Source organism: Myiozetetes cayanensis, unplaced genomic scaffold, assembly GCF_022539395.1.
Source record: "Myiozetetes cayanensis isolate MyiCay16 unplaced genomic scaffold, myiCay2020 scf6-25, whole genome shotgun sequence".
NCBI classification, from domain to species: domain Eukaryota; kingdom Metazoa; phylum Chordata; class Aves; order Passeriformes; family Tyrannidae; genus Myiozetetes; species Myiozetetes cayanensis.
In genome coordinates, this window is record NW_026087853.1 from 40228310 (window position 1) to 40503184 (window position 274875).

At 41.2% G+C, this 274875-nt stretch overlaps 4 protein-coding genes and 1 long non-coding RNA gene across 13 annotated transcripts; all 5 read right to left on the minus strand.

The window, feature by feature from the left end:
* Nucleotides 1-2699: 2699 nt before the first annotated feature.
* On the minus strand, nt 2700-23156 carry ALKBH3 (alkB homolog 3, alpha-ketoglutarate dependent dioxygenase). The gene is made up of 9 exons (XM_050335973.1): nt 23031-23156; nt 21596-21708; nt 20375-20409; nt 19402-19449; nt 17718-17821; nt 16433-16521; nt 13323-13532; nt 5917-6015; nt 2700-5386 (listed from the first exon to the last, which is right to left on the minus strand). The coding sequence occupies exons 1-9, from the start codon at nt 23098-23100 to the stop codon at nt 5294-5296; spliced, it is 861 nt and encodes a 286-aa protein (XP_050191930.1). The 5' UTR covers nt 23101-23156; the 3' UTR covers nt 2700-5293.
* Nucleotides 23157-24576: 1420 nt separating this feature from the next.
* On the minus strand, nt 24577-109586 carry HSD17B12 (hydroxysteroid 17-beta dehydrogenase 12). The gene is given in 13 exon segments (XM_050335275.1): nt 24577-26251; nt 26397-26546; nt 33319-33384; nt 36690-36771; nt 42147-42181; nt 51568-51612; nt 52593-52657; nt 57234-57344; nt 71276-71351; nt 75862-75908; nt 109193-109366; nt 109369-109508; nt 109510-109586. Coding segments are annotated over 13 exon segments (1173 nt in total). The 3' UTR covers nt 24577-26146.
* A 1926-nt stretch (nt 109587-111512) lies between these two features.
* LOC126651291 (uncharacterized) lies at nt 111513-187655 on the minus strand. Of its 9 annotated transcripts, none has more exons than XR_007631618.1 (6): nt 187408-187655; nt 169698-169754; nt 146163-146386; nt 125239-125307; nt 113501-113665; nt 111513-112578 (listed from the first exon to the last, which is right to left on the minus strand). It is a non-coding gene; the product is annotated as an uncharacterized LOC126651291 (long non-coding RNA). The 9 variants fall into 9 exon arrangements; XR_007631614.1 differs by having other exon boundaries at nt 146163-146368; nt 187408-187653; XR_007631619.1 differs by lacking the exon at nt 187408-187655 and adding an exon at nt 176070-177906.
* On the minus strand, nt 169761-172366 carry LOC126651290 (uncharacterized). The gene has a single exon (XM_050337028.1). It carries the CDS (start codon nt 170465-170467, stop codon nt 169970-169972), a length of 498 nt encoding a protein of 165 aa, XP_050192985.1. The 5' UTR covers nt 170468-172366; the 3' UTR covers nt 169761-169969.
* A 29703-nt stretch (nt 187656-217358) lies between the features above and the next one.
* Nucleotides 217359-273856, minus strand: TTC17 (tetratricopeptide repeat domain 17). Its single transcript, XM_050337026.1, has 25 exons — nt 273629-273856; nt 259761-259850; nt 258116-258285; nt 257010-257121; nt 255784-255915; nt 254987-255096; nt 254566-254710; nt 254038-254177; nt 253615-253775; nt 253185-253297; nt 252117-252257; nt 251588-251703; nt 251181-251355; nt 250565-250642; nt 248136-248360; nt 245812-245998; nt 228503-228673; nt 227901-228151; nt 227128-227293; nt 224652-224772; nt 224179-224338; nt 223607-223690; nt 221845-221964; nt 219752-219895; nt 217359-218429 (listed from the first exon to the last, which is right to left on the minus strand). Exons 1-25 carry the CDS (start codon nt 273842-273844, stop codon nt 218298-218300), a joined length of 3660 nt encoding a protein of 1219 aa, XP_050192983.1. The 5' UTR covers nt 273845-273856; the 3' UTR covers nt 217359-218297.
* Nucleotides 273857-274875: the final 1019 nt, after the last annotated feature.

Here is a 274875-nt window from a genome sequence, read left to right on the forward strand (position 1 = left end):
TCTGCAGCCTAACAAGCCAGGCACCAGGCTGGGACTGTGGGTTGTGTATCTAGGCCAGTACACCCTCTGGCAAATCACGTCTCTGCTCACTCCTGCTTTATCTTCTGCTCTCTGCATCAGAAGCTCTTCAGGGCAAGAAGCCTTCCCGCAGCCCTCCCTAATGATGATGTGGACCTGATGGCCAGTGATAAGTCACAGCTACAAATCCCATCCCACCCAACACCAGGGTTCCTTTTAGCCTGTGAGTTCCTCCAAGTAGCCTGTTTTCTGCTCTTTTCTGCCATAAGGGATCATGTTCTGGCAGCTTACTTCCCAAGGTCAGCCACTGCAGGTTGCATAGCAGCCTGCCTTGGAACGTGGGCATTGCTGGAAACAAGTGCTCAGGAGCGGGGGATGGCACTGGCAGCTCAGAAATCAGCTATAACCAACCCACTCTTCAGTGTGGACCTATGTGATGTCTCCACCATGGGACTAGAGCAACAGAATAAAAACCACCCTCTGTGACCAGCAAAGCAGCTGCACACACAGCTGTAGTCAGAAACAACTTTTGGTTGAGCAGCATGCTGGATCCAGTGAGCACTGTCTGTCAGGATGATCCCCTGTGATGTGAAGACTCTGCTCTGAGTCTTGCTCAGCCAGCAAAACCTCCGGTGTATACAGAACAAAGTTTTCGTTTCTGCTGCGAAATCTAAATTAAACAATGGGGGCCATGGAACAGACCTCCTTGCTCCACATTCTGATTAAAATTCTTCAATACAGTCCTCACTTCCTTTACTTCAAACAAGGCCTCCTAGCTCCCCCGAGATGTGCCTCTCCAGCATGATCCACCAATGACCTGCCAGCTTCAAGGGAGTTTGTAATAACTCCACAAAGCCGTGCTGAACGCTGCTACACAGAAGAAGAATGACGTAAATTAAATAGGGCAACAGGGGAGAAAGCACTCTCATGGCCAACTGCTGCTGAGCCCCTCTGTAACCCTCACCAGTCACTCTCAGGTGTGCCAAGAAGAGATGATACCTGCAAGATTGCAGCAGAAGTTACGTGCAGGGAGGACAGGCCAGGGAGCTCCAATTTAAACAAACGATCCAGGTTGCTATGGAAACCTCAAGGATGGAAAAGAAGCACCTTGAAAACAAAACATAGTGAGGCAGATTTCATATCCACTCTGAAAAGGTTTATGACCAGAAAAGGCAAAGTGGGTGTTAAATGCCTTTTATCTGTGGCAATAGTAGCGGCACTTGAGGAGGCGGCACCCATCATACGTACGTTCTTCTATCCAAAACCCCAGGAGAACAGTCCTCTCTACTTTGCTAATACTACCATATGAAAATTCTGATTTCTTAACCCCTTCCTGGCACCCTGACTCCTTCCACATTACTATTCTAGCTATGTATTACTATATGGAGCTACATTGAGTCCAACATGACACGTGGAAAATATACGGCTAGAATTAATCTGACACAGAAGGAGTAAAACTATCTGCGACTTTAAAGTTAATCAAAAATGAAAATCCTTAAGTACTTTTCACAAAAAAACCAAAAAAACAAAACAAAACAAAACAAAAAACAAAACAAACAAAAAACCCCAAAACCACAGCAGAGAAATGACAGAATTTTGTTATTGATTATAAATGGTGTGTGCTCAGATTAACTCAGTGTGGCCCAACAGTGTAGTATTCAGTCAGATATACTTCAACCTCATTGAGAGTTTGTGCTGGAACCAGTTGCGGTTTTTTCAGAACAGCTCCATCCTGCATGTTCCCTCATGGAGGCAGGCCACCATCCATCCTTACCAAAGACAGCTTCCATTCATCCTCTCCTTACCATCAAGTCTGAGGGCCATTCTGGAAAAGATCATGGCTGTTTTGGCAAGGGGAATCTTTACTGAGGTTACTAAGTAGACTCCTGTCTGTTTGAAAGCCACGGACAATGAACAGTTTAGAGGAATGCAGATTTTGAGCTTTTCTTGGAAGAGACACACATACTAGGCTGAAATCTTTAAGGTCCCTTCCGACCCAAAACATTCTGTGTTTCTAAGAAACAGGAAAAGAGTAAACTCAGAGTCTGGTGATAACAGCAAAAATAAAACCCCCAGGCAACCTCCTTGCCCTCAAATCCTCCATATGTAAAAATAATGTATTTTGCTTTAACTTAAAGTATTCTGAGTTTAAATGATTTTTCTAAAACTTCTGGCTGAGAATATTGTACTGTGAAAACAGTCCTGGGAAGTAAGAAAGGAAACTTTACAACTGGAAAATAAGTCTTGGGTGTCATTTTCAGAAATATTGTTTTCAAATCCATGTTACTAGGGGAAAGGTTCCTCCACCTATCTTTAAGTTAAAGAACGGAACATAACTGAGTATTTAGCATTCTAAATACGCTGCCCTCTGCACCTGACTCCAACAGTAGAAACTGCTGAACAGCACAGACGAAATTTTGATGTTGCCCTGGTCTCTAGTGAAAAATCTTTATGTAGTGTGGGAACACCACCAAGCTCAAGACTTCTCAAATCTCACTTTTGCACACATACATTTTGAAAATTGCAGGAGTGCCTCAGCATTCAGGAACAAATGTCTACCTACAGGAAAAACATCCCTGCAGAAAGACCTCCTGAGGAAATGTGGGCTGGAATCTCCTCTGCTCAAAGCCATTTCCTGCTGTTCTGGCAGGCAGGAGGTTGCAGTCTGCTGCCACCTGGCTAGGTGACTTTTTTGGGGAGGAGGTGGGGAGAGGAAGGAAGGACCCACAAGTTCCCAGATGACGAAGAAATCTGACCTCTAGGCCAACTGTTCCCCTTGCAGCCAGGATACTCAGGAATGATGCCATGTGCCTTCTCCCCACTGACAACCAGATTTGGATACAGCGCACTTTACACATGAGAGAGAACAGAACATAGCAGACCCCAGCAACAGAAAGGTATCACGGAACAGAGCTCTGGAGGATAGAGCGTTTATCTTATAAATCATTTTATTGCTGGGAAGGAAAACTTGGTCTTCTCCCAAATCAAAGGAAGTAAAGAAACCAAACTACAATTTGCAAACATTATAAACTGAAACCAAGAAAGGAAGTGAAAAACTGCTCTTCCACAACAGCATCAGCCTCCAGGGCCTACCATTAGTTATGTGCCATAGATTCATCAAATTCAAAGGAGTTGCGATTTCCATAGGCTGAAGTTTAGGGGGGTTAAGAGTGCCTGACTTGTCCCCATCTCCTATGCTCTCTTCAATCATGATGGCTCTTAACACAGTAAAAATAAATGTAGGTTGTATGAACTGATAAAGGCTGCAGTGTTGCCTTCTCAGAATACCTAGAGAAATTAGCACTGTCCCGTGGTTATGGAAAAACACTCTCTGACAGGACTGCCAAACCTGGACACACGTACAGGGATGGTCCACAAAGCTCCAGTGACCCAATGAAAGTAAACATGGAAGTAAGTGTCTGCTTCCTTCAACACTGATTCCCAAGAGTTACATCACAGAGCCTAGATATTAGATTAAAATTCAAGGAATTAACATTACATATACTCCAAAAGCATATTTCTGTACAAACTGGGATGAAAATGAAGACATCATTAGATAACAGAGTAAGTTTTCTAATAACATTCATTCATTTTAGAAGAATAATGTATGGTGTAGAATGTATGGTAGAGAAAATGATTCTAGAAAATTATTCTGCCCAATTTCAGATCACAGAGACTGAAATGGCTTAACAGTCTGTCCTTTAGGTCATCAATAACATTAAAACATAGGCATAACTGAGTATTTATAACTTGACTGTTCTCATCAAGCAAGAATTTAAACCACAGCAAATGCTGGCCTAAAAAAAGACAGATATTATCTAAACACCAGCTTATTCTTACCCTAAAGAGGGATGTTAGCTTGCTTAACAAAACTAACATGTTACAAGGCATGGAGTATTTACCTGTGCTTAGATCCTACTTCAGGCAGGCAGTGAAGACAGACCAAAGCTATGTTTTGATCCTGGACAGTGGATGCCATTTATCTGCAGTGAGAATTTAATCATGTAGGCAGCACACCTGACTTAACATTCAGACTGCAGTCATCAGCTCACTGCTTCCCACCACCAGGTGAGTCGTACCTGGGGCAGGCAAACTTGAAGAATTTCAGCCAGTTAACCTAGAATCAGGCCTGAGGTGCTGACTGCTGATCTGTAACAGCAGATTCAAGAGATAACCCCCCAAGTAATATTCTTTAATGCAGTATGCATTGACCTAGGAGCAGTAGCACCAGTGTGAGTACTGTGCCTGGTGCTACTACACTCTACTTAGTGTAGATTTGCAATTCAATTACATTGTGATTATAATAATTTAGTTCCAAATACTTGCCCAATTCTTCTAGGTATCAAATCTGGCAGTACAAGTCTAATTTTTAGAGATGCTGACATTTGCTCTCCCACCTGAAATCAATGGAAGCCACAACTCAGTTGTGCTAAAACCAAAAAATAACCCAAGAAATTATTAACAAATTCTGCAAGTAATTTTTTTGCATCTCTTTGTGTCTATTTTCCTGCCTGAGGCACAGAGGTAACAGTTTTAAGCCAGCAGGGATGGAGGACTGCTAATACTCAAGCCACAGGCAGCTCCAACCCGAGTGATAAGGCTCATGGCTAAGGTCTCTGTCACTTGCCTTTGCTTTGTCTTCTCTACATGGATAAACAGGATAAAGTCTGACCACAGAGTGCGTGGCAGAAAAGAGCCTTGACCCTCTGTTCTAGTAGACACTGGTATAATTCAAGTAGTAATTTAAATTATGAAACTGATTGCTTAATTGGAAAAGACTCTGCAGATAAGCAGCAATGCACTGCCTCTTGATGAAATGAGTAATACTTTGAGAACATCACCAAACGCAGCTTTATAATTTCTATACACACACACAGATGGCTTTACATCAAAGAATCCCACCTTGTCATTACTTCAAACAAAGATCACTTACAGGTAAAGGAGAGACAAGACAAGGTGCAAAACTATCTGCTCACTGAATCTGTCTGCTTCAGACGGGACCTCTCAAATCTTTCATGTTCTTTGTGTTCTTATAAGAACAATCATTGCTGTTTCACAAAATTAAAGCCTGCAGTTCAATATCATGTAACAGCATATAATTTCTGTCCACGTAACACAGGCAGCTTCTGATTGCCAAAGATCTTCATAACATCGACTCTTTTCCCCATCATGTATTTCATGGAACTCTGTTCCTGTAAGGCTTCCTTTAAATCTGTAGCCATCTGAGGGTCTGGATCTGCTGTGGATGTAGACACAATGATGTCCAAGTGCCTCTTCACTTCCAAACTCCATCGGATTCTGGATAAATGATCCTAAAGGTCAAGTTGATCCGTGCATCTCTAGAATGATATTCCTTAGGCACTCGATGCTGTAAGTGGTATAAGGGGAAAAAAAAAAAAAAAAAGAAAGAAAATGCATGACCTTGTGCATTTAAAACACAGGTAAATCAAACAATGAATAAAACCTTAATTTCCTGTGATGGATTTTTATTCACATTTCTAAACGTTTCGGTAAGGCAAAAAAATCAATCTGTGACTGCTCAGAGCCACTGAAAAGGTCTTTGTATATTACTGTAGACTTCTTAAATTAAGCTACGACACTTTGATATCCCAACTTCCTATACTGATATTGCTCTTTCCACTGCAGGCTGCAACCTTCCTTACTGAACTTTAATGCTGGAACATCTGAGCTGTTTCCTATTGCATCACTTAGCACTTGAAAGAAAACCTGTTGTTTCTTTGTCTGCTTTCAAATTCCAAGACAGAAAGCAATACTGATGCCCTGGAAAACAACTGTCACTGGAAGCAGAATGTCCCATAACTTTATGGGATTGCCTCGGGCATATTTGGAAAACTGCACTGCAACTAAACCACACAAACAGTGTCAGGGAGTTCTTACCTGCCAATCCTCCTGGGTAGCTCCTTCCATCATCAAGAGAGTCCCATGATCAAGGGGGATTTTCAGTCTTTCTACATAAGTATAATCTCCATTCTCTTCCTAAAAAGAAACATTAGACACTGAAGAAGCAGGTACGTGCATTTGGCAGAAAACCAGTCCTCTACAATAGAGCTTAAAAAGCTGTAAGGGGGGAGGAGGAAGCTCTTATAAGATCAAGAAGCCTAACTAAACATTTCTGTATCTGTATTTCATACAGAGTCCAGGAGTCAAGCATTTTAAGGATGAAAGAAGCCATTGTATCTCACTGCCTCTACAATACATGTAAAGTTCATCAAGTTCCTACATTTAGTGCAAAATTCTGGAGCAAGGCTGAGGACCTTTTGGAAACATCCACTCATAAAATAAACAGTTCAGTGTGGAGACATTCTGCAATAGCTACCCTGATTTCAAGTTAACTACTTCATCAAAAATACACTTCTTGCTATTCTAGATTTGCCTTGGTTTGGACATTACATGCTGGTATTGTATTAGCAGCTGGATGAAGAGCTTTTCCTATCTAAAAAATTAAATAAATCTCCTTTTCCTACAGTACCTTGTAAAACGAGTTGTCTTAAACTGTATCATCAATAAGTCAAACAGACTGCTAAAATAGAAGGCAAATATTTTTGCAACCTTTTGATATGTCTTTAGATTATGTACAACTCTTTTAAGGCTGAAATATAGCAACTGGACGTAGTAACACCACAGCAGTAGTCTTCACACATGCCACATCACTGGGAATAGCAACTCTCTATTGCTTGGCACTATCCCTTCCAATTTTAAACCAGACTAATACACTGCTAAGTCAAATTGCTCAAAGAAGTCTATTATGACAACACAATCATGACAGTAACCTCATCATAAAATCATACTACGCACGACATTAGTATCTTCCAGAATGCCACACAGGCAGGTTTCACAATGCTCTATGTAATCCTTTAACATTTTCTCATTTTAGCCTTCAACAGCTGCAGAAAAAAATTGCTACAAACCTTAAACAACTTCCATTTAACATCTGGCCTACTTAATGTTGGCACTTCAATTATTTCATTAACATTGAAATGTGAATAGGAAATCCAGGATGCCCCCAAATACAGAATGGCAGTATGTATTTTACCTTTTATAGATCTCTATTGCTAACTTAGGAAGGTGTCTAGGAAAACAGAAAGCAACTCTCTAAAATGAGGAATTCGGGGAAGTTTCAGATAGGAAATCAAAAATTTTAACTAGGTTCCTTGAAGCTTAACTGTGCAGTGCCACAACTTGATACAGGTTTGTCTTTTAAAAAGACCATGGCTCACCAAAAAGCTCAAAATAATGAGGTAAAGTAACAATTACTGGAAAAATTATGTCCTAGACTAAAACAGAGTTTGATTTTCAGAAGAACAGCTGTGAGTGTGTGCGTTTACAAAAAAAATGCAGATAGAAGGGAAGACTGCAAATCTTCTAAAATGCAAAAGAGTTGGATTGGGATCAAATCAGTTCCCAACAATAAAAAGCACCAGTTGATGTAATTGACTGTTTATTTGCATCACTGTCACTTTCTGTTCACATCTGGGATCAGAAGTCCCAGCATGAGAGAACTATTCAATATTGCTGGTGAAACTGCCACCACTCACTGGCTGTCCACTCCAGACTTCTGCATTCCTTGGGGATACCTAAGGGCCCAAGGCTGTGCTGGTGATTGATTAAGCTCACTCAGCCTCTGGAATCAAGGGGAGCTGAAGGCACTCAGAAACACTTTTAATATGTATTCTTTGCAAAGACAATGTAAAATATATTTTTAAGCTTCTAGAATTATTAGCTATTTATCTCACTCTATTAGAAGCAAGGTGTAATGCCAAAAACATTTTCTTAACTTCAGTGAAAACAAGGAAAAAATTTCAAAAATAGGTATTATAAACATGACTGCTGATGAAAAGCAGAGAAATACCATTGCATGGCTGTTTTCTATTTCAGAGGATTACATCATTTCACTTTGTGGATGGACAACAGTGGGCTTATTTTGATCTCTTGCTCATCTTGATTAAAAAGGAATTCTGCTAAGATAAATGATTCATGACAAAACATCCTTTTGGCTTAGAAAAGTCACTATGTAAAAGCAACAGTTACTTTCTGTTTTAAATGGGGAATCTCTGAGCATTGTTTTACTTAGAGAAAGAGATTTTTATGTCAGTTGGTTTCGATAAGCCAGTGAATTTAGTAAGGTTTCACCTTCTTACATGTCACTACTAACAGTGTCAACCAGAGCTCATTTAAGAGCTTTTATCCCTAAAGATGATGACATACAGAAAACTCAGTTGAGTTTCAGAGGTCAAAAAGTTTATGAAAGAAATTTATTTTTGACATCTAAGCCAGAAAAGACTTTCTGGTAACAAACACCTAAAGAAGTACATCAGGTAACTTTTATCCACTCACTTTGTAATTCTGTATGTGTATTACAAAACCAGCTGCTTACAAGAATAGGTATAGTAAAGCAACTGTTCTGGTTTTTAGTATATTAGAATTTTCATAATCTTGAGATCCACATTTAATACAATCCAAGCTTTACACTGTCCAAGTACAGTAATTACAGTAACTACAGTTAATAAGTGAGGAAAGCTCAGTATGATTTGATGCGAAGCTGTGAATACAAAATCTGTAAGTACTCCTGGATTCCATCAAGATTGTTTTCTTAAAATGGTATCAAAAATAAAAAAAAAAAAAAAAAGAGAAAATATCTACTATAAATCTGTACACACCACTCAAGTTTGTTTCTTAAGTCTCTTAAGGAAACTTAAGTTTCTTAAGTTTGTTTCTTAAGTCTCTTAAGTTTCTTAAGTTTCTTAAGGGAAGTTTATTGCTATAGCATTAGGAAACGGGTTCTGGGTAGTGTGAAAGTTTCTTTTATTATGAGGAAAATAAATGGAAACATCCTGTAGAAAAAAGTATACATAATAATGCACTTATACAGGCAAATGATGCAAAATAATTTTCAGCGGCTAAAGTCAGCATAGAGAATGCCAGCTTCTAGTTCTTCTCCTTCACCTATTTACGTACTACCAAGAGAATTATCCTTACAAAACTTAAAGATCTCCTATTTTTCAGACTTCATCTTGCTTGTATCCCTCTTTTCCAGTTTACTCCTCTGCCACCAGCTGTGTAAACACACTCCTTCACAACAAAGTAGTCTCATCTATCAGTACTTCTGCATTTTTACCAGTTAATTCTCCCTATCTCTGATAAAATCCTCACTGTGGTTCTTTTCTTTATGCGTTTAGTAATAATGAATATCAGTTATATTGCCGTTTCCTCACATAATACACTTGCCTGCCTGCACAGGCCTACCCTTAAACTCCCTGAGCCTTTCTGCAGCTGACCTAGCAGACTGTAAGTGAGATAGCTCTAAAGCACTCCCATCTTCCTCTCTGCTTGTCTATAGCTTCAAAAGTCCTGCCAACACTGGTGGATGACACCTCCTCCTACTCTGCAGCCAGGCTGTCTGTGAGCCTCCTTCATGCCAATCTAAAAGTTCAATCCTCTTCATCCTGATCTGAATCTCTTTCTACTACACTCCACATATCCCCACATTCGTCTTCAATTAGGCCTGTCAGGCCTGTTTCCAAAAGTACTAGGTGACCTTTACCTGCTGCTAGAACAGCTACTCAAGAACAGAAGAAAAAGAGTGTACTTTAGTGATTCATTTCAAGGACAGACCCATATGAAGGCTGATTCTTAGAACACCAGAAACATCCTGCTATTATCTAACACACACGTGAAGCTCCCTCTCTTCCCAGCACCCATCAGTTTCCTTGGTTACAGATGGAAAAAAGAGCAAGCTGGCAGCTGGTGTTTCAACTCCTTCCAGAGTTCTCATAGCAGTTCTCTGGACAAGGGCACCCAGCTGGTCCTTATGGCACCAGAGCCACAGAGTACCTCCCAGTGGAACGTGGGAGCTTAGTGGGACTTTAAGTACCACCCTTCACTGCTGAACTAGCATTTCACACTCAGCCTCCAGGAGAACCTAATCAGATAACCTGGCACGGTCTCAGAGTTGAGCAATGACAATAGTAAAAAATGGTAGTGAGACTCTATTGGAAAAGACCCATCTAACAGAGTGGAATCAATTTCTCAGGAGCAGGAGGATGAAGTCATGTACATGTGAGACTGAGGGCTTGAGGCTGTGAGAAGAATGGGAGCAGGTCACAGTGCTGCAGTGGTGACATGCTGTAGACAAGCACGAGAGGACTTGTGGACTAAACCAGCAGCTGTGTGTGAACTGTGCATGAATCACAGCTCTAAAGCAAAGCATCTGTCTCCTGGTTTCGGTGTAGGCAGGAGCTACAACAAGAAAGCAAGAGGAAAGTTAAAGTAATAATTTACTGGAATAGAAGAAACCAGACCACTGTAGACTTTGACCAAGTAGGCATCCAAAAAAACCTAGAAACCATTTGAAGTAAAGGAAAAATATCAGCTGCAACCACATAACTGGTCCAAATAAACAGAAAAGTCCGTATTTAGAAGAAAGAATGCTTAAAATGAAAAATCCCAGCAGGAAAAATAAAACAGTTTCTGACATCATGTTAATTCCCATGAAAAGTCTCCTTATTCCAGGGGGGAATTTACACCTGAAATGTATTTTTACCTTTTTTTACATGCACTGGGCTGAAAACCTGTCAAGAATTATTACTATTTACCTGCAAGGAATGCTTGTTTAAGCAGATTCAATAGGCTACACATGTCTCTACACTCCTTTACCCTCTATTAAATGACGAACACTTACTCATCCAGTACAGTACTCATCAAAAAAGAAAACCAGGGGACTGAACCTTCCCTTCCCCTCACCCTAGAACAATTTTCAGGAAAAAACCCCACCACTTGCACCTCAGTAACTTTTTTTGTTGTTTAATTTTTGCCAAGGAAAAAAGATTTCATTGTGTGACTGTTTCAGAGTGGCTTATATAAACGCTACCAAATTACTACCAGACAAATGTTGAAATTCACACAAACATGGACAGTAGAAACAACTCACCAACACTACTGGTTGTCTTTTCAGTTAGAGACATAAGATTTTATTCACTAGTAAGTTCATTCACATTTCAAGATATTATCTGGAAAATATTTGTAGAGATACGAACATGAAGTGAAGTCTCTGTAGACTCTTATCTAGTACTCTTCAATAGCCTTTCAAGATGTGACCTCACTTGTGGTACATACTGTTTTGTACACAGTACATGATCCCACACAGGCAACTAGTATGTTCATTACATCTTTCAATTCAAAATACTTAAAAGGACCTACAAGAACAGAGGGAAATGAAGGCCTTTGAAATCCTAGAATCTGAAACAGTAGAATGTTGGCCCTCAAAGAGGCTTAATTATGGGAGGAAAAGTATTTACTTTCTCTTTCCCTCCTCAGCGAAGACTAACTCTGAAAAGCCCAATGTACTGATACTGGCAGATTAAAACAAGGGAGAGCCCGAGTGTCTGTGATGATCATTAATCTGAATTCCTTTTCCCTAGACTACTTTGCTCTTCCTGTATCTCGCTTTTGAACAAAGTAATGTTCAAACTTCAAATATGTACATTTTTAACTTTCTCTTAATGAAAGAGAGAATGCTACAGTACAACAGAGTATGAAAATTACTTATTTGGTGGCACAGCCTGAAAGGTTGTAATTTCCATTAAAGCCTCTTGTAACTCCCACTTAGCAAGGCATCTAGTGTCATATGATGCTCTCAGAAAACTGCAGGCTTTGGGAATGTGCAAAGAATACGTAATGTGTGGCACGTAATTATTAAATATGAATTCCTTTAGACGGAGGATGCACTTAATAGCAATTTATTTGAAGATCAATCTACACATGGGGATTCTACCCTAGAAACAGGCATGTCGCACTTGCAAAAGGAATACACTTTACAGATAGCAAGACTCAGCTAGTCAGAAATATCCTGTCAAAGGTGCTGAAGAAAAATGAGGAGAGCTTGAGGAATATATCTATAGAAAATCACCCGTCTCAGGAAGAAAAGGGAAGAGATTGTGCAGAACAGATCAAAGAAGGTGGCCAACTATGAATGGCACAGACTGAACTTCCCCCTTTGTTCATAGTGGGGTTTTTGCAGAAAATAGAAAAAAAAGACATCTTACTCAAGAACTCAGATTGACTTTTAGGAGGGAACCTGCAAAGTTTATACTAAGATCTAAATGGCTTTTTTCTGACCCATCGATAGGGAACACGGGCACCTCTAGAAATGAATCCAAGAACCGTTTACAGTTTCCTAGAAGAATGAACTTTCCAGCTGACATTTTGTCATCAACACAGCATTAAGGATACTTACTCATGCTATGCCCACTGACATAATGCACTGGTTATGTGATCTCATGCTCAGGGACCAATATTAAATTCACTTCAGACAACAAAGAATTCACAAATTAGAGAACTGGTGAAAAATACAAATTTGTTTTCTGGTTTGATTTCTGACCTTTGCTGTTCACGACTAGGTGACCCAAGGTGACTCTTGATGGGGAGATCTCATTATGTCAGCACAGTTTTCCAGTAGGCTGATAATCATCACCTCTGCTTTCTGTATTACTTATTCATAATAAATAGTGACATAAGCAGACAGCAAACTTCTTCCTGAAGTTCTGAATGACTACACAATCAGAAAATACATCTGAAAAGGACATCCTAAAATAAAGTAAAATCTTTTTACCTGGATAAATACAAACTGCCAAGTTTAAGTTGGCTTGTAAACAAAGCATTCCAAAGCACAGCATTTTATCTAGAAAGAGTATTCACTACTGAATCACCAACTGTCTCCTGAAATGATATTCCGCACATGCCTCCTTATCAAAGTAAAGGATCTCTGTTTAGTCTGTGAAATGTGATGCAAGAGTTTCCATGGTATTTTATGGAAATGAAATGAGCTTCTTCCCTTTGCTCACTGTCCCTCAATCTGAACACACACATCCAAGTGAAAATATTGTTAAGAGGATTTCTACTTAAAGAGCAGTCAGAACTACTCTTCATCCCACATTATGCTTTACATAACGTTGGCCTGAGTTTAAGAAAATGGTACCAACTCTTTGATTCACTTGCACAGAATAAGTCGACTTTCAGCATCACTGATCTCATTTCAAGTACCAGGACCCTTATTCAGGTCGCCATTTCACTACAGCACACTATTAGAGTGGCCCTATCCCCATCCTCAGGATTTCACGTTCCATGTGATGGATTTCTTGATCCATATGTTTATTCCACAGAACTTTACTAGTTCTGCTTTCATTGTTAACTATGAAAAGCTTTTGTAATTAAGTTCTCTAAACAGGGGGAAAATAATAAACATATGAGTAGCTATAAGACTGTCTAAGTGTGATATAAACACTCACAGGGGAAGGTTTCTTTCTCATCTCAAACGTCCGAGTAGCACCAAAGCTGAGTGAGGCAATGGTGGGATTTTTTCCCAGTGATGGTTCATCGTCACTGTGCCAGTCCACACTGTCCTTCTCATTTCGGTAGAGGTTGCAGAGAAGAGAGTTGAAGGTGCAGCCAGTGAACTCTTCAATGCGCTCCTTCAGCACAGTCAGCAGGGGATGCCACTGTGGTCAATGCAGAGGGGAAGGGTAAATGCAGCGAAAGCAGGCGAGCGGCAGGTAACAAAACACACAGGGTGAAAACTACTAAGGAACAAAATATACTGCACTTGAATCACAATAAACTTATAATCAAACAAATGACTCACCACAATTCTGATCATATTTTTAGCACGGTGGAGGAACAGGCTTTCTGGGAAATATGCATATGTTACCCATCGCTCAATACTAAATCATCTCTTGAAACTGTGAAGCCAGGCTGCCTTTCACACTAATGCAGGCAATCAGGGACTAAATGATACACTCTCAATTGCCTGCAGCTGTTGACAGAGAACAAGAGGAGGCAGTTGGCCTAACATGGCCCCCTGTCCCCGCTCTGTCAGCACAGCTTGTTGAGCTCAACTCACCACCTCCTGGGGTTTTGACTCCAACATTGTAACTTTCCAGTGGGTCACAGAACCAATGTGACTGGCTGGAATTTCATCCTTCCCTTTGCTAACATCTTGCTGAGTCCACAGCCCAGGGCGCTCTGCACATTCCATTACAAGTCAGTCCAATTATTAATGTTATAAACTTACATCACGACTTTCATCTGTCAGAATGCTTTTAAGAGCTATACAAGTATATAAAGAAAGAAAAAAAGCCAAAGTAATGTAGGCCAGAATTTCTGCCCATTATATAAGCAGAAATAGAGATCAAGAGAGGATAAGAATATGATTCCAAATCTTCCAGTGCATCACTGGCAGAAGAAGCAACAGACAGCAGGAACTATTTTCTAGTATCCACCTCTAATAATCAAGGCTGCACTTCCTTCTTTACAAATGTACCCATATTTAAGGGGCATTTAACTTACCGGTCACACTGCCAGAGCCTCAAATACCATCTTTCTCTACTGGGGTATTTCTAAGTCACTCCTTCAAGGATTAAGCATCATGTGAATAATTAATTATACATAAATATAGCTTGCAGCTATGGGAAATGTAGGGAAACCAGTAATACCACCTGAAAAAGGGTTTGCCTGCAATTGGGCTGCCTGGATGTGCATAAGAGTACAACAGGAATTATTGAAAGCACTTTTCAGTGACCAACTAGGACCAGATTTCTTTAATTCCATACTTCCACAAAAGTATGTATTAGTGAATATGTTACCATATAGTGGATTTTTTACTGGAAACCCCACTAAAAACTTGCTGCATTTTGAAGTAATTTTGTTGAAACATTACTGTGTCACCAACTATATCACTGCTCACAAAGAAACATTTTCTAATACCAAAATTCATTTAGGCAAGAGCACTGGATTAAATCAAGCAATGCTGCAATCACACCAACTCTTATGAAACAAAAAAGGAGGCACACAAAGCTAATTACTCCTGCAGATTAAGTGTTTAAGGCAGTAACTGGTTTTGACCAAGCTGTGCACTAAATTACATTTTACTCAGGATATTTTTGTGATAGGAATCCTTTTCTACAGGTAAGGACTGTGCTTTTTATACCATCCACTGCTTCTTCTAGGCTTCAGGTATTGCCATATACAAAGCCAAGTGAAATGTCAGGGTGTCCATGTGCCTGTGTATCTGCCCATGGGCAGCCAGAGAAGGACTGGCTCCCAGCTCCCAGTGCATCTAATTTTCTGTTCGAGTTTCTTTCTCTTGGTAAACAGATGAATTATTCAGGGATAAAAGAATCAGCATGTGTGACTGATTTAGGCCTTGTACCTTTTGGATGAGAAAAACAAGCTAGTGGCCCAATGAATGCTAACTCTGATCTTTATGCAAACTGAGACAAAACTGTAAATTCAGGGTATATGGGCTCTATCCAACCTGAGCAGCAATGGCTTCCACAATAGGCAGTTCTGAACTGGATTTAAGTCATTAGTGTACAACACAACGATTTTGTGGGAGCAGTTCCAGTCCCTAAAGCCACTCAACTTCCAGAAGTCCATTTAAATTAGTATATCACAAATGAGTACAAAAAAAGAAATTGCCTATTTTCCCACCACAAGTTGCACAAGTTATAATTTTTAACTGCAGTATCTTTGAGACTGCAAAACCTTCACAACTCACCATGTTAAATAATGTCTTTTCCAACTTTTCCCAAAGTGAGCCCTGCTAGGAGGTACCCTGCTTCGGCAACAGTTTTGGGACTCGGGACACTTTTCTCTCAAGCTACCCAGCCTTCAACAGTGATACCTAAATTGTGGTTCAGAACACTGTAGCCTGCTGCCATGGAAATTCCAAACAAAGCAGTATCAGCAGACAGGCTGATGGGACAACAGGCTGGAAGACAGAGAGACAGAGGAGGAAGAGAAGGAGAGAGAGGGAGAGCACACGAGCAGGAACAAAACATCACTCTGTCATTCAGAAGGTTTTTAACTCTTCCAAAACAGCGTGGGAAATTACCTCATACAATCTGGAGTTGCTGAGCAGACTGGTTGCATGTGTGAATTTCATTGCATCCACACAGGAATCAAAATATGCCTCTCATTTAAGCAGTACTGAATCTAAGTGTTTCTGAAAGGAACTATTTCAGTGATTGCTATTATTGTATCTATACAACAAAAAACTCAGTAGGACTGTGCTGCACTACAACCTCCCATATAAAGATGCTTGGAGTAAGTCACACACAGCCATTCAAAGTTTCATCCAAAGCAGACCTTTAAACTCCAGAGAGATAACTTTCTCTTGGCAACATTTAGCAACTAAATCACGCTCCTCTCAGGCAAGCCACTCATAAAGTTTATTTTATAAAATTGTCCACAATCCAGTAGAATCTGTTGCTGATTACAAATGAAAAGCTTACAGATACTCTACATAAGAGTAAAGGATAGAGGGAATTATTGTTTTTTGATCTCTGCAAAGGATTTCTCTGTAGGCAATAATATAAGGAAATGGTAAGCATATACATACATTTGGATTTGGTTGCATTGTTATCCTGGAGTAGGTGTAAGGAAGTTCCCCATACCAGGATGTAAGCCGTGGTTCCTCAAAAGATACTTCTGAAAAAAAGAAAAACAGGAGGACTTTCTCAGTTGCCTTATCAAAGGGTTTGAAAACGGAAAGATGATGCAATTCTGCCAAGAAACTTGATCAAAAAGAGATCAAGTTCACTTGTCCATTCACCTAAAATTAAAAAGCAGACCTTTAAAATCCTCAGCTTTGCGTAATGAACTCATATGAAGGAATAAGATTATTCAAAATCAGGCCTGTCTCTGCAGGAGGAATTACCTTGCCAGAATCTTGAAACCACATCCATTTGCTTGCCCCTATGCCAGACAGGGCAAGGACTGGATGAGTTAAAGATGACAAAATGAAACTGACACTTGATTTATAATTCTGGATTGGTTTATATTCTCCTGGTTCCAGTGCCCAATATGCTGGCATAAATTGCAAGATGCAGAGGGATCCACTGGAAAGAGTGAAGTGGAAAGGACAGTAGCATCAATGGGACATTACAGAAGCAGAATGTAGCAAGGTCAGACACAAGTAATATTTTGCCAAATGCATGTCTGATCTGTGGTGTAACACAAGCATAAAGTTAAAAATACTTTCAACTTCTGAAAAGACTATCTTGGTAACTATTTCTCATGTTTGACAGGTAACATTCTCCATTATACTGTACCTTTATTACAAGCCAAGAAATACACGTTGAAGACATTTTCCAGTCTTTCTTCCACTACTCTGATATATTATCTTACATCTGTTCCTGACTGAAATCTGAAATTTAGCTAGAACAGGTGCCCCTTAGCGAACAAATACAGAATAGCAGTCTCTTCTCTTACTGCACTACTGGAACTAATAAGCAAAGACAAGGGAAAAGGAACATGCTCTGCAGGGATTTTAAGTGAAAGAGGAAAAACATGTACCTTGCAGCAGAAACGTCAAAGAACAGTTTTTACAGCATCACTATATGAAGGGATGGTGACCAGACTTAATCTTAAAATAAGAGTGAGAAAAGGAACTAGAGATGACAGGCAAGTTTAATTTGGAAAGATTTCATTTAATTGACAATAGTAACAAGGTGGGAGAGACTGAAAAATAAGCAGCAGTACTCTTCAGATATGCACAGAAAACCTGCAAGGAAATTTGAAGGAGTGGTAATACAAAAAATAAAAACAATTACAAACAATGCACAGATTTTGTTACGGAATTGACCTGGGAATGACCTGAAAAGCTGGTCTACACACTGCCTTACCCTGCCTGATGTGAGTTCTCTGACCCCAGGGTATGTCTTGAAGAAGTTGTTCAAACATCCAGTCTGCCTGCTCTGAGTCAATAAAGCCAGGAATCAAATGAATCCTAAGGACAAAAAAGATGAAGAAAAGAAGGAAGGAATAAACATTTCTATACCTACTTGGGTAAAATATTCTAATTTCCAGGATTCTCAAAGCAGTTAAAAACGGCTGTAATGAATCAGATCAAAAGTCAAAGTCCAGTATCCTGTTTGTGACCCCAGGCAAAAGCAGGTGTGAAGGAGAGAGCAGAAGAGCTCCTGTGGAGTCTTACTCTCACCAAATGTATAGTTGGTTTTCAAAACTTATAAAAACACATGACACCACCAATATACCATGAATCCCAGAATCAGCAATGTACTGTGAAAAAAGGCATTCTTTTGCTTCACATCTGATGAATCAGATAGCCCTGATTATGGTAATACAATCAACATAAGTAAATAATTGCCCTTTATTCACCATCTCCATGTTGCTCAGAATTTGATAGCCCTTTATCCCTACTGTCATTCTATTCTCCTTTTCTGAGCACAAGAACCCTACAGTATTTAATCTCTCCTATTTTTTTTTTATTTCTCTATGTACATTTGATGTTTTGACTGTACTAACAAGCATTCAGGAACTACAGCCACTGTAGTGGCTGCAGAATAGGAATGCTGCTCACAGCAGTGGACTTTCACAAGTAATCCATGCTCCAAAGATATGACAATAAGTGGTAAAGGTGCTAAAAAAAGATGCAAAATCTGATTATTAACTTTCCCAAAATATATATATTCCATCAACATATTATGAAAACAAACTCCAGAAAATGAAGAATAACCCAGCTGGCTGTGTATCTTGTTTCCTTCCAGCTGGTCAAAGCCTTTACTTTTCAAAATGCTTTAAAAATTTATTTGCGGCTTTAGAAGAAACTAAGATGAAGACACAAAAATAAAATAATACAACAATAAGAAGAAATTAATTTAAATAAATGCACAAAAAATTACTATGTCCTTGGCATTTTTTCCACTATTAATAAAAATCTATCAAATTCAGAAGAAATGATTAATACTGATATTGCAGTTAAGTCAGCAGGGTAAAGTAAAATGCATTTAGTTAGTAAAATCACAGAACAAGTAGGTATTGTTTTGAAGTGCCCTGAAGTTGAAATAATTAAGGCACGGCATATAAGCAAAAGGGACATCGCTAAAGTTACCAAACCTGCCTGAAGTTAAATGCTTTCATTAGATTAATTTCAAACAAGTCCAATTTACAGCTAAAAGATTTTGGCAGCTCTTAACTGTACAACACAAGACATCAGGCACTTGCTAATACAGGAATACCAACTCAAACTTCCAGCAGCAACTTATTCTGAATCATGAATCAAATGGACAAAGCCCCTTGTGCTTATGCCAGACAAGCACACCAGATGCAGTACTCTTGACTAGATGTCAAGAGGTTTATTTTTCATCTCTTCAGTGCTGCTCAGAACCACGCAAATCTCTGCTACCTGATACTCAAAGTATTTCCAAGAGTACTCTAAACAGGTGATACACAGGAAGGGCAGCGTGCAGCTGCTAGAGTCAGAACGCTCTGCAGAGACTGGGCTTCAGAAATCTGAGTATCAGCACATCACTCTGCAAAAGCAAGTAACAAGTTTCAGCCACTTACCTAGAAATGCCAGTTGGTCCTTTGCTGAGCTCATACACACCAGGCTTGCTTAGGATGTAGAAAGGAAAAGAGACATCAGAAAGATAAACAACAAGAAACTATCTCAGACTGAGTAGTACAGACTACATTTGCTGCAGGCCTCGACTAGGGAAATTTTTCTTTAAAAAAGAAAAGAAAATTAAAAAAGGGAAGCAATAACGTCCCAGAGATAGAGGTCAGAGTAAGGCAGCAAGGAGTGCTGCAGAAGCAAATGAGTGTGTGTGCACTTCCTGTCTTTCCTTTCACCAAAGGCTCAATACACAGTTTTAGGGCTCTAGAGATAAATAAAACAGGGATGTTAGAAGGAACCTAAAGGAGACAACCACACAAGACTGCGCTCGGATCACTATGCTTGCATTTATAGGCACACTGAGTAAGAAAATTCTACCAAGACAGCCAAACTGAAGAATATTTAATTTTCATTATCTTTAACTTCACCATACACCACCACACTCGGTCACACCTCATGCCAAAGTTATTCTGAAAAAAAGCACATTTCAATACAAAAGGTAGGTGATCTACAAATATCCAGGTTCACTTCCGAGCCTTCAAAGAAATTGTCATACTATACTCCTGGTATATCCCAGTGCAAGTAATTTCCAGCATAGTTTACACATGGGACTATTCCAGGAAAATGTACACTGCTAACCAAAGAAGACATAATGGCAGTTCTGTTGAACCAGAATGTGCAATTAATAATTATTCCTGGCTTACACAGCTATGCCAAAGCTATAAAAGCCAGTTAACAGACTTGGACTCTCCTGATAATATGCTCAGCTCAGGATAAAGGGTTGAAAGTCCACATTTTCCACTGAAATTTCTTCCAAAGGCATGGCAGTTGTGTGTGAAAAAGGAACTCTTTTCCAGCAGATTCCCACCGACCATAATGACAGAAAAACTGCAGGAGGGACAGTTAAGTCAGCAGTGTACTCACTCTATCACACCTGCCTCAGGAACTCTGCGCTCCACCTGAAAGGTAACAAGAGAGTGCACAGTGAATATTAAATATTTAAGTACCTGGTACACTCTAGACAAATGGAATTAAAAGTCTTCTCTAGTGACTCTGCATAGCCACACACTGATATGCCAGTGAGAAAACATAACTCTGGACAATCCAGGAGCAGTAACAGCCCACCTGCTCTCTCCACACCACAGAAACTCTCAAATGCAGCTACCATTGCAGGCTGGTTTTTAACAATCAACTGCCCCCTAAAGGACATTGATTTCTAAATTATTTGGATTTATTATAATACTTGCTATTTATCAACTGCAACCAAGAAAATTTTTATCCTTGTATTTATTAAAATATCCTTACATAAGTAAAAATCTAGGTTAACTTTAGGATGGATGAACAAACCCCAGGCCTCAGTCAGTGAGCAAAACACAAGGGAAGCCAAACATAGCCGGAGCTGATGCTGTAAAATTGTCTGCACAGCTGAGATAGCTGGTTTTTGTTAAAACAAAAGACAGAGTAGTTTAATCCAGCCTTGGCTATCATTTTGGTTGTCTCAGGGATTTCTGCTTCTCTGCTCTGAGCTCAGAGTGCTGAAATGCAAGGAGGAACTGCACTGCACCAGCAAGAGGATCAAAATATAGTACTATATAGATAACAGGGCTCTGCCACAGAGAAAGGTGAATCTTCCCAGACCATCTTAAATTCTTCCAAGCATTTGAAATAAGTCTAGCTTAGAAAGAAGTGTTCATGATTTATTTTTTTTCCCAAGAAGGGAACAGCCCTCTTTCTCCAAAGAGCACAATAATCTTCATCTGCTCACGGGACATTAAGTGTATAAAACAAATCCTATACTCTTTGCCTGCAACAAGACAGATATCCCAACTGAGGGAAACAAAAAGAGCTCAATGCTTAGGACATTGCATCATTCTGAATATTTAGGAGAACATATTCTTTCAGTCCTGTGAAAAAAAACAGTAGTTACGAACAGGTTAAATAGAGGAACAGTAATTTTCCTGTTTGCCATTATATGCAAGATAGCTGCAAATTCTGTTTTGTAAAAGCCCATACTTCAGCTCAGCTGTTTTTAATTGTTTTTAAACAACAGACCATATTCTAAAGTACTTTTTATCCTTTTTATAATTTTTATCATTTGAAGTTTAATCATGGATAAGATTCTGCTAGTTACTGTGTAATTTTTACCTCTGATGGCTTTTCAAAGACAAATTGCTTTTGAGTGTGAGGATGATCTTTCCTCATCCATGCTGGTCTGGCACCTGCAGGCGCAAGGCTGCTCACCACAGGTGCCTTAGGTGCTAGAGCAAAGAGAGAAAAAAAAGAAGGTTCACTCGAAATAGAATATCATCGTACAAAAAAATATAGTTAGGAAGAGTTTACAGAATCATTGCTTGGAGTATTCTCCTCTGCTTGTCAGAAACTCCAGGACTTAAAACTGCACAGGAATTGAAATTTTTTAAAATATATTCATTATATCCATAGACAAACAGAAATGAAAGCATTATTTTATCAGAAAGCATGGCATCTAGAACCTTTCAATTCTACAACAAATACCTATGACATGCCAGCAGAAATTGTCCCATGAAGCTAAACTACTTTCTCCTGCATCTTTTTTGGGGAAAAAAAAATAAAAGAGAAAAATACTTTTATTAAAACTAGGTTTTTAAATTAGGAAGCACGGAAGAGGAACTCAGGCATATGAATTCATGTGTTTCATTTATACGTGCAAACAGGCTTTAAAAGAGGTCTGACACAAAATCTTAATTCTATATAATTCAAAAGATGGAAAAATTTTTATTTTTTAAATTCCCTTAGGAATAGACAGAATAAAATGCACGTGTGACAGAAAATTTACAGGCCACATGCACAGATCACAGTAGCTGGCTACATTTTTTTACAATTAAAAAAAAAAAAAATCAGCTTGCCTAGGATGCTCAGTCTGCAGAGATATGGGAGCTTTATGGGAAAGGGAATCAGGCGAGTGAAACAGAGTTTTAAGCACTTTCACAAAAACAAACCAGTCCCTCCTACAAGACTGGAAACATACAAAGTGGTCTCCTGCCTCTGTATGCTTTGGTTTCAATGTTTGTTAAAAAGAACTGTGATGTTAACTCCAGCCTTTCGAGTAGCTCTCTTTTATCTTGCAATATTTTCACCGTGAAAAGGTAAACGAAGGCATGTATTGTGTTTTACGAATAAAAAGTGACTACTGATTCTCACACAAGTCAGCTCTACCAAGTTCTGTTCGCCTCATTCATCTCGCCGGGAGATGAGCACAGTGCACTCGCCTCAGTGTGCACACTGGCAACACATCCATACCCTGCGTTCTGCACCCAAAAGGGCCGCACGTAGAGATTTTACTCAAAAACTGGGTTGGGACACCTGCAGTTCAGCTACCGAGGGGAGCGGGGGAAGCGAGGCCACTCCTCGGAGCGGCGCATCCGGAGGCCGGGCCCGCCGCCCGGCGCTCGCCGCCGCGCCCAGGCCGGCAGTGTCCTCCCCGCCGTCTGTAGGGAAGGGGGAAGGCGGAAGGGGGAAGGCAGCCCCTCCGCTTCCTACAGCGCCGGGCCCGCCCGGGGCGCCGCACAGCGCGGGCGAGGCGGCTGTCGGGGCTCCTTACCTGCGGGCCGCCCCGCCGGGCCGCCGGCCCAGCCGCCCTGCACACGGGCCCGCAGCCGCCGCTCCGCCATCCCCGCGCTGCCTCCGCCCGGCCCGGCCCGGCCCGGCCCGGCGCTCCGCTCCGCTCCGCTCCACCAGCGGAGGGCCCCAGCGGCCCGGCTGAACCTGCGGCCGGGCCCCACTGCCAGCCCTGCGCTCCGCCCTCCGGCGGCAGAGGTGGAGCTAAAGGCTCCCTGCCCCCGGGACGGCAGGAGCAGGCACCCAACTCGCCTCCCACGCTGCTCCGGCTCTTGCGTGGCGCCGGTGACAAAAACACCTTTGGAAGCAGCGGTGCAAGGGGACGAGGCTGATACCAACAGAAACGCCCTGTCAGGTGCCCAGGATATTCCCAAGCACACGGGCAGCTACTGAGTACACAGTACCTCAGTCACTAAGGTGAACAGGCATTCAAAATCGAAGTCAGTGCAATTTAGGTTAAATTTTTACCTGAATTTTACTTAAAGTTAGCAATTCTCTGCTGCAGCTTAGAAAATAAAAGACCTGAGCAGAAGCATGAGAATAGGAATCCAAACTGCAGCATGCCCAACACAACAACATGGTGACTACAGGCTCCGAGAACCCCCTTTACGGGGACACCCCTCCATCTGTGCCAGTTGGATGAGCATACCTTTCCAAGTACCTTCAATAGTTAGCAAATTGTTAGTTGGAGATAATTATTTCTTATTAATAGCTTAATTAGTCCTAACAATTTATTTTGTGTTCCAGTGATTTTAAAATACCAGCACTGTTAAATCATAGAATATCCCAAGTGGGAAGGGACCCACAAGGACCATCTTAAGTCCAGCTCCTGGCACTGCACAGGATAGCCCCAAAAATCACACCATGTGTTTGACAGTGTTGTCCAAACACTTTCTTGAACTCTGGCAGGCTTGGTGCCATGACCATTTCCATGGGAAGACTGTTCCAGTGCCTAACCACTCTCTGGTGACAACCTTGTTCCTAATATCCAACCTAAACCTCCCCTGACTCAGCTTCAGGCCACTCCCTCGGGTCCTGTCACTGGTCACCAGCGAAAAAAATTGGTACCTACCCTTCTGCTTCTCCTTACAAGGATGCTGAAGATCACAATGAGGTCTCCCCTCAGTCTCCTCTTCCCCAGGCTGAACAGACCAAGTGACCTCAGCTACTTCTTGTATGGCTTCCCCTCAAGGCCCTTCACCATTTTCACTGCCCTCCTTTGGACACTCTCCAACAGCTTTGTATCTTTATAAGGTGGCACCCAAAACTGTACACAGGACTCGATGTGAGGCCACACTAGTGCAGAGTAGAGCAGAACAATCACCTCACTTGACCAGCCAGTGATGCTGTGCCAGATGCAGCCCAGACAGGGAGCAGATAACAGCCAGGAAAACTGATTAACGAAAGCTTTGGTTTTGGCATGCAAAAGTACAGTAATTTTCACTGTGTTATTATACACGATAAAGGACAATCAGGCATTTGAATGTACAGGCAAACATTTTAAAGAAAAAGAACAACACATTAAAGAGTTGGAGTAATTTCCATTTTATTTGTTTTACAAAGTCAGAAACATACAGATTTTTTTAGACCAATGCTTCCACATCAGATACAGAGCAATCCAAATCATGTGCTCTTACAGAACTAATACCACTGACTTTACCATCCCTGTTCCAAAAAATTAAGAAAACTATGGGATAGGATCTGCATCTCAGATTTGATCAGCACCATTGCATCGGTATTCAGGTTTTTTCAATGTACAGAAATGTTAGCCCCAAATCACGTCTCAGTGCAACACATCTTACTTCAAAATCAGAGCTTGAAATTATTCTTTGAGGGATAGAAAACAACCTCCCCTCTTCAATCACATGAAGTCACCACAGAAAACAGTGGTAGCTCCTTGAAATTTCATTTGCCTTGCAAGTTTTACACATTTTATTTTTATAAAAAGGAATGTTAGAGATCAAAATCTTTAAATAAAGAGTAGCTAAATACAGAAGACAGTAGTGCAGACTTCTCACATGTACTCTGATCCCTGTGTCCTGAAGTCAGGTAACTTAAGCCTCACTGGAGCACTTCATTTTAGAATAGAACCATGAAACAAATCAAGACTAAATTAAAAATGTTCTACATTTAAGGAAGTTTACTGGTTCTCATTTTTAAAGCTGTCTAAATATTCAGGATTCACATTTCAAAAGGCCTCACCAAAAAGACAGACTGATACATACTTTAGAAATAATTTAATCACCATGCAAGGAGAGTAACTCATTTCAAGCTCTGTATTTAAAGTACCCATAATCTTTTACATAGCAACCAGCACATAACATGTAACTTGTGACATTTATCTACATTGTGTTATCACCACCTATTACAAAGAGCAGGCACCGAACTTTTAAAAATGTTATTACAAATTGTGAAGATTACATATTACTGAAAAGGTAGAACCATATTCAAGACCCAAGAATTTAACTGCTTTTTGCAATGTTATTTTATGTATATATTTATAGATGAGCTATTACACTTATTTTGGTTTTTGGCCCATTTCCCTCAAGTTCATAACCAAAAAAATCACATTGGACCATGTAAGCAGGGGAGCATTCATGAGCTGGCTGACATGGCAGAATCCTTGTAAGTACCCAAAACCTGAGCTGAGAAAGAGGTCAATACTCTGGAAATAGTGCTAGGTTACCTTTTTAAATAAATATGCTCTCTTCCCTCTCCTGCCCACCTGTGAGTACTACTCTTTTTCTGCCCTTCACCCATGAGCACAATACATACATGTGATGGACACGATATAACCAAGATGTTCCTCAACGTCATGATGTCTGATCAAGTCCATGAAAGTATTTCTTAAAGCATAGTGCAATTTTAGTTCAAAGCACTTCCCCCCTCATAATATCTATAAACAAATAAAGCCTATTTTTAATTCAATATTGAAAGTCAACAGTCTTATTTCACCTGTATCCTGAAAACAAGACTGTTTTGCTTGTTAGAAAGTACACCTACAATTGAAGATGTTTAAAACATTAGGTCTGCTTGATGCTGCAGCATGTTATGGAACCTGCAGGAGTCCCAGGCTTACAAGATCAAGTTGTCTCCAACTTACTTCTGCTTCATTTTTTTCAAATAACGAGCCCTTACTTGTTTGTTTGTTTTCATGAGTAAGTTAATGGCAGTACATGTAGGCAGAAGAGAGAAGACCCATGCCTAAAAAAAAAAAAAAAGAAAAGAAAAAAGAATAAAACAAAAAGGAGGGCGTGAGGTCTCAGCATTTTACAGCCTGTACTAAAGACTTTTTCCATAATAAACACAAAGGACATTCCAGACCCTTACATTTTCCAAGGTGACTTACCATGAGTGCATGAGGTAGGCACCCATTGGTCCGGGACTGCAGGCCTACCGTGCTCAAGGCAGCTCTGACATACGTTTCAGGACTGGGCTTATCGAAGGTCGGCGTGCGGATTTTCGACATTTTTGTTGCCACATAATATGGTAGAACACTCTGCACATAGGAAAAGTCATGTTAAGTAGAGCATGCTTTCAGATTAACTTACAGATCCATCAAGGAACTAAAGTAATTGGAAATCAGATAACCTGATTCTAGCTTAAGCCAGCCTTATTTTCAATTCTAAGACCACAATAGGATCACAGTGTAAGATCAAAAACTTTTTTAATCAGATAACCTGTGGGTCATATTTGGACATAGTTCAGTGGTCTGTTGACAGTCGGTATCCCCAGTGGAAGCCCTAGAAAAACTGCTCCTGCAAGTGTATGGTTGAAAAGCTGTTTTTACAATTTGCCTTGCAAGTACAAAACTTCATTCCAAGTGTTTAACAGAAAATGCTCTACTGTTGCTTCTCTGTAGTAAACCCCTGGTGTTTGCTTGGGAATCCAAGACAGGGATTTTATAGTAAGCACTCTGCAGTTTGGTACAGAGACAAACAGGAAGGCAAGGAGGAGTAAGAAGTAAAGAGAACACCAGGAGACTTGAAACATTGTGTAACTCCACAGCAGGGCTCAGAGAATGGAGGAGACTATCAGTACCAGAATGGAAGACCTTGAGGACATTAGGAAGGATGAAGAAACGGAGCACAGTTAATGGGCTTTTATAGCAATGTTTGGAACTAACAGAAAAAGTGACGGTGGGTCTCATAACTGCCCATAATGGAAAAGCAAGAGGAAGCAGCATGGATACATTGTCAATGGAGGGATGTCGATAGCACAAAGGCATGTCGGCGGTAGGGAAAGATAGACCTGGGGGATCCAAAACCACTTTCTACCTATCCCCAGCTCATGCTACTGGAGAAGGAAAGGGAAATGGACATATACTTGTACAGTAGGAAGCAATGCTCTTTTCTCATAGTCATGGCTTTGGCAATGCTTTAAACTTGTCCTCAATTTAGGCCTCTAAAAATGTAATCAAAAAAGCTCTGATCTGTAACCACTTACATATTAAACATACCATATCTCACAGGCTTAGAAAGGCTGGAACTTTACCAACACTTTGAAAAAGACCTCCTAAGACACTGTTAGTGGCTCTACTTGTGATTCAGTACATAAGGTCACTACTGCCCATCTAGTGAGCACTATCATTCATGTACCTTTAGAGCAGATCTGAGAAGTACATGTCCACTTCTGCTACACTCATGGATCTCCAAATGAGAATACTATCCCAAGACTCAGTATATTTTGGTAAGCTGCAGTTTGTAAACCTGTTTCCCCATGTTAGTCTCTTGAAGAACAACAACCACACATGCTTGACCTCAGAAACATTTACTATCACACTCTCAGCAGCATAGCACAGGGGGAAAGGACTCCTTCAGTTCTCATTGAGAGCTTATCCATGCCATAGCCATGCACATCTCAACAGGGATTTGACCACCACAAATAGGAAACATTGGTATGTGTGCTCATTTATTCACCTTAGAATATCAAAACCCTGCCCGTCTCTCTATAAATAGGACTTAAAAAAATACACTGCATGAGTCCAGTTTCAAATGGAAAGGAAAAACATGGAGAATAAATTTCAGAAGTATAAGCAGTTACCATTCCCTTTAAAGTCACCAAAAGCTACAAATGCTTAGATAAGAAAACTGCTCATTTTGTTACTGCAATAGCACAGGTACCTCATTTCAGCTCCAGAATGTGAACCTCATCTATTTTTCAGATTACACTCCTAAACTGAAACTCTAAGATTGGTGTTTTTAAAAAAATTAAAATAAGCTTTTTATTCACCACCAAATTATATCTGCAACATCCCCACACTGAGTGGAACAACAGTTAATGATTTATTCTCTGTCTTCCTCTGCTCAAAACAGACTTCAAAAGTGAACTGCATTACCCAGTTAAGCCACTGGATAGCATGAATGGGCAAACAACTGTGCATGAGGATACTTGAAAAAGCAAGCATATAAAGTAGCACTACTGGATTCATCCACAGATTTCAAGGCACACAGAAGCATAGGATTACACTTCAATGTTTTCCTTCTCCCAAGTGCACTCCAGAAAACACAAAGACAGGTATGTCCTTTAAGATACATTAGATTTACCATCTTCCTATTAACTAGGCCTTATTTTAATAGGTATCAAGAGATCTGTTGAATCTCTTTAGTTTTTCCCCCTTCTTCCTTCCCACAAGGAACTCAAGACATTCATGCACCATATCTAAAACTGGCGTAACAGAATAAAACAAAAATTCACTGCCTAAAGCATTTCAGCAGTTTGCATTCAGAGAAATATAAGCCACACTACCTGACCAAATAACTGTCTTCATTCAGGGAAAGCCTAGCCTGCACTGCAGTACAATGAGTCTTGCTCACTTGGAACACTTGCTACTGCTTACAGCTCTGACGCTCACTAAAACTGACTTAGAATTAGGTTCTTGAATATTGTATGGATGTAAGAAGTCAGATCTCAAGTCCTGAACAATCACACAACATTAAGTCCCCCAAAATCAGAATAGCTTGTTTACACAATTTCACCACCAATTTTACCTTACTTTTAAGATATTTAAAAGATTTGAACTCTCAGATGTTGCCAAAGAAGTTTCCTATTGTTTCCTATATGAGGAAGAGGAGAGTGGTGGACATAAAGGAGAAATGAAAGAATTGCATTAACCAAAGATGACCTGTATGGAAAGCTAAAAGGCAAAGCTAAACAACTTCACAGGAAGACAATGCCATTAGACATCAGTTTGGTAACAGCACACTTTTGTGAATACCTGGAAAGAGGCCTGTTCAGTGAGGTAAAAATGAAGCTGGTGGTGGCCTTTTACCTGCCTAAAGTTATTTCAGTGGTACTTATGAAGATAAAACTCTTCTTGGTAGTACCAGATAGAATAACAAGAGCCAATTTTGGCTGCAGACTGTCAGACTGGATGCTAGGAGGAAAGCCTTTTTGCTAACAGAGCAGTATTATACTCAAACAGGCTGTCCAGAGAGTTCACCGCATCCCTGCACTTGAAGGTTTCCAAGATTTGGCTGGATAAAGCCATGACTAGCCCATGACTTAGTGTCAGCAGCAATCCCACTGCTAATTGCCAGGTAATCTGACTGCTGAGAGAGCAGGAGTTAAGTTAGAAAACTTTTTTAGAGATCTTTTTAAATGAACATTTTCATGATTTTGTGATCTGATATTTTATGTAGAGGATACAGTAAAAGAAAACAGGTAGGGAAAGTATCTACTGTAACACTTTTGCTATGCACAAAGTATAGAGAGAAAATGCCAGTAACTAACTGAAGTTACAAAAGGGACTAAATGAAATGGACCAAGAACCAAGCAGTATTTTCAGACATAGTAAAAGAGCAAAGGTTTCAGAAAGTCTGCAGAAAACTTTCAGTGACACATCTTTCCCAAAAAGTCTCAGGAAAAGCCCTTGTCAACTTATTCCTCATTCCTTTTCTTTTGCCTTTCTCCACGTAAACACACAGAGTTTTAAACCATGCAAATACTGTACTGATCTTGTAAAATTACGTAGACCTGTCAGCAAGAAGAGTATATTTTTAATCTAAAGATGGCTACATTGCAACAAAACCCCTATATTACTATCAGAACTAATCTTCCTCGGGAGGTATTCCTCTTGTACAAGACTGATATACTTTATGTTGAAAGTAAGAAACTGGTAAAAACCAGCACTTTCTTACACTTTTCACACAGTGGTACTTTGCAGGTATTGGCATGGCAAAAGTTAACTGGTTTAAATGATGATCTCAGCTGGAAGGGTAAGGTTGGAATTAAAAGTGCTACACTCCTGAAGGTCACAGAGATTAACTTAAAAAAAAAAATAAGAGGGATCCAGTCTTCCTAAGGGATTGAAGGAGATACATCAGCTAGTCTTCACAGGAAGGTACTTGTAATATTCATTAGTGGTTTATAGTGACTTAGGCTGAAACAAGAGAACAAGGACACGGACTGCAATAAAATTAGCATAACAAATTGAAGCTGTGACAGCTATTGATCATCAGAACCAGATAACTCAATGGCAATTCATTGCCTGCATTTAGGGAATAAAGAACAGTGCTGTCAGGAATTCAGCACCCTTAGCCAACACTGAAGTCACAAAAAGACAGCTTAGCACAACCTGTGAAGCTTTGTACAGGAAAACACAACTGTAGATAAAGAATGCTACATTTAATTCTTGATTTGTTTATAATCTTAAAAATTAAAACACTTAAACCCCTTTTCCTGGCTTATCTATACTCAAAAACTAGAAAATCTTTTCTAGACCATACACATTCATACTGTGTTTAATGTCTTTAGTTAAGCATGAGTTACTGGGTTATTTACCTTTCCAGTTTCAATATGTACTCTGAAGTTGTAAACAAACAGTACCTGCTCCTCCTTTTTCTCCTCTCAAACTGATAGAATACTATTTAGACAAAATATGGGGAGGAGGTGACAAACGCACACATAAACAAGACATCTCAAAGACATAACACGTATCTCCCGCAAGCATCTGTCCCGAAGTACTCTCACACTGAGGTAGCTATGAGCAGCCTTACCTAAGAAAACACCAGAAAACAAAGACAGAGGTTAGATAATAATAAATAATGGCCAGTCTTCGCGAGCGAAGATCCGGGGAAGGTCTTTCCACCTTCCAGCCTGCGCATTGGATTTTTTAGGTGAGACACAGTGTGCGCGGAACTGAGCCCACCCTTTAATCCTAAGGTTCATCTGCCGGGGCCAAGCGAGCTTGGACGGTGGCAGCGAGGTCCTTAGGACGTAGGTGGGTTGCCTTTAAGGCTAACGAGCCCCACCTGCCCGGGAGTGGCCCTGACCGGGAATCGAACCCGGGTCTCCGCGGTGATAGCGCGGCGCCTTTACCACTAGACCACCAGGGGCTCCAAGAGGTTAGATACTGTACCACAAAACACACCCCAAAAATTCACACCGTATCTATTGCCAGCAAAGCTATGTGTTGAAGGAGCCTGTGCCTCACAGTTTGTAGGTAGACTTCAGCAGGAAAGAAGTCCTCCCAGAAGACTTCATATTATTGATATACGAAAGAGAAATACTGTATCAGTTCCTTCAGTCTCATTTTGAGACTGTGATCACAGATTGGGAGAAGGCCACACGGCAGGTAGATGAAACGGATCGGAAAAACAGCTGCCTGATAACGAAGCTAAATCTGCAAGTAATACAATTTGAAACACAGTGGGGAGGTAGAAATAATACAGGAGGGTAAAAGTGAAGAGAAAGCTGTAACGAACTTGCCACGTGGTAAACACTGACCCATTGCCAGACAGCTTGAGGTTGAAGCCCGGTGAGAAGAGAAACTAACGAGACAAAAAGCACTACAAGTTACTCCAGCTTAATCCACTGCAAGAACTGAGAGCATACAAAGCATACCCTGTATGGTGAAACCGTACCTGTTCAAAGTGATACCGTTTTACGCATCCTTCATGGCTGTGCATTGGTTTAGGTAAAGGACATCCCAGAGTGCTAGGGCACAGAATCAAGCACTCAGAGGAGAAGTTATGCTTTCAGAGCTGTACTGCAACTTATAATGTTGCAAGTTATAATGTTACCAGTGTAAAACTAAAGTCAAGCAGTTAGAATGCTTTCAGGGCACACCTTAGCTAGCTTCCTCTCCACTGCCAACAGATCCCAAAATTAAGAGTGTTCCTTAAGATGTTTAGTAAAGGTTAAATCTAGGTTTACAAGAGGTTCCCATTAAAGGGTCAATGACTGCATGGGAATAACTCATCCAGCAACTGTCTTTTTTCTTAATGCAATCCACCCTCAGGAACTGGGTCAAGACATTTCCTGGTATTAAGTTCTCCTTTTGCTAAGTATGCTTAAAGGAAAAAAACAATCTAGCACATCAAAAAGGTAAAATAGCCTTAAGATGGTAACAACTTCCCTATAGTATTAGGCAGTAACAAAAGTTGTGCTCTCAAGAGTGCAGATGGTTTTGAGAACTGCCACACAGAACAGAGGAACGACAAACATGGACATGGGTTAATACTGTTCATAAGATCCCTAAATGAATTTTAAAAAGATAAACCATGTCTTCACAGTACAGGTAAGATCTTATACCACCTTTATCAAACTTACTCTTGTACTGGAGAGAACAGGTTTAATCAGCAATGAAAAGTTCAGTGTTTGTGGCCAAAGCTGGAAATTTCAACTTTGGAAGCAAAAACTAAGAGTATATGAGAAGTGATATTAAAGCAAAATCCCATAAAGCTCTGAGAAATTGGTATGGTTTGCTTTTATGCCCCATAAAAAATAATTAAAACCATGGAAGGTAAACAAATGAGGAGGGTCATGAAACAAGACTCAATAGTAATATGAAAAATTAGATCAGTTCATTACACATAAAGGATATTTGAGGCTTTTGTTCATTCTTCAACTATCCTTATACTTGTAGTTGATTCACTGACACTGCAGGGACTCTACTATTCTAGACTTTTGAGCTGTTACCCATGGAATGTCTGTACAAACACACTCCATAAGTGTATTCCAGTAGATGAAATCACATAGAAGGTATATTCTACAGAGTTGTACTGTTTTATGGAACACATTATACATAAAGGTTCAATTAGCATCATGAGCTAAATATCCAAACCAAACCCACACAAAAACAAACCATGTTTTTTGTTGCTCCAAGACCCATTGTTTCCAAGTAAGAAAGCTGCTAATGGGATCAAAAGAAATGCTTATCCTTAATCTGTGTCACACACTCATGAATAAGAGAATATGCTGATTCCTTTTTGTTACCAAGACACCAATGTTGCTGTGGTAATCACACTTACATGAAACAAACTACTCACCTGCACAATAATGCCCTTGCTCTTGTATTCTGCATGGAGGCCTCGGGAGAAGTAATCCACAAAAACCTAGAGAGAAAAGAAGGGAAGTATGCAGCATGCTACATGTTAAAATGTAAACTCTAGTTTGCCCTTTTTTTGAAGCACATTTGAATTACTCTTTAGGGTTCCAGTTTTCAAAGTGAAAAACCTTAGTTTCTCATTGAAACTTTGCATATAAGAGCAATGTCATTCAAATAGAAACCCTATGTTTATGAGGTATTTTTACAGAAGCGAGGCTCAATCTAAGCAAATTTAGAAGAAAAAGGAACTAGATTTGTTACATAAATCCTAGTTTTAAAAAAAAGGAAAACAAGACTTTAATGTTCACATTGTTCACTACTTATGTCATCTCCTTGCACTTTTTCAAGAGGAATTTAAGTGGGTTTCTCTTGTGCATGGTTTTCAGAACATAGTGTTTAAACACTTGGTCTTCTGCCTTTAAGCTTTTAAGAATGCCACCCTCTGGTGTTACTTCTTCCTAGTCCTCAAGTCCACCTCCACAGATTCTCTTCCAAACTTCTGGAAGTTTTAGTAATTACAAGACTCAAAGTTCAAAGAAAAGTCAGAGGGCTTAAAAGGTGGATGTTAGTACCTGCCTTAAAGATGCCCTCAAAGCTCATTCAGCCACCTCCATAACCATGCCAGGAAATATTGTCCTAAGAATCCAAGGCTACTCAGAAGTTCAAACCAGTGTAGATTCCCACTTCCTGAGTTCTTCTAAACCACCTTTCCACTTTTCCCTCCTGCAGTCCAGTGGGACAAACTATCAGGTTTTGCTCTGGCTTCCTGTTTTAATGAAATGATACAACCGACTAGGATGAATGGAGTATCTCCAATTGAACGAACTAAGCTATCTTATCCACACTTGAAGCTAAAATAAATACTAAATAAATTAGTTCAAGTATTAAAGAGCAGTTTCTTCAGACCAGTTTCAAAGCAAACAGCAAAGCTCTAGCACTGCACCTGCTTTACAGTCTTCCTTTGGTCACCATGTCATCCGTGGTTTAACGAAAGTCCTAACTGAAACTGGCACTTGAAGCTGGCAGTGCCCAGTGTTTCTCCTATCAAGGTCATCCCACTGCACTCAGCCTACACAAGAAGCAACAGAAACATTCCCATGCCACTGGGCTATTTCTATGGACACTCTTCTGAGCATACTCAAGATCTGAAAGAAAACTAGGTTTTGCTGGGTAGTAAATAAGTCCTTTTATTCTTCAAGTTGCATGTAGATCCTAGAAGGAAGCTTCTTAAACCAAGAAAGCTTATCTGCTGTCCAACTGTTCTTTCCTTCTCCCTTTCCTATAAGTTTGTAGTCCAAGTAGCACACAACATGGACAAGTCTGAAAGCCTAGTCTAGAGCAAGTATTCAAGTGAGCTGGCCATCCTCTCACAACAATAAGGCATGTGCATAGATATGCAAATAGTTCAGTGCAGTCCCTGAACAAAGCTGCCAGGTCTATGTGTGATAACTGCCCAGAATATACTGATAATCTATTAAAAAAACTATATTATGTTAATAGAAGTGCTTTGATAATTCAAATTTCTAACTATTCCTCCATGACCAAAATTCTGATATTAGGTACTGCTCCAAATATGGAGACACCGTATAAAAAGACTGTAATCTCTACTGGTTGCAAAGAGCTTGCAATAAAGAGAATGTTCATTTCATATGAGAAGAAAAAGCAACTTCCAGAATACAAATAAGCTTTGGCGTTTTCTTCTTGAAGCATTTCTTTCAAGACAAGTTAGGTTTTCTAATTCCAGATGCTCAAGTCCCCAAAAAACCTTGAACTAAAGAATGCTCTTTAAGTAAACATTCCCTGAATAAGCAGACAAGTATCGCATTTGAGAAAATTTCTTCCCCTTGGATATCCACATATCCAGTATCAAACCCAAACACTAAAGACATGACAAGGGAAGGAGGAGAAGGTATAATCATATTTCACTTCTCATTAGCATTAACACAGGTAGATAAGTAAACTTGCCAAAAAATAGCACTATGATCCCTTCAAAAGTGTCTCATTTCATTGTAAACTAGGGAATTCTCCACAAGAAGGTTAAAGAGTTGGATTGCATCTGTTCTGCTATTTAGTCAAAGTCATTGACTTAGACCTGAAGGATACTACGCTTTAAAACCTCTCTATATAGAGTGGGGGGGAAACCAGCCTAGAAATTGCAGATACAGTCTTTCTATAGATACATTAGGGGAGTCACTTTCATGCTTACTAACCTTGCTGTAGTAGAAGATGAACAGTGCTGAGAATAGGCAGATTACTTGACCTATATTTTACTTTTTAAGTGGAGGGGAAGAAATATTTGAGATTCCCATTGAAAAAAAGACTAATGAAGGCAGCATAAGATGTTTTATCACTAAAATCAGACGCTCAATTCATTCCATAAAGCTGAAGGCATCACCACAACAAAAGCAACCATTTGTATTAAAACAAAGAACTGTCCTCTCAGGAAACAGTTATGTCAAGAAGGAATTTTATCAGCTAAAACCACTGCAAGCTTCTAAACGTAAATATCCTCTCCTTTAGTATGAATAAAATAGCGTGCATCAACTCCTTTCTGGGAATATGAAGGTGTTGAAAGTCTAGAGAACACATAGATCTGTTCTGATGTGAATGACACTACTGAAGGTTTCTTCATCCTGTCAAGGTTCTTCTTAGACTCTGAAACCCTGGAAGTATTTAAGATAATTATCAGGGATGCCTGAAAAAGCTGTAGTGCCATACTGCTTTAATGTCAGTGTAAATGCCTCTTGCATTCAGTTTTACCACATATGCTTCAGTTCCATCCTGTGTGCCCATACTGTCTTTACAGCATTCATTGGAGATATTTTAGGGGGATGTTTTAGAATTCCCTGTAACTATCTTTGCGGAAAAAAATAAGACCAGCTGCAAAAAGATGAAACTTCCCAATGACACAAAGAGAAACCAGAGCAGATAAATTAAAGATTAAATGTAAATCATAGAATCATCACAGAAATTAGGGGAAAAAAGTCACAAAATCAAAATAATAATAATGTGTGTTAAACTTAGTCAATGTCTTTTCTCAGCCTCCCACTAAGCTTGCTTGGTACACTAGCATCGTTTTCCATGTAAAAATGTAATGCATGAGGAAATACATAAAATAGTTATTTCCATGTCAATAAAACCTTACACTCAGTTCTTTCTCAAACTTCCAGCTTCCACTACTGGAAAAATTCAAGACAGAAACTCTGTACTTTTAGTTCATGAAAGCACCACTAGATGGACACCAAAACATTTATTCCTGTAAGTGCTGGCTTATGTTTGACACTTGATTTCAGTGTGGAAAAGAACACTTACCTTGGTTGCGGAGTAAAGAGTCAGTAGTGGGGTTGGATACATCCCAGCAGCTGATGCGATATTCAGGATTATCCCTTTTGATCTGAAAGGAAGCAAAGATATATTATCATGAAATAAAGGAAACATATTAAATGTATCAGGAAATTACAGCAAGCCTAAAAAAAAAACTTTTCAGGATGCAATTCAGATTAAGATCTGTTTAAAAACCCCCAACCAAATCCTAAATTGAAATTTACCTCATCCCAGTTTTAAGTATCCAAGCAGCTGGTATTAAATCAGGTACAACTTCAAGGTCAATACAGCAAGAAAATCAAAGCTATATTTATATACACACAGACACAAACACACATTGGGCTAAACTATGCAAAACCATTGAGTCAAGCTGCACAAGTTCAAGAGGAACTTCTAAATCTTGGGATAAGGTGCAGAAATGGCAACACAGGTTTGTTGTATAATTTACACTTTGAAAATTTCTTTCATCTTCTAAATGTTACCTCATGATGGGTCTTCAAGATAAGAAGCATCTGAATCTACTGCTCAAATACAGAAGTGTTTTAATAATTATGGAAGATATTCAGTGGACAAACACAGAAAGTAAGAGTTGTTTTACAGCTGTATTATAGTAACACTGAAGGTTTTAAACAACAATATTTCGTTAAAGATACCAGAAATTAGCTACCATCTGCTCTGCCAAGCAGTTTTAAAGCACATGCAGGTAGGACAGAAAGATTCCTGCATTACCCAATACAGACTGATTTGGACAATGTCTGTTTCTAAGACTAGTTTTACCTAAAGAATAGACACAGTTAGTGCTAGGTAGAAAACAGGATTTTTAAAAGCTTCATGCAAATTAGGGCAATTACACTGTTAGAAGGTGCTATGAGACAGTCCAACAGAGTGAAAGACACATCTCTGCTTCTTCCTACCCTGTTGTGAATTCAAGCCAGTTTACCTGAACATACTCAGTATGCTGTGTTTAGTGCAGTGAGAACATTCATGCAGGTAGGCATCACACAGCTCAGCTCCTACAGATTTACATGTGAGTTTCTCATCATATCTGTTCATCTAAGTATACCCTATGCCACTGCTGCCACAATGATTTAAGTAACCATCTTAAAAACAAACAGTAATTTAAGTGACCATTAAAAATTAAAGCAATATAAACACTTTGGAAATCATGACAATAGATTCAAACCAACATGGCTTCTGCCATGATATAAGTGTGAATTACATCTGTGATTGATTTGCCTCTAAGAACGAAATGGAAAATGTGACAGAAAAGAATAATTTCCATCATTCAGGATTTCAAACACCTTTGCCAAAGTTCACTGTATTTTTCAGGAGTGCCCTGCAAGCCTTGTTTGGTGAAATAAAGTAGTAACGTGGATCAAAATACATAGCATGGAAAACACAACACCACAAATTATTCATGAATTTTCAAGACACCCAAAGGTTAACACTGGATGCCAGAAGTTTTTCATATCAAGACAAGTGGTGATTGTGATATTTATTCATGAGTTCAAATGGAGATTAGCAGTGAAATGAGTATTTATACAGTTTTTGAGAGATTACCAGATTGGAGAATACTATAAGGAACTTTTTAAAGAGCTTAGGCTGCTATTTGAACAGACTACAGAATGGCAGATGACAAATCAATATTAACAGTGCATCAGTAACCGAGAATGCATACTAAAGAAAATAATGTGAATTAATCACGAATCTTGCAGGTCTCCAAATCAACTATCCCCTCCATGAGAAATTTGAACAAGGAGGTGGTTTTTTTGTGCATCAGTCACCAAAACTAGCCAAAGAACAGGATGCTGGGAATGGCAGGGGCAGATCCTTCGCCACCACTGAAATCTTTATTACAGTCCACAGAATGTTTTTATCCTTTCAAATACAGCACAAATATTAAGAACCTGATGATTTAAGGAAGGGGAAGAGAAGGGGAAAAAAAAGCCACCCTTTACTTATTTAAGAGACTGTTAAGAGCAGCCGTGATAAGAGTATACAAACTAATGAATGAAAAAGATCAAGACCTTGATTTATCCTCTCAGCATACACAAGAAAGATGACATTTATTTAGATGAAAGACTGAAATTTAGATCTGATAAAAGAAAGTGCTCTTCTCATATTCAGACTATGGGACTACTTATGGTCACAAAACTTAATTGAGAACAAAAGCTTAACAGGATTCAAAGAAGGATAAGCATTGATATGGATAAAGATGAGCCTCATGCTTATAAAGCTACCTGAAGCTTTAGAAGAGAGGTTGGCATTCAGGATGTAAGCACAAGTCTCGCAGTGTCTGGCTAGACTGCAACTTTTGACAGGAGTCGTGACCATCTCCTAGATGGAGTGAATTAATGGTTTGACCCAGTGAGGAAAATCATCGTGGAAACACAAAAAATTAAAAGCAGTCCCTTGAAGAACCTCTATGTATTGGTCTCTTTGAAGCAGTCAATGCCACTGGGGGTTTTGTGGTTTGTATTTTCACTTTTTAAAGAGTAGAGTACCAGCCTTAAAAGCCCGTAACTTAAAACCTCCAGATAAAACGAAACTGAGAATCATGTGTGTAGGGGGAACACTTCCAATTACTCCAATTACAATTTTGCTTCTTAGAGGAATTGCAGAAGAAATGTTTTTAGGTAGGGGTCTGAAAAATTACTTGAGCATCAATGTGGCAGAAATAAATTTCGGCTCCATCTAATTTGACTGTGCAGTTAATGGAAAAAAAAAAAAGTTAGTTAAGATGAACAGAGCCAGGCCCACACCCTCACACCTCCTATCATTCTACCTTAAGTGGTCCAGCACCAGGGAGGCTATATTTAGCCATCTCCCTGTTGCTGTGGCAACCAGCGCCTGCTCCAGCTGCATGCCAAGTGGAAAGAGCAAGCTTCTTCTGTAATGTAATTATGCACTTGCTACTTCCCTGGCAATAAATACCATAGTTTGGTATTTGTCTAAAAACAGTGAACTGATTTTTGGTGGTGGTGGCTTTTTTGTTCCCAAAGACATCAAGCCTCGATTTTCAGTTCTATGAATCTCCCACCTTAGACAGTAGCCTGAAAATTTACAGAGGAACTGCTCATTTAAGTGTAATAGAAAGCTGCAGATTATAAATTGTCACTTTAAGTGTTCAGAGCACAGGAGAAAAGCCACAGTAGAGAATCTAAACGTCATTACCAGAAGAGCCATTCACCTAATGCTGCTCTGGTTATCATAAATAAAAAGTAAAAGACACATCAAGATGTAGTTTTATTTTCTCTTATCAGACCTGGATGCAAAGCATGCAAAGTCTGCTCTATGTTTGCACTTAACTTGTAATATATTGCCATAAAACCAACATTCAAATACACAAAAGTATGCACTAGAGATAGCTGCAAGATGCTAAAACGTGCTACGTCACATCTATCTACTCAACATGCTATCCTCCTTGAACAAGTGAGGAATAACAATGAGATTCTTCGTCTAGTTTTATTCTTAGAGCTTGGAGCTCTAGGAAGCCCATGGCCCCATGTGAGAAATGTATGGTTGACCTAAAGAGTAGCTGAGTACAGCCACAATTATTCATGCCCTTGGATTTGCTGGACATCCATGTCCTCTTGTGGTTACAGACTGTTAGTCGTATTAATGGCCTGTGAGCTATGACTGTGCAGGAGCTGGCAGCTGCAGACATTGCTTCTTCTGTGCACTGCAAACCCAACCAACTTCACAAAAATCAAATAGAAAATGGAAGCTTTTTCAAATATTTTTCCCTGGGACAGAAACCAAGGCCTTCATCCAAACAACCAGTAGTTTAAAGTGGCTCCTTATACACAGGAAAAAGTTCAATATGTGTACTTTACTTTTTTTAACCACTATTAACCTTTTCTTTTCAAGATTTTTGAATATTTATCCTTGGGATCCCTGAGGTAGTAATGCAGTTAGGAGAAGTGAGAGTAAAAATTATATGGTGTGCTCAAGGGTAGTGAGAAACAGAAGTTAGTGGAATACTGGTTTGCTGCCTTTCATTCAAATCATCTTACCTGCGTTGATATGTAACAGAAAAACAAAAAACAAACACAAGTAGAGTATACATCATTCTCTCCTGAGAAGCTGAAGAGATCAACTCTGCCAAATGGAGAGCTACAACATTTCTTTAACCAAAGAAGAAGCTGAGGCAAGAAACTGTCAAATCTCTTAAGTTCCAGAATCTAGTAAGGAAACAACACTAATTGCTTCAAAACCAGAATGGTTTGGTCATGTGGGCACCTTCAGAGGGCAGTGGTTTCACAAAAGGCAAGTCCCTTTATCTATCATTAATAGTACAAGGACAAGGAGTAACTTCTGACTGACAAACCCTGAGTTGCTATCACCGCTGCTCTATAATCTCCATCCTTTATTCCAGCTTCACTGGGAAATAGTACACTCGTGGCCCCAGAGCTCAGTCTTGGGTCTTCATTTTTAATTCAGGTTTCTTTAGATGAAATAAACTTATTCAAATCTCTTGACTGTTTAACTAAAAATCTAAGCTCGCCATCACCCTGATATGTTAGACACTGACTCCCGTACTGACCTCTAGCTCTTAGAGTTTGTACTCAGGAAGAAGCTTTGTTTTAAACATATGCTATGCATCTGTGGATCACTTGAATAACTGAATCTTGGTCTGCAATGAAGATTCCCAGGCAGTGGGATGATACAAAATATACCCATTTTTTTTCTTCATCTTTGCCAGATTTGGAGGTTCACCCCACATATATGCTCCTCCTGCCGTATCGGTTTGCATGGTTCTACAGAGTTTCCCACAGTACTGCAGTCATAGCTCAAACCTGATCCAGGGCAACCCCCAGCAAGCCAGGGCCAAGCACTGCAACAGACGTGGCAAACAGCCAGGACAGTCAACATCAGTTAGAAAATAGCCTGGAGGGACTAAATGGAAACTGTGAACCTTTTAGTTTCACCTGGGAGCTAGCTAGGAAGTCAGTACATGTCTTCCGCGGAGACAATGGTGTATTATTTTAAGGAGCTGGCCTCCAATTCTACTTTTCCAAATGATCACAGACTTTCCTCAATATACCTCCTACTGTATAATGAGAACATATTCTTTGCATCCATTTTACTTACAATGACTTAGAGAGAAATAGCCTTAAGAAGGTTATTCCCAGGAACTGTAACCACCCCCTCAGAATAGCAGGTTGTTGAGTTAGTGCTGATGAGTCAGACGGGCTTTTTAATTCTGTTCTAAAAGGAATCACCACAACAGTGGAGAAGGGAGAGGAAAAATATAAAGGGAATTGAGTGGAAAAGGCTTCCACCGTCTGATGATTCATGCACCATCAGCGTGACTCACCCAGCCATACTCTGCCATTAAAACATGGAGACTAGGCTGATTAGTCACAGTAATGAATTTTTCAAGAAAGGATTCTCCCCTATAAATAATGATGACTTTGTCTGGATAGTGTTAGTGTGACTCACCTTTCCAGCATGCCGGGCAGCACCAGTCGTGTCATCTGCAAAAGGAAAACATTCGTGATGGCTGAGAATGCAGACACCAGACAGCCAGAGACCCAGGGAAACCTCCCTTCCTCCCAGAAGCAGCTGCCACCCCCTCCACCCCAACCTCGGCTTGGGGAAGTAGAGACCATACTTTGCGTGGGCAGTTTATTTTTATTCTACCTGGATAACTTGGCTCTGTCAAGTAGTATGTGCACTGAATCTGGTGAAACCATCCAGCTAGTAGCATAAGAGTAAATAAAACAAATGTCTTCACCACTCTTCAGTATTCATGGCCTCTAAAGAACATTAAAACACCAGAGCTCTACAGTACATGTACTATCTTTCTCTCCTCACAATAAGCACCTAACTTCCCCAAGACTGACTAAATTTACCACCTATGCCAAGACTCAAAATAATATCCAATACATTTTAGCTAGGCTTACTGAACTGCTGAGTTTAGGATAAAAATATATTATGGAGCAGCTAAAGCACTAGACAGAACTAGTGAATATAAGTTTCCTACATTATATTACCCACAGAGAATTCTTAAGACCCCAAAACATTTTTGCTGACTACACAGACAATTTTACACTGAAAAACCTACACCCACATAAGGAAAGCAGCCTAGCAAACCTCCTCAGTGCTCTGGAAGCTCCTTCCTTCATTATGACTCCAAGTAACCTATCTACAAGCTAGCTGAAGGATTCTCTGGAACAGTAATCCTAAAACAAGCTTCCTAGTTGCAGACTGAGCATCCCTGACAAGGGAAACAAACCAAGCATCAATCCAAACTTGGACAAAATTTTAATTTGTGTAAAATAGTTAATTTTCCTATTACTTGTTATTACCATCCTCAAATACATTTTAAATCCAAAACTTCTGCCTTTAAGAAATAACGTCAAAGTTCAGCTTCTGCCAAATCCTACCCTGCCCCCGACCAACACTTTTAATGTCACCTCATTGACAACAAAGACAGATCAGACAAAAATATAAATTGCTACCACTTATGATATCCAAAAGATGTTCCAACGAAGTTTTTGAAAAAGCAGTGAGGAGGGGGCAATAAAATACTAAAATCAGCACACACCAAAAAGTAATGGTACTCCCCTAGATACTAAATGACCTTGATAAATTAAAAAATTGAATATTTGAATAATATGGTAGGGAAAACACATACACAAAAGAAATCAGCATATACAGGCACACAAAACACCTGTAAGCACTTTTATTACAGAGAAACAAATCTCATTGCAGCAAGCTATTCATTTTACTATCACCATTGCATTACCACTTACATATGACTCAATCTGGGTTTGAGGGTTTTTTGTTTGTTTTTATTTTTAAATTATAAAGCATACCCTTTTAGGAATAAAGGAGGAAAAACACAAAAAAACCCCAACTTCACTTGATTGCAGTTGACACACAAAAATAATGGCAGAGAAAGGCTGTGTTTTGCATTTTATTGGCATTTCTACTTAGAACAGATTCATCAGCCACACTGCATGACCATTTTGATAAGGGACTGTACAGGTAGGACATGACCAGACCTTACTTTATGAAGTCAGCCGCTGACACACTTAGCTGTCAGCACTGCCCCAAAAGTCAAACTAAGTATTCAGAGCTGATAAGCAAGACCCCATGACACTTCAAAAAAATCTCTAGCATTAAGTTTAAGCATACATGAGCTTTTTCACACACTAATGCATCAAAAGAGATTTATAAACAACTATTTATTTTAATGTTAAAGGGTAAAGAATGGTTTGGGCTGATTTTAAGACTAGTTCAAGATGGGAAGATCTTTTATCTGATGCAAGTTTTATGATATCTTCCATAAGTCGCTTGGTAAAAAGCAGAATACTGGTTTTTTGCCTGTCAGGGCAGTGTAATGCTGCATATCATCTCCACAGACTGGCAATTTCTCTGAAATTGCCTTCCCTTATACAACTCATAAACTATGTAAAAAATCAGTACACAATTTCCCACTGTAATGCAGAGGAGACCCCCACAGTTTGAAACTTTTGTTGTAAATCCACATAAATGCATTCATGGTCTAAATCCAAACTGTAACCCACCAAGGAGCTCTAACAGTTTATCATGGACCTGCTGGTTACTACTGATATCCAAATGAGAGCATAGAAAAACATGTTACAATAATTGGTGGACTTATACAAAATAAAAAACTATGAAGTCTCTCACCACTGTGTTAAATGATTTGTTTCTGAAGTTCAACCGGACAGGCAATCAATTTTTTCCCCCTCCACAGAAAAATACTGATGGCAAAACTCGATTACATATGCAACATCACTTCTATTTGTTTCATTAAAATTAATATTTGGGGGAATTTAAAAAATTTGTGAAATAGGGCAAAACCTGGTTTTGCTATCAGTATTTTTACATCTTGTGATGTGTGAAGAAATATATATATATATGAATCTGTAGTATCTTTATATACAGAAAAATACTTTTTTTTTAAAAAGAGTAAGATAACAGAAGGCAGCTCTCTGAGTCAGTCTCACCTGACCCAGCCAAGTCCACACTCAGAAAGCATTACTGGAAAAACACTGCCAGGGTATTCTGCACCAATATTCCAGTCTGGCAATTTTATACATTGTACACACACGTAAAATATTTCCAGTCTTAATTAAAATAAAACCATAAAGAGCAGAAATACAGTTTTACCACTAATAACAGCATATGTATGTGCTTGTATTGCATGATCCTTATCCAAAACAGCCAAAGTGGTTAACGCTCTTGTTTTCAATAGTGATAATCTCAGACATGCCATTATGAAATAGGCAGTTAAAAACCAAACATCTAGAACTGAATAAATACCAAACATCTAGAACTGAATAAATACCAAACATCTAGAACTGAATAAATATCTCCCAAATAAAGAATTCAAGTTCTAGCTAGGTCTTGTTTAGAGACACTGGTTCTGTAATGGCATGTATTTCATACATTGCAAAGCATTCCAAGTCTGAGTCTAAAGGAATTAGCACATAGGATGTCAGAGAACTCTACGGTAGTGTTTGTTTCTCTGAAGGCAATCTAATAAAAGAAGAAGGAAGTGTCAGGAAACCTAAGGCAGAGGCTGGGAATTCCCTGAAGAAGAGTGCTGCCGGTTGGTGGTCACTGAACATTCTTAGGCTTCCTTCACACAACCATTTTTCTGAAGGAATACTACTTTCCACAGAAATACGAGTGCTACAGCTGAAAATGTGAATGTTCCCAAGACTCTGAAGTCTCGAGTAATTCTAGACAAGTAGTTATACATTAGGCTATGTGAAAACTGCCAGAATATCCAAAACAAACTGATTTTTTCTTTCTGAAAATTTTCATTAGATCAGAGCGAGTGTGTGTGTGTGCATATGTGCGTGTATCTGAGAAATTTGTTTAGTACAGTCTTCTCAACATCAGAAATTCCTAATCTCTGAGATTTTATACAGTCTGGTAAAAACGTTTGGCACACAACCATGAAGCATTAGTTGTTGCACTTTGTTTGTTTGTTTTTCGATTATTTAATATATAAGGTTTGGGGTATAGTTGGGGCTGCACTATTTTTAAGCCAACTTCTTTCACATATAACCATCCAGATCTCAAGTTCCAGGATGCTCAAAGCAAATGGCTAACTTAAGGTAGAGATTGATTACCGATCATTTCAATAATCTTTTACAGGTAACTTTTTTTCTTGATTTCTTTTTATCTGCAACTGCATTTATTACTTTCCTGGCAAGCATTGGTTGTATTGTCCACTCTTCCTCACCAAATTTGTCTTCTACCTTCTAATTTTGGAAAAAGTAACACCGTGTGTAGTCCAATGAAGGAAAGATTCCTACTTGCAAATACAAAAATGCACAGACTTATGGTTAGATTTATGTTCTAAAGCAGGTGCTATACTTAAAAGCTGCTATTAGAGGACTAACAAATAGTAGTTATAACCACGTACTTCCAGAGCTTTTCCTTCCAAAGAAAACCTCACATTCTCAGTGATCACTGTAGTCTTTTCTCACTCCAATCTAAGCAACAGCTCAGAAGCAGAGCTTAGGGAAAGAATAATAATGTGCAAAATTTTGAGTATCTTTCAAGTGTTATTCGCTCAGACTACTAAAATACAGTAGGAAAAGATGAGGTAAATATTTAAAGTCATCCTTCATATCTTATGGGCCACACAACTGTTATATAAAGCCAGAAATCTAATACCACAGTTGTATATTTAGAGACAAATCATTCTATGTTATGACTGCAAGCCATTCTTTCCACTTCAAAAGGGTATAATGATCTGTAATTAGGGCTACGCAAATACAACAAAGCATGAAGCTACAGAACTTGGAAAAGTTTTCTGCTTTGTTATGCAGCTAAGAAGCTTCCCTTATTCACAAATCTGGGGTGAAATTATAACAACTCAAAGCTACATAACTTTTTAAAGACCAGCAATTCCCCACAGTGCACCCACTCACATACAAAAACCCCACTGCTACCGTAAGATAATTTAGAGTGCCTGGGCAGAGGATTCACGCAAGTTCATAAATGCACTAGCTGTTTAACCAAGAGTTAACTGGCACCATGTCTATGCCACACTTGCCTGCAGATCTTACACTGAAAGACCTAAGGAACTATACTCATGCACTGGTAGTTAAATTGATTATGAGACCTATTCTCAGCACCTACTAAGCTATTTTAAAGTGTCTCTCTTCTAAAAATAACTTCTTAATGCAGCTCATACCCCACGCCAAACAAGAATGGTTTATATTTGTAAAAACTAGCAAGTAAACCTGATGTTAACAGAAAGTCACACAGTAACCCAAGTGGACGTGACAGGGGCACAGGACATACAAAGGGAACAATGAATGTAACATGTTGCAATCCCTGCTCATTATCAGACTTTCCCTCGAGCAACAGTTTTAGAGGAGAAAGTTTTCCCTGTTTAGTTCCACAAAGTTTTGGAGTCCAGTTTCAAAGGGAAAGCTCTCAAAATAGCCATCCTTTGCCCCCTGCCCTTTACACAGGAAAAAGACTACTCAAATAATAAGGTTGAACCTTCTCTTTCCAGGGACGAAATACGTATTTATGTCAGCCCCAAATCTATAGAAAGCTACAGAACTCTAGGATTTCCTGAATTTCCCCAAGTTACTTGTACTTTGAGGAAAAATCCCTAGTGCTTCTCTGAGTATTGCTGAAAAATACTTATCACAGTTAGATTTCCCTTGATCTGGCTTTCTGTGTATCACACTCTCAGGTTCAAAGTCATCAAGGTGAGAAACCAAAGCACTGAATTTCTCCCTCTGGACCACCTGAATGATATTCATGACCACCTTCACAGAACACTTACTCCTTTCCCAAGTATTGGCAACTGTCCCTCTCTGTTATAAACTTGCATTATGTACTTGGCTAAATCATCCTCCCCACCTTTGATTATGACTTTGAATATAAAAGTAAAGAAACCTCTTGACTAGACTGGAATACACACAGAGAGTGATTTCTTCTCACAAGTCAGTGTTGCCACTGCTTTCAGAATTTTGTTCCACTTAATGTGACCCTCTCCAGTACACAGCAAATACAAAAATTTATGTAGGGTTCTAGCAGGGGCAAGCAACTACCATCCAATTTTCGATAAGGTACCTTTACAGATATGATATTAGGCTTCACTATCCCATCTGAACACTCACTGGAGAGAGAGAGAGAGAGAGGGAGAGGGAGAGAGAGAGGGAGAGTGAGAGAGAGAGGGAGAGGGAGAGGAGAGGAGAGGGAGAGGGAGAGGGAGAGGGAGAGGGAGAGGGGAGAGGGAGAGAGGGAGAGGGAGAGGGAGAGGGAGAGGGAGAGGGAGAGGGAGAGGGAGAATGTCATTTCCTATTGCCTTTCAGGATTATCACTCCCCAGGCTTTTCCTCCTTCTACACACAGGTCTGCAAAAGAACATCTGCCTTCTTTCTCAAATACACTAGCTGCTTCTCCTCCTTTCAATTTTATATTGGTTGTAGGGTTTGTTGCTGCTTTCTTCCCTAAACTCACAGTTTCAGACTTTGTAGTAGAGTTATATTCATGTCCTGCCTGGCATTCACAACCTGGTATAATTCACCTATCACTCCTCCAACATTAGGAGGGCAGTTGACACCAGATACCTCGATATCAACATGAAGTATTTATGTATTATGAATTGTAAAGAAAATTATAAGTATCTCAACTATGATGATAAAAATCCTTGATGTTGTAGGCCTATTAGCCTTTTGCATTGACACTCAGCATAAAAAACGAGTAAGGTGATCAACATGAAGATTACCACACACACCAAGGGATGTACATATATATAATTTACTCTCCCCCTTCCTCTGTTAATGACAACTTCCAACAGAGGCCTGGCCTGCAAGCCTAAAATTTACATTCCCCCACAATATAATAGCTTGCAAACCAGTTCAGCTCCCTGCTTAATCAACCTCTAAGCCAGCACTCCCTCAACTATTTAGTCCTGCTCATTTTTCAAGAGAACACAAGTTTATGCCTCACTCTCCATGGAATTAGCATATTGCAATGCTGCAAACAGAAATAACAAACTTGCAGTTCCTTTCAATACCAAGTATCTCTTGCAGCTTCCAAAGGACAACAAGGGTTCCCTGAAGTATGTAAAACTATTCTCTGGGCTCATTACCTACCCCTTTTTTACCCCTCTGGACAGCAAGTCTAGCCCCCTTGGCTTTCAGAACATGAATCCAATAGCCAAAACAAATTGTTTTCCCAACTGAAACTAAAGACTGTAGCACACAAAGATGAACTGACACAAGAAGATCAAGTTGATACAAAAGAACTATGACTAGAAACTACTCTAATTTTGGTTTTTCAACACTTGCTGGTTAGTGAAAAAACCCAAGGACTTTGACTTGATATTTTACTCAATGTTAGAAATGTTCCGTTTGGGTCTCAAAATGGAACGAGATATCCAGAAGTTGTAATACAAACCATTACGTGAACTGCCGCCAACAATCATTAAAGAAAAGTTCTGCCATTTGAGTCCCTCCAGAAGCTTGATATGAGATTATGAGAGGAACCATGAAACTACACATACTATGTAATCTTCTTCCCCATTTACCTGCCAACTCAATCCCTGTATATGACTGTATTAAGTCTCATGCTCTCCTGAGAAAATATCACTAATAAAAATTCTTCATTCTATTTATAGCATATAACAAGTTCTCAAACACCTGGCAAAATTCCATAGTAGATATTTTGCAGCTGGGGAAGGTATTAAACAGCAAGCCCAACTAGGTTGAGAATTTTTCCTGTGAGGTGCAGATGGGGTCTTATCTCTCAGTGCACCCCTTCTTACACACTACATATCCCCTAGGAAATCCAGTGAAGAAAAAGATGGATCAAAAAGTTAAAGGATGAGAATTACCCTTCAAAATTGCCTATATTTGTGGCAACAAAACTGACTTTAATGTTTCTGCAGAATCAAACTGTGCTGAATATCTTGACTTTCCCACTTCAAGCCTAAGGAGCGTTTCAGCCAGAACTGGAGTTATTTGACATGCATGCCAGAGGAGTTCTGCTGTTCAACAGGTGTTGCTGATGCCACATGGTGCAGGTTACTGAGAGGACAGGGGCTATTGTTATCTTTTAGGCACTGAGAAAGTTTGGTCCAAACAGCAGGAAGTCGGTGCTCCAGAACATAACAGTACAGGTCATATAATACTTCTGACAAGGATCTTGAGATACTGTGGGCAGAGCCTGGGTACCTGTGGGTACTAGCAAAACCTGCCCTGCCTCTCCTTGCTTGAGAACTCAGTGTTCTTTCCCTTGCAAACTTCATTTTTCTAATCGTGCAAGAAGCGAGAATATTATTATTTTAGTTTTTAAACACTTATAACTCCTGGTTAAGAGATGGTATCAACCTGAAACACTGAACTAAATATTCATAGGATTACATCCTAAAAATCTAAATGAAAAGATACACAGAATTTTCCAAAATTTTTTTTCATACCATGATTCTCTAGTTCTATGGATTCTCCTGAAAAAATGTCTTACAGATGGTACATATCTCTAATGTGTTCTTCTTCCCAAAACAGTAAGCATCTGGCATGCCTACTGTTTAATTACACGACAGGCTCGTGCAGGAGGAAACATTTTTAAGCATGGAATCCTATGCTCAAACTCTGATCATATCCAGTAGCAGGAGTTGTTCACAGTCAAGAAAAAAGTTTTCAAACAGAAGGAAAAACACTATTAACACACAGCAAGCAGATCTTCAGTAAGTTTTTATACATGCAAAGACAGCCACATTAGAATTTTAAGAGGCTGAGAGGATGCAATTTTTACAAGAAACTGTATGACAATTTTGTTAAATTGTTGACCAACACTGATCATAAACATGATAACTGAAACCATAAACCAGCATTAGTTTACTCTGGAAAACAATATAGCGTGGCTGCATCTCTGGAACTTTAGGTGTATACTGAGTTACACTATTATTCCACTCCACTATCTTCAGAAACACTCATTAAAAGTAGTTGATCTGTAACTTTTCTACTCTAACAAAATGCTCCCGTGAAGACTGACACCCCAAATTCCTTCATCACTGAATAGTGCACTCCCTCTGCTGGCACAGCACAGATCTCACACCTTAGCAGAGGCATTCTGATTACACTAGTCTCCAAGATGTCTATGCATGACAACACTTCTTCAGGTGTACACCTGATGCAACTCTGCTAACATTAAAAAAAGTCCGCTAAACGACTTCCATAAGTTTCATCAGCACTCACTGGTAATACACTAACCAATTCCCTGTGTCATGTAAGCAGCTGCTATTCCCTCCATCTCTTTTAAGCTTTGGCTTGAAAATCTCATTTTTTGAATGGGCCTCATATTAAAAACAGGAAAACAAACGTATGTTTTAGCCTGCAGTCAAGTTGATTTCTTCTCAATAAAACCTTCAGTTTAAATACCACAAAGGAAGGTAACTTTTAAAGTAAAGCTAATGCATGCTTCTGTGAGTTTGGTTTTCCTTCTTGCTCACATATTTTGCAAAAAATACTTAAGTGCTTTTTCATTAGAGTGCACAAAAACCTTATGTGTATAGAGATAAGGGCTGCCCACCCCAAGAAAAAGAAGCAGGGGGAGAACAATGAACAATTTACAAGAAGGGCTAGAAGAACAATTGAGAAGAAGTATTAAGTGCTATTTTGTGTACATACCTTGCTCTTCCAAACAGCTAATAGGCATCTTTGCAAAAAATTATATTTCACATAACAATCAGAACAAGTCCAATATGACAATCACAACCGCTGGGTTTCTCCAAGATGAAAAGTAAACCTATGGTCTAACAGGTGAAAGTAATTCCCTCAGACAACTGAATCTGTTTTCTGGTTTTGAATGAAGATACCAGGAACAAGTGTTGGTAAGAGGGCACTTACCTTACAAACAGACATGATGTTAATGTTGACCATTTTGTCGATTGTCTGCAAGAAAACAAAGTTTTAGGGTTTGCTCATTTTAAGTTATTTGACCAGTATTTATACACCCTCTGGGTTTAAGTGCTGGGATAAATTATTCACCCTTATCCCCTGCCTTCCTGCTTAAGTATCAGGAACAGTGACAGGCTTTTAAAGCAAAGTCTGTGAATTGCTCTTGGTCACATTTAATCTCTGATTAGGGACTCAAACTAATAAAGAACATGTATTACATTGACACTGTATTTCCTAACACTATTTGCAACACCTATGAACTTTAACAAATTCTTATATTTAAATATATTCAGAAATTAACTACTGTATTTTGCTCTTCACCATTTCATAGCAATGTTTCCATGACTTAAAGTTTATCCAGGTTAAAAACTGGGATTTCTTTTTTTTTTCTTTTTTTTTGTTAAAGATTACAAAGCTTATTTGAAGGTGATTAAGTAGAAAAGCCCAGTGGAGACAGTGATCTGTGGGGGTTTTGGAAACAAAATCATGCACCAGTGAAATTGTTCATAATCACAGTTTTCAGTGTATCCAATACAACCAAGATTGTCCCTACATTATGAACTGTCTAAAATGGTCATATTTAAGTTTCCTAACTGATATGGAATGTGCAGCTTCCATCCATGAAGTTGCTTTTGTCTCTTCCCTTCAGTCACCTAAGAACCCCCCACCACAAGCTAAAGGAGCTCATGAGCCAGATGAGACCACAGAGAGGAGCAGAATTCAGATAGTGACCCCAGAGCATCTGTCTGAAATAGAAATGAAAGCAGCGGGGAAGAGTATGTAAAGAACACCACAAAAAATAAGACTGCCATCATCTGAACTATGTTATGCTGCTTATGTAAATCTCAAAGCTTTTTGAACACTTAATTCTAATCAGAAAACCTTGTTATGTGGGCTCCTCTACCAAACCTAAATACTTTTGCCATATCCGCTCACCATAGTAGAACAGTAGAAGGTACCACAAAAGCACTTACCTTATCCAGTTCTGGAACATCAATAAAATATTCAGGATAAGAATACGACATTCCCACATTGTTGACTGAAACAAAAGCATGAATTAGATCACCTGGATGCCACCCAATTAATGACCATTTTCAAATAATACTCTGAAAATGTTGCATTTAAGACATTCTCTTTCCTTTAGCTAAGTTTCCTTAACTGTAAACATACTTGTACACACACCAGTGGAATTAGGGAGCACATTGGCAGGCCATTTTATATGTTAATTCTCCGGTTGTTTAAAAGATGGCACGTTTAGCAACTCGCACCCACCCTCCGCTGCTTCCCACAGGCTGCCCCCTGCCAGAAACGCCAGCGCATATTGTGAGGAGGAACGGGGGACTCTGCGGGGTGTCGAGCCAGAGAGCAGCTCCCAGCGCCAGGCAGGACAGCAGATGAAACTGTTTCACGTCTCTTTCTACAAACACACACACGAAGTGCGGGCAGGCACCAGAACCCCTCCCTCCCTCCCCTCCCTGGGGCCGAGGGGAGCGGCCGGCGCAGTGCGCGGTGCGGCCGGGAGGTGGCAGCAGAGCCCGGGCGCTGCCCGCTCCCCGCGGGGGACCCGCCGCCCTCGGGGGGACCCGCTCCGCCCTCGCCGCCTCCTAACACGGAGATTCACCGCACCAAACCGTGCTCCCCGTCACCCCCAACACCTGCAAAACCTTTCCCCGTCGGCAGCGCTTAGAATTCACCGAGAAGGTACGAATTACTTAAACCTCGGAGGTTTTTTTTCAGTACTTCAGACTGGCACGGTTTTATTCACGGACACGAAACCAATACTCGTTCTTAAATCCCGACCCTAACAGGGGGGAAATTCTACTTCTGTTCGAAAACAGTGCTGCTCTGCAGCCTCCAACTCCGTAAAGCACTCTGATACTGGAGACAAAAAGCAGCAACCAAATGGGATCTCCTCTTCCAAAGTATCTCTTGTTTATCTTACGCAAGTGAATCGCGTGACATGTGGTTGCTGTGGCAACATTTTACATTTATATAGTGCCTTACACCCCAGAGAATCCCAAAGCCTATGTATGCTCAACAGCGCTGTGCACCTCCAGGCAGGAGTCTGCGCTGGGACAAAAAACGTCCTCAAAAGGCACTGACGCCTTTTTAAAAAAATAAAATAAAAAAGCCCCTACACCCGTGCCCAAAGCTGTCGTTTTAACACCCAGCCTAAAAGAAATGTATTCAGGATGTGCAAGAAACAAGCAGGAGAGACTCTGGCCAAGTGCACCAACTTCATTCAAGATTCCCTCAAGTGACAGCTCTTTTAGTCCAGATCTTGGAGTATTTATGGAAGTTCGTTAGTTTGTGTTGTGTGCTTCGAATTTTTAACTTTTGGATAACCTTTAAAAATTGAGATGAGGAATTGAGGGGAACAGAGAGTTGGCAAATTCCCAGCAGACATTTCACATATTTAGAAAGAGTGAGAATTTTTGAAAAGGAAGAAGATCCAGTCTTGTTATTGCCAGAGTGAACCAAATTTTTTTTCTTTCTTTTCATCCCAAAATAAACTATTTTTCAGTCCAGCTCTCTAGAGAAGATTTTGGCTATGAATTGTGGCAGGGTTATGGGACTAACCTTGGTAATTCTCTCCAAATATAGAATATTTTCATGATTCATGCTACAGGGAGTCACACCCCTTACTGCAGACTGAGTCCCAGATATACACCCTTCCACTTTCAGCAATCATTTCTGCTACAAGTTTGTAACAGACCATTAAGAAATCTGGTTTGGATTCGTACCACATTTTAACTAGAAAAAAACCAGATAACCATAGCGTAAGATACTGTCCAGCTCAAACTCTTTCAAGAATCACAGCTATTTAAGAATGGCAAAAAGAAGATTTCCCACCTCTGCTTGTTTAACATATTGCTGTAGCTAGCACATGTTCGAAGTCACTGACAGACGCTGTTTTGAACACACAGCAAAACATTATGCAAACTCTTTTAGCCTTCATACGTGGGTGAGAAGAAGCTTCCAAATAAGTTTACAAGGATTTCAATCTGTAAGTACTTTAGTTAGACTCTGTTCAACTACATAATTAGCAGCTTGTTCTTGAACAGTACGTGTGGAGACTCCTATATCTCCAAGTACAAGGTTAAAAAATAATCAGCATCGATCACTGACAACTCTGCTACCAACGCTTCTCATACCTACAGTTCCAGATGAGACCTGAAAGAAGAAAATAAGCTGGAACCTGAGAACTCATCCCTTATGGCTGTTCTCACTTAAACCCATGTTTTCCCTCAGACACAGATGAAAAACACAGCTCAACAAAAGCTATACTCTGGGTTGCAACAAATACTGCAGAATTTAAAATACAAGGCACTAAAGCATGAAATTAATTGCCATAAGAAAATTAAGACACTGTCTTTCTGGAGTAGCCATCACCTGTGTTTATAAATTACATTGGCCAGTGGTTTCTATTAATAGAGCTGTATCTGGGGAATAGAAAAGACCTAAGTATCATGTAATTTGGTCATCTTGAGCACAAGATCTACTAAAACTGCTAGTGATTAGTTAGAAGAGAGGTTTTTGTAAACCTGCACTGACAGTGGCTGCAAGAAAAAAAAGCGGAGGAGCTCAACTAGAGAATACACAACTCCAAAGCATTGAGTTGCTATTTTTACCATGTTTTTAGTCAAGGTGCTCACGCAAATAACAGCAAGAACCAGGCTCTGCTTGAAGAACGTGCTTGTTTTCCTATAATAAGCTTACACAAAATTTGAGATACACACTGCTTTAGTGCCCAGTTTATGAAAGACTATACGAAGTCAGATTTTCATCATTTTGTACATCACCATAACCTAATCACAGCCTAAGAAATAATAAAAACCCTTCCAGTGTGGATATGTACCTCACACAGTAAAAGGTTTGCTGGTGTTTTGAGACATTTAAATGATCTACTATTCTGCAGCAATTGCTTCGTGACAGGCAGCTTCAAGCCCTACATTCCCTGAGTGGATTTTGACAGGACAGATTAGAACATACGTTAATTTCACTCTTCAAAGTTTTTTTGGAACTTACTTCCTTCAGAAACAAGAAACAAGGCATTCACAGCTTTGTCACAACTACTCTTTACACAGAACACATCCTTGGCAGTTGAAGTTACTCCAATGGTTTTGATTTTTTACAGCAATTAAACACTGGATGTCATGAGTTGTATGTACTCAAATCTGTCAGAAGTAGTAGGGAACATTCTGGACTTTATCCATTACTGTTATTTTTTAACTGCATTTTTATATATACCATTTCCTTAAGCATTATGTTCAAACATTGTACAACAAAATTCACCTACTAGCAACAAAGTTCATATAATTTATCATATAGTATATAAACAAAGTTCATATAGTATTGTTTAGAAATATGCTTAAAATACCCCACAGTTCTATCTCCAATTACTGCACTTCAGGTTAGTAAAATCAGTTTTGAAGTGAGGAGTATTTTATCAGATGACATATACTAGTAGATATCTGAGCCATGCAACTTTTTATGTGTTTAACTATCACAGGGAAAAAATAGTAACCTGATAAGCAACTGCCTTTACCCCACTGTTCAAAAAAGATTCAGGTAAACTGCTGTTATGTTTAAACTCTTCTTAGCTTGTGATAAAGCACATTTTTGACATCATAGTTCTATATTTGACCAAGTAACTGGAGGGATCATCTTGCCTTTTCAAGGACTCCCACACCACCTACACTCCTGCAATATAACAAGCCACACTGAGGCACACTGCATTGCTACCAGCAAAAGAACCACAGCTTATCAACGTAACCAGAACACGCTTAAAACTTTTGAAGCAGGAGACAGTTACTCGATGTTATACTGTAATGATTAAATTTCAACAGCTCTATAATTAAAAATTAACAGTTCTCCCACAGGGCTCTACTCTGAAGTTGAATATCTCCTAAGCTAAATATCTGAAGCTTACTTAGGGTCTAAGATGGCATTAGGTCATAGAATCATAGAATAGTTTGGGTTGGTCCATCTAGTCAACCAAGATGGTCATCTAGTCCAATCCCTCTGACATCTTCAACCAGATCAGGTTGCTCAGAGCCCCATGCAACCTGGCCTTGAGTGTTCCAGGGATGGGGTATCCACCACCTATTTGGGCAACCTGTTCCAATGTTTCACCATCTTTTCTTCCTTATACCTAATCTAAATCTACCCTCTTTTAGTTTAAAGCCATTACTCCTTATCCTATTGCAACAGGCTCTGTTAAAAAGTGTCCCCATCTTTCTTATAAGCCTCCTTTAAGTACTGAACAGCCACAATAAGGTGTTCTCAGAGCCTTCTCTACTCCAGGCTCAACAATCTCAAGTGTTCAAGTCATGGTGCATGCAGTCATAAGCTAAAGGGCCTTTCACAATCACAGAGTAACACACTGAAAACATTCAATAAGCATCACAATTCCTAGAAAGTAGGCACTCATGCAAGCACCCTATCATGTAGTGCAATATAGAAAAAATATCAAGCATACAGCAACATAGCTTTAGTCAGACAAACAACAGCTTTTGTGAATTAGTTTCAATAAACTTCAATATGGGAAAAACGTATTGGGCAGGCCAAAACAAAACACCAGTATGAAAGATTTAGAAAGATCAGATACAAACCTAGAATACCAATCTCCAGGCCTTCCAATCCTGCTTGGATTCTACTGTAAATATCTTCTCTCTCTCCAAAGTCTGCTGCAATGACTTTTGTTTCCACTTTGTACTTCTCCTCTAAAAAAAAAAAAACACCACTTTATAAAAGATTAAGTTTGAAATAATTGAATTATCATTCAGATATTAAGACTGTATCAGTTATTAGGTTTTACAAAACATTATTTTAAGTAGCTAATATTACACATGAACATTTTAACCTCTGTAACAGGAATCTTTGAATTTTGACATCATCTGTGCAAGAAGTTTGTGACATTAAGCTACTTTTGGTGAGAACATAAGTTCTCAAATGACTCAGCACATTTTGTTTGTAAGGGACAATAAAGGTGGTAAAAAAGTAAATTATACAGAATAACAAAAGTGGAGAAATCTGAAAACACACGTACACAACCATGTTTAAGTACAGCTTGACAAAACCACTTTTTTTTAACTTAAGCTGAATGGGAAATGAGTTGCTTGAGACCAAGAAAAAACAATTCTTTATTGCCTTCCGTTTCCATTCTCATTTCTGGTCCCACAAAATTTTTTCAATCTTTTAGTTTTTTGAACAAATATCAAAAAGGGAACACGTCGGTGAACAAGAGCAGACCTTCAAATTTGATCATTCCAAAATGCTTCTGATGTGCTGTCATCTCCAGCCTTGATAGAACAGAAGAAATGCATGTAGCTAACTACATTTTGAAGCAGAAAAAAGCAAGTAGTAAAAGTACTTCATATAAGAAGCAACTCTGCTTCAATCAAGCTAAATTACACTGAATTAAAACCAGTACAACGTCCTCTTAGACTTCAAAAGAGCAGAACAGCAGGCTAACATCGCAGCATCTCTGTTTTGCTGCACCCGACTCCCACCCTAGCATTCCTTAAGGGACCTGTGTATAGCTCAAGAAGGATTTTACAGCACTTTGCCCCCCAGAGCCATTCATAAAACAGTGCCATGTTAAAGGAAAAGAATCATTCACAAAAAAGATTAGAAGCAGCCTGATTCCCATGATGCTCCTTCCCATTCAAGGGAAAGCTGCAACTCCCATGATCCTACCGTCCATTCATGCAGAATCATGAATCTACTGAACTCTCTGGTTTGCTGGCTGCCTCCCCTCCCCGCCACAATATCCCTAATGGCAGATGAAATTATTTCTGCTCCTTTTCCCTCTCCCCATCCTCAACCTCTTCATCTCTCCTGAACAGCTGCATTGTTTAAAAATCCCCTGAGAGATGTTGCTATGTCAAATGACGACGTAAATAGCATTAAGCCCCTACTGCAGCAGCAGTCTTGTGATCACGTCAGTAGAAAATCAAGTTCACATTTGGGGGGGGGGGAGTGAGGGGTAGAAATGGTCTATTTTTGAACACAGCTGTTATTATGTGTAGCACACACATTTGGTTTTTTACAAGACAGAGAATAAAGGGCAACATTAGAGGCACACCTAATACATTCAAATGGACTGGGTGGGCAAAGCCCAAGTCACATACCTTACACACATGTCATTTTTAACTGTTTTGTGGGATCTCCAGCTGTCTTCACTGCCACTCAGATGCTTCATGAAATGCAAGTTGCTTAAAAGACCCAAACACCACTCTCACAAATTTACTCAATTGGTACTGTCCTTTTTATACTAAACACGCTTCATTAGGATTGTTACTAATCTATCTTCAAAGCCTTTTGAAATCACTACAGGGATACTGAGAGGACGACATAAGAGAAAAAAAATCTGAAGACCTAATACTATAAATACAAAAAAATTCTATACTATTCATATAAAACACTTCTTTGAGCCTTTAGAAAATTAGAAAAGAGCCATTACATTTAAGATACAAGTAATACACCTATAAAAAGCTGCAGCACCCTTTGTGGGCAGAGGGTGCATAGTACAGTGCCTAAAAACATGTGGAAAGTAGAAGACTGCCTACTGATATGGCCAGAGGACAAGGTCTTTGTGAGGTTGCTCACTGCAGACACGCAAGGCTATCTTGCCCCAGGAGATGCTACCTGCTGACCAAACCCTCTCCCCCCACTTCAGGCCAGCTTTCAGGTATTCTGTAACTTCTGCACACCCCATGCTCTGTCCCAGAACCCGTGATAGGTGGGATGATCCACTGCCTCGGAGGAAAGAATAAAATGGTTCCATGTGAAATGACAACGCAAATAGCATTAAGTCACTTCTGTGTAAACTCAGTCTAGCAGTCACACCACAAGGTGCAGAGGAGAACAGGTGAGCTCTGCTCTGTATGAAAAAAGGAAATGTGAATTTCACTGATCCTCAGGATTAAGATGCTCTCAAACAGATGGGCTAGAAGAGAGAGTAGAGCACATTCCTGTTTTATCTGCCAAAAAAACTCTGAGATGTAGTGTAATAGAGAAAGAAGCAAGCAAGCTATGTCCTAATCCAGAATATCTAGCAGTGTCTGGGCTATTGATGTCCAAAAGAAAACCTGAAACTCCTTAATGGAGCTTTCAGTGTGAGGACCACGAGGTACTTGAGAGTCACAGGGAGTGAAAGCCAGTTTTTGCAGTCATAACTAGAGGATCTGAAAGAGCTGATATTACCTTCCAGCACGTCCAGCATTCCAGATAATATTTTAAGAAGTGAATCTAATGTTTTGTCTTTGGAACTGGTACTGCAAATACTCCTTAATGGGAGACTGAGTATTCCAACACCATGTTATCAACAGTTGTGCAGCAGTCTGTCATCACTTACCCACATGATAGGAAAGGAAATTCAGAAGATCTCCTTCACAATTATCAACTCTGACACACCAGTGTTTTAATTATCTCATTTACTAAAAAACTCAAGTGAGATCAGTATTGACCATATAAATAAGTTTTAACCTAAACGTACACATGTCCAGTTACTTTACAGGGTCTGTATGACCTTAGCCAAGACCTCTGGTAATTTAGCAAGACACAAACTCTGCACAACAGTATCCTGGTAAACCAATAAAGCCAGCCATGATCTTCTGCAATCACACCATCGTATGAGAAATAAGTTGTTGACCATGAACAAAGCCTTGACAAAAACTTTTTCACAGCTGTAGGAGGGCTGAATGAACCAAAAGTCACAATGGTGATAGAGGAGGATGGTATAAATGTTGTTCAAGAAAAAAAGCCAAAGTGAATTTTTGCAGAAAATACTGGGCTGTGTTCTTTCTAAGATCCAGACAGCAATCCAAGAATACAGTCAGACTGCAGAGGCATGTCACAGTCCAACAAAGTCGTCATGCAAACAAAAGGCAGTACATAAAATACACATTGGAAGGGGAATGAAATATAACTGAAAAAATTGTCTGTGGTAAAGAACTACTGACTTCCTGAGGCATGTTCCCATTCTACCCATTCCTGCACAATACAGGATGAGACAGTCTGGAAACAAATACACTATTTAACTACATTCTTCACACCATCAAAAGTACAAATGCTTTCCTATATAATCCCTTGAAGGACACACTACCTTCAATATCCTCAGAAGAGGATTAAAAATAGCGTCTCAAACCTTGGTTAAGGTGCTACTTATTCAAAATACGCATAAAGACACTTAAACAGTCATTCCAGGTTTTACACAAACACTGTCAAATGTTCATGGAATCTTGTGCAAACAAACTTTATTACAGACTCAGTTTGGTATTTTAAAATCAGAAACTAAATTGCCAATTTCAGGAAATTTATTAAAGTGATATTCGTGCATTCATACATGATACAATTTATCAAGAGTTCACAGGAAGGGAACATCTATTCTTATACAGATGTGACATAGATGCTTACTTACAAATGCAAGACCAAAGGCTTGATCTGCTCTTTAAGGAGGCAATATGTTGGAAGCAATACCTATGTTGGAAGCAATACCTTCAGATGCTAAACAAAGTTGGTTTGTAGCCAGCAGGATCCTAAGTAAAAGATGCTGCAGAACTGCTGGAGAGGGGCAGCGGGAAGGCAAGGAGTAATACTCAAGGAAAACAGAATGGTGGAGCTGGAAATCATGCACTTCAGCAAGCAGGCACAAGAGAAGCAGCAGAGAACTGAAGACAGAAAGGTAGGGAGAGGACAACTAAGCATCAGAAAGCACAAGCACACCAGTACTATCCTGAGGAACAGTCAACAAAACACAATGCTTACCTGATTTCTCATCTAAGACAGTTAGTTACAACTTCACTAGGTGAAGCAAAAGCATAATTAATTCCAAAGGCCAGATATGTCTGATTTACAGGAAACGTATCCAGTGTCTTGCTATGCAAGGAAAATGCTAAGCTAAACTATCAGGTAAAGTAGCACACCTTAGCTACTAAAAAGAGTCACATGCAAAATAGCACCACATTACCTAGAACATCAGAAAAAGAAGATCATGCTGGAATTAAAAAAAAAAAAAAGGTGGAAAGTTAGAAACTACGTTAAGCTACGACCTAAATAATGATGAATAAAGACCTGTAAAATAGTTAGGAGGTAATCATCAAATTTGTAAATAATTCAAAGCAGCAGACCCTCTAAACTGAAATCTTGGTTGATGGGCTAAGAAAATGCCAAGGAAGTTTTCAGACACACAAACTGGGCTTGAAAGAAGGTTCCCCCAGAGGATCAAGCTTGTGTACTTTGATGTGACAGCAAACATACACTAATCTGGTGGTCAGGAATAGCAGTTCAGTTTACCTGAGAAAAACAGTGTCAATGTTCACGAGGTCTGTCGTACAAAGTCTTCCTGGGAAACAGGAAAACTACAAGATCATCATTCCTAATAAAATAACACTAGTTCTTGAACTACCTGTTTCAAAGTTTGCTACAGCAGCTTGAATTTGCCAAGAACATCAAGATAAATCCAGTCAACTTTGCAACAGAGAGGTTCAGGATTCAAGGCCCACATTATAAGCAAGTACTGGAAATGGTTCTCTCAATATTGGGGAAGGTACATTAAAAACTCTTGCTAAAACTGAAGCACTTCATCATTTTACATTCAAAGCCTCACATAAATATTGCCATCACAGTGATGTGCTATAACACAATGGCTTGCAAAAGGAAGTCTCACTTGGTCTTTAGCTTCAGGATGACCAGAGATGCAAGCAAAGCAGTGGAAAAACAGCTTCATTCTTCACAGATAAAAGGAAAAATTTGTTTGAGTACGGAGAATCAACTACATCCACAAATAAAGATGCCATCTCTCCAGTATTACTGCAGTGGCAAAACTCACCCTAATCCAGCACCAGTCTCCAGAAATAGAGTTAGTAACCTTTCAATATAAGGTAAAAAGCTGAGAGATGAAAGCAAAACATTAAAACCTCCTGCTTTTTAGTACTGTATCTATGCAGGACAGAGACAAATAAGAATTTAAGAGTATAGAGTGGTTGCTGATAGCTCTACAAAGTCTTTGGCTGGTCTTAAGGGAGAGCCATTCCTTTTGGGAATGTATCCAATTTGAGACTTTCAGAGTTTACAGAAGTAACCTACAGTGTTATGGATGAATGAAATCTGTTTTCCAGAAGGACCAAGTACTTTCAGACTGTTGACAGCAGACTGTTATTACACAGTGATATATTCACCATACAGAAGTATGTTAAAATCTGCTTGGTATAACGAGCTAGTTTTTTCTGATCATTTTGAAGGATGTAAAACTCTGAACCTGTGTACTGGTAACCTTAGGAATAGCTAAAAGGAAGCTCTGTTGCACCTCTTGCAAATGAATGGTATGCTGTTTCCATATAGCAGAAGATTCCTGCCTACAATTTACCAGTACTTGCCATGTTTCAATACATTTTCAGAAGCATGTGTGTATACGCATTTGCTCAAACACTAAGGTCAAACACTACTTTCATTCAAGTATACATGCAAGACTTCCAAGGAATTCCTTACATACTGCACTAGTTGCACATGTAATCTCATAGATACAGCTTCCTTGAAAATAGTGAATATTTTTAAAAAATCCAATCACAAAGAAGTATAGAATGGGTAAAAAAATGCCACACTTTATTCAAAATTGTTACAATTCTGTTAAACAACTTTAAGTTTCAATACACACAGACATACATAAGTCAGTTCCTCACTGCTCAGCTTTCAAAGTCCACATGGGAGAAGATGGCTCTCCAAGCCAAAGTCCACAAATCCTTGAGCCACAGGGGCATGTAAGTTTTTCATGTGTATATGCAGTACCATTACTACAAAACATAGGAAAAAAACATACTATATTAATCCTTGCCTCCATTTGCTCCCCTCTGATTCCCGTTACATCAAAATATATTACAATTTCTGAGATATACTAACCAAGTCAGAAAAACATTCTGAGCAACACACAGGATCAGTCAATAAGCCCATTCACCCAAATATTATGCTCAACACTGTAAGCTTTCCTAAATCAAGCTTGTTCTAATTACAAAGCCAACTAAAAACACAAAATCAAGCAGCCTGTGAAAAACAGCTGCAGAGGCTGACAGCCAGGGGGGCTGCACAGTCAAGTCGCTGCAATGTTTCCAAATGTCGGCGTTATTTCAGGCAGCAAGGCAAGCACAGCTCTGATGCTCCCCACGCACCCCCTCGCCCCAGCGGGGCCGGGCACCAGAGACACCCACGGACACCGCACATGCGGCCGTCCTCGTGCCGTCGGAGTCATGCTTTCCCAGAATAGCACTGCTTCGCCCTTGTGTGGTTTTCCTCACCACAACCTCAAAATATCCACTATGGCTGAAGCTGCACAGAGTTTGCTTGGACACAATCCCAAGCTGTTTCAGAGATAAGCATAATGTGAAGCATGGGAGGGTTGCTATTGTGTGGCAGGTAGCACCTGAATTCCCATTCCTTCTCTCATCTTTCCCCAAAGTCATTTGTAAACCCCTCTAAGACGTTCTTTTAATACTCATTGAGCTACTGGTTTTTACACAGTATGAAGAGAGCTATTTTTAATTTACTAATTCATTTTAGGAAGGGCATATGGGCTATTTCCCATAGTTCCTGTAACATTTCCTTTTCCTTGTCATTATTACTGCCTGTGACAGTGTGCACACTTGTTATGTATACTAATGTAAACATTAATTTGCAGAAAGTGATGAAAAATACAAGTCTAAATTCTCCAGCCATACAATTACTAGAACAGTAATGATTAGGAAACCAAAAAAATTCACAACACATTTTTTTCAGATGCAGGCTCAACAGAATGCATTTCAGAATGACCAGGAAAAGTACTTTGAAGAAGAATTTATGGGTCACTTATAAAGACTGAAAGGTGTCACGCTATGGATTAACAAAAAAAATTGTGCCATTTACTCTCAAGTCAATTTAAAGACATTTAAGTCATGAGTATTTGAATCAAAACAAATTTTAAAGGTGAAATAAGTTTCTAGGCTAATTCAGCATTATTTTTTATGTCTCCAATACAGCATCCACAGTAAAATGCTTATTGTAGTCCAAAGACAGACACTTAAAAGCAGTTTGCAGGGATTTCCGAAGTGCTACTTGTAAGGGAAAATACATTGGTAATTAGTCCACATCCAATGCCGAAAGTAGTATAGTACCTAGTTCAGCACTGGAAGTGTGGCACAGGCTTCAGGAGTTACACAGCACGCCTACTTTTATCCATTAGTTACACCATTTTGAAATTTGTTTATTTCTCACATTCAAGGATTTTTTTTTTTAAGAATTAGTTGTGCAAAACAAATCAACTGGGTTTCCCTTCTCTGTGAAGAGCTACTAACTAGCATTATTTCCCTCACCAACATGTATTGTGAAAAAACATAAAAGTGATTATCACCATTTCCTCAGCAGAGAAGTCTATCGGGCATTTTTACAGCTTTGACAGATAAAAAGGACTTGACGTAATGGAACTTAACCTGCTAAAGAAGTGACATGAGACTAAAATATAGATTCATAGAAGGAAGTTGCAGAAGGAGGACAGCACTGTTTGCATCACCCAGTGCTTTCCTGTGCCAGAGAGAGACTATTCCCTGCAGAGCCCCTTAGAAGGCCTAATTTTAAGTCTCTTGAAAATAGAGCTTCTGCCCATTGACATAAAACAGATTTGCAAAACAGACTTTCCCCCAATCCAATGTAAAAACAATCTAATGCCTTTTTTTTTCCTCATGTAATATTCTGCTTATTTTACACTAAAAGTGATAAGCAATATATTGCCACTTTCATGTTAAGAGAAGGTGTTTAATGGCCCAGAGACCAGCACAAGGGCTCTTGTTTTTGGCATCCCTAAAAGCTGATGTTACAAACAGGCTGTTAGCAGAGATAGGCATTTAGTTTCCCTATCTCAGAAAACACGGACTATTCTCCCAGCCAAGTACTGCCAGGCAGAAGCAGAATTGACCCTGAACGTTTGCAGGGATGACAATTCCTGATTGTTCAAGGTCGGGGTTTCAAAAGTGCCAAGTGAGTCATGTGCCCATCGATCCAATTACCTAACATGTAAAATATTAAGACTCAAGATACCATCAGGTCCCAGAGTTAGTCCTGAACCTACAGGTGCAATATACAGAGTATGTGAGGTGTGGAAGAAGCTACTTCTGCTGTAGTTTACATTCAGAAAAGGAAACACAAAGCACCTAATTCGCATTTAAATAACCTTTACATATTTCTTTTCCTGGACTTCACGGACTTTATGGATTTTATGGATTTACAAACTATCATTAAATACTGTATAGAAACACTCTGGCAATGAGGTTCACAGCAAGTACCTTCTTTCTGGAAGAGGCTAACTCAAGTCTTGCCAGGTGTGAAAAACCATCATCTGCTACAACTTGCCAGCTCACTTAACTCTGTGTGGAACCCATGACATCAACTGCTGAACTTCCTTAAACTGGTTTTCATCCTTAAAACCAACTGTGATAAGTGGTCTGTTACTCCATATGCTGACAGTCAATATGTAAACAAAGTTCTTTGCAAGGATGCCTCTAGTCATCTGCAGAATGTTTTACTTGTGGCTTGTCCTACCATGCTGCTGCCTCAAAATTCTCCTAAAAGATGAAGTAGTTCAAGAACTGCATCTGTAGCTTGTAAGACATCTGACAAGTGTTTTCTCTTTTCTGCTCAATTTCTTTAAATTAATCCAGGTAAAATTTCACTAAGAAAATTCAAGAGAAGATGATAAAAATGCATTAAGGAGGAAAAAAACCCAAGCAAAACCTGAGAAGCAGAATTCTTCCAAAAGAAAAAAATAAATTAAAAATAAGCTCCCTTTCCATCAGGGCTCATCTATTTAAATTATTGACAAATTAACAGAAATTAATCAGTCTTGAATCCTCTGTCAGCTCTCTACAGTGTCTGTCAACTGCTCCTTTAGTAACTGGTTCACTCAAGACAAAATCAGGAGAACTTTCTTTACTTCATCCAAGGGAAAGTTTCTTCAGAGATGAAATCCAAGAGCTTATTTTAAATGAAAGATCCTTATTGTACAAGTTTACGTGAAAGGTGATTTCAGTGCATCAAAACAAGACTGAAATATTTGAAGCCATTTTGTCAAGTGCAAGAAATATATGGAGATTTCAAGTATGTCAAGCTTAACCTAACTCAGATGATAGAAGGCTGCAAACACATTAATTTACCTTGAAATAGATCACAAAAGGTCAAAATAACTGCCAGGTTCAGTTAGTCTTCAAGTTAAGCTCAAGTAAGTGAACCTTGTCATTTCTGTACAAGAAAAGTAAGAAGATGATGTCTCCTTCCTCACAGAGTTTGTCTGCACTTCAACCTCCTCTATTAAATGCAAATATTTTTACCTGCCAACTCCAAAATGTGAGGAAGATTTACTGAGGCGCAGCAAGGAGGAAATCTCTGCCCTGTCACTTGCATTAAGGAGCAAAGTGCTCCAGGGTAGGTGCAGCTGAGCATCTGCAGGGGTCAGATTTGTCATGGGGTACATTGCCCCTTTGCAGCAGTAGGTCACAGTAAGGGCTGAGGCACAAGCACAGCAGTGAGGATCAGGTGTGCTTCAGAATGCTGCTAACTACCTTGTTACCAAGAAAGCAGAAGAAACCTGTAAACCCCACCTGCTTAGGAAATGGAACATTTCTGGTTTTGGCACCACATCCCATTCTTGTACTCAAAAATCATGCCAGATTAGTAAGAAGACAACAGACCACAGGTATAAGCAGGACAGCTATCGGTTTATAATATACCCAAAATCTCAGGGTTAGAGAGTAGTTCAAGATGAAAATACCAGGAAAAACCAACTTCAGGTACACTACACACTGAGCTCAGCAAACATATTGGAAGGAAATAGTCATGCAGCTTTTAATTGCAAAAACCTACATTTTCTTATAGAAAGACACGTAGCAGAATCAAAGTTTTGGACACTAGGTTCTCAAACAGTATGAAAGGTTTAAAAGACAGTATGTTTCAATTAAATGCTTGTTTGTGAGAATATATTGGCTAATTGATTTTTCTCAATTCATAGAATTTATTTGGACCTAATTTTATTACCTGGGTGTATGTAATACTAAACCACAAACTTTAAAGCAGAAAATGACAAATTCCTTTTTTAAAAAAGTTTTCAATTATATAGTAAATAATGACAAACTCAAAATCTCCCATGTTCCTTTTATATCCACTCATCAAAAAGCAGACACTTAGACTTGCAAGTAGGAACACTACTAAGCTACAACTTTTTTCCTGGTTCTCACAGTTAACGCACAGCTCCACAACCTGTCCTGCGAAGCCACCAGCTAACAATGTACAGAAATACTAAATTCTTTTGGCAATTTCCCTATAGACATGTTGTCCTTAAAGTGTTTTCCCTGGTTGTCTGGTTTGCACTACATTCTTCATATTGCAGCAAAGTAGTTCTCAAGTCTGCTCAGAACAAACCTTTCAGCAGCAGGGCAGTAACTGAAGCTTTTCTGCCTGCAAGTTCCCTCTGCTGGCACAGAGCACCTGAGATGTCTTGGACCATACTCATTAAATACAGCAAATCAAGGAACAGCCTTGTTATGCAGCAACAATAATTGCCTCCATTCACAGAGAAGTTTTCTTTCTGATCCTCCCTGAACCTTTGGAACCAGTGTTTAACGATGTAACACAACAGACACTTTAAAAAGGTGCTGAAACAGTGAAGCAGCATGAACTAAACTAGACCAAGCATTTTGTATAATCTGTGTTTGTTCATGACAACTTGATTAAAAGATCAAATACGCTTCCATAAAACGTAGATAATTCCACACAGTGGTAGTCCATAATGACTGAAGAGGAAATTCAAATTTTTTTCTTCAGTCTGTGGCCTATACTCTCTTTCTTAGGGAACAAAAAGCTGAATTTCTCTATCATGGCAAATCCTGCAACATCTAAGTATTCTGCAAAAAAAATTAATTTTAAAACATGCTTGAAGATGCATTGAAAAGTCTTCTAAAGTCTTTAACTACTGTGTAATTAACCCATTAATTAATAGAATGAACACAGCTGATCCTCAAAAGCCCTCTCATTATTTGTAGCAGAGTCAATCTATCCACTCACTAGGATAAGCAGGACTGATCAGTCAAAACAAGAAGGAAACAGAAAACATGCACAGAATCACACAATTCAAAGAACTGGAACTAGTTAAACAGCTATTCTTCCTTAAAGTAATTTAGAGTCATTACTCAAGAGGAGAAAGCCCATGTCAATTTGAAGAACAGTTGTGGGACTACCATAAGGAAGTTTAAAGCTACCTTAGGAGCCTGCAAGGGAACCACTCAAGTTGCTACAGTCTTCACACTAAAAACCTCACCAACCTTATATGAACAGACTACAGAGACCACATGAGACAATGCAAGAAAATTCTGTCCAGCTAAAACCTAGAAAGATCTGAAAGTGCAACTGAGGCTTGCTTGATTATGCAAACTATCCTAATCCTTCATCATATGCCACAATGAACAAGGAATAGTTTTCAGTAGTTCAGTGTTGTCAAAAGAAGTGTTCTGAAAACCTAACATGAGTCATCTCATTTCAGAATGGTTTAGAAAGGAAGCAGAAAAATGTTTGGGTGAGGCCTAAGAGTAATAACGTATTACAGGCTGCTTCACATAGGTACATGTACCTATTTTTTTAATCTGAAAAACTCCCCCAGCAGCTCTCATGTAAGTGACAAAAGCTTGAAGCAGTAGATTTATCTATCTTGTCAGCATATGCTTAACTCCCAGGGAGGAAGACATTTCCAGACTTTTACAGAAAGGGTTATGACCTCTTTCAGAAAGCTCATCACTTCATGCATAGGTGTTTGATTCCAGAACAAGATATTTGTAGAAACTTCTATCAATTATAGCTTTACTTAGCAAAACAACTTTATATAGCACTGTAAGAAACGTGACTGCATATGCCCACATATACAGCAAACTACCATCCAGCTACTGCAGTGGAACACCAAAAAGATCACCTTGTTGTAGCTTCTTCATGTATTTGCAGTAAGCATCAGTAGTTACATAGGTTACCTGAGCAGTGACACCTATACTGTTGCATTTACCCTGTGACTGTATTGACTAGAGCACCACAGGTAGGTCCAGACACTGAAAAAACATCCTTAAATTCAGGATACTAATGAACAATACCAATTACTTCCAAATCAGTAGAAGATCGAACTTGATGACAACTTCACTCTAAGAAGGAATGCTCTCTCAAACCTAAACATACACATAGAAAGAATTTTCTGACTAGAAAACACTTTCATATGCCATCTTACAATGGATTAAAAAAAGAAAAGAAAAATCAGAGACAGTGGCATTTATATCAACAGAACTGTATGCCCTGGCTTTCAGTGAACTAGCACAACAGCTACTGTTAGGCAAGTTGAAGTACTTGAGTTTTTCAGTCACGCCTACATTCACTCAGCATCCCCTTACAACTTAGTACAGGACAGTGTGTTGAGACTTGACTTACTAAATTATGATTTACAGTAAAGCACTAAAAAATTCACTGGAAGTTTCAACAAATTTAAGCCAAAATGATACATTTATCTCCTTGGAAAGAGAGCAGTTTTAAACAGTTTTCTGCATTACGTACACAAACCATTTTAAGAAAGCCTAAGCAAGACAAGGGAGGGTAACACAGAAGCATAATCTTAAAGGTTTCTTTACCCAACATCATTATACTGAGAAACCTCCTTTATAGTACACAACTCCCACTCCTGCTTATCAAAACCTTTTCACATGGCTACATTTCTCACTTTATCTGACATACTCTGCACAAACTAATAACCTTGCATGAAATATGCCTTAATAAAAGAGATATAGATTAGAAGAGTAATGCTTGTGTGTTAGATTATACTTTGCTCTGATTGGAAAATCATTTGTCAGCATGGGACTTGAGGAAGGTTTCTCCTAGCCGATCCTGTACAAATACCCATTTTACATTTGTGATTGGAATACTCAAGTTGCTCCCTTATTTTTGTGTTACAGCCATTTACTATACACTTACTGAAGAAACAACCCCTAATACAGGTTCTTAAACACATTAACTCATTCCCTATATTCTTATGACTATGAACAATCATCACCTCAGAAGAGCTTATAGCTCTCTAATCTAATCTTTGAGTAGTTTATTCAAACAAAAAAAAAGAGAGGGAGGAAGCGGGAAGCTACTCACAATAAATCTGTATACTTGATAAGACAGCAAGTAACACATGGAACATGTTTTCAACAATTTTTGAATTACCAGGAAACCACCCTTATGGCTGAAGCCCAAACTTGCTTCAAGCTGAGGGAATATTCAGATCAAATAATGGCTACATGTATCTCACTTTATTATGATTTTAGACAACTACTATGTAGATAGGTAATATTTTGGTCTGGCCTGGTAAGCTATTCTTATGGAACACTAATAGTTTTAGGAGTACTTATTCCAGAATTGAGCCCTATTGTTCTCAGAAGTTAAGTATGAACACCTATAAAATTAATCTGCAGGGCCTTTACCACTTTTATCTGTAACATTTGCACCGTGCACAAGAGGAAACTTTTTTCAAAATCAGAGCTGTATATATATAAGCATGTATGAAATTCACATGCAATTGCATTTATTTATAAGCACGTCTCTAAAGTTTAAGAAGTTTTCAACTCACTTATTTCGCTAGAAACCTGGTCCAGTTTTTCTTTTGATCTGCTGATTAGAACCACCTTCATTCCACGTTTTGCTAACTGCAACAAAACAAAACAAGAGTCATTAGAATAGTCATAAATCACTTCCAAGTTAGTATCCTAATTTAAGGAATTGCAAAATTTATCAACCATCAATCACAGCAATATATGACCAGCAAGTCTAGAAAAATATATTTTTAAATAGAGACATGAAGGAGAAAACCAAGACAAATACTTCCATGCTATTTCTCACTTAATTCTCTTCACACCAAATTTATTATCTTCTCAGTCATCTGATACAGGTGGATAGGCACATTTATGAAATAGAAAACCAACTGCAGATATTTCACAGAACTTTCACACCACCTCTGCAAGTCAGGGCAAAGACATTATTACCCATAATGGAGTTTAACATGCCAAGTTAAGATATCCACGGGTCATTTGAACACCTGTGTTGCAACTCAATACTTCCTTCAGTAAGGCCCCACTCTTACTTTGTGTTAATCAAAGGTATAAAGGTTAAATTATTCTTGTAGCTCTTTTAGGGAAGCTATCTGTGGAACTTAACCTGTGGCCAGTGTACCCTGGTAATCAAAACAGACCCACTGCTGCAAGTTTAAAAATGGCATCTAACAAATCAATTGAAAAGTGTCTCCAGAAATACAGTTACATATCTGAATTACTCTGCAACGAAAACAATGTGACCACTGTAAGTCCCTCTTCCAGAGAAAAGTATAAAAAATGTATCTACAGTTCATAGTGATCTGCCTTTCAGACACTTAACACCTATATATAAAAAACAGGTGTGTTCTCATTGGTCCAATAAAACTCCTTCACTGCCTTAGGAAGCAGTTGAGAATGGCTCTCCAATGGAATGCAAAACAACAACAAAACCAAAACCAAACAAACAAAAACCCACAAAGAAAAAGAAAAAAAAAAGAAAACAAAACGAAAAAAACTCACCCAACCAACAACAACAACAACAAAAAAATCACCCTAAAACCTCACAATATCACAGCACAGGAAAGCAACAACCTGAAGTGACTTAATCTCATCTATCTTTCTACCACAAGTATCCAGAGCAGTAGTGATTCTTCCAGAGTGAGGTATAAGAAAGTTCATCAGTGAACTCCATACTTCACTTTGACGTGTGATCTCTAAGCAGTAGAAATCTCATAGCACATCTCATGAACATAGAGTGAGGTGTGGTGAAACCAGAGATACAATAGGAACCACTAACAAACAGTTGCCAAGTTCAGTTTTACTGGTAACTTAAAAGCTTTCTGTCGAGGAAATGATACAGAGTTAAAAGGATGACTGTCTAAAAGGGATGAATGCATCCAACCTGCAGGTAAACATCTGCCTTACTGGAACACATTTTTCATAAAGCCAACAGTAGGCCTGGAAGGCACTGGGGAGAAGGGCATAACAGCACTCTCATTCCACAGGATCAAGGAAATGAAGGCCCTGATTACCCAATCTGTGAGGACAATCTGACAGTACTCTACTCAGAATCCAAAATAACTGTGGTCCCATGAGGCCAAAAAGCCCCAGAGATCTTCCTCATGGGTGCAAGCTCCAGACTGCTGACATGCAGTTTGCTCTTTGAGCAGTCAAGACCTCTGGGTTCTCAGATTGCTTTAGTAGCTACTTCAACTTTATGGAAGTATCCAGCTGTACTTATCTCAAAAGCCAAGGAAGAAAAGTGATACCAATCCATCCAGTCAGAGGAACCTCACCACATTTAGAGAACTTCCACCACAAGAGCGAGCTTGAGAGAAACCACTGCCATGTTCACACTAAAGGGATGCACTCTGAGAAGTACATCTGAAATCTGGAAATGGAAACCCATTGGCAAGTAGAGTTCTAAGTACAGAGCACATAAAACGGCCAAGGTAAGACCCTGTAACTAGCAACAAATACCACTAAGAAAAGTAATCAAAATTGGAAAAGATACAGCACTCAACAGCAAGTTCAGTTAAGCAGTTTGATGCAACCAGATCAATTTCTGTTGAGCACTTTAACTTCACTGGTAGAGACCTAATTGGTCGAAAGGAAACACAGTTATCAAAAGAGTGATAATGATCCCTGAGATCTCAGTTACCAATAACATTTTATATAAGAATCAAGGAAGACCCACTTGCTTTGTAGATAACCTGCCATTATATTTGTTTCTTTGGCCAATGTCCTTAGGGTCCTGAGAAAGCTGAATGAGAAGACCTTAAAACTAAACATAAAAACTCATGCAAAGCAGCAAATGTTGGGAAGATACTCCTATAGCCTAAAGACTGATGCAAGCAAGAGTCACCATTCTAGCAGAGCCAGTGAACATAGGTGTTTGATTTCTCTAAATGCCATTTTAGCGACTACCACATTTTCCACTTTGGTAGCAAAACATAGCTGCTGTTAAAACCCTTTCTCTCCAGGGTGGAGAAGAATGACAATAACAGCCCACCAAAGCGAAGTTAAAGCTCTTATTAGAGTAGGCATAGCAAGACAATCTAAACATGTGATACTAAACAGATGTGCATAGCAGAGTGCAATGGGATCACAACCTCTAGTTTATCACTAGCATACATCTAAGATTAATTTTAACTAATGATTTTCAAAAGCAAACAGCGGACAATGATAGAGGGGCAATAGTGACTTCTGACCATACCCTTATAAAACGAAACCTTTCACGAAGGGTGGTCTGGTGATGATAAGGACATCAGCGCTGAGAAAAGAATAAACACCTTAATACTGCAAGAGTGTAAAAACTGTTCTTAGCTTGGAAAAGGGAAGTAACCTACAGAGCAGAGCATAACTCAGGAATCCACAAACTCCTAACACTCTTCCATCACCTTCTGGTGAGACCATGTCAAACTTTCAAAGAGGCAATTCTCAACGCAATTCTCACAAATTCCTCCAAGGAGAATGAAGCTGTCTGCATGATTATAATCACAGCCATCAGGGCCCAAGCACCTATATGCCAGTGGCATTTATAGTAACCAGAAGAGAATTTCCAGTAGAAAGCCAAGACTCTGCTCGCAGTCTTCTGAAGATATCTCTAGAGTTAATTTAAAGACTGAGAAGTCTTTTCAGGTATTCCACATTTCACCCTGCATCCACACTTAACTTCATGAAGTATTTTTCATCCATCTAAGCTGTCATAAGATGGATTTGTGTTTTATTCTAAATAAATACATAAGTAACAATGATAAATACAACTTATGAAAAGTGTGTTTCATTCTATAGCCCAAAAATGAGTGTTTGTACCCTTTAGGGTGCTCCGTGCCTGCAGCAGCCACAGCAAACCAGCTGTAACAGGCACTGTTTCCCATCAGTATCTCATACTTGTGATAGCTTTCCTAAGAGGGGTTCGAATGCAGGGGTCTGCCAGCAGCACACATTATGTTCAAAAGCAGCCCAGTTCTTAGAGACATCCAGAGAACATAAGCAAGCTGCAGTTTTATTCACCTCGTAATTTAACATACACATCTTGAAATTAATCTCCCATGATGTTCAGGGGTGTCTCCCACGCCAGAGAACTTTGTCCTGACAGTGCTATGCTGTGGGCACAGTGACCTCCTTCCAGTTGCTCGAGGCAGTTAAATTTAAGTGTTGCATCATTTGCTTCAGTGCCATGTCACTGGAATATTGGGCATGTATGAGCTGCCAGCAATACGCCAGTATCAGGTGCTACTGGGACCAGGCTTAATTCCTTTTGCACCCAGCTCCACTTTCACCCAGTAGGATGAGGTACTACTTTCTGCAAAGTAAGGAATTTGAGGGCTGGGGATGCAGGTGGCAGGGCACATAGGAATGATGGGAAATCTGAAGGGCAAGGATTACCCATGAAGAGGAATGCCACTTTCCCCGCGGGCCTCGCAAAACAAAACAAATAAAAAAGATCAAGAAAAAGGGAATCTCTCACAGCTAATCTCACACAAAGTCATGCTGGTATTTCAGAGAACACAAAAATGAGTACAGACAGGCTTACTTTGATACTAATACTGAGCTGAAAATTATTTTTGCTATAAATTGTTGTAGTCGGCACTATTTGTCATGATGTTCTCTGGGCTTATAGGCTAAATTGCCCCATACTAACAGGCACTTTTTGTCTTAAACAATACATTCCAGTACCATATTTGGAGCCCACATATCCATCAAGAGCGAAAGTACAGCAAAAGAGATAAAGGTAAAACCCAGCTTCAGAGACTTCATGAACTAGGGGAAATAATTGAAACATACTGCTGGCAGCTAGAAATGCCATTTAGTCGGTGCCCAGAAATACCATGAGGAAATACCAAGGGTGGCAAAAGTTAATTATTTTAACAACTAAAAAAGTTAAAAATAAAAACTTAAGGACAAGGTAAGGGCTGAAAATATAATTCACAAATAGAAGAAATTAACAAAAAGGGATACAACTTCTGGCTGATTACCAGAGGAAACCAAGGCAGGAGACCTCTTTCTCCAGAGATATCTGTCAAGATAACGTGAGGTGACATGACCTGCTGCTTGACAGAGTTGACACAGGATGGCATCTTGCCAAGGATCAAGACAGAGTTCAACTGGTAAGAATTCTTACCTCTTCTGCATATGCTTTTCCAATCCCATCAGTAGCTCCTGTGACCACTGGACAAAAAAAAAAAAAAAAAAAAAGAGACAAATCTACGTTAGTTGCTTCACAGTAACTGCAATGGGTGTGTTCATTAGTAAGCTATTAAAGTACTCATTCCAGACAGAAACATCAAAGTCTCTTCAACAGGTATACAACTTTTATTAAATCCCTTAAAGAACTAACACTTAAACCTTTCTATAAGAAAGAAAGGAGAGAAAGAGATGAAGTTAGGAGCTCAACACGCATTTCAAGAATCAGATTCGGCACCCCTTCTCATGCCAGTCCTCTGCCCCAATACACTTCTTCAGAAACTTTGCAGACTAAGATTTCCAATTCATTTAGCTAAAAAGAGCTCATTTATTATTATTAAACCAGCTGTCAACTTAGTTTTAAATATACAGTAAAATAAAAGGTATCAGATTTTAGGATATAGAAAACAGGTTTCTGTTAGTGTTTCTCCAGCAGGTTTCAGATCCCTGTGACCATTGTCCTCACTGGCAGGAAGTATGAGTAACTGATCCAGCCATCACTTGCAAGCTGGGCTTCTAGAGCTTAAACTTTTTCACCCGTGGGTGACTGGATCTGTGTCAAGCTTCAAGTCTTTCTAGGATTCTTTTCCACAAGCTGAGAAGCTCTGAGTGACTCAACATGCCATTAGTTTGACAGATTATTCCAGGGCTATCACCACACTAGTAGCTGATCATCTAGGTAAACAGCAATTCCTCCATCCAGAAACTGCTTTTCTAACTATTTTTTAATCAAGTACCTTCAGCACCACTTCCTTTTTCTCTCAGCTTTTTCTTCGTGCCGAACCAAATGCCTACACCTCACATTATTTAGCTCTCCTGTCTCACCTCATTCACCTGTCTCTGCTCTCACTCTCCAAGTAGCCACAAAATATATCAGATTTTTCTGTCTGTCCTCCTATCAGATCAGAAGAGCTTGGTTTGTTCTTCCACTGCTTATGCTGAATGTAGGCATGGCCAAATACTTGGGCTTGTTTAATGTTTCAGAAAAGTGAACTGTTGAGTGTTGGTTCAACTCCTGGGTCAAACTACCTGAGTGGAACTCATAGCAGACAGAAGTGTCATCTAGCACTGGGGTTCAGTAATAACTTCCCTTTGGGGCACTGGGAGGACATGTGTTTGCAGATGATTTGATTAGTTACTGCCTGCAGATCACCTATAACAGCTGGCAGCAGCCCAAATATTTCTGTTTGAGTAACAACAGCTAGGAAATGCTGCAACCATTTCAGTTTCTGTGCCTGCCAGCTACAAATAAGTGGATGTAATAACAAGTGATTCAACTGCCAGTGAAGGTCCTATTTGAGCTTGAACGGCCAGGCAACAGTTCAATAACAGCCTAAAAAAGCAAGATCCAGGCACGCTCCTGATTTCAAGATTTACAGATGACCATAGATGAAGGTACATACGTATGTTCATCCTACCTGTTTATCCCTTCCCTAGCTTCAAGGTTTATTTGCTGGATGCCGTAGCTCCAGTGAGATAAGGATATGCATGCACACTGAACACACAGGATGCTCTGGCTAGCAAACAGAGCTCTAGCTGCTGCACTGTTAGCATCAGTGAACTTTACTAGGAAAACTGTGCCACACTGTTTTGCCACTTCCTATACAGACACCATTAGGGAAGTCTGAGTAACAGTTTTGTCACAGAAATAAATCCATGTATAGAAAGGTGAAGCAAGGGTCCAAATGACCAATAAAAAGCAGACGTTAGGGAAGAAATCAAGAATACATTCCCAGGAGTCCACTTCCTGCAACCAAACTCGTACCAGTATCGTTACCCATTCAGCCAGAAAGCACCACAGTCCTGCAGGACAGCACCACCCCTTTAGTTCAAGGACTAACAAGCTTCAGTTTCAGCCTTGCTGATCTTACATTTCACATTATGCATTATCACACAAGTCAATATTGCTTCAGCAAAACAATGAAACAAATAGGAGAACCGTGAAAACACATACCAGGACCACTTCCTGTTAAACTCACAACAGTAGCTGGACAAGTTCTAAGCTGACCCAATCTGGAAAACATTCAACTTCAGTGACTTGGTGAAAGGGGTTGTTTCCTTCACTATAGTTAGTGAGGCACCTAAAGAAGAGCCATTCCCTATAACACATATCATTTCTCGTCCTTCCAATTCACAATTTATGGACTTAATGGTTTTTTCTCAGATAACAAGCTCAGCATTTTGAAATACTGTTTTCTGACACTGCAAGTTGTCCCACTTCTAGCAACTGCAGCCAAGAATGCAATACATGCTCCATGAGGCAGTGACTCCAAAAAGTACCTGTGGCCCTTTAAAGGCTTAGGAAGGTACAAGTAGTTTCAGTCAAGAATATTTACTCATTTATTGAATCCATTGCTTAGGTAAATGGTAATAGAATCGGCTGCAGCACAAGACATAGTCTGAAGATCAAGGATTTCTAACTGAGGTGGGAGTGAGTAAAGGATGTTTCTTTACCCTTTATAGAACCTACTTCAGACTAAAATAACCTGTAGTCCAGAGGTTAAAGTACCCTCCAGAACAGAAGAAATTTTAAAAATTCTAATGTACATAAAAAAATCACAAAATTCCCCCAGGAAAAAAAAAATGTGCTTGAGCTATCACCTACAGAAACAGACTCCTAGCTGATACACATTACTGTTTTGCTTCTGCTGCACATGAAAGTATAAATCAGAATAAAGTATGAAGCTAGTTTTTCTTAACAATGAGAGAACTCCTCACAAGACAACACTAATACCATTGTTTTATTAGTGGTTCCATGTGGAGAAGGATATTGTCTTCTGCTCCAACCTCCCACACCATCTGGAAGAACAAACACGGTACAAGGACAGCTTTCCAACATATAACCTTTTTTCAGGCCACACTTCTCTTCCTAATGCCCTTCAAGACAAGCCACCTGGCTCAGCTCCCTCCCATTCTAAGCTAAAGGATTTCCCACCAGCAGCTGCATTGGTGCAGAGGCCATTGAGGCACCAGTGAACTGCGACGGGAAACGTACACTAACACAGACCTGTCCTGCTGCTGACCAGGAGCACCCAGTTCAGTCAGGAAGCTCTGGTTACTACCCATTTATGGAATCCTAGTGAGTAGTTTGGTGGGTCAGAAAGGCTGCCCTGACAGACATCTGCCAGAGCAGAAGCAAAACTTAGACCCTACGTTGTAAAGGTACAGAAAAGAGGTGGGGTGAAGACAACCCAACATCACAGAAGTCAAGATTCAGCCACCTTATCTTCCTCCACATTTTGCATTACCTAAATTTGTACATTAGCAAGTCACTTATAATTTTCATGCTGATTACATTCATCTCTAGTTTCCATACTGGAGCCAAATGTTGCAGTTTTAACTCCAAAGCTGTGTCAATTTAACTAAATTTCTACTATCAATTTGATGTGCCGAAGCTAGTTTAACTCCAAGTGTGGATTAAGCTTTTGAATTCTGTTTCTTCTGCAACTGCCTTCCAACAAAAGTTACAAACTGCAATTGGCAGAGCTTAGGGAAGGCAAAGTAAGTAGGATAGGAATAAGTTATGGTCTGTACAAGAAAGCTGCACCAGCTCCTAAGTGTGATTATACACATTTATTCAGTAGTCAGACTAACTGTAGTAGCTTCCCACTTCAGCCATCTGCTGTCTCCGGAAGAGAAGCAAGAAGAGTGCCCAGGCAGCTCATGTGTGAGCCCACCAAGTAAATGTTTGTCTGAATGGAAGCTTATACTGAAGCATCATCTGATTTTTGACAAAGAAGTCAACACCCATCTTCACCTTTTCCCCTACAGGCCCTGAAGTCAGGGGATGAAAAACAAGGAAAGTAACATGGCAGTAACATGACATTCTCTGAAAACAGTTAATTCTTAATAAACCAATACATGTACTTGCATTGAAGTGGAGATGTTCTACCCTGGAAAGCTACCACTAGCCAGACTTTCAGGAGCTCTAGACACAAGGTATTTTGCAAAATAATTAGACAGCACCATCTCATAATGTGCTTTTTTGGAAGTAGTATATGTACAAGTAGAGAGTTGACACATACAAAACTACATTATCTTTCCTCAGTTCCAAAAAACCTGCCTAAAAGCTCCTGCTCTGAGTCAAGAGTCCACACAGCCTGGCCCCAGTGAGTCCAGCACACTGAAAGGAACAACTCCTGCTCTTCTCGATAATGACACTTCGGATAAGACTGGTTTCATCCTCTAGTCCTGGCTTTCATTTCAGTTTTGCATGAACAATCTTATATTCCAACTGATCACACACTGTTCAAAATGGTAGACAAGAAGTTGGAAAACATCTATAATCACTCATGCTAGCCAGTAGTGTACTAGTATAAGCAACTTTGAATCCATCAATGCTTTGGATACAACAGTAGTGTGCAAAACCAAACATTCAGTGAAGTATCAAGGTCTCCAAACAATGAGAGCAGTATGGGGCATCATCTGCTCACACTGCTGGAGGAGGTTATGCCATCTGTAGGCTGTAGAGATTTCAACTACCATTGTTTTTATACAACTCATCAGCACAGGGACCCAGATCAGCAGTTACATTTTTTATTATGGTATTACCCTTAATACATCATGTAATTATTTCCATAAATCATAAAAATCTTCACCTTAGGACAGTATAGTATTTTTGCTCTAATGAGTATGCCGCAATTTTGCTTCCTATATGGTGTGGGAAGAGAAAAAAAAAAAAAACCACACAAGAAACCCCTCCACTTTGAGTTTACTTACACATCTCTGACCTCTTACAGTGATCTCCTAAACTTAAGATGCAGCTACAGAGGCATCCACCACAGCCTCTACTACTGGAATAGTTATTGACAGGCAACTCACTAATCCTCTACACCTTAATACCACCTAGCTACCTCACCTCCTAGGGTTTCACAGCTTTTGTCATATATACAACAGATATGACGCTGTTCATAAGCATTGGCAACATTTCCTGTCCAGTACCAAACTCAGGGCAACCCTTGACAAACATAGGGTTAAAAAAAGTTAAAAAAACCTCACCAGTCAGTGAGATGTGTCATCTTGCACTGTTATTAAAAAACCATAAAGACCAAGCCTATGGAACATGTGTAACGAGCCAGTGACTTTAGTCTAGAAAATTAACATGACCAGTAGTACATGACTTCAGGGAATAAAAATGTAGACTCTTTTCGAGAAGGCTTACAGAGGGGTAAATAAGAAAATGTTTCCAATAGCACCTGCATCCTTCAGAAATCCCACAACACAAGAGATAAAGTACCACCAATGGTGTGGGGAGCTTACATGTTCTTTGTGCTTGTAAGAAGAAACAGCCACTGTGTTACCAAATAAGAGGTCACCTAGAAAATATTCACCACCTCCTAAGAGGTATACTGGATAAACACTCGTCGCTGTTAAAAAAGGGACTACCATTCCAGAGCCAGGCAAAAGCTGCACCCAGCACCCCATGACAGTCTGTTTTGTGACTGAAGTGAATATTCAAGGCCCAGAAAGAACATTTTAACCTGCTTTTTATGCAGGTAGGTCATCTTAAAACAAAAGCAAAGAATGGTGCAGTAAAGCATAAGGCAGGCATGTAGAAATCATCTCCTCTCATGATGAGAGCAAGGACCAGCATTGACACAGGGAGAAGAAGCAACAGCAAGCATAGAAAATTCTACTGCAGTTCTGCAGAGCAATCGCTCTGAAACAAGATTATAGATTCGTGACTCCCCATCTCAAGGTTAGACTACAGTGGAAAAAAACGCTTAAGGAGATCAAGACTGCCTTCAGATACAAACACACGTTTTCCACAGCAAAATAAACTTACGAGATGCCTAATGCAGATAAAGCACAGAATACTTTCATCCATATTGCCTCTGGCAAACAGCACCAGGTGTACTTCTTGCACTGCTTTGACTACCTGCACAATGAAGCTAACAACTATTATGCATGTTCCCTACTAGTCTCTTCAAACAACAAATTCATTTTGGTTCAGCCATCTTACTGTGTTCATTCAGAATAACCCAAGTTTTTAGGCAATCTTTCAGTGTACTGCAGATGCACTCATGCATATCACCTACTTAGGAAGGAGAACTCAGGCCATTACCAATGTTATTCCCCCTAGACAGATGTGGGTCCAGCAATTTGGGAATACCTATACTCTTCCTGTCAAAAAATTAAGCTAACTAACAGATCTCAAGGAGGGTAGCTTAGCTACATTTCTGATCCCCTGAGAGGCATTGAAATTTGATGTCAAAATGGCCACTGCAGAGCTAGTGTCTCTGCTACATCCCTCATTCACAGAGAAGAGCCATTCCTGTCCTGCAAGACTGAGTCTAGCTACGAGCAAGGGTCTGTCACAGCACAGTATCCAGCTGTAGCACACAACATAAAGAATAAACTAGGACCCTATGTATCTTGTTAAAGCAATACAGTTGAGAGAAACTTCACAGCACAGCTAACCTTAGCATAGGTTTAAAAGTACAACACATAAATAACTGAAGACTTGAGATTCTTCTGCTACGAAACATGGAGGCTATATTAAGAATATGACAGCTCCTGGGGAAAACAAAAGCTGGCAAGGGGAGAAAAGACTATCCCTGCTTGGCATCAAGCAGTGCTTCATTTATTACAGATTTATATAAATCATTGGCATTTGACCAATACCAAGCTTCTAGATTATCTCCAGCCAACAAAAGTACTTTAGTCTGTGCTGGTTAAAAATACTCTACTTTTTGTCCTCAGCTTGCTAGGAACGGCTATTTTTAGTAAGAGTCCAATCAACCTTATCAAAATCAAGCATCAAAAATAGATTGGAGAAACACTGGAATCATATGCTATTTTTAGCTGCTGTCTATCCCTGCTGTTACCCACAAATTCTGACTGCACAGACCATGCATGAGTGCTTAGTTATTCTAGGCAGATCTTAGTCGTGACCCTTTTTTTTCCCTGAACACCTGAATGCAGAAAACACTCGATTGATTAAAGATTAATACAGCCGCAAACCATGACAGCTGCCTTTCGTCTGAGTGCTTTTGGGGAGGGGGAGAATATGGGATGACAGAGAGCTTGCATCAGTATTCCTCTTGGGAATCTATTACATGGAAAGAATATTGCTATTTCAATTCCCTTTTGTTGCTAAAAATAGCAGCCCCAATTGATTCAAGCAAACAGGGCACCGGCTTAGCAATGCCAAATTTAGAAACCACTGAAGTCCCAAAGAGTGAACGCTAACGCAGCCTAACACATGCCAGCTCATATTTAACAAAGAACAAAGAAGATAAGCATGCTGGCTGCAAGTTAATAAGACAGCAGCAACTCCCTGCATTTTTATTAAATAAAATCAGAAAACTCAGTGCAAAAAATAAGACAAACTTCACATCTATTCTCAATTTAACTGCTGAAATAGGAAGCCTCATCAGAAGGATCTGTACGCTGAGCTGGAATCCTAGAAATTCTGGTTTGTTTCTTTTTTCTTTGTTTTTTTTCATATAAAGAGGGGTTTTTTCTGCACAAAAGAGCTAAGACGTAACGGTCAGGCTTTGAAAAGATAGGCTACAGACAAAGGTTCAGTTCCCAGAACCGAGCACTTACTTGGTAACAGCTTGTGTCTAGGAGCTAGGACTGTGGGTAGAAAAATATTCTATAAATATCACAGCACTGACAAGTTCCCGTTTCACCCAGAACTACAGCAAGAAAGGGTTTTGGGCAGTTCATTCGCAAGATTCTTTAGACTTGAGAGCTAGAAGCAATCTAGAAATCCCAATGAGAAAAGCATACTGAAGAGTTCATGAAAGTCACGGGCAATCCTTAAGCAATATCAGTTCCATTTGCCTCTGTGGGAGCTCTGCCAGTTCCAGGCTGGTTGTCCTTTATGTACCTATATTCAAGTCTTTGCCATGAGATCTTTTTCTCCTGTTAGTCAAGGGCTGCTGTGTTACGGACATGGGAATCTAGGAGGAGAAGGGGAATTCCATCATCCTATTCAGAAGCCCCCACCGCATTCTTGGCTGCTTTCAGGCTTTTGATCCAGAAAATGTCAGGTGAAACCAAGAGTGCCGTGAACTTAACTTCTGCAATATCAACGAAATTGTTCTGATCACCTGCTCAAGTCAGTTCAAGTTGAACTGAGGATTTGCAAGGGCTACAGCTGCCTTGTGCTCTATAAGACTCTACAGTAATAGTTACTGCATAGTATTAATGTTTGGCAAAACCAGTCTCTCGTGTGTTCATCATTGTGAAGTACATGACAGATACTGACTGTCATGGCAAGTACGACCAGGCCAAAAACCCACATGCATAGGGGTCGTTCAAATTACCATTTCTGGTTCTTCCTGCCTACAGGAAAGGGCAAATTCAACATGAACACTATGAAGATCAGATATCTGATGATTGGCACCATCTGAAGGCTTTCAGTATGTTTGCCACTGGAAACAAGCCTAGGTAAGTTACTTTTCTGAGAAGGAACTAAGCAGCCAGTAGAAGAGCCTCTGGGTTTGGAGCTCGCAAATCTGAAAGAAGACTCTACTAAGAAGTCACTAGAATAAATTTCAGATTTTTTTTTTCCTCTTTCACTGTGGCTGGCAGAAAAATAAATTCAAGTCAGTGATGTGGCAACAAAGAACCAAAACTTGCAAGCAGAAGAGGATAACAAGTAATTTGGCAAGCTATGAGCATATTCAATTCAAGTCAAAGATATGCAAGGTGTCCGAATAATTGTGAGCATAGAAAAAGGGGAGACTGGGATAAAATGCAGCACCCATTTTTAATCAAAAGACAAACTGAGACAAACTTCTAAAAGGTGTGATCAGTTTAGACAAGAATAATGCTCCAGACCCACAAGGCAAAAGAAAAACATTTTATATGATGATCATAAGGAACTACAACTGTGAAGGTGATTGCTACCAACCATAAGAATCTTAGAATATCATCAGAAGCTACCTGGAGAGGCAACTACAACAGTTCAGACCAAAAAAAGGAACTTTATCAGGATAAACCCAAATCATTACTTATAGTCCTCAGGGACTGATCTCAGCACAAGTCCTGTTCAGCATTTCTGCTAATGACCACCACACAAAGATAGAAATGCTTTATGAACTTCAGAGACAACCTAGCTAGTGAAAAGGATCACAGTGTCACACTACAAAGGATCAGATGGCTCTACAGACCAAAGGAATAAAAACATAATATTGCCAGATATTACACAGTGACATAGTGGTACCAAATATCAAGGTATGCACTTGAGACTAACTTCATTTAGAGTTGAGGTGACCATCGTAAGCAGAGGAAAAAAGCTACCTGGGATGCAGCAGCTGCATATAAAATGGTCTGTACACTGCCATTCTGATGCAGCTATGAAGGCAACTTACATAATTACTGAGGTGCTTCCCATAGTAATAGAAAACAATAATAAATTAAGTAATTTAAATGGGAACAGCAAGAAAAGAAAAAAGGAAAAGGAACTGCTAAGATGATTAAGAGTCATCACTTCTAGGAGATGAGTTTAAAAGGAGTTTGTTTGCTCTTTATAAGTTCATGTAGTATATCACCAGGAAAAGGAAAAGTTTAAGCTAACACTGGGAAGAAGTTATAAGCTGTTCACAAATAAGACTGGAAATTAATATATCTAAATGGGGGAAAAAAACCCTGTTTCTGAGTCTGAACCTGGGGCAAAGAGCCTGACCTGCCGGAGGAGCTCTGAGACGCAGAACAAGCCAGAGCTAACTCTGAAAACCGAGCTACAAACTTGCAACATAAACCTGTTCATTACTATCCATTTAATGAATCATAAGGAAAATGGGAAACAAAATAACCCTGACTGTAATTTGTTTATTGTTTTTGATACATTCTGTTAACTGCACCCTTCTAGGCTTCCTCACAGTTGTCAGAGGGTATCAGAAATTCTCCCCTCCACCATCTCAACGGACAATTGCACTTCCAGATTGTCTCTTCTCACCTCTTTGTGAAGAGAGGCTAACTGAAGCTAGAAATATGAAACAAAAATTATATGACAGACAAATGCACAGTGGTCCTAACAGAACAGGGACTGTGGTTCCATGGAGAGGATCTGAACTGGGAAGGGGTTCCTTCTGGGACCCCTTATCTTGCTGGCAATAACTCAAATCATCTTACTCAATCACCTCCCTATTCACAGTGAGGACACCAGTCTCCAGAAACATTTGGGGTATGGAAAGAGTCAACAGTACCTTGTAATGGCTTCTTAAGATCAGACTGTGGGCATGAAATTTGTGCAGTGCTAAATGCAAACTTTTCTGTACACTTTTGAAACATTGGTTGACCCTTCACAGCTTCATGGCTAGGACCTGAACTATTTACAGTTATACAAAACACAAAGTCTTGAAGAAATTTTTAAATGAAGGTTTTCAAGTACTGATGCATCATTCAGTATGAGCATTGCACATCCAATGCATCAGGTCGTTGGGAAAAAAACCCATGTAATTCCATGTTATCATTTACCTGTTCCTTCCCTTTGCACACATCCAGCTATTTATAGTGAAAGACTAGAGGTGGGGAAAAAAAAACCCCACCAACATAGTGTAGACAAGCTCTCTTATAGTGTAACTGTTTTATCACAAGAACAGATTTTCCAGCTCAGAACAGAGATCCCACTAACCTCAGACTCGGTCTCTGCTAGTGGTCAGCAATAGGTACTGAGGGGAGAATTTAGGAAGTCAATCACATTGTGATACCTCTCCAGGATGCTCCTCCTGTCTCCAGCTTACCGCTCTGCAATTTGGGGGACTACAGCTGATGATTCTGGACAAATTCACAGAAGAAAAAGGTACTATTTTAGAGTAATTAGTTTTTAATCCATGTAAACCTTTTGCTTCTAATAGAGACTGTAATCAAGAAGCTACCCAGCTGAACTACATCCTGCATAGGACAGTATATGGTCTCCTGTTCTTTTTGAAACTCCTCTGCTAGTTTGGGATTTGGTGCTTTCTCCACCACCTCTTGATCATGGCAAGCAATGACGCTGGTCACTGCTTAACTTTCTCTTTGTCCTTCAAATTGAAGTTGTGGATTTTCAAGTTATTTTATATATTAACTAAACAGGTATATCCAACGGATACAACAAAATTTATAAGACTAGATACTTAGGAAACACTCTGATGGGAGCCTCTGTCAGAATCTCTTTGGACTACAGGTTTGCAGACAGCAAATTAATTAAAACACTAAGTACATTTAAAATATCCAAATTATCTAAATATATTTCATCTATTAGAAAAAACATGCTCTTTTCCTACTCCCAGAATTAAAATCTTCCTTTAGAATGCAAGTTACAGAGTAGAATTTCACTGCGTCAACAACATGCCAAAAATAGACAAACTGGGAAGCACAGAAAGACTAAGAAAACTGACACTGTAGAAACTGACTTTTTTTTCCTTTATTTCCAGCTCCAATGAATCTCAAACCACAGAACTGCTCGGACATTCCTTTACCACCCTTATTAGCATTCTGTCTCGTGCCAAAGATAATAAACACTTGCAGCATCTAAGTCTGCAATAAGCATCACTGTGCCCAAGATAAACCTTTGGAAAAGATAGGTAGGTGGTCTCTGACAAGAAAGAGAGCTATGGAGACTCTCAGGAATATATGTTTATAAAACACAGCCTGCCAGCTTTCATCTGATGAGCCCATTCAGACCTAAGTACCTCCAGAGAACCACTGGGTGCCTCCATATGGAGATTTTCTGCCTCACAAAAAGCTGAGGAATGCATTGGGAGTCCTACATTCACCCAGTCCTGCACCCAACTGACAAAGCTCCTTGCAGCACAGGCCCTGAGAAGGAAAGCAGAGAGCCAAGACAGTCCCAAGTAGGAGCCAGGCTGGGCTCACTCTACCTGTCACCAAACCAGTACCAATACCCCAGCCAGGTGCAGGCTGGAACACAGACCCACACTGTGCTCCTCAGCATTTTTTCTGGACAGAAAAGGGCTTGCTACCTAACCTAGGTCTGCATGGATGAACTTGGCCACCACTGCACCTTCCTGATGAAGGCACACATGAAGCAGCACAGGAGCAGCCTCACACGTGGACAAGCCTTTTCGCTCTGGCTCAGACCACCCACACCAGGCCTGTGCTCATTTCACGCAGTCACTAACACACTGCTGTCTCATCTTCTTGTTCCTGTAACATTCATCTAACATGGATATCATTACCCTTAATGACAGTAAACCATTTTAGGTCCATTCTCCAGTCTTTAACCTCTTATTTACAATGTGATTTCCAACTCATCATAGTCAAAAGAGATCAAAAAAAATGAAACGCATTGGTTACTTAATTTTTGCTGGAATACCGCCTACCACTGTATTTTATTCCATAAAGCCACTTCCTTAGGGTTTACGAATTCTAATACACAAAAATTAAATTGTTCCACTTTTAGGACGGGATGATATAAATTAGGACAGTTACTTGAAGGCGCAGAAGGAAAAACAAATTTTAACCCTGAGAAAGGCACAGAATTGTATTATCTCATGCAACAGAAATATGACTAATAAAATCTATGCAACTTTTTAATTGCACACATTTAAGAGGTTACTAGTTAAGTCACACCACAAGCTCTGTGTATTATCCTCTCCAACACAAGTGTGCATATTTGTACCTAAGAACCCTCCTTCAGAAGGTCTCAACCTACAGTGCCTCTCCAAATAAGACCAAAATCCAACCCATTTCCCCACCCTTAAAGGAGGTTGAGCATACGTGTATATACAGCTTAAGCATACTGAATCTCCACTCCTAATTCCAAAAGTATCAGTAACCAACCAACCTAATAATTTTATTTCTCTTACATTTGTGAATACCTTACTTATAATACTTAAGTTTGGCCCTGTCTGAATAAGCCGTCTTGGGTACCAGTGACCAAAGACTTCAAAAATTTTTAAAATTATAAATAAACCTAATCAGGACAGAGTTGACTCAGACCTTTAACTACTAACAGAGTATTTGCACCCTTTTCACTTGTTTCTCTCATTCCCTTTTAGCATTTGAGATCACGTCATTCAGGTAAAACTTTAGTACGCAGCCAGACCAGTACGAAACCCACCATCATCCTGGGTGAGTCCCCCTTGGGCCATGAGCTAACTTAGCTCCATCAGCAAGTTATTTCTGGCTGCCACCTCCCACAAGCAACAACTCTTCTCCAACACCAACAAAGCAGCAAAGAGTCACTGAAAAGCAAAAGCAAGCTCCTTTCACTGCTACAGCAAGATTTCCATGTTTGGGTTCAGGGGAAAAAAGAAGGGGCCAGCAGCAGTACCAGTTGCTTTGATGACAATAGTTCCTTGCCAATCTAGATGGCTCTTCAGTGACATGAAGAGCAATTCTTCCTGAAAGCCTAAGACTTTCTACACACATACAGGACAGCTGTACTGTGGAGGGTCCAGCACCCTAGAAAGCAACTGTAAATATGGCACTCCTGCCATGAAATTTGTGCTATAGATTCATACTCAGTGAGAGTTACTGCCTCATCATCCCAAAACTGTGTTGCTTTGAGCCACGCACTTCTCAATATCCCAGACCAGAAGAGATTTCCCATCTTCTATTGTTAGAAGTCAGCTGGCCTATATAAATTTATTGCAAAGAGATCTTGAACAGCTTCTATGGGAAGTAATTTTACACCTGACAAACACCCTGAAACCATATATGAAACTATTTCTCAACAGCACTGCCACATCAGGGTATTTTGGGGCGAGCAGAGAGAGGGCAGCTGAGGTGATCAGTCTGGCAGCAAACCTGTTTCGCCCCTTCCCATGCCCTAGCTCTGTGCACCAGAGCAGCTCACCCATTGCAGACAATAAGCAAAGCTGCGTAAGCAGCCAAGTACAGGAGATGAATGAACCCTGTGACGCTAAAGATCTGTGAATTGAAAAATCTAATGCATGAATTAAAATCCATACCCCGATTCCCCCCCTCTCCTTTTCCCCCAAAAAAGAAATGTATACAGCAGGACATAAAAGGAGAAATAGAGAGAGGTGGAAAAAACGTGGTCTGACACATTTATAAAAACTGATGGCCTGTCACCCAGACGCTGATGAATATTTTTTACAGGATAAAAATGGCAACCTAGAGTCTAAAAATAAAATGCTATGCTGCAGACCTGTCTGGTTCAGCAACACCACTGGAATACAAACACTCCTTTGCTGGTATATCTTGACTAAGATTTCAGAATAAGAGAAGGAAAAAAACCACTGTATAACATACCTTCTATTTTCAAGAGAAAGGATTTGGGGTTTATAGGGGGGTTTTAGTAAGAATTTAGATTAGCATTACACTTCACTTGCATTGTATAATTGCAATTTAAAAAAAACCACTGCCAAATGTTAAGTGATTGATGAGAATAGCAGACTACCTCATACTGCACAAAGCATTTTTTTCTTCCCTTCCCCTGACAATTACAATATAAGAATGTATTTATTAGTGTCTTTAAACTGTAATTTCAGTAGGCTTAAAAATATATTTTTAGAATCATGCTGCAGACAGAACTGTGGACGATGCTATTTTCAGACTCACCCCAACCCCAGAGACAGAAAATAAAACATTTTACTTCATTCTCTATCACAATTTAGATTAAAAACCTGCTTAGCTGAGAAGCAAAAATGACTGAACATCATTCAAAAGAAGCACTAATTTCTCAAGACTATCCACACTGCAGACAGTCTGCCTTATGCAGTATAGATGCTATTTTTGGCAAGTGATGCAATAGCTGCAAGGGCTCTCCCAGAACCTTTAATTTAGGAGCCCAAGCCATACTAAAACGTGTTTCAAGATACTTAATAACACTGCATTGTCACCTTCCCATTCTCTGCACCAGCATATTACCCCCATAAGTCACCCTTTTTTAAGTTTTATCTTCCAAAAAAAGACAGACTTTACATGTGAAGAGAAAATCTGTATCTACACATCCATCAGCAAATACACCTGCCCTCCACTATATATGACAAGTAAGTTACACAACACTGTATAGAGATTTTCTGACCTCTTGAATTTCTATTGAAATACAAAGCAGCTTGATTTCCTTCTGAATTTTTGTGAAGACTTTGAAAAGCCCATAAAGCTAATACATCTAATCCTTCCCAAAGCTGTTTCTTTTCTTGGAGATCTTTTCAGACATTCTTGTGTCTAACAGACAACTGTTAAGACACATTTCTACTATGTGACTGTTTCAACAGCTAAAAATTCTAAAAAACAAGGAGAGTTCCTGAAATGCTAGGGCTTTTTAAAATTATTTTTAAAATAGAATAGGGATTTTCCAGCCCTTTGGATCTGTGGATCCTTTATGTTCTGCAATAGCCACATGGACTTTCATGTAACAGATTTAAGCTTATGGATAAGTTTCGCACTGACCCCTTAAAAATTCTAGTTCTACATGTTCCCTTACAAAAAAAACACAGTTAATCCCAAAGTCAGAACTACCCAAGAAACTACTTTTATTTGATTTCTTACCTCCAGGGGCCTATGGGAGAGGAAGACATGTAACAGCTCAAAAAAAAAATACACCTTGTATTTTGAATCTGTAGTCACAGACAAAATATATTAATAAATCCATTAGCCCAACCTGCTGCTATGCAGAATTTGAGTCTTTTGCTTAATGTGGGCAGGGGACATATAACAGCTCTTACCTACTGTTTCAGACCATCCATTTATCAGTCATGGCCAGCATTTAGGGCTCAGGAGGAATTTGTCTATGTATATCATGTTTCCAAGTTTTACACCTCAGCTCCTACAGTGCATTAACAGATTGCGACAGAGCAAAGATCTTCCCCTCTTCATGAGTTCTCATCATGTCATATACCACCCAAGAAAGAAGTAGGAAAGCTTGACAACTCTCTACTTCTTGTTTGAAGCAGTAAAGTTCTGCCTCCTCACCACCCACACAATGTATTTACTTCTTCCCCCTCCGACACAAGCATGGGGAAGCCCATGAAGGCTGAATTTGCAACATCTGCAGGCTATCTGGGAAAAGGAAATCCGGCTGCAAAGAGGTGAGACTTGGAGAGCATTCATTCAGAAGCTCTCTCAGAGGTTCTGACTGCTCAGAAGTACAACAGAAACTGAGCAGGAAGACACCCAACGATATTTTATTCATTTTAGCTAGAAGCAATGTTAAAACAAGCTGTACACTGAGAAGGTAGCATTTGCTCTAGGGACACAGAGGAATGAAAATAAAGACTCTGCAGAACAGCTGAAGTGGCAACATCATGCCCAAACCATGCAACCTGCTCAAAAGTAAGGAATTTGAAGCACAGAGTTCTGTATCTGAAGCCCCTAAACAGCAGTATGGGAAGCATCACACTGAGAATTTTACAAGGCCTTGTAAAGGTGGCAGGAAGATGACAAGTGCAGAATGCCAGTTCAAGCCCTTCGATGTATATACAACAGGAAACAAGTGTATAAACACACATCTGCTCCACTCCTGCACTACAGGAACAGTGACAAGCCAGGAGACCATGCCAGCTCACATAACCAGTTCCTGGTGGTATTACTGAGACAGTAAAAGCACAGCAACAGCACAAGATGTGTCATATTACACCCAGAGAGGAGAAACATTAGTGTCATGAGAGGCTGAAAGAGCTGCTCCCATTCACCCAGCCCACTGCTCCTCACTTGAGGTTGCAGAACTGTGGAACTGCAGGACATTCACAATCCTTATAACATCTCTGGGCAGCTTGTCTAAGATAAATGCAACTGAAAGTGATGTGACCATTACAGATGAAAGTCTCCAGCACTTAGATATTAAAATGATAACATTTAGAATAGGAAGCCACCTAGGTTAATTAGCCAAGTAGTTCACATCAAGCAAGAACCAACATCATCTTGTTTAGAGATAACATTCTACCAGAAGATACAATAATATGCTTCTCACTGAATGGAAAGATCCAAAATGTCAGGTCACCCAAATCTTCAGTTTCCAAGGATGAAAAAAGGTGGACTGGACCATTTAAGCTGTCTGTTGCTATCCAAGACATAAAACAACATCAAATATGACCCTTCTCCCTTGCTAGTATGGAAGGAAGTATCTGTGCAATGTTGCTAAAGTAGCAAAGAAGAAAACACCCCTCAGGGTGTCCTCTCTTGCAGGTTCAAGCATGATTGCATGCACTCCAAGATCCACAAGAAGCTCATAAGCATGTTTACACTATGCTAGGAATGGTTCTAAACCTTTTATAACCTCTAATTCTCAATAAGACTTATTTCTGTTAAAAAGTGGAGCCCTCTCCATTTCCAGTTGTAATGCAAATAGCTTCTCATGGACTGTCAGAGACAAGGACGGCTTGAGGAGTATATTTAGTAAATGATGCTCTGTTAAAAAGATGCAAAGACAAACACAGATAAAAGATGCTGTAATCTGCAAGCCTTTATTCAGCTGTCAAGATCTTATAAAGGCAACTTTTAAAAATGTAGAGAAGTAGCACTAGAAATATATAAATTTCTAACATCTTTGAAAGTTACCAAATTATGATGAGAAACAATCTGTTCAAAGAGATGGTTCATACAAAAAAAAAAATAAGACATTAAAGTTGTTGAACAGCCATTAAACTTATCTTCAAAAGATACATTGCCTACAACAAGGGTGAGGTACTCCACAGTGGTTTGTTTCAAGGCCACGTTTTACCTTCTAGCTTTTGCACTGGAAAGCGATAGAGAAGGGCAATTTTGTTTAAACCAGAAGTCAGCCGATCGTGTTGCTTTTGTGCACTGCAGCGGCGGAGCAGCGGCGGAGCCCAGCCCGAGCCGCGCCTTCCAGAGCCGGCCTCGCCTCTCCGCATTGAGCCGCGCTCGGGGCTCAGCAGCGCCCTCTGCCCGCAGCCCCCGCAGGAGCAGCGAGCGCAGCTCAATCGCCTCCTCAATCGAGCACAACCCACCATTCATAAAAAGGGGGTCGCGCAGAGCTGAAAGGCAACGATGCAGTGCTGGAAACCGAGCAAATCTGAACACTACTATGTGTTTTTTGACCCCAAAATACAGATGCATTTTTAGCTAAAATGAGCGTATTTGGTAATTATTGTTCCACTGAGGTCCCTTTCATCCCACGCTCTTAATTACATTTGCTTTAATTGAGTATTTCTATCCGGGGGGGGGGGAATGAATATAATATTAACACGCCCAAGTTAATCAACTTAGAAGGCAACAGCTGTCTCATGAGAAATGCCCTCGATAAATTACCATCAAGCATTAGGGAGACTCTTACGTTAAAGCGCTCTAGAAATCCTGGTCTGTTTTATTTGTACCGGCACTGTTTTGCACTAGGTGTTTGCTTTAAAGATTTAAGGAAGAACTCGGGCAACACTGCCTTTGCCTTCCCATTTCTAAATAAAGAAACGCCCACCGATGCCTTTTATATTTCACTCCCAGCCCTTGAAAACTTGCAGTATTTCCCCCGGTGGAAAACTCCCCAGATTTTCCCATGGAAATAGGGCTCCTATCAAGCCTCCTTAAATGTTTCAGCTACAATTGATTCGTTGCACTTTCTTCTCCCTGGCAGAGCAGGAAGGCAGAGGAAGCGCCTGCGGGCACTGCATGGGCTGGCGCGGGCTGCCCCGGCCCCCCCGGCCGCACGTGGACCAGCCAGTGTCCCTGTCAGTGTCGCTGTCACGCGAGGCGGCCGCGGACCCCAAGCCCCGGCCTGGCGTGTCCCCCTCCCACGGGGCAGCGGCGGGGGACGGCGGCCCCACCGATCCAGTGCCCGCCCGGCTCGCCGGCAGCAGCTCGGGAAACTTCGGGAGGAGGACAAGGGGAGAGCTCACGGCCGGGGCAGCCCCCCGCCCCTCGGGGCGGGAGGGGGGGAGCGGGGGCGGCTCAGGAAGAGCCGGAATGCAGGCGGAGGAAGCCAGGCGCTCCCGGCCGGGCTCACACCGGCCCCGTCACCTCGCCACAGGGTCTGAGCCCCGGCCCCCGTGATGGCCCCGGGCGTTCCCTGCGCGGAGCGGAGGGAGCGCGTTATGTCACCGGTTAGGTAACGGCGCGGGAGCCGCCGCAGTGACGGCACCGCTCCCCCGCCCCCGCCCGCCGCGGCCGGGGCGGCTGAGGTGAGGCGGCGTTAACCCTTCGTGGGGGCGGCCTCCACCCGCGGGGAGCGGATCCCCCGGGAGCGGGGCGGGCTTCCCCGCCGCCCCCGGCGGCCGCGGGGGCGAGGCCGGTGCCGTGGGAGGGCGGCGGGGCCGCCCCGAGGGCCCCGAGCGCCCGCACCTCCGGCGCGCCGCGCGGGGCCGGCAGGGGGCGCTGCGGCGCCGCGGCGGGCGGGGGAGGGAGCGGGCGGACGGACAGACGGACGCGGCACGGACGGCGCCCCGCGGCCCCTTCCCTGCGCCCACGCGTGATACCGCGGCCCGGGGGGCGAGGAGCACGTCCTGTTCCCTCCTCCACACTCATCCCAGCACGCCCGCACCACGGCGCGCAGTGCCATCAGCCCTCTGGCACTAAGAATTCACGGTATCGGGGAGCTGGAGATCCCCATTGCCGGCCGACAGCCGACCCTTCCCGAGCGCCCGGCTTCCCACAGCACTATCCCGGTGCCACCAGCGCGCCCTTCGCAGCCCAGCCCAGCCCAGCCCACGTCGCGCTCAGCTGGGGCCCAGCCGAGAGCATTCCCCACATTTCTCGCAGCCGCCTGCCCCAGCGGTTCCCCCAGCCGGCCTTCACAGAGAATCCACCTGAGCTGGCGGCCAACAGCCCTGCGTGCTCGTGTGCCAAACACAAGGCAGCTCGGCACACGCTCCCGGCAGAGGGAAGGACCTCCAGGCCAGCCCGCATTCCACATGGATTTCAGGTCCCACTGAGCCCTGGCTCCATCAGGGAACACCGGCACACCATGTCCTCAACATGTACCTTGCTCCTGGCAAGGTAGAGACTTCTATGGATAGTCACACCAAGAACGCAGCAACCCCTTGTGAAGGTCCACCACAATCTGCTTCCAAGGTCTTCACTGCAGTTTCTCCAACCTCCCTTTTCATTTACACAGTCCACTCAAGCAAGTGGCAACAGGATTCTTCAGCTTGTCCCAAGCTAGTAGACCAGCAGTCGTGGCCCAGAGAAAAGGTAGCTCAGAGGAATTTCCAGCAACACCCTCTGTCCACAGATGCATTGCTATAAAGGGAGAATAGCCTCCACCAACTGCCTGGATTTTCTCTGGAAAGCAGCATCCACTGGCTCCCTGTTTGACTTCAGGTACCTCCTGCCCCATCTCCCTCCTATTTGATCCTTTCCTTCATTTTTTGACATCTCATCCTTATAGCCTCCCCTACCCCAACTTTCCAAAGACTCTTTGATTTAGAAAAGCTTGTAAGTTCCACAACAGAAAAGGTTTTCAGTAGTGCTCCCCCAACTCCTCTCTGAGTGGGACTGGGGCCAAGCACTGAACTTCTCTCTCTGGTCCAAGAGAATCATAGAATCATAGAATTAACTGGGTTGGAGGAGACCTCCGAGATCATCAAGTCCAACCCTTGATCCAACCCCACTGTGATTACCAGATCATGGCACTCAGTGCCACATCCAGCCTCATCTTAAAAACCTCCAGAGACAGTGAATCCACCACCTCTTCTGGGCAGGCCATTCCAATGCCTGATCACTCTCTCTGTAAAGAACTTCTTTCTAATATCCAACCTAAACCTCCCCTGGCAGAGCTTAAGACCATGCCCTCTTGTCCTACTGCTGATTGCCTGGGAGAAGAGACCGACCCCCATTTGGCAACAACCTCCTCTCAGGGAGTTGTAGAGAGTGATGAGGTCACCCCTGAGCCTCCTCTTCTCCAGACTGAACAACCCCAGCTCCCTCAGCCTCTCCTCATAGGACTTGTGCTCGAGTCCCTTCACCAGCCTGGTTGCTCTTCTCTGGACCCGCTCCAGCACCTCAATGTCCTTCCTGAACTGAGGGGCCCAGAGCTGAACACAATACTCAAGGTGTGGCCTCACCAGGGCTGAGTACAGGGGAAGGATCACTTCCCTGCTCCTCCTGGCCACACTGTTCCTGATACAGGCCAGGATGCCATTGGCCTTCTTGTCCACCTGGGCACACTGCTGGCTCATGTTCAGCTTCCTGTCGATCCAAACTCCAAGGTCCCTTTCTGCCTGGCTGCTCTCCAGCCACTCTGTGCCCAGCCTGTAGCGCTGCAGGGGTTGTTGTGGCCAAAGTGCAGGACCCGGCACTTGGCCTTGTTGAACTTCATCCCACTGCAATCAGCCCAACTTTCCAGCCTATCCCAGGTCCCTCTGCAGAGCCCTCCCAACTTGGTGTCATCTGCAAATTTGCTAATGATGGACTCAATCCCCTCATCCAGATCATCACTAAAGATGTTAAACAGGACTGGGCCCAGCACTGATCCCTGGGGGACACCACTGGTGACCGGCCACCAGCTGGATGCAGCCCCGTTCACCAGCACTCTCTGGGCCCGGCCATCCAGCCAGTTCTTAACCCAGCACAGAGTGCCTCTGTCCAAGCTGTGGGGCTGCCAGCTTTTCCAGGAGTCGGGAGATGGTGTCAAAAGCTTTGCTGAAGAGAAAACCCTCCTTTAGAAGTGTAGACATTAGAAACAATGAAGGTTGTTCTTACCACCTCTGCAAAGACTGATCTTGGTACCTTTAGTCCACTGATCAGAACCAGACTGACAAAACAGCTTTATTATCCAGAGGTCCTTCTAGCCTCTCTCTCAAAAGACCCCTCAAAATTGCACAAAGTTCCCTCCCAGCAATGGGAAATACTGCAGCATCTCTGCTACTCTTCTTCAAGTCCTGCAAACCTTTCTTACTATGTGCTCAGACAGCTATTGCCATCTCACCAAAATACTGCTGTTCTACAAGCACCAGAATGTGCACAGGACAAACATGGGCCAGCTGGGGCACAGCACAGTCTGGGCAGGTCACTGTTAGAGACCCAGCAGCCCATTGCACATGCAAACTAACACAGCACTGAACTTAAGTACGTCATTCATGCTGAAAATGGCCATTGTGGCCAGAGGAAGTAGCTTGCATCAAAGGAACTAAGACACCTTAAGGAAGAGGAGAAGGGAGAAAGGGCTTTTTAAAGAACGCTATCACTGCTCCAAGATTTAGGAATAAGGGCAAAAGTTCAGACTGCAGAAAATCCACAGCTAGTAAGTACATGCATATAGTACCACACTGGGCATAAAAGTTTTGAATGGCATGCCACATGACCAATTCCCCCCAAAACAAGACCCTACAATAAAAATGTAAAGCAATTTCTACAGTAAAGGCTATTTTAAAATAATATGCGTTTATGAAATAAGATACACTCTTACTCAAATCTACTTCCTCACTTCATACAGAATTTGTGCTGAAAGTAAGTTTGAGGAGACAAATTCTAGGTTAGTGTACAAGAAATATGGTTTTAATCCAAAGCTTACTAACAGTGACTGAAATAAGCTACTCTATACTGGTATGTCACACTAACATTTCTCTGAACAAATGCATTATTTTCAGATGTTGCCAAGGCAATGTTTTATATCAGCAATTCTACACTTTGATTTAAACAACACCAGCAATAGCACAGAAGTGACAAATCCAGTTGTGATGAGATGCTACCACAATTCTGCATAGGTGGCAGCTTGAAAGTCCACCTCTTTCATTTTACTAAAATTTCTTGGATTACAAAGACTTTTGGATTTACAGATTCCCTACCAAATCCCACATCCCATTTTCAAACACTGTAAAACATCAAGATTTTGGTCAACAGAATAATATCCACAAATACAGCCAAATACAACCAGTCTGTCCCTAAGGACAAGACCACAGAAAGAAGAGAATACTAAACTACTGTAGAAGGAATGACAAAAAGTTTTATGTCTTAAAATTAATACCCTAGCTATCAAATCAATGCAAGACCATTATCCTAGTTTTTGAAAAGGAAAGGAGCTAGTTAAACCTGTTAGCAAGGACTTCCAAAACCATACTCTGCAACTCACAAGAGGTACATGCCACCCATCTTGACCCACAAAGAACCAAGCAAAACAAGACTCTGGAATAGCCCATCAAGATGGGACCAAGCAACCGAACTGAAAACACGCTCTCCTCCTGCAGTTTTAGGGTGTTTCAGCCAGCGTAGCTGCAGGATGTCACCCCGCCATCCATTCTTACCTGCTTCCTCAGCATCTCTTTGCCAGTAGCTTTTCAGGCAGCACAGAAAGTTGATCCAGCTACCTACCTACAGTTGGTCTTTCCTGCAGAGTTAGTTGTCAGCCACACAAGCAGACCTCACTCACACCACCACAGCCACATATCCACTGGAGGCAAAAATAAGGGAAGCACCGAGAGCTCACAGCCAGTGACTAGAGCAGTAGCAATTCTTTTGGTAGCAGCCTGGTCTTGGAGCAATTCGAGCTGACCACTGGGCTCAAGTGTATCCTCAATATATAGTTTCATCATACTGACAGGTTTCCTTTCTGTTGCACCAGCACTGGAATTCATATGACCAAAGCAGTCTGTGGAGCATAAATAGCCCCAGGTGACTAATTTTCTGCAGGGTAGACTCCTTAACCAGATTATCACACAAACAGACCAACATCAGTGCCAGCACAAGGAGGAAAAAAGCAAGAGCAGAGTTCTCCATCTACCTTCTCTCTCCACACCAAATTTTACATCAGAAAGCCATGATGTAAAACCACACACTCAGTCTTGTGACTGAAGGCATCTCATTTATAAACTGACACCACATGAGAGAGGCACCAAACTGATGCCAATATAAGGAACATGAATAAGGCTGTAGAGGTTGGAGTGAACACTCAAGAACTGGCAATAAATAGCAAAGATGAAGAACCGGTCCACCAAATGGAGTATCCTATATCCAGATCCAGGAACCATCACAAAGTTGTGGAGCCCTAAAAGTTTTGACATATATCTGCATCTACCAGGACAAAAAGACTGAGGTAAAGATTTTGTATTAGAACACCTATAAATTGACAAGAATACACATCCCTTTCTGCCAAACACTAGCTTGGACACACAGGACATCTGAGGGCAGGAACAAATTGCAAGACACCCTAACTCTAATACCTTGTTCAACTACTGACAGGGTAGCAGCTTATTCCAGCAGTGCAGTGATCCTCTACTGCCCTATCCTTCTCCTGGTTGCTGCTTCTCCCTCCTGTTAGAGTCACTGAGTCACAGAATATTCTGAGTTGGGAGACCTGACTTGTAAGCCATAATGAATCACCTCTACTTGTCACACTCTGGAGATGGAGAGCTCTTGCAGCAGATGGGACTCAGACATCAGGAATACTGGGCATATGCACAAATGTATTTTCAAGAAAATATATCTGTAAAAAATAATAGTAAGTTACAAATGTATAGATCAAGCACCTTTGCTGGAAGGATAAGAATCCTGGGGAAGGGAGCAGAAGGGAAGCCTGTGGGAAACAGGTCTTCCAGAGACCATAACAGATACAAGGAAAGAGTACTGGAGAGACAGACCAGCCAGTCACAGATGAGGAACGTGAAACTAGGTCTTTTTGGAGAAGTAGACTATGGAGAAAAACAGCATGCAAGTGTTCATTGGGTAGCAGCAAATGCAGAACTACAGGTAGTTCTTCACCTTCTGCTTTCCATATCTACACACATCCTTCCACACCTCTGCATCTAAAAGCAGGGACTAGACAGTTTGGACGGAGACCAGATTATTCAGTCTCTGCACAACAAGCTCCTCCCCTCAACAATAAAAACCTTTGCCCCACTGAGTTTATCTCTCATGTCCCATTCCCCTTCTTTCATTACAGCCTTTCTCCCTTTCTGCTTCAGTGGTAATCTTCTAACATACATGAAAATACTTTGGAAAAAATCTTTGAGATTAACATCCCTAGAGCTGAGCTCTCCAACTCTGCTCTTCCCTGTCCAGTGAGTAGAGAGCTCCTCAAGAAGTGGAAGCCCAGCTGTCCCTCAGGTACTGCCATGACTGATGGAATACACCCTCCTAGAACACACATGATTACTCAGAAGGAGAAAACAGAAGCGAGGTGTAAAAAACAGGAAGAAAAACAAACGTGCAACCAAACCCAAATCTGTACGGTCAACTAGACATTAAGTTCTGCACATACACAAACCATGCCTGAACCTGAGCCACTCAGCTATCTCCCACAACTGAGAAGCAACTGAGTCATGAGTGAAAAACAAGAGAACCCTCAGGAGAGAAGGAAGCAGGGAGGGTAACAAAAATGGGAAAAGAAGTGCAAGATACAGTGGAACAGGCACTATTTTCCCTGAGGCTCAGCTTTTGGACATCTCAACTCTAATTTGAAGCACTGCTACACATGAGGATTCTTTCAAAACCTACAACCAAACCCCAGGATTTTAGGTGTCACCATCTGTTCCTGAAGGTAAGGGAGAAAATTAGAAGCTCAGTAGGAAATTTTGCCATGTTAGCAGGAGAAGCTTATATTGTGGATCAGTATTTCAGCTCTGCTAATGACTCATCCAGTGGCTGATGATGTACTGCTCTAGACTTCAACTCCAGGAATCTGGGAAGTTGCACAGATTGAAAAACAATATATTACATTAAAGTTAAATAATCAGGAGTCAAAAAAAAGAAGATTTAAGATAGAATTCTTTTGTACAATTAAATGTACTACAAGGGAAGGAACTCAAATCCTCCAGTTCTAGCATTTTCAGATATTAACATATTCAATCTGAAAAATCTTTTCCTTTTCTGTAGGAACCCTGATTTTCTAAAGCCTATCAGTAAGTGAGCAACAGAAGTCATCTGAAACTACAAGCAGCAACCCTAAATCTAATTAGGCAAGTAATTAAACAAACCATGCAAGCCCAACACAACATGCTTTACCTACCAGTTACAGTGTTTATTCCATATTTGTATTCATATACAAGCCTACAGAATCACATTTGGCATTTCTGTTAGAATAATTAGGAAAGATACTTTCTTACTATCACCCTTTCATAGCAGACATGATCATCCCAACCATATGTATTAGGGATGACTATATTCAGCCTGGAGGAGACTGAAGAAAGGTCTCATCACAGTTTACAAGTTTCTCATGAGGGGAAGAAGAGGGGTATTTCCCCCTTCACCACCTCTCTGGGGTGACCAGTGACAGGACTCAATAGAATGGCTTGAAGTTGTGTCAGAGGAGGTTTAGGTTGGATATTACAGATATGTTCTTCACCCAGAGGATGGCTGGGCACTGGAACAGGCTCCCCAGGGAAGTGGTCACAACACCAAGCCTGACAGAGTTCAAGAAGTGTTTGGACAGTACTCTCAGGCACATGGTGTGACTCTTGGGGATGGTCCTGTGCAGGGCCAGGAGTTGGACTCGATTATCCTCCTAAGTCCCTTCCAACTCGGCATATTCTGTAATTCATAAGACCACAACGTGTTTCACTCACCTACCAAAAAAACAATTCCCAGGTGGAGAACCACTGCAGTTTCCCCCAAATGACACTCTCAGCTGTGCCCTCACACCCTCAGGGCTTCCTAGCTTACTTGTTCCTTACACAGGAGTGCATTTACCCAACTGGTACTAACACCCAGCACAATTCCAGTTGGACTTCTTTGCTGGAGACACTTCTGTGCTCCTCACTTCCACACAAAGCCTTTCCTTGCTGTCACCAGGATGCTTCACAGATAGTCTTCCCAAAGGAAGTGGAGTACACTGGACAAAAAAGGAAAACAAACAAATGGGAGAAAGGTACTACTCTAGATTACATCCTTGTATAAATTACCTAGTTTTAAGAAACCAGTTTCCATTACAAGTATTCCTATTTCATAACACACAGAAGGTTGAGAGAAAGAGTTAGCTTAAAATAACACAGCTATTCATCCCCCAAGCTAATAAATTTTCAAGCATTTCCCTCTCAGGCTGTTTATCAGAGATGGTTATTCTTTTCACCTTAATGCAAACATCTCTCCTCCACACATCATTAGCCCTTTTTTTGGAGGTGGAGAAACTGTACTACAGCATTTAACCCTTCCTCACATACATCTCTGTTCCTGCAGTTAAACATGGTAAAGCCTGCTCATCTTCTGAATCCAACTCCGGAGCTGGAGATCGAGCCTGACTGATTCCAGGGCTGGTGGTGCCCACACGTACACATTTAGTGTGCTGGCACAAGCCAGAAGGGGAAGGCTGATCGGTAGGGACACATTAGAACTGGAGATGGGACTCTGGACTTCTGGGCGGAGTGTTTGCTCTCCCACTCTGCTTCTGACCACAGATTGCAAGAAGGAGCACTTAACACAACAAGTGTTGAGCAATCCTACTAAGCAGAGATTTTAGTAACATCATGTGCAAAGGAAAACACCTGAAAGATGCAGTCAAGCAGCAGAAATACAGCGAAATTGTAGAAAACAGCATTCCTTTATACTGTCAGGAAGCAAAACTAATTTTAGGATATGTTAGTAGCAGTAGCCTACGTAAAACATAGTAGAGAACCTCCCTGACTCACCAAGAGCTGCAAGGTCTCTGAAGCAGTTACAGCCCACTCAAGCACCACACAATGCAAGCTGCTGAGTCTAGAGAAACAAGGTCAGAGATCCCACTTCTCCTGCGTTGCTCTGGAAGAGCATCGCTTGCTTAGTCCAACAAGGAGCAGGCGGGAGGGAGACACTGACAGAAGTCTTCTAAATTACCAGCTATAAATAGGATTGATGACTAAAGGGAGAGAGCTAACTTTTTTACTAGAGAAAATTCATGATGGATACTTGGAAACGTTACATGGCAAATGTGAAAAGAGAAAGACACACACACTGGAGAAGCACTCCTGGGAAGTTCAGAGAGGATTAGGACACCAGCACCAGCTTGTTCTCAAAGCCACTCTTCACTGCATAACCCTTCAGAAGCACTTTGCAAATAGCCATACAAAAAAGCAAAACATGCTCTGAGTTCAAGCTGCACGTTTCACTTGAGTTGTCACGATCATGAGTTAGTTACAAGGAAACCGGCATGTTTTCACACATTCTTAACATTACTTTTTAGGCTGATGAGTGCCATGCTTTATTTCACACAAGGGTAGAAGTGTTGTGTAGAATCCAGAATCAAAAACAAGAACAGAAAACCTTTCCAATGGATCTGAAGTGCTGAAGATGATAAATCCCTGAATAAGTGATTCTGCTGAAGAACAAGAGAACCAAAAGCTGTCCCTAAAGCTTTGTACACACCAGCCATGCACTTGCAAGCAGGGAAAACTGGGAGTTGGGTAGAGCCTCTCCTCTCACATCCTGCAGGGAGAGTAGGTTGAAATTCCCTTTGCTTCCCTACTAACTACACCCTCACCACACACTGCACTAGTGTTGCACAATGATTTGTGCAACAGTGATTTGTGACATGGTCTACACCACATCACTGCACACTGTGAAACACCTGCAAACCAAGACTGCACTCATTTGTGCAGCAGGGATTGAAACCTACTTGCAGAAAACAAAGAAGCCTTCAGATAACTATTTCACTTGATGCTAAGGAGTTGGGAAAATGACATTGCTTGTGAAAGCTACCCAGTCATCAACAAGTTAGCTCGTGGTCAGCACTAAAGTGAATGCCCTTTGTATGGAGTGCTTAAATTGTCGTTAACATAATTTATCACATGACATTTCATTAAGGATATCCCACAAACTTCATATGGATCAGGGTCTGTTTCATAAGACACCATTTCCAGAGACCACGGGAAGCATAATCTTATAGATGGAATCTAACTCAAAACATTGACAAGCACAAAATCCAGCTAGCCTTCTTCCTCTTCACATAAGCATTACACTTACTAATTTAATAATATTATTGTTAAGGTCTGATTTATAGAGCTTATTATCCCAACTTCCTTGCCAGAGTTTGGGAATCATCCCCCATATTCATAATTTTTTGAAAGACCTGACCATACAGACACAAATAAGTATCTACTCCACTGCTCATGTACCTAGTTGCATACATTTTTCATGCCTTCCTTAGTGGCCCTGGTACACAAGTTGCTATTTTTAGATGCTGGACTATGCATAGACCATGTTAAATAAAGGAAGCTTAAAGAAGCCGACAAGAAGGCAGAGAGGTTCACTCAGCTTTGCTGCTGCTCCAATAAGTTATTTGTTAAACATTTACACAGGAAAAGAACAGTTTAAGACTGAATAAGGGGGTTTTGTCTAAAATCAAATTACAGAAAGTTAGAGGGAATTGAGAGCACCATCCTGATTAACAACCTCTTACAAATTCTTTTTTAGGAAATCTACAGCAAATTGGCCACATTTAGTTAATTTTGCATGTTAGTGAATAAACTCCAAGAAGCTTAATTAAGGCAAGCTCATCTTCACAAACATTTGTTGGCCCCAATACAACTGTACAGCTGTATTCACCACATGAGAAAGCATCACCACTATCAGACATCTTGTAACCACTAAATGTACGATTATTCAACCATGTCTCTATCAAAGGCACTGGGGGAAGAAGTGGATGCTTTTCTAAGCCATTGTGAGGCTTGAAAGAAAACAGGACTTTTCTTTGAGTGTCATATGGACAATTACACAATCAAAATAAACTTTGTTTCCACTTAACACATCACTTCAGCTACAGCAAATCAGGGGAAAAATCTATTTCTCATCAAAATATTTACAATTTTGAGCCAGGAAAAAAAAAAATAAAAAGTTTAGGTATCCAAACAACCAAGTATTGATACAATCAAGACATTAGGTGCTTTAGAGCACCAGATCAATCCAACCTTGCAGTGAGAATGTATTTTGAATATACAAAGTTGATTATTCACATATAGCAAACTGGTCTGATCTCACAGCTGACCCTGCTCCAAACAGGAGGTTGAACTAGAAGCCCCCTGAGGTCCCTCCCAGTCTGAATTACCACAGGATTTTGAATTAATTTCACCAAGTTACTGAATGAAAGGGATAGAAAAATTATTTCATGTTTTCCAGAAAAAGAGGCGACTTCCTAAAATAGAAGACACGGCAACTGTCCAAATGGGAGCTATGACAGCAGCAGACAGTTTCCTGCTCCAGACACTCTGTACTCCAGAATACACCCAATTGTCAATGGCAGAGAAGCAAGGTGGCTGCCTGCCACTACCATCCATGAGAGAAGAATAGGACACTCATCCAACCTAAGGAAATATCACTATGGTTCACAACTAGCAGCACCACCAAACAGATCTGCCTGTCTAGAGGAAGGCAGGGGAGCAGCCACATCTTTGCTGTATTCTTGGTGATTTCAGAATGACTCCTTGGCATGCTGCTCCTGTGAAGTCTGTAGTTTATTTAGCTAAACTGTTTTTCAATCAAGGGAACTGTTATCTTCTGCTACCAATTTATGAGACACATTAAAGGCAGAGCATTCAACCCAGAAGTTTTCACTGCATACTCGCTCAAGATGCACCCAGAAATATCACGTTGAAATAACATCCACCCAAATTCCATTCACTGCACAGTAGCCAAAAAACAAGGCAGATGCAAGTTATGCTGAGGGTAAACCAGAAAAGCTGCATACAGACCTTCACACAAAAATGCAACTTTAGAAAAATTAACTTTTGGTCAAAAGAGCTGCTAGTTCAAGTAGTACAAACCTAATTTTGTCAGAATACACTAGTGGTTCATCCAGTTGTTCGCCTCCTCAAATCCCCTCCTTCTAAATACCAGAAAATTAGACAGAGCATACATAGAAGTAACTGAATCTTGGCATCCAAAAAAACTCTAAGAGAACAAGGAAAGAATGTCCAAGTCAGTTTCAGACATGCAGAAGAGATAAAGGGCGGTGAGAAGTCCTTACAAAAGGGGTTGTAAGTGGTTTAGTTTTTGTAAAGTTGCTTTCTAGTCGTGCAGTAGAAAGAACACATCACAGCATCTACAGCAGCCAATTAGTATCAAACCCACTATTTTTTAAAAGACCAGAAAAACAGGAAAATGCACTTCTTCTTACAGTAGGACTTAGTAATTCGTTGATTCTCAAGGTGACCCAACGTATTCTGCAAGCTGTACCTTATTCTCCTTTCCAGGAGAGAAAACAGAGAACCTTCCCAGCCTCAATGTGCTTCAGGGCAAACCACCCCAGTGCTTATTCAGACTACAACGTCCCCTCATTTCAGCTAGAGACTACAGCCTGTGTCCCAATAAAGCAGCATCTCCCCTGCATAAGCTGCACACAGAGGATATACAACAGCTAGCTCATGGTGGCCACATGTTGTCAGCCACAGTGACAGCTCAGGTCCAAGTCAGCAGGCACCATCACCCTATTTCTTTAGCCTTCTTGACACAGCAGTGCTTCCACTTCAGAGCAGAGCAATAAACAGGGAATTTAGCTGTCCCACCAATGCTCCTCTTCCTCCATGCCTTGAAGATCATGACCATGGCAAAGAAAAGAATACCTTCTGAGTAGCCGCTGGCCATATACAATGGCCTGCTGCTGCCTGCACTTGTACAAAACAGTGGAGGAGGACATTTGCATTGCAGTTCTCTGACGTCTGAGGGAAGATCTCTGTCTGTGACTGTGGGAAGATCTGTTGTCTGCAGTTTGTGGTACCAGTTGATAAGCTGTCATTTGGCTCAAGCACTGCAAACTTCCACATGTGTGACAATGCAAAACAAGCTAAAGTGGCCACCAAGTCGTCTGTGATGCGCTACAAGTCAGCAGGCAACTGATAATGCATTAAGTAATATATGTAAAACCAACATCAGAAAGTCAAAGAGGGTTTGGGTCTCCTATGCCAACCATATCTTTAGCAGGCATTCCATTCTTAAGCCGGGAGGAAGACATGGGCCTTAGTCATTTATATGTAAAGCTACAGCTTGTCCAGGGCACTGCTGCTGCATTTCAAACCTCTGCATGCAGGGCTCATGACATGCTCTGGCATTATGTGTGCTGCCAGTAGCACTGCTGGTTTACTGGCATCTCACACAAGCTGAAATTTGACTGCCCAACCATGTGTTCACATACGCATTCTGTGCTGGCTGCAGCAGAGATTATGGGGAAGCACCGTCATTAGCCCAGCAACCTACCAGCTTGTTGCGGGGCTGCTGCACCTACAGGTCTGCCACCTGGAAGCAGCTGCAGCATCTGAGCACTTGATGTCCTCCTACTCCCCTTGAGGAAAGAAATACCTTGTGCAGCCTTTTAAACCATCATCTCATCTTAAACTCACAGCTCTCACAGTCTGCAATTCTTTTTATGGTCCGTCGTATCAATTCCCAATCAGGCATAGGACTTGCCCCTGTCTTTGGGAGCAGTGGAACTGAAAACTCTTGGCCTGATCTGTTACACCTGCAGAGAAGCCCTTTCTAAAGCCTCATCCTAACTTCAAATCCACAACAGCAATGTCAGACTCAGATGGAAAAAACTGTGCCTCCTGTGACCAGGAAGCGAAGAACTGAAAAAAGTTAGTGCAGCGTTAGCACTGACGATCCCCTGGCACCAGCCTCTGCTGTACTTCCCCTGCGCTCCTGTTTTTCTGGGATGCCAGTTAACCGCTGCCGACACCCCCTCCCGCCCACCACTACTGTCACCACTACTGTCACCCCTTACAAAGGGGCGGCCACTCCGCTTCAGCCCTTCCTTCTGGCCCGGGACTGCAGAGCGGACGGGATGCTGGATCAGGCTGGGCCGGCACAAGTTTCCCGCTGTTCGCCCGCCGCTCCCGGCACGGCTGTTCCCTCACCCTCCGCCCCGGCGCTTCTCCCGGAGCAGCCACGGCTGCCCGCGCCCGCCCGGGCCCCGGCCGCGGCTCAGCGCCGCCGCTCCCGGTGCCGCCGCGGCCGGGCACAGGACCGGCTGTTCCCTCTCCCGCTGCGCCGGGAGCCGCCGGGAGCGGCCGCTGCTCCGGGGGCGGCGGGGACGGGGCGGGCGTGACGTCAGCGATGAGGCGCGAAGCCGGCGCGGAGGGGGCGGCGCGCGCCGGGAATGCGGAGCGGGACCGGGACCAGGACCAGGACCAGGACCGGGACCTGCCCCGCGGACCCGGGGCCGCGCTGCGCGCCCGGCCGGGACCAAGTTCAAACACGCCGTGCCCGCCCGCCCGCGCACAGATCCCAACAACCGGCGCTTCTCTCGGCACCCGCAGATTTCACGAGGAGCCTCCGACCGTCTCCGCGGCAGCGCGCCCGGCCGGGCGGCGGCACCTGCCAGCCCCTCGGCCGCTGCCCCGGGCCGGCCCGCCCCGGCACCCGAGCCGCCCCCCGGGCGCTCCGCCCGCTCCCTCGAGGCCGGTGCCCGCCACCCGCGCTCACCACGAGGAGAGCCCCGCGCCCCCTCCCCGCCGGGCCGGGGCCGCCACCGCGCTGCCCCTCGGGGCCCTGCTCCAGCCCGGGAGGACGGAGGGGAAGGAGCCGCGGCGGGGGCGGCCGGGACGCGCACTCACCTGCCCAGGCGCCCAGCGCCGGCCCCACGACGGCGGCGCCGCTGCCCAGCACCCAGACGCGGAGGCCGGCCAGCAGGCGGTACGAGGCCAGCGCCGCCGCGTACAGGGCGCCCAGCGCGCCCACCCAGTAGAGGAGGCCGGCGGCCGGGAGCACGGCAGGAGCCACCATGCTGCGGAGGCTGCCGCGGCCGGACTGAGCCCTCCCGGCCACCGCCGCCCCGCAGCCGTCACGGCGCCCGCCCCCGCCCCGCCGCGATTGGCGGAGGGGCCGCTCAGGCACCGGGTAACCCGGCAACGCGGCCGGGCCCGCCCGCCCCGGGGCCGCCCGGCCACACGCCCCCGTACTACTTGCGGCCTGCGCCCCACGTGGTCGGCACCGCTCTCCTGCCTCCATTGGCCGGCAAGGATGGCCGTCACCCGGCGACCGCGCTCCGATTGGCCCCGCTGCGCGAAGGCCTTGCAGGATTGGCGAAGGACGGGTCCTCTCTTCCCGCCCCACTGACGTCATATGAGCCCATTCATAAAATGCTCAGGCTCCGCCCGGCACCCGAATGTATCCCTGGGTTCCCCTCCCCCTCCCCCCCCGCGCTCCCCCCGCCATGGAATCGACACGGCACGGCCGGGGGCACCGGGAACAGGGCACCGGGGAAAGCGCGGCTGGGCACCGCAGCCCGGTCGCCACGGCTCTCATGCAGCGGTGGCTGGCAGCGCTCTCCTTCTGACCGGCCTCGGTCTGCCTCCCCCGCCAAGATCCAGGGGCAGCGGAGCCCTCCTGACATATTTCCCCACTTGCTGCACTACGCCTAGACTTGCTCTTCCCCGCCGTCCTTCACCTGCCCTTTTGGCACGACCTCGGTCCCAGAGCCCCGCGCGCGATGGGTCGGGAGCGCCTGGACTGGGGGAGTGTAGGAGACACCTCTGAAATAACACACACACACACACACTCACTCCCTCTGTGGCCCTTTCCATGGTTGCAGAGAAGAGCACGAAGCCTCCCGCTGGGGCCGAGCCACCCGCACCCCGCGTACGGGCCCCGGGCTTATCCCGCCCTTCTAGGAGGGAGCCTGGGGTGGGAACGAGGTGGGACTGGGGAGGCGTGGGAATGTGAAGTCCTGAAATAGCTCATGGTTGAGATGCAGTGCCTGAACAGGCTGGAAGGGCAGGAGTGGCTGAGGAAGAAGGAAAATCGGTGGCGTCTTGGTGCAATGTGTGGGGCAACCAAAATGAAAGAGAAGTCCAGTGGAGGTGGAGGGGACCACTGTTTTCAAAGGGAGCCTCCTGCAACTCTCAGTGTCAAAATCTTTTTCTAGAAAACAAACCTTTCATACCATTTCTTTGACAATGACTTCATTTCAATCAGTAAGAAACGTTCTCTAGATGAGTTTTTTTGGAGCATACATCTTGGAGATTGACAACAGGTACCACAGCAGGCTTGTTGCCTTTCCTTTCTCCCCTGCACTGGCAAACAGGTCATACCCAAAGCCAGTCACTCCTGCTGAAGATCTCTTGAGCTGTACCAAAGCACCACTCTGCCTCAGACTTCATCCTCTTACCATGCTGCTCTGACACCAAGGAGACCCCAATTTGGCCTTCCCAGATACCCCACCAAAATAATCCAAAAAGAATCCAAAATAAAGGTAAAGTTGATCTTCCTCATCCACCAATGTTATTACATTGCTCTCTTCCTCTTGCTTTTTGTCCGGCTGCTGCCAGAGACGCTCAAGCTGGTGGCACCTGTGTTCATGAGTCTCTACACCTAGCTTTGCCAGCTTCCCATGCCACCCTTGCCTCTGTAAAGCACTGCTGCCAGGCTGCAGCCATGGGTCAGTTTCCCTCACTCTCTCCTTTGCATTACTCTCCACACACCATGCTCTCCTCTGGGAGGTGGGAAATCAACATGCTACAGATCTGGCTACCCTTTAGAGAGCCCACTCCTGCAGACTGCTTACTATGAACGGAATGGATTTACAAGAGCTCTGCAATTTCTCTCTCCTTGTCCTATCCCACGTTTCCTAAACTTTGCCGGTTTGTTGTTCATAAAGCATGAGCGCCTCAACGCAGGGATTACATTTGCAAGAGTTTGAAAAGATTGCAACAGGTAAGTATCTTAAGTGTTGCACCTTGAGGCCCCAACCCACCCATGATTAATTGCAGTTACAAGGACTATTGCAACCTCAAAGGTCTCATTTAGAAACAAGATGCTTTTGTATGACATCAATTATAGAAAGAACTGTGTGTCCTGAGACACACGAGGTTGAACTTAATGACCTTTCATGTTTCATGCTAAGGGAAACAAGACCAAAGAAATTAAATGAAAACATGCTTTGATAGGTCTATTCCTTTTATTAGTTTAATATAAATAAATGTTTCTTACATTTCCTGTTATTAAATATATATGCACACAAAATAGCTTTTCACACAGATACATAATTAATAGAAATCAAAGGCTTCTGTTCTACTTGTGGAAAACAATTAAATTCATAGCAGGATTACAATTCCATTGGATTCAACAACATACTGTCTGCAGTGACATTGATTAAAGGCATGAAACTATCATACACTTCGCAATGAAAAATGGGTCAAGTCCCTGTCTTATTGGCTGACCTGTAGGTTTACAGCTGACTTTTAGAAATTAATCTTTACCATACAGCACTTATATCTGACCTATTAGGAGGGAACGTCCCTGGATTTTGTTCAGTTCCACAACAGGGGGAATCCATCCTCATGGTGATTTAGCCCACTGGGTTTTGGTTTTTGGGGTGTTTTTTTGCTTTTGTTTGTCACTCACTCAGCTGTGAAAGTGACACTGCAGAGGATCCAGCTCTCACCAACTTTTTTCCTGATTTTTTTCCAAGAGAGGCCACCTATTGCTTACTGGACACCATTTTTAGAATAGTGTGATATGCTAGGGCTAACTCTTGCTGTTACACAAGGAAAATCCTCATAGGCCTCACCTAGTGTATTTCTGACATAACACATTCCAAAGACAGGATTTTGATTACAAGTAAGTGCAAAATGCTGGGATTGTTTTCTTCCTGTTCCATACCAGCTTTTCCTTAATTTGTAAACCTACTTTAATCTGCATGGAGAATCTTGGCATTTCTGCATAAACACTCCTGTGTTGGAAAGAAACAATGTTGTTACCACAAGAGAAAAGAAGAGAGGTAATCAGAGGGAGGTTTGAGTATCACTCTCACTGGGATCATAGTGCAATTGTAAATTGTTAGAAAGAACATGCGCTTGCTGTGACCACATCACACTATTTTCTTCCACTGGCTGTCAAGGCAGTTCTCAAACTGTTTGCAGGATAAATGACACACTGCTGATTCTCACTCTTTCGTCCTCCAGAGGACCAGGCAATAAAAGAGAGGATATGGCATAAGCACCTGGAAAGAGAAAAGGTACCAGTTTGCCCAGAGTGAGAGATCTACTACAAGTCAAAGACAACACAGGAGCTGAAGTGAAGGATGGAAGGTATCAGAATGATCACCAGTCACCAAGTGTTGAGAATGAAAGTGCACTGGGCAGCTGGACAGTGTATGTAGAGGCTGGAGAAAAGCACATGGGTGTTGGGTAACCTGCTTAAGGGAGCAGGCAACTTCCTACTGGACATTCACATAAACCACACTGCAGTTACTAAGGGGATGCTGCCAATTACAGATGGGCCAGAAATAGGGAAGGAAGTACATGGGTGCCATGAAAGATGTGTTGACCTTTGTCAGAGCCTACCCATCTTTTATTATAACATCTACTCCCCACTGCACTGCAGTTGTGCTGCTCCTGAGACCTCTTGTCTGAACAACCTTCTTGTTGTGGGTCAGGACAGAACCTGCCCTGCTGTTCTCTCAAGGGAACTGATAAATCCACTGACAGAGAAGCACAGGTACAGAAAGGCAGTCCTTGGGTTTTTTTGTGTTAAAAAATAATACTGGTTATTCAACAGCATTGCTATTTTTTACGCTACTCTGTTCAGAGAGAAAGGCAGTCCTCTGAGAAGCTTACAGTCTACATTTAGAAGAAGATGAGTCACAGGCAGGGAAAGGGACTCACTGGAAGAGAAAGAACTATACAAAGGTCAAGTGAGGGGGTTTTGGATCTCTTGCTTATGGGCATCACACATTCCTGGGCAACAGGCATATTCCCCTTTTCATGGTTAATCCCAGTATTCCCATGAGCTTTGCAGGTCTGTTTCCATTTGCCACAAGGAGCAGCAAATCCCAAAGGAGCACTCAGTCAGCTGAGCTGATGGAATAGACAGGCATTTTGAATGTACTCACAACATGCACACACACATATACGTGAAGATACCTTGCCAAGGCCCCAGAGATCCATATTTCCACAGCATCTTTTATCAGTTCAGGCATGTAGTCAGTTCCAGATGACTGCAGATGCAACCTGCGTCAGGGTGGTGATGCAAGCCTAAGTCAACCCACAACTCGGCTACATTGCTCCATCACATGGAAGGCGGCCAAGCTGTATGGCAGATCACAAGAGAGACAAAAGAAAAGTATTCAGGAAAGCTAAAGGAGTAAAGACATGCACGACTAAAAAATGCAACAATAATGAACAAAAAATAAGGATGTAGAACTACCCCAAAAGGAGACAAAGCTCTGCAGCAACCCTTACAGCAGGATGGGGGACTGCTGGTTATCTGAGATGTGTCATGTGTTTTTCGTGCCACTGAGAAGAAATGTAGTCATTTGTTTCATTAAATGGCATTCTTGTACCAAGCACTAATTTTATCCCTTTACAAATATGTTTTTCACTCTAGCAAGTCAAGAGCAGCTCTTCCTTCTGTACAGTCATTCTGCTCTCATGCCTCTGTTATCATTACTCACACTTACTGAGGTGAGGCCAGATTCAAAGAAGGTCCTGGCTCTTGCGGTGCTGAGCACTGCAGCATGTCTTTGCCTAAATTCACAGATTCAAATTATGACACCCTGCCCCAGTGCACACTGAAGGCAATAAGTAGAATACCTAAGAATATAATCTTCATTATCCATCCTGTTAAATGAAAATCTCTACAAGAACCAGTTAGACATGCCAACAAATCTCTCAAGACACCTCGTCCACTGCTGAGTTGATCCTAACGCTGGGGTGAGGTAGGACACCTTGTGTGGAATTCTCGACCCTCAGCCTTTCCTTAGGCACCCACTCCATCACCTTGCTGGGGTCGTGGTACCCCTCCAAGTTCACATGCTATTTAGCACTCACCTAGGAACTCAGTTTTCCCTCTTCTGCCTGAAAGGGCAGCAAAGTGTTTTAACAGCATGGCACAGACGTGTGCTGGGCGAGGTGATTTTGGCTGAAGCTGTTGCACAGCATACAGAATCACAGAATCAATCATCTTATCATATAAGTACAGAATGGTTTGGGCTGGAAGGGACCTTGAAGATCATCTAGTTCCAACCCTCCCTGCTGTGGGCATGGGCACCTTTCACCAGATCAGGTTGCGCAGAGCCCCATCCAACCTGGCCTTGAACACTCACAGGGATGGGGCATCCACAACTTCTCTGGGCAACCTGTTCCACTGCCTCACCACCCTCAGTAAAGAATTTTTTCCTAACAACTGGTTTTCCATAATCTGAAATGATGTGAGGGAAAGCCAGTGGGACTGGAGGGGCTGGAGCAGACATTCTCAGTGCCATCCTGTGCATAAATCTTAAGCATGTCTTAAAGCCGTGTATTTGGGCAACACTGAAAGCAGGTATTTATGTAACCCTCTTCCCTCCAAGCAGGTGCTTGGGGATCCACGTTTCAGACTTGGGCCTTGCCAGCAGCAGCCAGCCAGCTCTCGCTGCCAGCCCTACAGGACTGCCATGGGCCTAACACAGGGCACCTCAGCACTTGTGAGAAGGCGCACCAGGCACTGAACAACCACAGAAGAGCTGATTGTCCCTGCTCTGCACAGCGTACAGGAGCAAATGAGCCAGAGAGCAGTTGCTTGGGAGAAAGGGATGGACCTGGTAACATTAAGTGCCATAATAAATCAGCAGGTAAGCACAAATTTTGATTGGCATGTCACTCATCCTGCAATTGCACACTTTTGACTATAGTTTATATGAGAAGGATAGGGACTTGCAAACACAAGTCAGCTTTGAAACACAAGTCTTAGCTTTGAAATTGAGCCATTTAGGCATTTTAGGTTACCACACTGTGTAAAAGCTATACACTCCTTGTTTCTTAAATAAATTTCGCCATCAGCAACCTGCCCTTCTGCTTTAGGGAATAAAGTCCTAAATTTCTCAACAACAAAACATTCCAGATAAACGTAGCAATGGAAGATAAACAGAACCTAAAGACTAGACAGTAGCTGGCATATTAACTAGTTGAGTCTATAGACTGTAAATTTAGCATGCCAAGCAGATGTACACAGCTCTTTACAAGAAGGTCTGTTCAGCTTCCCTTACAAACAGGAAATAATACAAATGGCACTAAAAACTTCTTGTACTTTGTACAGGGTTTTTTCACTTTTATCTTCTGTGGATTAACAGGTGAGTCTCCTGTAAAATCTCAAAATTTCTCTTTTTATTGCCATTCCCCATTTAGAGTATTCAGAAGTGATTACAATAGGGAGATCCAGATCCTCTCATCATGCAAACCAAGGAAAGGCTTGAGTAGGACATGCATATAAAGTGGTGTTTGTTTTTTTTAATCACCAGCGACACTGGAAATCAAGTACGACTAAAAAAAATCTAACAGTTGTGCATGCTGCAAATCCAAGTGCAACATGTGTTTACTGGAGAGACATAATATGGCCATGGCAACAGATGATTAACCTTCTTCAATCCTACAGCCCCCTGAAATATATTGATTTTGAGCTGAAAATATCATCTCTTTGAATGAAATACAGTGTGCTCATTGTTTAATCCTTGATGTCTCTTCTACCTAGTTTCGTAACTATAGATAAGTGATACAGATACTTGTCCACATAAAATGAACAAAGTTCAGGAATGCATGTCCCTCACAGCACTGCCAACACTCAGTCTCACCTTGCATCATACATTCACTTTCAGATGCAGATGATGGACTATATCTGGACTATATACTCTATATATGGACTATATATTAATAAACCCTGTCTCTTCATCCATAACCCATTATTCATCCACTGCACTGTATTACATACACTCAATCCTCTTTCACAGCATCCTTTTGTGGAGCATATTGAATGTGAGATTGTGTCTATAGGTCTCCCTCCACCCTGCTGCACCACATCTCTGAAAGAGTCTGTCTAGCACAAGCTGGTACATACCCAAGAGACAGAAATCATGTGACATTTCCTCTCTCACACATAACAATTTACCTCTTCCATCATCATATCCTTTCTTAAAAAAACCATCATCATCCACTTGCCAGACAGTTCTGGTGCCCCTGCCATAACCTGGCACTTGTAGAAGACTTTGTCTTGGCCAGTCCCAGTATTTCACAAACATGAATTAAGTTTTGAAGAATGCCTGTTAACCACATTGTATCACTCCTAGAGGAAATGGGATGGTAGCAAGTTCAATTAGGAACCCACCAGGGGCAGAAGCTGATAGCAAAAAAAAAAAAAAAAAATCTGTTTCCTATCTATCTTTAACATCCAGTTATGCATCTGTATTTTTTTCTTCAAATTCTTTGTACTTCTACAAAATGACTACTACTTCAAGTACTTCGTACTTCTACTTCAAGACTTCCTAAAGAGTCCTACCGTTAGTTTTAACCATTAAAGGTAGCATTTCAAAACCACCCTTGTTTGAAAATAATGTAAGACCAAAGACATCACAATAACATTTCCACCAAGAACGCCATCTATTCAGGGGATGTAAAACACTATCCCTCTGGAGACATCAATGGAAATCTGAAGATTTACAGCAGCTCCAAAGTATGCCTACAAATAATAATTAAAAATAAACAAACATTAACAATAAAAAACCGCAACCCAAAAAATGCTGCTGCAGGCTGCCTTGAACCATCCCTTTCCATCCCTCACTGTTACCAAACCAAGCTTTAACATACTTTGTTTTGTTCAGTGTCTAAGTTCTCAGTTCTTCTATATATTGATCCTCTATTACTTTTGCTCATTAGCCAGCATGCACAGCAAATGAGGTTTATGTGTATTTGTACATATCTGAGTATACATATGTACATATTCCCCCCAGAATTGTTTACATAAAACCAGCCAAAGAATGGACTTGCCCTACTCTTAGTAGATCTAATTTTTGTTTAATATTAAAATATTAGCTGTTTTGCTTTTGTTATTGAATCACACAAATGTCATTACCAACCTTGTCACGTGAACGCTTCTCACTTCCATGAATTCTCTCCTCCAATCAGTACTATTTCAAGAGGCATAATGCAGCACAAGAGAACAAGAAACTGGTGACACTAGTGGAAGTGCCTCTTTTTGCAGTGGAAAGCCTTGTAGGATGACAGTGGCAACGCAGGTCAGAAAATTTTACTTTGCTGAAGACCTAACACTGTGTTCCCACCATTTCAGAGGGAAAGTCCACAACTTCCTTCCAATTCAAAAAAGTCAAGAAAAGAAGAAGAGAAAGAACCTGAAGAACCTGCTATGAATAGAATTATTTTCTTTAAAGAATCAGACTCATGATGGAAGAGAGGAATATTTTTCAGAAATGTGGGTTAGATAACAAGCAGGCACGTTTCATTCCATACTCATACAATCACTTTTATGGTCACACTTCTGCCCTGTAAGCCTCAAGATTCAATCTGCAGCTAAATCCCACCTTATGGAAAAAATGTGCAAGAAAACATTTAGAAATAATACATATTTGTTTTTTTGTTTTCCAAGTCTTTCATGTTGTCTCATACCAAATGAGCCTTCCATTTTCATGACTTGTTCACCTCCAGGCATATGAAGGAAGTTAATCCCTATAATCCATTCACTCCTTTGCCTCAGCAACTATTGAAAGTACCACTGGTAGCACTTAATGCATAAATTGATGATTAGATTGATTTTATCACTTAGTTTTCTATTGACCACTGAATGGGAAGTTACCTCCTTAAAACATATTATTTCTCTTTGAATAACCTGCTACAGATGTGCACTGAGAAATAAAATTAAAATGGATGGCTGAGCAATGATTGCTTAACTCCCTGCTCTGTGGAGATTTCCCCAATAGCAAAAAGCCAAGTAAAAACCTAAATTGTCTGCCTAGAGGACGGCAGCCTTGCTGAAAAGCAACGTTCTTTAATCATTAGGTTCTTCTGTCAGTTTTTCAGTGCTGCACTAAGTGCTGGATGTAAAAACTATGGAGTTCAAAAGGCAAAAAGACACAGGGTCTCACACCTTAGAAAGCTGATTATACATACTTTTTAGAATGCAATATCGCATTGCCCTAGATGACTTTTTCATTTAAATACTTTCCAAAAAATTGTTCCATTAAGACTTCCACAAGTAGCCCATCCAGGGGCAAGACGTCAGGTAGCACTGTGTGAATACACCTTCAGCATGGTGTCCAAACCACATACACAGTTCATAGCAAATACAACCAAACTACTCTGCCTCTATTAAGGTGCTCAAAGAAAAGAATGACTTAACAGAAAAATAAACTAGGATGACAAAAAACAGCAACACTTTCAAAGTGGACCCACTGTAAATAACCATATCCATCTCAGAATCTATTTTACTGATAAACAAGAATGCAGAATTATGTGAGGGGATATCCAGGATTCCTGAGTCGAATTCCCCACTACTACACAGAACCCAATACTGATGTTCTTTCCTGGATATATCTAACTTCATTTTAAAAGAAATTTAAACTTCTCATTTGAAACCACTTTAGAATATTGTTGGTCTGATAGTTAGAGCTCTTCCTGCAATGTCCAGCAAACTCTACCCATTATCCCCTTTACACGCATTTGTTTTGCTTCTTTACTCTAATCTTGAGCTCACATAATTATTTTCCTTCCCTATATAAAAACAGTGTAATTGTCACTTCTGTGCCTTTCTGTTAAGCCTCTCTATTCCTCTTAACATCCATGTGGTCCTTTTCTGCATCTGTTCCATCCATCTGTTTAAATCCATTTAATCTGAATGTGGGTGATAGCTGGGCTCCAGATTGGGTCTTACTAATGCCATGTACTTTGACAGTAATATTTCCTATACACACAGTAAATCCATCTCCTAACGCTTTCTAGGACACCACCTTTTTTTTTATTTTCCCAGCCATGTCACATAGCATGCTATCATTCTGCTGCTGACTACTGCACCAAGCACCAACTCACCACTGAAGTGATGAACTCTTTCAGAATAAATTGTGATTAGTTTCTATTTGCATCACTAAATCTCACCTAATTCTATTAATCTCAGTTTTGATTCATCTTGTTGGTACATGGATATTCCAATCCTCCTCTCTATCAATACAGCCCACCATTTCTTTGTCATAAGATTTTATCACTATTCTACTTTTTCACTGGTGTCACTAAGGAAAGAATTCCAATACAGTCTTTGAAAACACGAGTTTGCAGCCTTCTTTCCACCTATTCTCTGTCAGTGCATATCAGAGTTAGCTTAAAATGCAACTAATCAAATTTTTTTCCATCTTACATGATTTCCTCCCACTGCACAGTACCAATTTCCTCACAGTGAAACATGTAAGGTAACAAATTAGTCTAGCACTGTCTTCTTTTGCTAAAACTGCGCTGCATTTCAAGCCACCTTTCTCTGTGTTTTTATTTCACCCTTCAAAAATTGTCCTACAGCTAAGTGTACAATGGCTGTCAGAGTAAATCATCTGTATCACTAATCTTGTCTTTCTTTTGGGTACCCTCAACGATTTGACCCCCTTTACATGAAGCCTCCCCTGCTTATACAGTATTTACAGTTCCATTATACTTCTCTGGAAAGGGGATATATTGTATTTATTGTGTTAATGCACAAGTACAGTGCTAATGCACTGCCACTAAAACAAAACAGAATCCAGTAAAATTTCCTACTGCAAAACTGGAAAAATATTTTTTTCAGAATGGAAATAGAGTGAGCCTAGTAAGTTTAGAACATATTACAGTATTCACATTTTCCTTGTCTTGAGCTTTTATACTTTGTTTTGTTCTGGACTTGATAATTTTGTACCTCAAGTCATCTTCAACAGCTTAACTCTGCAAGTCCAAACCACCAGGAATTATAAAGCTGGTACTTCAGGCACTTACCCCTTTTCTCTGTCTAGTAACAATTTTTTTTAATAAGAAAAACAGTGGGTTTTTTCCTCCACTGGAACAATACCTTCCCTTAAAAATAATAATAATCATCATCACTTCTTTGCTTTCTTCTGAGAATTACACCCATCTATGTATATATTAAGGACTGTATTTCAGGTGATGATTACTGGCAAAATCTGATGTGCTTTCAGACACACAAATGTTTGTGCAGCTCCTCACATACCTCCTCTCAGAACTGAACTGTAACATGTGCAATAGAAAACAAACCTACTACGGCATAGTTCCTTTTTTTTTTTGTTTGAACTCAATAGTAGGGTTTTTTGCACTTATTTGTTAACAAATAAATTATGTTTTCTTCTGAATCTCAAGAGGATTACTACTACAAAGGAAAATAACCTAATGAGAATCTTCCCTGTTTCACTCCCATGAGAAGTTTAAGCACGTTCAGCCCCAAGTTCAGCTGACTGCTGATGCATGGCACCACTATATCTCAAGACTTGTAACCAAAAAGTAAGGAAGAAAACAAAAGAACCCAAACAAAATTTACCAATTTCACTTCAGACTGATTTATTATTTTTCATTCCTTTCATACATCTCCAGTTAATTAAAAAGTTACTTTAAAACATCAGAATGTTTAACAAGAAGTTGATTTTGCACTTTGGGCCCACAATTGGCATAAATTAAATTAACACGTAGTATATTTCCTCCTCTTTCTTCCCTCCCCACTTGGTGCACAGAGAAAAAACCCTGCTATCAGGTGGACTGCCAAGTCCTGTTTGCTTCCTGGGTCTGTCCTTCCGTAGCTTCAACGCGCTTCAGCACGTTTATGCATCTTAATTTTTCCACTTCACATTACAAAAAAAAAAACAAAAACAAGCAAACCAATCCCAAAACTTGCAGATAAAAAAATGCGCCTTCCTCCTGCCACGTGCGTGCCTTTGGTACCCAAGCAGGCTGGCTGGCGGCGGAGGCCGCAGGAAAGCATCCGTGCTCGGCACGGAGTGGAAGCGCGGCCCCGCACACGCAGCGAGCCCGTCCGCCGGCGCATCGGCCCCGGGTGGCCATGGGTGCGGCGAGAGCCCCGGCGCCAGCGCGGAGGAACCGCTCGTGTTGTTTAACCAAAGCGAATCCCCTCGGGAGGGAAGGGGTTCGGGGGAGCCCTACCGAGCCTGGCCGGTGTCCCCCCGTCCAGCGGCACCGCCCGCCAGCCCGGCCCGGGCGCGGAGCCGCGGGCGGCACGGGGAGGCTCCGGCCGCCCGGCCCCGTCGACAGCGGGGCAGAGCAGGGCTGGCCGGGCACCCCCGGCCCCGGGGGAAGGAGGAACCCACCACTGACCTGCCGCCGCCCGAGGAGCGCACCCGGCCGGGCCGCGCCCCGAGGCCGCTGGTCGGGGCGCGGGGGTAACGCCGGCGCTCCCCGAGCTCTCGGGCCGGGCACGGGCCGCCCCAGCGCGGCGGCTGAGTGCGGACGGGCCGGCCGGGCGGGACAGCGGCGGCCTCACCACCCTGGGCCAGGCGGGCGCCGTCGGAACCGCTCCCGCCGTATCCCGGCCGTTCCCGCCGTATCCCAGCCGCTCCCGCCACTTCCCGTCATGCCGCGGCGCCTACAAGTCCCGCCGGGCCCCGCGGCCCCGCCGTCGTTAACCCTCTGCGGCGCTGAGGCGCCTCTGCCGGCCCGCACGGCCCCCCCGACCGCCTCTGCCGCTGCTCGCCGGGTCCCGTCCCAGACCCCAGCCCGGCTCCTGTGCGGCCTCAGGAGGAAGGGTCGCCCCCGCCCCGCCCCGGCCCGGCCCGGCCCAGCGGCGGAGCTCGCTCCGAGCGGCCCGGCCCGGCCCGGCCCAGCGGCGGGGCCCGGGCCGCTGATGCTAGGGCGGCATTCGGTGCTCCCGCACTGTGGTTTCTGGTCCCCAGCCACAGTTCTTTGTTACTGGTGTTAAGCACACGCTCCCTGCCAGATAATAAAAAGCAGTTGAAATACCTTCTACCAACTGTTTGGGGTTTTTTGTTTGTTTTGTTTGAGGGGGCAAATTGTAATAAATTAACTAAAAAATAGCTTTACAAACCCCAGAAAACTTTGGGACAAAGTTACTGGCAAATGCTGAGCTATCCTGCAGTGAAACGAATGCGAAAACTCAGTAACACATTCCTGTTCTGTCCTCCTTCCCATACACTACTTCATACAGGTGCTCAGTATACGTATGACTAACACATACAGCAGTTTGTCAGCTCCTCTCCTAAAATAAGTAGCAAACAATGTGCATGCAACTAACCTGCTGCAAACTAAAAAATAACCCAGAGAGTCATAACCCATTTATAAAGTAAGTGAGGGACAGGGGGTAGGGGGTGCAGATATCACAAGTTCAGGCAGAAGCAGCACCTCAGAGTAAAATCCACTGGGTCTCACCCGAGCCCCTCCACAGCTCAGCATCGCACCCCGAAACACATCCCGTGCACACAGACAGCTCGTCCCCTATACTTCCATTTTAATTGCAATTTTTTTTCCTTTTATGAAAGCCTCGTGCAGCAAACACAAGTCAAATGGATCTAATTTGTAGTGCTACAAACTGTAACATGCCCAGACGTCTAACTGCCTGACAGACTACACAGAAATCTGGCTTAGGCTCCAACCTCTGAAACAAATGCAAATATCCAGAAACATTCTGCTATTTCTCAAAAATTAAATTACAAGTAAAACAAACCTACTGCCAGATTTTTCATAGAAATAGTTCTTTTTAAAAAATAAATCACTACAAATTTATTATTTATTTCAAACCATAAACAACACAGAGGAAAGAAACACATACGTTTTCCTTTTTAGAAAAAAAAACTATCTATGAGAAAAGCACATATGTAGCTCCTTTTTTAAAGTTCATTTTTTAGTACCCTGCCCCTTAAATCAGCCTAACAAGCCTACAGATTTATCTAGATAAAATACAATTAGAAAACTTTTTAATGTTGCCCTGTTTTTCGCACACTTATAAGAGGTTTTTAAAGACAATTCACAGCCACACTATTTCAAACGGCTTCAGTACAATTATACAGAATTTATTCCTTACTGTAGCAATTTTTACTTTGGTATATTTTTCAAAATTTCCTGGGAAAACACAATCAATTTCCATCTAGCTTGCGCACCTACACTGCTACCTCTTTCTCTACATTTTCTCTTTATAAATCAACCACAAACATTTTATAAGTGTTTACGTATACATAATAAAGTAATAAAAAGGACAACACAACAAGAGAAATGCTCAGAACCAAACTTAAGGTGTAAATGATCTCCTCCCATGTTCCAGACGTACCTACAAAATCCCTGCTCACTGGTACAGGATTATACATTTCATTATGAGTTCAGCCGTTTTGTATTTTGTACTATTTTAGCACCCTAAATTTATAGATTTTTAAAATTGTCATGTTAAAAGGGCTTTATTTAAGAATTTCAATGAAAATAGTGTTATGTTTTGTCATATTACCATAATCCTTCTTTTTAAATCACTTAGAATTTCAGTATAACCTAATTAAGTAATTTTAAGTAAGTCTTAACCCAAATACATAGATCTAATAAAAATGTATTTTGCAAACAGGGAAAATAGACTTCTAAAATGTATTCCTCAGGTAGGAACAAAGATGCTGAAACATTTTCTCCCCACAAACTTTGAGATCTGGACTATTTCACAGCACTTACATTTAAAACCAAAATACTTATAAGAAAACAAATTTCACCAAATATCAAGCATAATGTTTCATTCCAATTGTATTTATTTATTCCTTTTCTATTTGAAAGAAATATTTCTATTTTCCTTGCGAAAAAAGAGAGAGAATAGGGGAAGAAAAATACTTAAAAATGCTAACTACCTATCTTCACATATCGTTTATTTCAAAACTTTTCCAACAGCAGTTTATACTTTTTTTAGATATTGTATATTATTTTGCCTGTAGAAATATTATGATTTAGATTTTTTCATTTTCAAATGTTACAGAACAACATTATAGCCTTTAGAGACTTCTAATAATTTTTAATCTCTCTCTTTTTTTAAATACTACAAACATCCCATGTGATAAATGGAATTTACATTTCTCTCTTGTCTAAATTATCAGAGTTGAATCAACAATTCAAATCAGGAAGAACAAGTGATGTACCATAACACAGTAGCAAGTCCAACACTTTAACACAGCTCCTCTATCTATTGGTGTATAAAAAGCTTACACAAAGTATAAAATATCTCAGAAATACAGATTCTTTCCTGATCAGAGAATTTTATTTATAGATTAATTTGACATCACGGAATTGCATTTTTTCTCAAAAAGCATCCTATCTCTAGCTTTATGCCATTTACTGACTCTTGCTTAATTAACCAGCATGCTTTAAAAACAAGTCTTATTCCTTCAACTTAATCAAAACAGACTACTTTTAATTGCTACCACATCAAATATACTTTTCAACACAATAAAGCCACGTACATTTAGAAAGAACTATTTTTTTTTAGCCCTGTCTTTGACCAACCACAGATTTTAGCATCTACTTCCAATTTATTAGCTACTCTAATATGAGGCGAACTGAAACACACACCATGGCTCACAAATACATCAATCTTTCTATAATATCCTATCATTTGCATCTTTTAATGGGAAAATCCAGTATACCACTGCAAGCACTGCTGTTCTCCTGCAACTGACTGGACTTCAGAAGGACTTGGCATTAACCTCCCTCCCTCACAATACTTTGCCTCCTCACCTCTCTCAAACTAAACCAAAAATATTTGTGTTTGCCTGAAATGTCAATAAACTCCAAAATCTAAAAGGCCAAAAGGTCAGGTATTATTTAATCTGAACAGAAAAGTTATTTTCTCTCTACATCAAAAGCTGTCAGTAACAGCACCTTACCTGAGAAATGATGCTCGTTTCCCTTGGATGTCTGTCCTTCTGTCCAGAACAGGGGCTGTGACGGGCTCCCTATAAATGTAAGAGAGAATAGATTAAAATTATTGTATGCCTGGACACATTTTTGCACGTTCAAGTTATGTGACCCTCACAAAGCTTTGCATCTCTTGGTTCTGAAAAGCATTAAAAAACTCCTATTGCATTCTAATAAGAGTCCTCAAAATTGGTTTTGATAAGTCAGGTGCACATGCCAAAAATTACCTCTATACGTGGTCAGTTGAAGTACCAGATTCTCCCGACCTGGTTTTCAGTTCTTAGAGGCCTGTATACCACAGTATTAAAACGTATTAAACTGTATACCACTACATGTTCCATCTCATTAGCAACATTTAACTGCAAGTGGCATGATCTTACATTGAAAAAGAAAAAAATAATTTATTTTACATACACTGAAAATTTTTTTTTACGCCATTTACATGAGAGACAGAGTCCTGAGGTATTTCTTTCCACGGCAACTTTTCCCTTCTCTGCTTTAAAAGCTAAATACCTTCCCAGATAAATATGGTGTCTGCTTTACCAATTTTTCTGTGATTTGTGTTATTTTGTACTTATTTGTGATGCTGCAGAATTTCCATAGGCCTGTAGTTTTGAGACTTCTACCTTGTCCCTTCACATGCAAGGAAGATACCAGCTAAAATCACCGTCTGTACACTGTTCCCCCCCCCTTTTTCCCTCTATACTTTTTCAGACAAATGTGAAAGGGAAAAAAGTTCAAGATAATGAGTACTAATTCAGTGGGCTAAATTTAAAAAAAAACCCTTGCTTGAGTTTGTCATTTATTAAGCATTATCAATGTAAATCATGGTCAGAAAGCCTCAGCACTGTAGGGTGTAGTATTTATGACTAAACTGCCTTTAAAAAAAACCAACCAAACAAACCAAAACACCTGCCATCTCTTACCCTTCTCCTTCCACATATTTTACCCTCCTCATACTGCTTAGATCTACAGTGGACTCTTGCCGCACATGTATTTTTCCACCCAATTTCCTACACAATGACAAATGTGAAACAAGGGAGAATTTTGCACAATGTTAACTTATCTAAACCACTTATTTTCTCCATTCTCCCTTTTTCTCCATGACTCTCAATGCTTTTTTTTTTACCCTCTGGTGTTGTTTTGTTTGGTATTTGCCCACTTTTCTGTACATTTGTCTCGTTCTGATCATACCAGACGGGGCAAGAAGAACTGTCTGTCTGTCTCTCCCTTTTGCTACACTGCATCTCCTTTTTTAGTGTTTTACAGCTTAAACACAATCTACAGTCATTTTCATATATTTTTAAAGATACTTTTTCTTTCCCTTCTCTAGAAACTTGCTGATTACAGTCCCCAATACTTTTGCAAAGCAAGGTCAATCCTGTCTTGCTCTAGCACATGCTCCTATCAGCATGTTCAGTGTACATGACTTTCAAGCCTGTGATGCAATGCATGAAAAAGGAAAATGCATGGAAAAGAAAAGGGGGTAACATGTATAGATGCCCCTAAACATCATAAATTAAAAAACCAGACATTTTTAATTGGTTCTGACTTTTTAAAGAGATACCATCATAAGAAAACATCTGTCTTAGGGGAAATCTTTATCTAGACTGCTAGCAACACTTTCACACGCTAATAAAAGTAAAGAAAATTTTATAATTCAAATTTACTGTTTAGCATCACAGTTAAGGATTTACTTTTCTGCATTTTACTCAGCCTGGGGAATGAGAGTCGCCTGTTGGTTTCACTTTTGTTCTCAGCTAGTTTCACTTTCATGCACTGGCAGAATCTTTTATATTTTTGGTTCAGCAATGTTAAAGATGACATTTACATCTTTAAACAATCCTCCTTACACTTTTAATACAAACAATTCATGTCCATCTACTTCCCAGGCCACTAGGAAAAAATTATTTGGGGGCCTAAATATAAAGGGTAGCATACTTCTAAAGGAGCAGCTTTCATCTGTCTCATGTTGGGTTGTAGTCTGCTCCTTCTTTCCCTGAAATCAATAGGAAATGTGCCATTCACTTCACTGACATCAGGATCAGGCCTCTGGGTCTGTAATCTGCAACAAAAGAATGCCAAATGCAGACCCATATATTCCTTATAACGTACAATATTTGCCTTCAATTATTTTCCTATGCAAACTCGAGGTAAAAAAAAAATCAGTTCCTGCATTTACCTCTCTGTATACTTTTAAATTAGTGATAAATACCCTTCTTGACATAGGCCATGGGAAATTAGAGGGCATCTGTTCACTTTGCGGGGTTTTCATGGGGAGGGAAACACTCTGTCTCCCTGCTACCAATTGTGAATAACTCTTTCTCGTCCTTGTGCCAAGCACAATCAATAAGAAACACTCCAGCCCGTACAGAACCGTTACTGTCTTGCACCAGGACCTTGTCTAACCAAAGTTTCCAAAGCTTACACTTGCGTAACCCTCATTTTTTCAGAATACACCGCAATGCTTTTAGCAACTATAAGCTATCAACAGCAGGGGGAAAAAATGGCTTCCATTTATATTTTCCAAACCTGTATGTACCCTTTTACATTACCTTCCCTCTCTATGGTATAGACTCCGAAACGCAGTTATGAACTCACACATATGTGTAGGCTGGCCCATATACATACAGTGAAATCCTCCTCTAGCTACCAAAGCACTGCAGCTTCTGCCTTTGTAGACACAATGGCCTCTGAGACATTGAGACTTAAAGGAAGGACTTGGGGGTTTATAGGAGCCATGCAACAATCACTTTTTCAACTTTTTTCCTAGAAATTCTGTGTCCCACAAGCACACACAGAAATTGTCCCTAGCTGCTTACAGAAATTATAGTCAGGTTTATATGCAAAAGTTAAATATTAAAAGCTCACCTATGCAACTCCTGTGAGAATACTTATATCACAGTTTTATTTACACTACTGTTTTATTTCACCATATGAAATGTGAATAAAAACATGGAATTTCATTGTGATCATGTACCCATCACTTCAGAGACACACACTTTTTTATCCAAGTAGTCTGTGCTACTATGTATTTGACACATCACACATCTAGACATGAGCAGCTTCCACAGAATGATATAGCACATGTTCCTGTTTTCTCTTTTCCCGAATGCAACTACCCAGGAGTAACTGCTCTCTCAAATAATTTGTCTCTGCCTTCCTTCTCAACCACCACTTCTCCTCTCCTTTTCCCAGAAGACATCTCTTGTGTTTCCAAGGCCAGTTCAACATGAGACATACACACACTTTATTTCAAGCATACAGATATGGCCCCTGTGTTCAGTGGGGTTATTCACTCACTCAGGTCAACCACACCTTAAAGGTTTCAGTGCTATGCACAGACAGACCACTATAATCCCTTGGGTCACAGAAAACAGAGTTTACCAGAAAGCATGATCGCAACTCCAGCTTTGACATACTCCTGTCTACGGAGTATACACACTGCATCTACGTCCCAGGGTAGCCACATTCCTCCTCAGCGCCAAAATTCACTCTTTCATAACTGCAATGTCTAAGACTCGTTTGTCCCTAATTTCCTAATATCCAACCATGCTGTTGATAGAGTGTTTTGGTGGAAATTAGCTATTACACAGATTTTACACCAGGCTTTCACCCAGAGCTGCATTTCACCCAGTAATAAAGTATCCTGAGAGAAAGACTTTGCTACTGGTAGCTCTTCCCACATTAGCTTTCAGGGCAAAGACCCTGAATTGTATCAATTTCTTTAATATATGATGAAGCTTAACTAAAGTGGACACTCATGAAACCAGCAAATATCCATTCATTAATACTGGTGAAATGAGAGAAATAATTACAGGAAATACAATGGCCTGTTTCAAAATGGTTCCTTTAAAGGACGTGATTCATAACTTAGCCTTGCTCTTAAATGCTGTTCTTGGTACCCTTGTAGAAATTACTTCCTTCTAGAGATTGTGCCTTATATTTTATCTGACTTTTATCACAGAATCACAGAATACGCCGAGTTGGAAGGGACCCACAATGATCACTGAGTCCAGTTCCTGGGCCTGCACAGGACCATCCCCAAGAGTCACAACATGTGCCTAAGGGTATCGTCCAAACACTTCCTGAGCTCTGCCAGGCTTGGTGTTGTGACCACTTCCCTGGGAAGCCTGTTCCAGTGGCCAACCACCCTCCAGGTGAAGAACCTCTTTCTAATACCCAACCTAAACAACCCCTCACACAACTTCAGGCCATTCTGTTGGATCCTGTCACTGGTCACCACAGAGAAGACATCAATGCCTGCTCCTCATCCTCCCCCATGAGGAAGCTGTAGACTGCAATGAGGTCTCTCCTCAGTCTCCTCTTCTCCAAGCTGAACAGACCAAGTGACCTCAGCCGCTCCTTATGCAGCTTCCCCTCAAGGCCCTTCACCATCTTCTTTGCCCTCTCTAATAGCTTAATTATGACACTCTCTAATAGTTTAATATCTTTCCTATATTATGGTGCCAAAAACTGCCACAACATTCAAGGTGAGGCCACACCAGTGCAGAGCAGGGCAGAACAATCTCCTTCCTTGCCCAGCTGGTGATGCCATGCCTGATGCTCCCCAGGACATGGTTGGCCCTCCTGGCTGCCAGGGCACTGCTGACTCATATTCAACTTGCCATTAACCATGATCCCCAGGTCCCTTTCCACGACATTATGGAAATATAAATAAATTTATATAAATATTTGCTATACATTTTTGTGTTTCTTAAACTAACCAGATAATTTTAGCTGTGTAACTGCCATTTGACTTTTGTCTTCCAATATTAAGGATATTAAGGCCTCACAGCAAGGATTATCAATGAACCCTTCAAAATACTATGAGTATGGTAGAGAGGTAGAAAACAGTTACATGGGAAAGATGATAGAAAGAGGGTTGTTCTTTCAAAGATACTTAATGTTATACTAATTCCTGAAGTCAAAGAAGGGAACTCCCCAGGAGATGCCTTTCTTAGCCATGCCAGCAGTCCCTCCTTGGGGTTTCTACTGGTTTGCAGCCCTCATCTGACAGGTCCTACTGCAGTACAAGAGGTTATCACAAGAACAGTCTGCTCCTCTCTCCTTTTCCCTTCTGGAAACACGGAGCGGAGCAACCATTAACAAATACTTGCTAATGTATTTGTCTTGGAAGGCACCAGGCATAACACCTGGTGCTATGTAATAGTCACATTATTCATAATCCTTGTAGTGGAGAGTAACTGTCATGACAGCTGGGTTAAACTGAGGAACAGAGATATGAACAGGTCAAATGGAGTCTGTGACAGGTGAGGAGAGCACAGCCTGGGATCACTGACTTTTCACCTCTCATTCTAGTTCAGTCTCAAATACACCAGACTTTAGCTGTCTTTACTTTTTCCTGGTCTTTTAAGCAGAGCCCTGATCCCAACTCAATGGGGCAGTCACATAGGAGAGACCAAAATGAGCACAGCAATAACCAGGCTAGCTCCTGGGGATGGGGATCCATAGAGAGCATCCCAGTAGTGTTGGGACCCCTACTTCTGCCTGCAAGCCAACAGCATCTTCCTGTTTGCACAAGAGAGATACAGTGAATATTACAACACATGTATTATAAACATTATCTGGACCTATTTTAAACAACCAATGGAACACAACCTCATAGCTTCCCAATACATAGCTTTCTTTTGCAACTTCTAGCTAAAGACCAGCTGATCAAGAGATCTAAAAGAATATACACACAACGTAGGGAAAAATACCTTCATTCCCCCCCCCCCTTAAATTTAAAGCAAATATACCAATATCAAAACCTCTGTCTACTAATCATATCCCTTACCAAGAATAATTCTGTTTGTAGAGAAACACAACAGAAAGATGGCTGTAACCCAGGTGATCATACAGACTTTGCATTGTCATGGAATTATGTAGGTCCTCTGCCACTATCAGCAGACCTTCACTACATCCAGTTTCAACAAAACTGGTTTCTGTTGTTTGCTAAAACTGTGCTGCTCAGGAATTCATCACCTGATGGGAACTTTGCTGAAGAAGTGTTTCTTGAACTGCAGGTTGCTAAAGGACATAACAATATATACAGTGTTTGAAAAAACGAAGTTTGTCAGCTGTATCTCAGTTTGGATATCTGGGGACTGAGAACTTCCTGCAAGCATCTGAGGTAGCCACTGAGCTACTAACTATCATGGCTTGCTGGCAGCAAGTCCAGTCTCCCTGAAAAAGTGAACAGGTGTTATTTAATATAGTTTATCAAACTTTCTGAATCTGTGACTTCCTTTTGATTCACCTCCTCATAAAGGACATAATGACATTGCACATACAAGATTGCAAAAAAGGAAGTGCATATTCTGCCTGTTAACAGGAAAAGGAACTGCATCACATATAGCTCCCTATGACATTAAAAAAAAAACCACATAAAGCTTTTCTTAATGATGGGAAGACTGGTGGAAAATTTATCAGACTTGATCAAATTAACAGCACATCATTTAGTGCTTTCCTTTTCCTTATATATTCAGTATCCTTCTACAATTACAAAACAGACCATGATCCTCATAGTCCAAAAGTATTAGTCCTTCTGAATGTGGATGAGTGGGAAGGAACTACACACCACTCATCTCAGCTGGAAGAAGTGCTCATCATGTCTAAAAATCCTGTGGACTCCGATTGTCTCAAGATGTATCATGACCTTGGTACCTGTCATTTATTTTGGCGTGCATGCAGACAGCCGATGAGTTTGCTCTCTTTCCCTCTTTTTGAAGGGCTTCAGCTATGAAAACCACTTATTGCCAAATAGCCTGTTTTCTTGTCCTCAGACCAGCTTTGTACGCTCCCAAGGTCCTTTTCCAACTGTAGCTTGGAGAAGGTGGTGGGCCATTTCTCCCCCAGCAAATCTTGATTAATATATTTTACTTTATATTCTACATATTCATACATATGTTCTACATTTCTACATTTTATCTGACATTCCAAGGCACCTAGGCAAATGGCATACATTTAACTCAGTTAATACTAAACTTCTTGCAAAAGATAAAAGACCCCTTACTTCTCCCACCCTCTTAACAAGCTAGCGTCATAAATAACACACTCTGGTCAAAAAAGTTTGGCTAGAAATTTGTGCTTTGTAGCATAATGAAGGTCAGAAACCATGTACTAGCAGGGGATGACCAGAACATCCATTTTTATGTTCAAGAGGACCATCCAAAAACATACTGTATCTAGTCCTGAAGAATGCACATTCATGGGTTGTAAACCAAGCTGTGTCCAGCTAATCTTGGACACACATCCCCTTCCTGGACTCCAAGTCAAGTCATTCCCAAATATCAAAACACACTTGTTAGCACTAAGAGAGTGGCTTTCCAATAGTGCAATTATGAGCATGATGTAACAATCTAAATGGGATTAAATAAAATCCAACAGACTTCCATAAAAGGAAAAATTCACTATTCTGGTTTCAGAAATATCACAGGTGTGATTTTGATCTTTTCCCCCCTTAAAAAAAAATTTAAAATGCTTTATAAAAATTACACTAATGATCCACAGATTTTTATGAAAAATGAAGCCCTGTCAGTCTTTCCCATGGATATTTCTTACTATCCTATATATGATTTTGTAGCACCTCAATATTAATGGTTTAACAATTCATTTAAAAAATTTATATTATTTATCTAAATAATTTAGAACTCTCGGTCACAACTAATAGCTAAATATTCTTCTCCAGTTGCCCAAACACAGTTAAAAATAACCAGAAACTAGGCAAAGGGACAGAAGAAGGGCCTGACATTTATCCACACATTGTCAATTTATTACAGACGCATCTGTAAACAGTGGCTATAGGCCCAAGCGCTTATTCCTGATCAAAGCAGTATGAAGCAGACACTTCCTATCTTCCTATAGGTTAAGGTCAGGTATTTCTGCTTAGGTTTTGTGTCTCTCACATTAATAGTATTGAAGCTGGTCTTACTGCGTTTTGTAAAGGGATCCAATGAGCTGCCGAGTATAAAGTCAAACAAAAGAGAGGGTTTGGGCAGATTAATTCAAACTTCACTTCTCAAATAAACAAAACATGGGAAGAACACTATTAATTGACACAACCCAGCTAAGAATATTTCATCTTTTGAATCTTCAGAGCTTGTATACCATACAGTCGAAGAGTATGACCCATACTTCACTATTGTTGCACATCTGTGTGCAACTAGTGAACTCTGAAATTTCAGAAAATGCATACAGGAAAAATTCTGAATTTTAAGTAAATTTGGAAAATGAGGCACATGTGGAACCCTTACACGTGGCAAGTGAATCTGTCAGCATCCACATGCTTTTTACCAGTTCTTAGTTTAAGGCAGCCATTAATACCTCCTAGCTTCATGTTACATTCCATCTCGTATGGGTAAGGAATAAATACACCAGCAGCTAGCTGACATATCATTTACTTTATATGGAGTCTGTTCTATATAACAGTATTTTTTCTTTAGGAGAAAAAAAATTAGCTATTTCTAAAGTTTCAGTTTCATTTAAGCAAACATATAGAATAATCAAAAAGTCGAAGCCATAAATATAGAATATGGTACACAAAAATATTCTGACAAATGCAGCCTCACTGAAACCAACTGCACTGTGCACTAGAATGTAGCCAAATAATTTTTACAAAAACACGCCTGACCCAAAATTTCTGGAGGACTTGGGTACTGCAGACGTGGAAGAGTCCCCATCCCAGAGCTGGGCAGCTCTGAGGGTAGGCAGGCCTGTGTTCCAGCTGCAAAGCTTAGCCTTAACCTCTGCCTCATCCTCATCTCAACCCCAGACTCCATTTCAGTATGGAGTCAGATTGTAGTACAACTAAGTCACTGCTATCACATGAGCCCAATGATCACTTACAAGCTTTTGGCTGGATTTATACAGATCAGACAGTCTGTATAATTTCACGTCTTTACATCTATGATTCCATATGAATTGAAATTTCATATCTTCAGTTCAGCAATTTACAAAGAAGTTTGGTGTTAACCCACTTAAATCCAGATACCCTTGTACTCTGACTGCTTTCCTTTTTGTTCAAATTAGATGCCCTTGTGCACATAGTACCATCTCATTTTAAATTCCTATGTCATGAAATACAGATTTGCTGCATTATTATAGCAGAAGAGTGGTGAAGATGATTTGAATGGTTGCTTTAAATCTTAAAAGCATGTCTGATAGTTTAAATAGCATTCTATATGGTAAGTATAATGACCAGTAAAGCTAAGAGTTAATAACTAAAATCACAATTTGCAACCTCTGATAAATATTGAGGCCAATTAATTGGATTTTTTTTCAGTTAAACAAATTATTGAATGCTATAATTTAGGGTAAGAAAAATGTACATTAGTAACAGCATGTCATTATTACCACAAGAATTTGTCTTATCAAAACAGAGGATTTTAAGTGAGTTGGGAAGTTACAGAATCACAGAATAACAGAATGGTTTGAGTTGTAAGAGACCTTGAAGATCATCTAGTTCCAAACCCCCTGCCCGTGGCAGATGAAATTATATTAATCTGAGTTCTATTTTTGCCCTCTACCATATTAACCAGGGAGAAAAAGGGAAAGGGAAAACTTAAAGTTAATTAAAGCTATATTAATTAATTAATTCTCATCCTGACAGGATGGATTTTTAGAGATCAGAAACCAAGCAATTGGGTCTTCTTGTTTGAAATATCTTAATGAAAACTGTGGCAAAAATACTAGAATTAGTAAATAGAATAGAAATCTGGATAACTGTAGCAGGAGACAAATATTAAATTTTTAATCTCTAATATATATACTCCTCTGGTTATAATATTACATCCACAAATGAGGATACTGCCTTGCCTAATCTGATACTATTATCAGCTAAGTTTTGAATGCAGGACTTTGTCTTATATTTATAGTGTCCTACAGGGAAAAAAAAATTAATATCAAATTATGTAATAAGAATTTATTGTAAAAGAATTTGCAGTTGAATATTCATCATTAGGAAATTTTAAATTAATGGATTACATTGAATTATCTTCCACACCTGCCTTACTGTAATGTGAAATATAGAAATATTTGAAAACTTTTTGGGAGACTTAAACCGGTAATATTTTGACCCTTTTGCAACTTTGGCATAATTTCTAGAGAGCAAAAAGATTACATAATTTATGTGGCAGGAGAACAAAACATTTTCAAAAACTAATAGAGTGATACATTTGTGAATTTATTCTGAAGAATTTACTATTCACTTCTAAAACTGTTCATTCAAAATAAAGAATGAAGCATATTACTAAGACATCAATTCAGTTTTCCGTATTTGGCTTACACTATGACTTACAGATTTCTCTTTTTAATTAATGAAATATTTAACAACGTAGTCATATTTAAGCTTATTAATATGTGTTTTAAAAGCGCATTATTTCATTGAAGCACATACAATTAGCAAATTCAAATTTAAGGTAGTATCTCCGAGAAAATTGTAGTCAAATAAGTTGGACTTTGTTCCTGACATTTATATTTATGTGCTGCTGCTACATTGAGCCAACTCTGAGCTTGCTCCCACTTCATACCATACTATACCTACCTTCCACTTAGTTAGTAAAGTCTAGCTTATTGTCCTTATTATAGCACTAATATGGCCATAAACAGATGCCCATTGATTTAGAAGTTATGTGGAAATAATTCTTTTCCTTTAAAAAAAATCACTTGTGTAGTGTTCATGTCTCCACTGATCAAATATATGCAGTTATTCTTTTCCAAGGTAAACATTTAGGTTTACTTAGTACGTGAAAACATAATTTTTTAATGTAGTTTCAGTTAAATTTAAGGAGCTGACCAGACCTTTGAAAATCTAAGTTCTGTGGTAGAACTCCCATCATGAATTTTAATGGCATTCTTTGAATTTTAATACATTGCCAAAGAAAAAAAGCTGGTTTCCCTTCTTAAAAAAATTGCAGCAGACATTTAAAACATTTTTATTCAAATATTGGGGGTGGAGGTTCTTTTGTTTTTGTTCTTTTAAACTCCTTTCCTTCCAGGACTTTAAAACTTCATAAACTTGCTTATGCAAAATTAGTGCATGTCTCCTTCTGTCAGTAATTGCTCTTGATGTCAAAACAAAATCAATATTTATTCTTTATTATAAATTTCAAAAACAACGGGAGTATTGTGTTTATTATTCTGAAAACCATACATAGAAAAATCCTCCAAGAATATTAAGTAGAAACTGAAGAGAGAGGTTCCAGATACATGATCAATATGGGACTGTTAACATATGTTAATTATTACAAGTGCTATTATTTGGATAAAACTTCAGGTAGGACATTTATCTAACTCATTGTTCTACTAAATAAGTCCCAGTTAAATTCATAAACAAGTATGATGTAGCCCTCTCTGCTCAGTCAGTTTAATGAAATATGAACTATCTATAAATAAAAATATTTTATACTAAGAAGATTTATAAATAACCTATACATATTAGGCAAGAAAAAAAAAATCAAACCACATTTAAAGGTTTAGAAACATTTTTCAGGTTTTTAAGGAAGATTTGAAACAGATTCTTTTAATCTCCATTTGTTTTCATTGCTAACTACTTAAAAGCCTTAAGAAAGAACAAACCCCCCACTAAGATTCAACAATGCAAATTAATGTTCCTAATAACTGTATCTACATCCACATGTTTTGTTAATTATTATGTACAGTATTCAGTTAAAAAGGCTGTATTCTAGCTGCAGTCAGTTATAAGTAAGATAATATTATAAAACTTTCAAAAAGCTTCTCACATAAATAAACTTTTAAAAACCTGTTCAAATAATTTCCCATTAATAATTTCAAAGTAAAAAATCTGCTTCAGGAGAAGGAACATTTGGGAATTATGACTGAATTTACCTTTTTTTTCTGCTTCTCTGTAGAACAATCAATAGCAATTTTTGAAAAGGAGGAAAACCATAACTTTTTAATAGAAATATATTCAGTAGGGATGAATAATGATTCTAACAATTTTAAGTCATATGAATTAGTATGAAATATAGGAATTCATAAGATAGTGATGAACCCAAACTGACTTAGGCTTACTCTTGCCCCTATCAAAGTATTTTCTCTTTGTACTAACTCTAAGTTTTAATCCTACAAATTACCCCTCTTCCAAGGCTGTCTCTGCCTGCTATTTAAACAATGTATTTACTAGACTACAAATTTAAATTCACAAATACAATTTTTTTTTTTAATGTCTGTAAGACCAAGTTTGTATATTTCATTAAAAGAAGTTTTTTCTTGATGCAAAAATATCTCTGCCTTATTTTCTTCTGTTAACATTAAAATGTCAATTCTTAGGTAACTAAGTTTTAGATTCAGCAGCTAGATTTAATTGTTCTAATTGCCAGAACATATTTCTGCCTTTATTCTGCAAGGGCAGGGCTTTATTTCTTTTGCATCCTGTATATGTTAATAAAGAATCTAAAACATCTAAGTCCTTTAAAACACTTAAAAACAGTAGACAAATAAGACTGAATTCTTTTTATCAAATTATCAGCTGATAGTCTAATAATAGCTACGACTCAAAAGCTGTTTTTATACAGTATTTGCCAGTGCTGTTTGCTTAGATTTTAATCTAAAATTTTTGTTACTTTGATTTTAAAGAAGCAGTGAAGTTTTATTATTTAGCAGAATACTGAAGAGTTTATAAATTCTATTTTAAAAGCTGACATGAAATTCATCTCCCTTTGAAGGCAAAAGAAATTTTACCACTCATTTTAGAAGAGCAGGATCAGTCCACAGGAATTTAAAATCCAACTGTCTCCTAACTTCTACCATATAAATTTGGTAACAATTAGGTATGCTTATTCTTTAGACATTTTTGATACTTTAAACCTTTTTTATTACTGTTAGGAAATAAATCCAGCAAAAGGAAAAAATATTTAGCTGGTATTTTGGCTAAAGTATAAAATATTCCCCCTTCACCTTTTTCTTCTGTATACAAAGGTACAAAACATTACTCTAAATAGATTTCAGAAATACTTGCATTTATATCTATATTAGATAACTGAGCTTATTTTGGTTTATATTTAGCTGCATGCTACGTAGTACTTTGGCTATTATGAGTAACTTCCCAGAATATAAGAAAATATCTTCCCTGAAAATTATTTCTCAACTGGATGCCATTTAATATAAATATTCACTTTAAAAAAAAGCTGCCCACTGAAATTATCTGGCTGGTGCCTGCAGTCCTAAAGTGTTTTCTCTAACTTTTAATCTGTTCTAAGTTTTGATTTCCTTTAAGTCCGAATTCTAGAAAAATAAGAAGATCTGTCTCTGTATGTCAATATTTCACAATACTTAATATATTCAAATAGAGGCTCTATAACTCTCAATCCCCTTTTTTTTTTTCCCTGAAAAAAGTAATTTCAGGTAGTACCTTTAAAGGCAGTAAGATTTTGCCTAAATTAAGTATGGAAGTCAAAAGACCTGTATGAAATTTCCCTTAATATGAAAATATGGTTTTATGATTTTGTGAAAATAATGTTTGTGGTAGACAGTATGTTATCAAAGCAGCTTTGAAAGCTTATACAGTTACCTTTCCTGAATGTTCTGGCTACTTCTGGTCCTCCCTTATCTGGAAGAAAAAGCTGGTTTCCAAGTTAAATTTGCAAATTATTGTTACAAATCAAATCAACAATTTCTTTACTTTAAAAACTCTAGCACTTCTGCAAAATTTTACTTATTTAGTTAAAGATTCAGGCTGCTTGTCCTGGAGATTATAATTTTTGTAGAACTGATTATAGCAGATCCCAAACATCCAAGAAAAGAAACTCAGACAAAACCACAGTTAAAGGCTTTTTTATTACCTGGTTTTTAATTCATTTGGAATACTTAACGTTGCTTGTTGTATACTGCATTTGGAAACATGTAGTTAAAAGTTTTAACTTTTACTTTTGATTTAGTGCTTTCAAAACTTAGCTCTAAAAGTCAGGTACTATGAGAGGAAGCACTGCAACATTATCAACTGGAGATTTTGCTGGGGCAGTATTATGTTAACCTGCATTCCTAGGAATAATTCTGATCCACAGAAATGTTCCTATTGAGTTCCTTGATATTATTTTCATGAATATGTATAAATATTCACTAGAGGTTGCAGGATCTAGCCTCCAAATCACCACCAGAAATTCCCTACTTCTTTTAGTAAAGAACAGAAAGCATTTGTAGTTCTGATGTTGATCAAAGCTATTTTAACAGGACAAAACAATTGTGGAAAGAATTGTTTAGATTTAGCCCCCAGGATTTATAAACTCCTTCAGTAAGCACTGCAGTTTAGCCTCGTGTAAAACTGATTCCGGACTCAAGGAGCATGTGGTGCAGAGACACAGCAGGACACTCGTGAGCCCCCAGGCTGTGCGGTCCCAGGCACACAGGTCCCCTGTGTGCTCAGGACCCAGAGCACTAGTAAAAGCTGGGATGAATGCTGCCTTCCAATCCACAAACCTGCAGGTGCCAAGTAGAGAGGGCAATGGAAAGGCACGGGAGGTCTGTCAGGATCAGGTCTTTGTGGTGCATGCTCTTGCAGGTATACAGTTGGAAAAATTAGTAGTTCCATCTATTTTACCTGTGACCTTGATGGCTCTGGTATATATGCTGTTAAGTCATAGGCTTCCCCTCTCCCCCCTCGAAGAAGCAAGCTGGCAAGAAACTTTCCCAACAAATACAGAAAGTGTGAACTGGGAGAGGAGAGGTAGAATTAGTGAAAACTCCTTTACTTTACTCAAAATCAGGAGTTAAATCAGAATGGTCTTGTAAAAGAGTAACCAAATCAACCAGCAAAGCTTTCTACTGCTAGTTTTTTGAATTGCTGGAGTCGAAGCAAGTCTTCGAGAAGGTGCTGGGCAGGGAAGGGTTAACACGTTTCTTTGTTATGGAGTGACACTGATGGCTCCATTTGAGGTGACAAAGATAGTTATGGGCTTGATCCAAAGAAATCGTGAGCACTTCCAGCAGAACAAGAGCTTGAAACTATGGAATAGTAGCAGACTACACCTTGTGTCGTTTTCTAAAGCTGTTGCCAAAAATAAAGCTTTGATAACATTTCCATTCAGAATTACCCTTTTTTGAGCAAAAAACTGTCTCACTAAATTAAAACAGAATATTTAAAATTTCAGTCCAGATGTGTAACAAACTTTTATTTAAACAAAATGTGAAACTATTTGAAATGTAATTTGTAAGTTGTCCTATTTTTAACTTCTAAAAAGAAATTAAAAATGCATTACTGATAAATAGGAATTAGTGCTATTCAAGTGAATTTGATTATTTCTGTAATTGCAAACAAAGCAAGTTCAAGTTCAGAGCCGAATAATTATTAATAAAGACAACTATTTAAACTAGAAAAAGTGCTTATATACATGTAAGGTAACTACTACAAGGTATGAAAAGATTTAGTCTGCTTTAAAACGTAACTGTTCCACAGGTATTAGGAGCCATGGAGTTGCTGATTTTACCCTTTATTAGCCCTTTCACAGTAGATCGTGATACTTAAGTGCTTCCCTAGAAAAACTACCCTCCCTTTACAAGTCCCCACTTCCAAAGAGTTAACCAAACACCTTAATCCCAGATTTTATTTTTTAAAAGGTCTATAACTTAACTGGACTCTAATGGTCATTGTTTGGTCTGTTGCCAGTGGCAAGACTCTTTTGTGTAGCTCTCACACTGTCTGCACAGTCTCAGGTATGTCATCTTTGCTGTGCTCTTGCATCCTCAGCTGTAAAAAGCCTATTATGAGAGGGACCAGCTCAAGGGACCAGATGGGTAAGCGAGGAGTAAGAACTCCTTTCTGAGAAGTTGAACATTCTGCATTAAGCAGAAAATAAAGTTTTTATTACAAATTTTTCCCACTAAAGTCAACAGCCATTAACTGTTTTAGAAACCCCACAACTGAACCTTCAATGCATGCATGACTTGTGCAACATCTTCATGGGGTCTGATCACAAAAGCTGCCTTTTGTGATCAAAGGTATAGTCTGCCAAAATCCACTGAGGTCAGCAACTGTTCTGTGATTAGCCCCCAGTGCTGTTAACTCTTTACAGCAGGTTTATGGCAAGTCTTCCAGAGAAGTGACTGCAAAAAACTTTCCATTCCTGGCACACGCATTCAGTTCCCTACATATAAATGCACTCTGTGAAACTGGAAGTAGATGCTACATAGCACTGAAACATGGCAGAAAAGTTCCAAACATTTTAAGAGCAAAGATTTCCACAGTTTGGTGACAAACTAAAGCCAAAGTTACTGATGTGAACACCTGAAGCTGCAATGACATCAGCAATTTCTCTCATGTATGCCAGTAAGGACTCAGGTCCACCATACACCATCACTTCTATCACTGAAATGCTGTCAGACTACCTGTATGAGACACAGAGAGTGGGACCTCAGTCTGCCTGGTAAAAGGATCATGCATGACCTCTTACGACTAGGGCACAGAGATCTGCAGTAAATATTAGGAGAGGCAGTAAGATGTACCTTAATTTTCAGATGTTGGGGGCTGAAATGTGGATAATAACTTGTCTAGAAAGTTACCACCTAACTCTGTGAAATCACGCTTTGTGCTGAGAGCCAACATGTCACCTGCACAGAGCCCTAGTCCTAACAAGTAGGATTCCATCTGTCTGCACTCTGCGGAAGAATCAGTTTTTCCCTGATTACAATGAACTACAGATCTATGCAGAATCTTGTACAGTCATTTTTATGACATTACTGCATTCAGACATCTTTTTTTTAGACTTTGCTCAAATAGTTTTCTTCATACACACTCTTTCCTTAAAAAAAAAAAAAAGGGGGCAAACCCCATTTTTCATGTACAGTGTACTATCTCAACTTTTTTTCATATTAGGAAAGATAAGATTTTACTAACAGAAATTTTTCATATTATTTACTCTTTAGCCAGGATCTTGATACTAGTGTTTAAGGAAATACTTAGCTTTTGAATTACATGTAATTTAGGTATTACTTTACAAAAACTGTATCACAAAACCTGCACTTTTCCCCTCTCCAGCAGAACTCTGCCAGAGGCAGCCCCTTTGAAGCCACCCAAAACTCCAACAACTTCACTGGATGGAGGTGTACCATCCTTTGTATCTGTTGTTAAGGAAGTGGGGAGGAAACATGGCAACGCTTTGTCATTAAAGTCATACAGAGAAGACCTGCTTACCTTTATATCAATCCCAACTGATGAAACTGTCTCCCCATCCAGTACCTGGTTTTCTCTCTCACGGTAAAACAGTACCTATCTTTTAAAACGGATCTGACAGGTATTTTTATATTGTTTTTTTTCAAAAGCAATGCTAAGACAAATATTTTAGTTAAAGTATATGATTTAAATAGGTTCCTTACCTCTGTTACTAATAGCACACACTGAACTGCTGAAGAGAGCAATTTTTACAAGTTCACTTGCATCTCACAGCCTGGTGCACTTTGGTCATGTTGAACAGCGAAGCTGGACTGGCCAGCTTACTCCTCTGCCTCCTTGAGTTCCCAGGCTCTGTGCAGCCCAGGGCAGCAAGTTCCAAGTCACTAAAATGGCCTTCTGATACTATTTTTTTACAAATCATTGAAACAGTTCTAACTAATCTTCATTACAAATGTAAGAAACAACCAGTTTTGACTGAGATAGATCTACTTTTAAACATTTTGTTGTTGTTTATCATGAGCTATTTCACCTCGTTTGTTCTTAAGCAAAAGTCCCTCCCAATATTAACAATAGCATGCTAAGACTACAGTGAGATGTGGCCCTATAGATTTTAATGTACATAATGGAAACATAGCAAACCGGGTTTGTAAGTTCAAAAGGAAAAAATGGTCTTCTTTGACAGTGACTATATCAAGCAAACCAAACACCAAAATACTGTTCAGTCTGAAAGAAAACCATATTTCCTGCTGCAGTTACGAAATATATGTTAAGGTTGTGTTATTTTAAATGGGATAAAAGAGTTTCAATGAGGAAGACATTCCTTCCTCTTTTCTGTCAGTTTAAGTCTTGAATGATTCCAGTGAAGTGACTGAGGTTACTTAAACTATATCTCTGTAACTGAAGGTCGCTTACCAATACATCTCCCGGGTAGTTTAATTGACAGACACGTCTCCTACTATTTGGTTCAAAGTTTCTCTACCTTTGCTGTAGCCAAAAATATATTAATTGTGAACACCTCCAAATTGTTCAAAGTCCTTCTGTCCCAGGAAGCAATGAATAGCTATATCAATGATTCACTGTGTCCTTCCACCGTGTATTGATAATTATCTCCTTTGCAGTTCCCCAGATAGATACAGTGAAACTTACAACGGATGGGATCTCCTATGTTGATGAGTAAAGCCTTCCTATTTTGGACAACCTTGCTATATATTCCATTTCATTAATTAATCAAAATCCATAGTTAATTTGCTTGCCTGCTTCCACTGCTCCTGTAAGAAAACTTTTCCAGAAATCTACACCTGTCTTGGCTAAAGCCATTCCCTAATTTTGAGCTTATATATTAGGGTCACAAATTGGAAGTACAAATTAGGACAAGTCAATAAGATCTCCAAAACAAAGCTGTGCCCATCTGTCTCGGGACATTATTAATAGGCGACTAAGTAAAATTATGTCGTGAGGAATGACTGCAGAAATGCCCCTTGCTCCAGCATATATTTCCTACTTTGATGTTTTCCAAGCCACACTGATGTCATCTACCTGGAGTCCTGCCTAGACTGACGCATGCAGTTTCTGCTGTCGTCAGTGAGAATTCCCATCCTGTACCAGGGCCTCTATACAGTCCTGTAGTTGTAATACTGCTGGTACGGCGCAGTCAGTGTACCACTGGAAGAGTGAATTCACTTCTCATTGCCTGGGATGTGTTGTAACTCTCTTCTTAGTCTAAAGCTGTGATGTTCTGGGATGGGATTCAAAGACGGGAGAAAACTCCTAACTACATTCTGTACTGTAGATGACATGTTGATACCACTGCAGAGCAGGAGGAAATCTGGTATCGAACAAACTGAACAAATGTATTGGGGTGTTCCAAAATGATGGGTGAAATGAGAATTTTCTCCAAGTAATAGGTATCTATCACATAGCCAGTTCTCATAAAATTCCTTAGATGTATCCAGTTCTCACTGTGAAAATTCAAAGGTATTGGTATGAACACCAGGATAAAAAATGGGAAGAAAAAAGTCCTGGTGTGGCCTTGCACTGTATTGTTTTCTGCACACAGAAAAGTAGTATGGCTCCTCGAAGTACTGGTAGGAAATGTATAAGCCTTGATGCACTTCAATCAGTTAGATAAATTTATCTATCTCTTGCTATACCCACCACAATATATAAATCTTTCTGACATACATCAGTGACATCGGTGACTAGGAACAAGTCATACCATTCAGAAATAAGATATTTAATGGCCACTAATCCTATCATAATAATTACAAAATAATGTAATGATGAGCCATAGTAAACAAAATATATGAACAAAAATGGCAAGGAAAAATGCAATTAGAGTCTTGGGCTTGATCCAACTCCCTTTTGCTTCAGTGGGAGTTCTGATAGACTATTACCCCTATGTAATTAGAGATTTAGGCTTAATTCAGTTCCCATTTCCTTCAGGGGAATTGGGATAGGCCCCTATGCCCTAATTTTCTGCTGCCTTGCCCCTTGTATACTTAGCTCTGTAAAAGCAAAGTGGACCTGTTTCACTGTGCTGGTACACTGTATCATATTAGGGAATCATGTTTCAAGACTCAGATAAGAAAAGTAAGTGCAAAACAGAGCATCAGCACCTGTTTTGCACTCACTTTGCACAGCCCTAAATTATTAAATGAAGCAATGAACAATAAAGTCTTTATTTTTATCCAAGGTTTTCAAAATTCCTAGTTGTTTAGCAAACTATATGAAATGCTCTCACTTCAGGAAGATTACTTCACTTAACAAATTAAGTAGACAGAAAAAACTGATGGATATAGCCTCTTGTTTTGGCTCACAAGACAGCTCAAAAAGCCTGTAAAACACTTACTAGGGGTGCATATTCCAAACTTGGCATCAGAAATCTTAAGATTTGTATTTCTAAGCATGAGGCAAAATCAAGCAAAAAACCCTATCAAAACTAGTCTTGGACATATTCTGCATTCCTCTAAAAAACAAAGGCTAGCTCTTTCATTTTGTGCAAGAATATAGACATTATTAACTTGATAAATTAAAATACCTTTAATGTTAGCCATCATTACTGACCCTGATGTTGTCATAAGCACTCAGTGGTCAGCATTCTGTACGCTGAGAACATGGTAAATGTCTGCAAACTAGTAAAAGCAAACTTCCCTTGTACACAGCCTTCTGCACAGAGATATTCTGACTCTCCAGACCAGGTCAAAACAGGTTAACCAGGTTTTCATGAATGCATAGATACATATGTCATGGGCAAGCACAGGTCCTAACTAGTATAGCCAGAACGAGCTCAAGTATAAACATCCTCTCATTCAGCATTGACAGACACAGCTAAACGGGTATATTTATGCCTTATACTGACTTGAAACAACTAAAATGGATCATATGTGTGTCCAGATGGACACACAGAAAAATAAATACAAAACAAGCAACTATGTGAAATAAACACATACAAATATTAAAAAAGCTAGGGGCACATGTGCAGACACACACACAGATAACACGTGCACAGTTACACTCAAACAGCATACATGGTATGTAGGCATTTGCATACTATGTACACATCCCCATACTCCTGTCTGTCTGCCCAAATCAGCAAAAATAACGAATCCCTTGGTTAGAACACATAAATTTGAGCTAAAAGAACTGTGCCAATGCCTTTCCTGCTGTTACTGATATAGTGCCATACATGCATATATCTCAATACAGGTAAAACCACACAAAAAACCCAGTTCCTGATATTCTAAATTAGACTAATCCAAAACATACCTTAGGGGCATAAGGAAAAGGGAGAAATAGAGTGGGGATGCTTGAGCAGTGCAGGGGTTTTCTGCAGAAGGCAGCCAGTTGTTGCTGTTTGGTTCCACATAGTCCTTGCCATTTTATGTTATCATCCTTTTCAACCTGTTATCATGGACATTTCACTAGTAGATCTCCTCTGAAAGGACTTGCAGAAGAAACCTGTCCTGAGGAATCTGCAGAAAAAATGGTACCTGAACAGCAACATTAACTGAGAGTTGGTGTAATAATTTTGAGAATAGAGGCATTCTGGGAGTCAGAGCAGAGATGAGAATGAAAGGACAGGAGAAAGCAAGGGAAACACCTAGGAGGAGCTAAGTTAAATTCTTTAGAAAGCAAGAATTATGGAGAAGATTGAGGTTAATGATGCCACTTCTCTTCATGCTGGTACAGAGGTCAGGGCAGCAGTCAACATGTTGTTCTCCTCAAGACACTGGAGCATTTACTGAAGGTCTCCTGTGAAAGGACTTTGTAATAGGAGACTCTGGCACCACTGGAGAGGTTATGAGCATTGCTGTCCTTTTTATAATTACTAGCCAACACTGAAACTGTCATGGATGCTATGGGACAATCACACTTAGTCTCACTGTGGTAGGATTGTACAGTCCCACAACAACTAGGTGCCTCTACCCCAAAGGCAAATTGAAGGATAAGCTCATTCAGACAAAGAGCTAGACAGGTGTAGTTATGGCACTGTATTTTGACAGTAAGTATTAACTCATGGCTCACCATGCATTATTGGCAAAGTCATATCATATAACTCTTCGATGGTTTGTCATTTATTAAATGAGGAAAAAAGTTTAAGGTTTTTATTGGAGTTTTTTGTTGTTTTGTTTGGTTTTGTTAACATTTTTTTATTATTATTATTTAAATGGGATTATTCCCCAATTAATCTTGGTGAAATGTTTGGGGAATTCCAAGCTGGCAGCACTATATAAGTAACAAGAACTAGGTAGCAGGTGTTGCAGTATTTAAAAAGGTAATGCACGCACACTTTCCACTGTCTAGTTCACAGTTTATACTAGTAAGTCTGTGCATGGGCTGGTCCTCTGAGCTGTAAGTACCATTAGTCAATATAGATGTATATTGTCCTCTCAGATGTATAAGTCAAGATTCTTCTAATTCCCTTTATCATCAGTTACTAAAACCTGGAGCTTAAAGGAAATTACTTGTGAAAACAGAAAAGGTTTAGGGATGCCAATGACAAATCAACATTTTAATTATATGTATGTATAGTCAAAATGCATACATGTATAAAGAAAAACTTAATGGACCATATTGACCATCCATGAAGAATGTTGATGGTGGTTTTTTTTTTAATATATCTTTTAAATATTAGCCTTTTCCAGCAGCATGCACTGGTGAGATGCACTGTCTGATATGCCCTTGGCCAGAATCATCCTTACACACATTGTGCAGTTCCCACACATTATGCAGTGTGCTGTAAGCTGATTATTTTCTTGGCTGCAGCCCACCCTCTAAGTCTGGGCATTTCAGTGTGGAAGGAATTCCTGTACATATGTCATTTGTAAAGCACTGCAAGATACTTTGAAATGAATACACACTGATAGCTATACACAAAAGGAGACATAAATAAAAGGAGTGTTATATTTTTGTAGCATTTGATTGCCTAAAAAGTGCTAGTCTTGGAGGTGGACTTCAGGCTTCTTGAGCTGTAAAACAATTACATGCACCTATGTGTGGTAGCACATGTTACAATTCTTCCATAGCATAAGTTTTGCTGTTTGAACTCCCTCACAAAATTTCCAGGTAAAATTATAAAGAAGATACATGGTGGAATGGACTGAAGGGTAATTCTCAGCATGCTTGGTTTGGGAAGTCTTTGAGATCATCTGGAGAAAACGGGGAGACATCTGTGCAGGATGTTGTTCTCAGGAAGGGTTCAACACAATCCTGCAGAGTCACTGAAGAAGCAAAGAGGTTTTCAGTCTTAGTCATGGCATTTAAAAATATAGACTTGAGCTAAGTAAGTCAAGGAATCACATTTCTGTTAAAACCAAAATATTTCCTTAAATTGTAGTTACGTATTTTTGATGCTTCTTGAAGATATATACATGCTCCTAATTTCAATCCTATTAACTTAGCAGTTAGGAAATTTGCATCAATATCTTCCTGCCTGCGTAATTAAATTCCCCTTTTAAAAAAAAATTCAAATTAGCAACAATAAAAGAAACTACGAAAACTCTGTTGAACTCAAGCAGTTACCATAAACAACTCCCCCAAACAATCAGGCATTATGCAAAGTTATTGCTGCTTAAGGAAAGAAATCCTGAGAGAGGGGGTCAGCCCCTGTTCTCGCGAAAACCTAAACTGTAACTCCCATTGACTGAAAGGAGAGCAGAACCAGAACAAGAGGGACACCTGATAACAGGGCAAGGTGTACTAATGCACTGCTATGTGGGGAGAAGGGCCATGACAAAAGGTGGAGTGTTTCAGGCCAGCAGAATACACGTTACCAGAGTTGCTGGGAATGTTTAATTCAGTCTCTCATCACTGAACATTCAAAAAACCCTGAAGCTGAATTGAATGGTGACAGGCTTAAAGACACATGACTGTCTCAAAACACAGATTCCTTAACAATTTCAGTAATCATTTTGAAATAAGTTTTGTCACACTTTTAAGTCTCTCTGACTTTCAGGTCATCATCTGCATTCTGCATTGCAGTACAGGTCACCAATTTACAACAAACAAGACTCATTTTCTAGTACTTGTTAGTTTTCATTTTTTAATTACTGTGTCATAGAAAAGCTCTGATTTTGTTTTGGATAGCAAATCATTCAGAGGAAAGCTGAAATCCAAAAATATAAACAAAACCTCGTATATTTCAGGAAAATGTTCAATGAGATATCTCAACTTCAGTTGTTTTATTTCTAAACAAAATCTTAAACTAGAAACAATTTCACTCATTTGCCCCTTTAACTATTATTTCCATAGCAAGACAGATGCAACTGAGACAAACAAATTATTTGTGAGGAACGTATTGCAGAATTTTTTTTGGTCATGTTTCCATTTTACTGGTCTTGAATGTGAAGGTTTTCAAAGTTCTTCATACTTTTTAAGTGTATAAAATAGAAAACCAGAATTTACTGCATTACAATTATACATATTGGAATACTTTGATAGATGGGTAGACAACACTAAGTCATTTTAATGCTGATGTACCATCAAATTATAACGCAAGGATACTGGTTTAGCTATGATAGTATAGGCATTGCATACTTGAGGCCCAGAAGAAACTTTAGTAAAGTATTAAACTATTTTAGTAGTATGAGTGCATTAGGAACATAATTTGAACTAGAAAAATGTAAAAAATATACAATTGTGTCAGCAAACTATATATAAAATAACCCCAACAAACAATAAAAACCAGAAAACGAATATATGAAGAGGTTTGTGTCTATACATGATGGAATCTGTTGTCCAGTCACTACTGAAATGAGGTTGAAATGGTACAAATAACCTTGAAAGTAAGACATTGGAAGTAGCTATGCCAGCTAAGCTACCAATCTGAAATCAGTGCATGCACATATGGACCACAAGTTGCGAGCACTATTCATGTATCCTGCATGAAATGAATCTGTCAGTCTCAATTCATGTCCTGTGTCCACATCACAAAAACATTCCCTTAAAAATGACCTCTCTGGTCGGGAATTTCAGCAAAGACGTAAAAGGAAGAAGGAGACACAGAAAATCAACCTCCTTTGAAGCTCTAAAGCAGTTCACAGAGGAGCAGCGTGGGAGAACTTATATTCTGATGGCCAATGAGAAAGAAATGATCCAGGAATGGGCCTTCATAAATCTTACAGCTGCAGCAGATCATAGATCATGAGCTATAAACTGTTCTGGATCTACCTGTGGTCAGCAGAAGAGTTTAAACTAATGACTGCCAAAAACTGCATTTTCAAATGCATACTTGGATCTCTAATGCACATGTATAATAGCCATCAGAAGTGAATTTTTTTTCAAAGTTTGCATTGCAATCTGGTTTTTTAATATATCCAAGCACAAAAAAATTGATATTTTGTTTAAAAAGAACACAACATCCAGCTGCAAATTTCACATTGGGACTGAGCCACTCATATAAATTTGGGGGTTTTTAAAATTGTCTCACAATTCTGGGGTTCCATTTCTGGTGTTCGAGGAACTGATGGGGTCTGTATATCCAGATAGACCTCTTCTGATAAGAAATATCAGAAGTTCAGAAGGTTAAATATTTATAAGTGGAGTCATGTGTTTTGCATTGTCAGCTGGCAAGATATTTCCCACAATGCATTTATGAGATGTAACTTTTTTTTTTCAAAATGTCAATGAGCAGACATATTTTTCACAAATTATTGAATGAGTAATTGCCAATAGATTTCTGCCCCTGACATTGCTCACAAGTTATTCACTAAAACGACTGCTTTGCGTATTTTAGGAATTCACCGTTCATGGATTAGTATTTATAAGGGGCTGCTGGTCACACAAATCACCTGACATTTTTCTTAACCTTAGCTGGTAAACTTGCAACCCATCAAAGGCTTCCCTAAGAGCTGCACGCAGACTACCAGTTCAGGCATTCATATGGATACAGAAATGCATCATTGCATGTGACAGTTTTTCTACAGAATATCACTCTAATGAATGTTTGTGGGAAGTGAAGGAACTGCCTCAATTACCATCAAAACAAATAGTTATATTCAAATAAAAGTTCACATTTTTTTTCAACAGTCATCAGTCTGTATGTACTAACTCCATTGACAGAACACATTTACAGATTTTACAGATGAATAGAACATTAGTTAAAACTACTCTAAAATTCTTAGTTTAGAACACATTCCAGCGCTGTATGTGCATGACTTCTTCTATCCACAGAAACCCCATACATACAAAAAGCATAAGAAATAGCCATGAATATTACTTAATACCATTTGAAGTGCATTGGAATTTTGTTCCATCTGCCCCTTGTATGCTCCCTTCAAGGATTTGTTTGTAAATCCTAAACCAGTGCAAACTCAGTGCCATGCCTTCTGACTTTCCCCCAGGTTTCCCATTATTTTAAGCATATAGTGGCATCCACATTAGTGGACAATCCTTGGTAAAAATATAGCACAACTTTCTGAATAGTTTCCAAACAACAAAATCCAGTTTGCTTTTCTAACTCATTGAAATAAGCAGACCAGCTCCCATGAGTTAAACAAATAGCATTTGGCCCACAGAATGCTTCACTCAACTATCAGACTAACAGAAAGCCCCAGAATAGCAAAAATACCTAGGACATTTTATTTACTTATACAAGATAACTCTAGGAATAGATACACCCATTTGAGAATGTGGAAACAACCTTAACAGACTCCCACAAATCTATGTGGCACTCTGTCATCACTGATTTGCCGCAAGACATATCAGCATCTGATTCAAATCTTTTCTTTAAATTCATATTTTTACCTGTAGATTTGTAAAATATTATTAACAGGAAACGTAAAGTCTTCTCCGCTAACAAAATAATCATCTGAAGGAAACCTCTGCTCTGTGGCTGACAGTACGGCTCCTAGACCACTGCCAACAAATGGTCTGACTCAGCAGAAGCCCGGTTAACGTGCCTGGCCAAATTCAACCAGGGCTTACATCAGGCTACAGAGGACATTTCAGAATGAAGATGTGCCCTGAAAGATTATACTGACACATAGTGATCTCCTGCTGAAGAGCCTACAAAGGATCAAAATAATCTGAATAAGTCATAATAATCATCTGAATAATCTGAATGCTCAATTCAAGAAAAAGTTGTCGACTGAGTGCATCCTTTCAGTAGGGTCTGAATTTTGGGGATTCTATGGATTGTGGCAGCAAACTGTGAGTTATAAAAAAATACCTTGGGGCTTTACCAAGGGGTTTACAGTAGATAGCGTCCTTTGTGGTGGCATTAGATTTTCTGGCAACAGTGGCACAGAGACTATGGTGACTGTGGCATAGCAATAAAAACAGCAATGCCTTTCTGTCTTTACTGGTCACTCTCCCTGTGCTCATCCTCACTTCCCTACTACATTACAAAAGAAGTTGATATTTATTAATTAAATCAAATAATATTTATAGAATCCCTTTCATTATCCTTGGGGAAATACAAATTCAAATACAGTCAAATACAATCACAACAGCAAACTATTAAACAGATTAAAATAGTAAGATATTCCAACATTCATCAGGACAAAATCTCAGATTTGAGAGAGAAGACAAAGGGATTGACAAAGAGAGGGAACTGCAACCCTTGTAAGAGGGATCAATCCTTCCATCTCGTTGCTGTGGCAAAGGCACCTACAAGTCACATGCAAGACTGTTGGCTACACCTCCTCTGAAACATTAAAAGGTGCCAGGTACACTACCTTTGGCACCTCTTCTCCAGTTTCTAGAAGATCCCTGGCATGGCTGAGGCAGGGCCAAACAGCACTCTCCCAAACTGCTCCTGGGTGTGGGCCGGAAGCTACCACAAGCCAGCAACTGTTCCCAAGAGATATTTTGCATATGGTTGTCTTGTCTTGGGAGATCAAGACAGCTTAATTGTATGGATACTGGATGTTTTGTGCCAGTTGACCTCAGTGCCAGAGAATGGTCCAAGAGGCATATCATTTACTAGCATGGACACAGCCAGTGATGTGAGCCTTCAAGATACATGGCACCAGTTCTGAGGTATCTGGCAGTGAGCTGCTGGTTTCCTTTTCTTTAAGGATTTTAAAGCTATATGCCCAGGATTTGAGAGACATGCAGGGAGACAGGTGCACACTCTGTGGCAACTTTAATCTCCTAGATGGCTTTTGAAAATAACTGTATTCTACTAGTTCCTTTCTCTGCTGATCTGATAACATCAGCACAGCTCCAGACTACAAATGTTTCATGGCTTGGCACGAAGAGCAGCCCAAACCATATGTATGCAATCAGTAAAGGCAGTGATATGGTTCTAGGGAAGCTGGGGATGTGGTGGTGAAAGTGTTTCAGAAAAGACGTTTTCCATGCCTTTGTTGGTAGTGAGAAGTACTCCAGGTTTTACAATTTTCTCCCATTACTCTAGCAGGTTTCCACCTCCCCAGTAAGTCCTTGATGCCAAAAAAAGCTTTTGTCTCTAGAAGGCCTAACAAAACTGAGGTGGTTAGAGGCCACTGCTGAGTGACTTTGGGTAATCTATCTCTGCAGCACTGACAAACCCAGGGAGAGAAGACGTAGAAATGCAGAGAGGATCTGGATGACCTATGTGCCACTGGGATTTACTAATCACCACCACAAAGGAGTCACTAATAAACAATATATATGTTTAAGATATAATGTCCATCCACTGAAGTGAAAGAGCATCCAGATAAGACTAGAGGAAATATTTTCCAGGGTTGAAATTTTCTGATTTTACCCAAGAACAGAACTTCCATAAGAGCAAGTCCGGATAAAAACACAAACTCACAAGCAAGGCACAAATCTACCCTGGCAATGGGGAATCTACCCTGGCAATGGGGAATCTACCCTGGCAATGGGGACAGGCAGCCATAATCAAGTAGGTCTACAGTTTCTGAATTTCTAAAATAGTATATGGAAAACAAGAAGTTTGTTTTATTCTTACATGATAAACATACGTCCACATTATTATACCCACTTGTAGGCACCTTAATTTAATATTTACATGAGATAAAGAAATATGTACTATGCTTTATCACTACTTAAGATGTTTTACACATTTATACCCAGGTAGAGTCCTGTTCCTTATGGTCTGTACTTTGCAACTGTATTTGATAGAAGATGCAAGAGAATGCAAAAATTCTTACTGAAAAGGCAAATAAGTCTCAGCAAGTAACCACGTTGGTCAAAAGACCAACATTTTGCTGCCGTACTAGTGGGAGACAAAGAAAGAAGAGCTATATATGAACAGTTACCAAACGTATGGCTTTCATGTCCCCTGCACAGAGAGGTTCTTCAAATTTTGCAGCTCTGTGGCTCTGTTTTCACGAACCTCACAGTCTGCTGGTCACAGTCACCCCACCCTTGCAAGAGTTCAAAACTACCGTTCTGTACATGGAAGACAAGAAAGGTAACCAGTGTCTCCAGATAAGGGGCCTCTGGTACCCACCTGATCTCCTGCCTAAGGAAGCACCTCTGTATTATAAAGGTTTAGCTATAACACACTATATGTATTTATTCTAAAGCAAAGATGACAGCAGTTGAGTTAGCTCTAACCAGATTAGAGATTTCTTTAATGTTTAACCACTGATGACCCCACTTTGGGTTTTTATGCAAACAGTGCAGCCCACTGAAATCTATCGTGGAATATCTTTTGTTCCTGTGATGTTGCTACTGTTTTCAAGGTAGGCAAGACTCTATAGTGATATCAAAGTGATTATGGAAGAAACTCTCAACAACCACCAAGGGATCACAAAGAAAACTGCAAGCCAAAGCAGCAAGTAGGACTACTGAATCAAGTAACACTGACTACAGAATGAGGTAAGGCCTGACAAAGATGGCAACTGGATAAACTCCATGATGGACATCACTGTGTCATGCAATATAGAACCTAGCACGGAGCAAGTATGATTTCCATTACCTAGCATCCAAACCCACATCTAATCTAATGAATAACAAAAGCCTGTGCTAGGAGTTTCTAAGAAGGAACAGGAAAGGAAAAACAATGAGCTCATGCCTTCTGACCTTGCTTGTTTTTAGCCTGGTTTCCTATGGCAACAAGGCTTGTGATCATGCTGTGTGTGTGCATGTGTATGTACTTGTGCGTAGAAAAGTCAAACAGAAAGTGACCATCAGGGTGTTCAATAACTGTTGAATGCACTGCTAGTTTGCAGTCAGACCTGGCACTTAAATACAGGTCTCAGTGATAATGAAGTTCCTTCAAGTTTTGTGAAAGTAGGTGGCCACCAAGACTACAGAGACCTGTAAGTGTTCCAGGTTGGAGGAAAAGGCTACACTGTGAGTACGTGCCTTATTAGGCACATGAGAATCCACACAGGAGAGTGTAGTTATAAATGGCCCAATTGAAGGAGAAGTATCCATCAAAATTTACAGCAAGGCATGAAACAACCCTAGGAAACCAGTTTTTTCAGGTCTAGTGCTACTCCATGTAAGACATTCAGGTGATGTTCCTTTTCCTAGTTTTCCTGGTGAAAGTTAACGGGGACGCCTTCATTGCTGGTATTCAGGAGCTGATCCTGATTAACAAGAAGACAAGACCTTTCAATTCGGAATTTTTTAAAAGACCCTGGTATGTCAGTAGCCACATAAAGATGTCTTGCAAGACAAATGAGAATCCAAGATTTGATGACCACCTTCTTCAACAAAGGGCCAAGAAACATCACAGTCAGCTTAGCTGAGTCCTCTAAAGACAACTGAGAAAAAAACAAGTGTTGACACTCGTTGACATTGTTGAGTGTCTGCCAGACAAAGGACAGGTAATTTCTGGTGTGGTTTGGGAAGACCCACCAAAACCTTTCCACTTATCCTTGTACATAGCCTTCTGACACAGCAGGCTGCTTGTTTTCTTCCTCTCAGAAATATTTAACAACAGAGAGAGAGTAAGTGACTATTCCAGACAGAAACCTTCAGAAACTATCAGAAACCAGGATATGCAGATGGGATCACCAAACTACACTTGTAATAGAAGTGAACAAACTAGGATAAATGCATGTATGCCAATATCCACAGATCGGTAACTGGCTGTCTAAGAACAGTCTATCTGAAACTCTATCTGCTTGTTGAAGCCTCCATTTTGATGAACTGCGTTTCATGTAAATACTACGTACCATTTGAAAAACAGCTGTCTGTCCAGGGTTATACTGAAAAGCTGGTGGAGACGGGAGGAGGACCTGAAGTCCTGCTTATTAATGCTCTATTTGAATCACAGAACCTAGCTATTCATTTGGGCCAGTCATACTTACAGGACAGAGAAGCAAAGCTATTATGAAGTAGTTTGAAGAAGGAATAATGTCCTGTATTTCTGTCACTCACTTTGGCAGACAGTCATCTGTAGTATGAAGTTCTACATGTGAGTAAATTCCCTCTTTCCTGTAAAAGTCAAAATTGCCATTTGTCATCGCTATGTACAGTTCAATAGCTATCACGTTTGACTCCAAAGAGTCTGCTCTCTGTGCCTGATGAATTCGTATCTCTATACATTGGCAGATCAATTTGGGATCCTCTGATCTGGAAGTCACTCCAGAGTAATCTGAAAATAGTCTTTTTGATTTGGTTCCAAGTCAGACGTGAAATGTTAAAATCTTCACTCTCCATGCCATCAGGCAATATATGAGTATATCTAAGGGCAGAATTTGACTTCCATAGTTTTCCTTAATTTCACTATTGTAAAAACAATATTGCTTAAAAACTTAATTGTCATTTCCTAGGTAGATATATTTGTCACATTTGCAAACATGGCTTCTAAAACATTGATTTTTCTAGCCTCCTTATTTACCACAGACTATGTCCTCAAATCACTTTTCTCTCATTGCACAAGCTTCTGACTATATTATAAATATTCTCTGAGTTGTGAAATACTCTTTTTATGCACCTCTGTCCTTCTGCTTTTACATCATACCCTTCACCTCTAAAACTGATACTGATCCCATTAAAAGAAGTACGAGCATTATCAAGAACCAGGCAAGTAGCCTTTTCTTAGATGGTTTTTAATTTGTGGCTGCAGTTTGAAAGGGGTGTGGTGAAGAGGAAAAAAGCCTAACTAACCAAAACAAAGTTCTTAGTGAAAAAATCACAGTAACAACTTATATATAAAAAACCTAAAAAGCTGTTAATCTAATGGCACCTTTAAAAATCCTTTTGACTCTCCACAAATTTTAGAAACTGATTCCTGTTTTTACAAATTTTTCAATTGGGCATCATCGGATGAGAAGATTTTTAGATGTCTGAATGTTACCTATAAATTGAACTAAATCAGAACCAAAAGTTTCAACAATCACAACGATTAGATTTGATTAGGGTATCAGGTATTTAGGTTAACTTTATCTTATGGTACCAAATTAGGAAAACAGTTTTGTTACATGTTATGTGTCCCAAACAATCCATTTCATAAAATATTCTGTCATATTTCTTGATGATCCTGGCAGGCATGTGTAATTAAAAACAAAACTTAGCATCTGTAGCCCTTCTCTTTTGTCTCCTCCATCCAAATATCTGCAGGTCCCAAGCCTGAAAACACGTACTTGTTTGAGGAGCCCTGCTGGCTTAGACTACTCACAAAATTAGACTTACTCATACGTACAGAAGTGTTTATAGTCTCAGACCTGAACCCCCAAGCTTGCAAAAGAGACTAACCCAAATAATGACTGCTCAATACAGGAAAACTTCAGTATAGAGTATTTAATGCTTTGAAGAATAAATGTAAAATTACAGAGGGGAGACTCTCATTTGAAAGACAAGATCTTTCTAAGGAAAATATTAGTAATATATGTAGAAATAGAGGATTAGAATCATATAGAAATGAAAACCTGCTTCATTTACTGTCCAGAAAGAAACAGTAAGTAAAATACCAAATAAAATCAATGGCTGGGATGGTCAATCATAATTGACAAGTAAATAAATTGTTAATCAGTAGTTTAGATAGAGGGGGGGAAAATCCAGGCTTTATTCTGAATGACTAAATGTTTTTAAATTTTTAATTCCAAAATTAAAAGAAAAATATGACTGTTACTGTGGAGTAAATATGAAAAGAGGATTAACATTTTTTTTAATATTCATATTTACTTAATAACATGTATAACAGATGATAGAGTGATAAAACGGTAGCATGCTGCTCTGACAATTTTTTTTTCTGATCCAAGCTTGTTTAACATTTAGCTTTCACTACTAGCTCAATGGAGTTATTTTTTTCTTCCTATTTTGGGTTACATTCATATAAAAAAACCATCCTAAACCTGCTTTGTTAGTTGTAAATGTGCAGAAGACTTTTGTTTGCATCTGACTGAGCCAAAACATACTTTCTTTACGTATCTGAATTGCCCATATAAAGCCAATGGGCTAGGTCCTGCTTACATATAATAGGACTAGATTCGTGGGACAGAACAATATGGATTTGCCTGTTACCTAAACATGCAAATAATTTTTATTTTATTAACTATAGCACTCATTATGCACTTTATATATCAATAACCCCCTGACTAGCTGTGGCAAAAACAACAGAGTAAAGGTTCATTTTTTCATTTGTTCTCATCTTCATTAGAAATTTGGATTATTTTTTCCCCAAAGGATGCAAAAGAATAATACTTATGGATGCAAGGGAATAATACTCACGGCTAATTTTTAATGCAAGTTTCTGCTCTGGCCACTCAGATAAATATTTTCATTTACTGGAAACAAGACTCTGGTAAATAACGTACAGAAAGTGAGTTACATTTAGCCTTGACACGCATGGGTTTGGAAACTGTATCATGCCTAACAGGCACACCTATCTTCCCCACCCCCTCCACCCCCAAAGCGTTCTCTAACTTCCATGCTAGACCCATGAATAAGCACAGACAAAGTAAAACTTCCAGTAGGTCTTACTTCTACTAGGTAAATGTGCTTCTTTATACTTTAGAATGTCTTCTAGGTCTCCATTACACCACCACCTAACTTTAGAATAAATAAAACAAAGCTATTACACATATTCTTTCAAATACGAGGTCAAGACTGCATTTGTTGTGCATCCAGAACTTCTAATTTCAAAAAGAGCACCCAAGTACTTTTGACACAGCAGGCATTGAGGCAGGCTGCTGGCTCAGCTGAGCAGTATCAGCCACCACAGCTCCAAGGGACTTCACACGTTACACACCTGCCTCTTTACAAGACTAAAATCCACCAAAGTTAGAAACTATTTGGGACAAAAGACCCGGCCCAAATACATTCCATTTTTATTTTGTCCCAGATTTTCTAACAGTTTGAGCTAGTGTTGCAGCAGGGCAGTGGGTAAACCAGCAGAGCACAATCTGGTGCCACGGCCGCAGGTGGCCTCAGCAGGATGGTGTGTGTCCCCTCTCCTGCCCACTCACCCTGCCCAACATGCTACCACAGGCTCGTGTGTCTGCTGGACTAAGGGAGTGGGGGACTTGACTGCACAGATGGGTTTCACCCAAGGCTGATGCCTAAATACAAAATGGTCACATTTCACTGTGCTCTGTTAGCACAGTTTGCATCTTTCAGAATCCCCTTAAATCCAAGATCTTCTATTCACTCCACTCAAATTCTGTTATTCAAATTCTGTACTGTTCTGGGCTGCTAGAAATGACAGAGAGCAAGTTGACTTGTTTCCTTCTTGACACCTTTTCCAGGAATTCGATTATATCTAACTGTGGTTACCTTTCAGATACCAGAAGGCAGTATCTCATTTATTCTTAAAGCTGATACAGAAATAAATGCTATATAGTTTGGGGACCATCCATAAGGCTAAAAAATAATGGCCTAAAAATTCAGACTTGCTTGTCTGAGGTTAGGCTCCTAAACTAGGTAGCAGGAAAGGCAAGCCAACAAATAAAAACATTTTAAATCAAGGAGCAACTATTTATTGTAATGTCTATGAACCATATAGATACTAAAGCCCACCTATGAAAGTAACCACTATTTTTAGTTCAGTAATTAATCAAGTGGACATTGTTAGGAAAATTTGGATAATAAAGTAAGCAGGTATTGGCCTATATTTGCTTTACCACTATGGAGTGGGGAAAAAAATCTCTTCTGGTGTGTTTGTTAGACACTTTAGATACACGTTCATAACTTCTCAGTCCTTGTGCTAGAGATGTTACAGTCTGTTTCCAAATAAAAATTGTGACATGAAGTGATCAACAAAATAGTTTTGACCTTCAAGTACAAATTAAAATGGAAAAAAACCAGCAAAAATTAATCTGTTGGTTTTCCCATTGAAAGCTAGATGATGGCTACTGCCTCATGGATATGTGTCTACCTGATGCATGCACAAAGCCACAGTAAAACTACACAAAATGTATGGCTTTTTATGGACAGATAGATGAATAAAATTTACATGGCTACACGTGCACACACACATACACAGAAATCATGATAGTTGTTACCCTCAAATAAACAAGGTTACTGGATGGACTGATACAATTTCTATTCAGTGGAAAAAAAGCCCTTCATTTCAGTGGGATTTGGATCAGATTTGGTTAAACTAGGTAAGGACTAGGTATATACCTTGTAGACAGGTATGTTCAAACACATTTTCAAAGCAACTAGTTATGAAATCCCCCTCCAGCATAACTGTTTCACTCTAAAGAACTATACTGCAGTTTCATGAACAACTTAAAATTCTATGATTCTAACCAAATACCTTAAAAACAAATGAACTGAGGATGGGTTAATTTTATTGTATTTATTATTTTCAGTTGCTATACTTTTCTTGTATTTTTAATGCACATATGCCAATATGTATATATATGCTGCATGTATATCCAGTCCCCCACGTAAAGAGATCTACTATACTAGTTCAAATTCATACAAGAAATTCCTTTTACAAGAATGAATCAAGAGACTGATTTAGTTTAATAGGAGTGAAAAGCAATGACCATTATTTCACTGGGACAGTTTTAGCTAAAATTTCACATATGGAGTAGGAGGGGTAAAGGGAGATGTGCTTAAGCAGTACCACTGAGTTCTGCAGTTACATGAGTGTTAGACAACAGGGGGGAGCGGACAGATTGTGGTCTTTAAGACATCAGGACACCCAAATTAATCTGAAAATTAAAAATAATGATGAAATGTAATGTTACTTTATGCAGAGCAATGCCTTCTTCCATTTCAACCTCACCAGATTTTTCTGATTTTTTTTTCTAAGATTGCTTTTCTTGCATGGAATACCTGATTAAGTTGGGCAGTAAGTAAAATACCTAAATTGTGAATTTCTACTGTATATAAATATGTATCAACTGAACAAAATAAAGAGATGAATATGCCTCAAAAGAAGAGGTCAAATAACTACATAATAAGGAATTACCACTCTTGAACCAGTACTTTTTGTATACAAGTCTAAAGGAGTTTTACTAATGGCTTTACTGTAGGAGCAGAACTAACTCCATAATCTCATGAGCCATATGGGAAAGCAAATGAAGGTCTTATGCAAAAAGAGTATATAGCAGGTTACAAGGGTTTCAGCACTCGTGTTCATTTGGGAATCTTTATACCTATTGGCATGACAGTACTTGGTCATATTTGGTTTACTGAGTGCTAAACTGCAGGATCTCCATTCTCAGTTTGGCAGCTGCATTATACATATATTTTTAAAACCCATCACATTGAGAAAGGCCTAGTTTGACTATGAATAATCAGAAAAGGAAACAAGCAAGCAAGCTAACAAACAAGGTAGTAATGGTTAGTGTGATACAAGTTTGGAAGGTCTTTGTTCAGTTGCCAAGCAATAATTGTTAAGTGTTTAAAAAAAAAAATCAAATAAAAATAATTAAAACCCCCCAAACAAACAATAAAACAAAACAAAACAAAAAAATACCCCCACTCTAATATTTTGACCACCTTAGCAGAAAGGACCCAGAAAATTAAATATTCCTCTCAGGCTTTGGGTAGTCCCTCGGCACTGGAGTAAATGTAGGATGGGGCAGTGAATTAATAAAGCCAGAATATCTATTGCTAATAGGTTTACTAAGCATGTGAACAGATAGCCAGTCACATAGTGCCAAAACTACATCCCACAGAAACTCTTCAAACTAACAAGAAATAGAAATTTACAGAAATGAGGATCCTTCAGGAAGGGCTGTAGGGTCTTTATCCCACTTCTGTGACTGGACAATCAAAAGTAAAGCAAAATTCAGCAAGAGCTTGATTTTTAACACAAACAAGATATCTTTACCCACTGTAAAAAAGAAAGGAAAAAATATCAGATGCAGTAGTGCAAGACAAAAGGCCTTTCCCTGCAAGCATCTGTGTCCCTTTGCAGCATTTACTGCTCTGAGGAGCCCTGTTGTGGTTAGGCTAAGTCCTGTTAGAAGACTGCTTGGAAGAGGAAAGCCCTTGCAGGATCCAGATGTACTTACTTTTCTCAAGAAATAGCTGCTGGGTTTGCAAACAACATACAAAGCTTTGTATTGCAACAGACTGCTGGTGAATACAAACAGTCATAAAATATTTTCTTGACCAAATAGTTAAAACTGGGGTTAAAATAACCCTGAGGAAGTTGCAGAAATGCAGGCAATCACTGGTCAGTAAACATTATTTTTTAAATTCAACTCCATAAACTGTGATATAATAAAATAGTCTGCCCTGTACTTCAGCATAATTAATACTGAATAGGCCTTTTAAAAAGTTAGTAAATATTTATGAAATGAACTATAATTTTCTTAATGTACATTAAAACCTGTGAATCAGTAAATGATTTTTAATTTTTTAGAAAATTTATACGTAGCAAGAAAAGAATCACATTTTGCCTTTATTATTTCTACTATGGATTTGCATGCACACGTATTTGTGGATATGTCTATATATGCACATACGCATCTGTCCTTGCACGATAAAATAATCTGTGTGCATGCACATACAAAGACTTGCATATTCACAAATTCTGGGTAAGAAAAACTGAAGGAAAAGTAAAAAATTCACCTTGTATAATTGCTATAACAAATTAAACCTATTGTGTAAATATAAAATTATTATGTAAAAAATGTCATGGTTCCTGATACTAATTTTATTTTAAAGAGTAAAACCAGAAAGCACTTGGAAAAACTATAAAAAAACCCAAACAAGGGTCAATCCTGATTTGCCTTTTTATGGACTCTCTATTGTTGCACTTCATTCACTTTGGCTGGTAAAAAAACCCCAAAAAACAGCCTAAAAGATCAATTGTTTACCTCCAAGTCCTAGCCGTATTACCTCCTTGCTGTTGTGTACTAAAACAAATCAGTTGCATTGTTTTGGGGTTTTTTTACATTAACTGTAAAGTGTTCTAATTTAATTTAAAAACAAAAGATAGCTGTTTTTTTCCTGTTCCTTTCAAAAACATACTTTTAAAAATTTTTTTTAAAAGAAAAACATGGGATTTTGAGAAGTCATTGCCATAGGTCCTTCAAGATGACTTTGAGGGTCATACTTTAATATAATGTCTCTTATACTGCAAGCCTGATGAGCAGAGCTCCCAAATGTTTCAGCTTAGTGACTTGGCACCCTGTTCTTTTATGTCACACTACACACAAGTACTTCAAAATCTTAATAAAGCCTCAAGATGAAGGTGTGGGTGGCCTGCCAGCGTATGGTCTTGAACAGTTCAGTGTACACATCAGTATTGTAAAGTTGGGGTTTTTTTCTTGGTCCTGTTTTCCTTCATTTGGTTCCATTACATTGGCCTTCTGCTACAACTGCATGATAAAAATGCACGCACGTGAACATACACAAACATACAATTACTTTAAAAACTCTCCATAAAATTCTGTAATGCATGTCAATAAATCCTATTTCTGCGTAGATCATCCTTCCCACCCTTGCTTACCTCAACTTGTCATAAAGCTGGGAGCACATGCTCCCCCCTATGCCGTGTAATTTCCATCATCATTTGCAACATACTGAAGATGGTTAATCAATTTCTAATGTAGCCACACTGCCTGCAAAGTCCACGTCAGGCCCGTGCAACAGGCACAGCAGCACACACCATGCTCATTTACGTAAGAAGCAATTAAGGAGAAGAACCCTAAAACCAAACTCAACAGCTGAGGGGAAAATTTCTCTCACTTACATTGACAGGCCCTGGTGTCTGCTCATTCTGCTCTGTGGTGAACTTTGTCATCGTCCAAGTGCCAGCCAATCCAGCTAGTGATCACATAGGCTGAGGTGGCTGCTAAGACCCAGGCCCACCCTCTGCTTTCTGCCCTGCCTCCGAGTTTTCACCTCCTGTGTTCCCCAGGAGCACTCATCTTCTGTGCATTGTAGGAAACAAGGTGGGAGGAGCAGTGTATTAGGGGAATCAGCTGAGGGCCCTTTCCAGGGACAGGTGTCCGTGGAAGTGGGTAAAAATCTAGGAAACACAATGAAGAAAACAGAGACAGTGTGCACATGCCTGAGTCAGGACAAAGGAGAAGGAGGAGCAATGAAATAGAAAAAAGGGAAAAACAGGAAAATAAAAAAAAAAATAAAAAAGGGGAAGGGGGGATAGAAAGAGGAGAAATAGGAACTGTCTTGCCACATTCTCATCATCAGTAGCATTTAGTCATTTCTCTACCTGTGCCCTATCGTACTTCCCCAGCAGATGCACCCATGAGGGTAAGGAGAGTGACTGAGAAGCATTGCTTTGATGAGGGCGAGTCTGGGAACCAGCAGTGGACAGCTGTTTTTCAAAAGCCTACATGTCACTCTGCAAATTTTTTTCTCTTTTTTGGCCTCTTAAATCCTGATTTGGAAGGAAAAGAGAGTTACCAAATATATTACTGAAAAATGACACCCCACAAAGCCATGTCATCTTTCCCCATACTTTAGGATGTCTCTCTCTTTCTACCTCCTTGCGAAGAAATCCAATTTATTTTCCAACCAGGAATTGTGCCTGGTCTTACAGTTGGGACACATGGGCTGGAGACTCTCTGAGGAGCAAGACGCCACAGGAGCAGATCTATGGCAAAAGCTGAGAACTGTGCCCAGGCAGGGAACACTTCACTGCACCATCCCTGCTCTGGAGATGGACCAACAAAGAGCGAATTAGCAATGAGTACATGTTTGCATCAAAACTGGCAAACGTATTGGCAGAGCCAGGGGCTTCTAACAGGTATGTCAGGATTTTTCACATTCTCTTAACAGACAAATAGCTCTTCTCTTAAATCACTGGCCACTTCTAATATGACAAAATAGACCATAGGAACACATGCTGAAAAATAACTTAATATAATATATAACTAAAATAACTAAAAAATAACTGAAATATAACAACATAGTTAAGGAGATTTAGAAAGGAAACCAGAAAGTGATAGAGACCTGGCATCAGCTTGCCACTAAGGACAAGAGCAGCTACATCAGATATGTAGAATTTTAGCGAGTCACTCAGCCAGTCTTTCCAGACAAAGAAAGGCAAGGGAATTGAGACGTTTCTGTGTTGGCTTTTGTGTCTTTCTTTGGGTGTTTGCAGCTCATGGTATTTATGTTAAATTAATACTGCTGACTATGTGTTCTGTATATTGAGGTTAAATAACTGATAGTGTCATGGCTGCTGGCCACTTGTCCCCAGCCCCTCTCCTAATTAACTGGCCTTTTTTGTCCTTACTTCTCTCCCAGGAAATGCCAACATTTTTCCAGAGTGGAAAAATGTGCCACTCACTCAGCTCAAGATTAAACACCCTCTCTTCTAGGCCTGTTTCTCCTTTCCCTCCTTCTGCTTGTCGTGAGGGTGGACACCAGCATGGGCACTGACTTACATCTGTACAGCTGGGACTGTGATGCGACAAGCTGAACAACAGCACGTGTTTGCCCAGTGCTTGTCCCAATTCCTCTGTTGAGAAACAAACCTTATTTGCTTCAGTAATGCTATAAACTCAAGGGTGGGGTGGGCCTTGATTTGGCAATGCTTTCTGCCTCCCACACCTCTGTGGTAGAAATGTTCACGTGAGGCCAGGTAATTCAAAGAGAAGAAAAATGGAAGAATCACACCTTTAAAAAGAACGTAATTTCTCCATGGCAGTTTTCCACTGCTTTCCATTTTTTTCCCTTCAACCATGCATTTTCAGACTGCATCATTTAAAACAATCAAATTCTCAGAAGAAATTTTTTTTTGCAACTCCCCTTTTCTGAGAGGTTTGCACACAGATGGAGAATGTTTGGGTTTCCCAGGCAGATGAACCTTGTCTGCTTGGGCAGAAGCCCGTGATAACTTACGTTATTCATCATGGCATTATCCCATGCTGTTTACTTATAGCTTGCTGAAAATGAGGGAGGATGGAACACATTTTCCAGGGCACACCCTGACTTTATTCTTAGTAAATTGTTTACTATATTCTCGGCCTAGAAACTCAAAATTCTCTGAGCATTTTTAAAAATAATATGTGCTCACTTTCAGCCATGGGGAGAAGGTGACAATAACCCACCCCTTCAGTACCTCCACTGGTGAGCAAAGGGAGTAACTTCAGAAGACAGCCTAGCCACCTCTTGGGAGACAGAGTTGCTGCAATGGTAGAGCATGAATTCGTCGAATTCAGAGCATGAGCTTTGGGGATGAGGGAATCCTCTAATAAAATAAACAGAAAACTAAATTCACCTCCCTTTTTCTCTCACGTCTCCCATCTACGCCTGCCTGGGAGAGAACAACGTGGCGCCTAGACGCTAGCACTATCAACATCACAACTCATCAACGCTGTACAAACACAGGAGTCGCATTTCACCTCTGGCTGGACTCAAGGGAAGCCTCTCTTTCCTCCTGAGGAGGCTAATGCTGCATCCTGGTGATGAGCACAGGTACCATCAGCACTGGAATGCCAGTCCTTGTCACCACACTTATAGCTCAGCCTGAGACTACCTGTACGTAGGCAGGAGTGCAAGTCACAGGAAGCACCTGAGCTGTGCTGAAGGCCATACTGTGGCCATGGGGAGCAGATGGTGTCTACCAGCCAGACAGAGGTTCTACAGAGACCAAAGCTGTATTAGAAACGAGACTCACATCATGCTGCTACTATTTCTATGTATTTCTCCATGTGCAAATAGAAAAATTAATAAAGCATCTTCTAACATCCTTCCAAACCCATCTAAACAACAGCATCAAATATTTTATAAAACACAGGCATCACTTCTTCTTTTTAAGTGGAAACAGTGTTTCACAGGGATAAGTTTTGTAACTCCCTTCTACAAATTATGAAGCTTGGCTATCCAGAATTAAAACAAAATTCTTGAAAAAATTCATTTTGTACTGACATACATACATGTTATGTGTGCATGCATGCAGCCAACCCTGTGCCTCTGTGCATTGTTCTGAACTGTGCTAGGTCACACAGAAAACTGAATGTATTTAAACGAGGTGCAACTTCTTCTCCCTGCTCCAAACAAGGTCCATGGACAATGATGCTCTTTCATGGCTATATTTACAAATGGAAATGGATTATATTTACAAACAGAAATTAAAGTGAAACAGCATAGCATCATTTCAGACTAAGTTTGGCTGCTGTAGTGCTCCTCTCTGAAGTTTGGTGAGTCTACACCCTACATTTTCTCCCAGACTACTTATCACGTCTGCAGTACCATAAATCTGCCAGCTTTTCCTATCATGTCTACTGCTAATTAGGCTCCATTGGGGTTTTCACTCTCACACTCCCTACATTAGATAAATGCAGTGGCAGCTAACATGCTGTAAGCACTGCTAACTGCATTACTGGTAATCGGAACAGTTCCAGTGGTCATGCTAAACCAGTGATAATAAAACAGACTTGTGTGGACACTGCCAGAGAGTCAACAAACTGTATTTAGTGCTCCCTAAGTAGTGCCCATAAAATATTTAGAAAAAGAAAGAGAAATAATAACTTTCTGTGTTTGTGGCTTGTTTGGTTTTGGTGTTGGTGTTTTTTTTTTTTTTTTTTTTTGGGGGGGGGGGCAACCTGACAGCAATCAAATTAACCTGCCCTGCTGAAGCTGGGGCATACCTAGTAGTATAAAAGCCAAAAGGTATTCAATTTTTAGAAAAAGCTCCTTTAGAAGTATATTTAAAAACATCTATTGTTTTAACAAGAGTTGATATGTATTGAAAGTTACACAAAAAATAACCACTACAAAACTTGTCTGAAAATATAATAACAAAAATAAAAGTTAATTTACGTGAGTCCTTTATAAGAGTGATCTCTATAGCCAGAAATGAGATGACAGTATACTACAGCTAATGCAGATATTATAGCCAAATATATTTGTAGTAACACATCTAAAAGAGAAAGAATGAGAACTGATGTGCAGATACTCTGTAAAAGATCCAAATACTATTAAAAATTAGGGGAGAGGGACAGTAGAAGGAGGGGAGGGTACGAGGGTTAATCATGATTTCATGAGGCCCATATTCACAAAGCAATTTTTTACAGATGGTTGGAGGTAAATCTCAGCCTTTAACTGACAGGAATACAGGAGCCTCAGAGCCTTAAGTAGCAATTCTATTCATAGGCCCTTAGCCTTTATATAATTGTATCAAGTGCAGTAACAGACGTAAATTAACATGCACTCACCCCCTGCTCCTATCAATGTATGCCTTGACCTTTTAAGAAACCTCAAGAGTAGAACTAGTTTAGTGTTTGATAAATTCTCTTTTGGGCCAGATTAAATGCTGGTTTAGGAGGTGCATGTATGCGAGGTTCTAGCAGGCCTTACCCACCTTTAGCTTTAAGAATCTGCTTTTCTTCAATACCTTTAAATATGCAAAGTTTGTCTACTTTGGTGGTAAACGAGCTGATACCAGTTGCTGCTAAGCTTTACGGGTCCTAATGAAGTGTTTGACCTAAGTCAGGTGGCAGCAGAGCCCCCAGCCTCTGAAGACATCTGCCCGTAATGGCAGCTCTCTGAAGGAAGATATTTTTGTGGGTTTTATAGCAAATCATCCATGGCACATTGTGGGCAGATAACGGCCACCGAGAAATTAGATGCCAGAATGAAAAGACAAAAATGGACTTCTCGCAAAAAGCCTTCCTATGAATTTCATTTACTCAAAAATTGAATTTAAAATTCAACAGACAAAAAAATAATATAAAATTAAAAATGTAAAAAGACTTTGATGTAGTTACTTGTCTATAAACTTTTAGTTTTGTAACTGGAATGTATTTTGTCTTTCTCCAAAGCTGCCACGTCTGGAAACAGAGCAGGGTACAATGGCTAAAAATGAATCAAAAAAGGATATGTTTGGTTGTTTTACTGGGGCGGGGTCCTTTTGCTTTTAAAATACGTGCTATAAATTAATTTGTCTGTTGATTATCTACCTCACGACTATAGTGGTAGGCAGAAAATTATACTACCTGTCTCAAGGATCATGTATTTAAAAAAAAAAAAAAAAGAAAAAAAAACCCTACGAGACAAAAGCTACAAGAACTGCAAATGTCGGACATTGCATTTAACTATGAAGCGGAAGAGTGTTAACTAGCAAATGAAGAAGGAAAGATGAGGTAAGTAAACAGATTTCAGGCAACACTCACTAACTTTTTCCTTCCCCACCTTCTTACGACGACAGGTTTCATTTGAAATCACTTTGATGGTCTGTTTATATATAATTTATATCAACTTTACTTGGATTTCCCCTCCTCTTTCAATGACCTGACCTCCCTTCCACCAGCCTGGGCTTTCTGCCGTGTGGATGAGAGGTGTTAGCCTGTACTCGGGGTCTGCAGGTGCTGCCTTGAGCCCTGTCAGTGCTGGGGGTCCCCGAGGAGCTGTGGCCTAAGGCTGTATTAGGCCAAGCCTGGCTGTCACAAGCACCGGGGTCTAAGGGAATGGCAGTAGCTGGGAACCCAGACAGCTCCCAGGCTTTCCGGAGGGCCCCGTGTGAGGAACCCCGGGAAGTGTAGGGGAAGCCCGTCGTGCCGCTGCCCTCACCTGCCTGCGTCCACCGCTGCTCCCACGGCGCCTCCGGCCTCGACGGCGTGTCTGCACCTGGGGAGAAAGGCAGAGGGAAAAGGAGGGTTATCCAGGTCGGGGGTGGCTCCCGCAGGGGTCTCCGCTCCTCCCCGACTCACCTGGCTGTGGATTGCCCTGAAGCCTCGAGGGGAGCGGAGACTGGCTCACGGCCCCACCTGGGCGTCCGTGATACCCGAGAGGACAAACACACACATATACACAGAGCACCAAGCGGAGACCCTCCGACTGCCTCAGGCCCAGCCCCGGCACAGCACGTCGGGGGAGGCGAGGCCAACCCGGGACGCGCCTTGGCAGGGCCAGGCGAGGGCCCGACGGGAGAAGGAAAGGGCCGGGGCTTCCCCGGGGCTTCCCGGAGGGGCTGCCGGGAGTGGGGGCTTGGACGGCCGAGGGTGGAGCGGCAGCGGTGCCGACCACTCGACGTGTGTGAGTGGTCCCGCAGCAGAGAGGGACCTGCGAGGAGCGAGGACAGGGAGAGGGGCAGAGCAGGGAGGGGAGCGGGGCAGGACGGCTGGGGACAGGCGCCCCGCAGAGCTGCGGCGGGCGCGGAGCCCGGCCAGGGGCAGCCCTCGAGCAGAAGGGAGCGGCTCCCGCTCCGCCCGCAGCAGCCGCAGCCCTGAGCATGGCAGCAACAGTTGGCTGGCAAGGTAAAGAGACGTGGAGCTGCACCACCGTGGCTCGGATTTCCACTCGCGCCTCAGCTGCCCCCCCAAATCACTGCTGCTTTCCATCCTCTTGAGGGACGACTGTAGGCAGGGAACATACAGGATGCTTTTTTAGCCTTAGCTTGGTTGATCCCTCTTATCACTTCCCTCTTCTTTTTTTCCAAGTTCCCTCTACTACCTTGTCTCTCCCTTTAGATTATGTTCACATGAATAAAAACCCCGTAAAGACGTTTGCTGGCGACCGGAAAGTACAAATGTCTTTTTTTTTCTCTAAATAGAAGAGGATAAATAATTATGAAAATGCGAATCTACTTGAAAGATATTGTGACCCTTCCACCTTTGTTTTCATCAAGCCAGCTAGTGCTCAAGCTACGTGTCCTGAGCAAGAAGGAAAGGAGGGAGGGGAGCAATGAGGTGCTTTTTCTTTGCCTTCTTTCCTCACTTATCCCTTAGCAGGCCTTTTACTCTTTTCTAAAGTGCAAGCAGGTCTTCAAAATCTCTTTTATCTCTCGAGAAATATTAACTCTTAACCTCGACTGTGGTCCTCGTCCGATCTCTCCTATGCAGGCTTCCCTGAAATGCAAAGATCAGCCCTTTCTCAGCCGGATCTCCCTCCGTGCTGCTGTCCGGGGGGGGGAACAGAGGGGACAGCCCTTGTAGTTTCTAACAGCTGAGACATTAGATCGCCCCCCCTTCGTTTTTATTTTACAGCCGGGAGAACTACAGGCCCCTGTGTTGCGTCAAGCGGCCACTCTGCTACCAACTTGCTGCTCAGATCTTGTCTCTTTCACGAAGCTGATCTGCACGGACAGATCTGCTCTTAATCGCTCCTTCTTTCGGGGGGCGGCAGGCAGGGAGGATTTCTCTTTGCTATTTATTTCTTGCCCACGGAATCCAGGCTAGTAATTACTGCAAAGAGAGGGAAAATGCAGCTTCCCCAACTCCTGCCTGAGATGCTCTCAGTGCTGTGTGCATGCACAAGGCAGTTTCAGAACCACAGAGCTGGTGCTGATGCTGCTTTGCTCGCTTGCAATCACCTCGTCCAAAAGCATCGCCTCGGCTGGGTTTTCCCTCGGATTCTGCCTTTTTTACCCTTTTCGGGGGCATTAGTTTTTGGGGAAAGAGTGATCGGAGAGATCACCGGACTGCAAGTTGCTTAAAATCAGGTTGGAAGTGGGCAGGGGGGAGGGAGGCGCCTTTGGCAAGCGCTTCCATGGTGCATCTCCTGCTAACTGGGGTCTCCCCCAAACCGCGGCGGATCCGTGCACCTCCCCCTCCTCCTCCCTCCCTATTATTTATGGGGTGATCCCAGTAAATCCCACCCTCCCCACCTCGAAATAAGCCGAGGCTCACGATTACAAAGTATTTAATGAATCGCTCCGAAGAATTTTTTTTTTATGAATTAATCTCGATCAACTAGGACACCCATATTTTTCAAACACGGCTATGTCCTGGAAGGAGGGGAGGGGGAAAGGTGAGGGTAGGAGAACTTTTAGGAAGTTTTATCCTATTTTTATTTTTCCATAAATGAAATAAAAACTACCATACAGTTATCCGAATAAACGTGTGATTTGCTCCTTTAGGCAAAAGTCGATTAAAAAGTTAGGCTACTAGGCGATAGGGAATATTTGAACGTTTGGGGGGACCAAGAAGAGTAGGAAAGGGGGGAAAGGGTGTTTATTTATCTCACTACATATATATCTACAGAGACACATATATACACTCACAGCGGGAGGGGGGCGGGAGGGGGGGGCGGTTTGGACGGGGGAAAGGGAAAGGTGCCAGGAATTAATAATAGAAGCCCACAGAGTCTAGATAAGTCCAAGGCTCGGCGATCGCAGCTGCTGCTCCTTCGGCGAATGCGCCCTCCGCGAATGCTTTTTGGGGTAAGGGCTTCCCGGGTAGGTAGTTATGTACAGCAAGCCCAGACCGCAAAAAGATTCGCGAAGGACAAAGTCTCCCGCGGCTTCCTACATCCATCCATCCGGCTGCCACCACAACATCCACAGGACCCACGGGCGATCGGCTCCGCCATCCCCCGCCACGCCGGGTCCCCACCCCCATCCCCGCCAAGTCCCGTTCCGAAACCCAGGACCCCCCCGGGGGAGGCGGCGGCGGGGGAGAAGGGGGTGTCCCGCCGCCCCGCACCCCCCCGCGGCGGGGCCGGGGCCGGCGGCGGGGGCCGCGGGATCGTGGGGAGCGCGGCGTGTCCGCGGCCCCGCTCCGCGAGGAGGCTCCGGCGTTGGGCACGGGCGCTGCGTAAAGAGAAAACTCTCCCCCCTGAGCGCTAAATAAATAGAGAGCAGGAGGGCCGCTCATTGGTGCGGGCTAAAATCGTCACCCACCAATCAGCGGGCGCCTCACACTGCCTCGCTCGGCTTTTTTTTTTTTTTTTTTTCCTTTTTTTTTTTTTTTTTTTTTTTTTTTTTTTTTTCTTTTTCTCCCGAAAGGAGGAGAGGAGAGGAGAGCGGGAGGGAAGGAAGGATGGATGGATGGATGTAAGGAAGGAGGAAGGAAAAAAAAGAAAAAAGGGGGAAAAAAGCCCTCTCCATGTTCAATTAGTCACCAAATCCACGACAAGAGCACGTCCGACAGCGCGACCGCGCCAGCCCAGACCCCTTCTCGCCTCTGCCGCTCCCTAAGCCCCTCTCCGGGAATCCTCTGCCACAGGGGCGCCGTTAAGCTAAGGATCAGCCCCGCCCCGGGGGGCCCCGGGCGCAGAGCCGCTGCTCCCCCCGGCAGGGGCGCCCCGGGCCGTCCGCCACCACGCGGCGGGCAGCCGGGGACACGGGGGACCTGCCGCTGCCTTCTTTCCTATCTCCCTCGCCTCAGAGCGGGGAGCCGGCCAGACCCGAGTGGCGACCCTACGGGGGACGGCGGGGGACGCGGGACGTCCCCTCCCCTCCGCTCCTTAGTTCCGTCCTGGGCGTTGAGCCACCCGTCACCGCTGCCGGCGAGGACACCCACTTGCTAAAAGTTTCCAGGACATGTCACTGAACTCCAGAGGTCTTCTCCTGAAAGCCCGCGGGGAACCAAAGGCCCCGCCAGTGCCCGTCGGCAACATGAGCACGGCAAACACACGTCCGCGTCGAGGCCCGCCCGCCCGCCGGGATCCCGTACGAGTTGGGGCTGAGACCCGCAGGGGACCGAGGGGACTCGCGTCCCGGCCCAAACTCTACAACTTGCAGGTCCACCACTGCCCCGCGGCGGCAAAGGGTCCCGCGCGAGCGGCGCGGGAAACCTACGCGTGACGCCCCCGCGCGCGTCCCATCCCGCACGGCCGCGGCTCCTTCCCGACGCTCCCGCCTGCCGGGCGGAACGACGCCCCGAGCCCCCGGCGAGCCCAGCGGCAGCGGCGCGGCCGAGCGGAGCGGAGCGCAGCGCGGACAGGACGCACAGGGCAGCCGGGGCAGCGCAGGCAGGAGAAGTTTGAAAACCCCCAGCACTTACCTGGCGGGGCGCGTCCCTGGCCGCTCCGGGGAGTCCCGCGCAGGGTGAAACCATCACCAACAGTGTTTTGGTGTTTTTTGGTGGTGTTTTTTTTTTTTTTTTTTTTTTGAAAGCCCAAAAGCAAAGCGTCCCTTCCTCCAGGTGTGTATATAAGTTACTGTACTGTGTGGGAGGGTCACGATCTCACTAGGTGCAGAAGATTCCCCGGGATTAACCCCTCCTCTCCCTACCCCTTCTGCAACTTGTTGAGGATTTTATACACACACGCGCGCAGGCACGGACACACGGACACACACACGCACACGCACACACACGGACGGGAGAGCAAGGAGAAAGCGAGCTCCGCGGAGTCCGGCTGCCCCCCGACGCCGTTGTGATTGGATGGTCTTTTCATGGAGAGGGGACGTCTCAAGTCGAAGTCACGATTTCTCCTCAGTTTGGAACCATCTGTGACTGGAGCCATGACGCAGCCAGAGCACATTACTCACTTTTACAGTCACGACTTGGAAATCCGTGCAGTTTCCAACCAAAATTACACCGCCACCATTGAATTATTTAATAGGATCCAGTTAAGGGTAATCTTATGCATTGTGTCAAGTGAGGAAACGATCTAGGAGGGGAGGGCTGGGAAGGCGAGGGAGGGGGCGAGGAAGGAGGGCATTTCTTGTTTCTAATGCCTGTTTTGTAGAGATATATTAAGAGTTGCAATGATTGGCTACACGTGTTGTAAGGGGTTTTTTCTTTAAAAAACCAAACAAGCAAAATAGATATTGGGTCTGCTTGTAAATACGACCACGCAAACTCGGGGAAGGGACGGTTTAGACATTAAGGGGAGCCGTGGGTGGAGTGCCGTGCTGTGAATTCAGGCGCTGGTATTTGATTAATTGCAAGAAATTATGTCTTTTGTATGCCTAGATTAGAGCCATTGCATGCAGTCTTGGCCAGGAGGTGCTCTCACCCCAGCCCAGTGTGCTGTGCTATACTGATGTTCATGGCTGCATCATGCCATTGTCTGCAGGATCCGCAATTGTTGCTGGGCTTTGTGTGGTAGGTGCACCATTTTCTAAGCTTGCTTTTACTGGGAGACTATGGCTAAACGTGCTCCGGGGGAAGCTGCTTCCTTGGCTATTGTCTGCCTCGTGCGTTTTCCACCCTTTGCAGGTCTGAGTCTGCAGTTAAGCCCCCTTCCACGGCGGTTTCGGAGGGGATACCATTGTCCGGGATAACGCGGTGGTGCATGTGAGTGCCGGACGGTGTTTCCGTGTCCCTTTTAATGCAGTCTGATGACATGTCTTTGGTAGCCGGAATGCCTGCGAACCTGCATGCTCGTAGCCTAGCGAGAACTTCCCCGGCTCCCAGAAGCGGTGAGGGGATGACGGGTTGTTGCAGCACCGAGGTAACCCTACACAGCTACTCCGTACACACCACAACAATCCCCCACTACTTCGCCTCTAATTCAGTCATTCCACCAACTCCTCTGGTGAAGATATGACTAAGGACGCGAAGGACGGGCAATAATAAAAACAGACGCTCGCACACACACGATCTGCAGAAAGTGTGAGCACTTAGGGGGGGAAAATGAGGTGGGAGGAGAAGGGGTGAGTCCAAATAAAGCAACCTATAGCCTCTTATTTTGCGGAGCACCATCATCAGGTAGAGGCTCTTTCAAACGCACGGGCGGGAAGGGCAGGCGGCGCCGGGCGGAGGAGCGGCGGCGGGGAAGCCTCCGCGGGAGCGGCGCTGCCGGCGGCGCTGCGCGGCCCCCGCCCGGCGGCAGCGGGGCCGGCACCGACCCCCGCCCGCGGCGGCGGCGGCGGGTTCAGCACCGGGGCGCGGACAGCTCCGAGCGGCCGCCCTGTGGGGAGCGCCCGGCCCGCGCCCCCGGCCCCGCTGCCGGCCCTGCCTCTCCCCCCTCGGTAGGAGAAAATAGAGGGGGGGGCGGGCGGGGAGAGGGGCTCAACAGCGCCGACAGAGAGAGAGAGAGAGTTGCAGCTCGCTATTGATTCAGAGATTTACCGACAGGGTGATTCCCCTTTCTGCAAGAATTCCCCGTGTCTGGGCTCCGGGCATGCACCAAATTCATTATGTAGAGGAGTATACCCCTCTCGCTTTAGAGGAAAAGTAGAAAGGAAGGGAAAAATGAATCCAGGCATGCATAAAATAAAGACAAGACTCACAGCCACTCTCTGCACCATGCACAGGAAAGATCACTACTTACCCAAACGGGAACTCCTCGGTTAGGGGAGGGAGGGGAGGAGGGGCGAGGAAGGGGAGGGGGGGAATCCAACAATTAATTTCCAGACAGGAGTTGGAAAAAAAATACTGCGGTGATGTCCAGGTTTTCTTCCACCCGCGCTCGCTTTTTATACAAGTGCAACCCTCTGTCTATTTCTGGAACGCGATCAAAACCCTGATGCTATTTTTAGCAGGTACTGGGGAAAAAAATCCACACACAAAGGCATTTCGCTGGAACGCTACATCCAAAACATTAAATGTGCATTAAGCCTGCCCCCCTACAACACAAAACCCCCAACCACGCACCCCCCTACCCCAGCTTCTTTCTGCAACATCATCCACATTTGCTTTAGGTGTATCATTGCAGAGAAAAAAAAAACACCACACAACAAAAACAAACAAACAAACCCCACACCAAACGACCCAAACTGACCGCCTTCCATGCTGTCCTATTGCACAAACCCCTAATCCACAGTTGTATTGAGTCTGTCTCTGTGCCTCTCTGCCTGTTGCCTTGCAATCATTATTGTGTCTGCCTTCCTCCGGAGTCTTTATAAAGTGGGCTTTGGAAAAAACACAACCACCATGCACCAGTTTGCCATCATGCACAAATGTGGATTTCAGGCAGGGATGCTTGCTTTGCCGAGAGACAGAGGTGGTTTCATGTACTGAATTGCACCCAGCACGAAGAAAGGTTGTTTTTTTATAAAATTCTCCCCTCCCCACCCAGTGCCTTTCCCCCCCTTAAAAATCCTTTGTTTGGAGAATAAAGGATCTATAAATACATATATGAAAAAAAGGGGTGTGTGTGTTTGCGTTCTAGTAATTCACTACGAGGGGGGACTGGGGAAAAAATAGAATCATTAGGGCTTGCAGGCTGCAAGGAGCCAGCCTGAGACTCCTTTGCAAGGCTGCGTCAGTTATCAGCTATTGACGTCACGTTCAGATTCTCCTCTTCAGAGGCTCTAGTTCATCATAAAAGATGTCTGTGCTTGGAGCTTTGTGCTTGCAGTAAGGCACTTCAATTCGAGGAAAAGAGTTAATTAGCAAGCCCCATATTTTGTGTAGTGCAGCTCTCTGCACAGTTGCACAAAAATCCTGAGGGGTGTTCATATATGTGTTTGGGGTCGGGGGGGTGGGGGGTGGAGTATGCGATGAGGACAGGGAGATATTTCTTAAAAAACACACACATATCCCATGCAGAAGCACAGGCAGGGAGAGCAATCTGCATAGCCAGACCTTGCAAGAACATTACCCCCGCGCCCCCACCCCGCCCCCCATCTCCCTTCTCGTGGTTACCCATTTTAACAAAAAGAAATTTGGAAACATAAGTCTGTTTTCTGAATATTTGTAAGGCAAACAGCACGGGGGAGCTGAATACATTTTAGCATCCTTACCTCCTCTTTTCCCCTGTCACCCCCTCCCCACAAGAGACCAACAACAGCAGCAGCAAGTCCCCCTACCACCTTACACTTGTATTTGGCTACTGTAGCAAAAGACAGATATTGATAAAACCAGGATTAATTCTGTATATTTGTCAGGCAAACAGCCCCGTCTCCTAGAATGACGCAAATAACAGATTCTATGGCTCTGGCTTTCTATATTCTGCACCCACGCACTCTGCTTGGTCTCCCACGGAATCAGCTACAGAGAGCAATGATCCAGATTATACAGAGAGAGGGAAAAGGGTGGGGGAAAGGGAGAGAATATCAAATGAAATTGCAATTAAAAATTATAATGCTGCTATAGTCTGTACGCAAATGGCTAAACCTGAGCTTGCAGAGTGGCACACACAGGCATACACTCGTACTCCCTCCCCCCACCCCGAGCCCCCTGCCCCAAACCCAGGCATCAATAGCAGCCAGACAAAAGAGAATTGTCTTGCTGACAATTGCAGGGTTTATCTGGCCAAGAGAGGTATTCCCTTTAGGCACCACACCTTTCCCTGCTCCCATTAAGCAAAACACATCTCTAAAACGACCTTTCTTGCCACCAAGTGTGCGAAGAGGGGTCAATTAACACATGCAGCCAGGGGAAGGGAGGGCACCAGGAGCCCTTCCACCGTCCCAGAGGAGCTAATGAGGACCTTGAAGATCAGGTCGTCTTCCCCGTCTCCCAGCCAAAGGGATGCAGCTCTTTCTTAAAATGACTAAAAAAAGGCAAGCACAAAGGGCTGTTGCTATTTTTAAACACATCTCTCATTTGTTGGAAAATGGCACTAAAAGCATTAAACAACCTCCCCACCTCCGGGGAGAGACTCAGACACACACGCCAGGACCCGAGGGAAAGCCAAGGTTTATAGGACTGTCTTCCCCAGGTGAGAATGCCCTACCATGCTCTGCCCACCATCATCCCTTTCCACACCTTGCATGAAGAGAGAAGCAAAATTCTGGGGCAATCAAGAAGCCAGTAAGTTATTTACTGTCTAATCTGTACACACACATTCCTTATTTATTAACTCACTTAATTATTACCAACTTCTTTTGCAGACAATGAATTTCCTAATGTCAATAAACTGCAATCAATGAGGTAAGGCTGTCTGCTCCTGTCTCTTAGGCAGACAATGCCATTGCCAACTACTGGTACTGATAGAGCAGGACCCAGGTAGGGGGACATCACACACCTATATGAGATCACATCATAAGCACTGTCAGGCTTGCTGAAATGGATTAGGCATTTTAAAATGACTACACACATGCTTTGGTAGACGTAGGCAGATCCATTCTCATTCACATATCTCTGGCACACCAGCCACAAATCCATCTTCCCAGGACTGGGAAAGATGTTGTGCTTCAGACCTAGAAGGAAAACCCAGCCTAAATCACTTTTTCACTATATACATCTGGAAAGCTGGCCTTTACAGTAGTAGCAGCTCAGATGCCAGAAGGATGTGGAGAAATACCACAGTAGGGAAAGACCTTATACCAAGGACAGGTCAAGACACCTAAAGACCCCAGACAAAGAGCCAGCCATACAACATACCTTCTTTGAGGAACTGTAATGAAGTTCATCCTGTATTACTAAAATCATTAGGTGACACAGGAGTTTAAGGATAGAGGTGTGTACACCTAAACTATCGTCTGTCACTCGAGACCTGAGAACTTTCAGACAAGCCACGGTCCACTGCAGAAGGAAGGGATGGTCAGCTACTCTCTTCCCTCCCAAACACACCCTAAATGCTTTGCATTTCTCTGTAGTTCTCCTCTGTGGATGTGAAGAGAGGAAAGATGTTTAGCTTTACTTTTTCTCTATCACAAAGAAAAGGTATCAGCCTGGTTGTGTACAAAATATGATCTTTGCGATAGGTCAGGAGTGGGCATGCTGGCAAGCCTTCTAGGTCCTGGACCTCAGACCCTTCCCAGCCACAAAGATACCTGGAATTCCCTCCCTGCTTCCCATCCTGAGCAGCTTCTTGCACTCACATGTGGGATTTTTTGTTTTGCTTTGTGGTTTGTTAGTGGGTATTTTTGTGTTGTGTGGTTTCTTTTCCCCTAAGCTCTCTAAACTTAGTGAAAGAACCAGATCTTTCTACCAAAGGATTTAACGTGTTCTTCTGGAAGCTGTAGTACCATCTTTCAACTTCACAAAACCAGCCTGCCTCCCTCTTTGGTCTCCTCTGCTTCTACAGCCCAATGCATCATCTCCACCTCAGCAGAACCATCTCCTATCTTTCCTGTCTGCTGCTAAAAGCCAAAGTGAAGTCCAGTGCCCAGAGAATCTCTAGCTTAATAAAAAAAAAAAAAAAAGAAAAAAAGAAGAAAGAAAATAAATGGAAACCATCCAAACTGAAAAGAATGTTTGGCAGTTGATCATGTACCAAGCAGCAGTTTCCACTTCTCCTGATCATTAGAAGCGCTAAAAAGAAAATTTATCTTCTATCTTGATATTTTAGTTATCAACCATCTCCTTGTTTCCAAACAATTAAGTCTCCCTACCAATGAAGTCTTAATGAAAGCAATGGATCCTGTGTTTTTTCCTCCACTGAAAAGTGATACTCAATATTGACTGAAGCAGCGGAGTACCCATACTATAGCTACAGAGGATGCCAAAGGGCTGCTCTAACATGCATGATCCACATATGTGAAACTGTCCTCTCCCATGAAAATTTTCCTTCCAGCAAGTTCAAGGTACCACCTTTCTCGTTTTGTTTCTGCTGTAGTTTGAGAGTTACCTCCTCAGAGCCTTGGAGTTCTACTGACCTGTGAACCATTCATTAATATAATTGCTAAAAAATACTCTCCTAACCCTGTCTTACTTCCACAAACAGCTTGAGTCTGTTCTTGGCCTTGTTCAGCCAAGAAGCTGAATGACACTTGGTATGTTCCAAACACAAGGAGAACAGAAGATCACCAGAAAGAGAGTGAAGTGTCACCAAGATATACTAGGAACTCACAAAACCCCTCATCTTTTTGAATAAAATTCACCTTGTATTAGGTCAATCAATAACTTATATCAGTTAATTCACTCTACAGGAAAACTCAGAATCCAGAGGAAAGCGCAATCACATCGAAATGGAAATAAATCAAAGCAATATCTATTCAAAAATCTGCTGGTTATTATAGGTGACAGAGTATAAGTTAGTGAAAGGACCTGAAGAAGAGTAATTGCTAGTTATAGCTGAGGATTAGGATCTAGATATTTCCTTCTAATCACAAAATTGCTACAAGTGTTGATCTGAAATTTCTCATGGAAAGGTTTTTTCCTTGAAAATTTTTGAGGTTCTCCTCAGATTTCAGGTGAAGTGCCCATTGCTTTATACTTGGTATATCTACCCATAAAATGAAGATAAGATAATAGCCACTTACCTAACCAGGATGTTCTTGAAGATATCTATAGCATTGAGATAATCAATAAAAGTCATCAGTAAGAAGACAACAATATTATAAATAATCAGAGATCAGAGCATGCATGGAAGAACAAGGAGGAAAAGAATGCTTTACTTCCAACATCAGAATGAGAAACTGCAGTACGTTAGTAAAGAAAATCTCACCTTTGTCAGAAGATCAAGGACTTATTAAGACTTCAGTTTATGGAATTTTATGAGAACCTGGATGCATATACCAGAATACCAATAAAATAGACAACTCATGGTATTATCACTGCACACAAATTGCATTAGTAAACACTTTGAACCGTTTTGGGTTGAAATGCCAGAATACCTGGGTTGCTTTGTTTTCATTAGCTTTTCTGTTTACATTGTAGATATATATCGTTGCCATAACATGTAAAGGGATAGAAACTGGAATTTCCTCCAACAGCTGCAAAACCAGGCCCTAGAGACATACTTCTGTATAACAGGGATGAAAAGAAGAAAAGCATTAGCATAATGAAGCTGGTGGAACAGAGTACTAAGGTCTCAATCCTGAGGATGATATCAAAAGACAATCATACCACTTCTTAATGAAAGTTGAACCTATGGAAGAAATAGAGTGAATAGGCATCATACTTCAGATACAAGAAGCATAACCTTTGAGGAATCCTGCTATGAATTTGATGAGCCTTTACACTAAGATTTGATTTTCATTAGCCTCTAAAATGGAACTTTTAATGAATAAGACCCGTGACCTTTAACATAATGTGCATACATATCTGGCAAAAACCTTAAAGAAAGTTATAAGCAAGAACAAAAGAATAAGACAACACCTCGAAGTAAATGATACAGAAACTTGTACTCACAGAAAATAAGAGAAGGTAGTGATGAAGAAATGCTAAAAATCTGTCAGTCTACCTCAAACTAGCCAGTATTAAAGTCAGTGGGAGAGAATGAGATATGTATTGGGGTGATATTAAAGTAATTTAGGAAGAATTTATTTACTGAGATAAAACATGAAGCAAAAGGATCTAATTAAAGAAAAAAATCAAGTTCTATCAAGGCAGAAGACAGTGGGGTGGGAAAAAGAAAATACATTCATTTAGCTACATTTCACAGATGGCAAAGTGGAAGACAAGGTGAGATGTCTAGGGTTGTGAAGACATGGCCTTGTGAGCTCTTATCCTGGCCTCTGATGCAGCTGTAACACTGTTCTTTCCTAATTTGTTGCCTCTGATTTGTTCTTCCTTAAAATGTAGTTCCATCTGGCTATCAAAAATTACAACATAAAAGTGCTACTCAGCCAGAAAATGTAATGCATATTCAAACAAGGACAGGATATCAGTCACTTCTCTACTTACCTTTTGAGGTAAAAAAAAAAAAATCTCAAATTCACACCATTCTGCAGTTCTGGAATTCCTACTAAAAGCCCAAATATCTTTTTTATCTAAAGCCTAAAATTCCAGAAACGCATGTTCAGTAAAGCAGAAACATGTGGCAGTTTCCAATAACATGAAAGAAAATTAAAACACGAATGGATCAAAAGATCTAGATCACATATGATTTTTTATCTGAACACCTATTTTTATCACCTGTTAACATTTATGCACTGTGTGCTAATAGCAAGTTCAACCCTATAAATGGCACCAAGATCCAAGCTGTTTCTGCTTGGATCCAAGCTGTCTTTTCTATGCACAGTTTACAAAGTAAGCCACTGGTTCCCTGACTGTGACTGGCAAACCATCAGTGTGTACAAAACTTGTGGAAGTCCCGGAAGGACCAGCTGGGCAAGCACCAATGGGTTTTACGTTCCCAGATGCTGAATTGTGGAAACATGTAATAGTTCATATTATTTTACTTTGCTAAATAAATGACTATTGGTCCACAGAGTTATTTGGTCATGAATTGGGAGGAGGTAATTCATGTGACTGGGCATAGGAGTGGAAACATCTACAAATTTTTACTGTTAAGACATGTTTTGGTTTCCTGAGGGGAAACTGTGACAGCTACTGGACTAACAGCTGTCACTGAGAAGACAAGACACGACATGAAATTCACAGGAAGAAGGACACACTTCAATACTTGGAAGAGTGCAGACCATTTAGAAAGTCATCAGAAACAGCACTGCAGTGCATACGTCTAATCACACCACTACCACCAGCCAATATATGGCCAAACGTGTGCAGATGAAACACAGAGGTTTTCTCCATTTTGTCCCCTAATCAGTGGGTCCTCCAAAGCAGAGGACGGGTAGCAGTTGTGTTTCTGGTTCTTTCTGTGGCTACATGTACATTCTTTTAATGATAGGAGGTTCGTATTAATACTTACCCAGCTCATGATGTGAACTGGATGGAGAAGTACCCTACAAAACTTATAGAATATTAGTAGAATATCTGGAGATCCATGGATGAGCAACAGAAAAATGCACCCTATTATCATATTGCTATAAATGCCTGCTGTGGAGCCAGGGGATGAAACCCATATGCTTCTTCAAATCCCTCACAGATCATTGTTTTGTGCTGCTTTTGCAGTAATTGCAATTATTGCAGGACTATACGAACAGAGATACAAAGTCTGAATTACATTCCATGTAATGATTTTCTGGATGGTTCAAGGTTCGCATATAAAAGCTATCCTGAGTTGTTGTTCAGGACTGACAATGAGTATTTAGCTAAATTTAGAAATGCGGTTGTTTTCTTTTTTTACATTAATATTGTATCAGTTGAGTGTTCCTTACATTTGCAACATGTCACAAGTTAAACTTTCAAGAGTGAGCCTCATTATCATACATTGGCAACCTCAGATTAAGCTCCCATCCTATGGGACACTGTGCAAACACAGAATCAAAAAGTAACCATGTGGAACATTCTAGCCGGAAGCCAACACTTGAAAACATAGGTTGGGGCATTAAAATAAAGTTGGATCCTTATTTAGGAGTGAGAAAACAGAAAAGTAATGACAGATGATGTAATTGTTACCTACTACCTACGCATGACGTGGTGGGTACTGTACCAGAGAGAATGAACGACACTCAGTAACTGCCCCATGAGGTTACAATTCAAATGGAAGGGCACAGAAGAGAGTCCCATGAAAAACAGAGGAAAATTACTTGTGTTCCAGCATGTTTTTTTATTTTGGAATAGCTATATTTTGCAGAAATATTGCTATATTATAAATTATATAATTTATGGAAATATTATTTATAATATAAATAATATTATGCAGATAATTTTGTTAAGATCACAGTAAGAGATAGGAAAGAGATCTTGGGTAGTTCAAAGAGGAGTGGAAAAAGACAAGCAGCAAGAGCAAGGCCTCACCCTCACAGTGGGAGTCAACGGGAAGTTGGTGCCTAAGGTTGAAAAGCAGGAGAAGCTGAAGCTACTATACAACAAGAATTTGCAAGAATGCATTGCAAATATCAGGGCTGAGACAATCCCTCAACCTTATTTGTGATCCTGGTGTTTTGAGGGGAAAAATACCATGGAATATCAAAAATACTCTAATGAGTATGTGAATGAGTGAAGTCACTCACCTTGGCTTGATACTAGTTTTTCAGCTGGGAAAGGGGAGGTGAACTAACCTGGCAGTGAGACTGCACATGGGTGTCAATAAATTTTGGAGTGCCTTTCAGAGACGTCTGCAATGAAATTGAGAGATGGCAATTCTTCTGCCTGACAGTTTGTGGACTTGTTGCCTGTTCCTCATTTTCCTATAAACTATGAGTCCAAGCAATAAACTGTTTTGCTCTACCTCACCAGCACTGACTTTTTGTCCAGTTCTTGGACTATGTACATAGTTTAGTAGAAGAAAGAGTTTTACTTCTTATACCTGGAGTTTATGAGGTGGTGTGGGGTTGCCTCTCTGAAGATTTTTCATAAGAAAGAGCTACTTTCATTTCCCATTTACTATGAAGAAGACTGTATCTAGATCTCTAGTAGTACTATGTAATTATTGGCAAGACAACCTGGAGAAGTGCTATGAGAAGAAATACAGGATTTCCCTCTATATGGCTGTCCACCTGACACTTAATATGCTGCATAGTGACATAAGCTACTACCATCTTGAATACAACTTCACTTTAGAATTAGCTTATGCAGCCTCCTTGAGGTTAAGTTGCATCACAAGACATAGCTTAACACTAGAAAATCAAGAGTAGCAGAAGAACATACAAAGCAGGAAGAGTCTTAATAGGGAATATCCTTCAGCACAAGCATCTAAACCAAGATAAGCACTTTCAGGGCAAAATTCTGCATTGATGCAGTCCTGTTCATTGTTGGACTAGAGGAGATGGTAGTAGAGAGAAAGGGCAGAAAAAGAGGTAGTGGTTAGCTCTTTCAACACAGAGAATCCTTCTAAACCTGACGTGAAAAGACACAGCATCTGGAAAGCTGCAGCAGGTAGATGAGCTCTGTGCAAGCTGGAGAATTCCCTCTATTGCACAAGCTATGCAAATGTAATTGTAGGCTAGAAAGTGCAGTGACTCATAGGTGAAGTGGATGTGAGAATATCTGGGTTAAAGAGAGTTTGTACTGAGAAGACCATGTGTAGGACCTCAGAAGCTCCCAGAGAAGGGAAAGTGAAAGGAGTTAGTGATGAGCAGAGAAAAGAAAAGAGATGAAGCGCAAACCTCAGAAACCTCAAAACAGCATTCCAAAGGGATGGACTCCAGCTGTTGGAATGTTCTGTGGAGGATACAAGGGAGTAGCACTGCCCCATGATGTTTCACCTCCTGCAGTCTCACTAATCAGATCCCCCCAATGATGTCTGCATCAAGATTTGGCAGCATAAAACACAGGATCTCCATGTTTTCTCAGTTGGAGAGGCAAATGACAGATGAGGGTTGAACAAATGGTTGTAGAGGTGATTCAAGGCTGTCAACTTAAGATTTCCGTATTTCTGCAAGGGAGGTGGACCAGTGGTGTGGTAGGCAGGATAATTAAATGTTGGATATGTTCAAGGCCAGGTTGGATAGGTTCTTGAGCAATCTGGTCTAGTGGATGGTATCCCTGCCCACAGCAGGGTGGTTGGAATTAGATGGTCTTTAAGGTCACTTCCAACCCAAACCATTCTATGATTAAGATGTGAGCATTTTGTAACCCCCAGCACGTTCCAGACAGATCTGCCCTTCATGGTAAAGGATGAAAATAGTGTATGAGCAAGTGAGAAGTGAAAATGCTGCCTCAAAACCACCTCACTTTTGATTTTCTGTACCAACTGCCATGGCTTTGACTTCCACCCTTTGCCACCTCACCCTTCTGAGGCAGTTGGCTGTCATCCTGCTGTTGCCTGTTGTGTCCCCTCTGAGGTCTGGTTGCTTCACTGCTCCACTGAGTGCCCTGAGATTCCTCAGAAGAAAAGGCACTACACAAGGTGTGGCACATTACTCACACTGTGTCCTGTGTCAGTTGTCACACGGTATTAGTTATTACTTTTAGTTACACAGAAGTTCAGCAGGGTTCTCTGAAGGGAAAAAGGTTTTCCACTGGTTAAAGCAGTTGGTCCTCACAACTACTTTGGAAACCTTCCCCTCAGACAGTGAAGACCATCCAACTTTTTCTGATTGAGAAACCCACTTGAAATTAGCAATAAATCAAACCTGCTCTTCTCAGGCAAGACATCTGTTGATAACCACACTGAGTGCAGCAGCAGTAAAGGAAACCAGGACGTGCACCACAGATGGCTGCAGCCAAGGTGGAGACTAAGAAACCCTCATTTCTCCTGAGCTAACAGTATCTGCAGTTTGCAAACCCCCGAGAATTAACCGAGCATCTTGGCATCCTGGTTCACACATTGCAGAGCAGCAAAGTTTGGAACATGTAATTCTGTTTAGTTTCCTCTATAGATCAGCTATCAGAAATTACTATGTATAAAGATTTCCCTCTACAGGTGGTTAGAGCTTGTAACAGCCTCTCACTTTCCTGCATCACTTTAATTAGTATTTTGCCTCATCATTTGCTTTGTTATTATTTTACCTATTACCCCCCTTTTACCTATTACTTTCAGTCTATTCTCAGTAGTAGCAAATTCTCTATGCAAGAAATGTCAACTCCCTTTCAACCTCCTTAAGCTTTAACACTGCTGACTTCGACTCTTTTTGCAATTAAAATTTCATTTGCAAGCTCGTTTCCTGAGTGAGTTGATGCCTTCCTTCTCCCCCCATCCCAAAATGTGACAAAGTGAAAGTTGCAGCCTCTGCAAAAAGTGTGGGGGGGTCTTAAATACATAGCTCCCTGCCTGCAGTTTGAGCTCGCAAACTAACATGCTTTCCTGCAGGAACATCAAATGCACAGGACACACAACACAACAGCCTAGAGAACTCTTTGCAAGGAGGGGAATGCAACGCTGTCCAGTCTTTTCAAAGGCAGGGAGCAGAACAAATCAGAAAAGTCTACTTCTTGTAAAAGCATCCAACAACTGAAATCAGAAAACTTTGCAAAAAAGCAAAAGGAAAACACCACACACACGCACGCACGCACACACACGCGCGCACACACACAGAGAAACCTACCTTGCAAAATCTTCTTCACTTATTTTTGTATGCAAAGAAAAAAACCCCAACAAAACAAAACAATCCCCAAACAAACCAAAAATAAATAACTCCCTCCCCTCCAAAACCGCTTTCCCCTCTTCCCCACGCCTTAGCTGGATTTCTAGGGAATTTGGGGACGGGTGGGAAGAGCTGAGGGTGGAGGGGCTATATAAATAAACTAGAGCGTTTCGAGCTGTGTATCGCGAAAGGCTGTGGGTTTCGCGTAATGTGTGTCTGCACTCTTCCAGGAGAAAGGGAAAAAAAAAAAAAAAAAAGAAGGGGGAAAAAAAAAAAAAAAAGAAGCCAGTTCGTGTTCAGAGCCTGACTTGGAGACAGGGAGAAGCAGCAGCCCCCTCCTCCCCTCCTCCCCGCCGCCCCCCGCCCTGCCGCCCACGCACCACCCCCGCACCGCCGAGCCCGGCACCTCCTGAGCGATGCGCGGGGCGGAATCACTCAGCCCCCGCCGCCCCGCGCCCCCGCCGCTATTTATAGCCCGCGGTCCCGGCCGGCCGGCCGGGCACACGCGTGTCCCTGCCTGCCTCCCCTCCCTCCCGGTTCGTGCACCGCCACAATAACGCTGCCTTTCACAGGTAGCGAGGCTGGGCTTTTTTTCCCCGCACTGCCTCTGATCACAGATTTTTTTTTTTAGTGATTTTTTTTTTTTTTTTGGGGGATGTTGCGGAAAGCCCACGGGGTGCGTGGGGGAGCGGGGGTGGCTGGGGAGGCGGCGGGGGTGCGTGTGCGGGAGCCAGGGTGTTGGAGCGGGCTCCCAGCCCTTGGCTCCCGGTAGCACAGTCAGTTCCTCCAGTGTGTGCTATTGACCTGCATTGACGTCATTGCGTCATTAGGTCTCCCTTAGAAACACTGACTTTCAAAAATAGTATCAAATTAATTCAACTGGCAGAGAGAAGCCACTAGCTGGAATGAGCCATAAAACTCCAGAATCTTCAGCCCGGCTTTGCTGTGCCAGCCCACCCCCCACCCTGTGCCCCCTCCCCCCAGCCAAGCGGGCAGAAATCAGATTGTATGGAAAATACCACCGATGGAATAAAAAAAGAGAGAAAAAAAAAAGGGAGGGGGGAAGAGGGAGACCAAATTAGATTGCAAACCCTAGACCAGCCTCTCTCCCTCTTTTTCCTTTCTCTCTCCCTCTCCCCTCCTTTCCCTTTTCTGATCTAAAAATATCCCCCTTGCTTGAGCTGACTGCGGTATCTTTTGTGTTGCATCTTTCTGTTTTTAGCCTTTGCATGAGCCATTGAAGGGTGGCCTGCAAGAGATCAGAAGCACAAGATATTGATCTATCGATACCCTCTGGGGCCAAGAATTAATTTTAAATGAAAGAGCTGCACCTTGATTTTGGCAGTGGGTGGGTGGGCAGATGACAGGGGTTATTTTAGGATACCATTCACATTCTATGAAGCTGCAGCGTCCACTTTCTCCCTCTAGATTCATTTTAAAAATATCCTTCCTTCCTCACCCCACCTCTCTCACGTGGACCTGTGGGCAAGCACATGTCACCCCCATTCATACAAACACAATGCAACGGAGCAGCGGTAATTTGCAGAGATGGTACATTCACAAACAGCAACCCAGTCGCTTTAATGCAGGTTGATTTCACAGAAAGGACACCGCAGCCCAGAGGAATTTGATTAGACTGGTGACTTAAATTTGCAAGCTGCTTATTTGGTTCCTTATTTTCTTCACCTTAACTTAGCAAAACTGATTTAATCTCTCTCTCTTTCTTTCTTTAAAAAGAAATAGGAGAAAAATTCTGTTTACACTGTAGAGGGAAGACCTAAATCTTAGAACCAGTGGTAAAGGACAGTAAAAAACATTGATGGCGATCAGCTTTCAAGTGCTTTGCATCAAGGCACACACCCATGGCCAGATACAGCTATATCTATCCATGACCTACGCTATGCAGAGCTGTGCACACGTACCACACAGCAGATCTAATCCTGCAACATTCACAGTTCAGGAGAGTGTTTTGAGTTTGTTGTTTGGTTTTTTTTTTAATTGGTGAAAGTATTCAGGAACAGAGGCACTGTGCTAGACAGTAATAATTTGCAAGATCAGGCCATAAATAGGACTCTAGCCCTGCAAACATTTATTCACGTGCCAAGTGTTAAGACTGTGACTAATCTAATTTGAAATCAAGGGGATTACTCATAGTAGTAATGTTAAACTCATGCATGTTTGCAGGATCAGGGCCTACATGATTAATCACCACTGCAGCTAGGCACTATTGGGTACACCATTTATTACTTACGATACTTCTGCACTGTATACGCTCAGATCCATCCCAGAGAGTGTGCACTGCTCTACCATAGTGAAGAGTGAGCATCATGTTCTGCTTAACGAGGAAGTATGCAACACACCTCGATATTCTTATGCTCCATCTGATTTTCGCAATACTAATGAACCTCCCAGAGGCCCTGGCTAAATACCACTTGGGGCAAATTTAGAGTCATTTGAGCAAGAAGTTGCAGATGCGCAGCCTGCCTGGGACGGGCATCTCACGCATCGCTTTTTTTCATGTAATGGCTACACATGCACTATAGCTGGAACTGTATCTGCAGACTGCTGATGACTCCAAGACTAGCACTGGTGTGTGCAGAGGCTCCATTCCTAGGTTCTGAGGGATGAATAGGAAAAGAATGAAAGCATAGCCATTATATAAATCATTCATCCATCTTTGTATCACTATTGACGATGTCTATTATTATTATTACTATTAATTTTGAAAAAGAAGTTTTGGTCCTGTTCAGACTGGACTGTTCTTGGATATTCATATCTCCTGGTGCTCAGCACCAGTGATGACACTCTGCTGCAAAAGTGAGTGACCTTTGAGCTTGGGTCCCCACATCAGCTTGTGGCAAACTCTCAAATCAAAGAAAGTGAGGTGAGGTGCACATGAGCAGTAAGATATGTGCTGAAGCAAGAAGGTTTCCAGGCAGCTTGCTGGTAAAATAACTAAGTGATCTCAGGTGACATGGAGTGTTGGCTAAACTGAGCTGCACCCATGCACTGTGCAGGTGACTTCTCTTGACAGCTTTTGGGAACAGAGTGATGTACGTGCTTCTTGTGTTTTACAAGAGCTCCGTTTGTCCAAACTCCACTATCTCTCATTTAAAACCAACATTTGTGAGTTCTCTAAAATAAACAGTCCAATGTTGTTTTAGAAACGTAAGTAGTCAGGAAAAATCAGCAAGGATTAAGTGGAGGAAGATAGAAGACAGTTAAAAAAACAGGATTAGGTTACCTGGAGCAAGCAAAGTGAATGCAGCCAAAGAAAAACATGCAATTTGGTCATCTATGCCTGTAAGTCACAGATAAAAAAATCCCTTTAGCACAGACTGTTCTAGAGTTTCTAAATTTGTTATGTTCTGGGGGTGCTGAATAGAGGGAAAGCTTTGGGGCACGTGTGCTGACTGAACAGGGGCAGGGTGGGTTGGTTGGATGCAGAAGGGAGAAGGGTCTGGAGGAGAGCACAGGAAGAAGAGTATAGGACTCTGGAGAGGCAAAAGCAATTAGAAGGGGAGGCTAGAAGGCAGCAGGAAACAAAGGCAAGGGAGTAGAGCTGAGGCCCTAGCCCAGAAGTGTGATGAGAAGCCTGGTGGAGAATGAAGGCCAGGCGGGCAGTGAAGAGAGAGAGCTAGAAACACTCTCCTTTTCCCTCTGTGTAAACAAAGTATGTTAGGTAGAGGGGAATTCTGCCGGGCACCAAGCCTGTCTCTGGTCACAGCCACCTGGAGCTGTGTAGACAGTTTTTTCCTTCCTGTAGCTCTTTTATTTGACCAAGAATGAGCCTCTGAATTTCCAGAGCTCTCAACTTCCTTCCCTGGGCTTCCCTTCCCCAGGAGCAGCCTGAGGCTGGACCTTGGCTCTCGTTCCCTGTCCTGCCACCATGCACCTGGTACACTCACACCTCACAGCACTGCTCTGCTCCTTGTTGCCCACAGGTATGTCAAATAACCTCCAGGTGAGGGGTGGGAAGGAGAAGGGTAAAGCTGAGATGGACGTAGGAGGAAATGAGGGAGGACAGCTGCAAACCGTGCATGCGTGGAGAGGAAGGGGGGGATGTCAGAAGGTATGGAAGTACAAAGTGTGGGTGTAATGGAGGGGATTTCAGAGGACCTGAAGTACTGTAGGGGAGCAAAAAGAGCCAAAAGGAATGTGGTGGATGAAAGAAAGCAGTGAAAAGAAGTGAGAGATGCTGAGCAGTTGAGCTTTACAAACTTCATAACCAACATCCATACCTCACAGGGCTTTGGAGTGCCTTTTTTCAGGTCTCCTGCTTGTCATATGTGCTCCCTTCACATTTGTCCTCTCCACCTTTCAAAGTGTAGTTATGGCTCCAGGCTACTCCAGAGTCCTTCCCCAGCTCCTCTTCAGAGTTTCATGCTGGTACCTGCAAATACAGAAGCATAAAGAGGGAAGTAGTGTGCAACACAGGGAATCAGATCCAGTGTGGGGATCCAGGCTCTGGACATGGAAAAGGTTCCATTTTTCTTGGGGTGTGTATGTGTGTGTGTGAACTGAAAAATATTTGATATCCCAAAACTTTGCATGGAGGGAATTAAATTTCCTTCCTTTCAAGAAGTAGAGAAGTAGAGTGAGGGTGAAAGTAAGCAAAGAAGAGACACAATTTTGTTGCACACATTGCTGTTTGCAATGCAACTTCAGCTCTGCCCTTTGGGTGCTGTGCCACAGCAAGGCCCTCACCCACCATCACAGGCACACTGGAAATAAGTATAGAGGTCTCTTGGACAGAATCCAATGATTCCCTTGTTGTGGTAAAGCACAAGGCAAGGTCACACAAGCAAACAGGTGCAAGCTTGGCTTGGCCTCTGTTCAAGTGCTGAGCCTACATATAAGACACTAAAAAATATCTTGACTTTTCCCTTTCTGTACAAATTCCTTCTGTGAGATGGCCTTGCTAACCTCTCCCAGTGACCAGGAGATCATACAATTGGATGATGGACAATTCCTGCAGCAAGGGATTACTATGGGCACATTGGCTAAATCTCCGTTGGCAAACCAAATAAACCACACTCCATCTCTCAACATAGACCTTGCACTGTATCATGATATCAGCTATTCCAAACTGCTCCAACAGGTAATCAATACAGCTACAGCCAACACAGTTAATACACTCAGAATAGATGCAGATAAATGTTGAATTTCCAATTTGTTGTCTGTGATTCTAATAATAGCACAGCCAAAGAGTGTGCCTCAGGTCTATTTATTAGGCTCCTCACTTTTTGCCATGCCATTTCTGAGAGCTAATGCCAGCAACTCACAGTTAAGATTGTGTTGGGAAGGGATATTTTTTTTAGGATTTCACTGTTGACTTCTTAGACATCTCAGTCCTATGACTATTGAAATTTTCTAGAAGAGCAGGGAGACACCACACCACCTCTGAGGCAACAAATGTTCTAAGCATTAAATAACAGTGAAAAAAGGCAGTTTAGTGCACACAGTGCTTTATGGTTAAGTATAGGAAAGCATGCTGTACACAAAGACATTGCAGTCTAAATGGGGAACCGTACAAAAAAGAACAATTGGAAAAGGGGAGGGAGGATGGACAAAGTAAGTTACCAAATTTCATGGTGGGTGCAAATGCATCTTGATATTTTCAGCTTTTAAATCAGATTGGCATCCTGTGTTTAAAGACTTTTAGGACTTACTGCAGGAATTTCAGTCCTGGAAGAAGAACAGGGAGATTTTCAGTCTGGATAGGCTTCATGGCACATGGCTTTAGGGATATTAGAGGTCACAGGCTACACAGGCATTACAGCACACAAACAAGTGGCTGTGTCTATCCCCAAGTCACAGGAAGATGTCTTTTTCTCCTATGCAGGGAAGGGCTACCCTCACAACTTGCAGTCCAAAGGGAAATTTCTGGTCTGCACAGAGTGCAGGAGGATTTATCTGGAATTTAGCAAAAGCAAACTCAGAATCATCTATAGCACTACCAGAGGCCTGAAGAACTGCAAAGACAATGAGAGGTTATGGTCCTGCATCCTACCTAACCAATCATGTCCCAAGAGCAAACCAGACTTCCCATGCCACACATAAAATGTTGAATGGAGTGGTATTGCTCTCAGCAGCATGAAGTAGTCATACAGTTTCTGACAGGAGATCCCTATGCAGCAGCCTTGCATGTCATGTCCCAGGCTTTAGAATACTTGAGGCTGGGTTTGTTCCTGCTGATTTCCCTGATAAATGTTATACACACACATCACTGTTGTGTCAGAGCATCTTTCATGACAGAAAGCCCTTTTCAGGTTTATTTCTACCCCTCTTGAATTTAGCCAAAGTTCTCAGAGAGGCCATTTTGGGCTATCTCATTCAAGAGATAATTCTGTTTCATACTACAGGTAAATCCAGCCTGCTTCCCGTTTTGTATAAAACCTTGCAGCATTTATGTCTTGCTTGCACCTGTGCAGGGGGAAGGATGGAGACAGAGGGCAACATGACCTTCTGACCTGCATGACAGGGCTTTCCCTGCCTTTCTAAAATGAGGTGAAGGGGCTTGAAGGCTGAATCTCCGAAGTTAAACAATAGTGGCTGTAGGCCCGGTTCTTCCATGCCTGGTTACTCAAGAAGGCACTCCCTGTGACACACCAGCTTCTCACTATGGAGTAATCCAGTACCTCCCCTCTTTGTGCTGTAGGGACAGCACTGGTTCTTTACTGCCTGGCTTTCCCCTTCCCCCTCCCCATCAAAGAAAGGAAAGGGAAGCAGGGAATAATCCAGGGACTGGGGTGAGACTCACCCTCTGCAACTCTGTCCCTCATTTCAGTGCAGTCTGTAGGGACTGGTGGAAGACCCCAGTGTATGCTAGCTGGGCACAGCCCACAGTGGGTGAAGGTCTGACTGCATTGTCCTGATAGCTGGAGGAGCTCGCAGGGCAGGCAGAATGAGGATGCCTCCCCATTTCTGATATTGCTTACGACAATCCTGATCAGTCAAATCCTCTTTTGTCAAATTCATTCTTGTCTGAACTCCATTGTAGTCACTGGAATTACAGGTGGTGAGCTGCACATTTTGACTCACATACTGGGAAGTTGTAAACTGACTCCCAGTACACCTGAGTCCATTTTGGATTGAGAAGACAGGGCTCTAAAAAGCCAATAAACCAAATATTTATTGTGACATGCTCAGACAGAAAAACTTCTGCTCATCTCATATTTTCTTTTATCCATTGCATTGGGAAATTTGTTTGAAAACAAGACTTCACAGAAGTCTTTAGCAGTTCCTAGTCCTCTAATTCATCAGAGTACTCACAGACACCTTAGACCACAGCAGAGCTGGGTACATCCCCAAGCGTCCCGGCTCCCTGTTCTGTGCTCAGCCCCATCTCACTTCCCTCTACACTGGTTGTCCTTTGGAGAAACTACCCAAGCCCCAAAACAGTGCTGTAGGGCAGGAAGAGACAGCAGAAACTGGGGAACTTACTGTAGTGAGAATGGGTTCAGACAAGCCTACGAGATGCAGGTGGATGTAAAGTTTGCTTAGAAATAAATATTCTATGTGTAAATATCCTTATTAGCAATTAGTCTACTGTACTGTCTCATCTAGTGAAGGAATTCAACATGTTTGGCAGCTGAACCCATTTGCTACAAAACCTTAAAAAAACCCAGCAAAGATTCCCAGAGCCAGCTTGAGCCTGTGACTGTCACTAACACCCTCCCGGCTTTGGCCATTGTAATTACTTTCAGTGGAGTCTGGAAGCAGAATTAGGCTCTCTGACTCTCCCCTCACCAGAGCTCCCTGCTTCAGCAGGAGGGAGGTGCAGAAATGCCCCAGGTGCATTTTAGGGCCCTGCCACTCCTCCCCATCTCTCTGTTCCCTGCTCACAAGCCCCCCAGCCAAGCTCCCCCGTCACTACCCGTGTGTTCTCCAGCAGCATTAACTTATGCACACACCATTCACCAATTGTTCAGCATTTTTGTCAATGAAGGCACATTTTATGAATTAGAAGAGCACATGCCCCCTTGTGGCTTGACTTCACTCCCTGCTCCACGCCGCCAGCCCCTTCCGCACCCCAGCGGGGGGACTCCGGCACGGGGAGGCTTCGCTCAAACCTGCACACGGGTTAAAAATAGCCCTCGGCACCCGAAGAGATGGCCGGGGTGTTTGAAGGATGAGCTGGAAGAACAGCATGCACAGAAAAAAAAAAAAAAAAAAAAAAAAAAGACAGTAGCTTGAGGAGTAGAGGGATATTTATTTCTACAGGGTTTTAAGAAGGGTTTAGCTAATTGAATTGAACTGAAAAGCAAGACAGCTCACATATATGCAGAAGGCAGTCCCCTGTTCATCCATGGAGCAGGTACAGCACAGCAAATGGCTTCTGCCTGACCTATATGGCTCAGACACTCGCTAGAGAGCGTGAGTGGAGCTGATTCTTCACAGCCTTTTCTCTCCTCACCCCTTCCAGTCCCTAAACCAGGATTTTCTGGGGTTGATAATGGTAGCAGTTTGACTACAAGAACCAGCTTTTCTGAGCACTGAAATGAACCCCGTGACCTAATCCACAGATCCTGAGAGGATCTGGGTACAACACTTTGATTTGGGAAATACAGGACCAAAGACCAGAGGAGAAGCAGCAAGACTGATAGTGCACAAGCCACCTATGGACCTCATTTACAATCAGGGTCACATCCTGCAGTTGTTATTCCTGGCAAAACCCAAGGAGACAGAATCCAGAACAAACTTCCAAAAGCCAGCAAGAGCCTTGGCATCGCAGGTTGTGGGATTGCCATCTCTGGGATTGTGGCTTGGGTTAGGAACCCGGAATGTCAGGGATCTGATTCCAGCTATCATATCACTCCTTTCCTAGGCAAGTCTCTGTAAAATGAGTATTTAGTTCTCCACCTCCTGGGGGCTATGTGGCTGAATTATTGATGGTAGAAGGTGAAAAGCAATAAACAAGAAATCAACCAAATTGCTAGCATGAGGGAAGAACAGGTATTAATATAATTACCAAAAAAAAAAATCATTGTTCCTGCAAATGTGGGAAGGATTGCTGTCTCACGGTTACTGGAGACAGGGAGAGGCAGGACTCCTGGGCTGCAATGCCAGCTTGGGTGCAACAGCTTGTTAGGCTTGAACTAAACACTCAGGTCTTTACTTGCAGTTGCACATTCTTTTGTCATGGATTTCCTTATTTTGGGGGCAGGATCTTAAAGTGTGGTGCCCATGGGCAGTATTGTAAAGAGACAGGATGGTACACATAAACACACACACACACACACTTGTGCATGTATACATTTGTGACCACTTCCACCATGACTGTCTGTCTACATCATTAAAAGCATTCTGGATTTGATATTGTACCTTCATGTCTGTACACACAAAGACCATGATTAGACATGGACATAATAAGAGTTTAAAAATACAAACATTAGTGGGTGTTATGAGTGACCTTTGTTTCCTCTGCCTTAGACAGAAAGCCTTGTTTTTCAGTAAGCCTTACACAGTCTTATATCGCTTGCGGGATTTTTTACTTCATGTGACTGTCAGTTTAAAATACTTGGGTGGAATATTTAACTTGAATGCTTTCCACCTTCTCCTCTCATTCTTTTCATGAAGCAACACAGGTTTCTTCTACTGAGTGAATAGAGTGTCTCTAATATAAACGGTGGCAGATAAATGTGGAATTGCTGTGTATTCTCCTTCACAGATCTTGGTTCAAAATATTCAGTCTAGCAAAGAAAGCCCCTTCATATATGGGGAAAGCTTGAGCCAATAAACTAGATCATCTCTCTTTTCCTCCCCAGAAATGCAGAAGAAAGAAACTTGCTAAGATATCTTTCTTGGGGCCAGGGTCCAGCTACTCTGGCCACCAAAAAGAGAAGGGTAGGCAACACTTGGAGAAAAAATTGTAACCACCACCTTTTCACAGGAACAAATTACCAGGACTGCAACCCAAATTTCTCTGATATGCTTTTCAAAGGTAAAACACACAAGATTCTGCTCAGGAGAAGGCAAAGATGCTTTTGTCTTCCTAGATTTGGAGCTCCTGTTAGAGATGTCTGAAGGGTTAGTTCAGTTAGCAAAAATATCCTAAGGATACAATATAGCCCAAAATATCTTTGGTTCTCCATGCTACAAAGAGGTAACTCCATTAAGTAAGTTCCTTGTGTCATGCCCACCCAGTCCCCCTCAGACTGACCTGATGCAATAGGAACCAGGGGTGCTCAAGGCTAACCCCAGTAACTTCCAGGCACTGGAAGCCCCCACCGTCACTTGCTGTTTGCTGGGGAGAGGTCTAGTCCTGCTGCTGTTGGCCACCACCACTCCCAAGTGCAGTTCAGAGGGTGCTTGTTCTTCCTCACCACATTTCCTCTGGTGTGGACCAGGGACTTGGTCCCCTCTTAGTCTCACTTGGGATGGCTGAGATGAGAGTCCTTGCCTCCCCATGCTGGGAATTTGCATTCCCCTTCCCATATCTCTGGCACACCTGGTAGTGCTAGAGGGGGTGAAGCTCTTCAGGTCTTTGCATTGATGCAGCCTTAAACAGGGAGTGGGAGGAAGATGGCTGGCGATGGGCTGCAGAGCTCTTTGTACTGACGTTATTTCTGCATGATAGAAATTATGAATCCAGGTGGTTCATTCATTTTGGACCTAGCATTGGAAGAGTAGATGGTAAGAGAGTACCGCATAAACTGGGCAAGGGTACAGATACAGAGGACAAAACTGTCCTATCCGTTACCCTGGTGTAAACCCCAGTGGGGTCGGAGCAGTCATATTGCCAGAGGTACTTCAGCCCTCTGACAGCCACAGCTGTATTTCATATTTTACCTCCCCTCCTTTTCAGCATCTTGTCACAGTGGGGATGCGACTGTCGGAGTCAGGCAGGGCAGGCAGCCTGCCGTGGCTTGGGAATGGAGGTGGGCAGGGGCATCAAGAGCGTGAGCCAGTGGTGGGGGGGTGGGCTGCAGCGAGGGGGCTGCGGCGGGGGGCATGTCCTGCCCCACTGCCGGGCAACTACATTTACCTTGGGGATGCCCGGGTTTGTAACGGGGTTTTTTGGAGCTTATTCGCCCCCCAGCACGTAGGGCTTATGTGCCTGTATTTAAAAATAGACTCGAGCTCGGCAGGCCCCCGGTGCTGGGGAGGAGGGCAGAGCTGAGGCCGCCCCAGCCCGCGTGGTGCCGCAGGGGCGCGGAGGGGAGCGTGCCGCTGATGTAACCGCGTGTGTCCCGGGGATGGGTGGGATGTGCTCTGGCACCGTGCTGCTTCTGTGTGCGGGGCTCACGTGGAGCCACTCCCGCAAGGTGGTGGTGTGGGGGTGCGTGGGGGCATGAGAAGGCGGGGGGGCCTGCCGGCGAGGCCAGCCCGGCTCTGCCTCCCCCGGAGGGAGCACGGGGCGGGGGTACGGCTAAGCTGCACTGAATCCCCTTTAAAAATCTGCAGTTCGGTGCCTTACTGGGTTTTATTTCTCTCTCCTGTTCCTCTCTCGCCCTGGAGTTCTGTAGTAGCCCTGAATTAGCATGTCACGTGTATGGCATGTGGAAATGAATCAGGGGCATGTGAGGAGGAGGAGGACGCCTGTGTCTGTGTTTGCATCCAAGGATCTCCTCTCACTCTGTGTTTGCGTAGGTGTCTAGCTCCCTTCTCCCCCCTCCCATCCCTGCCTGCTTCTCTCTCCCTGCCTCCCTCTCATCCCTCCATCTGGCCAGCCCAGCTCTCCCTGCCAGCTCAAGCAATACCTCAAGCAGAAACTGCAGCTTTTTCCCTGCACCCCATTAGAAAAATAGGGTGGCCTTAGGCTCTAGACACGTACTCAAGGGAGAACATGCACACACACACTCCCGAATGAGAGCTCCCTTTCCTGCTCTCCCCCTTCCCTGGATTTTTGCTCCTTAGTCAGCACCTCAAGCCCTGCAGACTGCACCAAGGGCAAGCTTATTAACGCTAACAACAACAGAACACAGCCACAAACGGAGTCCCAGAGCCGCCTCTGTTAGTGGGTAGGTTGCCTTCACCCCCTTTTAGGGAACTGCCACCAGCACATGTCTGCACATAAAACCAGGCATGAATCAAATCCACCCACGGGCAGGGGTGGGAAAATATCCCCTGTGGGGCACAGGAAGCAGGCAGGACCCCCAGGGGGAGGGGCCAGGCGCAGTGCGGGAAGCAAAGGCTCAGTGAGAGCTGAGGGGGCTGTAGAGGAGGCACTGAGACCATCTTGGGGGGTTCCCACACACGTCATGATTCTGCCTGTCTGCTGCAGCCAAGGTCAGAGCTTGCCACCACCCTAGAACAGGGATGATGCTGGGGAAAGTATGGGGAGCACACCCTGAACCCGGTCCCCTGTGGCAACAGGCCACTTAAGCCCAGAGTTTCCCAGTCCCAGTTATGACTCTCACTGGACCAGTTGCTCCTTCCCCATGGGTCAAACTCCAGTACTGCTCTTTTTTAGGTTCTCACTCTGTACTGAGTGAGATGGGCTGTTTCTGCACCCCCCAAACCCACTTCCCAAGAGGCAGGTTGCACTCTGACCAGCTCCCAAGTACTCCCTGATGCCAGGCAAGGGTTGCCCCAAGATGATTTAATTCAATGCCCCCCCATTCTATCCAGGAAATGGATACCTGACATGTGCCTCCTCAAATCTCTCTCAAAACAAATTTTGATGTTTCCAGCTCCCATTCCCTGACAAGCACCAGACACAGGTCCCTTGGTCCACCTGCACCCTGCTCCTCTCCACCTTGCATGCCACTGTCCCCACTTTGCATACCTCCTTTGCTCCACTCCCTCCCCTCCTTGACTTCCAGTTTTTCACCTGCCCTCCTCTCCTTGCCCGGGGCCCTGTGCGCTGCCCTGCCCTGCCCCATGGCCTGCCCCATCCTGTTTCCCCCGGGGGAGGCTGATGCTGCTGCCGCTGCTGCTGGCAAGGTGCAGCCTAGGGTGGCGAGAGGCTATAAATAGCTCCGTAAGCTCCACTCTCATTGACACCGTTTGGACAGAGGATGGAAAAATAAACAAAGGAAACTCCGGGCTCTAAGCGGCAGATACATTCCTCGTGCTAAATAATGACAGATTTTCCTCCAAGGTGTGTGGGTAATATACTGATTGATATTGGGAGGTGTGGGGGGGGGGGAGAGCAGGAATCAAAACAAATTATACACACACAGTGCATGTCAATATTTTGGTCCCTCTCATTCTGCCCTGTAGTAGTTAAGCACACGCAGATTGCCTATATTTAGAAAAGGGTATATTTTTAAATACTCCGAGATGGAGATAGTTTCCATTAATAATGATGGAGCACATTGGAGGAGGCAGACCTGGCGAGGAGCTGTCCAATGTTGCTTTAGTGACATATAGAGGTCTGAGAGATAAAGGACAGGGCAGGAGCAGAGCAAATATTTTGAAATCAAGCAGTGATTACCCTGAAGTTTGCAGTTGTGCTGCTATTTTTAAACAGGGGGCTGTTTGCACTGGGAGATTATTCACAGTTCCCTGGTGCAGAGACTCAGGCAGTGGGAGAAGAATTATATTATCAGGGGTTTATTTTATTTTGTGCCTTTTTTTTTTTTTTTTAATTGAGGACAGAACATACACTGCAGCAGAAAGGTTCAGCTTAGAATGGCTGAAAGAAGGGATGGACACAGAAAAAAAGTGCCATTTATTACTCAATTCTGGGATGCTAACTCAGCCTGGCTTAGGAAGGGCAGTGTCTGCATTTTAACAAAATACTTTTTTTTTTTCCACCTCCATCCTGTCATTCCCAAAATAGCCTCTCCCAGTCTCAGTATTCCTACAGGGATATTAATAGTGAATTTTCATTTATGTTATGGGAGGAGGTAAACAATCAAATAAGATCTGCACCGTAACATGTGAGGAGCTAGACATGCTGTGTATTAAGAGACTGCCCAAGGAGCTTAATATGTGAAAAGAGAAGAAAAAGAAAATAATAAATATAAAAGGAAAAACCCCTTTGCACTTACGTTATAGCTGGCTAAATGAAAGTTGAGTGACTCACCCAAGGCTATAGAGGTAGTCTGTGGCATTGCTGGGGCACAAAGCCAGTTTTTCCATCTTAGGGCAACACCCTTCATGTGATCAAGCAGATGCTTCATTTTTTTCCTCCTAGATGTTTCTGCTTGCTATTTCACAGGCAGGATGGTTTACAGAAGCTGAAATCCCAGTAATTTTCCTATTACTCTCTCATGAAGGGACACGTATCAGTCAGAGCTGCCTTCCCCATCTGATGTCCACCATGGTGGGGGGAGACAGTCCAGCAGCCCTCCAGGCCCTTCCATGTTACAGTCACTCCTGTGCTCAGTCTGGCTATGGCTCCAGCAGCACAGTGAGTGGGCAGACAGGGATGGCAGATACCTGTGGTCACATTGGTACCACCCAGCCCTGGTGCTGATAGGGCTGCCTGGTGGGGTGTCCCTCTGTGCCCTGCTGAGCTGAGTCAGCCCTAGCCCAAAGCTTTCTCACTCCTGAGGAGGAGAGGGCAGAGAAGGCTCTAGTGTAACTGCTCAGACACCTGGTGTGGGGAGCTTTAGCTCTTCCCCTGGAGGGCTGCCCTGGTGACACTGGGGAAATCCATTCCTGAAGGGTCATGACCTGTCTCCCATTCCCACCTCATGGTCAGGGTTCATCCCCTCTCCCTAGCCACACCAGGTGGGGAAGGTTATCTTCCTGTGTGGCCTCCTAGGAGGGAGCTGGTCTTCACCAGCTATGGCAGTTACCTAGTTATTGGATATGCTCATGCAAATACACCCCAATCTCCCAGGAAAACCCATTCAGACACCAAGTTTTCCCCAGACTTGTGTGCAGAGAGAACAGACATGGCCTGACAGGTAGAAAAGTGCTGCGAACAGATGCTGCTCAGGCTTTCTCTTGCTTCTGTCATGGCCTGACCTGGGTAAGTCATGCTACCTTAACCAGCAGGAGTAGCTGGGTTAGTCACAAGGTGAGATAAATCAATGACTTGTAAATGCCTCTGAACTCTCAGAGTAAATGAAAATTAGGTGATTGAAGATAATGGAAAGTTTGGGAATATTGGAGGCCTCCCAACCAGAGTCTTTTTAACCTGCCCTGCCACACCACTGGAAAGGACAAAGCCCTTCTCCTTCCCCAACTAGTCTTCACCAACTTCAGGGTGCAACTCAAGCTGTCAGCTCACTGATGAGGACCATGGTAATTTTTTTGGTTTTGTTATTTTTTGTCTTGGAGTGTTCAGCCCACATATTTGAGCTTTTCCCTCACAACTTTCTTACAAACAGATATAGTGAGAGGCAACAAACTGAGCTGCCTCCTTTCTCCAGAGAGAGAGAGAGGGGTGGATAGAGGTGGGCATTTCAGAGTAAGCCTACTACACTTGCTGAAAAAACTTCCCTTTAAATATATATGTGGAGTTCAAATCTATCTTCAGCTAAACCTTTGAATGAGAAATAAGTTGACAGCCTCATTCCACCCATCTGATGCACAGGCGGCACACCCCACACGGATGAGCTAGGGATTTGGGGGAGAAGCAGTGGAGGGATTCCCATTAAGGAAACCCCGCTCACTGTCTGCTTGGGTAGGATGCGGGGGAAGTCTCCTCTGCTTCCCAGCGATACGAACATGAGATCAGTTGCCTCATGGTTGCATAACTCCCTCACTCATTTGGGAATTCATGTGTTATTCCCATTTAGAGCCACTAAGAAGAGACTCGATATTTTGGCGGGTAGGGGCTGAGAAGTGCAGCTGAGCCATGTAGTTGGACTTGTGCTCCCAACCATCCATTTGGCACTTCATGGAAACTCTTCTCTCTTCCAGGTTTCCTCTCCAAGGGAAATGGCTGCTTCACCTGAGCCTGGGGGTGGGAGTGAGTTAGCAAGTGTGCTGTGTGAGCCCTCCTGGGAACTGGGGCCACAACACAGGAACTGAATGGATTTGACCTTTTAGCCCAACATGGCTGCAGTGGCAGCATGCTGCTAGAGTGACATAGCATAGAAGACCAGCTATTTCTGGAAAACTAATATTGCCCTTCCTTCTTTCCTCTTGTCTGCTCCTTGGCAACAGAGGATGGGATGAGATGGACCTGGTTTTAGACTGTGGCGGGTTATCAACATTTGCAGTTGTGCTATATCTGTATCTACGCAATCAGAGGTTTGGAAATACACCAATTTACTACAAGCTCTCTTCCCAAACCAAAATAGGCTCTTGCCTCCTCTTTATGTTTTAGTTGTGATGGCTCATCAAGCTAATGGTGGTGCAGACTACTCTGAGGGAGTTGTCACAGAGTGGTGGAGCTGGAGGGCACCTGTATTGCTTCATCTAATCTATCCATCTAGCTGGAGCAGAGTCAACCATAACCAACATCATTCCAGACAGATGCCAGTTCAATCTTTCTAAAGGCTTTGCCAGTATCCATTACCCCACAATCTCCTTTTCACAGAGGACCTCTTTGTGTTCCAGGGAGCTAGTATAATGGTTCAGCACTGGCCACACTCATGTCCTCAAATGGAGAATCTGGTTAGGCCTGGCCAAGGTCTATGGTCACACCACATATAGTGGATTTCCATGCATTGGATTATTAATCCTGTCAGGCAACAACCAGCTTCCATGTTAGCCCAGGCTCATTAAAGCAAGAGTACGTTGAACCTGTACTGCAGAGCTATTAGTATTGTGGTCAGTATAACTATGAGAGGAAAACACACAGGTACATACTATTACTTCCTTTGAAAACTCTCTTGGAATCATGAAGACAAAACGGGGGTTTAAAGGCACTGAAGAGAAATACAGCTATGGAAGACAGCTCCAAGGAAGACTTGCAATAGAGCGTTGGGGTATAGGATGACTCTTAGCGAGCAACAGGACTAAGATTTCTATTGGCCTTGATGACAATAAGCCTCTAGCTGACAATGCAGGCTGCTGTCATGCTCTGATACAGCTATAGGGACAGTGGCACCATGCCAGGTGGGTGTTTTATTCATACTTTGCTACTCCTATAAAGATAGGCTCAAGTGACTCATATGTCACTGACCACATACCACACATTTAAAGTAATTGTGATGGATTTGATTTCTGGGGGTTAGGTTGTTTTTGTTTTCTTTCTTCCTTTTTTTTTTTTTTTTTTCCATATTAATTCCTTTCCCTCTACTCTCATCAATTTAATTGCGTTTGTGTAATCTGTAGATCTGTAAGGCTCTAGCATGAGGTCTCTGGCTATCAAGTTTCCATATTCACAATTAGCAAATGGAGACAAGAAGAGCAGCACTGGAAGAAAGGGTTTTAACTTAAGATCCTTAAGAGGATCTGTGATGCTGTTGCCTCATAACTAATAGGAAGGACATGGATGAGGAAGGTTTTAGGTTTCAAGCCCAAGTTTCAGGACACTTAAATCAGTATGAAAACCAGACTTTGTTGGACTTTCTAGAGGTAGATAGATGGTAACAGTTAGCAGCATTTTAAGTCACCTTCTGTAGCTTTCAAGAAACATTGAACAACACTGATGTCTGGTTGATCCACTGAGAAGTTCTCATTTCCTGTCAAATGTCACTGAACACTGACCTTTGAGCAACACAAACCTGAAATTACTGAAATTAATTTCTTCACATTCTGATTATCAGCACATGCTTTCTCCCTCTTTTCTCACCCGTGTCATGCCATAATACCATCACAGACATCTCTCTTGAACTTTGCACTTGCTCCTAGACAGATCCTCACAGAGGGCAAGGGCCTTAGGCATAGTCAAATGGAAGACAAGAGCCTCAGAAAAGTACAGGATGTCACCTATAGTGCTTTCCCCCGTATTTCCACACTGCACTGATGTGTGGAGAGTGCAAGCACATTAAACATAGGGCATACTGATTAGCAACTTCATCCAGAAACTTGCTGGCGTGCTTTTGAGTTCAGTATCGGTCTATCATACTTTCCATGTCATGTATGAAATGGTATGTCTCATACCACACTCCTGCAATTGTAGCTAAGGCATGTTCAACATAGTGTTGTCTCATTTTAGGATGAACTCAAAGTATAGATTCAGAATGGTACCAACCCAGAATTAAGAAAAGCAGAGGTGGTGTTTTGGGAAAAGACTTCAATTAAGTGATTGGATACAGCTCATGAACATTTTCCATTTCTAGAACAGATGTGCAGACATGAGGAATTCCTTACCATAAATCCCTTCTTCTTCCCTTTCTTTTGAGTTAAATTTTTTTCCCACAATTTTCTCAAAGGGCAGTAGAGGAAAAGGTAGTAAATGTTTTACACTTATTTCTCAAGGAAAACACTGTACCTGTTAAGTACATTCCCATGTCCAAGGATCTTGCCTCTGTCACAGGATTGTCACTGCCATCTCAGACGCTATGGAGCATCTTGCTCATGTCCTGTGCTGTACCACAACAACGAGTTGTCAGGGAAAGAGAGAGGTGATGTCCACACACCTCCCTTGCAGACAACCAGTCAGGCACCCCAAGATGGTAGTTGTCTCCAGTCAGACCTGAAAGTAAAAAATGAGAGAATTCAAAAGTCACTGCTTATGGTGAGAAGGACAAGCATATAGAGGCGACGCTATGTTTTAATTATGATGTTGGAAAAATTCTTCTACACTGTTCTGAACTGTTCTTGCTGCAGCCACCACTGAGACCTTCTATGGGCTGTATCTCTGTGGAGGTGGTCTCATGGTGAGACTTTGAATTGCCCACAGATGCAGGGAAAAAAAAAAATTGGAATAGGAGCATGTGGTACTTTGGGAAAAACATCAGACCATCTCTCTGTGCTTAAACATGAGACAGATGCAGTACCAGAAGCAAGTAATTTCTGTGTAATTCCCCCCTCAGTGATGACGTTCCATTATAGAAATGAAGGATAGTGCAAATAGCCAAAAGCACAAATCTCCTAGTCCAGCTTTCTAAATGGCAGTCTCCTAAAAAGGCAGGTAAAGGTCTGGAGGCTTGCAGCCTACATGTCCTTCCACCCTGATGTGGTACCAAAGATGACAAGAAGATGGAGGATGCTGTTGCATATTTTGATACTGCAGTGGTTTGGCACTGCAGGTTTGGGAAAGGGAGGAAACCTGACTTGAAGGTTAAAGTCAAAACTGAGAATCCCACCTTCTAATTTCTTTTCCAGGAATTGTCTGTTAGGTGACTTTACACAAGTCCCCCCTGTGGTTCACTGTCCCTCTTTTTATAAGGGGGTTGTTTACTCCAGCTGTCTCCTAGATGGGTGTACTTGAGGCTGAATGAAGCAGTGGCTGCAAAGGGCTTTAGGAACCTCAGGTAAGGCACGAGGGTAGCAAAATATTAACTGTTTGGTAGTAGACGTGCAATAGACTCCCTTCTGCATATTTACTAGGAAAGCAAAGGGGAAAATGACTCCTGAAGGTTCTCCTTGTTGTTTGCTTTAGACTTCTGCTGCCTGTTTCTTGTTTCTGCTTCACAAGGGAAATTTCTTCAGATCTGTTATACAGGCAGAAAACTCCTGGACCAGGATTGTGTTGTGGTTTTTTTTTTTTTTTTTTTTTTTTTTTTTTTGGGTGGAGACAACTGCAGATAGGTACTAAGCCTGTACATTTTAATCTCCCTATCTGGCTAAACTGAATACATATATAGCACACAAAATGTGCTGCAAAGTAGAAACTAGAAGGCTGGCTTTGTTGGGCAGGAGAGAGTTAATCCCTATGGGGTGCTCATGTACGTCAGAGCAGGTTCCTGTCTGTGCAGTGCTCAGCTAGGATTGAGAGCTTTTGTTCCTTGTTTTTCATGATTTCTTTGCATTTAATAGTGTTTGGATTTTTAAAAATACATTTTAAAGAGCATTTCAAGCTGGCAAATCGGGGGGCAGTCTGAGAACCCTGTACACTGCAGTCCCCTAAGATATTCAAGAACATCACAGACACAGGCAGGACAATTCCCCACCATGGCCATGGCTTGTGTACTTCAGCCTTTAGTGCCTGTGCCACACCCTGCAGGGACAAGATCCCAGTTCATCTCCCATCACCTTCCAGGAGTCTGAGCAGGAACTAACAAACGGTGGTGGGACTAGGGGTGGGGATGCTTGCACTACCTCCCCAGCTCTGTCCCTCTAGGTCTTCAAACAGGGAGCTGTTACCTGTCTCAGTGGGACTGGTGACCATCAGGTGAGAAGCCCCCATGTTTCACTCCCAGGTTCTGAGTCGAGCCCAACTCTAAGCATGACCCTCCTGTTTGATTTTTGACTGAATTTAACACAGTTTGGAAGAAAGTGGTGTCATTGTTCTCCGAGCATGAATCCAGCCCGAAAGGTTTGAAACTGACAGAGCCTGAGGTGGTTTCTGTTCTGAATTACAGACATTTCAGGACAGATGCAGTGCTGGATAACAATGTCTCTGCCCCCTCCAGAGGCAGGAAAGGTGAGCAGGGAACTCCCTGCCAGTGGGCTGTCCCCTGGGGTCTGGGGAAGAGAGGCTGCTGCGAGAAGCTGGAGGGCACGCAGAGGTGAGGGACTGAGCTGGTAAAAGAGCTGGGGAGGGTCAGCTTGAAAGCAACGATCGTGAGATTCGTGAAATATATAAAGATTAGCCCAGCTGTGACTAAAGTTTTGGTCAAAACAACAACCTACAGTGAAAGGAGATGGAATCGCAAAGCGCAGCCCAAAGGGCGGATCAGCGTGAGGCTGCACAAAGGAACGTTCCGTGGGCTGGTGGGATCGCCCGGAGAAACCTCCGGATAGGCAAACCCTCCCCCTGCAGAATCTAGAGCTTAAGTGAGTAAACCCCTCAGAAATGCAGTGCTGGGCACCACCTGCCCGGGAGGGGATCGCCGGTAACACCGCCCCGCCCCCGTGTTTCCACTCTCGGCACCCGCATCCCTCGGGTTTCAGACGGCGTGGGCGGGAAGGAAGGTTCCCCCTCAGCCCCCGGGGCGCTGCGGTGCCAGCGGGGGAGCCGGGCCGCCCCCGGGGCCCTTCTCCGTTCTCCGGGCGGGGACGAACGGGAGGTTTCCCCGCAGCCGGAGCTGTCCCCGGAGCGGGGGGGTTTCCAGCGGGGCTGCGCTCAGAAACACCCCCGCAAAGCCTGGTGCTCCTGCTCCTACAGCACTGTCACGGGGGATTCCGCAGCCAAAAAGGCTCCCAGCCACCCCTCTCCCACCCCGACAGACCAGGGGCGAACCCGGCCGAGGCCGCACCTCGGGCACGGAGAGGAGCGGGGGCGGCGCCGCTCTGCGGGGACAGCGCCCTCCCGGCTGCGCTGTGTGCCGGGGGTCAGGCCTCCCGGGTGGCCGCAGGGGTGACACGGCCAGCCCCGGGGCCGCGCTCCGTGCGGGGGCAGAGCGCGGCGGGGGCTCCCCGACGGGAACGCCGGTCCCGCCGCGGCGGCGGGCGCTGCCCCGCCCGGCCCGGCCCTCACAAGCCGGGCTGCGGCTGCCACCTGCCGGCCGAGAGGGGCACTGCGCCTCCCGCCGCCCCCGGGCCTTCCCGGGCTCCCCCCGCCGCCCCACACCCTGCCCAGGGCTCCTCCGAGCTGCGGCGGGAGCAGCTTTTTGTCTCTGGCGGCGAAAGGTACCGGCTCCAGCCCCTCCCTGGACGGGGACAGACCGGGAGATCCGTGGCACGGACACCCCTTTCCCCTCCCAGCATGAAAGGCTCCCCCAAGGTGTGAGTTCACCACCAAACAGGGGAAACTGGAGAATCGGCGTTACCCTTGCCGCGTTGCCCAGTGTCCATGGCCAACACATGCCCCACTGGCAAAGCCTGTCCGGGAAAAGAATATAGAGGACAGAGAACTGCCGTGAATCAGCAGGGAGGGCTCGATAGCGGGCCTCCTGGGAGGGCAGGAAGTGTGTGGTGGAGGTACCCAGGAGGCTCCAGCGCTGCAGGTGTGTAGGCACAAAACCACAGTACTAGGGATTCACAGGGCCAAAGCTGGCACGTGGAGACAGGCAGAACAAAAACTGGGACCTGGGAAAGTGATTCTGTCAGTGAAAGACCAAGGCTGTGGTGGCAGAGGAGGGGGACAGGTGGCACGACTACAGCTCAGCAAACCTGGTGTGCTCATACTGGCAAAGAGCTGCAAGATCCTCACAGCACACTGATTCTTCCAGGAAAGGTGCTGGGACAGTCTGTGGGATGTGATAGGAGAGATGTACTGGGATGGGACAATTCTTACCTGTTCCTAGTTGGACAGACCATCGATCCAAATCCAAATATGTCCAGAGAGGAGGCAGTACTAATGTTGTCCTTGGCTACTTCTCATCTTTGCTTCAGCTGCCTGTTTGTTAACTTAGAGGTACCGGGAATAAAGCATGACAGTGCTGGAGTGCTTCAGTATCAGCAACGGTGCTTTTCCTGGCATGGAGAAAGGCAGAAACACGGTAAAGGTGAGGGAGGAGGTGGGAATTGCCCCACAAGTCACTGCTCACACCTCTACCTGCTACTCAGCCCCTCTGGCTTACCAGGTGGATGACAGAAACACAGCTGGAGGGGGCTGCAAAAGGGAGCAGACGACGATGGCTCTCAGCCCCCAGGTGCTCTTCCCTCTTCTTCCTCCCACTCCTCCCACTTTCCTCCAGCTGCTGGTGCTGCTCTTTCCTCCCACACAGCAGCTCTGAGAGGCTGGAGGAGACAGTAAGGAACAGGGGAAGCACTTAGAGGCTGACAGATGCCACTGCCTGGTTTCTTTCCAGAGTCCCATCTTCCTTCGACCTTCGCTGTCTCCTCCATTTGCTTGGAGTTGGCAGCGGTGCTCACAGAGGTGGCTGAACTGCACAATGTGAGTGAAGTGGGGTGCAGAGAAATGTGGGTGCCTGGGAGCTAAAGTTGGTCATTGCAGCCCTGTGAAGAAGTCACTATGTTGTGAGGAAGGGAGGATTGATTAAAACAAACAAACAAACAAACCAAAAACGTAAAGCTCATTAGTTGTCCCCCCAAAATCAACCTGTGCTAACCAGGATCCATTTTGCTGGAGATCTTGTGAGTAGTGTGTAAGCAAGGTTCTGAGATGGTAATCAAGGGTTGCTGGTGACACTTCAAAGTGAGAGTCACCATGATGACTCAATTTCCATGTTACCTGCAGTGACCTTGTTGTTCATTCTATAAATATCAACTTTTAAAGTAACATTGTGAAATCATCTACACTTCTCATTCCCCTCTCAAATGTTCTAAAGCCATGCTGACAATTTTAGGAAGCCTTGTTCTACTTTTTCACTGACTTGAAGAGTTGTGTGTTCAACAGACAAATTACAGTAACCTGATATGCTAGGACATGCTATCCAGACTGAAAGAACTACTAGCTGCCACACAACTAGTCAGAAAGTTAAAAAAAAAAAAAAAAGCTCAGGTCTAAGTAAATAAATAAAAAGATGGAAAGAAAATAAAAGCCCTGTCCCTGGAATCATATAGGTAATGGAATGGGCAGACTCGAGTCTTCTGCGTAGCACCGAGGAAGGTTGAAACTATGGGCTAATAGAAGAGGTTTGTCTTGCTTTCTCTTCTGAAGAGTTTCTAAGGGAACTCCCACCCAGGTTTTCTCCCCCCACTCCCTTTTTTTTTTAGTCTCTTGCAAGTCCTCCAACTGAAGAAAGTGAGCCTTGCCTACTCTAAAATATGCCAAATTGTTCTTCTGGTCAAAATGTCTTTGAAACGTTTTAGGAGAAAGTGTTTCATAAGAAACACTCTGAGCTTCTTAAGGCACGAAATACCCTGTTTATGAAAAGGGACACAGGGCTCTTTGTCAGGATACGAGCAGCAGTGCTGCAATGATCTGATCTGCTCCTGAGAAAATGCTATCACTCAGGTTGCAGCCACTCAGTTTTTTAAGAGCTTTTAGTGATGTTCCTCCTGAATTTGGCTATTGTATACTGGTGCAAGGGGGATGTCCCTATACAAATTTAAAGGAAGGCCCATGTAAACCTACAGTAACAAGGATAAGAACCCTTGTAGAGCTCTTGCAATCTGTTGTGCTGACTAAGCTGCTCCAAAAAGTTAAAATTGCCCTATGATGACAGTCAGGTATTAATTAAGTAGGGTTTGTAAGATCATTCAGTTCACCTCTGATCACTGAAAGAGATTGTAAAGCACTACTGTATTCAACACACAATGCACAAATTAAAAAGGTTTTAGGCACAATTTTCATTATGGCAGTCTAATAGTAGAATTGGCTCAGTGAATGAGGTAGGGCACACCATGTACATTTTGTTGGGTGAATGTGTGCATCCACCCATGCTTAGGGACATACATAAGTGCCATCATGCCACCCACTTGCATGGAAAACTCTTCCTCAGATGATCCCGCAGGCAGACATATCCCTGTGCCACATAACAAGGCACAGAACTCACTATCTGCAGGTCCCTGAGAAAGAGGGCAAGAGCGATTGGGCCAGAAGATGTACCTGGTGCATGAAGTGTAGATTGGCCACCCTGGTGTTAACACCTCAGTTACCTGAATCACATCCTGATCTTTCTTTTCCAGCAGTAACAGCAATCAAGGTGGAGAAAACAGAAAAAAGCAGATTAAAGATGCTGTACAACAGTCTCCTTATAAAAACTATAGAATTGCTTTTAAATATTCTATCCTCCCCAAACAAGTGAGTAGGCTAAAAGCTCAACCAAGGTCAGGCCTCCATTTAGTCAAGAAGGCAAGACTTAGATAAGCATGTCACAGAAAAAGTGAGGGAGAAAAACTGTTCATGATCTTTTACAATACAAGAAGTAGCAGGTTCAAAATGACAGATACTTCTTCATTGGAAACTGAACTCTGTAACTCTCAGCCATAGGTGTCCATGTCTACAATTTAGACAATGGACTAACAAAGTCATTATAATAGTCTTACGTGACATGTTCAAAGGGAGGGATGTCAGTACACCCAGGAGTGGGTGTGGTAGGGCGGAGCAGAGGGCTCTCAGGCACATTGCTCCAGGCTTCAGCAACTCCCTCAGCACTCGGAGCTGGTAAGGTGGGTGGGAACTTGCGGTCAGGGAGGCCCAGCAGCTCTCGTCCTCCAAACACTAGAGGGACATACCGAACACGCAGAGGACTATATGTCAATGGCCAGTGCCCCGCTGCTGCAACGGTTTTGTAGCATCGACTCATGGTTTCTCAAATGTCCTCCTTCTTTGCTGATGTCTCCAGACAACCAGAAGAAAGCACCCACTCAGGCTATCCCTTTGTCCTTTTTGACTTGTCTGGTCCTGCCATCACAAACAGCCTCTGATGCTATGAAACCAGGACTTTGTGCTTCCTTGCTTCTATCTGGAGCCTTCTCTCCCTCCCTCAAGAGTCTCACCACTAAAGCCTGGTTTCTTTTCCCTTTTCCCAGAGAACATGGTTTCCCACCTTAGCTCCTAGCACGGTAATTGGATGAGACTGGCTTCCTCCATCCATTTATTTTGTTTGTATTGCATCTGCCTGCAAGTTAGTGTCTCTTTACAACTTCTACATATTACATCTTTGCTGCTCAGCATATGGACCACAAGACAGAGTACAGCAAAAGGCACTCATAAGAATACTAGTAATTCATGCTATCATACTGTAAACTGCAACAGCTGCAGCTCTGGGAAACAACCTCTTTTAAAAAAATCCCACAGACCAACAGTAGAATTAGACTATTAGAGACAGAGGACAAGACTGGACTTAGATCAAAAATTCAAAGTTGAAAGTTTTCCATTAAATCGTACCAGAATGATGACCACTTGATTTGGCAGAGTAGTATTCTCCAAGAAATGTGGATTCCTTGGATTTTAAAACCAACAGTGGTGTTACCATGGAAAGACTGTGGCCAGAGGGTTTGACTCAACAGCTGTCTGATCCCTGGCTAAGGCACCAGTGACCACTGAAATTCTGTGAGCCAATGTCTGGGGCTGTGCACCCTTCAGAGCAGGGACTGGCTCTTCTGTGAAATACCTGGCACACTGAGGACACAAATAAGTGTAAATAGCAATACTCTGTTAGACTACTAATAACCCTGTTCTGAAGGACTGAAAATAGAAGGAGCAGCTGAAAACAGATTAAGAGAAAAAAAAATCAACAAAACACCTGCCTTAAGACAATCCCCATAGATTATAAATATTAGAAAGCTAACTCATACTCATCTGTATTCAAAGTTGTTCCTTCTGTGGCAGTATCATCACACCTCCTCTGGGACTACTGAACTCAGATACTATTATTTTTGCTCTGGAACCCAGAAGTAGATCATTAGGTTTAAAAGGTTAAAAACCCCAACTACTTGCAAAAGTTCAAGGGGCTGCTTTTTTAAGCAGTCATCCTTATCAAAACACCATTTCTAATCAATCCTGAGCTTCTCAATACTTAAAAATGAAAAAAGCCTAAAACACAAGAACACTCTCCCTTCAGACTGTCACTTCCTTAAGGTTCTGTGTATGGTATACGGGTTGCACCACTCTTGTGCAGATTCCCTAAAAATAGCAGTGAAAACAAATTGCCTGTAGGTTCACTACCTGTCCCTTTCTGGTAGTCGTTTGCAGGACGACTTGCTGTTGGCTCTCTCAGATGACCAGCCATCAGACCTCAGCAAGACCACCACAAATTGATAGGAAACCTTCATAAGCCTCTATTCAGAGACTCAAACCTCTTTGTTTGAATCAATACTGGCACACTTGAGTGCATTCAGCAAAGTAAGAGAAAAGAAAACCCAACAAAACCAATCCCACAAGTGACAAAGCTTACTCTTGGGGGACATTTCTTTCAAGAGAGTCTCATTGACCCAGTCATGGCCAGCTGGTCCTCTAAAAAATCAAGGCAACCTGCAGCACTCCAGAAGGACACATCTAAGTGATGCTTGAGATGGGAGGACTCTCCCGCCCTCAAACCTGCCCCAGAACATCCAATAGCTATGGAGAAGGGGAGGAGCTTGCATTTTCTGAATGCCAAGGCAAATTCTTCTAAAGCATTTTCACTCTTTCAGTACTGATACAGAGACTATTAAACTCTTCCTAATCCCTGCTTCATGGGTTTCCATACTGTTGTTTTTCATTTGTGTTGCTACTATTTGTATTCTCTGGCATTACGACTGTTTCTCATACAAATTCATAAACAGCAATAACTCCAGCTCCAAAAAAACCCTTATGTTCTAAAAAGACATCAGACAACGTGTGGGAGGAAGAGAAGTACAGCAAGGAGGGAAATACCTTGCCTGAAGTCATACAAGAGGACAGCAACGAGGGTAGGAACATTACCATTCATGAAGCAGGTCTAAACCCAGGGGGTCCTAAATTGCTAGCCAGAAAAGTTCATGGCAGCTACTGCAAATCGCAGGAAGCAAAAGCATCACAATACTGCAAGCAATCTAATCTTTGGCTATATCATACAATGCTTAGGGAGAGGTTAACGATTTGTTGTTTGTTTTTAATCTTTTTCCTGTAAGAGGAAGGGAGGGCTTTAGAGTAGGGAAAGAAGGTTGTAAGCTGCATCAGAACCCTTTTCTGATTACCATTTTCCACAGGTGATCCAAGTTGTCCACAGGTGATCTACCTCCACTGCGTTGTAAATGCTCTTGCTTGAATGTGATCCTGTGGTCACACTGGGTGCCAACACGGTACTTTGGAGTTGCCATTTTTTGTGTTGCATCAGTGCAGTCCTGACCAGTACAACTATGACATCAACAGTAAATCAAAACCAACGACTTCATAGATATAAGTATCTGATTATTTTCCTGTAGCATTTGCCTTCAAAAGCCCTTGAAAGTCAGGACCTTTAGAGGCTGTGAGGATGCTGAGGATTTTCAGGATGTTATCTGTGAACAAATGGAGACATTTTCCCCATCTGTACTTAATTTGTGGGCATGCTCTGAAAACAACTGAGGAAAAAAACACTTTTTGCCATTTACCTATGGTTATGTCATCCCTCAATTAGACTACTTCAGTGACATGTTTAGCAGAACCAGTCAATGTGAAATGAGTTACCAAGCCTCATTATTAGAAATCATATTGAAGTTCAGTTTGTCAAAGTATCTCAACAGTCAATGGAAAGGAACAGGCAGTTCAAACACGTAATTTGTCACGCTCTACAACAGGAAGGGTAGATCACCCTCCAAGATAATAATCTTTTCCATTTATTGAAGACAGAGCCTAGACAGCTATCTTAGCTTATTTTAAAATAGCTTAAATGCAAGGAGATGAGTGTAGTCCTTAAATAGTCAGCTCATCCCAGAGAATCACACCTTTCCTCCATAATATGCATTGGTCTCCATTGCATCTTGCTGCCCAACTTGTTTGCTGTTTGTAAGATTAGCATAATTAGTTTTAATTGACTAACATTTGAACACAGTCAAACAACTCAAACCCACCACTCCTGGCATTTATATAGGAGGGTTGAAGGCATGGAGATGAGTGTTCCATTATCCTTCTCCAAAGGCAGATGCCAACATTCCTGAGCAGATTCACCAATAGGTGAAATCTTTATAGTGTTAGGTCAAGTTTATGCTCTCAAGTAGATCCTTTTGCTTCCCTCCTTCAGTTTGATGTACTGCTTACGCAGTACGCATCTAGGAGTCACCTAAAATTTCAGAAACTACAGTTAAGAGGGAAGCACAGGCTATTTTAAAATCAGTTGTATAGCAGAGAGAGCAAACAGTAGACAAGTAGCAACGGAACACCTGTACATACAAATTTTTTGGGACTAAGGCAGTACACATTAAAGTACTTAACCAAGATTCAGGAAAAAATACCTCAAGTTAGATGACCGCAGTTTTCAAAAACCATTTATAAGGTGCAAATTCTTTGGAAATGCCAAATCCTGCTATCTCCTTGATGGCAATTTATAGTATGGTCACACATAAAAGACTTAGTCTTCCTACATTTTGTATAATGCCTGTATATGGTACATCTTGCTGCATTTCTTAATGAAAAAAAATAAACACTGGAGTAAGCAAGATGTAAGCTGACATGAGTATTAATATCCAACTTTCAGTGCCCACCAGTGTTGTCTAATCCTTGGTGATCCAGAAAAGGTCTATTTTAATTCCATCTTTTGTCAAAGCCATGGATGACCATCTGTGCTCCACATATTGCTCCCTTAGGGTTCTTAAGGACCAGCCTTACTCTTCACTTAAATCCTGGCATCCCCCATCATCAGTGACACAGATGCAGTAGAAAAGAGTTCAGCATGTGGCAACCCTTGATTTGACTACATGATATATTAGGAAACCAAGCTGTAAGGTCCATCCGCTGTACCAAGCGAAGTTTTTGCACATTACATTTTAAAACTAGCACTCAATGACATATTTACCAAATATATTTAAGTGACTCCCAAGTATTTATCAACCAGTATAAAAGTAAAGCAGACCAGTTAACCAAACTGGTTTACATATAGATACAGCTATGCCTGTCTCCAACCAACAACATTCAGCCTTCCAGCAGCCTTGGGAAGAGAACAAAATTTGACATGCTGTTGACTCTGTTGACAAAAATTTAACACATTCACCCATTTTTAATAAAAGTCTACCCAGCAGTGGCACTTGCTCATACCTCTCTCAGGCTTTCTAGATAAATGAAAACTACTTGCAATAAGACAGAGGTAAAATCTGCATTAGAACTGCTCATCTTCAGTCATGTATAAAAATACTCACAGATCCTTTTATGAAGTAATGTTACAGTGTTATAAAAATTATGTTGATGTCACAGTTTCCACCACTGCCATACTTGGTCTTAATTTGCATTAACGAGAGAGGAAAAATACTGGGGGGGAGGAGGGCGGAAAGAGTAAGTTCATAAGCATTGTTAGTTCTGAATCACTAAGAAGCACGTTTAACACCAAAAGCTGAAGGGCAGGTTATGAGAGCTGATTTAGCTTATTGTACTTATTCTGCCACAGAGGTGCGGGGAATTTTCCAAGGGTGCACACGAAATCATTGTCTAATCAGGAGCGTTAAAGGTTTTCCTGCCTCCCAGCTCTGTCTGCTCCTGAAGAAAGGTTGTAGCTCTCCTAGACTAGCCCAGACTCTTGCAAATGGCGCATGACACACACTGGAGGAGAAGCTGCGAGTTGTTCATAAACAATTTATTTTATTTCAAATATGTGCCCTTTTTGATTCATCAGTGATGTCTGGAGAATCATGTTCTCCACCAACCAAAGACGGAACTGATTTGGAAATCTTCCACCTGACTTATTTGCTGTTGATACCTTGACACCGTCTCCCTCCTCCTCGGCAGCTGAAAGTATGGCTCAGAGTGAGCATAAACTTGCACCTTATTCCAAAACGGCTAGAAATACAGTGAACAAAGAATTAGTAAATCAACCACTCAGGGAGGCAGAGGGCTATGAATATATAGACAAATACAAAACACCTTATTGGGATTTTTACCAATTTTCTTTTTCTGCAAGTAAGATTAAAAACTACTTTGACTTTAGAGTCCTGCTGTTTTCTCCTCCTTATGCCCCCAAGAGAAACAAACAATTCTAAAAATATTTGATGTTTCTCATGTTTTTTATAAACATTTAGAAGTCTGTTCCTCTCCTTCCAAAAAAGCAGGTAATGTGGTATGGAGTGAACAAGACTGGACAAAGCATGAGTTTCACATGGATGAATTGCTGATTATCTCTTCTTACTATTTGGTATAGGTATGTGCTTTGCATTTCCAGTGACTTAGACTGTAAGACATGAAGCAAGTTATTTTGGATGCTGATGCCAATCTGAGCATTAAGGAAAAAGTAACAGTGCCTGGCTCCTGGTACAGGTGGTCATGGACTTATGGAAGTTTCTTGGTTTAATATTTACATGGATGTTTTAAAATTACGGTCTGTGAAATATATTTTCCAAAGATGCTCCTATATTTGAGAAAAAATAACAAAAGAACCCTTGATCCAAATCCCATCTCTTTTTAAAAGTCTTGTTAAAAATTTTGGTTCCTCAATTTATCTTAACACGCTTAAAAGCAGAGTAGAGAATAATGACATTTTTAGAAAAGAGAAAGATGCTGGTCTCTAAGGAGACCGTCGCTCTTTTTTCATAAGTAAATGACATTGAATGGTGCGGATTCGATTCTTTGCTGGGGCAAACTCCGGCTGAAGTTTTAGTGTTGACTCATACCATTTCATCGCCTTTTCAAACTCTTCCTGTAAAGAAAGAAATGAGAGCGCAAAGAGTCAGATTCTAAAAGCAGTAAACACGTTTTCTATGCCTTTCTCATCCTAAGTAGTTGTGTAGTGTGCACAAAAGTAGCTGAACCAATCCCCATGGTTTAAGATTTTTTTTCCTTCTCCCCCAGAAGACCAATATTTTCTTGGGCTAATGACTCAATTCTGCATAATCCATGGAAAGGAGTTAAATTACTGTTGCAAATTATTGACCAATGTTCTTGCCTTTTCCTTTTAATAGTACATCTTAGCATTCTTTCCATAAAAGTAACTTTTAAAAACAGATTTCAGTCAGAATTTATATAGACAAAATCTTTAAAATCATGGACAATGCAAAACCATCAACTTTTCTGAAAAGCTAACATTTTTAGAAATAACCTGAAATTATTTTTAAAAGATCACTCAATGTAGAGAGTAAAAACTAAACAAAAAACCCCCAAAACTTGAAGAGCGTACAATAGCTAGAGAATTTCAATTGGTAAGCTGGACTCAGATTGGTAGTTAGAAGCATTCATGTGGAAATAGCATCTATTTTTATATAGCTGAAATCTCATTACCTATGTCACTCTGCTTTTTTATTAACTAAGAAAGCATGCCAACATCCAATAGTGTATTGGAAGAAAAATGAGAGGGAAAAGACCCAAAACATTCTGGGATTTTCAGTTTCTTTCGATACTGTTTTTTGTTCTATTAAGTTCCTTTTCTCAGTAACTTTAGTTGTAGAGATAACACTAATTTCTAGCCATATTATCAACACTAACTAGATCAAGGTGAGTTGTGAAGTCTTGTTTTTTTAAAAAGTACATTTCAATAGAATATATAGACAGTATGAAGAAATTTGAGTTCAATCTGTAAATTATATTGGACATGGATGATCCAGATACTGAAGCTGAACTTCCCCTGTGTTTCTTCCCTACAACTGTGAATTGGGTTTTACTTATTATTCTAAACTTAGCTCTTCAGGATAGAGATCCAATTTATCATTAATTTTCCAGTAGAAAAGTATCTTGTGTTTAGATGAGCAGCCAATACAAACTACTAATTGTTTGCTACTATCTTTAACAAAGTTTTGCAGACAGCATTCTTAAGCCAGTTTATAAAAATGTTGGCCTTAAAGTATCGAGTAATAGGAGTAAACTGAATAACAGAAGTTTTGTCTTTCACAAAAGATATTCCTTCTTGATGATCCTACCCCAATTTCTTAAACACTGTTCCTTCAGAATTATTTGTGAGAATACCATTTTGATATCCATGTAAATATTGTACCAAAGACAGACATAAGTGGGTGACAGCACACTCACCATTGCTACATAGACATTTGCCAGTGTGAAATGATTAACCACAAAGTGTGGCGCTATTTCCACTGCCATGGTGGCCACAATGATGGCATCATTCCAGAGTTTTGCATTGTGGAAGATGTTTGCTAGACTTATTAGTGGTACATCCTAGAAGAGAAGAGCAACAAATGGTGAGGTTCCTTCCATTGAAGTTGTCAGAAGACTCCACTACCCAGCCACTCTGATCACTTGGTTCCTACTCACTTCCCTCTCTGGTGACATTGAAAGTGACAAGCCAGAGCTGCTTTACTCTAAAAGGGCATTTGGGCCCCAGTTATAAACAAAAAAACCCTCATATCCACATCTACTCTCAATAGTGATAAACACTACCGTTGGATAGAAAAACAACTCAAAAATTAGCTCACTTAAGTGTCCTAGGATATTTTTGTCCTGCCTCTACCACAGGGTTCTTATTCTGATGCTGAGTAACAGCTATAAATAAAATTTTCTCAACTAATCACTGATGGCATGCTTTTTATTTCCTGGATTTCCAGACTGTGACCTTGTCTAACTGACAAAACTGTTGAGCCCTGGCAGCCATAGCAGACTCTGGGAGCTTCATACCTTCGAAGGACAAAATACTGCTTAGTACCAAGTCTTAAATGACCTCAACAAGACAATACAATATTCTGGATGTGATCCCTGCCTCCTTGACCTCCACATGTCAAGGAGTACCTTGGTGGATAAGTCATTCATGTTTGCAAAGCAGATATTACAGAAGTCAGAATCACAAAAGAAGTTCATGGGAAAATTAATTACCTTTCATTTACAAGAGAAAAGAAAAAGTATCCAGAGTGCATAAAAGCAGAGAGGAGGATAAAAAAAAAAATATTAAATAGCTTTTAATTCAGTGCAACTCTGAGTACAAATTGCAGTTGTATCTGCAAAAATCCACACTTTTCTCTGGATGCAGCTTCAGTATGGAGGGCAAAAACAAGGCACAAATCAGGAGAATCATCCAGTCTCAAGCAACTTTATATCATATTTCTAGAAAACAGCACTGCTACACCATAATCTTGACAAACTGTAATTTCCAGTCCATAGTCTAACCCTTACAAATCCACAACTGAGGGCTCCATTCCTGAGGAACCATTCCCCATTACAAAGAAGCAAAAGCTTGATGTGTTACATCTTGGTTCCAACCTTGTTTTAAAAGGACAATGCAAAGAAAGAGACTTATAGGAGACATCGACAGATTGTGCAGTGGGGATATGCATTTCTTAGTTGAGGCATTTCTACTGTAAATAGCTAACTCCTCCTAATAATATCCTGAAAGTGTAAATTACTTTGTCTCCCAATTTTCAGAGAAGGGTTGAAGACCAAGATTCAAAAAGGAGTATAAATTTTGCAATACTGTGCAATTTGCTGCTCAGGTCCCAGAGGAAAATTTACAATGTATAGTAAGGAGCCTATGCATTTATCAGTTTGCAAGGGGGAGCTTGGTGTATAAGAATAGACCTTATAATGCTCAGCCCAGCACGTGGCAAGGTGAAGACTACAAAGCACTTCAGCCAACTGAAACATTAAACAGAAGATGATATTCAAAGTACTGCCTTTTTTTTTGAGTGAAGTACAGAACTGCTGCACTAAGTCAAGCACTAGTGTCCAGCTGAGATTCCCTTAAAGTTTAAGATTTAAGCATTTAAGTAATTCCTTTAGATATCACCTCCTATCCTCTTTAAAAGCACAAGCAGAAAATATCTCCCTATATCTCAGGTTAGAAAACTTGCCTAGACAAAGGCTGATTAAGTCCTACATAGCAAGAGGAAGTTCAAGCCCAGAATGCCCAGAGAGGTGTCAAACCCACTGAAATGTAGAGAACACCACTGAACCCTTTCTGCAGTTACCTTTTGGTTTTGCTTGTTTTTTACTGTGGTTTTTTTTAAGAGACAGTCCATACCAAACAGGTGGTGAAAGTCTTGAGGTTTCAACTCAACAGGCTAATACATTTTAGACACTTGACAAATGCAGTGTTGGCCCTAACAGTAATCTGTGAAAGCTTTCTTGTGACAAGCAAAACATTATTTCATCTGAGTAGTGGGCACAGGTATACACACCTTCATGTGATGGGGTGCATAGTGCAATGCTTGCCGTAAACAATCAATTGCCTTCTTTCCTTGGCCTTTCACCCTCCAGTAAAGAGCTGCCATGCTAGAGAGGACCCATGAAGTCTGATTCTGGCAAAAGAAGAACATGAAAAACTGTCATGTAAACACCTGCAGTGAATAGTCTTATCTTTCATTCCTCAAATTAATTTGTTATACTGAGGTAGAGGGCGTTACACTCAAAAATAGCATTAAACTGTCCCAAAGCAACAAAAGGTTTCTTATCTGACAACACATATGCAATAGCCAGGTAAATGAGACTGCCAAATGAAACACAAGTTCTAAATGCAATGTTATTTTCTTAGGAAAGGAATAGTTAAACAGCTTTCAGCAGCCACAACAGCTTCTAACTAGATGTCTGATGCTGAGCATCTAGATGTGTACACACGTTCACCAAAATGAAGGAAAAAACTTAGTTAAATTAGCTGACTGGACTTGTAGGCTCCCTGCAGTTACTGCAAAGAGAAAGGATGCCCTGGGATGCAGCTCAGACCAGAAGCCTGACAAAGCTCAACGGAAAACCTTTTGTGCCTCTAGCTGGCTGACTCCCATGCCCTCTGTTACAAAGGAAAACACTAAGTGCTTGAATTCTGTGGACTCAGACACAGTAAATGAATGTTTATGCTCACATATGCAATTAGATAAGTAGCCATCTTGATTTGTTTGATTAGCTCTTGTGAATACTGACTGAGACTGGTAGACAGAAGAATTGCATTTCATTTCCAACACAGCCAACACTGAGAATTCTGCTTCTAGTCTCTGCACTAAATTTTCGGCTTATTTGGATAAAGCTTACTGTCTGCAGGGGAAACTAGCACCTAAGAGAAAAAGCTACCATACATCTGAAGTGAAAGGAAACTAAGTCGTGTAACACCAGGATAAGAGTAACATCTTTACTTTCTGGGAATGGACAAAGCTATATTGGCCTCAGTTTCAAAGCATAGGAAGGTTGGTCCTCAGACAACTTTCAGCAGAATAGGCTAGGGGCATCAAACTGGTTTGACTACCCCTCTTTTCTACAGTAGACTGGGATATTCTCCCTACTAGTTGTAAACATAGAACAGCAATCCCTACATCCCTATCTGCTTTGTAGATCCTGGGAAAATTACGTCCCTAATCATCTCAGGTGCTCCAATGAAGTCCTTAGCAGCCTTTAGCCAGGGAGCTTGGGTTTCTTTGGGGAGAACAGGAAGTGCAGCCTTGCACATGGTACCACACCTCTGCCTGAACACATCTGACACTTCAGTCCAACACTGCCTGAGGTAAAAGAAGCAGGCTGAAACAGCAGGAAGCTGTCTGACTGTTGAATGCCAGAAGCATCACTGGAGAGGTGACACATGGCTTAACTCAACTTCCCATAAGCTCCAAGTCAATGCAGCATAAAAAGAAAGAAGAGGGCTGAGAACTGTTGAAATAGTTTAATATATCAATAGTCAGCAATGCTGTTCACTACAGGGCAGGAAAGCCTGGAAAATCTGACAAGCTTAAGTTTCAACAGAGAGATATGGAAGACACTTGACGGTGTAAGCACAGGATACACCTCAACAAAATACCTGTGAGGGCATTACAGATGCTAAATAGACACAAATCCCTAGTCCAAGTACTAATACGTTCCTTGATTGGGATTTCTTACAAACGATTTGAGACCAGACTGACCACTGTGTCAGTCGTGAGCAGTAAGCCCAGACTTCTCATTTTTACCGTTTACACATACCTTTTCCAAAGCTTTGGCTATTCGAGTACCAACTTGTTCTAGTGACTGGGGTGAGTACTGGTCTTTGCCAAGATTCTGTAGCACCTGTGGAAGAGGAAATAGAAGTGCTTACATGCTGGTACCTAGTAAGAGATGTCCCTTATTTTTTGGCTGCTTTTTTACTCAGCCTTTTACAAATGCTGTCACGTGCTTCAACCTAAACATCATTCTCTATATTGAGTTAATACTATCTGTATCATCACACAGTGTTATAATTCCATGGCACTGACTACTAGGAAGCTATAAGTTCTAAGTATGGAACTAAGTATCAGCTGAGTTGGACTTCTCTTTCACTTATTCATCCACCAAGAGCTATAAATACAGAGACATTAACAGTGTTTTAGGATTTCCCTCAGACCAGACTGTAGATGGCTGGGAAAATATTCTGGTACCATTTGTTGGTTGCTGGTTCATTGTTCTTACAGTTTTATCTGGGCATTTATTCACTGAAAGTCACCTCTGGCGACAGGACACTGAACTAAATGTGCCCTGGTATGGCCATTTCTGTGTGCCAGCCTTCAACTCTGGCATACCTCTTTCAGTTGACTTTCTCCAGTGTAATGCAAGCTGGCCCGACTGGAGACACCTTGCAGGTGGTCCAAAGTATGCATACTGGCTGGTAGGTTTGGGTTACAAAGGGGCTCCATGGCTGGTTCTTGCAGCTGTGTGGCAAAATCAATGTGTTCTGTAATGCTACAAATGTCATAAAACAAGCTGAATTAGTTACGAGAAGAAAACAGAATAGTCATTACAGAGTTCTCTAGTGAAAGTAAACTGCTCAGAACCTGACAAAATCTCATTTGAGAAGCTCAAGAGGCAAGAGACACTGGATCTTCCATCTGCACTTGCACTTTTCTTTGTAAGTCTACTGATGAAACCACTTATTTTCAAACTCCTTTGAAATCCTGAAAGTTCTTTCTTACTACCAAAATCTTCAGTTTATGTACATGTAACTGTCTTGCTTTGTGTAAGTAACTTATTTAAAGCTAATATACAAGATACTTACTCAATGTTTTTAGCAGAAACAGCAAGCCATGTGCTGGCTACAGTTGTAAGCTCTACTCTACGGAGCTTCAGGCATTCATCAGGACTTGGCCAGCCAAGGCTACGATAGTCCCGCCTTTTTCCTTGAGAAAGCAAAACAAAAAGAGAAAAAACTTTCTGGAAGCAGAAAGACATTATACTTCAGTAGGATGGTTTATAAAATACTTTATACCAGTGGATACATTCCATGCATTATAAAAGTCACCATCTTGCAGTCAGATTTCTTTAAGAACATTCCTGAACCTAAATGGACTGAATGGAACTTGTAGGATGCGAGGACAGAAACAGATTGTACGCAAGACAGCTTAGGAGATGGAGTTTCAAAACCTGTTTCATTACACTTTTTCCAAAACTACAGATTAAAAACAACTCTTGTTTATAGGTATTATCTCTACTTAAATGTCCTTAAAGAAAGTTCATAACTGAGTCATTATTTATGTTCTACAGTTACAGTTAAAATTAATAAAAGTTGTTTGGTCTATCTTTTGACAATCCCTGGGGAAAGACACTGCCCTTTCTGTTCAATGAGTATTTTTAAGAGAGTCAGTGGCTTTTACTGCATTCGTACACTCAAGACAGCAACATTTCTGAATCTATTAAACAATTAAACCTTAGTCCTCCCACTTTTCAGAGAAGTTAAACAAGGCAGGGAGAGGTTAAATAACTTGCTTTATGTTAAAAAATAGATCATCAGGAGAAAGAAGAACATGATCTTCACATTTGAACCAAAGCCTACTGAAATCTTATATTCCCTTACATTTGGTGGATACTGTATCAGGTCCAAGGAATCCAGCCAGTGTTAAATGTTAGGAAACATTTTCCTCTCATGTAAGAAACATCCAAACTATTTGCAACATAAAAAAAAAATAAATTCCCAGTAGCCACAGATTTGCTCAGTGGGAAGCCAAGTTTAACACCGTGCCAGTCTATTGCACCAGCTATGCAGAAACATTTCAGTAGTTATTTCTAGTTACCCAAAATTTTGCCCATTTGGATGCAAATCCTATTTCTCATACAAGTTATAGTAAACCGCTTCACCATAATTTTGCAAAATAACGAAGATGTCTGTAATACCATGTATTTTGTAAAGCATTGTGATAAAAAGAAAATTAATTTTGAGATATACTAGGAAACTTCAGAGAGAAATGATCAGTTCTCATCACCACCACTGTGAACTATCTGCGAGTTCTCATTCGCACAAATAGTAAAAGACAGCAAGTGGTATGGAAATGCTGCAGAGACAGGTCAGTAGTCTGGGAGGTAGTCAAACACAGGAGAGATACCATAATTTCCTTGTTCTACTAAGAACTCCCCAAGTGACTTTCAAAGTGTTACTTAAATGTTGGTGATTTAGTTCTTGCAAAGAGGATGTCAGCATATCCTGCCTCACAGGAACATTAGGAAGGAACAATAGAAGGATGCTGTGTAATAAATACACAAAAGTAGCTCAGAGGGAAAAAAGATAAACATCGAGGAAAGGACAGGTGTGTGCTCACAAATGATAGTCTGTTTTCACGTAATCCTTTCCCCTACTTCAAATATTCAATTCAATAACCTACATTTGTCAGTTGCTAAAAAAGGAGCTTGTTAAAGTTTTCATGTAAAAGCCTTCAAAATGTGAAACCACTTTCCAGGTCATCAAATCATCAAGGACTAAGATGTACTGTAGAACATATTTTTCCTTACACATCAATGCTACAACATTAAGATTTTAGCTCTGTTGAAAGATAAGACAAAAAGTATGGGGGCCAATTACTTGGGTTTTATTCTTCGGCACCACATTAATAGATTACTCTCTAATTCCTGTTACTCAGAGAGCAAAAACTCTACTTGTCTCTCCAAATCTTATCTGTTAGTGCAATACTCTACTTTTCTGTAGCTCCAGTCTTCTGGAAGACAGCCTCTAAGTTTACTTTTATAATATCACCAAACAATTACAGCAGGACACTTATTTATTTATTTATTTATTTCATTTTTATTAGACCAAGCTTTCTGCTTTTTGTCTTTGAGTTGTATGTCTTATGTTTAGTCAGTAATCAGTCCAAGCTCTTATTCTGCATCCTGATAACCTAACTTCTCTGCTCATTCAGTTTTACCAAAAGATATCACTAAAACCCCCTCTCTCTTTTACTACTTCTACTCACAATATTTACCTCTTTCATTCTCCACTTTTACCACCCGATCACCACAAGTTTTGGGAATTAACTAGAAAGTTTTCATTCAATAAATAAAGTTATGCTGCATTTCATCAAGAAAGTGCAGAGGGAGGAGATTTCTTATTTTCTTGTGTACTCATCTAGAAGGCACATTTCTATACGTAGTCTTTGTGATGCTTATTTTTAGTAATAAACCAGTGTAATATAATGGCTGCACAGGAAATAAACCACAGTAATGCAAAAGCTGAAAATTATTTGCTTTCTCTAGAAGCAGTAGGTTACCTATTGGTCCAGGAGAAGGTATCTTTGGTCCACTGATCTCTAGGGCAGTTTGGTAAAAGTTTTCATTTTCTCCATTAGTCCCTTCTTCCACATTTCTCCCAGCTGGCTCCTGGAGATCCAAGCTTTCAGCTTTCGGTTTCTTTAAACGTTTGACCTGAAAAGTGATCTATCAAAAGAACAGTATTAGCAAGGTTAACAGTAAGAAACACCATGGATGTTATCAGTTCCAATACACTGCTTGTTTTAGCTAAAGATTTTGCAGATGAGATTTTTGTCTCTCTCCTTCCCTCCTCGTGTCAACCCATTCTCTAAGCCTGGTCCCTTACACTGTATCATGCCATGCACACAAAATACACATTTTCTGATCTCTAACATAGGAGAAAACCAATTTAACTGCTGGAGAACTGAAAGTCATTTTTCATTATGTATTTTACTAGTAACATGATGACAACGAGGTATTTTCTTCTTTTCATGCTAACCAGAACTTTTGCTTAGAATCTTTTTTCCTTTGCAACTGTGAGCAAGATGTTTGAAGGCACCCAGCATCATTCAACACCTAAGCTCCTGCTGCTGATTATCAGCACTTAAATGATGCCAGTTGGTGATGGATTAAAACTACTACTTCATTTTACACAACCTATCAATCCTATCTTTTAGGCCCATAGGGAAAGTTCATATATCTCCCAGTGTTAAATCCCCTGGAAGTGTCCTCATCATTCTCTCCTCCACAATAGCTAGTTAGTACAAAACTTAAGTAAACCATTCAAACCTACCCATTCAGCTTCATCATCATCACCACAGTCCCCAAAACAGGAGCTAGCCAGTCCATCCTGAGATCCCTTCTTCAGGACCCGGATTCCCTGCAAGTCCATCCGACGACCTTTTACCTCCAGTGCCCCTTCAAAAGCTTCCTGAGGCCAAGAGTTTTCAAACTCATCCACCAAAGCCAGCATCTCTTCAGACATCTGATCATCTTCTAAATCCTCCACTCTTTCTGAACCATTGCTTTCTGCAGTTACTGCGTCTAAGAGGGAACACCATAAAAATAAAAATTATTTTCCTTGTGCTTTTACAAATTGTATAATCTTTTTTCTGCTGCCTGACTTTTCCACTTGCACAAACCAAGTATTACTGACTACTCACTGCACACTGCAAATAGAGAGAACTAGAGAATGCAGACTTCCCCACTGCAAATAAGCATCCATGTTATGCAGGGAGAGGAACAGTGAACAGAAGAAAACCAGGTTATGGGTTACTTGTTACTATACAGATAGAGGGAGGAAAATATAGCTTCTTGGAGGAAGATAAACAGCTCTTCTGAAAAGTCTAGAAACCAATTAATTTGCCAGCACTGATTTTGTAAGGCTGAACTTACTTTCCAGTCTCAAGAAGGAGGGATTCCTTGCTGAACTCTGAGTAAGGACTTGCGGATCTTCTGTACCTCCCTCAGTGTGCCCTTCTGTCACTGCTGTAACTGACTCATAGCGGTCATCAAAGTATTTCTCCTTGCCATAACTGCCATCTGTATTTTTCTCATGACAGTGGTCTGAAAGAGAAGAATTACTGATAAACCATGCATGAATGCTCCTCCTGGATACAAGTGCAGAAGCTGTACTGCGGAAGCTACTGTCTTCTAGTTTTTCTACATATGGATTGAAAGAATAATTCTACAAGGTACCAAAAACTTCATTGAGTGATTAAAAAGTGGATCTGTTTCTTGATAATGCAGATCACGTAAAACAGATACAGGAAACTATATTATTAGACATATGCTGTGAACTACTAATGGAAGGAAAATCAGCTGTCTTTCAAGGGAAGGTTGCACAGTACGTGAGAAATTACTGTGTGCTGGAAGCCAGTCCAATGAGCAGTCCCAAGACATATTTTTAGTGACAATGTGCCATATGCGGGGGTTGCCTCCCATATGAACTTCACTTAAGACACCACAATGCTCACCATGCTTACGTGCAAGAGAAAAAGGGTCAAGGCAGACTGGTCTGGGATTGCTAGACTGACCTTCTATGCCAGCAACAGACAGTATGTTGGCACGACTAGATCATTAAACAGACAGACAAAAGCTATGAGTATTAATATGTGCTAAAAATCAGAAGTTTATTCAGCTGAGAATTTAACACCTATAGTTCTGTGGTCAGCTTACAAGCTCACATTCCACCAAATGCAAAGATCAAAGAATAACGTTGTAAAAAATCCAAAGGCAGAGTCAGTAACGAGCAAAAACAAATAAGAAAAAAAGCGCAAACTTGAAGCATTAGCCTTTGAGCATCCTTCAGTGCCACACTCTTAAGTGTTCAGAGGGTGACAGTCTAAAACTTTGTAGCAATATTTTTGATATTAAATACATTTTAACTACAGATCTCAGTTTTCCAGTAATAACTACTTGCTAGTCTCCCAGGGCAAGAGGTGTTTAGGGAGCTGCTACCCCAGCCGGCCTGCACAGCTCATGACATGATTCTCCACACACTTCAGAGGCTGGGAGCTGCCCCAAACCCCACAGCACTATGGGGCCGAGACATAGATCAGGGCACCTGCCTCTGATCACAAGGGAAGCTTGTCACCACTGAGAAAAATATATTCCATGTACAAAGCTACTACTCTCAAACCCCTCCTTCCTCTATTTCAATCACTTGTGAGTGAAAACAGCATACATATATAAATGAATTAAGAAGCACACAGTGAATAAAAGAAAACTTAAACGCAAGATTTTCAAGTATGTTCCCTATTCTACCCTCCTGAATGCAAATGGTATTGCTCCATGCATATGGAAAGCATTATTTTTTTTCAACAAGCAGCATAAACTATCAGGAATGTGAACAAAGTAGATCAGTGACTCCATTCCACTTCACATCACAATCCCATTTTAGGTCTCACTCTTTTATCAGGCCAGAGGGATGAGAGGATGGTTCTAACTCTCATGTAAGGGTAACAACCTGTTCCACCACTTCTCCACAAAATGAAACCACAGCTTTTAGCTGTTTGCTCTCTGCTTTTGCATCTGGGAACACTCAGGTGGCATCTCTGGAGGAGAAACAGACCAGTATTATATGGGGGATATGCATGTGACCAAAATAAAAAAATGAAATTATATTCATAAACCCTCTGGGAAAACTATTTCTTGTCCTACCTTTTCTGCTGTATATAAAATGTCAATGTTATGAGTAAATATATAAAACTTAGTTCTAACATATGCCATACAGTTATACTCAGCCTTTCCTACTCTATCAGTCATTCTTTCTTCAATCCTCTCCCCACCCCTTCCATTCTATCAGTAAAAAAATAAAACAATCACTTCAAAATATGGATATCCTCATGTTTAGTTTATAAGAAATGGTGTGCACGGAACTCTAAAGCTGAAACCAGTCCCCCTGCCTGACATCAAATCAGCCTGATTTTAATGCAAGTCAGGTGCTTGTCAGTAATGTGATGACCACAATTCCCTTTGCTGAAGGTCTGCTCATCATTAGTATCAAGAAAAAAAGCAAAGGGGTTGAAAGCCAGACATCTATTTTAAATTGAAATAAAAATGGCAAAAAGGAAAAAAAAGCTGGAAATTACAAGCAGAAGGAGAAAAATAATGGCATTTAAAATTCTACTTAACACCAACTCTGTTGGTATTAATTTACAAACACTGATGGCTAAAAACAGAATAGATGGCTATACTGGCTTTCTTGGCATCTGAGAGCTGCTATATATAGAAACCTGAGTGACCTAATTTTTTCAAATTGCTGCTTTCAGTTGTCTGACGTTGCTGGAGAAAAAAAATGCTAGCTGAATAATCAGTGGAAGTTGAAGATCTCTGATGACTGTACCAAGAAGCTGCTCGTACTGAAACACTGCAAGTCAGAACTTCAGAGCTTGTATTAGCCAGACGCCTGAAGCCCAACAGGGAAGATCACCAGGTAAGAGAGTGAAACCCGCAAGGGAACAACACAGCCCCAAACTCCAGGCACATTCGCTGTCTGCAGAGCATCAGTTGTATCGCTGCAATACTCACAGCATCTCAGCCATGCGAAGGACAAACGTGACTGCTGACCTACAAATGCTCAGCCATGTATTTTTAGTATTTCACACATATTCTGGTTGTCTAAATCTGCACATGTGAATTTTAACTGTTAACTCCTGACACAATGATACTGCAGCTACAAAAATTTGAAGTCTAAAACTTCTACATAGTATTTGATCAATTCAGCTTACTCCATTCTGAAAATTTACTAGAGAAGGATCACTTTCTTGCTCATTTATTTTTCTGAGAGCACCTTTTGTCACTTTTCCTATTGATTCTGCAGAGGTAAGAGAGCTCAGAGGGAAGAGGATCTGAGTCTGTCATACCTTGAGTATTATGAGACCTGGTTACCATGTTCCATGAAGTGAAACAAAAATGATATAGTGATGATAAAAAACAAGTGTCTGGGCCTTTATTTAAGTGATGGAAATAACACAAATAGTCTGACTCTACCAGGTTAATATAGAAATTGGCAGAAAAAACCTCATAAAGTAATTCCTAACTTAGAAAATAAATCCTTTGGAGAAAAAAAGCAAATACGAACTCTGAAGCTTTGAGTCCTTGGAGATCAAAAGCAGAATACACTATTACATACTAAAGGACTCTATTTCCCATAGTTTTGTAACTTGTAAATTTTTTGGGGCCAATGCGAACACACTTGTACAGCATTAGCACAGAACAAATTTTAAATGTAGAAAAGATCTGCTACATCATCCATCCCATCTAATATCAATCACCTCTGTGATTTTGAGGACCCCTTTCGAATGTTCGCTGAAGCTGTGATACCTGCTACAGCTGGTAGGGCTAAAAACCCTAAACGGAAAAGTCAGGCTTAAGTTCTTTAGGAACAAGATGATTCCAAACTCTTAAGCTGAAAGCCACTTAGCATAAGGAAAGAAGCACCCAGAATGTTGACATTTATCACAAGGAAGGAGAAATATTAGGAAGGAGAAGCGATGCAGTAACTGAGGCTGAAGACTTGTGCTATCTATGAATGGATAACAAACACTTATTCTGAACCATACTTAATGTTGCCACATTTCTCAGAAAAGTCACACTTGGAAACAACTATGAACTTCCCTTATTACACATGAACTTTTCTGGTGCTGGGTTTTTTTGTTTGAAGAGCAAACATCTGTTACTTTAGGTGACCCCAGATCCTCAAACTGAAAGCCACTTACCTTAAGCAAGGAAAGAAATGCAATAAGTATGGAAAAGAGGAAAGATGAACAAACAACACCCCCAGTGTATCACATGGAAGTGCTGAACCTTGAGTAAGGTCTTGAAAGTAATCAAATCTCACCATTAAAGTGGGCACTGACTGTTTTAAAAATCGAAACTAACTGCCACTGTAGGTGGTTGGCTCTTGTGGTACATCTGGCATAGAGAATGAGGCATCGCTAAATACTTTCACTGTTTGATTCCTATATATCAACTTAAGATAGATGATTTGGTGTCATCAACAGTACTGGAAATAAGAAACAAAATTACCTCCAAGTGCCTTTATTCAGCACAAAGTTTTTACTGACATTTGTTCTTTGTCGGTGCAGAGCTTGCAAAATAGGACATTGCTAACTCCACCATATATAGTTCAACATACTAGGTTTATGAAAATTATTGGCTCCTAACTTCTTAGGACATACAGACTAATTCCCTTAAAAATTTTTTGGTACATATTTAGAGATTACAATGACAGAGTAATGCTTCAGAACTAAAAGTCATGTAATTTTAAATTTAGGTACTGATTTTTTTTTTCCTACCACTTGGAGTACAGCAAAGCTGGATTACCTCCTGAATGATTACAAGAGTCAAGGACTATTGCAGTAGTCAGTGACTTGCATTAGGTTAGGCAAAAGGCAAGTTATCTGGAGATATGTGTCACTTAAATGATTTGCCTCTTTAAACACAGGAAAGAGAGAATTGTATTTAATACAGATGTAAGTCAGCCTAATACCTGAGTTGTCAGAGTACAGAACAAACCAAAACCAAGCTGCTAACAGGAGTTATTAACTCCATATTTATTTTTTATGCATGCTTAAAACTAGTATTCCCCATAGTGAAATTCAGTAAAGGTGTAAAGGTAGGTATTTTTTTAAGCAGGAATTACATATCAATGATCTCAATGGAAATAAGTTTCAATCCCTGCATGCAGATGAATAGTCTCATCTGCAGACACCTCAGAAACAATGAATCAATAAGCAGTTGTCTTGTTACTTTTGCTAGTCACTGGTTACACAGATGCAGAGACAAACAAGTCAAAGCGGGTGGCATATTACTACTTTGGAGCCCCTGGTGGTCCAGTGGTAAAGGCGCCGCGCTATCACCGCGGAGACCCGGGTTCGATTCCCGGTCAGGGCCACTCCCGGGCAGGTGGGGCTCGTTAGCCCTTAAAGGCAACCCACCTACGTCCTAAGGACCTCGCTGCCACCGTCCAAGCTCGCTTGGCCCCGGCAGATGAACCTTAGGATTAAAGGGTGGGCTCAGTTCCGCGCACACTGTGTCTCACCTAAAAAATCCAATGCGCAGGCTGGAAGGTGTAAAAACCTTCCCCGGATCTTCGCTCGCGAAGATGGGCCATTATTATTATTACTACTTTACACAGGAAAATGCGTAACAATTAATGCTGCTCATAGGTCATGTGAAAAATTTATGTGTGCTCACTGCTTGAGTAACACTGCATATTTACAATGAGGCTAAAATGTATTTATTGTAGAAGTCAAACAAAACCAGCACATTGTCAGCCATCACTTTTATAGGACAAATCCTGTTTGGTGCTCCATGTGACAGGCAGTAAAATTTAGCAGCATTTAAAAAATAATCCAGAATGAGTGAAATCACCTACGAGAACCCTTTTGTGCATTTACAACTACTGAGATCCTAATCATCAAAATTCGGGCTAAACTAGTACCTGAAGAACTGTCTTACTTTCTGCACCATAGTGACTTCACTGCAATATGACATTAACAAGCTCAGGTAGTGTTACAGGGAAGTGCTGTTTGGGAGACCATCCTTTATACAACACATAAAACATGAGCTTTGACTTTCATGGCAATGTTAACACTGGTGATTAACACACTGCACAGTCTAATTACCTTGATCTTTCAAGGTGAACATGATCATTTCCTAAAGATCTTCTGAGATATTAACAGCAACCATGCTATTCCAATCACATATGAACAGATATTTGATTGCAAAACATTTGCTAAGGGAAAAAAAAAATCCATGCCACTTATTTTGAGATGAGTTTTAAAAGCAATAGATGAGAAGTAACTAGAGATCTATCTTTAGCAGTTATTGCTGCTCTGCTTACCTTAATCATAAATTAATGTGGTATTATTAAGATTTTGCTCTAAAATTAATGCATTCCTTTTCTGTTTTCCTGAAAAAATACATATTTATACTTCAAAATGAATCTCATGATTCAGCTCTGAAACCAGAAACTGCAGAACACTTACTAAGAACAGGATTGCCATCAAAAATGTTACAGAAAGGTCACAACCCACACCTGCTGAACTGCAAGACAGCACTGTACTCCAGAAGCAATACCAAACGAAATCAGCTGCTTTCCACACACACACGCATTAAAAAAATACAACTAGAGAATTCTCACTTAGTGGAAAGTGATCAACAAAGTGACAAACAAAGCAAGAAAGTAAAAGGGAAAGAAAACTACAAGTTCTTAATTACAATTACCTGGCTATGCAATACTGACCTGTGATGTTTGACACGTATTTATCTCAAGAGAAATACACAAATTCTACCGTGTACTCACTGTGCACTACAGGACCCAGGAAGGATAAAAAGCAGATGGGCAACCCACATGGGCAGAAGCATAAAACAGTCCAAAGCCTTGCTGTGGACTTGAAAAGCCAACCAGCTTAGCCCAGTTTTACTCTCTCTGAACCCACAAGTATCACTGCTGCTTTTAACAAGGCGTGACAAGGCTCCATCACAGTAACGCGAGTACACCTCTAGTGTCTACAGTTGTAACATACTGGATAAATAGCTAAAAAGATGTATCTACTATCCATATATTGTCATAGCCTCTCTTCTGGAATAACAAAAGACAGACTGTATTAAGTTCCCTTGCTGGTCAAGTTAACTATCAGTATGGGTACAGACAAAGAATGAGGACTGCAGTGCTCAAATTTAGATTTTGCTTTTGGTGTGGTTCTCCCCACACAGAAACACTTTTCATTTTTGGTTTCTTCCTTTAATATAAATCCTCCTTTGAAAAACTGGAAGTTACAGGATTAAAAAAAAAATTAATATTTTCTAAGAACCAGACAAACTGTAATTGAAAAAGCTAAGCATAGAAAACAAATAATGAAAAGCAAAATGAAGTATTTCAAAATTTGATTTTCACAAATTCCTCCCCTAGATGGTCAGTGGCCCTTCCTCAAAGATGAGACCCGTGCTCCAAATAGGGTAGTCAGAAAAGCACTACAAAAGAAGCTTCGGTGTGATGCATAAGAAACAACAGGATGATAATCTATGCTGTCAAAACTTAGACTGAAGCGCACAAAATGAACCGTACAAAGTTCTTTCTTTTTTATTATTTATTCCAACAATAGTTTTTCAATTAAGAGGATTATAGAGTAAAACTGTTCTCACTCACAGGGAGTTTTAAAATTTGATTTGTAGCCAAAAGATGCCTCTAAATTGGCTTAACCATAGATTTAAAGGTTATCTATTGTCTCATTACAGAAGTTCTGATTAAACCTTTCAAAACATACAAATGCCAACAAATACATAACCAGATTTCTTGATCATATTGAGAGAAATATCTCACCACTGAGTAACAGACCAGTCCCTGATGAACAGACACAAAAATTCTCCTTATGAAATACAAAGATGTGATAAATGAAACATGGGAAAAAATTAAAGAGAAAGACAAACCTATTTAAATTAGAACACAGTGCAGATTAATAAGGGACATGCATGCAAAACATCTTGAAGAATTCAGTAGGCTACTTTATTAAAGAACAGAAAATGTCAACCCTCCCCCCAAAAACAGGGAGGGGAAACTCAGAGGTTGACTACCTAAAGCCTTCACTCTCCTCCTTCCCCAGCACCTACTAAAATAGGAGCTTGTTTTTTTTCATGACGCATATCTAGAAGCAGGAACTTGCTCTATGATGCCTGGGAATAGGGCCTAAAACATAGAAAGACCTAAATATCTAAATTTAAACCCTCCAATTCTGTGAGTCGATAAAAGAAAATTAGAAAATGTCTCCTTCAGAGGATCCTGTTCCTACATATAGAGTAGGAAGGTAAATAGCCCTCCAGTCTGAATTTCAGTCACCCACAGTACATCACAGTATATCATATGCTATGAATATTGAATGACCAATATTCAGTTCCTTGTACACAATATACTTCTGAAATCTGTTTGTGATTAAGCCAAGGAAATTCTTAGTTTAAGGATCATTAGCATAAGCAAAGGCAACAGTGGCCTTTTTTCTCTCTTTCTAATCTTTCCTCTTTTCCACCTTTCTCTTATTGCACTAAAGATCAAATATTTTGTAGGTCCTGCTAGAGCCTACAGTACCTATGAACTCAGGTTTAAAAAGGACTTTAAGTACAACAGTAACCCTACTCATGAGAAATGGCATCTGTAGTTCAACTCTATGACAGTAAAGTAACTCCACTGTGGTTTAGTTAGCTTTCCACTTGTATGGGGCTGACACTCTAAAGCCAAGTAAAGGTCTCATGTGTGTGTGTCTTTTAATTACCACTCTGCCTGTAAGGTTTACACCATATACTGGAATTCAAACAGTATAGCACAGGGACCTGATTCCGTATTTATTTTGAGGAAGTATTTTGATAGGCTGTATTTATGTTTATCTGCATTTCTCTTTACTCTGTTATACAGCTCAGCAAGAGCAGATTAATAGTCAGACTTAATCCATGACAATTTATAGATTTTTTTGGGATAGATATCCATGCAATCTTCATCCTAATTGGACATCAAAGCAGAGATACTGGCACACTCCAACAGCAAACTAATGTGTTAACTGGTCAGGTAGGCATGTCCCTTATTAAACTAAGATAGCTTTTAAGTGCTTGGCAGTTTGTCATACATTCTATGCAATACCATTAAGCAGCAGAATAGTTGCTGTAAATAAGATTAAAAAAAAAACCCCAAACAACAAATCCCTGCTTTTGATGAAGTGATGATCAAGAACGGGATTAGTCTTTTCCTGAGTAAGGAACACCTGCAGAAGGTTATGTTTGACAAGAATACTGCCAACCACCCTAACTAGAATTCAACAGGAAAACACTCTCATCACTATAGAACAATGACTGCAGAAAGACTAGACGTTTTTGGAAGAATGTCCCTGCTCCCCAAAACTGCTGCATTCAAGAAGCTTCAATCTATTCCTCTAGGAAACTCTCAACTGTCCTAGTTTCAGACATTAGTAGCCAGAACAGATGATAGATTTAAAGCTTTGAGGACAGTCAGAGCACAACACAAACTCACATGAACCAAGCAACCAACTTTAAAAGGAAAAAACAAATCAATAAAGCAGACAGATCGGGGTAGTTAACTGCTTGGCACTCCATGGCTCAGCGTGCAGTGCTCATTTCAATCTGAGCACATGGCATTGCATGCTGCTTTGAGACAATCTCAACATGACTCATTACAGGCTGAGGCTACACATCACCACTTTACAAGCTCTCAGATTTAAGCCAAGTGAATACAGCCTTCAAGGTCTTGGCAAGTTGCTAATGACACTAAACTACGCATTGTCAGTTCTCCCATACGTGGAGACCACATGTTCTTTTCTCTTCCAAACATGTTTTAATCAACCTATTAATACAGCTCAACTATGAAGATGTTTGTGAAACTACATCTTCCTGGAGAGGTAGCTCGGGAATCACTATTCCTCCTAAAAAGGTTGTTGAACATATGCTTTTGTTGGGCCTTTTTAAATAGGTCCAGCTCTAGGTAGAGCACAGTATTAAGGTTCAGTAAGAATTTTTAGCAGCTACGTGCAAGTAACTGCCACTGACAAACAGCCTCCTAAACAGAGAAAGACATAGAGTCACAAACATGTCTCATTTTCTCTACATTCTTGTCACAAAAAGGCACCAAAAACACTGCAGAGAAATGTTAATACATCTGATAACAGAATGTATCAAGTTTTGAAATATTTAGTTGGAAAGAACCTTTTCCCTTCCACTCAACCACCGACTATTCCATCCTCCTATACGAACATGTAGCTATTGCTCAAGTAACTGAAGGCTCAAGGTAACATATGAGGAAGAAACTTTTGCACTATAAAGGCAGATAAAAATAGGAAATGTCATATTATATTTAATACTGTACTGCTTCTTCTTCATACTGCATGGTTTTGCATCAGTAACCTCTTGCTGAATTCCTCTACAATTCTAAATTCCCTTCCACAGTGCAATTCCCATTTCCTCAGTTACTCCTGCAACTGAGGCCATAATTTTTTCCTTCCTCATTTGCTAGCCTGTGGCCTTCTGATCCTGGGAAAAGACAGAATGGATACAGAACACTAAATATTGCAGGCATACCATTCTTAACAGAGCATGATGCAAAGTGAGGCTGATGACTGTTGGGAGAAGCTGTTAGGTACACTGCCATGCAGAAAATAAGCAGACTAAGTATATAAGCTAGCAAGACACACTTTGCATGATGAAAGAAGTTGCAGACCAAATTCCCCCACTAGCATATTTAACACATGCAGAAGAGAATGACATTTGAGCAACAGAAATATACTTAAGAAAGCACACATTGTTTACAGAAACCTTTAAGATTCATAATGGCTTTCCAACAAGCAGCAGCTTGGAAGCAATGTGCACGAGCAGCGAGTATACAGCCTTTGGATACTGGTGTAGCTAAAAATGCCACGTTTAGCACAGTACCACGTTCTTTCATTTTTAAATTTAAGAATCTCAATCTACACATATTTATATAGTTTTGAGAAGAAAAATATATGGAGTTTGGAAAGAAAAGACAGGTTTCAATATGAGCTTGGCATAGTGGTATCAGGGCAAGGTCATTCAACTTCTTCAGTAACCCAAGAGACACTAGATAGAGACTGTTCAGGAAAAGATATGATTTAAAAAGCAGGCACCAGGAGTGAAAAGTATCAAAAAACCTGCATCTGGTCAACTATCTTCCAGATCACGTCACTAATATTCTAAGATTATTGGAGCTAAGCTGGACTGTAGGAACTGCTTCTTCTCTTACTGGGCTAGTGGTTCAGAAAGAATAGCACAAGATCAGAAGAATAATTGGGTCACATAATTCCCAGAAAGCATATTCTCATATGTGTTTCTCCAAGATCTCCCAGTCAGAGGCATATCTAACATTTCCCAACACCCCCGCTCCCTAGGGATGTTGGCATCCATTAGGACAAAAAGGAGTCCTCATTCTCCATTATCTCCCACCTGCCTGCATTCAGCAAGATGTTTTCATTCTACACTAGTACAGTTTAACCTCCTCTTACTCCTTTAGCACTGCAGAGCCCAAATATGGTAGACCTAGATTCCACTTGTGTGGCACCCACCAGATCTTTTAGATGGACTAACACTGCATTATCTCCACTGTCAGAGTTGCTTGACTGCCAGAGTGAGATAGAATCCAGCTCGATTTTCAGTTCCTGATAGAACTTGCAGGGTGAACAGCAGGCACATGGGTGCACTCATGTGCATGTATGGGGTAGCAATAATCAACTGAGTATTTAACTTCAAAGGATAACATTGATTTTAGGACTACCCCTGCTTAGGACAGAACTCACTTTATGCTACTGTTAAATGACAATGCAAACTATTACCACGATGGGTTTCTGAGAGCTCAGGCAAGCTGTTCACGGACTTCACAGAATTCTCCTTGTTTAAAATCCCTACTGGCTTTGGCTATTCTGTTTATACAGAGGAACCTTCCCATAAGGCAACAAAGAGAGCAAAAGCAACAGAGAAACAAGTGGTCAAGGATCCTTTTCCTTTCATGAATATGATCAGACAAATAAGATTACTAACATATCTGGTATTCTTACTAAGGTTCAGGAGCACTCACGAATTCTGCCTTTACATGATATGGAAATCAAGGAAAGAAAAAGCTGAATTTTAAACATACAGCAGTATTCAGTTCAGAATCCCATATAATTGGTATAGATTCCAGCCTTTTTTTCAATTAAAACAAGATTAAATTCTGAGCTAAGCTAGATACCCTTTGCCCCAAGAGTAAACATCTCTTCTTTCCACCTATTCACACTGTAAGGGATGAGCATTTCTTGGAGGAACAAGATACAGCAGTCTGAGAAGGACGAAACTACTGTTATCATAAAAATGTCTAAAAGGGCCTCATGCTATAGGAAAAAAAAAAATTATCAGTCTGCTGCTGGGACTATCAAGTCAGTCATAACTTGTAGGGAATAACTGAGTAAGTGAAAGGTGCATTTAAAAATGCAAAGTATTTCAAATCCTGTGCTTTGACACACTATTGTAAAGAAAATTACGAGATACTTTTCCTTAGTGTTTGTGTATCTGAAATCACTATAGGGAACTTCAGGTGACTGCAGCTGTCAAAATACAGTCAGAGGCTTGCTGATTGATGTGATGTTGATTTAAGGAAGTTATTTAATCTGTCCATAAACTTTCTATTAGAGTTTCAAGAAGAGATTTTCCTTTCACGTCAACAACTCCTGTCAATTTGCTTAAAGGTCTCAGCTTAATAACTTTAACTTGTGAGAACCTAAGTGCTGGGGCATAAAGGAACATCCATACACTTAAAAGATGAAATACCTTTCCCCATGATTTATTTTAAGAGGAAGTACATGAAATGAACCGAGACTTCTGACTTCATGTGGTACAGAGTATTTTTACCACAAGAGGGCACTAAAGCCACACCTAAAGCAGATCCTTACACTGCAGCCGCACACATTGCACAACTGAAGAGTAAGAAGAACGTGCTGCTTTCACAAACATATACACTCCATACATAAAAGGATGGCATGCACATACATTCATAATGTACTCACACTCCCTCTACTTCCAACAGAGCAGCACAAAGCTTTTTGTAAAAACACTACTCTGCCAAGGATGAAAAATGGTAAGACTTGAAACAAGTCGTGCTTCACGTTTTGAATGCCATCAGTCTATTAATAAGATTTTGAATTTTAGTCTTGTCTAAAAGAACGTGAAGTGCATGAGCTCATAACAAATCAGAACTGTAAGACTGAGGCAGATGCTTACAGTCAGATAAAAATGTTTTGAGTACAAATTACTTCTGCTTGCCCAGGCAACAATTCTATTTAGACATATAAGGAAAAGTCTTATACAACAGCAACTAACAAATCAGCATGTTTCAACAGCCAGCTGATCATCACACTAAAAATATGGTTCTAGTCTTCTGTAACCTTTTCAATAAGGTTTGACAACATCAGAATGTTCCCATCAGCCAGTGAAGTGCCACGGGAACAATTCTGTAGTTGGACAGTCCCCTACAGACCTTATCACATGATAAAAGCTACTTGCAATATTTTAAGCCATGAAAGTGTACAAGACAAATCTCAGCAATGTACCATTTCAGTATTATACAAAAATGACGCTGGCTTTCTCTACTAGCTTAATAAGCAGCCCAAATATTTAATTTCTGCACCTCAGAGGAGACCATGATTTTCGCACTAAGTTTATGCAAGCCTCTTGGTCCTGTTATTTGTATCTCAGATATGGCTGCTCAAGTTATTTGTCAAGCATTACACAAAGCTTCTGCTACTTAACATGCTTCAGGAACTGACTTGTCAGTAACTAACAGTTCATGTAGCAACACTCTTAACACTGCCCAGTCACCTCTAGAAGGACCACCACAGGATAATCCCGTAAGAATGAAGTCTTCCAACCATTTTCTCAGGTATTTGGGAATAAGATAGTATGTGACCCGCTGCTGTACAGCATCTGCATTAGATGCAACTGACTGAACTCCTGCAATTGCCTAAAATACATGTCACAGATGATAGTGCTGTAATAGTTTTGGACACTTCACACACCTCCTCCATAAGAAAAAACCCTACCCAAAACCTCTGTAGATTTAGAAATTCTTTTACAATGAAAACAAACATTTATATAAACTCGAATATAGGAGGCAAAAGTTAAATAGAAAAATGTTGGTATGGTTTTTAATTCCTGTTCTCACACGCACAAAGTGATTTGGGTTTGAAATATAAATTTTTACCTAGAATGGAGATAAATTACTAAAAAAAGTACCAGGCAGCAGTACAGACAGGAGCACATAAGCAAGCATTCAAGAAATCAGCATTAGTGTGTCACACTTCCAAACTCCTGTTCTAACAGCAAACGTCCCAACATGCTTGAGAAAATGCCTATTTCACCTATTTGAAAAAAACACCAAGCACATACTGTAATCAAAAATCAGACCATAAGTTCCGATTTTTGATCCCATATTCCATCCCATGCTAGCATATAATTCCCACTGACCATTTGCTGGATTCTGCCCATGGTTCACGGCAGCAGAGCAAGGAATCCCGTGTCTCGCTAGTTAGTTCAGTTCTCATGAACAGAGGCTTTTGACAGGCGAAGCAAAAACACAGCTATCACATGGGCCTACAACCCAAAGCACAGGCAACCCTATTGCTGTTACTTTCAGAAATACTGAATGAATGCTTATCAAAACAAAATACTAAACCAGAGAAAACATTTGATATTCTAATTTCTTCATAAGTTTTTTAGTATAACATATCCATCTCAAAGGATATAAATAGTTATGACATGCCATCAAGTGCATAATAACAAGAGGACAAACTAATTCAATATCAGATGTCCCCAAGCACCAACACATAATCTGAAAGGCTGTGAGAAACTCCTGAAGTAATAATCCAGTGATACTGCGATTATCAAGCATTTGATCGATGTATTTATGATTGTGCTTCATTAGCTCTATCCTATTCAGAAAGATGTGTCAAAGTAGTGTTCAGTTTGCACCTTGTCATCAAAATGTACCTTCCAGTCTGTCATGGTGTTAAACAATAACAGATTATGTTGCTTTATGAATCTTCTATGTGATATTAACACTTTAAAAAATGTTGTAAATGCAACAAATAGTGTCAAATATTAGCATCTAAACAGTTTGCATTTTTTAGGTTCCATGCAGTGGTTGAATAATTGTATATACTATTGCTTTAGAATGGAAAGTCAAAATTCAGACTTACAATCTCTTTTCAATTGTTTTCTTTGGACTGAAGGATGAACAGTGGATTTCCAATATTTCAGGATACTTTTAAGTGCGAAGTGTGATTTCTGAGTATGCATTCTTGAAATAATGCTGGCTTTGGAGACTTAACCTCACTTTCATACAGCCTGTCAAGGTTCCTCTTGAGTCAGCTGAAGTTTATGGTGGGGAAAAAAAATATTTCCCCAAACCTTATGAAAATAAGATAAGCACATCTACCTCTCCATTTTTTGAGTTTTGACTCTAAACCACAAATCATCATCAAGGTTGAATTAACCAGTATGTTTATTTTACACTCTGCACAAGAATGTACAAAGAACATTTACACTATTTGTCAGGTTCGTACTTTCAGGTTTCTTGCACTCAGACAAAAGATGACCTAAAGAATAGTATAAATAAAAATGAGAAAAAGAAATATTAAGAAGAGTCCCAGAAAAAGGTAAATAAATACAGAGTAAAATACTTAACTAGTGGAACACTGAAATTTAATGAGCAAATTAACAAGCTAAGGCATATTCAGCTGCCTCTTGATTTTGCATCTTTACAGATTCATTAACAAACAAAACCAAACATCAGTGTACCAGATGAATATATTCATGCTCACTCTGTTAACCTGTGGCTAAGGTAGCAAAAAAAGGAAAGATAACACTTTTCTCAGAAGCACTTTTGATAGGGGTTCTCCCTCACATTCAAGAAACAGAAACTTCCTAAACAGCATATGCAGCAACAGCTGACCTCAAAATGAACATCCTAGAACAGGAACCAACGCTAACAGCAGTCAAGAATCAACCAAAACAGATTAAGACAAGTTTAAGAAAGAAAAGCATACAAAACAAAAGAAAGATGTCACTTTGGAGTTCAGATACAGACATTGCTTATTTACTGTCTTGGTTTTGTGAATACACTTTTAAATTACTTTCTGCTTACCTTCAAAATAAAGTAGCTATCACTAAGATTTGGTGGTGGGAGTAACTAACCTTTTGTGTTACAGACATTTTTAAAGAAGATCTTAATTAAAAGTAAACAAACATTGATTTTTTTTTTCCAGAGAACAGTGAAAGTGTCTTGTGATGAAATGTGCAAGTTCCATTACTGCTTACAGTATCTACTAGGATTTTTATAAGAAGGGCAATCTGAAGTTAAGAGATTCATTGTGAGGCACCAGCATATGGAGGAGTTGACATTGTGAGCATCAGCAAGAGAGAGTCCCATCAGTCGGGCTGTAACACCACTTGCTACAATACATGTATCCAAACAGCATTCATTTCTCACACGACTGATGTACTGTCAATCACAGCAAAATGCTTAAGGCCATAAACAGTAGTATTCTAATGGCCTAGTCCTGAAATTTCACCTACAATGGCATCATGTACAATGGCACAGCATACTTTACCAGGAGACATGACAGCCTCTAATCTATGTTTAGATAACACAATTCTAGATGCTAACTCAGAGGAGGTTTCTCCATGTCTTTTCACTGGATGGAGTTAATTAAAAATTAATGGCATTAAAATGGAGATGGAATTAAAAAAAAACCTCAGAGGAAGTTCTAGCAATATGAAAAATCAGAAGCATTTATCTGGTAAGGTTTTAATTTAAAAATGAAGATTAGACGGAAAGATATCTTAGTAACAATTTGAGAGAGAGAGAGGATTATAAAATATATTAATAGATGTTCTTCAAGATTGCTCATGAGCAGCATATTAGCCATATGCAAGTACAGACAAAATATTGAAAATATTCAGTGGGATTGACTAAAATGAAAGGATCCATCTCCAAAACCTAACATTTTTTTAAATACAAGTAGCCACTAATGACAATAAAGCATTCAAATTGAAATATTTTAAAAAGAGATTACATTCAGTCATTCTTCTTACAGATTTTTGAGGGTTAAGAGCAGTGACCACAGGTCCCATATCAGTAAAAAAATGTTGACACAATATAGTCTATTCCTTAAAAACTGAACACCAGAATATGACAGCCAAAGTACTGAACACACTGAAAGGATATGAATTAAAACTAAACCACCGTTCACCAAATTCTTCAGCTTTAGGAAAACAAATCCACCTATCTGTAAATTTTGAAGTGATGTACAAAGGGGTTGTTGAGTAGCTTAGCAATAGAAGCTGTGCATTTCTATAGATACTGAATGAAGGATGCCTCGTTTACAAGTAAGACATTGATGAGGTTGTAAAGGTATTACTGACACACTCAGGAAGTAATCTGAACTCAGTGGAAGCCCTCTAGATATTTAAGAAGTCATCCTCTAGCAATTATTCAATGGACTATAACTTCTCCATTAAAAGCATTCCCTCAACCTTGATCCTTAAAGGTAGAAAGCACTGTAAAACAAAAGGATGGATCCTTGGAAAAAAGCGTGCAACACCCAAAGCAAATAGGCATTATTTGACTTGTGGTCCATCCTTCAGCAGTTGCTTACCACTGCACACAGATGAGGTGATGTTGTACAGAAAAGGATAAAACTGCAAACAACGGATCATCTTCAGGCTGCTTTCGCATTCCAAGCACTTGGTTGTCAAATTCAGTGCATGTCTGAAGGCTTGCAGGGCTCCACTTATGTTGTTCAGAGCCAGGTATGTGTTTCCTAGGCTCAAAAAAGTCAGGGGCTGTAAAGAGAAAAGCAACGCACCCAGCATAAGTATGTTCACTGTTTAAGGTCGAAAGCTGATAAGAAAAACCCTTGTCAATCCACACCCTCCCAAACTTGGCTAGAAAGAATTTAGAAAACTTCTTAAACAGGGACTGCCTTTTCTTCAAATGGAGAACTAACAGCTTGATGCATTGGTGCTAAACAAAAGTTGTTTTGACATAGGGTTATATTAAGAATTCCGTCTTCCTACAATAAAAACCCAGCTGTTAAATACACACAAAAACTGAAACGAAGCATTAAATACTTACTTATAACAATCAGCAACATAATGCTTACTGCATAGAGTACTAAACTGAAATGCTTAAATGCTTGAAGACAGTTTATAATGATTAAAAGTCAAAAAAAAAGTAAAAATATTCCTAGTGTTCTAGCAGGACAGATCCACTTTATTTGTCAAGAGTGTTCAGATTTACCTCAGAAGAACTAGGTTACTGCAAACATCAATGTCACACTAGCTTAGCACTACACATTCATGCCTTTCAATACTTTATTAAACAGTAATTTTGTCCACTGCTTTTGGGTAGTCTTGCTAAAATATGTATTTTTTAAGCAGTAAGGATTATAACCACCTTTTTCACACGGGTAGAACTTAATTAGCACTTTAACACAGGCACACAGTAAAGCACTAGATTTTGTTTGTTGACTGAAAAGTCTTTTGCTTGCATGAAGTAATTTACTGCAATTAACAGTATAATGCTAGAATAACGAACTATAGTACTGTAATTTAGCAGTCATTTTTCCCACTCAAGTAGTTTTACATTGTCTAAAAATGTGGAGTCTGATCAGTAACTTAAGATTTTTCAAACTCATCTTAGTTTGTATTATTAAACAGCATTCAGAAAACAGTGCAAGCTGAGCAACAGGATCTTTCTTTTTAACAGCTTTTGCTAATATAGCACATTCTTCACTCCCTGTAGCTGTAATTAATTTTAATTTGTATTTACTTTACACTATATTCCAGGAAATACTATTCAAGAGTAAAGTCTGCTAGTTTTTTTGGTACAATAGGTATTACAGGACTGAGTACATCTGAAAAAAACAGGAGCAGGCATTACTGTAATGAGGTAGGATTCGCTAATATTTTTGAATAAAAGCCCTGCTCACACAGCATGGTCCTAAGGATCCCTAGGCTCTTCCCCTCCAAGGCTGTGCTTTCAAGTGTTCTTCTTAAGGCATATCATTCAAGTTCTCTCTGTACTTCCCTTTTGCACTCCACCCAAATATGCTAGATTCCTTTCCAACATTTGAAAACTTTTTCCTGAATGCTATATTGAAAAAGCTTATTCTGTTTTTAGCTTTTTTATGTGCTAGGTGACTGGTGGCCTAGCAGGTTTAAGCTCTGTTAATCTAACTATAGAGCACAGGAAAAAGTCACTTGAAATTCTTACTGAAGCATCTCAAATCTAAGACCAAGATGGCCTGCTAGAGGAAGGAAGCTGCCCCCCACTATGCCACACCCCGTTCCCTTCCTTCTCACAGTTGTTGTGGCCAGTCCAGGAGTTCAAACAGTTTATACAGAAACTGTCTATATGACATATGTGACAACATACAAAATGTTTATGTTACTGTTCAGAAATACAAAAACCTGGTTTGAATCTATGGTTGGAAGTAAAGCCATCAAGCAACTAGAACACAGATATTTCTCTACGACAAAATCTGCGGACAAATAAAGCAGCAGCGATAAAAAGTCAAGTGTCACAGAAAGATGTCTATACAGTAAAAGATCTTGGTGACATATGTGCTACTTTAAGGAATCAAGATACAATGTTGACAGCATTACGGATCTCTGTTTTAGATAAAAATGTTACCAGACACCAGGATTAAATCCTTGGAGGCACTGCTGATAATACAGGTTTTGGGAGGCTAAAAGTCTGTCACTGATTTACAGGAACTTCTCTAGATGTTTATACTCTCAGCAATCAGCATCACCCTGGTGCGATCAAGAATTTAAATGAAAATTAACATCTGTTGCAAATCACAAGCTGGGAGTTGAAATCCATGCACAGGTAAGTAAGCACAAGTAACATATATTTAGAAAATAATGAAGGAAAACACATTCAACTGCTGAACAAACACAAACCACATCATCTTACCTCAGAGGCATTGATGGCTAAAGCCTTCAGCAGGAGTCTGCTGGCATCCAAATGAAGACCATAATGAAACAAGAGGTTAGCAAGATTGACCAGAGGGATGTCCTGATACTCATGTGGAGCCAAATTATATGCTTTTTGCAAACAGGTGATAGCAAAGGTGCTATTTCCAACTGCACGCCAGTACAATCCAGCTTCATTAAGCACAAGCCATAGAGGATCTTCTGGCTAAAGGAGAGTCAGGGAAAAGGATAAAAACACCCACAAAAAGGTGTCTCGGGAAGACAGAATTGCTTGCTATTTAGTAAGAAGCAAACAGAACTCAACTTTGCATACTATCTTATTAACTACATGCAAATTAGACTTTGTTGTGTTTGCTAGCAAATTATTCAATCCACTCTATTCTACTCAAATTGACACCATTTACAATCTGAACTGTAATTTAGTAGTAGCTGTTGCTAACACTGTACTCATATGACTGCCTTATATATTGACCACAAAATCCCTTCAAATATACTAGTGATAATGGTCTGCTCACTTCAGGAAGAAACATTTGTGAGCCACTTCAGAGTCTTAAAATTATACTAACACAAATCTATGTAGAAATGTTGCAATTTGAAGGTCAGGCATATCCTGACCTTTCCCTGACAATTTAAGGTTTCAGAGTTGTATTTTTCTTAGACTTAGTTATCTGTTTGTCTTATCAAAGTTGACAACTGACATGCATTAGATACTACTGAAAGACTATAAAATAGTAAGCAATAAGCGAGGGTAGGTGAAAGAACGGAAGAAGTGTCAAATACACCTCTGAGTGTTCCATCCTCCTCTTTCACCTATAACAGAAAAAACAAACACCCCAGAGGAGAAATAGTAAAATTTTAAAATCCTGGCAGGTGAACAGAGGTAGGTAAAACATCCACTTTCAGATGCACTTTCAAATTATTTAGAAACATGTTCTAGTTTTTAATATTTTCAGCATTACGTATTACCCAATTCTGTACAAAGAGTTTACAGAATAAAAGCAACAACTGAAATTAATGTCCAGTCCAACCTACATGTCTGAAGCCCAAATGCGTGCATGAACAGGAAACATGCAGCTAGAATTAAGGAAGCAAAACAGATAAGGATCTTTACAGTAGTATTGCACCAATACAATGCAGCTGGCATAACAGTAAAACTGTGTTGAAAAGTTAATCAGTAAGAAGATTTTGTTCCAGGTTTGAAAAAACACCCTCACACAGGAGGGTTCTTACTATTTGGTTCTAGATGAACTGGAAGATATCAATAGGAAATATTATTCTTTGTTTTGAGTACCTTACATAATCTATAATTTTAAGAGTATTTATGATCCCTATTTTGTAATGCACATACATAACATTACTTACATGTTATTCATTCCAAACTCCTCACTGAATTACACTCCATACACAGGTCTCAATGTCCTCTTTTTAACTAAATCCTCAGCAAGTTATTAGCATTTTGTCTTTCCCAATACAAAGACACCAGCTGTGGCCTTCCTGTTCTAAGGAGTTTATCATTAGCAGAACAGGCATGATATACAACACTGTTCTTACACCAGCATCTAAATGACTGAGGAATTCAGGTTCTTAGCATGAGAGCAACAGAATACTACAGTTAAAACCAAAATACCCATGCACTGTACCATAAGACAACACTTATAGGGCTGTTCTGCACAACATAATAATAGGAATCAACTCATACTGATAATTTTTCTTCTGGGTGAGACAGATGCACATAGTAAAAAGTACCGATTTCAGACTAAAAAAATATACATATATATATTGCCTTGACACAACTTCTACAAGAAAGTTAAATTGAGAAATATTAGCTTGACAAGTCAAAAAGAGTCAACGTCTATATCTCAATGCTTCCTTGTCATTTGACTTGTGATGACTCTCAAAGGCCCCACGCAAGATGGAGGTGGCACTCCACAGGGTGTTATACAGATGTACATTCTTTGCTCCAGAGTGCTAATTATCCTGACAGAAGATTGACAGAGGGTTGGTTTCTTTGGAGGGAGAGTAGGGGGGAAAGCAGGGTAGTGGGAAGGAGGAGGAAGAGCAAAAGCAGGTAGGGAGGGAGCGGTGACATGAGGAGTAGTTGCAAGCTATTTCTCTCAATTAAGCAAATGTCTGCCAGAATTAGCTAATATATCACTGTTCTGTGTCCTGCGGTTGTAACAAGAACAAGTAACTACAGGGCTGTTTGGTCTACATTAAGCTAATTGAGATACTTCTATATATGTTTGTGCCTTACTTGTAAACATGGATTTTTAAGCTAGTTTCATCTCACTTACAGACAGCAAATAAACTTATTCCTTATATGTCACTGACTGACTGACTACTTTAAGAGTATAGAAACAAGCCTCAGGTAAGAATTCTGAATTTATCTCATTCAACAACTTGACATACCTTTTTCATGGCATGATCTAGAAACATTCCTATCTTCGCTTGTGTAATAGATTCATTGTTGATACGAGAATGCAAAACCTGAAACACAAAGATTTTTTTTTTTTCCTCCCCAAACAACTGAATAAATTTTACAGTCTACATAAACATGGGCCATTCAAGTCTTGCTTCTTTAAGTCTTCCCTTTAGCAAAGTGAAGAAAAGGATACTGTTTCAAACAGAGGATGTGAACACAACACTTCAATCAGCTAATCTTCATAATGCAATATGAAGGACTTGTTGCAGCCTTGAGTTACCAATGTTGTAGAATACAGTTCTTAGACACCCCAAGAAGATGAATCATGTCAAGCAACTCTTAAAAGATTTATAAATTGCAAATAGTAAATTGTATTTCCTATTTTATGTGCTTTTGGTCAGCATCTGAAAAAGTCAGACAAGCTCTCCCTTTCTCCATTTCTATTAGAAAGCACTTGCTCATCTTTTTCGTAAATATTGATTACCTTATGATAACAAGGAATCCTTTAAATATCAGAATCTTTCATGTTTTGTGTAAGATTTTTAAGGCAAGGAAGAGGAGAATTTTATAACAGAAGAGAACCAACAAGATAACATCTCTTACTTGTCTTGCTCGATCATCTGGCATCCTGAATTTCAAATCTAGATTAGTGTCTAGTTCCTTGACCAGTATGTTTAGAGATTCATTGTTACGAGCATCAGTAATGGAAGAACAATCTGGTGCCTGTGTTTCTCCATGCTCAACAGTATCTCTCGGGACACTCAGGATTGGATGGATCCTAGCAATAAGGAGAACCAAGACAAATTAACAGCGTGTGCTGCCTGTAATTGTGTATAAACAAAATACAACAATCAAGGAAAATGCCTTCCTTCTGGGGAACGGCCAGAAAGAAGTCTGAGCACATCTGTGCTGATGATTACTAATTGCATCCATCCTCTCCAGGAAGAAAATATTCATTAAGGTATTAGTGTGAAAATTTACAAATACAGTTTTTAAAAATCAACACTTGCCTGAATCCCCTATTTTCTGGAGGTAAGAAATAAGTTGGCAGTTCTTCTGGGTCAGGAATTTTGGGGAAAGATTTAATGCATTCTGATCGCTGAGGCCACAGAATGTGCTGTTTGTCCTAAGGGAAAAAGGAAATAGATTTTACTATTTTCTCAACATTTTTAATATTCTAATTAACAAGCTAATAAGAATACAAGGAACAGTCTGAAGAAAAAAAAAATCTTTACAACTATTATTTTTCCATCTTTTTTTTGCATATCAGCAGTTCAAATTTCTCTCTTTACTCAGCTGTACAGCTTTACTTACAGCAGATGTTTACAGAACAACTCCCTCTGTGCTGTAGAAGTTTCAAAGGATGGGAAACTAGTACAGAGAAACTAGAGAGATACTTTTATGTTGATGAAATTCAGAATGTTACATTCTCCACAAATCAAAACTGTAGCCTAAATGCTACGAAGTTTCATAAACAAGGAGAATTTCACTTTCACCATTCCTCTTTGTAAGGGCAAAGCCTATCTACTGTTCACTCACTCTGCTGGATTCTACGCTCCACACTGAAACAACAGAACGAGCAACAGGGGAAGACTGCAAGGACTGGCTGTGAATGCTTTGGTTTGCATGAAGATCCAAATTCATGGATGTCATACTAGAAGTTGAGGAGTCTTCACCAAACTAGAAACAATAGAAAAACAACATTTAATAAAGAAAAGAAATGGTACCTTACTGACTGAATTTCTGCACATTATTTTTTCCCCACACCATTTATGTAGTTAAGCCTCACTGATGAGCTGAAACTTGGGTAGCAGAAAAAAAAAAAGAAATCTAAGTCTCATGATCTACTCACACCATGGAAAAGTAATATTCATGTTGTAAATAAGTCAACAGTGAAAACACTAGTGCAAACAGAGAAGAAACAAAATCTACTTATCTAGATCAAATAGCTTGAGTTCAAGTCAGAGTTACTAAGACTCATGGCTTTCAGAATTATCTTGATAATCTGATTTTATAATTACTATAGTAGGAAAAACAACCAAGAAGAAAACAACATAATTAAAAATAATTATTCCTGTTTTTTAAACTAGTTAAGGGGAAACTCCAGAACATATTCCACATTGCAAAATAACTGAAACCATACTCTTTATCTGTAGTTCTAATAGAGCAGAGATGTTGCTTGAGTGGCTGTCATTCTGCATTTTCAGTACTGGTATACATCTTGCTTCCAAAACTTCTCAGTACTCTTGTATCAAATTTCTTTTGTGCAATCATAGGAAGCTAAGACTTTGGACTAAAATGAAGTTTTTAAATTCAAATAATTCTAATAGTTTTCTTTTCCAAGTAAAACAAAGCCCTGTACAATAAATCTGTATTTCTGTATATTTCTACAATTCACAGTCAACCTCAGTTTGTATTAATTGCAAATAAACTAGTATTAAAATACTTTATACAACATTCTGGAAAGACACTAAATGATTTCGCAATATAATTACCACACTCAAAAAGTACCCTCTTTGTCAAGCCTGAAAAAAAAAAAAGGAATTATTTTGCTAATACGGCAAGTGCGATGCAACTTAAAGCGGTGGTATCAATTCACAGGCAAACCTGAACATATTCGACATTTTCAAAAATGTCTCCGCGGTGATAACGAACAGGCTGGTCCCACTGGCAGTGCAAGCTATGCTGCTGGTTGCCCAGTCTACAAATCTGATGGTTCCCTGCAGAGCACAGAACACTTTTTTATACTACGTAAGTATGGTTTCTGAGGAGACAAAGACAGCACAGAGTCAACCCCTCTGCCCCCAGTTCAGTCAATCCCTTTTTATTTACTTCATCAGCCCAGGGGAACCTCCAGCTTCAAAAGACCCAAAAAAAATCCCAGTTCAAGAACATGCTGCAATCTCTTGCTTTAATAAGCAAAACACAGCAGCGACTCAGGGCCATCTTAATACCTATGGAAGTTATGTCCTGACATAATTTGAATATGTGCAATACTTCATTACTTTAATGAGCATGAACACTAAAAAAGTTGTACCTAGTTGAGCTTCTTTTGCCATCTGTGTCTCGTGAATGATGTTCCTCAAGATTTGTTCCTCCTGGATGAGTTTGTACTTGTCTAAAACATCTTGTTGCCTAAGGTAATGGTCATGCTGCTTCTGATATTCCTTTAATTCATTTAATGTTCGCTGAAGTGATCTTGAAAATTAAACAAGCGAAAAGATTTATTTGAATGCTTTCTAGAATATCAGCTTTTCCTACCCTGTTGCACATTTTCAATGTTGCATTTCTTATATTATTGTAAGTATTCTTATGCTGTTATATAGTATTCTTATGTTTAATTCTGCTGCATAGTCAAAGAAATACAGAAAGTTGAAAATCCTTGAAATGCACATAGTTGCTGCAAGAGAAGAAGAGAAGTTGGATTGTATGCATTGCCACTGGGATATGCTTTAGTTACCTATGCTGGGCTTCCAATTTTTGCTCAAGTTTTTGCTGACATAAGACAGCATGCTTCCTTTTTACCGCTTGCTCAAACCCTGGTTTGGCCTGTAGAGCATGATCATAACACAGGACTGAGTGGTTGTACTCTCCAAGCATCTGAAGAATGATCAAGAGAGAGAGAATTAGCCATTGTTCAGTAATATTTAATAAAAAATATTCAATTTTTAAAGAAAATTTTTAAAGAAATCCTTAACTTGAATTTTAATTTATGGTAACAAGCAGCCTGTCATTTCTCACATTCAAGCCACTTCAGCTGTTAAAGAAAGACTGCAGTAGAATTTTCATGGAATTTATTTCCAGGAAAAAAAATTTGCTGAAAGATACTTTTGGATAAACGTATCTTGACAGAATCTTAAACACTAAGCATGAAATGCATGTGGAATTCAAGACACACTGTAAAAGAGTAAAGTGTTACAAGTCAAACAAAAAAGATTAAATACTATTCCATTTTCTTCAAGTCTTAAAAAATAAAGATCATACTTACTGCGTATATATTTCCCAAAGTGTAATAGCTGGTAAAGAAGTCACTGTAATCCAGAGCTGCATGAACCACAATAGCTGCATCTGCAGAGAAGTGAGCCCGGTGCAGAATATTTGCCAAATTTACCAGTGCAATATCTTTATTTTGCCTAAAACAATACAAAAAAGAAGCAAAAATGCACATTAAAGGAGGGTCAAACTGTTTAAGAATCATGCATAAGGACAGTCAGTTGCCAGTCACACATTAAAATATCTCATTTGAGAAAAATATCTCAACTATATATATGCCTAGTATAGCACACAGAGGCCAAGAACAAGTAACATGGATTATTCCCTAGGATACAGTCTTAGAAACTAAAACCTGTTTACTAATCAGGATAACTAGAAAAGCCATCTGAAAAGAAATCCTTATTAGCAATTCTTACCTTGAAGAAAAATGAAGGGCACGCATGGCACATTCCACTACTTGGTATGGCTCATTCTTTATTCGCCAGTAAAAAGAAGCCATATTATAGAGTACCCAGGAAGAAGAGTTCTGCAGTAAAGAGAAACACATGAACCGTACTAACTACTAAAGCATGAACTAAAAGGTTAATCAGGGTTTTAATTACTATGGGATTAAAAGATGAGCACCAAGTTGGTGCTCAGCTGCTCTAAGTTATTCTCTTCCCCTGGAAAGCTGCCATTTTGGCAATAGTTGTGACTGTTTAGGAACAATGAACTAGCATACTAACGTATTAAAGAAACACAACTTCTGCCCTTCAGGCAGGTAAAAATTCTAAATGAGATTAAATGAGAGGTGACAGTAGTTTGAGCATCAGTAGCTTAATGGGGTTCAATGAGAATTCCTAGATTTTGCAGGAAGGCATTTAATAAAAATATACACTTTTGAGGACTGTTGTTTCTTCTTCATTCTTTTAAGTACCTGTATTTTTGTTTAAAAGCCCTTATTATCTTGACAGAGCAACGAATGTGGCTTGCCAGACAACATAACTACATAAGTCAATAAAGATGACAATAAGTATTTATTTACTGGTTTTGCTGATGCTTTCTCCTATCTCTGCTTGACTAGGTTTTAGTCTCCTTTTCGAAACTGAAATGTAAACAAAAAATACATGTACAAAGCTAGTACTGGATCTGATCGCATGTATGAGGTGTCTGTAATCTTCTGAGACCTTTCTAGCACTTTTTTTGTGCATACAGTAAGATTTCAGTTTCATACCTTCATTAGCCCCTCATAAATACGATGACCTATTTCCTCTATACTTCTTCCCAGCCTCCGTGATAAGTATGTGAAGATTGGATCTTCTTTAGGTAACAGCGGTGCAGAAAGATTAACTCTTTCTTGGACACCCTGAAATAAAAATTGAATACAGGTATTTGCTGACACTCTAACTAAGAGTCGAGAAAGATAAACAAAAGCGTGACTCCCAGGAAAATGTACAGCTTGGTTAATTATAATCTTATCATCCTTTCAGGATCTTTGGCAATTGAAAAAATAATTTCACCTCTGACAGACTATGAGTATGTCAGATAAGCAAATATTAGAAGCAGTAAAAAGCAGCCTCTGCTTGTGAGTGCTACAGAAGAAGTACTCACTTCTGGTAGTACTGTGTATTCAGCAGCTACTGATTTCCACTGAAGCACTTAAATCATGTTTATCAGGTTACATGCACACAATGAAAAGTATCTCTACACTTCTTCTCTTTCTTCCCTACCCAAGAATAAATGTCCTTGTTTCAAAAATACATCCAGACCCAAGAACAAAGGTAATAAGACTTCACTTCCTTTTTCTTTCTGTAAGAAAATCCTTATTTGTAGATAAAAAGACTTGTTACAAAATAAATATCAAGATATAAGTGCTAAAGCTGCATCTGCATTAGAAAATTTGCTCATATCATACTGTTCACAAAACCAATTTTTGCACCACTCTTCCACTGTAGCTTTCCTAAAGCAGCTGAAAGAACAGTTATCTCACCATCTGGGTTAGGGTTTGGCGGTCAAGTATGCCAGGAACTAACAACAAACCTGCAAACCATTTTCTGACCCTGCATCTTCATACATTTAAACAACCCTGCTCAGCACTGTCCAATTTTCAGCTGGGGAAACAATTCACAAGTTAGTAGTAGTTCCAGTGAAAACTACCAATTTGCTGATGAAATGTGTTATGAACACAAAATACTCCATTTTCCAAAAAATGTCCTCTAAAATAAGGTAAAAAATAATAAAAGAGAAAGTGTTTAAATCTGATAAAATTGTCCACCTATAAGCAGGTACTTTAATCAAGGTACAACTTTGTGAAACAGTCTTGTTTCAACAAGGTACAACTTTGTGAAACAGTCTTGAAAGATTACAATACCTTGTAACTTTGACTGAGAACTACCAGTAAGGGCTTTCTATTCCTCTTCCTAATGAGGAAAAAACATATACTTGCATTTGCTCACTTACCCGTAAGTGCTGAAAAGCATGAATACTGTATGGAAGATCTAGAACTTTTGTACAGTCTGGCTGCTGCAGGTCTGGAGGCACTGGGGACTTTGTGTCTATATAGTCTTCAGGGCTAAAGACATAATAACACAACAGACTCCAGATTAAAATATTGCTGAAGTTCATAAGAAACAGTACTGCAGTTGACAGAGAGAGTACTCTAATTTAATCATTACAAAAATCCACTATTTGAGCACATTAAGACTACATTCGCTGTCTTCCGAGATTTTGGTTGTACCAGGATGTCATCACTATAGGATAAAGCAAAAAAATTTGTTGGCTTTAGACAAAATATCAACATTTGGATAGCCTCCAAAATGTGTAAGAGTCAACCTAGTGTATCGCTGCTATGATTAAGGATCTATCTGCCAGGCCAAAGGCAATGCATGCAGATTAGAAGACTTCCATTGAAACAAACAAACCAATCCCAAATATTAGTGGGAAGTCCAAATGAAGGTATATGAGAATAAAACTGATCTTTTCCCACTTCAAGTACGCATATGACTATGTTAAAAAAATAAAACTACAAAATCAAAACAGTGAGCCCTGCAGATGAATTACCAATGAAGTCAAATGTCAAGCAGACTGTCTGCTCATCCTTCAGTTTCTAAACAAAGGGGACAAAATATGACCAGAAGGTTCAACAGCTTAGTAATCAACTGAATTTCATTCAAATTTAAGTCAAGACTGTTCCCACTAAAATAAGTGTGTCTAGCTCAAACACTGAAAGCACACTCAAATTCAACTAGTTTCTACATGATGCATTTCACTTTAATTTGCATGTCTGGTCATATCAGTACATAGTAACAGTGGTAGAACTCAGAAGAGAAAAGAAGAAAAGAAGAGTTTCAGGGTAAGGCTAACATGGACAGTTGGAGAGAAACTGTGTTGTAACTGTTCACAACTAGTAGCAGATGTTTCAATTTTATTCCACAGTAATGCAAAAAAATAAAACAACTGTCATCTAAAGATCAGTCAGTGCTAGTATTGTTATTTTTAATTTAGAGGTATTTTTTTTTTTTTTTTTGCATTCAGTAAAAATCTTAGGATATAAAGCATCTTATTACCGGATATCTTTGCTCTCTAACGTGATGTATGTGCCATCGTACAGATCTAGGTCCCCCAGGGGCACCTTTGCTTTAATGCAGTCTGGATCCTCTTTGTTATGCCTTTGTTCCAGCCCTGTGTCTCTGTCCTCATTTTCCTCTATATGAATCTTTTGAGCAACTAACTGTTTCTGTAGGGAAAAAGAAGGAAACAGAAGAATATATACCGATGAAAGCAAACTCTATAGTTGCTAGGAGTTCAACAGTACAACTTTTTCGTCAAGACAAAGTTCATATGAAAAAAATCTAAAAAACTCATTAAATTTTGGGAAAGTTTTCCTATCTTTTAAAACATCTGTAGCATATTTTTGGATATGGATGGAATGTAAATACTTTCATTAGAGATAATACAACTTGAACAGCCCCTTATTCTTATGTTCTACCTAAAAGGAGAGTGAATAGAATTCCAAGTTTATGGTAGGCCATTTAGGAAAAGAAGAAATAACTGCTAACAGTATGTCAGCTTTTAAATATTTGGACCCTTTTCCTTCACTGTAAGGCCTCATGGAAATAATACTAGAGACTGCAAACAAAATCATCATCTTAAGCATTCAGTGTGCCAAGTACAACTCAGGTGGCAGGCAAATGCAAGAATTGAGACTAATTTCCATAGTTCAGTTTATGCTGTGCCTTATGAGCTACCTTTTGCCCCATAAAGCTCAGAGGTATAGATCATATAGATTAATGATCTGTTCCAGTACAGCAAGCTGCATTTAATTCTCACCTAGATGTGCAAATTGAAAACACATTCAATTTCAGATCTATACATGTGAAATAATAAGAAAAAAAAATTGCATTTTTAGCCACACACATTTGATTGCATGCTACTATGCAACAATACAGATAAAAACAGTAATAGAAACTTGTACAAGAACTTAAAATATATAACTTCTGCTGAAAGTCATTTGTATGTGCAAGTTGGACATTAGTAACTTCCAAATCCAAACCCCTGCCCCATAGCTAAAATGTTCATCACCACAAAAAGAGTATACCTTGATGAGAAAGACTAGCTGAATTCAGTCACTCAAGGGGCAGTGCTGCTTCTATTGCTCTCTTCCACTTCTTCCATTCACCTAAAGCTACCTCTGGTGCTCATCTAACTTTCCAGTTAGCTTGTTATGCTAATTTGACAAAACCAAAGCTGGCACATGAGAGAAAGGAGTGCATGGCCTGAAGGGCTGTGAGCTGTTTGCTTGCCTAACCCCTTTTATATTTAAACTTCACTTTATCTTCAAAGTTCATTAAGGCCCTTTTCAAAAGGATGGTCTCAGACCCTTTTGCAATAACAAATGAGCCCTAAGAAAAACAGAGGTGATCTGCTCTGTACTCTTCTGAAATACAATATAACAGAATCTAGTATCTGAATGACTTTCCTTAAAAATGTTAAGATTTATGGTTAACAACAGAGAATGATTCAACTGGAGACCAGTTAAGCAGACTTGGGGCAAAAAATTCTTGATCTCTGAAGAATTCTTCATCCTTTCATTGAAGATGAATTTTGCCAACAGTGAATTCTTTTCCCCATCTAAAACTATCACTATAAAGACTGTGGAAAAAAAAAATCTGTATTTTCAGAAATTAGTTAGTACTTAATATTGTGCTTTACCTCCAGTTCTTTGAGGTAGTTAACTGTTGTTTCTTGTCTCATTAGTATTACCAAATCATGAGGGTTTCTCAAGTTCATTGGTGAATCCACCTGCAAGACATTTTAACAGTCCATCATGTAAAACATTCTCATAATTACAGTGATTTTAAAAAGTAGGCAGTTACGTTCGTTCAACAGGTTTGTCTGTTCAAAGGTCTTCTGTCCAGTCAGCATTCATAATACATCCATAATTAAAATTTGTACTTCAAAAAACAGTTATTGAGAATCCAATTCAAACCACGCTTTAAGTTTAGTTTATTCAGGCACACGAGTTCTAAGCATAAGAAGCACGTAAATTTCTCACAACACTACTGCTGAAATACTAGATAACTTCTTGTGATTGCAGTCCAAGAAGTTATTTTCTTTTATAACTTTTAAAATTTCTCTACCGTGTGCCTCAATAGGCATAAAGTACTTCAGCTTCAACTCCTCTGTGCAACTAATTTAACACACCAGCCTAGCATTAAGTTCTATTGCCTTCAGGACTAATAAGTAAAGAACAAAATCAAGAGGGAATCAGGAACAGACTGAATGCTGTGTTACAGAAGACCATGCCGCACTTCCACAGTTTCACACAGGAGTTCACAGCTCAAGAGAGCAGCATTAAAGGTACGTCCCATACAAGAGCAGTTACACATCAGGCTCACTCTGGGCTCAATAAGCCACAGCACTTCACTCCAAACAAACCAGCCTTGTCCTCATGCCAAATCAATCCTGTTGTGTGACCAGGTGGGGGAAAGTCACTACAGTCAGGAAGGTGGATCAGCAGCTGAACCGATGCAAAAGCTCAGCACAGACGAAAGGCTCACTTCCAGGCTTCCAGCCCCCTTTCCTTCAGTCTGTCAGTGTGACAACAGGACACTGGCTGCACACCAGCTCTGGTGCCCACCAGGCTCTGCTGTGAGCTAACCCAAACTCACGAGTTGAACAGCATGTAACTCCCTTTTGTTTGCTTTATCTGAACTAGTAAATTAAATTAGTTCATGAAGGCTCAATGAGCATGAGAACAGAAACAAGGAAATGGACAGGAGAATGTGACCACAGGATGAAAAGTTGACAAGGACAGCAAGATAGCATAACAGTCATGTTAAAAATGACTGTTATGGTAAGATGATCTACACCAGTATGTTCCTGGATCTGCTCAGTTTCCATTCAACCTTTCAGGATACGGAACTAACTACTGCATAAAGAGGTAAGCACTTACCTGTATGTTAGCACTGATACCACTACATGGGCTGTCCACCCCCATGACATCCGTGAAGACCTGGTGACATTGCAATTTAATGGAAAAGTCTGCCATATATACACATGCAGGAGAACCTTCTGAGCTCCAGCTCTTCATTTTTTGTCAGCTTTCCAAACAACTGGACACATTTCTGTGACTCTCTCTTATTGCAGAAAACTGCATCTCCATCAGGACACAGCAAGTTTCATGGTCACTGTAATGTGTCTGTCAACAGGACACACTAACCCTTGAGCTGTATTCTCTCACTTGTGGGTCAGATAAGAAGCTCGTATCTACTTTCTTTGTACTACTGACTATAAAGTCTATGTTCAACTCCTGACTGAGTCCTCTGAGAAATAAACACCTGTTCTTTTTATTAAATCCTAAGGGCGGTTTTGGCTAAATTTGGCTAAGTATTCCTTTCCAAGTCAAAAGCCGCAGTGCTTCTTTTATTATGGAGCCATTTTGGCAGGGGCTACCTACGCAGTCCAAATACTTACATGTAACTCATACTCTACCTTAGCAAATTAATCCTCTTATATCACCAGATGAATAGAAAATAATAGGTGCTATGGACACCAGTCCATTTTTACACTATAAATTTGGAGATTATGGACTTATCTGCTGCCAAAAAAGGGTGACCAATATCTGCTATGACCCAGAGAAGCACAGAAAATACCATATCAAAAAATCTAACTGATTTTGTTAGTTGAAGTATTAAACATCTACAGCATTTTATTTATAGTCAAATTTCATATTTCCTCCTATGAGCAGCACCTCACTTTGAACTGGCTGCACACAAAAACAGAGGATGAATGAATTGAATGTAGTACTTGTTCATGCCTCATTTGCTAGAGAAACTACTGTAGTATGGGCAAATGAGTGAGAGATGAATTTGCAGAGAAAATAAGGGACAGTTTTACTCTATTTAAAGCACTTCATCACCTATTCCAAAACAGCACTGTACATCTGACAGCTAAAGGCTGCTTGCATGATACTACACAGTCACTGAGAGCACAGTCAATTATCAGTACCACTTTCAGTGACAAACTGCATCCGGGGAGCAATTTTTTGCATAAAGTTATGCAGGTATCACCAGAGCCTTATTCTGAAAGATTAAGGATCTTGGCTTATAATTCAGTCAGAAACAGAATGATATTCAGGGGCAGCTTCTGTTATTAACTTTTGATAAGACAGTCTCATGAGAGTTAGGTCTGAATTTAGTGTGTGGGAATTTGGAGTGGTAGGTTACCAACTCAGTGTGTATGGGTTGACAGAAAAGGATGCAACAAGTATCATATTCCCATCAACTATTACCTGGCAGCAGACATCAAAGTGGTAGCAACAATCAAGCAGCAATACAGTTTCAAATTCATTCATGAAGTTATGTCAATCCACCAGGAAATCATCTCAAGTTAAGAGTATTTTAATTTAGGCTTCATATTTTCACTTCCAGATCAAACTTCAGTTTGTCACCAGCAAATAAGCACTTTCTAATAATAGCATAGAACCCTTCAGCCTTGTAGAAAGTTAACTTTACCAATGTGAAAACACAAAGCTCTTAACCCAGAACATGAGTAGCTGTATTAGGTTTGCATGGCAAGGTCTTCATAGCCAGGGGCTACAGGAGTCACTTCTGTGAGAAGTTGCCAGAAGCTTCCCCTACGTCTGACAGAGCCGACTTTAGCCAGGTCCAAGGCAGACCCCATCAGCAACTGTGGTAGCGCCTCTAGGACATCATAGTCAAGAAGGGAAAAAGTTATAGTACAGAAGTAATCGCAGCCAGAGAAGAGAGAAGTGAGAATACGTGGGAGAAACAGCTCTGTACCTATAAGGGTCAGTGGAGAAGGTGTAGGAGAAGGCATCCAGGCACCAGAGCAGAGATTCCCCGCAGCCTGTTGCAAAGACCACAGTGAGGCAGGCTGTACCCCTGCAGCCCATCATGCAGCCTATGGAGGACCTCACACCAGAGCAGGCGGATGTCCAAAGGAGGCTGTGAACCCACAGAAAGTCCACAGTGTATCAGGTTTGCTGGTAGGATCTGTGGCCCCACAGGGAACCCACAATGGAGAAGCCTGTTCCTGAAGGACTGCATCTTGTGGGAGGGACACCACGCTGGAGCAGTTTGTAACAGCCTGCAGGAAGGAACCACATTGAAGAAGTGCACAGAGGACTGTCCCCTGTGGGAGGGACATGACATTGGAGCAGGGGAAGGAGTTCTTCCCCTGAGGAGAAAGCAGTGCTAAAACCAATGTGTGATGAACTAACCACAACCCCCATTCCCCATCCCACTGTGCCACCGAGGTAAGGAGGCAGAGAATCAGGAATACAGTTAAGTCTGGGAAGAAGGGATGGGTTGAGAGAAGGTGTTTTTAAAATCTGGTTGTATTTCTTGTTACACAACTTTGATTTGATTTGTAATAAATTAAACTAATTTCCCCAAGTCAAGTCTGTTCTGCCTGTGACAGTAACTGATGAGTGATCTCTCCCTGTCCTTATCTAAACCCTTGAGCTTTCTGTTGTATTTTCTCTCCTCTGTGCAACTGAGGAGGGAATGATAGAGCAACTTTGGTGGGCACTCAGCATCCAGCCAAGGTCAACCCACCACAGTAGTAAATTCAACCTTACATTTATTTGCATTTGATAATTTCTAAATCTGAAATTTCAAGACCTCTTAAAGAAATTATCAAAGACTATCATTAGCTCCTACAAATAAAAATGCATTTTATGTGCAATAATTTTGGAAAAATTAATTTGAATGAAAAAACTAAGCAGCTACGTGAGACAACAACGCAAGGTTTGCAGAGGCAACTTGAGCCAACACACCCAGTGTATTCAGAGCACTGATAGCAGCTTGTAAAAGTGAGCCAAAAATACTATATTAGTTCTTATACTCTTCAGTTTATACATTTACAGGATGAAGGCACTACAAAACAATAACTGAGGAAATAAAAAGCATTCAGATCTACAAAAAATACTATATGACACAAAGGAAAACAGATTCTTAATAAAAAAACGCAGGAGATCTTATGATACCATGCCTGCAAATAAGGAAAATAATGCCCACTGGCCTTCAAAAGGCATTAGCTTGAGGATGAGGGTGCTCGAACTTAAGAATATCTCAGAATTTAAACCACAAATTCCTGATCTGCTTAGATTGATCCAAAAATCAGCCTGCTGCCAAGTAGGGGAATCCTCCCTTTTCTTGCTATCTGTTATCTTATAGCTCCACTGAGAAAGAAGCCAACCAATTCAGCTGAAAAATAAAAGATTAAACAGTAAGTTTTCAGCCAGATCAGCAGGTTAATTTGAGCTGGCCTCAGGTGAGCACTTCATCATCTCACTCTCTGTAGTGGTAGACAGATGGCTTTTGAACTGAAACTTATTCCTCTCAGACTCAGCTAGCAGTACTGTCAAGACTTACGGTTCATTATCCACATTTTACAACATCCCTTCCTAGATCAAACACATTTTCTTTACAGTGCCAGCCATTTCTACAGCTGGAAAAAGACAAAGTTGATGTAATCAACTGTGAAGAGCACCAATACTGTGTTCGCCATTCACAGCAATAGTGACACCTCATGAAGAATTTAGCACAGCAAGTATGTAGCAAACAAAGGTACAACATCCACATAACCTGCACAGTAGAGGTAAGAGTAGCAGCAGTGGTAAAGATGAGCAGGAAGCAGGATGTGCTGAAATCAAGAATGCACATTTAAGAGTCCCAAAGGGCTTGCCACCTGGGTGCTCACAGTTTGCCCTGGTGCTCCTCATGCTTGAGTGACATCTAGCATCTTCCTGCTTTCCTGTGCAGCCACATCCCCAAACTGGGAAAATTATACCCTGAATAAAAACATAAAACGTGCCAGGACTTTCCTGTGAGCTGCTGCTTATTAAAATTCAAAGAGATGACAACATAGCCCAAAGATATGCAAAAGCCCTCAAGAGCTTCACTCACCTATCAAATAACTCTTTAGTCAAAAATACAATAGTCTAAATAAAAGGTATTTGATGGATACCTGGAGACTGTTCTGGATTACACTCCTTCCTTCCCACAAGAAAAATACTCTAAAGACTGTAGGCAGATTTTAGAGGATACTGGTTTCATTCAGTCTCACGTAATATCTTACAGACACTCGCTGCCTTCACCCCTTCATGCAAAGTCTGTTGTGCCTCATCATGATTTGGAGAGTCAGATGAATGAAAAATAAACAGATATTGTGATTTAGCTCACCTTTTGCAAAATGTAAATATGGCTCCACTGGGATGAAACAGAACAGACATCAACCTACAGAGCAACTACAGCCCCACTGTGAGGAGAGTGGAGATTCCTGCATCAGAACAGATGTGTGGTCCAACTCACTCATTTTTAACTCAAAGTGTGTTAGACTGATGGCAAAGCACCATATTCATTTACTCTTCCTCCAAAGTGCTGAAACTGTGACATTCAAGATGAAGTGCCTGAAATGCAAGAATCTGACTTCAATTCAAACACAGTAAACAGGGAAAAAAAATTAGTGCTGAAAAGCTTTCTTTGAACTTTCGATGGCTACTGTAGCTACACTGCAGAAAGCCTGCCAGTTAAACACTTTTAGAATAAGTGTTCTCTGTTCAACTTTGCCCAAAGGTGAAACTTTCTCTATAAAGCACAGTTCAAATTTATTCACTGTCACAGAGTACACCAAGAATCTGATTCAGCAAGAAACACACCGAATTTATGTAACAAGAAAAGACATCAGAGTTGAATCAAACCCTGAAGTTTTATAGTCTCCTGTGTTACCTGCATATATCAAAATCTCTGAATAATTAGACTTGTAAATTTTGCCAAACCTTCCAGTACATTTTTCTTGACAATCCAAGTTATATTGCACCAGGAAGTAAATTTTTAAAATCAGGGTCAAAGGATGCTACAGTCAACTACTTTTAGGTAAGGTTTTTTTTATAGTACTGTGGAAATCCCCCTGTTCACTGAGGCCCAGGCACATCAAAATCAGAAGAGCTGTTAGTGCCTCTTCACATCCTAAAAGCTTTATACTGCAGGCAGAAGGCAGATTACTACAGAAAGAATCTGAAAACCACACTACATCAAATGATGGCACAGAGAAAAATGGGTTCCCTGTATTTGTTTTACAGGCTTGTTTTATAGTCAGTGGATCTTTTGTCACTGTAGGAAATGAAGGCAATTCCCACTCCAACAGGCTGGAACTCCTTGTAATTTTCAGTGTGAGCAAACGATCTGAAAACTACTGCTTGCTCTTTTGGTATATTCTTGCTGTCTTGATACTTTACATTCCAACATGATACTTCATGAAATTTCTGAGGAAGCCGCAAAAAGTCTGTGCTGGTTTCAGTGCAAGACAAGCTACGAAACTGAAAAATAAATTCTTTGACTCATCCAAATGATGAGTAGGCAGAGTCAAAAGATACTTGTTCCAAGGCATGTCACTGAGAAATGCACACAGAAAAATGATGTTGAAATGAGTTTTTATAATAAGTATTGAGCCATTTAAAAGCTTGCGGCTGCAGAACCTGTTAACAAAAGCACTAGGTGTTTTGATATTAATACTATCTGTGCTACTACAGGAAAAAACCAGAAATTTTAAATGCTTGGGGCACTTCAAATATAAAACCTAACAAAGTTGCAGTATTACTGAATAGCTCTGCTCAACCGAGGTCACACCAGCTATGAATACCGTAGAGAACAAATCTAAACACAAAGGAAAACACTACTTTACTTGTAACAACACATGTCTGCAACATTTTGTTGATCATGCTTAAGGGTACAAGTTTCCAACTTGTGTATTCTAGGTAAGGTTTATATTCTTTAATAGCAAACCAGATACCAGCTATACACTCAGCTGAATCAAAGCAAGAGATGGAGAGATTATACATATATACATCTGTATTGAACAAGTACATTTTTTTTCCATAAAGGCAGACTGGTTCTTGATGCCTGCATACTGCCAAATCCTAAAATTATTAAGTGTTCTAATGTTGAAAATATGGACAGGCAAACTAGTAGTTAGACTTACAAGATTTATTTATCCAGTGACATATTTTTAAAGCAAGCAGCTATATGAAATAACAGTGGATTTCACAGTCTTGATGACTTTGCTCCTTTGGGCTTTGATGGCATCTTCATACAAACATGTGCTTGGACCACTTCTAGGCTACCCTTTTAGCTATGAAGCTCACAATATGAGAAGGCATGCCAGGTACCATGAACACTTTCACCACAGAATAATCAGTTTTGAACAGTTGATTCATATAATCTAGTCAGTTTGTCCTACCCTTATTTTAAAAGCAACAGAAAACAGGATGAGAGAGACCAGGAAACCAAAGTGTGAGGATGCTAAAAGAAATGGGACTTGGAAGCATACTGTGCCTGGAGGGCAAAGGCTGTAAGAAAACACCAGGAGTGGAGGAATGAGCACGACATGCCTACACAAAGTCAGAGCCACCACTAGGGCATTCTGGACTTAAAAACTGAACCACCTCGACACATATTACTATGCTGGGCTAAATCCAGGTGTTTTTGCACTAAAGCTTTTCTGTCAGTAGTCAGAACCTGGCATAAGGTTACCTGCTAGACTGCAGCAGGTGTGGGGGGCATGGACACCAACAGCTATTGCAGCAGCCCTTTGGATCTGCCTCTCTGCTCCTCCATCTCAGATGCAAATCTTTCACTCCTGAGTTGAGAACAGTGAAAGCTATTTCTCTATCACTGCCCCAACAAACGAAAAATTTGCATTTCTAACTGCACACCACATACAGGCTACCACAAGGCCTATTTTTATCAAATTCAGATCTAGTTGTGACGTTCACAGTGACACAGAAATATGTAGGCTGTGCTCCCCTGTGAGCAGGCAGTGCTGGTGAAGTGTGGTTTTAGGTCCCCATCTGGGACAAGGACGTTAAAAATCTCAGCCATTCAACACCCAAAATGTTCAGGTTCAAAATTTTCTTATACACTTATGAAAAGGCAGAAAATTTAAAGTGAGGAGTTTGTTTGTTTTTTTTTCCTTAAATTACTATTTTTCACACTAGAGAGAGGCCTAAGTCCTACAGTCCTTTGGTGATCAAGGGAAGCTCTAACCAGAAAAAGTTTCCCTTTTCTTTTGAGGATAAGCTGACTTATGCCTCAAAACTATCCTGCTTTAGCTCATCACCCTGGGGTTGGATGACATCTGATGAACTACAGAACACTCAAACCAACCTCCAGCCTAGGTCTGTTTTGGGCAAGGCATGCTACCATACACACTTCAAAGTTTTGTGTTTTGTTTTATGGTTTTTTTTGCTTAGCACACAATAGACTTGGAAGTATAAGAAATTCAGTCAAAAAAGAGGTCATACTGCCAAGCAAACTAACCTTTTATAGAAAGAGCAAAGCAAACATCCACCTTTTCAAGACAGGACTGAGTGACTGCTTCATATACTACAGAAAATGCTTTTGCAAGCAGCAAATATAGCTTTTTATTTGGCTGCACTAGATTTTCAGCTTCACTGGATTTTCACCTTTCCTTGGATTTGGATGGCTGCTTTTCCTATATTCTTGAGCATATGGACCACTGTTCTCATCTCAACCTGTTAGCATATATGTGCACTGAGATGGCAGATTAACGCATTAACCAACTAAACCCATCCATGAATCAACTTGCCTTTGTCCTACTTCAGGTCTGCTTGCATTCAAATCCACAACCACACAAACAACTGTTAGGCAGTCCCCCCTCTCTACTGCACTAAGCCAGAATTAAGCACACTACTGCTGCAGGAAACTCAAATGCTGCATGTACTGAGTGTCCACTTGTCCTGGCCCCCAGCAGGATAACCAGCATTGCTTGTTCACTCTCCTCTCTAGATCACCTCTAATGAACTTCAAAACACATGACAATACATTAAAACCAAAACAACATTTTGCCAACTCAGATTCCTTGCCATAATCTGCCAAAATACTTTCCCAGTCCTGCTTTGGACCATCTGCCTGGAAGGTTTCTTTGCTTCTTTTAGTTTAATTACTCTGAACTAACACTTTCAGTGTTTACAGTAGCCCACACAAAAGCAGTTCTTTGAGTCCCCACAAGCTTGCTCAGCTTTAATCGCCTCCATCAAGGGTTCTCTAAAAAACTACCTCAGCTCTGGTATGCCAGGTCTCTGAGTCATGGTAGCAGGTGGTCCCCACCATTAAAGCCATGAATGACCACTGAAACTGTATGCTGCACAGCATTTAATCTGTCAACTGCCTCTCCTCTCTTTACGCCAATTTTCTCTCTTCTCTTCAATTACACTAATATTTCTGTAGAGAGAAGAGTTTCCCTTCTGGCAGATAAGCATTGTCTAAAATTGGTTATATATTAGCCTGAACTTTATACTGTGAGTTGTGAAATGAAAAGGCTTATAAACATGTGCACTGAGTAGCTATAACCTCATTAAAGAGAGACGATTACTCAGACCTGTCTGTAGGAACATACATTTGAAGGTGGACTCAGAGTAAAAGAAGAATATGAACTGATCCAGAGAATTATGTCTTTGATCTCAAAACCAGCTACTAGAGTAACAGATACAGCTTGATGGCTTTTCTCTTGATGGTTTAGACTTTGAAGTGTTGTAAGTACTGCCAGGAATTAATTTATTTCATCATTCAGAAATGCTCAGTAGAAACTGGAACAACAGTGCCTACCTAGCAAGCACTCCTGTTTACTAGATGGGAGCTTGCTGATAGATGGAAAATTGTTCAGTCTGTGTTAACTTCTCTACTGCTGCCAGGTTGTTGTAACACTTGGAACTCAAATCTCAGCCAGAGTACTGCGAGAGGTCTTATGTCACAGAAAAGTCAATCTCACTTGAATGTATTCTCACACTAAATGCTTGCAGTCATGCTGTACTATAAGGAGAAACACCTGAGAAGGATTTTAGGTCAAGAACATAAAATATTCTCACCCTTCTTCCCTCAGATATATTCCAGATGTCATATATTGTATATAGGTCAAGATCTGTAACTCCTGCTTTCAGCTCCTCATCCATAGTGCACTTTGGTAACATAGAAAGCAAAGCTCATAGTAGCAAACCAGAAGCTACAAGGAAGTCAGTTATCACATCTGCATATCCATAGCTAGTGGCTCATTTAGCAGTGGGAATGTCTAGGTCTTACTATCCACTAAGTTTTTCCTACATCTTAATTATTCAGGCTTTGTTCAGATAAACTGCAGTGGTCCAAGTGAAAACTAAGCCTGTACCTCTGTAAAAAGCTGACAAACTTTAAAAATGTGTTTCAGACTTTGAGAATGCCAATATTTCCAAAACCAAATAATTAATACCCCAACTCTTTGCCACCAGTAGCCAGCTGCACTCAGAAACTGCTGTGCTGGAAGCACTGTGATCAGCAGTGCAAAGTCCAACAGTAGCTGACCACCAACAGCATCCACTGGGGATCAACACCAGTCTTTACTGAGACAGGCCTTCACTACTGACAGTGAAAAAACCCTCTTTGCTAATGACACCAAATAACAGGAACCTCAACAAGCTTGGTGTCCTCTGCAAATGTGGGGTGGCCATGGTGGAAGGCAGGGCTGAAGTTAAGAGAAAGGGATGGAGAAATGGGTTGACAAGGACCTACCTTATGAAGTCAACAACGTCAGGAACAAACCCATGGGATGATATAGCCCCCTGCAGCAGGAAAGGCTGGGGCTGAATGGAAAACAGCTTTCCAGAATAGTGTTTAGGCTCTGTTGGAGAAAAAGCTGGTGGTGAGCCAGCACTGTGCCCTTGCAGCTGAGGCAGCCAACTGCATCCACAGCTGCAGCAGCAAGGCTGGAGCCAACAGGGTGATGGGTGCATTATCCCCCTGCACCAGGCACGCATGTGGAGGTACTTGCTTTAACTTCTTGTCCTTGGTTTTAAGGCCAGCAAAGCCCATTAGAGGTGGTGAGGGCCCTGGAGCACATAACATGCAGAGGCTCCCATTGCCAATGAATCCTAAAGTATCTCAAGCTGGGACGGACCAATGAGTTCTCATGATAAATAACAAATTAATTAAGAATATTCTGAAAAAAATAAAAGCAAAGGGATACTCTGCAGGGACATTTTAGGCTTGTGTCTTGTTAATAAGGTCTTGGTATTAGGAGAAGGATAGCTCTTATATTTTGGAATACTGAGGTTCTACCAGTGAACTGATAAATCAATTATCAGTTATTAAATCCATAAATCCTTCCAGTGCTGCCCAGATGCTGCTTGAACTATGGCAAGTTTGGTGCCATGACCACTTGCCTGGGGAGCCTGTTCCAGTGACTGACCACCCTCTCTGCGAAGAACCTTTTCCTAAAGTCCAGTATGAACTTCCTGTGGCACAGCTTCATTCCATTTCCTCACGCTGTCTCACTGGTCGCCAGAGAGAAGAGATCAGCACCTCCTCACGCGCTGCCCCCTTAAGGAAGTTTCAGGCTGTGATGAAGTCTCCCAGACTTCTCTAAGCTGAACAAGCCTGACCTCAGCTGCTTCTCCTAAGCCTTACCGTTGAGACCTTCCACCATCTCGGCTGCCTTCCTCCAGACACAGTCTAATAGTCTGATGTCCTTACACTGAGGCACCCAAAACTGTGCCTAGTACTCAAGGTATGACTGCATCAGTGCAGTGTAGTGTAGAGTGGAACAACCACAATTCCTTCCTATTGCTGGACAGTGGAGATTATCTGCCATTTTTGCTCCTAACTATGGAACCACCACTATATTTTGGCATTTAAAAACTACATTCAAGTTCACTGTAAAACTTGTCCTCTCATTCCCCAAAACACAACTAAGTGGAAAAAATGAAACTCAAATGCCGCGTAAGGCTGGTAATGGCAATAACCACAAATTTAGGTGTAATTTTCTTATTCACAAATTTAAATATAGGAGCCAGTGAGACAAGAGTAATAGATGCCAAAACACATCTTACTACAAAGAAACTCAATGGACACTTAGCAGCACTATGTTCCAGCTACTGAATAGTCCAGCTCCTCATATTCCAAGTAATACCATATTTATAATTTGAGTTTCCTTGCTTGAAATGGGTGGATTAATTTTGACCATGCAAGTAAGAGAAGTTATTCCAGAGATATTGTTTTATCACCTCATCTACAGGCCTAGAAAACTTTATACAGTGAACATGGGAATGCCTGTGCTTAGAAAGCATTTGGATCTGTAATAGAAAATCCTAATGCATGGCAATGGTACAGTGAAAGCTTCTACCTGTACCATCAGTTAGCTGTCACCATAAAATGCCATTTCTTAAAATCAGTACTGAATTCAGCTAATCAGATTTTCAAGCCATTTTATCTAACTAGATTTTCTTCAAGCCACAGCTGCTTTTCATGCAATAATCAAAATCAACACTTGACCCAAATTTTATAACATACAATCAATACAAACACATGCAGATGCTTCCAGGACATTACCATATACACCACTCCTCCACTACATTAAGTGGGGAAAGGAGATGAGAGAGCACTGGAGTGTTGTCATTCATTAATTTATTACTAAGTAGGGCGTGTGAGCGCCTCAATCTACACAGATGGCCAAAGTGCCCCAGAACCATAAAGACAGCAAAAGCTTCCTGCAGAGAAAGTCTGTTCCACCTGTCCGAGGACCGTAATGTATTTTGTCAGGAGACCCGACTAAAAACCCTCACCAAAGGTGGTGATATTAATGGACACTCCTTCCTCCACTCTTTTTTACTGGGGGAAGGCCACACTGCCTGCTTCACCTACTGACTCTTCCGCTCCAGAGGAAAACCGATCAGATCTGACACGAAAGCGAGTTTCTGGTGTTCTCCTTCCAACAAAGAGGGAGCCAAGGAACTAAGAAAAAGCCCACACATGAAACACATATCGACACTTTCAAGCCGCTCAGTGAACGCGAGGCGCAGCCCGCTATCAAAATAAGACATTTCGACTAAACCCCCGAGACTACCGCAGCACAGGGCGCGCCTGTGCTTCTGCACCGAGCACACACCGCTGTTTCTCTTTCCTACTTCCAGCAGGAAGGAAAAGCTGCCGGGTCGGGAGCGGCGGGATGTGAAAAATCGCAGACTCACTGATAGCTGGGGCTGCGCCGGCAGCGCCGAGAATCCCGGGGGTGCCGGGGGCCGCGCCGGGAGCGCTCCCGGCCCCGCGGGGGTCACGGCTGCGGGCTGGGGTCGCGGTCCCGCCGCTGTCGCCACCGAAGCGTGACCCGCCTCGTGCCGGCGGCGCTCCGGCATACGGCCTCTAAGCACGAACCACCGCTGCTCCAAAGACGGTTCCAGCTGAAATCCATCCTCGGCTCGCCCAGACTCACCGGCCGCCCCTTCCCGCCGCCTGGCTCTCCGCGGCTCCGGCGGATTCGAGCCACGTTTCGCGAGCGGCGCCGGCTCGCCGCGGGAGACCCCCGTGCCGGGCCGCCAGAGCGTCCAGCACTGTCTCCCGGCTGCTGCAGCGGGACAGGCAGGGCTTCGCTCCCGGCCGAGAAGCACCGTCTCCCCGCGCCGCACCGCTGGGGGCAGGCCGGGGCTGCGGGTGAGCGGCGGCACGGGCAAGGGCTCTCCATGCCTCCGCAGCTGGTGGGCAGCGCCCCGCGCCCCCGGGGCCGCTCACCTGCTGCTGGATCTTCCCATCCTCGGTGACCACCCAGTGGGTGGTGGCAGCGGCGGGCCGCGTCCCCGAGGCCAGCAGCGAGCACAGGCCCAGGGCCCAGCCGGAGAAGACCCACGCCCGCCCCAGCCCACCCCGCCCGGACGCTCCAGCCGCCGCCATCTTCCCCAATCCCGGCCTGCTCGCACCCCCCGGAACCGGAACGGCCGCCGCCGCCATTTTGGGAGCGGGCGGTGCGGCCGCGCCGGGAGGGCGGGGCAGGGTCGGGCCGGGGCTCCTGCGCAGCCTGAGGGAACAGCCCCGGACCGACCCTGTCGGGGTCGGTCCGGGGCTGTTCCCTCAGGCAGCGCAGGAGCCCCGGCCCGAGCGCTCCCCTGAGCCCACGGCTGCAGCCCCCGGGCGGAGGCACAGGAACGGGGGCTCCAAGCAGCGACTTCTCCCTCGCGGGGAGCCGTGTCTGGCCCAGGGGCCCTTGCCGGAGCTCCAGGCCGGCGTTAAGTGCCAACAAACGGCGTGCCGCGCCGAACGCTGCGATTTTAAAGAAGGTGATTTCTGTCTGGTGCACGCTGGGGCGTTCGCCACGACAGCTCGGGGAAAGGACTGCATGGCCCAGCGCAAAGCAAACCGGACCCGCAGCTAAGCAGAGGTTTTTATCCTCAGCCCCTAGAGGAGATGGGTGAAGGGAGCTCTGAAAGGCACATATAGCTCCTTTCTCTTCTAATGCTTTTCAGTTACACAGGAACATCTGAACTTTTCCAATTGCAGTTAACAGTAAATACCAACCCAGCAGCGACAGCCTGTTTCCCAGTCCTGAGTGAGATCTAAAAGCTGCCACATTCAAATTTTCTTCTACCTTTCTGCAGTCCTGCTTCTTGGGGACACCAAACTTCTGGAGCCTGTTAAACAGTAAAATTCACTGGTAACTCAAAACCCATTAAGTAGAAACAAATTTCCAGATAGTGTCAGTGGTTAAACTAATGCAAGCGATTCAGTTTCTATCAGCCTAGAGAAAATACCTGCACAAGTATGATAGTTCCTTACCACTGCCAGAGTTTACACATCAGGCATATTACAAGATTCCACAAAAAAACCCCAGACTGCCATTCCAAGCCAGTCTTGCTCTATCGTAAGATACCAACGAATTGTATCACACTGTCAACGTCAAAGAGGTCGGATAAGACAACGAAGGACTCCTTTTCACCTGATTTCCACATAAGATGTATGACACGCAGCTTTTGCTGAATATTTAA

Coding starts and splice junctions, on each gene's coding strand:
- ALKBH3 (XM_050335973.1), bottom strand. CDS start 23,100: ATGGCGGAGCGGCGGCTGCGGGCCCGTGTGCAGGGCGGCTGGGCCGGC. Junction 20,410..21,595: donor TCTTTGAAAAGCCATCAGAG/GTAAAAATTACA, acceptor GTTACCTTTCAG/GTGGAGCGCAGAGTTCCTGA. Junction 13,533..16,432: donor CAATGCAACCAAATCCAAAT/GTATGTATATGC, acceptor CATTGACCACAG/TGGCATCCCCTGCTGACTGT.
- LOC126651290 (XM_050337028.1), bottom strand. CDS start 170,467: ATGGAAAGCAGCAGTGATTTGGGGGGGCAGCTGAGGCGCGAGTGGAAA.
- TTC17 (XM_050337026.1), bottom strand. CDS start 273,844: ATGGCGGCGGCGGCCGTTCCGGTTCCGGGGGGTGCGAGCAGGCCGGGA. Junction 245,999..248,135: donor TAGCCATCAATGCCTCTGAG/GTAAGATGATGT, acceptor TTCTCTTTACAG/CCCCTGACTTTTTTGAGCCT. Junction 228,674..245,811: donor CACCTCATCTGTGTGCAGTG/GTAAGCAACTGC, acceptor CTTCTCTTTCAG/ACCACTGTCATGAGAAAAAT.